This window comes from Odocoileus virginianus, chromosome 18 (assembly GCF_023699985.2).
Source record: "Odocoileus virginianus isolate 20LAN1187 ecotype Illinois chromosome 18, Ovbor_1.2, whole genome shotgun sequence".
Classification (NCBI taxonomy): domain Eukaryota; kingdom Metazoa; phylum Chordata; class Mammalia; order Artiodactyla; family Cervidae; genus Odocoileus; species Odocoileus virginianus.
The window spans coordinates 1-248,799 of NC_069691.1; the positions used below are offsets into that span (position 1 = coordinate 1).

Genomic DNA, 248,799 nt, shown 5'->3' on the forward strand with positions numbered 1-248,799 from the left:
ATGTGAAATCTCATCATTGAATAAGCTCAGGTCTAAGTTCCCAATAATTGACTCCTTCGCTGTCTCTGCTCTGCTTACTTTTCTTGCATCCTTGTTTTATAATATGGCCATCCTACACCTTCTGTAGAGTACTGTGATTCATTCTTGCCTGCCTGAAATTTTCGAAATTAAAAAAAAAAGATTGAGTCCTCACCTGTACCATTACCAGCGTTCACGCCTCATGTGTCTGTGTTTCTGACCAGTTGCGGTAATACTGTTGTCTTTCCTTAGGGGGTTGGTCTTTCCATCTCCCTAGCCAGTTCCTATTTTTGCCGATAAAATGGAAAGAGGAAATGTTCTGTCTCTAAGAAGCTGGGGAGCCAAGTTGCTAAAAGGCAGAGTGAAGGCACTGCATGAAGGGAGCGTATCTGGGAACCTCCTACGCGACCAGCCGCAGCCCTGGGCTGGATGGGCCGCTGAGGCCTGGCAAAGCTGCTGGGCTCTGGACACGGAGAGCTGGGCTGACCTGCCCACCCTAGCCGTCTCTCTCTTCCCTTCCATACCCACCTTCCTGCTGAGTCCAGCCGAGGCAGGTGGGGGCCTTTCAGAGGTTAACTCAGCCCAGCAGGGCTGAGGGAGAGCAGAGGAAAGACCATAGCCTAGAACCAGGGCTCACAGCGCACACAGCCTTTTCGTCCCCGTGAGTGGGAGGCCCCAGAAAGTGGTGGCACACAGCCCAGGGCTGGGCCGTGTTTGGGGGCCGGGAGATGCGTCTCCTGGGTCTCGGAGGCTGTCCAGACCAGCCAGTGAGGGTGGACTCAGGAGAGGCTGGGGCCTGGCCACGATGGCCGTGCAGGTGGAGAGTGGGCACCCAGGATGCCCCCACAACCTAACAGATGGTTACCGGCCACCCCCGCCTGCAGGAATCAGGCTCTCTGCTCTTATCAGAGCTGGTGGTTTCCGGCAGCCACCAGCCTGGGGCCAGGGATCAGGGCACACTTTAGCCCTGGGGTCAGGTGAGAGCCAGATACAGCCTTAGTCCTAAGCGAGGACCTCAGGTCCAAGTGTGGGCTCGGGGACCAAGGTTAGACCCAGGCAGCGTCGCTCCTGTCTTTCTCGAAAGGCCTGAGGAGATAGGCCCACGGTGGGAGTGGGGAGGTCACAGCCCCTCTCCCCTGGCCTTCCACCCCTCACTGAGCAGCCCCGCATGATGGCCGGGAGCTGGGCTGGTGCAGCTGCCAGTCAGGGGTCCCCGGGGCCAGTTCTGGCTGAGTCCTGCCCTGCCTCGCGGAGTGGCCGGGTCACTAATGCCCGAGGAGGGCCATGCAAGCTTGCTGTCCTGCCCCATCTCAGCCCCCCCTCCCCGCTGTCTACACCCCGGGAGCACGGAGGACTGTAGCAGAGTTTCCTGGGGCCGCCTGGTCTCATAGAGACTTGGGTGAGGAGGCAGAGAAGTCAGCAATTATGGTCCCCTCGCAGGCACGCAAAAGGCCGTCGAGGAAGGAAAGGAGGAAGGAAGGACCGGAAGGCTGGTCTGTGGACCCTCTGTGCCTCTCTGAGTGACTGGGCTGTGGGCCCATGGAAGGCAGAGTTTTAATCTCGCATGCCTCTGCACCTAGGGCCCTGGGTCTGGTGAGTGGTTGATAGAACTAAAGGTCTATCAGATTGACATGCGATGGAAGGACTGCTGAGGCCAGTGAAACTCCACCATATGTAAAGTAGAGCATCTGCCCCTACCATCCGGAGTCCCACTGCTGGGACACTCTCATAAAAGACCAGGTCCGTCCACCTGGGCGATGCTGACCCTCTGTTTTCTCACGGCCTCTAGGTCAGGACCTGGATTCTCACCGTGGGCTACACCACCGCCTTCGGGGCAATGTTTGCAAAGACATGGAGAGTCCACGCCATCTTCAAAAACGTGAAAATGAAGAAGAAGGTAATGGCTCCTTCTGTCGCAGAGTGTTTGCAGTGTTCACCCGTATTTATTTTTAAAAGACTTCTTAGGCGCCTACTGTATGGCCAGGCACTGGGCTGCTTGCTGGGGATTCAAGCTAAACACAACCCTCCCCTCCTTCCCAAACCAAACCCCCAACTCCTTCAGCCTCCTGGGGAGATCAGACACGTGACAAATTGTTTACAAGGCAGGGTAATAAGGGCTGGTTGGGTGCGTGTGGGGGTCCTGGGGTACAGCACTCAGGGGTTGGGGTAATGACACCCGTGCTAAGACCTGGAGGCTGAGCGGGAGGCCGAGGTTGAGGGCTTACCCATCCCCCAGAGGGAGCGACGTGCAGGCCCGCCTGGGGAAGGGAGGGGAGAGTTCAGCTGCTGGGGCGTCCCTGCGGCCCAGGTACAGAGGAGGCTGCAGGGAGAGGCAGGAGTCACAGTTAGGAATTTGAACTGTAACCCGTGGGCAGTGAGAAGCCCTTGAAAGGGGAAAGTGAAACAGGGAAGGGGGCTGATGCAGTGCTTCCATTCTCAGAGAGGACCTCAGAGGACAGGAGCCCTGCCTCCGTGTGGATGGAAAGCGTTTGCCACCCGTGTCATTGGCTGTAAGCACCACGTTGGTCAAGCTCAGCCCTTAGGATGCATTCAGAGAGCTTTCCCCACACTGGCCTTTTTTAACTCCGCCGACAGCTGGCACTTATTTTCCCTTACTCCTAGAGAAAAATTCAGGCAAGTCTCCTGACTTAGAAGGTTGTCTGGTCAACAGCTAATACATGGAGTCCAGCGTTACATTCAAAACCCCAACCTGCACTCAGAGGCTGCGCCTCTCCCTCCCCCAGCTCGTCCTGAGCCTGCCCTGGGAGAGGAGGGGCTGTGGATGAGCTGCCGAGTTTCTTCCCCACCATCCCATCTCCAGGGTTTCCGAACCCTCCAGAGTTGGGGCTTCAAGTGGTGGAAGGGGCAGGAAAGACCTCACTTCTCAGGAGCAGCACTGACCCTGCTGCTCCCGAAAGGATAAGCGGGCCCTTGAGGTGCTCATGGGCTGCCCTCATGGCTCAGCTGGTAAAGAATCCACCAGCCAAGCAGGAGGCTCTGGTTCAATTCCTGGGTTGGGAAGATCCGCTGGAGAAGGGATTGGCTGCCCACTCCAGTATTCTTGGGCTTCCCTTGTGGCTCAGCTGGTAAAGAATCCACCTGCAATGCAGGAGACCTGGGTTCGGTCCCTGGATTGGGAAGATCCCCTGGAGAAGGGAAAGACTACCTGCTCCAGTATTCTGGCCTGGAGAATTGCCTACAGTCCATGCGGTCGCAAAGCGTCGGACAGGACTGAGCCACTTTCGCTTTAGGTGTTCATGGAGTCCTTCTGTGGGATTGTCAAAGCCCCCATTACCGGGCCTTACGCTCCTGCAGTGCCCCCAGCATGGGGGAAATACCCCCCGGTGGGCCACTTGTAGCTCCTTCCGCAGGCACACAGCAGTGCCCCAGTCCTGGGCTCGCCCCTCCAGCTTGCCTTGGGCACAGCCCTCCCTCACCTGGCGCCCACACTGCTGCTCCCGGGGCGCTCACGCATCCTTCACCCCTACACACTCGCAGGTGGAGACTGAGCCGGCTGTAGCCGCGTCCCCTCTTCTGCCCCACGGTGGGGCAGCTGACCCGTCACCCTCCGGGGGTTTCTCAGGCAGGAGTCAGACGTAGGCTCACCAGGTCCCCAGGATGCAGGGAGCCTAGCATTCCAGCCGTCTGAGCGTTCTCCTGCAGCCTCATCTGAGGTCATAGAGGAAGCATGTCCCCCATCCTCTCACCCGGAGATGAGGTGAGGTAGCATCATGACACCACTCTCCGAAAGTCCTCTTCTTGATTCAACTCCCCCTCTACCGCCCACGTCCGCCCACACACTTTAAACCCCTGATGTGTTCCTAACCCATTCACAGACCTCTCCTTCCAAGATCCTGCCCCATGAGCTCACGCTGCTCTGGAGCATGGTGCCTCTTTCCCGTTCTGCTTCCCAGACTTGCATTTGCCATCCCGTACCTGGGTCATGAGCCCCCACGCCTGTGGCAGACAGCAGCGAGCCCAAGGTGGTGGGGCCAGCAGGAGAGCAGGCTTCTCCTCCCTGCTCACCGCTGACCTGCTGTGGGTCCTTTGGGCAAACCTCTTCATCTCCTCCCTGCTGAGATGAGGGGCTTCCCTGCTGGCTCCGATGGTAGAGAGTCTGCCTGCAATGCGGGAGACCCGGCTTTGATCCCTGGGTCAGGAAGATCCCCTGGAGAAGGAAATGGCAACACACTCCAGTACTCTTGCCTGGAAGATCCCATGGGTGGAGGGGCCCGGTGGGCTACCCCCGTGGGGTTGCAAAGAGTCAGACACGACTGAGCGATGAGGACACACACACTTCATCGCTCAGGGCCTCTGATTCCTCGTCTGTGGAATGGGGGCGCCCTGAAATGGTATTGTCTCCTGAGCTGTGCCCCTGTCTCTGCCCACTGGTCCCTCTCAGGCGGCAGCCCCACCACCTGCCCCTGCACCACCAGGGCTATTCTAGGAGCTGCTCTCCAGATGGGGGCGGGGACTGTAGCCTCGTTCTCTGTCCCCCCCCCCCCCCACCACTGGACCATCTTGGGGAAACTACAGGTTTGCATTTGGAGGGAGAAAAGAGCTCAGGTTTGCCACCCACTGCCTGTGCTCACCTGGAAGGCCTTGCTCTCACCAGGCCTCAGGAGCATTTGTGACACATCCTTCTGTCTGTAAGCTGAGGAGCCTGGCCACCTGGTCCTTCTCAGAGCTGACTGCACATTACAGTCAAATGGGAGCTTTTGAAAACGACAAGAAGTAACCCAGCCCGCACCTCCTGGGCTGGAGCTGACCAGTAGGAGTTACTAGCCTTCCCCAAGTTGTACTAATATACAGCCTGGGTTTCTGTCTAGACCAGGGTCACCCAGAGTATAAGCTGTAAAGCAGCATCATTAGCATCACCTGGGAGCTTGTTAGAAATGCAGTTTCTTGGGCCCCAGCCCTAAGAGTCGGGTTCCCGCAGCCCGGGAATATGTGTTTCCACCTGCCCTCTCACTGAAGCTGACGCAAGCCAAAGTTTGACAGGCACTCGTGACTTCTGGGGCCCCTCCCACTCTGTGGCTCTGTCATTTATGAAAAGTCCATCGAGGCTTTGAAGAATCAGCATTGGCTCCTTTGTGTCAGTATGTGACTCACGCATATTATCACTGGTAACAAAGAACTAGCCTCTGTTTCCCAATGCTCATGCGATCAGTAAGCAAGAACACTCAGACTGTCCGGCAACAATTGGCAGAGCGTGCCAGGGACGACTTCGGGAGTTGAGCTGTCTGAAAACCCCACGGAGGCTGGAGTCGTGATGTGGCCACAGCCTGCCATGCTGCCTGGGACAAGGCGACTTGCTGCACCCCCAGGGGTTGGGCCAAGGGAGAGCCAGGCAGGTGTCCAGGGAGGGGGTCTGTCTGAGACACGGTCAAAGGCTTTGAGTACAAGATTCAGTCACCAGTTGAGTCTGTTGTGAAAGTGATTTAAGCCAGATGAACACACCTTTCCAATGTGAGACATGTTTTGCTCTGGGCTTTCTAGTTATTCCAGTAACAGCCTTGTGGCACTAAAGCTGAGTATCATTTATCAGCCAAATTAGAGGAGGTTAAGAGTATAGAAGAGAAATGTTTACCTTTCACAGATCAAAATCTCAAGTCAGGAACCAGATCGCTTTGAAAGGGTTGTGGCAGTCACAGGGCAAAAGTAGGATTGAATTCTCCATGATTCCAACCTTTTATGGAGCCATAAGGTCGGTTTTTATTGTCATTGTTTTGTATTTTGGGGTTTTTTTTTTTTAAGTTTAGACTTTTTAAAAGTGAGCCCCTTAATTTTTTTTACTGACACATATACAAGATTTAACTGAATTTGTAAATGCAGTCTGACACTCTTTTCCAGTCTCTTTATCCTTTTCTTCCTTCCCTGGCTCCCACTTCATCTGACCTCCCTCCACCCACCATGTCATGCCTTCCCCAAACACACACAAATACAAACTTTACCCCATTTGGCTACATTCTTAAAGGCAGTAAGCAGAAACAAAGCCTGCTAAAGGAAGTATTGACATGTGGTGACTTAATGCTTCTAAATTCAGTATTGTAATAGTATGTAACCATTTTCTTCCTAAAGATCAATGGTAAAATCTTGAATTGAGAAGCCTCACTACCACCATCTTTATTCTGCCTCTAATTCTTACTAGGACCAAGTTGAAACATTGAGAGGAGAGCAGTAACTCAGAGATGAGATCTTCTGTTTTGCAGCCAGATGTTTTTTGGAAGACAAAGAAAGTTTACTACATATATAGCTTGATACTGTTGTAAATAATACCATCAGGCTCAGAATTTCGTCCAGGCTCAGCTTCAGGAAAATGCCAGGAGAGCATCTGTCATCTGAGTGATGGCAGGAAGGCAGCGCCGCTGGTTGTAGAACCCAGGGGCACCATCCAGGCTCTGTTCCCTCTGGAATGGCATCCCTGGAAGCAGGCAATGAGCTGAGCCTCGTGGAAGACCAGTCTCAATCAAGTCAAAATATCTGAAGTCTTTTGAAGAAATAAAGAAATGCCATTTTCTCAAAAGAAGATGTCAGGCAACTTTTCCTGTTAAAAGTCAGATAGTAAATATGTGCGGCTTTGCAGGCCATACAGTCTCTGTCACATTCACTTAACTGCTGTCGTGGAACAGGAGCAGCCAGAGACAAACTCATAAATGCCTGGATGTGACTGTGTTCTAATAAAGCTACTTACAAAGGCAAACGGGGGCCAAATTCATAGTTTGCTGATCTGTGCCCTGAAAAACCACGGGGAGTAACATTTAATAGTAATAGTTGACATCTATTGATCAGGAACTGTAAACCAGACTATGCTGCTGCTGCTAAGTCGCTTCAGTCGTGTCCGACTCTGTGCGACCGCATAGACGGCAGCCCACCAGGCTCCCCCGTCCCTGGGATTCTCCAGGCAAGAACACTGGAGTGGGCTGCCATTTCCTTCTCTAGTGCATGAAAGTGAAAAGTGAAAGTGAAGTCGACCAGACTATGGTAATCTATCAATCTGTGTGGTCATCATCCCCTATGGTGTAGATGAGGAGACTAGCTCGGACGGATTAGGAACCTTACCAAGGTCACACAGCTAGTTAGTAAGACTTGAACTCAGCTCTGATTCCGGAACTTGATGTTTAATTGCTCCTGGGCGCCTCCACTCCCAACCTCTCCTTCAGTGAGGGCGGAGCACTGCTAACCTCCTAGCCTCAGAGAGAGCTGAGTTTCACGGCACCAATGTGCAGACTTAACGGAGGAGAGTTTGTGCAGCTTTTGAAGAGAAAGCTGAAAAATCAGGAAGGACGTCAGGGAAGCTGGGTGAGCATCAAGCAGGGAGTCCCCTTCTAGCCTGTCCTGAGTTCCTCAGGCACTTCTTCCTTTTGCCCCGATTTCTCAAGGCTAACGGGGTATGACCTGGTTCCCCTGAGGGCAAGGGTCAAGCCAGGTTTCTAAAGCTATCATGGGCTCCCTGAATGTTTCTGTAAAATCTCAGATGATGGGACTTGGTCAGCGCCCCGCCCCCAGGTCAAGTGGTTTGGTGGATTTGACCTCTTTGGCCTTAAGTTGGCAATACCTTCTTGTTCTTTTCACAGTTAAGCCAGAGAGAGGCCTCTTGAGTTTTTATTTCTCCTTTAAGGATGGCTTTAATCATTAAAAGCCAGACCTGGTGATATTTCTTAAGCTTCTACTTCAGTTTTGTTGTTTATTTTTCTACAGTCTTTTCCAGAACTGCTTCATCACATTAGCTTTTATTTGGCATTGGGGCAGGGCTAGGGGAGGGGGGCGAGGACACATAAAGACCCACTGAGGGAAATACAGGTTAGCTTTACCCCTGACAGCATTTGTCCCCAGGCCAGTCCCCATCAAACGCACATAAAGTGGGCTGGGAATCTCACAGTGTAATAAAGATATCCCCAGCTGCAAAGTGGGACAGGAGTTATATTTCTTCTTTATATATTCCTTCATCTCAATTCAATCCATCAAACTTTTAAGTACCAACTGCATGCCAGGCCCTGCTCGGTGCTGAAGGTAAACAAATAAATAAAACAGGCTTCCCTTCTGTCTGGGGCTGCCCGCTTTACTGAGGAGGGTAGACTGTATGCAGCTCAATGCAGCACCTGGTCACTGTAGCGTCTGGTAGGTGCTACAAATGTTTGAGGCTGTGCTCTCTGGCGAGGGGAGGAGCTTGCCGGCTTTACCCCTTAGTGGGTCTGTTCCACTGAGCAAGTGACTTCGCCCCCAGTGTTAGCCTCAGTTTCTCCAGCTGAAAAATGGGAATAATAACAGTATCTGCCTTTATATGAGATGATATGTATGAAACAATCAACCTCGAGGCAGGCACAGTGTTCACTAAATGGCAGCATTTGCATTTATTCTCCTCTTGTAGTTACTACTATTACTAGTAAGTATTGAACTTATTAAGTATAATGAAGCATGGGAACAAAGGTAATTAGTTCTGCTGCGGGAGTTAGGGAGGCTTCCTGGAGGAGGCGACAGTGCGTCTGAGTCTCCAAGGATTCTAGCAGCCTGTCACACAGAGCAGAGTGTTTTAGACAAAAGAACCAGCACCCACGAAGGCCTGGGGTGAAAAATCACAGCAGGGCCAGAGCCTGAGAGGCATCAAACTTAACTCAGCACATGTGTGTGGGGGGGGCGTGGATAAGCCGAGCTCCTGAAAGGCCTGGGATGCCGAGCAAGGGAGCTTGTCTGGATTCACCCCGTGGGTGGTGAGGGGCCCCGGGGGGTTTTCAGGTGCAGCCATTCGCTCAGCCGCCCTTGGCTGCTGCTCGGGAAGCCCTCTTACGCCCCTTCTGCCCCGGCCCTCCCTGCAGATCATCAAGGACCAGAAGCTGCTCGTGATCGTCGGGGGCATGCTGCTCATTGACGTCTGCATCCTCATCTGCTGGCAGGCTGTGGACCCCCTGAGAAGGACGGTGGAGCGGTACCGCGTGGAGGTAAGCGCCCGGCACCAGCCGGGGGGAGGCACTACGTCCCCCTGAGAAGGACGGCGGAGAGGTACCGCGTGGAGGTAAGCGTCCGGCACCAGCCGGGGGGAGGCAGTCTCCCCAGCTGCCCCAGAGGTGCTTCTTGACAAGAAATCAAGGTGATTACGAGGAAATACATAGCTCTGTGTGGACCCACGATCCCTATCAGGAACATCTCCTTATTTCTGTTCCTTTCCCTTGAGATCTGTATTACTCAGGAAGGCCAAATATAAGGTCGTCACTCCTGGGAAAAGATGGTGAGTTTGCCTAGATGTATTACTATATGCAGAATTAAGGAGAAAGTTTGGTTCATTTAAACCAGTGTATTCTCTACACATTGTAGAAGCCCCCATTTATATGATGCTTCAGTCGAGAAATTACATTGCTTTTTTAATCTCTCCTTTAAAGTAAGTTCCCTCAGGACTGCTGTTAGGGAATAAATACTCTGAAAGCTCCTTCTAGTTACTAGAGAATCTTCAAAGTGATGTCTTGTCAAAAAGGAGAACCTTACATAAAAGTACCGTTAAATATATATTTTAGTAGTCTTGCATTTGGCCTTGCTCTTAACTCACATTGGTCTTCCTAGGATGCTCCAGTTAGGGAAGTTCACAATTAAGGAAGTTGTAGTGATGACTTTCTCTTAGAAGAGTTAAAGACGCCTTTGTTGGAAAGAGCCAGCTTGAAGGCAGTGGCTTTACTATATGATTTCTCTGTAGGTTAGCAGGTTCTATCGAGAAAACTGGAGTTTTCTCTAGGGCTCTCACTGAATTATCAGGGAAATCTTTTTGTGGGATTTAGTGTGAATTTCAAAACTAGACTGGAAATAGTCATTTTTATGCATTGGGGACATAGGTGTTTATCCTTCTGGACAAGAAGGTTTTCTAGCAAGTAAGTCACCCAGCCTCGTTTGTCTGGAGACAGGCAGAGGGTTCGCTGAGCCTGGTTAAGAAGTTACACAGTCGGAGCAGCGGCAGAGAATGCCGCTCTCCATGTCTCCTGACAACATGGATTTAGGGGAAGGATTTAGGGCTGTGCGCCTTCATCTCACTGCCTTAAGTGTCCATCCTGGGAGGAAGCAGGACTCCAGACAGGCAGAGCCAGACTCGGCAGAGGACAGACCTGCGCTGGCTGTGCTCGTGGGCCAAGGGGGCAGGCGCTCAGCTGAGGTCCCTTGGGCAGACAGGCTGTGGCTGGAGGGGAGGTGATGTCTGGTCATCACTTGTCTGCACAACTGACAGAGGAGTGGCTCTGCCCCTAGCTCCATCCCAGGGGAATTCACCACCTGCCACCAGGGTCTGGACATCCAGACAGGCTGTGAACAGGAGGATGAGCTGTTATTGGCTAACTGGGCCCCCTGGCTCAGGAGATGATAATCATAAGCAGTAATGCTAATAAGAGTAATGATAATGATGATGCTAGTAGCTAGAGGTGTGTGTTAATTTCACTGAATTGTCACAGTAACTCTGTGGAATAGGTGCTATCCTGAATTCCCATTTTAATGATGAGGAAACAGAAACCCAGAGAGATTATGTAAGGCACCTAAGGTGGCTCAGACGGTAAAAGAATCTGCCTGCAATGCGGGAGACCCGGTTTCTATCCCTGGATTGGGAAGATTCCCTAGAAAAGAAAATGGCAACCCACTCTGGTGTTCTTGCCTGGAGAATTCCATGGACAGAGGAGCCTGGCGGGCTACAGTCCACAGGGTTGCAAAGAGTCGGACAGAGCGACTGACACATGAAGGTCACCTTGCGGTTTAGAGGCAACACCACCAGCTACTGCCTTACGCACGTCCCCATCCCGTCTTTCGATAAATGACAGCACTCCGCAGTTTTCAGGTGCTGTCATAGACTGTTGACTGGTCTGTGAAGTGGGCTGGGCAAAGAAGTGTTTTCACATTCTGCACATAAAGCCTAAAATTAGCTAACAGAAATAGGCAGGCAGAGCCCGGGGCAGACCTGGAGCTGGGGCGGGTGAGCAGACAGCAGACCTCGACGGCTTGGTGTTGAGCCCCAGGGCCGCCGGCAAGGCCGGGCGCTGCCACCTTCACTCAGGGTTAAGGTGGGGCTGGGAGGCGACGGGGTCCCCGGGATCCGGCTGTGGCGGGAGAGGCTGCAGGGTTAGAGTCAGCCTGAAGAGGCTGGCTCCGGAAATAAATGCAGGGAGCCTGTCCCCTGGGCCACTTGCAGGAGATGGACCTTGTGCGGCATCAGTGTGACCGGCCACCATCGCTCACATCACCTTCCTCCCTCGCTGTCTGTGGTGAGCTCTGCTGCTGCCCATGGCTCTGTGCCTAGAGGCCGAGCCCGTTCCAGGCCTTCCAGGGATGGCTCTCAAACCAAGGAGGTGCCGGCTGCCACGGAAGTGCTTCTCTGTATAGAAGAGCCCGGGAAGGAGGGGTCCTGCCGGTGGCCTCTAGACTCCCCCGGACCAAGGCCCCGGGGCCCCTGTCTCCGCGTTTCTCTCTAAGCATCTGCTGAGATTTCTCCCTGAACCTTCCCTGGCGGGATCCTCTTTTCTCTAATTTCAGGGCGCCATGTCACTCTGTCGCCATGGCAGCAGAACCTTTGATTTGTGGACCCACAGTCCTGTCGGCTCATTGTCATTTTTCCACCAAACATCGCCAAGCTGTCGGTTGATTTCCCTCAGACCCTCCTCTGTCAGACTCAGCAGGATAGCTGAGCAGTATGCCCAGGGACTAAGGGTGCTAACTTCTCCTCGAGGGGCTGTTTTCTCCGGAACCCCCAGCGAGAGGGAACGTTTATGCTTGGGGGTGAGGTGATGAAAGGTCTCTGTGGTCTGTTCTCTCCCATCCTCAGACCACAGCAACCTCGGATGCCTGCGGTCTCCCTGGATGCTCTGAACACCTCAGGAGTCCACCTGCAGGCCTGGCTCTGTTTGCACTTTCAAGCCTTTGTCCGTGCTGTCCCCTTCTTCCAGAACCTTCTCTGACAAGTAAAAGAACTTCAGTTCCAGGCCCCTGTATTAGCTGATGGGTTCCTGAGCTCCACCAGATTTAAGCCCCTGCTCTGCCCCACTCCTGTCCCCAGCACCTAGATGTTCCTCTGAGGACAGGCAGCCTATCTGGCTCACCCCTGCTGTGTGCGGGGCCGCCCGCATCTGCAGGACAGCGCTTTGTAGATCACCCTCCTGAACCGAGACCTCAGCTGCCTGGGAGATGGGGGTGAACACCATAGTGTGACCTCGAGCTCATGGGGCCACAGGCTAGTGGGGGGCGGACAGTACACATGCAGATAAGCACAGTCACAGATTCTGGGAGCAGCTGGAGGTCAATAAACAGGGTGACAGGCTCGAGAATAACAGAAGAGATCTGGAGCAACTTGTGGAAGTGTCGGGGGAATGAAACTGATTCTGGAGTCCTACTGGGGGCTTCCCAGCTCCACATATATTCATTTGTATGTGACAAATATTTGTATAATACTTGTCGTGTGCTAGATATTATTCTAAATACATGATGTTCAGCAGTTTTTAAAAGTTTTTATACTTGTCAGGTTTATAGAAAAATTTAATAGAAAGTATAGAGAGTTCCACGTATGTCCTCCCCCAAACACCGTAGTTTCCCCCACTATTAACATCTTCATTACGTGGTATGTCTGTTACAACTGACGAACCACTACTGATACATTATTACTGGCTAGAGTGCATAGTTTACATAGAATCCACTCTTCCTGTTGTACATTCTATGCACTGTGCTTCCTCGCTCAGTCGTGTCTGACTCTTTGCGATCCCGTGGACTGAGCCCACCAGGCTCCTCTGTCCATGGAGATTCTCCAGGCAAGAATACTGGAGTGGGTTGCCATGCCCACCTCCAGGGGATCTTCCCAACCCAGGGATTGAACCCAGGTCTCCCACATTGCAGGCGGATTCTTTACCCTCTGAGCCGCCAGGGAAGCCCAGGAATACTGGAGTGGGGAGCCTATCCCTTCTCCAGGGGAACTTCCTGACCCAGGAATCAAACCGGGGTCTCCTGCATTGCAGGTGGATTCTTTACCGGCTGAGCTCTCAGGGAAGCCCCGTACATTCTGCAGGCTTTGCCAAATGCATAAACTTGCGTATCCACCATTACAGTGTACACAGAACAGTATCGCCGTCTGAAATACCCTCCATGCGTTACCACCCCCTGGCGACCACTGACCTCTCACTGTCTGCATGACTTTGCCTTCTCCAGAATGTCATGTAGTTGAAATCACACATGATGTAACATTTTTAAACTGGCTTCTTTCACTTAACAACATGCATTTAAGAGTCCTCCATGTCTTTTCGTGATTTGATAGCTCATTTCTTATCACCGAGTCGTATTCTGTCGTATGGCTATACCAGTTTATTTGCCCACTGAAGGACATCTTGGTTGAGTCCAAGTTTGGAATAAAGCGGCTGTAAGTATTTTTGTGTAGAGTTTTACATGGACATAAGTTTTGAGCTAATTTGGGTAGACACCTAGAAGCAAGGCTGCTGGATCATCTCTAAGATGATGTTCAGTTTGGCCAGACCGTCTTGCGGCAGTGACATGTGCATTCGGATCAGCAGCGAGTGGGCGTGTCTGTTGCTCCGTCCTTGCCAGGGTTTGGTGGTGTCGGTATTTTGGATTTTAGCCGTTGTAGTGTGTGTAGTGCTCCCACGTCGTTGTTTTAATACACAATTCCCTGATGACGTATGATGTGGAACATCTTTTCGTATGCTTATCTGCCACTTATATTTTTTCTTTGGTGAGGTATATGTTTATATCTCTTATGCACTTTTTAATTAGAGTTTTAAGGATTCTTTGTATATTTCAGTTTCTGTTTGTTGTTATTGTTTTTTGGCCATGTCTCACAGCTTGCAGGATCTTAGTTCCCCAACCAGGGATTGAACCCTGGGTTGTAGCAGTGAAACCACCAAGTCCTAATAAGTCAAATAAGTTGAATAATATCGGTTCTCTGACTTTCACTCTTCAGTATCGTGTTGGCTATTCTGGGTCTTTGCGTTTCCGTGTAAATTTTAGAATTAGTTTGTTAACATCCACAAAGTAACTTGCTGGGATTTTGTTTGGGACTGTGTTGACTTTATTGATCAAGTTGGAAAAAACTGATGTCTTGGCAATATTGTGTCTCTGTTCATGAACATGGAATAGCTTTTTATTTTGATCAATGTCGATTTTTTTTGTCAGAATTTTACAGATTTCCTCATAAATTTATACATATTCTGTTAGATTTATACCTAAGTATTTTACTTTGTTTTCAGTGCTAATATAAATGGTGTTTTTAAATTTCAAATCAATTGTATGGGAAAGCAACGGACTTTTGCATCTTACAAAGTCTTTTGAGTCATACACCCTTGCTATAATTGCTTGTTAGTCCCAGGAGTGTTTCTGTTGATTCTTTAGGAATTTCTACATAATCATGTCATCAGCAAAAGGGACAGTTTTGTTTTTTCCTTCCCAATCCGTGGGCCTCTGTTTCCTTTCTTGTCTTATTTCTGTGTCAGCCAGCATTCCCAGGGCAATGTTGAACAGGAAGGTGAGAAAGGACAGCCTTGCCTGCCCTCTGATCTCAGAGGGAAAGCACCTAGCTTCTCGACATTAAACTTGACGTTAGTTTATCATTTTTCTCTAAATGGTTTAAAAATATATAAGTGTGGTTCTGCTGTCCCAAGTTGAGGGTGCCTTTGGGGAGAGACAGGAAGGACAACTGATGACAGAGGTGGAGCCGGGTCATTGGGGACCTTGTTTGCTAAGCAGAGGAGTTTAAATTCAGAATTAAAGACATTTAATCAGGGAGTGACACGGTCAGATTTCCTGGCTGCAGGAGGAGAACAGGTGAAGGGGTGAGGCCAAAGGACCGAAATGGCTCAGAGACAGTTTTTGCAGTAATCCAAGCAGGCGCTGACGGAGATCTACAGCGGGGCAGTTGCAGTGGGCACAGAGAGAAGTGGGTAGGCTTGAGAGGCGTTACGGAAGCAGACGTGACAGGCATTGGCGGTTGATCAGCTCCAAGTGGGAAGGACAGGCGGGCAGCGAGGGCGGTGCCCGGACTTCTGACTGGGTGTCGGACACTGGACCTCATCACGGAGGTCAGGCACAGGATGAGGAGCAGTTTCTGGAGGGAGCGTGAGGGGTTCCTTTCTGGGCAGAGGGCCTCGGAAGATGATGCAGGGTCCTCGAGCCCAAGGAGCAGTTCTTCCAGCGGGCAGGGATTTGGGAGAGGGGTGGTCAGCACGCTGAGCGTAGGAGGTGTGGGGCTGAGTGAGTGTGGCCACCCAGGGAATGGGGCCGGTCAGAAAGAAGACGGCCTGACTGGAGCCCAAGGAATCGCTAAGCAGTGACGGAAACAGGAGGCGGGCAGGCCAGGGGACTCTGACCTGGAGATCAGTAAGCAAGGGGGTAGCCAGGAGAGAGAGCTCCCCGGAGATGGGGGCAAGGGGGAGGAAGCTGTCCCTGCCTGGGAGGTGTTTGAAGGAGGAGCGAGAGGTCTCCAGAGACGAAGGCTTCCAGCCACGCCCAGGACCCCAGGCCCCCCACCCTGACGGCCTGTCCCAGGCCCCGGCGCTCCTGCACGGCGCCTCAGCCCTGCCCCCTCTGCTTTATGGAGTCCGATGGGAAGACTGGCTGTCTCTGTATTTCAGATGTAGCAGGTGTGGACAAATCTGCCAAATATGCTAAAAAGATTTTTAAAATACAATTTGTATTCTTGGAAAAAAGGGGGAAACTCTCCTTTTTTGTCTACCTACTCTGCTGGTGGTGATGGTGAGCAGGTGTTGGACATACGGGTGTGGTGTTCAGGGCGAATGTGAGCTGGAGAGGGGAACTTGGGTGCAGTCGGCATACAGATGACCCAAGTCGTGGCTGAGAGCCCCGGGGCCGGCGGGGGGCACATAGATGGGGACACCAAGGGGCCAAGGACGGACCCTCAGTTACCCGAGTGCTTGGAGGTCTGGGAAGTAGGAGGTAGACAGCGAAGGAGACCTAGAAGGAGAAACCATAGAGACAGGAAGAAAATCAGATGAGTCTGGTGTCTAGGAAACCAAATGAAGAAAATGTTTCGAGAAGGAAGTTTTGATGAAGCGTGTCAAGTGCTGCTTTTAGATCAAGTAAGATGAAAACCAAGAACTGACGCTGTGGATGTGTGTGCACACACACACCCATGTGGAATTTTTTTTTTTAAGGAAAATAATTTGAGATCATTTCCCCCACAGTGAAAGCAGTGTGTAAGGATGGTGTGAGGGGGCAGCTTGGGAATCTAGATGGAAGGGTTGTCTGCTTTCTTCCAAGCCTGCCTTCTCTACCAGGCCACTGACTGTGCCTCCACCTGGCTGTTCTAAAGGGGTTTGGAAAGGGAGAGGAGATGACCTCTAAAGGCCGACAGCACTGAAGACCACCGGCGTTGACGCCCCAGCAGCCCCTCAGGCAGCAGCCCCAGGCTGCCTTGTGTTCCCTGAGCACCTCCCATCTGCTTCCCAGACAGGTGGCGGCAGAGATGGAATCACGTGCAGATGGTCACCCCCGGGAGCCACGTGTGACGTTCACTCACAGAAATGGCAGCAGGCCGGCGGCACGGGCTGCCAGGCAGTCTATCCCAGGAACCACCTAGGCGCTGGGCCCTGTGGCTTTCTGGCCATCCAGACAGTAACTGAGTAAAGGGCACTCTGGGCCAGAGGAGTGTTTCAAACTTCCCTCCAAATTCTCCGCTTTGGCCATGTTTTTTGGTGGAGGCAGATGGGGGCTTTGGAAGTCATGGGCTGCACTTGGCGCTGAAACTGGTGTCTCATTCCAGTTACGTTTCTATGGAAACAGATATTGGAAGAGGCAAATACATAAGAGTTTTAAATAATTTTAACTCTTATCTTCTGCCTCCCTCTATAGTTGCGCTAAAAAAAAAAAAAGAAAATCCAATCCTAAAGCAGACTCTTTCAGAAACATCTGGTATCTTCATAAAGCTTGCCCAAGCTCTGTCTCCCACTGTTCATTTTGAAATAAGAAAGATGAGAATGGCGGGGTGAGGGGTGTGCCTGTGGGCTGCCCCGGGCATCCTGGAGGCCCAAGGCCTCAATGCCAAGGTCACATTCCAACCAGTGGGTCATCACTGCCAGCCCTGAGCAGCAGGACAGGGCTCTCATCACGAGCCATCCGTGGGCTCTGGGTGGCCCTGCTCAGGCCCCACCTGAGGCAAACCTCATCCCAGCCAGGGTCGTGGGACTCAGCTGGACCTTGGGTGGGTGCACTCGCTGAGAGCACCCCAGCACCCTAAGCCCCCCCAGGAGAGGGGTCACACCATCTGACGTCCCGACCCTGTCATCCTGCTGTTTAAATCCTCCCGCCACCATCGACCGGAGGGTGAGCTCACTCCTTCGCAGTTCAGGAGGCCCTCAAATCTGGCCTCACTTCCGCCCCTGCCCCACCTCGTCTCTCAGACCCCTCCCTCGGCCCGTGCTCAGTTCCCCGTAATACTGACACTTCTCCACAGTGTCCCACTCTCTCCCTCCATGCCCATGTCCTCTGCCCAGGACACCCTCCTCCCGCCCCAGTATGCCTTCTCCGTGCTAAAACCTCCTAGTCGACCTTCAAGAGGCGGTCAGAAGCATCTTCTCCAGGAGCCTTTGGAACAGCAGGCTGCCCTGGACGCCACCGTCTGGGCCCCTGCCTCACCCTGCTGGCCCCTCATCTGGTCAAACACTGGTAATTATCTGTCTGCGCACCTGGCCCCTCCTAGTCTGGGACCTCCTCAGAGGCCAAGGCCATCTGCGTGTCCCCAACACCCACTGGCAGGGCCTAGCTCGCAGTAAGTACTCAGTAAATATTTACTGAATAAATTGTTCCCTCCACCTGGAACTCTCTCCCTGTGCCTCCATATGTCCGAATTCACCCCATCTGTCTGGGCCCATTAAGCCGACTTCTCCAAGAAATGTCTTTGCCGAGTTGCAGTTTAATTTAATATTACACTCTCACCTTTTATCAAGGGCCCACTTATGAAGCTAAAGCTGTCAATTGAAGAATGATTCAGCATTTTCTATAAAAGACTGTTGTTCAGTGTATAACTTAATGCCCCCGACATAAAGATCCACAGGATAGATCCTCAGAAAAGTGCCAGGAAATGGGCTGTGCTCACCCCCGAACCACCCCCCAACCCCGCCCCGGCATGAACTTGCATCTGTTTCCTTCCTTTGATCAAGCAACCCTAACGGAATAAGGCACTCTGTTTTCTGTTTGACCGTGGCTGCCAGAAAGCTGGAGCCAGACTCAACACTCGGCCGGCAAAACCGTCGTCTCCCAGGTTCCTGAGCGCTTGTCCCGCCTTCCGATGGTGCGTCTGTCTTTTCAGCTGTCCTGTGTTTGGGCTTTTACTGCGTGCTACCGCGGGTCCTCTGGGAGAAGAGACGAGGTGTAAGTTCCAGATTAAGTTATTAAAATGAGAAAACTAGGTGAGATTTAATTGCAGTGATATGCCAGAGAGACATTGTAAGGATGCCCGCACACATTTTCCTTCTGGCAGGCATCCCGGCTCAGCTCCAGCTGCCCTCGGCACTGTGCGCCCCGGGGATGGACAGGCCACGCTGCCGGAAACCCACAGCTGGGTTTCTGGAACATCTCTCCTCAGAAGGCATCTGGGGCCCGTGGGAGACTGCAGTTTGTTTCAGTCATTATTGACTTCCCTGGTGTCTTCAGGAGGCACCTGGGCTGCTGAGGCCCCTCAGGACACAAAGCTAACGACGCAGAACCCCCTGCACCGCGGGACGGCCCTGTGGTGAGACATCCTGCGGCCTCCCCCTGTCCAGGTGCTCCGCAGGCAGTGGGCTGTGTGCTAGGAATTCCCAAGTGCCATGGGGCAAAACAGCTGGAAAATTATCTGCCGTACTGGCATCTTCTGACCACTTAGTAAAGACATTCCAGTTCTTGAGCAAAGACAGCCTTTAGAGACGATTCCCGCCACGTCCATGCTGGCAGAAACACGGGCTGTGGCAACACGGAGACATCGCCTGTTTTTGGGGGGATTCCGACCAGCCCACCTCTCTGTAAGCGGTGTCAGCCGGCCGCGCCTTCGTCGCTGCTGGGAGTCCTGTTGTGTGCCGCGCTCAGCTCCCGGGCGGCCTGCACAGTCTGGTGCACGGGATGAGAGGCACACGGCACGGGCTGTCGTCTTCCCCGTGACACGTGTCTCCAGATTCCTGGGTTTGTGTTGGCCTTATGTGCTGAGATGCTGGCTTGCTTTTCTAGAATACGAGCCAGGATTGGGTTTGGATGCAATGTCCCTCAGAGGGTGAAAAGTGCAAGAGGACCAGGCGTGCAAGGTTTTGCTCATCATAGCCCTTGTTCACAGAGAATCAACTGTAGCCTCCGCCCGCAGCAGCGTCACCTCAGGACACAGCTGGCGGGCCACCTTCCAGGATGGTTATTGTGGCAAACGGAAAGAACGCACCGCAAGAGTTTCCGTTCCAGACCGTCACATGGCACTTCCACTCGTGTTTCATTCTCCCTCACATTTTAATTCTCATGCCTGCGTTCAGCAGGGCAAGAAAGAGCAGTCCTGCTCTGCGCCCGGGAGACAAGGAAATAGGTGCTGATGTTCAGCCATAAGGACCACTGTAGTGCCTCCCGTCCGCTTCCCATCACTGTCACCGCTGCCTGCCTTCCACGAGGGCGAACTCCGTGAGAAGAGGGAGGAGGCAGAATTGTGTATTATTCACTGCTGTATCCCCAGCACCGGCAAACATGCCTGGCACGTAGAACACACTCAGTAAATACTAGTTGAACAACTGAATGAAGCCAGTCTTAGGGCAATCTTATTATGAGATCGGTGGGATATTCTCTGAGAAGTTCTGTGCTAAGTCCTGCATACTCTACTACCAAATCCTATCCCGGTGCACCACTTCACTCCTTCCACGGAGGTCCACAGGACCATCGCCGCCCATCCCAGAGGGGGTGCTGCAGTTGACACACACTGCACAACAGGGACAGTGAGTCGAGAACCTTCATTGCGTAGGTCACTCAGTTGTTTATTGTTGTTACCACGACTTTCTAAGCAGGCCTGCTCCCACTTGTAGCCCTTTCCAAGCCATTCTGCATGGCAGGTATCTTTTCTTAGGTATAATTCACGTACCAAAAAGTTCAGTTTTTAAAATATATATTGCAGTGGTTTTCAGTACATTCATAAAGTTGTACAGCTATCCTCACTATCTCCTTCCAGAAAATTTTCATCACTCCTAAAAGAAACCCTATTCTTTTCACCATCACCCTGCACTCCTCCTCCTCTCCAGCCCCAGGCAACCACTAATCTACTTCAAGGCTCTGTGGATTTGCTGTCGCTGGTGGTTTCATACCAATAGAATCATACAATAATATGTGACTTTTTGTGTGTGGCTTCTTTGGCTTAGCATAATGTTTTTAAGGTTCTTCTATGTTGCAGCATGTATGAGCGCTTCATTCCTTTTCATGGCTCAGTGCTACCCCCCTGTATGATACATTGCACATTTCATCTGTCCATTTCTCCGCTGACGGATATTTGGGTACTTTGCACTTTTGACTGTTTTGTGTAGTGCTGCCATGAGCATTTATGTACAAGTTTTTCTGTGAACACGTATTTTTACTTCTCTTGTGTCTGTATGTGTGTATCAGTTCAATTCAGTCGCTCAATCGTGTCCGATTCTGAGACCCCATGGACTGCAGCACACCAGGCCTCCCTGTCCATCACCAGCTCCCAGAGCTTGCTCAAACTCGGATGCATCGAGTCGGTGATGCCATCCAACCATCTCATCCTCTGTCATCTCCTTCTCCTCCTGCCCTCAATCTTTCCCAGCATCAGGGTCTTTTCAGATGAGTCAGTTCTTCTCATCAGGTGGCCAAAGTATTGGAGTTTCAGCTTCAACATCAGTCCTTGCAATGAATATTCAGGACTGATTTCCTTTAGGATGGACTAGTTGGATATCCTTGCAGTCCAAGGGACTCTCAAGAGTCTTCTCCAACACCACCACATCAATTCCTTGGCGCTCAGCTTTCTTTATGGTTCAACTCTCACATGCATATATGACTACTGGAAAAACCATAGCTTTGAGTAGATGGACCTTTGTTGGAAAGTAATGTCTCTGCTTTTTAATATGTTGTCTAGTTTTTTCATAGCTTTTCTTTCAAGGAGCAAGCATCTTTTAATTTCATGGCTTGCAGTTACCATCTGCAGTGATTTTGGAGCACAAGAAAAGAAAGTCTGTCACTGTTTCCATTGTTACCCCATCTATTTGCCATGAAGTGATGGGACCAGATGCCATGATCTTAGTTTTTGAATGTTGAGTTTTAAGCCAGCTTTTTCACTGTCCTCTTTCACTTTCATCAAGAGGCTCTTTAGTTCCTCTTCACTTTCTGCCGTAAGGGTGATATTATCTGCATATCTGAGGTTATTAATATTTCTCCTGGCAATCTTGATTCCAGCTTGTGCTTCATCCAGCCCAGCATTTCACATGATGTACCCTGCATAGAAGTTAAATAAACAGGGTGACAGTATACAGCCTTGACATACTCCTTTCCCAATTTGGAACCAGTCCATTTTTCCACGTCTGGTTCTAACTGTTGCTTCTTGACCTGCATACAAATTTCTCAGCAGGCAAGTCAGATGGTCTGATATTCCCATCTCTTGAAGAATTTTCCACAAATTGTTGTGATCCACACAAAGTCTTTGGCACAGTCAATAAAGCAGAAATAAATGTTTTTCTGGAACTCTTGCTTTTTTGATGATCCAGCAGATGTTGGCAATTTGACCTCTGGTTCCTCTGCCTTTTCTAAATCCAGCTGGAACATCTGGAAGTTCTTGGTTCATGTACTGTTGAAGCCTGGTTTGGAGAATTTTGAGCATTACTTTGCTAGCATGTGAGATGAGTGCAATTGTATGGTAGTTTGAACATTCATTGGCATTGCCTTTCTTTGGGATTGAAATGAAAACTGACCTCTTCCAGTCCTGTGCCCACTGCTGAGTTTTCCAAATTTGCTGGCATATTGAGTGTAGCACTTTAACAGCATCATCTTTCAGGATTTGAAATAGCTCAACTGGAATTACATCACCTCCACTAGCTTTGTTTGTAGTGATGCTTCCTAAGGCCCACTTGACTTCGCATTCCAGGATGTCTGCAATATCAGTAATTCAAGTCTATGCCCCAAACCACTAATGCCAAAGAAGTTGAAGTTGAACGGTTTTATGAAGACCTACAAGACCTTCTAGGACTAACACCAAAAAATGATGCCCTTTTCATTATAAAGGACTGGAATGCCAAAGTAGGAAGTCAAGAGATAACCTGGAATGACAGCCAAGTTTGGCCTTGGAGTACAAAATGAAGCAGGGTTAAGGCTAACAGAGTTTTGCCAAGAGAATATACTGGTCATAGCAAACACCCTCTTCCAACAACACAAGAGATGACTCTACACGTGGACATCACCAGATGGTCGATACAGAAATCAGATTGATTATATTCTTTGCAGCCAAAGATGGAGAAGCTCTATACAGTCAGCAAAAACAAGACTGGGAGCTGACTGTGGCTCAGATCAAGAACTCCTTATTGCCAAATTCAGACTTAAATTGAAGAAAGTAGGGGAAACCACTAGACCATTTAGATATGACCTAAATCAAATCCTTTATGATTATACAGTAGAAGTGACAAATAGATTCAAGGGATTCGATATGATAGACAGAGTGCCTGATGAACTGTGGACAGAGGTTTGTGACATTGTACAGGAGCCAGTGATCAAGACCACCCCAAGAAAAAGAAATGCAAAAAAGCAAAATGGTTGTCTGAGGAGGCCTTACAAATAGCTGTGAAAAGAAGAGAAGCAAAAAGCAAAGGAGAAAAGGAAAGCTATTCCCATTTGAATGCAGAGTTCCAAAGAATAGCTAGGAGAGATATAAGAAAGCCTTCCTCAGTGATCAGTGCAAAGAAATAGAGGAAAACAATAGAATGGGAAAGACTAGAGATCTCGTCAAGAAAATCAGAGATACCAAGAGGACATTTCATGTAAAGATCAGCACAATAAAGGACAGAAATGATATGGACCTAACAGAAGCAGAAGGTATTAAGAAGAGGTGGCAAGAAAACACAGAAGAACTATACAGAAAAGATCTAATGACCCAGATAACCACGATGGTGTGTGTGTGTATACATATGTGTATACGTATATATATTCACACACATATATATAGAAGTAGTATTGTTATGTCACATGGTAGCTCTTTTTTAACATTTTTAGGAATTGCTAGACCATGCCACAGTGGCTGCACCATTTTACATTCCCACCAGCAATGCATGAGGGTTCCAGGGCCTCCATATTATCGCCAACACTTGTTATTCACCTGCACGTTTGATTACAGTCATCCGACCAGGTGTGAAGTGGTATCTCATTGTGGTTTTGATAAGACTCACTATTGAATGACTAATGACGTTAAGCAACTTTTCGTGTGCTTATTGGCCATTTGTATTATCTTCTTAGGAGAAGTGTCTACCTAAGTCCTTTGCCCATTCCTTGTAGTTGAATTATTTATCCTTTAATTGTTGAGCTGTAAGAGTTATTTACATAAAGGTAGGCTAGATTTGTAGTTTTCAATCCTGGCCACATCACCCCAGAAAAAATCTTTTTCACAGTACTGGTACTTATGCCACACACTCCATTAATTCTGATTTAATTGGTTTAGAAAGAGGCCTGGACATTGGGATCTTTTAGAAATTGCCATGGGTTTTAGTGTGCAGCCAGGGTTGGAAATTTCTGAACCCAGACCCTCACCAACCTCCAGGAAGGGCCCAGGACTGCACTTTGGATACCAGAGTTAGAAACAGACCCAGGACAGTACATTTAAGGCTAAAACAGGAGGGAAGAAAAACCTGAATCTAAGAGCCCTGAAGTCCAGACGCCCAGACCCCCTACCAACCCTCCCTCCAACCCCCAGCTGGAGACCATGATGGGGACAAAGAAAATGAAGACTGAGTTGGAGGTGGGCCACTTGGGGAGGTTCACATGTGCAGACCCCACAGACCTGAATGAGTCCCTCCACGCTCACGTTTTCCTGAAAGTCCTGAATCATCATTTGAACATTTGTTTCCCTCATGGAAGACAGAGAGCGAGGGACAGGAAAGAAGGAAAAACTAGGAGATTTCTGTCTTCTGTAGCATTTTTCATTGCAGTTGAGAGTCAGAGGGTGAGCAAATTGCAGACTGGAACTTTAGGCAGGTTAAAACACCTGGCCTGCAGCTGCAGGAAGCCGTCGGCCATAGAAACTGCCAGGGAAGCAAGGGACGAGGGAACCAGCGTGTCCGGGCACCGCAGCACCCACAGCTCTCTGAGACAGAACCGTCAGCCACTTGGTGGGATGCTCATTCTTTATGGCTAAGAGTGTCTCCCTAAAGTGACAGTGGATTAAGCTTCAAACACTGGGTCGCTTTGACCTTGACATAGGATGGAACACTTAACATGACCCGAAGACGCTCAGTTCAGTTCGGAAGACACGGACACAACACGTGGGTCCCTCCTAAGGGCTCAGGGGACCACGGCGCTGTCATCCCAATTCTGAGTGCCCAGCGCCCCACCCTCTGCCCTCTTCTGGGCTGGGGCCCCACCCCCAGGGCCCAGTCTGCCCCCCATTGGCAAATACCTGCTGTCATAATAAGAATGCCCCACATTTCTACGGCAGGCACAGTTTACAAAGCGCCTTGCCCTTGCCATTTTGGAGAAGGAAACTGAGACTGGAGAGATGAACTGACTGGCCTGAGAGACCTGTATGTTGGAAACACACCCAGCCTGGGCCAGGTGGCATTAGATGACTCAGGTCCATTCTGCTGGGATTGGCCTGCTGGTCCATTCATACTTCCTGCTTCTTTTTGCATTGGTTCTATGTTTTACTTGGTTTTGTTTTAAAGAAACATTCCCTTCATTGATTCTTTGAAAATTATCATAATCCATTGCGCAAAGTGCTGTCTTATAGATATTGAAGTCTCTCACCTGTGACTGTCTGGTTGATGTTTCATTAAGAGTGAAGCATGTGTGAGCAGATGTTCAAACCCAGCAAATCCAGATCTGAGAGCATTGATTCCAGGTCCAGCCTCATCCTCAGTAGGAGGTCTGCTCAGCCTTCATCCAAGATACATCCAAAGCTACATTGTCTTCATAGTAACCATAGCAAAAGTAATAATAGCAGCAGCTTTTGTTGAGTTCATACTTTGTGCCAGACATTGTTCCAAGTGCTTTCTTTTATCAACTCATTTATCCTCACAACAACCTCATGAAGTATTACCATTACTGTCTGTTACCCCAGTCTGCAGGTGAGGAAACCGAGGCCCAGCGGGGTTGAATAGCATGGCCACAGCCACATAGCAGGCAAGTACACGGTTTTAGCCCGGTGGTCAAGCAGATGAACTGTGGAGTTAGGCTAACATTCAGATCCCAGCTCAGCCACTTACTGTGTGAGGTTAGGTAAGTGTTGTGGGTTGAATTGTGACCCACAAAAGATATATCAACATCCTTACCCAGGAATGCAACCTTATTTAGAAGGGGGGGGGTCTTTGCAGATACAATTATACTAAAAATCTTTAAATGATATCATCCTGGATTACCCAGGTTGGTCCTAAATCCAATTACAGTGTCATTCAAAGAAGCAGGAGAGGACACAGAGGAGAAGGTCACACGAAGATAGAAGCAGAGATAGGAGAGATGCGGCCATAAGCCAAGGGATGCCGGGAGCACCAGAAGTGAGGAGAGGCCCTGGATTCTCCCCAAGAGCCTCCAGAGGGCGCGGAGCTTTGCCAGCATCTTTAGGCTTCTTGCTTCCAGAACTGTGCAAGAATAAATTTCTGTTCCTTTTAAGCCACCCAGTTTATGGAGATTTCTGGCAACCCTAGGAAACTAATAGAATCAGTGGCAACTTCTGAGGGCCGCAGTTTCTTCATGCATAATATGGGTCCCACCTCATGAGGCTTTGGGGTTAGGATTAAAAGGGACAGTGTGCCTATGAAGCACATGCATGTGGCCAGCATATTGAAACCAGTCAGTGAAGGTGAGATATGAGATGAAGCGTTATCTATCACCTGCTTCTAGCAGCCCTGCCCTGAGCCCCCTGAGAACCAGTCCCTCATCTTACCACTTTCCCGTGTCTGACTCCTTGTCACTGGGCCCCCTGAGCCCAGCCCAGCATGTTCCTGGCTTAGGAATCTCAGAGGACTCGAGTCTGACTCCCAGACGCAGGCTGCAGAACCCGCTTCTCCCTCTGAGCCATGATCGCCAGAGTTGTGAGAGGGAGGCTGTGAACATCCACGTGTGGCCTTTTAATATTTCACCCAAGAAGTCATTTTCCTACATGATTCAGACATAGAAGTCTTGGGGAATTAAATCAAGAAGGTAACTCTGGGCCAGAGTGAAATCTGCCAACAAGTGTGCAGGATTTTCCTGCGTCCACTCTGCTCTTTCTTTCTTATCTGCGTCCTGCAGCAGAAAGGAAGCTGGCTGACAAGAGATTATATGGTCATACCAATTATTAAATATATATGGCAGCCTTCTGAAGATGCATTCACATACCAAGGAAATGGAATGCATTCACCAATCCAGGCTCCCGCACCGTGGGCTTTGGAGGAATAACAAGGTAGCTTTAACCACTATGATCCGAGGTTGGATCCATACTCTGCCACCTCCTAGCTGTGTGACCTTGTGTGAGTGACTCGCCATCTCTGAGCCTCAGTGGCCATCAGGAAATATATGCGCCTCCCTTACAGGTTTACCATAAGCACTGACTGGAGTGATGTGTTCAAGTGCCTAGCGCTAAGCCTGACACCCAGGAGACCCATCACTGTGACTTTTGTTCCCACCCCCGGACTCAGAACTTCCTGCCTTTACAGGGAGAGTACCATGATGGCTCGGCCTGCCTCCCAGGGAGGTCTTGAGCAGTGCTGTTGCCTGTGGAGTAGATTTACACCTTTGAATGCATGATTCTACTTTGAATGCATTTCTGAAGACATTACTTTACCGACAAAGGTCTGTCTCATCAAAGCTATGGTTTTATGGATGTGAGAGTTGGACCACAAAGAAGGCTGAGCGCTGAAGAATTGATGCTTTTGAACTGTGATGTTGGAGAAGACTCTTGAGAGTCCCTTGGACTGTGTGGAGATCAAACCAGTCCATCCTAAAGGAAATCAGTCCTGAATATTCATTAGGAGAACTGATGCTGAAGCTGAAACTCCAATACTTTGTCCACCTGATACAAAAAACTGACTCATTTGAAAAGACCCTGATGCTGGGAATGGCTGAAGGCAGGAGGAGAAGGAGATGACAGAGGATGAGATGGTTGGATGGCATCACCAACTCGATGGACCTGAGTTTGAGCAAGCTCCATGAGTTGGTGATGGACAGGGAGGCCTGGTGTGCTGCAGTCCATGGGGTCGCAAAGAGTCAGACATGACTGAGTGACTGAACTGAACTGATGGGCTCTGGACCACACAGGCAGCAAGTGAGGTTCAGAGGCGCTCAGCCAGGCCGCCTCTCCCCACATACCCCATGCTGACTCTTCAATGAGATGATGGATGGGAAGCTGCCTCCTGGGGAGCAGAGCTCTGCCCCAGCTTGAGGCCTGTCATCGGTGATTATCTCAAGCACCTCCTTGATCATCAGGCGTCCTAACGGCCTTTCACCCACCTGTGTTGTCCTCTGTCTTCCAGGATAAGCCAGTGGGATCAGTCTCATTCAGCTGGCTCCACAGCAGTCTCTGAACTCAGGCAAGCGTTGTAGAACTGCATCCACACACACATACTCGCACTCCCCCTCCACGTGCCTTCTCATGCGTCCACACCCCCTGCTCCACCCTCACGATCTCATTCCCACATCCAGGAGACTCTCAGCACAGCCCACCCTCTGTGATGAAGAAGCCCTTGTAAGCTAGGCTGGGTACCATGAGGACACTCGAGAAACACATGCTGTTCATTCACTGGCCAAACTCACGTTACTGGGCATTCACTGCGTGCCACATGCTGGGTCACAGCGCCGGCTAAGGTATAATCCCTGCTCTTAGGACTCCCCCAGTCCAGGAAGGACAGGTGTATAAATGGAGAATGTCACTGCAGGTGGCAAGTGCTGGGATAGCTTAGCCTCCAGCCGTGGGGGAGCACAGAGGAAGTGGTTAGTCATCCTGCCTTGAGAAATGTTTCGTGAAAGAGGAGGTACTTTTTCTTCTAATTCTTGAAAGAACAGTAGGATTTAGACAGAGAAGACAGGAGCTGTGTGAACAGTCTAGCAGTTTCTCAAAAAATTAAAGTTACTATGTGACCCAGTAATTCCATTCCTAGGTATACACTCCAGAGAAATGAAAATGTATACTTAAATACAGCATCTTAATGTATAACAGAAAAGTGGAAACAATCCAAATGTCTATATCAACTGATGAATGGATAAATAAAATGTGGTATATCCATACAATGGAATATTATTCGGCCATAAATAAGAATGCATGCTCCAGCATAGATGAACTTTGAAAATATAGTGTTCAGTGAAAGAAACCAGATGCCAAAAGGCCAAGTATTGTACAATTCCATTTATATGAAATATCCAGAACAGGCAAATCCATAGAGATAGAACCTAGATTAGAGGGATGGGGAATGGGGGACTGACTGCTCATGGGTATGAGATTTCTTTCTGAAGTGGTGAGAATTATCTGAAATTAGATAGTAGATATGGTTAAACCACGTTGTAAACTTTAAAGTGTACACTTTAAAATGGCTAAGTAGTGAATTTTTCTGGATTTTACCTGTTTTTTTTTTTCTTTTTTAAAGACAGGACAAGGTCAGTGAGGGCATGCCAGAGCAAGGGTGGGAGGAAGGGGAATGGTCTGGGGGAACAGGAAGCGTCTAGTGTACCCGGAGTCTAATGCACTGTATTTTTCTACCGTTGCTCCGCAGCTTTAGAAGGCTAAAGGACTGTCAGCCCTGACCCCTGCACTATTCATCAGGGCGCTTTTGGCTACAGTTAGTTCAAACTGGAGTGCCCAGCGGTGGTGGTTCAGTTGCTAAGTCGTGTCTGACTCTGTGACCCCACGGACTGTAGCCCACCAGGCTCCTCTGTCCGTGGGATTCTCCAGGCAAGAGTACTGGAGTGGGTTGCCACTTCCTTCTCCAGGGATCTTCCCAACCCAGGGCTCAAACCCACAGACCTGCATCTCCTGCATTTCAGGTGGATTCTTTTACCACTGAGCCTAGAGGAAACGTTATCAGTACCCTGGAAAATTCCAGAGGTAATGTAGAGTTCAGGCACAGTTTGACCCGAGATTAAGTCCATTTCTCTGTCTCTTTTGTCTCTGCCTTCCTCCATATTTGAACTCTGTCATCATACTAGCTTCCCATGTGTTATGGAGATATGAAAAGAAAGATACGTTTCAACTAGAAAAACCTTAGAAGATTCCTTGGACAATGTGGAATTTTAGCTGAGCTTTACATAATGGTCAAAACCTCGAGGAGAAAATACTGGAGGCAGTGGCACGCCAGGGTGAAAACCCATGAGCAGGAAGGTGGAGGGTGTGTCTGGGGAAATGAACACCCATGAGCAGAAAGGTGGAGGGTATGTCTGGGGAAATGAACACCCATGAGCAGAAAGGTGGAGGGTATGTCTGGGGAAATGAAAACCCATGAGCAGAAAGGTGGAGGGTATGTCTGGGGAAATGAACACCCATGAGCAGGAAGGTGGAGGGTGTGTCTGGGGAAATGAACACCCATGAGCAGGAAGGTGGAGGGTATGTCTGGGGAAATGAACACCCATGAGCAGGAAGGTGGAGGGTATGTCTGGGGAAATGAACACCCATGAGCAGAAAGGTGGAGGGTATGTCTGGGGAAATGAACACCCATGAGCAGAAAGGTGGAGGGTATGTCTGGGGAAAAGTTCAGGAATCTGTTGGATCTGGCTGCTTGTGGACAGAAAGTAAGTGCAGAGCTGAAGGGAGCTTGACCCATAACCTGAAGGCAGTGGGGAGCCAGGAAAGGAGTTTCAGCAGCGAAGCAACGTGAGGGACTCCCGAAAAAGCTCCTTCTGGCTCTCAGATAATATTATGGAGATACTGCTACTTTCTGTAGGCATAATAATACTGTGGTCACATAGGACTACATGCTGCAGTGTATGGAGCCTGAAATTTACCTTCAAATGGTTTGGGGGACAGTGTATATGTAGAGAGCGAGCCAGCAGATATGGCAAAATGTTAGCAATTTTTGAATCCTGAAAGAGTGTACACAAGTGTTCATTGTACTATTTAGCTTTTCATAACAATTTGAGAAAAGAAGGAAAGTGGCAGTGGGAGAGACAGACCGTTCTGAGGGAGCGGCAGGCTGGGGGACCGGTGCGCTGAGGGCGTGACAGCCCACACCCCGTGGTCGGGGGCCAAGGTGGCCCGACGCTGAGATGGGCAGAGACCCGAGACACGGGGCTTGGGGCAGGTGGGCATGCCGATGAGGGAGGCAGAGTCGTCTCATGACTGCGGTTTCCAGCCTGAGGTCCCAGGAGGACCCCCGGGCCAGGAACAGAGCTGCCAGACGGCCGGGGAGGGAGAGGAGCCTCCAGGAGGGTCTCTTTGCTCTCTTTGTGACGGATGCTCGCCAATGTGACCAACCTAACACACGACTCATAGAACTTCAGAGCGTGAAATGACCTCAGAAATCACCTAAACCACCCCCTCATTTCCCTGATGGAGAAACCGAGGTGTAGACTCACCCGAAGTCCCAAAGCCAGAGAAGTGACTGGGACGAGCCGCCAGTTCACACACGTCCTCATGTGCCTGCTTTCTTTCCTGCCCATCCCCCGAGTGCGCTGGGAACCAGACAGGAGAAATGAGGAGGGAACGTGAGTTTGCTCTGATCTTCGTAGTGAATCCTTTGAAACATTTTCTGAATTTATATGTTAACTGACAACTTTCTGTTGTATAGACTGCTGCAGGGTGGTGGAGATGGGGTGATTAATAGCAACCGCTGACTCTGAGTCATTCACTTGGGCCAGGTGCTGGTCAGGGGGCTTTACTCCTATCCATATATTTAATCCCCAATTGTATGAGGAGATCCTGTGTTTAGACCCATTTTACAGATGGCAACAGTGAGGCTGGATAGCTGCTGCAGGGTTTCAGCATTTCTAAGTGGCAGGGTTGGGACTAGAGGTCAGGCACTCTGGCCTCTGATCTGACATCTTTAACCACCTTGCTCCCAACTACAGCACTGGATCCAGATCCCCCCATACTCTCAGAGAGGGGCTGACTGAGTGATTGATCGGTCAGTTTATTTTGACAGGGAGAGGGTCAACAGTAAATTCTGGCCCCAGCCTATGGGTATTTTTGCAGTAAATCAAGGCCTATTTATTACTCATAGAGTATTTTGGGGGGGTCCATAATAAAAAAAGAAATGCAAAACTTAATTTCTCTTCCCTGCTACATTGCTCATTCTTCTTTAATAACCCTCCCTTATCAGCCTCCTGGCAGCTTTTGCATTCCTTTGCATGTTAATTACTTTATTAATTACGTTAATATCTCTGGCTCTGCCCAGCACATCTTGGCGCTTTTTGTTTCTAGCATGCACCCATTCTGCCTTGTTCATTGGCATATGCGGGCCCAGTTCCCGCTTCTAAAAGGGACTCTTTGAGCCTCAGTAAACACGTGGCTTTCAATTAGTCTCATAGTCATCATTCCCGTTTTCTTCTCAGCCATGTCACTGGTCGGGTGTTTTTAACATTGTCCCAAACAGAAGCTATGTTGTGCTGCTTCTGACTGTGTTCCTCAATCCTCATTTCCTCTCAGGTCACAGCTCAGAGTGTCCCACAACCTAACACTGAGTGATGAGCAGTAACATTTCCAGGAGGAGGATGAGAGGGGTTGAACCCTGGGGTAGATGGAGGAACAGGTTTGTGAGATGACTGGAAAGTGACCTGGGAACAGGTCTCAGGAAGCCTTGAATGTTAGCTGAGAAGTCCAGACTTTACCCAAGAGCCAGCATCCTTCCTGAGTGTACATCATGGAATACTAATCCCATTAGGTATCCCCACATGAAAGGGATTGGTGAGATTTCATGGTCCAAAAGTCTAAGAAATGGCAAAAATGGTGAATCTGCCTCTTGGAAAAGTACAGTGGGCTTTAGCATGTTAAAGGCTCTGTGAAGTCCTACAGTTTACAATTTTTAACCGGAAGTTTTTAACGTTAATTTTTCATGATAAATATTTAATTAATTTATATTCATATTGGCTGTACTAGGTCTTCCCTGGGGCTCTTGGGCTCAGTAGTTGCAGCCTGTGGGACCTTGGTTTCCTGACCAGGGACTGAACCTGGGGCCCCTGTCTGGAGAGCACAGTCTTATCCGCTGGACCGCTAGGAGAGCCCCAGCGATAAATAATTTGCTTATTTATTTTTGGCTGTGCTGGCTCTTCGTTGCCGTGTGCGGGCTTTCTCCAGTGGCAGCAGACAGGGGCTATTCTCCAGTCGAGGCATTGGGTTTCCCACTACGAAGGCTTCTCTCGCTGTGGAGCACAGGCCATGGGCTGCACGGGCTTCAGGATTACAGTCGTGGTGGGCAGGTTTAGTTGCTTCGTGGAATGTGGCCTCTTCCCAGACCAGGGATCGAACCCATGTCCCCTGTATTGGCAGGTGGGTTCTTAACCAGTGAACCACCAGGGAAGTCCAATAGTAAATATTTTAAATCAGCATTTCCGAAGGTCCTTTGGCCATGGAACTCCTTCTTCACTTGCAGGATGTAGCATATTTACATCACATATATGAGGAATGTAATTTAGGGAGTACCGGTTGGGGGGACCAGGAACCTTTCTGTGGGTTCTGAATCAGAGAGGGTGTGCTTAGATTCGGCTTTCAAAGGTGGCTCTGGCAGTCAGTTGGAATGAGGGGAGACTGGAGAAAGTAGGAGAAAATGATACAGGCCTGGAACAGTTCAAGCAAGACAGAATAAGGATCTAAAGTGAAGGCTTCAAATGTTTCAATGTTTTCTTTCCATTTTATTTCAAGTTGCATTGTTGTCTTGAAATTGGAAAATCAGTGTTGCTATAATAAATCACAGTACAAGGGTTTTACTCAGGCTTAAAATCTGAATGAGAAAAGCAGTCTGTGCAGTCTTCCATCTTCCAAGGAAGCAGTTAGCCCTACGGGGTGCTGGGACACAATAGCATCTGTTTTTGCAACTCATCAGAGCTCATCGAGGTCTTCCCATCGGATAGACCCAGACGCAGGTTCCGAGCCCGCACTTCCGTGCCTCTGTGACCCTGGGAAAATGGCTCTGCCCCTCTGTGTCTCCGTTCCCCCTACAGTAGAGAGGAACAACAACCCTTCCCTCACAGGACAGCTTCAAGGATATGTGAGGGGACGTGTGCAAAGTCCTTATCAGCACAGTGCCTGACACACGATAACATAAGAACAAATAATTGCCTTTCCATATAAGTCACGACAGGCTGGGCGAGGCTGCAGTAACAAAGAACCCCCAAATCTTCACAGGCGAGCGCAGCAAAGCTGCACTCCTCCCTCCTACAAAGTCCACCTGCGGAGCTGGCTGGTCTCCGTAGCAACCATCTCCCACAAGACAGCTCCAGGATCTGAACCCCAACACAAGGAAGCACACGGGTCTTGCAAACAGCTCTTCTGTGCTTCAGCCCATCAGGGTCAAATGTCACGTCCACCCACTGCCCACCAGCCAGAATCAGTCGTGTGACTCCCACAACGCACAGGGGCTGAGAACCGTGGGCCTGCAGGTGGGGTGTCTGGGGAGCTGTAGCCTCTGCCAGCCCTTCATTCCACGGCCCGTCCTGACTTAGAGGGGCACACGGAATTATGTGTGTGAAAGATGCTGAGTCAAAGTCAGAAGTGCGCATACGCTTACTTTGTGCTCTGCCAAAGCCACATCGCACTCGTCAGTTCATCGGAAAAACTTATGACATCAACCTTCTTTAAATCTACATTGCTGTTCTTATTCCCCCAAGTCCATCACCTCTGGACTGCCCACTCCTCCTCCTGTTTGAGTCTTTTAAACTATTTTTCAGTGAGATCATTGAGGCCACTTCTGAGTAGCCTTTGGTGGCCTCCTGTTTGGAACGGCACACCAGGAAGCACAGCCCGCATGGAAAAGGTGGCCCTGGAACGCCCTAGGAGTGAGGAGGCCCCCGGCACGTTCCTGCCGGCCGGCCGGGACACTCCCGGGGCGCTGCTCCACGTGCTCCAGGGTCTCTGAGGAGCACCAGGGCAGGGGTGGGGTGCGCGTGGCTGCTCCAAGCACCAGCAGGCCCTGGATGCGGACACTGACAGTGTGGTGACGCCTGGCTGCACAGTAACCAGCGCCAGCTCAAAGGCAGCCCCCGGTGCGTCAGGCCCTAGGCGTGGGGAGGGGGCAGCAGGCTCGCCCTCTAAGACCCTCCTGGAGTCTTGTGTCTTATCTGGGCCCCAGACCCTGTGGAGACAGTGACAAGATGAAGAGCGGCCAGAACAGGCAAAGAACAAAAAACTGTTCTGCCGCACAGAAAAGGGCTGATGTCAGCCTGGCCAAGAGGAGACTCAGAGGGACGCCGTCACTGTCACTGCACTTCAGAGGGGCTGTCCCGGGTCCCAGACAGGAGGCAGGACCTGCAGGGCCCCAGAGGGAAGAGCCAAGGTCAGCGGGGCCACTTCTGGGGACACAGGCCTCAACTCAGGATGAGGAAGAACATCCACCTTTCCATGTGCCCCATCCAGAAATTCATCGGGCTTCTGGAGAGGGTAGTGAGTGTCTCATCACCAGAGTTGTGCAAAGAAAGATTGGACAAGTTTTTGGCAGGGATGCCACACTACGGGAAGGAGGCAAAAGAAGACACTTGAGTGCATCTGAGCCCAGAAGTTGTGTGATTACAAACCAGAATAGCGTGACCTCAGAAGACTTCCGTTTGTTGCTTTGGGGTGTGAAAGACACACAACAGCTTTATGGTTGCAGTGAACTGGAGCGTCCTGCTCCCCTCGGAAACCCCGCACTGCTGCGGAGGAGGAAGCACTGACCTGGGAAGAGGAGCTTGCCCCGGGAAAGGAGCCCTGCAGAAGGAAGAGGGTCGTGCACACGCCCCCGGCCCGCTGCTGCCCAGGGATCCCGTCCTCTAGTGAAGCAATCTGCCACCTTGTCGGGCTCCCGGTACGCTTACCTCTTTGAACGGCGACAGGCAGATGAAACAGACACGTCATTCCCGCGTGTGTTACCAAGGGAATGTGTCTCTGCTTCGTGGCCCTTGGTCTCAATGCTCTTGCTCGATGCTCAGAACCACTCACAAAGCACGTGACTCCAGCATGTCCCAAAGGAGGACCTGGGGCGTGGAATGAGCATGTGACCGCCCCGGGCCAGACCCTCGCTCAGAGGCAAGGCAGGTGGCTGCCTTTAGCTACTGGCGAACTGTAAACCCTGAGATGCAGGAGGGCACAGGAGAGGGAGCCCCGGAGGCTTGTCCAGGCAGCCGCCTTCCTTTGGGAGCTGGGACTCCCACAATTAGCCAGAGTTCCCAGGGAGGCTTATGGACAACAGAGGACCCTGGGGTCAAGTGCCAGCTCCTCGGGATTCTTACTGTGTGACCTTGGGTGAGTAAGTCTGCTCCTGGGCTCAAGATCTATGCAAAATAGCAATGAAGCTAAACTCCTAGCATGGTTAGGCAGACCTAAAGACACTTGAAAAGCATAAACTTGAGTGGTGTGCCCAGCAGCGGTGGAGAGAGGAGGTCTGTCCAGGATCCCAGTGCCCCAGCCTCCTGGTTTAGAGCATCTTTGCACCCTAGTTCTGTCACCTCCCTGTTCACACCAAGCTGGCCTTGACTTGATAGCAGGGTCTCCATGAAGCACCAGCCAGGTCGTGCCCTGAGCTCACAGCAGACCCCTGTGAGAGGGTGACAAGGCATGGGTGTGGCCAGGCCAGGGCTGAGCAGGGCCACTCAGCTGCCTTGAGGCCTGAACTTGAGAGGTCTGAAGGCTGGGCAGGCGAGAGGCCTCTCTGGCCAAGGGCTGAGCTGGGCAGTACCCCCTGGAAGCTCCATTCACATCTGGGGCCACCGATCTTATCCCAGGCCAGGGACAGTTATGCACACATGGAGATCCTTTGGCCTGGGGGGTGCTGGCCGAGAGGTAGGATGTCGGAGGGAAGCAGGTATTCCCAGGCCAGGCTGAAATCACAGGTGAGCAAACTGCCTTGGGCCAGCTAAGGGCCAAGACCAAGTCCACTTTAGGGCAGGGTTTTCCATCCTTTTTCACACTGTGATACATGATCCTCATGGGACCTAGGTGGCCCCGTCTGCTGTGGCTGGAGATGCCTGGCCCCAGGCCTGCACCCCGAGACATGAGGACACCGTCCCGGGACATCTGTAATCCGTTACCGGCACGCCGGTAACAGGCATCACTACAGGGAGCTCTGGATTGGCATCTAAAGCGAAGGTTTGGGAGTTAGGCAGACCCAGGTTCAAGCCTCGGCTGTCAGTGGATGATGCCTGTGTAATCTTGAGCCCATGGTTCAGCCTCTCCGAGCCCTATCCAGCACCCCCTAAAATGGGGAGTGTACTGGGGTTCACTCTCGTGGTGACAGTTTAGAGGGAGTGGGACTTAGCCCAGAACCTGGCACGCCGCGAGTAGTGAGCACGAGTCAGCGGACAGGAAATATGAGTGGTGGCGGGGATGGGGGGCAGGTGGGGAGGAAGAAGTCCCGTCCACCACGAGGCCACAGCCCTCCCCGCAGAGGCCGGAAGCACAGGGGCCTTGGAGGGGCAGGTGGGGAGGAAGAAGTCCCGTCTACCATGAGGCCACAGCCCTCCCCGCAGAGGCCGGAAGCACAGGGGCCTTGGAGGGGCAGGTGGGGAGGAAGAAGTCCCGTCTACCATGAGGCCACAGCCCTCCCCGCAGAGGCCGGAAGCACAGGGGCCTTGGAGGGGCAGGTGGGGAGGAAGAAGTCCCGTCCACCACGAGGCCACAGCCCCCCCGCAGAGGCCGGAAGCACAGGGGCCTTGGAGGGGCAGGTGGGGAGGAAGAAGTCCCGTCCACCACGAGGCCACAGCCCTCCCCGCAGAGGCCGGAGGCACAGGGGCCTTGGAGGGGCAGGTGGGGAGGAAGAAGTCCCATCCACCACGAGGCCACAGCCCTCCCCGCAGAGGCCGGAAGCACAGGGGCCTTGGAGGGGCAGGCCTGGGGTGAGCAGGCCTGGGAAGATTTCAGAGACGGAGGAGTGGGGTGAAGGAAGGGCAGCGAAGGGCCGGGAGGGAGATCATGGGACTGGGCCGTGGATGAGGCTGGGTGACGGGTCAGGGCTGGACAGATATGCCGGGTCTGATCGCAGAGGGTCACCATGCCGGTTCAGGCTCTGGGTGACTTTGCTGAGGTCTGAGGAGCCGCTGAAGCTCTCTGAACGTGGCATTAACCTTGTGTAGAAGACCACTCTGGAAGCAGCAGAGAGGAGGAGCTGGGGCGGGGGAGGCGGAGACGGGGGAAGGCAAACGGCACAGGAGCATCAGGAGGTCCTGGGAAGCGGCCCAGGTCCTGGTCTGACCTGAGCAGACCCTGGGACGGCTCCCAGAGCCAGCGAACCCGGGAGGAACAGGAATGAAGGCGTAGGGAGCAAGTGGCGAGTTCCGGCTGGGAGAGGCTCGGGAGAAGGGGTGGGCGCTGGTCAGCAGGTGGAGGGCGTGAAAGCAGGGAGCTGAGCCAGGAAGGGCAAAGGACCACAGAACCCTGAGAGGACCTGGCCTGGAGATGAGAGTCAGGACTGACCCGCGTCCCCGCCTCGGGCCACGAGGAGATCTGGGTCCACGGGGAGTCCTGCTCGGGGCAGGAGGTAGGGAATGTGGATGGGGTACAAGGGGCCTTTTGGAAAACTCCACTGGAGGCCAGAGAAAGGGGCCAGATCACCTGAGGAGCAGAAAGCAGGAAGGAGCTTTGGACCCGGCTGGGGCAGAGCAGCAGAGTGACCCACAGGAGCGATGCCTCGGGGAGCAGGAACTGTGCGTGGGGGGCGGGGGGCGCGGGAGGGTGTCCCGCCCTCATCACCCGGCAGTCGGTGCCTCAGAGGAGCTGGTGGCTGCTGCCTCCCGGAGCTCTTGTTCATTCTCGGGGCCTAGGTTACAGCGTCGCAGAGCCTTACTGTCCCGCATCAGCGTCTAAGGGACACGGGGCTCCCTTCTCCTGTCTGCTCACCCCCGCCCCACTCCCCCACCCCTGGCCGAGGCCCAGACTCCCAGCTGTGGTGGGTCAGGCAGGTCCCAGGACCACAAGGAGGCAGGCTGTGCTCTCAGGGTGGAGGGCGTGCGGGCACACGTGGTCCTCGTGCGCCCCCTGGGAAACACGGGGCCCCCGCAGGCTAGAGCACGAGGGTCTCGGCGTCCCAGGCCTGCTGAACATGGGCGCACGCCAGACTCCAGGCCGCCAAGCCGGGCACTGTGCTTCCCGTCTGGTGTTGCCACTGCAGGACCACAAGTGTTGGCACCGCAGGGGAAGGGCTGGCCTGCCCACAGGGGGCCTGCAGACCTGTCTGCTCAACACCGACCCCACACACACCAGGAGGGCATGGGAACGGCGCCCCCACGTTCCGCGTGTTCCAGGGCAGGCCGGGAAGAGCTGCCTCCACCTCCAAGGTGGGGACGCCTCGGGACATCCCAGGCCACCAGAGGTGGTGGCTCTCTCCCTCCTCTCTGGTAGGCCCGGTCCAGCTCCTACCATCCAGAGGATGGATGCCATCCCTCTTCCACCCCACAGAACCCGGGACAAGTCTCAGGCCTTTCTGCCAGGTTCCTCAGCGTTCCTCTCACCAACCAAACATGTCCTGCGTTTAGTAGAGCTCCCTAAAGCTGCACAGCCTGTGGGGGAGGCACACGGCGGGTCAGCCGCCTGCCTCCTCGGTCCTCTCGCCCAGAAACAAGCCAGTCTCTTTCTCGGCTCCCGCGGTGCATCTGGCCTCCTCTGAACACGTGGTACCCGTGGCGCTCACCTTCCCAGAGCCGGCGCTTTCCACCAAAGTCGCTGCTCCCCCAAAGGGAGTCCTCCTCCAGCTGCTAAGACAGCAGTGATTTCTCCAATGGCGAAGTCCGCCTGTCCTCACCCACATCCATTGCTTTCAAACACCTCTCTCTCCAGTTCTTTTACCAACTTAAGAAAGAACAGCTGTCACACTTGCTTCAGATATGCTCTTAGAATTATAAGCCCTTCGAAGCATTTGTTTGATTCTGTAAAAACACTGGAGCCGCGCTGGCCAGGATACGGGAGGGCGGAGCTGGGCCCAGCTCAGGAGCGGTGATGCGCGCACACAGGTCCTGCGCCGCTGAGTCCTCATTTCCAAAAGAGGCCAGAAATCTGGGTGCTGGGTGGCATCACCTGAGGTTTAAACACTGACTATGAAATCTGACAATGTTAAATGCTGTCGAGGTGAAGTTCCACCCACCCGCCGCCCTGCACACTGCCCGTGGGGCACGAGTGACCCTCTGCTCCCGGGTGGAGGAGGGCTCCCCAGCCGGGGCCCCGCCGGGGCCTCTCTCCTGGGGAGCGCGGGGCCCCGTGGTGACTCTCTCCTGGGGAGCGCGGGGCCCCACCGGGGCCTCTCTCCTGGGGAGCGCGGGGCCCCGTGGTGACTCTCTCCTGGGGAGCGCGGGGCCCCGTGGTGACTCTCTCCTGGGGAGCGCGGGGCCCACCCCGTCCCCAGCACTGGGTCATCGTTTCCTCTGCGGAAGTGCCAGTGTGGGCCCTGGTCTCTCACTGCCCAGCACGTCCTGCCCCTGTGCCGGGAGGGCGCCGCGGACTGTGAAGTCAGGCGGAGCAGCGGCACCATTACCCGCTGGCAGAGTGCCTTGGGGGAGCCCCCAACCCTATCAAGCACCGCTTGGCTTTGCGCTCAGCAGCAACACTTGGGAGTTCTTCTGCTCTGAGCTTGCCCCAGAGGCCTCAGACAAAGGCCTACAGCGAGCAGGGCACCCTTGCTGGCCTGTATCCGCAGGAGGGGGACCAGAACCCAGCCACAGACGCTGAGCTGCCCCCACTTGCTCTGCAGGACAGAGGTCTGGCTTGGCTTTGCCTCTGACTTGCTGTCACCATAAGCAAGTCTCTTGTCTTCTTTGAGCCTCCGTGTCCTCACCTGTAACATGGGTATAAAATTCCTGGCTCCTGAGGTCAAAATCAAAGAGAGACCTTAATATGAATGTGTGTATGAGCTGTGACGGGCTAGAAATGTTAGGACCTATTATCGCACTTGTCAGGCTTAACTTCCCCCAAGATAATTCTCACCTCAGCTATGACCTTTACACAACCACAGAACTTCCTGCTAGATCCCAAGGTCAAACTCAGGATGCCTCTCTGAACAGGACCAGGCAGGGATTCGAATGCTGAGCCCAGGCCCCTTGCCCTCCCCAGCCAGGCCCGAGCCACCTCCCCCACTTCACCTCCCCTCCACACAGCGGGACTGCAGGCAGTAGGGCCAGGGAGGACAGGGTGAGCCGCTCTGGGCCCCGGCATGCCTGAGCAAGGGTCCCGGTACCAGCAGGCTGGGTGAGTCTAAAAGCCGGGGGCTGGCCTGGCCACGACTGGCGCCTGGGAACGGTACATGCCAGCGAATGCTGGCTGGGGGGCAGCCGCCGAGGCTGTGCAGCAAAGGGCAGGGGACCAGGGTCAGGACACTGCACCTGTGTCTCCAGTCAGTCACCCCCCCGCCAGGAGTCCTTTTCTGGGCCTGTTTCCCCGTCTGTAAAAAGAAGAATCGGACTAGAAAATAATCCCTTGAGTGTTTTAAAAGTGAGGAAGCCTGGGGAGGGAGATTCTGGCTGCCATGGTGACCAGAGGATGTTCCTGGCATGCAGTGCCGAGAGACCAGAGCTTCTGAGTGCCCTGCACTGAACAGGACAGTCCCTCCCGACAAAGAATCACGTGGAAATAATTGCCGGAAGTGCCCCCAGAGAGAAACCCTTGAGGGTGATCTCACAGGTCCCTTCTGGATCTGGGATTCTGAAAAAAATCCACCTAAACTCATGATCAAACAGTCTAAAAAGAAAATCTTACCTTGAAGTGACAGCTTAGAGCTTTGCTGCCTCGGAGATGTGGGGCTGCTGCTGCTGAGATAAGCAGCCGGCCCCGGAGAAGTCTGGAAGTTTCCTCCTGGCTCCAGCGCTCTGTGGCTCTCTGCAGTGGGAGATAATGATGATGGTTTACACATAAGGAGCAGGCTTTCCAGTTTCAAAAGCCTGCTAAACATGCTAGTTACCACTTTTGATCACTGTGCCAAACCTGGGAGGTTGCAGATGAGGAAATCACGGCTCAGAAAGGCTTAGAGACGTGTTCATGGTCACACAGCTGGCGAGGGAGGGACTTGGGATCTGAGCCCAGTGGCCCATCTCCCTGCCTTGGCTTCCTTGGTGGGACCCCCGCCCCACCCCACACTCTTCCCCTAAAAGAGGCAGTGCTGACTCACATGCCTTCCCAGGACAAGAGAAGCATCTCAAGACTGAAATGCAGCCAGAAACATCAGACATGCTCCCACCCCTCCCTGCCACACACACTCAAACTCACATTTATACACACACGTCCAGGAGAGAAACCTACCAATTTTACCATGTATTTCAAAAATCAGCTTTGAAAGTAAAATTTTAAAAAGAGACCAAAAGCCAGCTTCTGGGAGCTGGTCAAAGGTGGAAAGAACCCCCTCCTTTAAAGAAGCTCTAGCCAGGTGGGACTTAGGAAGCTGAGCTACCTACATCCGAGGCAGCCTGAAAGGTCTGAGATCATAGCCAAGGGCTCCACAATCACAGGGGACGCACACGGCGCCCTCCATGCCCCCACCAGGCTCCTCACCGCCCCACCCGGGGTCTGAACACGCAGACGTGTGATGACACAATCACAGGGGACGCACATGGCGCCCTCCATGCCCCCACCAGGCTCCTCACCCCCCACCCGGGGTCTGAACACGCAGACGTGTGATGACACAATCACAGGGGACGCACATGGCGCCCTCCATGCCCCCACCAGGCTCCTCACCGCCCCCACCCGGGGTCTGAACACGCTGACGTGTGATGACACAATCACAGGGGACGCACACGGCGCCCTCCATGCCCCCACCAGGCTCCTCACCCCCCCACCCAGGGTCTGAACACACAGATGTGTGATGACACAATCACAGGGGACGCACATGGCACCCTCCATGCCCCCACCAGGCTCCTCACCCCCCCCACCCGGGGTCTGAACACGCAGACGTGTGATGACACAATCACAGGGGACGCACATGGCGCCCTCCATGCCCCCACCAGGCTCCTCACCCCCCCCACCCGGGGTCTGAACACGCAGACGTGTGATGACAAGTCTGCCCTTGTGCTTGCCTGTCACTCTATTTCAGAGGCGTGTGAGTGACAGAAGGAGTCTGCACTTTTCAATTGAACTATATTTGATTTATAATGTTGTGTTAATTACTGCTGACAGCAAAGTGATTCGGTCACATGTATATACACATTTTTATATATTCTTTTCCATTGTGGTTTATCACTGGATATTGAGTATAGTTCCCTGTGCTATACAGTAGGGCCTGTTGTTCATCCATCCGATATAGTAAAGCTTCTATCTGCTAACCCCGACCTTCCGCTGGGTCCTTCCATCGACCCCCTCCTCCCCGTGGCAACCACCCGTCTGTCCGCTCCGTCCGTCTGCCTCTCTGTTTCATGGATGGGTTCCTTTGTGCGGTACTTTAGATTCCACGTGTAAGTGATATCAGGTGTCACTTGTCTTTCTGACTCACTTCACTTGGTATGATAATCTCTAGTTGCATCCACGTTGCTGCAAATGGCAGTTTCCTTCTTTACGGCTGAGTGGTGCTCACTGCATATATGCACCACATCCTTCTCTATCTGCTCATTGCTCACTGTATATATACGTCCCACATCCTTCTCTATCCGTTCATTGCTCACTGCATGTATGCGTCCCACGTCCTTCTCTATCCGTCCATTGCTCACTGCATGTATGCGTCCCACGTCCTTCTCTATCCGTTCATTGCTGACTGTATATATGCGTCCCACATCCTTCTCTATCCGTTCATTGCTCACTGTATATATGCGTCCCACATCCTTCTCTATCCGTTCATTGCTCACTGTATATATACGTCCCACATCCTTCTCTATCCGTTCATTGCTCACTGTATATATGCGTCCCACATCCTTCTCTATCTGTTCATTGCTCACTGTATATATATGTGTCCCACATCCTTCTCTATCCGCTCATTGTTCACTGTATGTATATGTCCCACGTCCTTCTCTATCCGTTCATTACTGACTGTATGTATACGTCCCACGTCTTTCTCTATCCGTCCATTGCTCACTGCATGTATGCGTCCCACGTCTTTCTCTATCCGTCCATTGCTCACTGCATGTATGCGTCCCACGTCCTTCTCTATCCGTCCATTGCTCACTGCATGTATGCGTCCCACATCCTTCTCTATCCGTTCATTGCTGACTGTATATATGCGTCCCACATCCCTCTCTATCCGTTCATTGTTCACTGTATATATCCGTCCCACATCCTTCTCTATCCGTTCATTGCTCACTGTATACATGCACACCACATCCTTCTCTATCCGTTCATTGTTCACTGTATATATGCGCACCACATTCTTCTCTATCCGTTCATTGCTCACTGTATATATCCGTCCCACATCCTTCTCTATCCATCCATTTGTCAGCAGACATTTGGGTAGCTCCGTGTCTTGGCTATTGTGAAGAGTGCTGCTTTGATCACAGGGGTGCACGTATCTTTTGTCCGGGTATCAGGACAGGAGAGGGATTGCTGGATCATGCGGTAATTCTGTTTTTAGTTTTCTGAGGAGCCTCCACACTGTTCTCCACAGTGACTGCACCCACTCACATTCCCACCAACAGTGTAGGAGGGCTCCCTTTTCAAGAAGTCTGCGTTCTTAACCACAGGCCTGCTAAGCTGAGGACCAGATGTCATCCTGTTGCTTAAGATCCTTCGAGGCCTTGCTGCCCAAAGGCCAGTCCTGGACCAGCAGCATCAAGCATCCCTGGGAGCTACTGAGATTCACCCCGCCCAGACCTACTGAGCCGTCTGCACTTTAACAAGCCCTGGGGGTGGTTTGTGTGCACATTATATAAGGAGTGAGGAGCAATGCTGGCCCCTCACTTAATACACTCCAGCCACACCGGCCTCCTTTTGGTTCCTAAAACGTGCCAAAGTCTCTGCCATTTCAGGTCCTGCCACCTTGCTGTTCCCTTTCCCAGGGATGCCCTCCCCCAAGGGCTTCATTTGACTGGTCTTTCCACCATTCAGGCCTCAGACTAAATATCGCCACTCCAGAAGAGCCTTCCCTGACAACCTGATCTGAAGCGGGTCCTCCGGCTGGTAGCCCCAGAGCCTTGTGTTCGCTTTAGGAACACTTCTCACCCCTCTCCTTGGACCTGTGGCCTGCGGGTCATCATGCTGCTGTGCCCCCCGGGGTGCACGCTCCGAGAAGACAAGCATCCTTATACAGCCAGGCCCCGGCATCCAGGCAGCGCGCGGTACACAGCAGGCACAGAACTCCTGGCCAAGTCGATTCTGAGTGAGTGGACGCAGGACAAACACACTTGTGAGATGTGAGACAAACAGCGTCATCTCTCAGTTACCCAGGCTTACATTAACTGTGCTGTGAATTAACCCCCGGGCTCATTTGCAGATGGGAAGCTGAGGTCAAGGTGAGGACGTGCCCAAGGTCACCCGGCGAGTCTAGAGCAGGACGCAGCCCTTTGACCTCTCAGGCCTGCAGGTTGCAAGCCACGCTCAGACCCTTGCTGCTCCACTTGTGCGGCCTGACAGAGCCGGATGTTTGCAGGGGCCACTGACCTACATTGTGAACAATTGCATCATGCAGAGGGACTCTCAGGCCAGCTGCTCTCCTTTCACTGCACAGATGGGGGAGGCTTTCCCGGGCCGCGTCTGCCTGCCTCCTGCTGAGCAGCGGGCCGAGCAAGAGTCAGGTGTGAGCACGTGCAGCCTCCGGCCGGCACAGACAGGCGTGGCCGCTCTGCTGGGCACTGCGCCCCGTCAGGCAGAAAGAGCATTTTATCAGCTTGATTTCTCGCAGCACCAGAGCACAGCCTTCCCAGAGCTCCGGGGGCTTCAGGGAGGCCCCTGGTGAATGGTGAGCAATTAAGCCGTTTCTCCCTGAGAGCAGGTTTAGACCCACTGTCTCCTTGAATCTGAGGCGGGGCCGGTCCGGGGGCGCACAGACGGGAAAGCACAAACACTGGTTTGGGAGTCAGACAAACCGGGGTCTGAATCTCAGCTCCGACACTGAACAGCTGGAGATTTAGGGCACGTTTCTTAACCTCCTGGGGCCTGCTTCCTCATGTAAAACGACCAACACCTTCTCAGGTTCTTGTGCCCCTTCAGTAACACGCACAGAGCTCACGGGTTCACAACTAGCACACCTGTCACTCAAGCCGAGGCAGCTCTTGGTGGCAGGGCGGCTATTACTGGCTGAGGCCAGCCCATTCCCCTCTGAGGTCATCTCTCAGGAAACTGTCCTGCTCTTACTAGAGCGGAAGCCCCCTGAGGACACGGCTCTCATCAGTCCTGCCGTCCCCATGCCCAGAACAGTTACCTGGAAGCCCATTCCCCTCTGAGGTCCTCTCTCAGGAAACTGTCCTGCTCTTACTAGAGCGGAAGCCCCCTGAGGACACGGCTCTCATCAGTCCTGCCGTCCCCATGCCCAGAACAGTTACCTGGAAGGTGGCAGTGTAGTACTTAATAGTTATGCAATGAATGAATAAATGATTACTTAGGAAATCGCCCCGGTGAAAAACAAGGAAGGAAGGAAAGTGAAAAGAGAGGGAAAAGCAAGCTGAAAGTTCCTGTAGGCCAGTCATCTGGGGAAAGGGAAACAGTCTTAGGCCAGTGGAAATAATACAGTCCACAACTGTACAGAGAAGTGGGCCTGAAATCCTGGCTCAGGCCCTGACATCAAATCCCAGGGGTCAATGCCCTGTGCTCCCTGACGCCGGCCTGCATGGCCAGCCCGCTAGAAGCAGGGGGAGTGCCATGGTCAGGGACAGCCTGGGCCCTCTGACCCCTCCTTCCCCAGTATCCCCCCATATCCCCCCAGCTCTGCTTCACCCACTGCCCCAAAGGGGGGCGGGGTAGAGGGGTAGCTCCTCCAAAGTGCCTGAAGTCTGGCCTCATTTAAGGCCAGGTGAGTGCCTTCTTGAATAGCACAGGATGCTGCTGACAGCTCGCCAGTGTGGCCCCACGCAGCCTCAGGAGTAGCTCTGTCCGCCCAGCAGAGGGTGGGCCTCGGCTGCAGGGCGGACCCGCCACGCGGTTCTCTGGCGCCCTCTAGCGGCGCTTCGGTGCACGCCAAGGACCCCAACTAAGCACTCGGGTAGCCGCCCAGGTCCCCTGCTCTCCCGTCCCTGGTCAGGAATGTGTGTGACAGCTCAGAGTGTTCTGAACTCCAGCCCCAGGCACTGTCAGGATGGATCGAACCAGAAAAGGCACGGCTCCTATAGTTTGCTTCGAGACTCAATGCAGGGCTCATCTGACTTTGTATTCAGACTCCCTGTCCTCCAGCCCCGTGAGTACATAAACTTCATCACTCATGAAACCCCCACCCCCAGATCACTGATCTGTGACCAGTGTGCACAGACATGGGGCTGTTGTGAGAGAGGCATTATGACCAGCAGATACACTATTTCTGTGTCAGTGCCTGCATGCTGGGAGATGGCAAAGAACCATTGCTACCAACCATGACCCTCAGACTCTAGGCAGACCCTTGTTTCTTTGCTTCCCTCACACCTCTGAAGGCAAGGCTGTGCTTGAGGTAAATGGGGGTGGATGGGGGACTGAAAGGCCAGATACAAGAATTTGGATTTCAGGATTCGAAGAGGGGAGAGCAGGCCAGGATGAAGGGCATGAGGAGAAGGTTACTAACTAGGCAAAGGGTAATGAGGCTGGAATGTCAGCTGCCAAAGGGAAAAGACAGAGCTAGCTGCAGTTCCATGAAAACAACCCATGGGCTCTTTTTAAAAGACATTTATTTGGCTGGGCTGGGTCTCAGTTGGCAGCAGGCAGGATCTTTGATCTTCATTGTGGCATGTGAACTCTTGGTTGCGGCAGGTGGGATCTAGTTCCCTGACCAGGGGTCAAACCCAGGTGCCCTGCATTGGGAGCATGGAGCCTTCACCACTGGACTGCTAGGGAAGTCTCCACCTAGGGGGTCCTGACCGTAAGGAACGTGTGACTCACCAGTGGAAGGCAGTTACTTAGAAAGCCACGGGGATCTGGAGCAAGGTACACCACCTGAAGTGCTGAGCTCAGCTCTAGGTTTGCCGATCAAGAGTAAACTCGAGCAGGTTAGGAGGACCAGGCCAAGTCGTGGGGAGAGACGATACATGCCTCACTTTAGATCTTGCCCTCCTGAGGCAGAGCGTGCAGACGCAGGAGAGAGTCTGATATCAGAGGTGGGGGGTATAGGAGAAGGTTCTGGTTCAATTAAAAAAGAAAAGAGAAAAACCTGTGCAGCCGTCTCACCAAGAGTGGGAGGAAGGAGCTCTGTCCATGGGGGTACATAAGCCAAGCAGTCATTGTCAGCTTCCCGTGAATGGACTGTGCATTACATTGAACAATGGAGTATGACAGAATCAATCCTTTCTACCCAGAATCTAAGAGTTCATCATAAATGACCACCTTTCATTGTAGAACAACGACACAACCATCATTAACGGGCTTGCTGTTCGCGCAAGCCTGTAGTGGGCCTGTGCACTGCATTCTGAGGTCTGCTTACTTGTCAGACACTGGAGAAACCAACTTGTGCCACTAGGTCACTGCTGACCTTGGGGCCAAGTCCTTTCCCAGTCTCCTCGATTAAACACTGAAAGGACATCAAGAAGCCTCTGCCACTCTTGGAATCCGGGTCGGTAGCAGTGGAGAGGAAATCTCTAGACCTAGCATCTCTATGATCCTGGGGACCACCTCACCCTGGGGTGTCTCCCCACGGCCACCACTGCAGAGGCTAAGCTGAGGCTTTCTGTGGCTTGGGACAATGAAAGGGGAATCATCCTGAGATCATGCCACTGGATGATCTAGTTACAAAATGGCCTGAGTCCACTGGCCCCATCCCTCCCAGCTCTTCCTGCATCCATGTGGGAGCATCATCTTTCCCCGGGTACCCAATGGCATGCCTTGAAGGTCAAACCTAGTGAGCAGGGCTAAGAGAAATAGGGTTTCCACCCTCCACCTGACCAAGACCCTTCCCATCCCTGGATCCCACCAACATGCCCCTTCTTCCTTGTGACTGACCCTTGGGGGGTGCCTACTTTTCACCCTCAGAAGTGGGGCTTTATCATGGGCCTTAAAAGGCAACATCCAGAACACAGTTCTTTGATGAGATACCCTCAGTGGGATCTGTGCTACAAACAAATTTACAAGGAAATCTTCAGCATAGTAAATTTGTTATTGGTAGTGTATAGATGTAGCAATTTTGAAACTATTTTGTGTCTGTTATAGAATTGAGGAAATGGGTGACTATCTTGATGTTGCTAGAAACCAGGGATCTCACTGTGGGAGAATAAAAATGCAAATATGGAATGGGGGAGAGTAAGCAAGAAGCAGTGGTATTTGGTTTTATTTATACCTATAGATGGATGATGAAGAGATAGCTAGAGTAATGGTGGGTGGATGGATGGATAGACAGAAAGACAGATAAAAGGGTGTAGAAGTAATGATAGCCCAGGAACAGTGAGCACATCAAGTACCCAGATATGTTTCTAAATACTATTCCCTGCTAAAAAGAACCAGAACTCCGCAGGAAAATGGCTGATTCCAAGACTAGAGCGAGGAGAATATAAGGAGAGCCTGGAACATCTTGTGCCTAGAAGTAGGAAAGTGCGCCCAAAAAACGATGAGGACATGTTGAAAAACCACAGGAGGCAGCATGAAGGGGTTTCCTACTGGCCAAATGTGGAAAATTTCAAACAAAATGAGTAACAGTAATGGATTATAAGACACTGAATCTAAAAGGATCCCGTAAGTCTACACGGATATACATGAATGAGTGGCAGGAAAGGAAATATCTTATTAACAGTATATTGCCAAGTACTTAAATGGAATGATAGTTAGAAAATTACTATTTTGCAGCCACCAAAGTAATATGACTCAAAATAGGAATTATCAATGGAAGCTGCAACCACTGAGTTAATGTTTGTGGGGGAACAGGATACTCACACAGTCTCAAAGTATCTCCCACAGATTATTTATTAATTACAAGAGAGAAATAGGTACCTCTGAAGTGTAGAGATCTGGTAGACATCATCTCAACCAGATGATCACAAACATCACCAATAATGGGACAAAGTGTCATAAAGTGACCCTGATCTGAAACACTGAGGAGATGAGAACATCACTTACCCAGAATTCCTGCCAAGAATGTAAACCAGAATTTGGTCATGAAAGCACATTCAGACAAATCCAAATGGAAGGACATTCTACAAAATAACCTGGAATCTTCAGAAATGCCAATGACATGAAAGACTGACATGGGCTGAGGTCTTTTTTATATTGAAGTTTATTTACAGTGCTGGGCCAGCCTCTGTTGTACAGTGAAGTGACTCAGTTACATGCATACTTTTTTATATTCCGCTATGGTTTATCCTAGGAGATTGGAATATAGTTCTCTGTGCTATACAATAGGACCTTGTGTTTATCCATTCTAAACTTAATGGTTTGCATCTCCCAGCCCTAAACTCCCTGTCCATCCCTCTCCCCCTTACCCTCCTTCTTGGCAACCGGAAGGCTGGTCTCTGTTTTGTAGATACATTCATTTGTGCCATATTTTAGATCCCACATGTAAGTGATACCACATGGTATTTGTCTTTCTCTTTCTGACTTATTTCACCAAGAATGATCATCTCTAGTTGCATCCGTGTTGCTACAAATGGCATTATTTCCTTCTTTTTTCTGAGTACTGTTCCACTGTATATATGTATCTTCTTTATCCAGTCATCCACCATTGGACATGTCTTGGCTATTGTCAATAGTGCTGCTGTGAATTTAAGAGTACATGTATCTTTTTGAATTATAGTTTTGTCCAGGTGTATGCTCAGGGGTGGGATTGCTGGATCAGAGAGTAATTCTATTTTTAATTTTCTGAGGAACCACCATACCGTTTTCCATAGTGGCTGCACCAACTCACATTGCCACCAACAGTGTAGGAGGGTTCCCATTTCTCTGCTCTCTCCAGCACTTGTTATTTGTAGACTTTTTAATGATGGTCATACTGATCAGTATAAGGTGGCACCGCACTGCAGTTCTGATTTGCATTTCTCTAATAATCAGTGGTGTTGAGCATCTTTTCATATGCCTGTTGGCCCTCTATACGTCTTCTTTGGAGAGATGTCTCTTAGAGTCTCCCACCCATTTTTTGATTCAGTTTGGAGGTTTTTCACTGTTGTTTTTGAATTGTATGTATGAGCTGTTTATATGTTTTGGATATTAAGCCCTTGTTGGTGGCCTCATTTGCAGATATTTCTGTCCATTCCACAGACTGTTTGGGGGTTTCTGTTGTTGCTTCTTCGGGTTTTGGCCCGCACCACATAGCATGCAGGATCTTAAACGAGGATCAGACCTGTGCACCCTGCAGTGGGACTGGAGTCTTAACCACTGGATCTCCACAGAAGTTCCTGGGTTTTTTTTTAATAGCTTCTCTGGCTATGCAAAAGTTTTTCAGCTTAACTAGGTCCTATTTGTTTTTGTTTTCATTTCTACTGCCTTGAGAGACTAAGAAAACATTGATATGATTTATGTCAGAGAATGATTTGCCTATGTTCTCTTTGAGGAGTTTTATGGTGTCATATCTTATGTTTAAATCTTAAGCCATTTCGGTTTTTTTGTGTGCATAGTGTGAGGGTGTGTTCTAACTTGATTGTTTTACATACAGCTAACCTTCCCAGCACCACTGCCGAACAGACTGTCTTTCCCTATTTTATATTTTTGCCTCCTTTGTCAAAGATTAATTGATTGTAGTTGTATGTGGGTTTATTTTTAGGCTTCCTGAGGTCTTGAGGTTGAAAGAGAAAGGGCTGGTTCCAAGGCTGACTACAGACACACACATGGTCCTTGACTGGGTCCTTAAAGGACATTACTGGACCAATCAGCAAAATTTAAAAATAGGTAGTGTATTAGATAATATACTGTATCAATATTAGATTTCCTGAATTTGGTAGGCATCTGTGGTTATATAAGAGAATCTTTTTGTTCTTAGGAAATACATGCTATTTAGGGATGAAGAAGGGCCATGATGTCTGAAGCTTAACTCTCAAATGGCTCACTAAAAATATATGCACAGTTTATATTTTTTCATTCTCTGGTTGTATTTTTCTCCTCTTACCACCATCTGGCTGATTCTCCCCTGGAGTTTCTCAGTTCACTTTCCTCAGAGAAGGACGCTTGGGTTGAATCCTCTCTACCACCCTCTGAGGCAGAGCCCTTTGCACTAGAAAGTGCAGCCTCTGGATCGCCTGCCTGAGTTCAGGGGCCCATTCCCTGTAAAATCAGCCCCGGCCCAGACTGCGTCGTGTGGTACATAACGTGGCTGCTACCACCGCTTCCTCCGTGGAGGTGGTGGGCAAGAGGATCTCCTGAAGGGGGCCTGGCAGGCCCATGCTTGGTCTAGCCACTAGATACTGTATTTCCAACGACCCAAGTTAATTCCAGAGAAACCTGAAGCCTCCTGACCTGACTCTGCCTCATTCTTGGTTTCACTCTTTTAACAAATGTTATGGATGGATGCCTGCTCTGGGCCAGGTCTTGTGCTATGTACTGTGGGCACAGGCACGACCCAGTCCCTACTCTCTTCACTCTGATTCAAGCTGGACAGGCATTAAAAACTCAGATAACTGAGGTGTAGAGAGAATCACAACCAACAAACAGAAAGCAGTCGATGCGGGTTGAGGGCTGAGCCCCATGATGACAAGAGATGGGGTTCAGAAGGCCTCCTGGGTGGTAGTCCTGGCTGTGGCTCCCGGGATGGAAGTGGGCTATGAACAGGGAACCTGGCTGTCAGGAGGGTATGCAGCGCCATCCCTGGGTTTCTGTTTTCTCTTCGCACAGCCGGACCCAGCAGGACGGGACATCTCCATCCGGCCTCTCCTGGAGCACTGTGAGAACACCCACATGACCATCTGGCTTGGCATCGTCTACGCCTATAAGGGGCTTCTCATGGTAGGTGCGGAGCTGCAGGCACAGTGGGGGAGACACGTCGCTGGCAGAGCTCCCTCTCCTAGGGGCCTCCGTCACCGTAAAAGTAAACGGAAGCCCCAGGACCAGGCACGTGCTCTCTGCCACTCTCAGTGCCCGGCACGGCCCAGTTCAGTCCCACGGCAACCATACGAGAGAGGTACAAACAGCATCCCCACTTCACTGGTAGGGACGCTGAGGCTTGGTTTGCCCCAGGTCACCGAGCTGGTGGTAGGCGGCAGAATGAGCCCCAGGCCTGTGGGTGTGCCTCCCGGCTGCCACCGTCCTGCTCCGACAGTTAGTCTGCTGACATCCAATGCACGTTCACATCCTATGGGAGGCGAGTGGAACCATCTCCATTTGCAGACGCAGAAAGTCAGGCTCAGACAAGTTCAAGGGTTTGCTGGCAGCCACCTGGTAAGCTCCAAACCCAACACTCTTTCCACTCCATTCATCTGTTATACAAAGATCACATACCAAGCCCACCTCACACCTTGTCGCATTTCAAGGTTGGGAAGGCCTTGAAAGGGCAGTTCCACCCAACCGTATCCTGGGTTGACCCTTGAATCTTCTCTCCACACCTTGTGCAAAGCACGCCCGCACCTAAGCACCTTCAGGGCCGGACACTGGCCACTGCGCCCTCAGACCCCCACAGGGAAGTCAGGCCAGCGCCCGCCTCTGCGCCAGAGGAGGGCCCAGACCCCTGCCAGAGAGCAGGCGTCCCGGCACCCCTCCAGCCCTAGTGCACATGCCAGCAGGACCCAGGCAGCTCTGTGGGCTTGCCCGGTCTCTGCTTCCTCCCCTCTAGGATGCAGACAGCCATATCCAGCTGTGGGACTGAAGGGGCCAGAATGAAGCTGGCTTTCAGCAGTATGGTTTCCTTCCCTCTCTCAGTATCTGCTTCCTGGGATTCTGGTTCCCATTCTGATTGGAATTAAAAATAACAATTAAACAGTCTGTGAGATAACACACCTAGAGGAGAGGAAAACAACTATGGTTGTAAAAATATACAAATTACAAAATAATTATGAACTTATAATGGATATACCAGTTTATGAAATGCTTTCACATCCATCCTCTCATTTCATCTGGATCGAAGCCCTGTGAGACAGTGTAGGCCCTTGGGAGGATGTTAACTGGCTCACGCAGCTGTTGGACGTCCAAACGTCTTCAGTGATAGAGCCGGGGGAAAGGAACGCTTTGTAGGATGGCCTCCTGGAGGGTCTGGACCCCAGCTGAGGCCCCTGCACCAGTCAAGAGCTGTGGACAGCTCTCCCGCCCACACCGCCGTTCTGCCCAGCACCCCATCTGCACCCCATCTGCACTTTCTCTGCACCCTGCCCTCCCCTCAGACAACCCTCAGAGGGGAGGCTACACCCTCGACCGTCTCTCGTTTCTGTTCACTGTTCTAGTTGTTCCGTTGTTTCTTAGCTTGGGAGACCTGAAACCTCAGCATCTCATGCTCAATGAAAGCAAGTACATTGGGATGAGCATACTTCAGAGCATATCCTACTTCAGATCACATTTGACTTCTATCCTGTTCATTTCTGTTGGAAATGTATTGATCAGGAATAGAGCTGCAAGTGAGGGCTTCCCTGGTGGCTCAAATGGTAAAGAATCTGCCTGCAATGCAGGAGACCCAGGTTCAATCCCTGGATTGGGAAGATCCCCTGGAGAAGGGAATGGCAACCCACCCCAGTATTCTTGCTGGAAAACCCCATGGACAAAGAAGGCTGGAAGGCTACAGCCCACGGGGTCACAGAGAGTCAGACACAACTCAGTGAACTCTTTCACTTTTCAGAACTGCAAGTGACAGAGAACTCACAATAATAGGGGTTTAGGAATAGATAAATTTCCCTCAGGTAAGCAGAAGGGCTAGTGTGGAGGCTCCTAGAATCTGAGCCCTTTGCATCTTGTCTCCCTCACCTTTATCATATAGCTTCCACACAGTGGTCTAAGATGACTTCATGGTCTATGATGACTGCTCAAGCTCCTGCCATCACATCCCACTCCATCTACTAAGAAGGTGGAAGAGGAACAGCCGTCTCCTCTGAAGACATTTCCCAGAGCTTACGCACACTTCTACCTCCATGGCACTGTCTCGAACCCAGTCATATGCCGTATCTAGCTTCAAGGACAGCTAGGAAATGGGGTCTCACTACTCTGGGTGGCTAGGTGCATTGGAGGATAATACAAGTCCTAGACACATGAGTTCTGCCTTGTTTAACAGAAAAAAAGACTAGCCTGAATGTCTAAAGACACAGTCCACCTTTGTCACCATATTGCTCTGTGGCCTTGGGCAAGTCCCGTCGGCCTTTCTGGGCCTTCCAGCTCTCTGTAAAGGGGGGGATGTGGCTGAGACTGTCTGAAACTCCTTCCCACTGTGGCCTCCTGGGAATCTGTGTGTAATCAGTGGTGGAAGTCAAGGAGAGCAGACAGTGTAACACCCCAATCTGCATTTCCTTGGCAGGACTCAACCCAGGGCCACAAGTGGGGCAGACTGTGATATCCAGAAGACCTGGCCAGCAGCGATCCCCCAGCCTCCCCCGCTGCTGGTCCTCACTTCAGCATAGGCAGGAGTAACAGAAAAACCCTCAGCTCAGCAGCTTCTCAGAGCAGGCATGTATGCCGCCACTTGTTAACAACCACCCCCTTCTCTGTTCGCCGTTCCAGTTGTTCGGCTGCTTCTTGGCTTGGGAGACCCGAAATGTCAGCATCCCCGCGCTCAACGACAGCAAGTACATCGGGATGAGCGTCTACAATGTGGGCATCATGTGCATCATCGGGGCAGCCGTTTCCTTCCTGACCCGGGACCAGCCGAACGTGCAGTTCTGCATCGTGGCCCTGGTCATCATCTTCTGCAGCACCATCACCCTCTGCCTGGTGTTTGTGCCAAAGGTACGGGGCGGCCACTGACAACCCCCACCCTCCCCACCCTGGCGTCTGGCCTCTGGCTCCGTCACAAGGGGATTGCTATGTTTCTTCCACATTCTGAAAGTTTATGTACTTTAAAAAAAAAAATAATGACCACAATTCACATCACAGAAAGTTTGGAAAATGCAGAAAAGCAAAACCAGATTTTTCAGAAATCTTACATAGTCCTGCTGCCCAAAAATCATCACTGGTAATATTATGATTTGGTTTTTTACTGTTAGTATTTCTGATTAACAGTCTTTTTTTTTAATGATTTAGGCAGTGACACTTTCTCAGATAGAGCTACAATTACCATACACTTTGTAGTTGCCTTCTTAACTTCTGCCCTTTGTACGGGCCCACGTTTTATGATCATGGAGGGCAAGTTCTGTAACTGACTCATCCACGAGTGAGTAAACAATACTCCCTTACTGGTGAGTATTACAGTTCCTTCCAGATTTTTATATTATAAATGAACTTTTTTTCCTCCGTAATACATTTTCCTTATTTCTAATTATAACCTTAAGGTGGAGTCACAGAAGTAGTACTTCTGTGGGTCAAAAGTAGTAAGTGGGTCAAAAGGAGTAAGCATTTTAAATAACCACTTATATTTTTCATTCATCTGAAGGGCTGACCTGAGAGATATTTTCCAAACATTATCCTATCCAGCAGTGGGCAGGTGACCCAGAGGCCTTGACCCCTGCAGAAGGCTGATCTGTGTAGAGGGAAACCTGACCTTCAAGAATAAAAGGAGGAGCAGGACACAGAAACAGTTGAGAAGCCATTGACCTGAGTTAGGGAGTATCTGCCTTAGAAAAGGGGGAGGGAGACCTGGGGGGTGCCCCAGCTCCTGCAGCCTCCAGAGCATAGGCAGTGTCAGCTCTGTTCTAGAATGCCTCTGGCACACACTCCTTCCTTTAGTTGGCAACACCTTCCCAGGCTCCAGGTTAACACCACAGCTTCTTTGCCTGCACGCTGACTTCCTCTCCACCCTGTGGAAGATGCCAGATGAGTCTGAGTCTAAGCCCAGCTCTTACCGGGTCACTGCTTTTTCACCCTCTCTAGCTCTTCACTGCGCTCCTGGCTCCAGGACTGGGTCCCCACCACGGGCCTGCCTTCCAGGACCATCGATCTCCTTGTCTCCCCCAGAGAGCCCTGTCCCCACACAGACGCCCTTCTCTATAAGCGCCTGAGCCCCAGGCCTCCCTAGATTGCACATGCCATCCCTTCTCCCCAGACTTCCTTCATCCTCACCATCCTTCCACAGACCCTCCCTGGGTCTGAGCCCAAGCCCAGAGCAGCATGGTGAGCACTCTGGCCTGGGGAAGATCCCTTCTCCATCCCTGCTCCTTGCCTCTGAACCACGAGGTCCCGGCGAACAGAGGCTGTGGCCCTGGTTCTGACAAGCACAAGCCTGCACGCTGTCTTCACAGCTGCCGCCTACGGCCGCTTTTATTCTCTGCGTGGAGTAAGGCCTGAGGTGGAGTGAGGCTAAGAGGCATGGGGTGGGCTCTGCAGGATGGCTGGGATTCTCACGGAATCAGGGTCAGGAGACCAGACATCTAGGAGCAAGGAAAAACCCAAGACTTAGCAAGAGGAAGGGCCTGCCCAAGGGCACACACAAAACACAAGGACAGAGAAAGCCTGAGCCTGGCCTCCAGACGCCCAGGCTGTGTGGTTCCCAGGGTCCCCTGTTGCCTCTGGCACAGGGCCCCTGGAAGCAGCTGGAGGGACACGGGGGAAGCATAGACCCCAGAGTCCTGTTTTCAGCCCTCCTTTGTCCTTGCAGCTCATCACTCTGAGAACAAACCCAGACGCAGCCACTCAGAACAGACGATTCCAGTTCACTCAGAATCAGAAGAAAGAAGATTCTAAAACCTCCACCTCAGTCACCAGCGTGAACCAAGCAAGCACATCCCGCCTGGAGGGCCTGCAGTCAGAAAACCATCGCCTGCGCATGAAGATCACAGAGGTACCTCCCACAGGGCGGGTCTCAGGGCCCATCCTCCCACCTGGGTCCTTCTGCCTCGGGCAGGGACTCCCCGGGCTGCCACTTCCCCCCACATCGCTCAGAGCATCACCACGGCGTGATGCTGCAGCCCCATCTCCTGTCACTGTGGCTGCAGCAAGAACTGGGGGAACAGAAACTACACAGAATCTGACAGGAGTTTATTGCCCACCTGGCCCAGGCTATGGGGTCCAGTGATGCCCGATTCAAGACATTCTTTGACAGGAGTTCTTAAGAGATTTGTGAGCCCCCAGATTAGAGCAATGAGTTGGGAAAACTGAGTTTCCTACTTGGGGCCAGGGCAGGAGCTCTCACTCAGCTGGAGCCTGTGTCTTCCAGCTGGACAAAGACTTGGAGGAGGTCACCATGCAGCTGCAGGACACACCAGAAAAGACCACCTACATTAAACAGAACCACTACCAAGAGCTCAACGACATCCTCAGCCTGGGGAACTTCACCGAGAGCACAGGTAGGGGGTGGCGGGACCCTGGGTACGAGGGGTTTTACAGCTGAAGACGCTGAGGCTCAGAGGGGCGGTGCAGGGCAGGCCTGAAGCCCCACAGGCCGCGCTGGAGGGTCTGAAACCCATGACTTTTGAGCACAGTTCAGGGTTTGGAGCCCCACCTGGGGACCCACCTACACACAGCGCTTCTGTCCCTCAGTCCCCCAGGCTTCAGCTCCACGTGTCCACAGCACTGCCGGTATTCCCGGTGTTCTGACTAGGGGCACGCTGTTCTTAGTGAATAAGGTACTCAGACTTCTCCCAGCGTTACAGTTTCAAACACACCTCATCCATGTACAGGAAAGGGATAGTCTGTAAGATGACATGACGCTCAATCCCACCAACCACTTGAAGAACAACAGTCCATTTTTTGCCTACATTTAGGCAAAATTTTTTAAAAGGGCACCAGTGTTGCTAAGAGCATACAGAAATGGACATTTTCCTGCAATGTTCTGGAAGTTGATCTGGCGCTCTCTAAATGTCAGGTGTTAAGCTCATTCACTAGTGACTCCCCTAGCAAGAGGCTGCCACTTGGAAACAGTTGCACATGGTCAAAGGTGTAGACACAGTGCTTATTGTAACACTACCTGCTGGGCGAGAAAAGCTGGAATTAACTTACCTGTTTGTCATTTGGGGTGGTCTTACTGATTATGATACAGCCCCAACAGGGCCCATGATACAGCTGTTCCAGACTGAGGTGTATCTGTTTGTGCAGGGCTCCCAGGTGGCTCAGTGGTAAAGAATCTCCTGCCAATGCAGAAGATGTGGGTTTGAACCTTGGGTCAGGAAGATCCCCTGGAGAAGGAAATGGCAACCCACTCTAGTACTCTTGCCTGGAGAATCCCATGGACAGAGGAGCCTGGCAACCTATAGTCCATGGTGTTGCAGAGTCAGATATGACTCAGCAACCAAACAACAAAAATCTATTTGTGCAGATGTGGAAAGATCTCTAAGAAAAGTCCAATGAAGACCAGAATTAAGATATACACAAATGCACACACATGTATGTATATGTGTTTGTATGAGTGCATTTTTTAAACAAGATTTGGTAGAATAAACACCAGGTTGTTAACAGTATCCACCTGTATGAAAGGGACAGTATGTGAGGAGAGTGGGTGAGAAAATTAATTTTATATAAATTCTCTATTATTGCATACTACTCTGTGCATACTACTCATTAATATTTCTCTACTCTTCGCATCCTGTCATTAGCATATAGTCATTAATTTTATAAAACCAGTTTTTATTTAAATCAGTGAAAAATCTTTAGTTTCTTTTTTATAAGAAGTATTTTATTTTATAAACAATTTTATAAAATTCTTATATATTGAGGGTTGATTGTTAAAAGTTTAGACTGAGATAAGTAACAAGGAAATTGGGCCCTTCAAATTAGTGGAGAAATATGAATTATTCAGTACATTTCATTGGGATAAATGGGTAGCCACCTGGAAAAGAATAAAGTTAGATCCTTACCTCACAACTTACCCAAAAATAAATTCCAGATGGATAGAAGGTTTAAATATAAGAAAGTGACACCATGAATGCACCAGAAGAAACCATAGGAGAGTTTCTCTTGTGATCGCAGCAGGGGAAGGGGACCCTTTTCAGTTTGATGTAAAAGAGAAACCACAAAAGAAGAGGCTGACCAGAACACTGCACGGTACGTCAGCCTCAGGCGAGGGAGCCATTCTAACCGTGAGATCATCACCAACACAACCCGGAACTGCGAACAGTGTGGTACTTCAGAGACCACGGCAGGCACACCTGTAACCTGGGAGCGAGAACAAGAAGGCAGAGCCTCGTCCAGCCTCAGCTGGGACAGTGACTCAGGTTTTTGACGCTGTGCGTGCTATCAAATGACAGTGAAAGCAGCATGGGTGTTCAACTCTGGGGTTACAGACAGATGTCAGCAGGTTCACAAATTCAGAATCTGTGAATGAAGAGAATTGACTGTGTTCACGTGGATGCAAAATGACATACATATAAGGTTGCCCCCTGTAGCAGAAAAAGAAAACACCCAAGCTCTTTTCCAAACCAAACGAATTCAGATCTCTCAGGTCAAGGTCATGTTTTTATATTTCTTTAGTTCTCTCCAGGTGGGTCTGAAGCACAAAGAAGGTTGAAAGCATCATGTTTTGTGGCTACACAGTATTTCTTTGGAGGCCCCATTTATACATATTAGAAAATAACAAATCCATTATTACTGCACAAATTTGAGTTAGTTGCAACTTTCTGATGTGGTAAAGGATGGTGATTTAAACATCTTGTATATATCATCACACAGATTGTTAACTATTTCTTTGGGATAGTTTCTCAAAGTGGAAATTCTGAGTAAAAGAAACATACTTTTTAAAGTGTTTGGTACTTATTGACAGTACCTCCCAGAAAGATCATGACAGTGCATACTCCCACCAGCAGTTTATGATTATTATTCTTTTCAATCCGTGGCATTCTTGGAGTTCTTTTTTCTTTGTCATTACATTCCTAACACACCCTTGAAAAGAACCTTCATATTAGAACCTCTCATTACTATGTTACCTACATTGGTCAACTTGATTCCCTTTTCTCTTATAGAAAGGGAGGTCCCACGGTACACCATCCACATCTCCAGCACGCCGTGTCCATCCCTGGATGGGAGCTTCTAGGCTCCCTGCCTTGGGCTCAAGAGAGCAAACTCAGGGACAAGGGCTTAGAGAACTCAGGGGAGATGGGCTCTTCTGCATTCTCTCTTCTTGGGCAGTATCCTAAAAATAGATACATTGTTGATTTTTTAAAAATTAATAGAATTATTGCAATATTGTTGTTCTGCATTCAGATGGGGGAAAGGCCATTTTAAAAAATCACCTCGATCAAAATCCCCAGCTACAGTGGAACACAACAGAGCCCTCTCGAACATGCAAAGATCCTATAGAAGATATAAACTCCCCAGAACAGTAAGTACCTTCTCCTTTGGAATTACTGCCAAAGAGTACTGCACAAGAGTTTACAATTGGCACCATGTTGTCACATGCGTTACTTTATTTGAACTCTACGGTAATTTCATGATACAGATCAAATTACAATGCTTATTTTACAGATAAGAAGACTAATACTCAAAGAAGCGAGGTGACTTGCCAAAGCTTACCAGTTGCCAGATGCAAGAGACAGGGTTTGAACTTGGGTCTGTCCAACATCAAACCCCATGTTCTCTTCCTTTGTTGGGCTTCCCAGACGGCTCAGCAGGAGACTCCGCCTGCAGTGCAGGAGACCCGGGTTCGATCCCTGGGTCGGGAAGATCCCCTGGAGAAGGAAATGGCAACCCACTCCAGTATACTTGCCTGGAGAATCCCATGGACAGAGGAGCCTGGCAGGCTACAGTCCATGGGGTCACAAAGAGTGGGACATGACTAAACCAACTGAGGAGGCACACAGCCTTTGTTACATGTAAAATGAATACATTTACTTAACACTAATTTACTGAGACCTATATGTATCGAGCACAGAAGTGAAGAAAACAAATAAAAATCCTTCCCTTCATGGAGTTTACCTTCTATCTGGCAAGACAATAACTTAACAAAAAAGCAAACCCCTGTATGTAAATGATAGGTGCTTTGGAGAAAAGTTGAGAGAGTATAATTTTACACAGGAAAGTCAGAGCAGGCTCAGTGAGAACGTGACATCTAAGCAAAGCCCTGGACATCTCTGGTAGCTTTGTCCCCACAGGTAATTTTTAGTTCTTCCCAGTTTACGGCAGATTAGAAGCAGCAATTAGAAGTGTCAACCCTGAAACTTGTTCCCTAGGAAGTGACAGAATAGGGAGGAGCCAGCAAAAGGAGCCCATTCACCAACCGCAGTGTCATTTGGGGCCAGGTGGTCACAGAGTTGAGAGCCTCTCGACCCACTTAGCTCCAAGGCCTTGAAGCTGATGGGTCCAGTATAATCACTGATGATTACATGGCACTCATCAGTGATCTACCTATGAGTTCCGTGCACTAGAGTGCAAGCACCTTGAAGGTAAGGTGTAAGTCCTTCCTATGTCCCTTGGATTGAACACAGCTTCCAGCACTGAATTCAGGGAAAAGCAAACAGGATCCTAGCAGACACCAGAACGCGAGGCTCTGACAGCAACACACAGATCCCACCCTGCTCAGGATGCTCAGGCACAACACGCTTTCCCAGGTCAGGTTCATTCTTCAGCTCCCCATTTTCCTGGACTCTTTGCCAACACTAAGTTCAACCTGAATTTCAAAATGAGGTCTCCAACACACTCATCTCTCATGAGCACTTGGGGTACACCATTCTGGCCAGCAGGGCCTTAGGGAGTGGGGGCAGCACTGCCTCTGGCTCCGTGCATCTCAGAGCCCACCAACCCCTGCCTGCACACTAGGGGCACCTGTGAGTTGATTTACTGCCCCATAAAGCGCTGTCTTTCAACAGAAGAAGTCCCACCTTCCCAGTCCTTGTTGTTTCTGTGCCCAGCAGAGCAGGTTCTCTGTACCCTTTCCTCATCCTTCTAATGGAAACAGCAACACTCCTTTTGCCTAGCGGCTTCTGTGAAGGTCTAGGGATTTTCCCCCGAGTGCCCTGTGGGACACAAGGTGGCCTGAGAGTCCAGGGAAGGCAGCTCCCCAGATGCAGCGGCGCACTGTGCAAGACGCAGCAGGGCAGGGGAGCAGTGGCCCGTGCCCATCCCCCAAGGCGGTCTTCACGACAGCTGAGGTGGCCCTGCTGCCTGCTGCTCACGGGGTCTAGTGAGAAGGCGGGCAGAAGCGCGGGCACTGAGCAGGGACTCTCCGCTCCTCCTCTGTCATCCTGCTTGCCCAGCCCCAGGTTTGGTTGTTTTTTTTTTTTTTTAACTGCATTTCTTGGAATTTACCAAGACTTGGGGGGGCTCACAGGAGGAAAGAAATCATTTTCTGGGGGCGGGGGGGGGGGGTGTAGTACAAAACAGATGACATTTAAACTGTACCTTAGAGGGAAAGCAGAGGAAGAGCTTTCTAGGCTGGGGAAACGGCGTGTGCAGAGGCTTGGAAGACTGCCCATAAGCAGGGTTTTAGGGGAAACTAGCCACAAGAGGGTAAAATGCTTGGTGGGAGCGGGTAGAAGATTCACCTGGAGAACCTGGCAAGAAGCAGATCTTAGGGAGCCCTGAATGCCCCATTCCAGTGTTGGAAAGAGTACACTAGTCACCAAAGAAGCCAAAGACCAGGAAGGAAGCTCCTGGAACTGGCAGCATCAGGGAAGCCAGTGAGGCGGGACAGAGCAGCTGAGAAGCCTTTCAGGGATGGAACCCAAAGCCAAGTCCATCTGGAGACTTGCAAGAGTAGAGAGCTGTCTATGTCTGCAGCAAAGCCCTGTTCAAAGGGCAAAGTCTTGTTCTTAGGAAGCACTGGAAGCTCAAGAAGCCGGCCTCCTCCCTGCTTACTGTCACCGTGGTTACTGCCGGGCAGCAGCTGGCACAGGTAGGCCTGCATTAAACACCTGCCAGATAGGTAAGTGATTGGATGACAGGATGGCCAGACCCTGGACTGAGAGAGAACTGCAATCCTACCATCGGCTTCTTGGCCCAGGAGTCCAGGGGCCTTCCTGGTGAGCACAGCCAGCTAGCGTTCACTAACGCTCCTCTCTTCTCTCTCCTGCCGCAGCATCCAGCGCCGGCTGTCCCTCCAGCTCCCCATCCTCCACCACGCCTACCTCCCGTCCATCGGAGGCGTGGACGCCAGCTGCGTCAGCCCCTGCGTCAGCCCCACCGCCAGCCCCCGTCACAGACACGTGCCACCCTCTTTCCGAGTTATGGTCTCAGGCCTGTGAGGGTGGGAGGCCTGGGGCCGGGGCCTCCCCACGACAGAACCACACAGAGCAGAGGCCGCTGCTGCGGGAACACTGTCGGCTCTGGCTGTGGAGCAGCTGGCACCACGGCTGGCCTTGTGGGACTGCTCAGATGGCACACGGTCCACAGGATGGGGGGCACTTGGCACCGACCTCGCGCCTTATTTGTGAAGTTTTTATTCTTTCACAAAGAAGAGGAATGAAAATGACCTCTTCCTTCATGTCTGCAAAGGAAGAGCAGCTAGGATATTTGAAACTTTGCAAAAAAAAAAAAATCCTAGACAAGAAGAAAGTCGCTACAACTCCAGCTAGAAGTCACTGAGTGGCCCTGAGCAGCCTTGAGAAGAGGCGGAGGCTTCCGGAGAAACCACCTCTGCCGCTCCACACACGCCACTGGCAGTGGCCCCAGGGCCAGCCCGTCTCCCCTCTGGGGAAGGAGGCAGGCAGGGCAGCCAGGCCTCCAGCGGCCAGTCCAGCCAACCCCAGCCTTCCTGGAACAGGGAGTCTTGCGGGAAGTGGGGCCGGGCACAGCTCTGCGGGCCAAGGGCTGGGGTACCCGAGTAGGCCGACTCACACATTAACACAATAACACCCATTCCGGGACCGTGGGGATTTAGGGCACGTCACTGCAGACACACGCTGCAGCATTCACCCACAGTCGGCCATGCACCTTCCACGTCACCCATGTCTTTGTGTTCCTATCAGGTGCTCCCCATAATAAGGGGAACACCCGGGCTAATCACAGAATGTCTGTTCCCAGCAAACACGATAAAGAAAGATTGTGCACTTTAACCTCTCTCATCAGGGCCCAAGGGCTGGCTGGGGTTTTGTTTTGTTTTTTTCCACTGACTTTGTTTCTGACCAAAGTGAATCGGGGGCATCTGCTAGAGAACATCCCGTAGTCATGGGGAGAATGTTGTTAGCTGAGAGCTTCCCTTACCTTCCAGAAGGCGGCCTTCATCCGGACAAGCCGCAGGCTCTGCCCTTGGTGGGGGCCGGGGCGGGGTGGGGGTGATCAATCAGCATACTGATTCTCATTCATAAGATCGCTCTTCCCTTTTAAAGGAAGCCCAGAGCACTGGCCTGGGAGTGAGACAGACCTGGGTTGGGGCCCTTGCTCCACTACTAAGTCCTTCCATGACCCTGGGCAGGTCATGTCTCTCTGAGCCTGTATCCTCTCACTAACAAACTGGGGTTGAAATAACACCCGTCCTGCCTACCTCACAGGGTCGCTCTGAGGATCAAAACTTGATCTTGTCCAGAAAAGCTTCCTACCGATCAGTGAAGCGGCCCTGACCCGTGAGGTATCAGGATGACCATGACCTTCAGGACAGTCAGGGCTGCGGCCCAGAGAAGCACCCAGCACAGCCCTCTGCCAGGATCCACCCAGCGGGAGAGGGGCTCCCGATGACGGTTGTGACATTCCTGGAGGTTCATTCTCTGCTAAAGAAAGGCCTGAGTGACAACGTCCGGGACATCTCCACAACTGAGCAGTCGCTCAGCTCCCTACAGAAACCTAACGGCAGCTTCAGCAGGCAGGCAATAATCTCTTCCCAGACCACTGAAGTCAGGAATACAGCGCTGTCACCACCAGGTTTCCACAAAAGGGCCCATGGGAATCTCAACCATCGCCAACATTTCCAAACACCCTATTTCACGTAGCACAGCATTCCCCTCCCCTCCCCCAAAGAGAGGTTATGGAGGAACGTAGCTTTTAGGGGGGAAAAGAATGTTAACACATCACAGGTCAAGTTGAAGTCACTGTCTGTTTAAGGCACTAAAAATCGGTGTTGTCACTCACTGTGTATTACAGTATTTACTTGCTTTCTTGATTTAACCAAACCAGATTTAATTTAAAGATCACATTTAATTTTTCAAGGGGAAAGAGACAATTCATTGTACATAATGTATACACAGACACACACACACACACAAAATAATACCTGTAGAAATATTAATCCAACATAGCAGGAAAAAAACACAGAAGTATCAGACAGTCGGAAGCGAGTGTGTGCGTCCGTGACCCGCTGTGACTCCTGAGTGCGCAGTCTTCTAGATTAACCCACACAGTACATTCTGTCTTAATGATACTGTAGGTTCACCCGATTTTTTTTTCAATTTCCCCACAAATAACAAGACCCACAGAAGTGACTCTAGCTATTTAACGGTTCTGTTCTTTTATATGCAGCAAACACACCATACATTCCCTAAGAGGCTTCAGCCTGAAGGTATTTTCCAATGAACGTCAGTGCACAAACGCTTTAAATCAGACTGGAACTGCCAGAATCAAATGTAAATGAGGAGTTTCTCGTACCCCTATTGCATGGTATCAATTTTTAATAAATTGTTGCAAATTTGTTTTTATGAATAAAAGGAAAAAAACTGTCTTTAATGCCTACTTTTCCCCAAATGCAGGTCAGATCAGGCCGTATCCTTCTGCTCAGAAACTTGGGGGTAGCTCTGGGAGAGTCTGCCCAGTATGTCCCTTCCTTCAGACGCTGCCTTTGCAGACGGGAGCAGAGCAGCCCTGCTGCCTTCTGGTGATAGGTCCTGGGGAGGGAACCTGACCTCACCTGGGCCAGTCTCTTTCCAAGGCAGAGAAGTCGCCCACAGAAGAGGAAAATGAAGCCAGCACAGAGAGAAACGGGATCAAACGATGTGTCCTGCTGGTGGTGTCCAAGTACCGGGCCAGCTGTTTCTGAAGGACAGCAGACCCCTGGTCCGCAGATGGTCAGTTCTCTCAATGAATCACTCTGCCTAGGTTAGTTCAAGTTCTGTTCCCAGCAGTTGCAACCAAAAGGTTCCTGACCAGTTTAGAAGCCTCACTGCCACCCTGGCCCTGACTCCCACTCCAGGCCATGACAGCCTGTGGAGATTTGGTCCCAAGCTCCTTCCAGACACATGGCCCACCTCCCCCGGACCCTGCAGACTGTCTGCACTTCCTTCACCACACTGGCCCTGAGTCTGCAGCTCCATCTCAAGCCCACCCCACCCTTCAAGGTCTCATCCCAATGCCCTCTCAGTTCCCTCAACTTGCAATGTTCTCTTCTGCTGTGCCTCTCCCACCACACTGGGTACAGGCTCGTGCTGGCCCTTCCTCTCCACCCCAGACGACGAGTTCCCCACGGATGGGAGGCACGTCTACCTCCTCCGTGCCCCCACCTCCCCCAGCATCAAGCTCTCTCACTGGCTCGGAACAGTCCCTGACGAGGCTCCTGCAGAGCTGAACATGTGGCTGAGGCGGGTCTGTGTTAGTTTCCAGGTCTGGAAGACTAAGCAGAGCCAACGTGGCCACAGCAGGCCAGGGAGGCCTGAGGCCGTGGGACTGGCTGGGAGGCCGCGGAACAGGGGCTGGACCCACAGACCCCACTAGAACGCCGGATCCAGGCTGGAGTTTCCTAGTGCACAAGATCCTCAGTGGTGAGCCTGTAAGGAGCAGGTCTCCTGAGCCCTGGCCACCTTCTACACAGCCCTCCTCTGCGACACGGAGGGTCAAGAGTGGGGAACAGGTCCAACAAGGTTATCTCAGGTCACCGAATGAGCCATGGTGAAGGCAGGGACAGAACCAGAATCCTGATTAATCCGCCTTCTCTACCTGATCTAGACTCACAGAAATGAGGAGCTAAGAACCAGCTCAGGGGTCAGCTTGTCTAGCGCCTCACTTCACACATGGGCTGAGGACCAATGTCAGGAGTCAAGGTCAAGCAGACAGTCCTGAGAGGGAGGCACGGAACCTGGATTTTCTCACTTTGAGATCCAGCTCCTTCCTCACACCTGACCCAGAACAACCACAGCAGGGAGACACTGCTCCACCACCTCAGGTTACTGAGAAGTCTTCCTATTTCCCCACTAAACACGGAATCAACTGAAGAAAATTTTGGCCTTTCCTCCTAACACTTCTGAAAATTCTCACGGGACTGAAGAAAATGCTCATCACCATCATGAGTAGAGTTCTTCATGCCTTGCTTGGCCTCGGGGAGCAGCTCTGTGGTAACTAAAGTCTAAAGGAAAGGACGCAAGAATGGTAGGCACCTCACTCTTTCATTTAGGGGTCTCTTTGACTTTCTTTGGTTATGATTAGTTGTTTTTGAGGTGAAACTAAAATAAAGACTATTTCCGAGCCTCAATGAGAAGCGTTCCAGAGTTGAAGAACTTTGAGAAAACGCTGGTTGGCAGTCTCCTTGCCCTGTGCTGCGGAGACGACCCTGGGATGATAAGCTTTGAAGCAAGGTGGGAAAGGCTTCTAGAAAACAGCGAACCTGGGGCACCAGCCAGAGCCCTGACCTTCCAGACTGTTCTCCATGCTCAGCAGTCTCCTCTCTGTAAGAATCCTCACGGGATCGGACTCCAGAGGCTCAGAAGCCAAGGTCAGGGAGAGGAGGTAGTGCTGGGTTTAAAAAGAAAACAGAAAACGCACCAGTAGTCACTGGCTGCTCTGCCTGTCCAGCCCATTCCTGCCCCTCCCCCCGGCAGCAGGGCTCTGTTTGTTAGGGGACGAGAGGGACCTATGGGAGGGACCCTGCTCCCTTCCCTGGACACAGAAAGAAAGTGAAAGTCGCTCAGTTGTGTCCCAACTCGTTGTGACCCCAAGAACTATACAGTCCATGGAATTCTCCAGGCCAGAATACTGGAGTGGGTAGCTTTTCCCTTCTCCCAACCCAGGGATCAAACCCAGGTCTCCCACATTGCAGGCAGATTCTTTACCAGCTGAGAGACAGGGGAAGTCCAATTCCCTGGACACAGAGATTGGCTTAAAGATGTGCTCATTACCTAAGCCCAGCCAATCAGAGCCCTTCCGGGGTTTCAGCCAGAGTTTAGTCTCAAATCTTGCCTTACAACCAGAGAGAAATAAAAAGAGAAACTGAGCTCTGACATCACCCGGGCTCAAGGATCAGCAATCCCTAGACATACTTGCCTTTGAGGCTCTCTGCTGTCTCAAACTTTGAGAATTCTGCCTCCCTCTTTTCCCTTGGCTATAAGGAGACATTAGGAAAATACATCCGTTCCCACACCCACCACTGAGCAAGGAGGGCAGCTAAGGGGAGAGGGGGCCTGAGAAGCCTGAGGAGGCTAGGGAAGGCCCAGTGTGGGTCGGCCTGTCCCTTCCATGCTCTCTGAGCCGGTCCTCTGCCGGTGCCCCATCTCCCGGCTGCTCACACCCTGCGTGGTCCTGAGCAGTAGGGCCTCTGAGGCTCTGGGCGGTAAATGATTGACAGTCTCCTGAGAGAAAATCAGCCCGTACTCAACCTGCACCCCATGCCCTAAATCCCTGCCAGTCCCACAGCCTCAGTCACGACTGGTCTAAACTCTTATGGGCCTGGTGGGTCCTGCCTGGACATGACTATTCACCACCTGGTTCCTCCAGGTCCCACTTCCAGGGGCCCCAAACCCCCAGAGGGCATCTACTAAGCCCCTGCTTTTTGTCAGGGCCTGTGCTGGGAACATGGGAACAGCAGTGAACAGGACACAGGTCTCGTGGGGTAATGGAGGAACAGGTGCATAAAGAAACAAAGACAGCGTGTAATCAGCTCAAAGTGGGGAGCCAGAGGATGCTTCCTGGGGGGTGTAACCTCCCTACAGGTCTGCCTTCCTGGGCATGTGATAGTATAGTTGCTTCCAAGAGTCCAATAGTTAGCTTAATGTTCTGCTGTCATTTTGAAATTCTTAATAACTTTTGAACAAGAGGCCCAACATTTTCATTTTGTACTGAGTCCCACACATTATGTAGCCAGTTCTACACCTAAACCTGAAGATGAGAAAGAGCTAGCCAGCAAAAGAGGGAAGGGAGAGTAGGGATGGGGTGGGAACTGGCAGTCCTACTCCTGCAGAATGCACACACTGACTGCGGCTGCCGGGGCTGCCCCGACACGCCCCGTTCAGGCCGACTGGCTTATCCCATGTTAATCATCTACAGTGGAATCCGTGTGGCCCCTGATGCCGGAATGTTCAGACAGCATTCATCCTATCTGTGTACAATGACACAGGTCACAGATGAAAATCATTAGATCTGGGTGCAGATTTCTACTTCCCAACTCATCTGGCTATGTAGCTTTGGATAATTCACTCAACCTCTCTGAGCTTCTGTTCCACATCTGTAAAATGGGCATATCTCACCCAAGGGCTCATGTAGGTGAAAGTGCTTTGTAAACACTCAGCTGATATTTGTTTTATTCCCAGACTAGAGGAATGTAAAGGGAAGAGCTTCAATCAGCTCAGGGTGCAGCCCACAATCTAGCTCCCCAACAACGGAATGCATCTTGGGAAGGACACTGTTAGGGAGACGCTCTTGACAAGTGGTGGGGGAGAAAAGTGAGATTCTGAAGACAAGGCTGAAACAGAGACAGGGGAACAGTTCGGTTTGAAAGGACTAGAAATTTAGGAGTAGAAGGAAAGAGAAAGGTGAGAGAGGAAGAGGGCAGAGTGGCCAAAAGATATGGAAGAACAGAAGCATTAAACATTTGATATCGAGTCATTTTGTTCAGTCACTAAGTCATACCCGACTCTGGTCATCCCATGGACTGCAGAATGCCAGGCTCCCCTGTCCTTCATTTGCTATAAAATAAAATCTCCTCTACCCTTCCCTACACTCTCTCCCACCAAATACCCCTAAACCTTCGGTTTAGTTTACTATACAAGCAGAAGTCTTGGGGGTTTTAGTGGAAATGAAAGAAAGGGACAAATTCTACGTCTGGATGGAAATCAAAGTAGGGATAAAAGCAGCAGCAGAGGGGAAAATAATCTCCCTGCACAACAGAAACAGGGAGCCAGACGTGAGCATGAGCACAAGGTCTGTGGAAATCCACACATGTACCGGAAAGGCACTGGCCTTTTCCAGAGTCAGGTATGGTAGGGATGGGAAGTTTGGATTAATCCCCTCTAGATCTCACTAGGCAGTGGAACCCCTGCTGACATCCAGGTTACATAAGTAACAGGAAACATTTTATCCCTTAGAGCCATCTCAAAGATCCTGACTGCAAAGGCAGAAATACTAGAAAGTAGCTCAGTCGGTAAAGAATCTGCCTGCAGTGCAGGAGACCCGGGTTCGATCCCTTCTCCCCTGGAGAAGGAAATGGCAACCCACTCCAGTATCCTTGCCTGGAAAATCTCATGGACAGAGGAGCCTGGTGGGCTGTAGTCCACAGGGTCACAAAGAGTCGGGCACGACGGAGCGACTAACACAACACTAACACAGCCAGTAACACTGTGGTCAACTGGATCACAAAATCAAGTCCACACAGAAAGCTCTGGGGGTTAAAACTGGAGAAGCTGCCAGCCTGCACTCAGACTGCTGGTGTTGAAGAGCTGTCAGTTCGGCAGGCTTTGCTTTTGAGGTCACGCTCAAGGTCTCTGCTCTGGTCCACCACACACTAACTGGAGAGTTAGAGCCCTCCACAAAGAGGAAAAACATTTGCTTTCCCTCCATCTGAATTCCAATGCAAAAGACCTAGGGTAGTACTTGAAACCACAGGGATACCTTTTAAAATGCATTAGGTAACTTGCTTTATTATACAGCAAGTTACCTAAATATGTTCAAACTAGATGTAAACTCATGCTTATATTTTCCATATAAAAGCCAAATAGACTTATGACTTAAATGCACAGAAAATGACAAGACCAATAAAAACATCTTAACACAGATTTAAAGGAATAAATGAGGTTTTGCTGAAAATTAAGTTGCAGCTCTTAACACAAGCACAGTACCAACTGTTCCCAGGCATGTCTCTTTGAGTTCAGTCTGCCTGGTGTGATGACTCAATTATCACACTGCTTTTCTTTATTTAAACTACTGTGAAAACTTCATTTATTCAGCACACTGTAATATCACTTGGCCTTCACTCAACTCTAACACATCACTTCTCTATTAAATCCACCTTTGTTTTTTTTCTCATGAGCTACTGACAATCGTGGGGCCATCCAGATAATACACGCAAATCGAATGATGATTGAGTGCTGATGCCATAAAGCACTAGGCAAAGGGCTTTGCAAGCATAATCTCACCTAGATCTCACGGGGACCCCAGAGCAGGAGCGATTACTGCCACACTTTCGCAGCTAAAGGCACTCAGGGTGTGAGTGCCGTCCTGTATCACACAGCTGGGACAGAGAGAGGAAATTTGAACACCGAAGTCCAGGGCCGGAATACACCCTCTTTATACTTTTTAAATAGCCTCAGGGCTTCCCTGGGGGCTCGGACGGTAAAGAATCCTCCTGCAATGCGGCAGACCTGGGTTCGACCCCTGGGTTGGGAAGATCCCCTGGAAGAGGGCATGGCAACCCACTCCAGTCTTCCTGCCTGAAGAATCCCCACGGGCAGAAGAGCCTGGCGGGCTGCAGTGCACGGAGTCACAGAGCCAGGACATGACTGAAGCTACTGAGCGCAGCTCAACGAAGAGCCTCAACAGAAGCAGCTGGATTCAGGTGACCCAGAACATACCTACTAATTTGTTTTAGAGGATCTTAAAATGAAAACACAGGTAAACCTATTTGTGGTTACCTCCCACAAGAAGCCTGCACAAGCCCCTGGCCTAGTCTCACCCACCAGGGGGGCAGACACCAGAAGCAAGAAGATGTACAATCCTGCACTTTGCAGAAAGGAGTCCACAAATACAGAAAGTCGAACAAAATTAGGTAACAGAGAAATATGTTCCAAACAAAGAACAAAAGAAAATCCCAGAAGAATAACTAAGTGAAGTGAAGATAGGCAATCTGCCTGAAAAAGAATTCAGAACAATTATGATCCAAGATCTCAGAAAAAGAATGGAGGTACAGACCAAGAAGATACAAAAAGTGTTTAGCAAAGGGCTAGAAGATTTAAAGAACAAACAGACATGAACAATAACCGAAATGAAAAATACACTGGAAGGAATCAATAGCAGAATAAATGGGGCAGAATAAATAAGTGACCTGGGAAACAGACTGATGGAAATCACTGCTGTGGAACAGAATAAAGAAAAGACAAGTAAGGAGGTTAGTCTAATAAACCTCTGGGACAACATTAAATGCATCAACATTCACATTATAAGGGTCTCAGAAGGAGAAGAAAGAAAGGACCTGAGAAAATATTTGGAGAGATTTTTAAAATGTGAAAAACTCCCTGACATGTGAAAAATTCCCTGACATGGCAAAAGAAACAGTCACCCAAGTCCAGGAAGTGCAGAGAGTCCCAGGCAGGATAAACCAAAAAAGAACACAGCAAGACACATCATAATCAACCTGACAAAAATGAAAGACAAAGAAAAAAAATATTAAAAGCAACAGTGGAAAAGCAACAAATAACATACAAAGGAATTACCATAAGGTTATCTGCCAATTTCTCAGCAGAAATCATGCAGGCCAGTAGGAAGTGGCACGATATATATTTCAAGTGATGAAAGAGAAGAACCTACAACCAAGAATACTCTACACCCAGCAAAGCCCTCATTCAGAGTCAACAGAGAAATCAAAAGGTTTACAGACAAGCAAAAGCTAACAGAATTCAGCACCGCCAGACCAGTTCTGCAACAAATGCTAAAGGGACTTCTCTAACAACTTTTCTAGAAACAAGAGAATTACAAACGGAAAAGCCCACCGGTAAAAGCAAACATACAGTAACGACAGGAAATCATGCGCATACAAATATGGTGTCAAAACCAGCAAGGTTTTGTACTCTCTCATGAGAAGAGTACAAATGCAGAACATGGGAAATGCAGTTGAAATTAAGAGATAACCAATTTAAAACAATCTTGTATATATACAGACTGCTATATCAAAATCTCATTGCTAACTGCAAACCAAAAATCTACAACAGATACACACACACAAAAGAAAACACAATCTAAACACTCCTTGATGGTCATGAAGGAGTTCCCTGGCAGTTCAGTAGTTAGGACTTGGCACTTTCACTGTGGGAACCTGGGTTCAATCTCTGGTTAGGGAACTAAGATCCTGAAACCCAGAGGCACAACCGGAAAAAAAAAAAAAAAGAGAGACACAGACAGTCATCAGATTACAAGAGAACAAAAGAAGGGAATTTAAAAAAAAAAATACAAAAACAAATCCAAAGCAATTAACAAAATGGCAATCAGAACAAACGTATCAATAATTACCTTAAATGTAAATGGAGTAAATGCTCCAACCAGAAGACAGAGACTGACTGAATGGATACAGAAGCAAGACTCATACATATGCTGTCTACAAGAGACTCACTTCAGATCTAAGGATACAAACAAAGTGAGGGGATACAAAAAGGTATGCCATGCAAATGGAAATGAAAATTGGAGTAGCAATACTCATATCAGACAAAATAGACTTTAAATAAAGACTGCTATATGAAGGACTTCCCTGGTGGTACAGTGGTTAAGAATCCGCCTTCCAATGCAGGGGACATGGGTTCAATCCCTGGTTGGGGAACTAAGCTCCCATTAGCCACAGTGAGAGAAACCCACGTGCCGCAACAAAGACCCAGTGCAGCCAGGGAAGAAAAATAACGAGATACCGCCTCACCCCAGTCAGAATGGCCATCATTAAAAAGACTACAAATAATAAATGCTGGAGAGGGTGTGGAGAAAAGGGAAGTCTCTTTCACTGTTGGGAGGAATGTAAACTGGTGCAGTCATTATAGAAAACAGTCTGAAGATTCCCCAAAAAACTAAAAATAAAGTTGTCATATGATATAGCAATCCCATTCCTGGGCATATACCCAGACGAAACTTTAATTCAAAAAGATACATGCACCCTGTGTTCACAGCAGCACTATTTACAATAGCCAAGACACAGAAGCAACCTAAATGTCCATCAACAGATCAAAGGATAAAGAAGACGTGTTACATATATAAGCAATGTAATATGACTCAGAAATTTAAAAAAATGAAATAATTTCATTTGCAGCAACATGAATGGACCTAGAAATTATCATGTTAAGACAAGTCAGTCAGAAAGACAAATACCATTTGATATCACTTCTATGTGGAATCTAAACTACCACACAAATGAACGAATCTATGAAACAGACATTCATAGAGAACAGACTTGTGATTCCCAAGGGAAGGGAGGTGGAGGAGGGAAGGAGTTTGAGATTATTAACAGCAGATGCAAACTAGTAGTACATATAGGATAGATAAACAAGGTCCTACTGTACAGCATAAGGAAGTATATTCAACATCCTGTGATAAACCAGAATGAAAAAGAACATATACACATATATATGTATAAAACTGAGTCACTCTGTACAGAAGTTAATCCAGCACTGTAAGCCAACCACACTGCAATGAACCTTTCTAGACAGAGGAGGCCCGTGCCCCGAGCCCCTCCCCCTCGCAGCGTCACGCTGCCGTGGCTCGGCCGACGGGGGTCCACACAACAGTCCACCTAGACCATTTCTTGAAACCAGAGAAAGTGTCTCATGCACGTTTATCAAAGCTCAAGCAGTCTGCACTGTATGGGAAGAATCTGGGGAAGGGAGAAAATCCAGGCCACCCTCTTCCCACTGTTTGTAGAGGTTACTTGGAAGTAAATTCTAACAGCACTGGGAAACTATGGTGGAATGCTACCAGCACTTCTGGATTTGATTTTAGAGCCTCCATTCTGAGTTCAAAGGGCCACCAGATGTGAGGCTGTTATCTCAATGCAGGGCCTATACAGAGTTATAATTTCAAGTGATTTCTGCAGAGCAGGCCCAACATGCACATTCACTCACTAATCACTTCTGACTCCATACATACAGCCTGAAGGGTGGTAGAGGTGGGGACTGTTGGTCAAAAGCAGAGGAGGTAAGAAAGTGTAGAGTTCATGGAGCAACACCCATTGCTTTCCCATGCCCTAGGGAGCAGGGTGGGCATTAGACAAGTTCTCCTACCCCTGTTAAGACTAAGGGCACCCAAAGTATTTGTACATACCTTCTCCCCTTCACCAATAAAGGACTGGCAACACCTTTTATCTGAAAATCTCAGAACCGCTGGACTGCCCAATGCCCAGAGCTGGTGCTGCTTGAGTGTGGAGAAAGGGGCTGGAAAAGATGTCCCAGCCTGAGGGGAGGAGGAGGCCAGGGTGGTCAGTAGCATTCCCATAAAGTGGATTAAAATGGGATACAGGTTTCCCGTGGGTTGAATGGACATTGAGGAAGGCTGTGGGGGTTTCAGCTATCTTAAGAGAGGCTGAGGAGAGAGGAGAAGGCTGAGTTTCCAGAGTAGGCTTCTGTGTATCTCCTTCTGTTCTCAGAGCAGCTCAGGGTCCCAGGGTAAACACCTATCAGCTTCGAAGAAATTCCTTTCTCAGTAAAATCCTTCCACTTTTCCACATGGCTTTGCAAAAGTGAGATCTTTCCTTCCCCATTCTCTGATGGAGCCAAAATATGTCAGAGGAGGAAGACAGGACTTGGCAGGACAGACGTCCCTATCTGCTTGGCCTCTTGGAGATCAAAGTTACAAGGTGTGTGCAAGTGCCGCCTCACCCTCAGACTTGCAGTTCTCGTCATAAGGCTTCTGAACAAGCAGCTCTGGAGGACAGGAACCAGACAGTGAGGCCTAGAAACCATGTCATGTCACAGTTGAAGAAGGACGGGGGCAGTGGGGAAGCCCAGCATGACAACTATTACCTCCTGTGGGAAGTCATCATCTATCAAAGACATGTCTTACTCCTCATCTCTACAGAGGGACAGAGGACAACTTGCAGCCAGCTCAAACAGACAGTTTCGGTTCAGCAGAGAGCCTCGTGAGGAAGTGGCCACTCTCCAAAAGTGTTCAAATAGGGAGGCGAGAAAGGGAATCCCTATAGCAGGTGAGAAGCTGGAATGCGTAAGCCCAAAGACCTTTGTATGGAAGTTGCAAACTGATGACATGCATGTCATATGGGGCAAACCGATGCACCTGCGCTTATTAGCACGCGGTGTGCCTTCGGAGTGTTTTGCTGTTGTCACTGGAGACAGAGCTGAGCGGATGTGCCCTTTTCCACGGGTCTTATGTTCTTTAGCTCACCATGGCCAGCACCACTCCCCACTCACCCAATATCACAGCCACGTGTTCACTGACATTTATTACTCTGCCTGCACTGCAGGGTTTTCCCCTTGTACTCAACCCACTTAACCCATGTATGTTATTACTTGCCTTTTCTCTGCAGGTGAGTGATCAAGTGACTTCAGCTGTGCTCTATTAACTCTCAACCTTCATCTGAAACAGTAGCATAGAGCCATGTTATCTCAATCATCCCTCTCTTCCTGTGCTCCCAAACATCTGCAGTGCGTGTCAACAGCACAGAAAATCACCAAATGGCTGCCTGCACTCAGCCCTGGAGCAAGCTTCCCAATAACCCAATGGAAAGGAGAAAGGCAGCTCCTGAAATGTGCATGGACGAATGGGTCATGCACCCATTACCAGGAACACCACCTCCAGGAGAGTGGCCATTTTATGCTTTTCAGTTCAGTTCAGTCACTCAGTAGTGTCCGACTCTTTGCGACCCCATGGACTGCAGCATGGCAGGCTTCCCTGTCCATCACCAACTCCCGGAACTTGCTCAAATTCAGGTCCATCAAGTTGGTGATGCCATCCAACCATCTCATCCTCTGTTGTCCCCTTCTCCTCCTGCTTCAATCTTGCCCAACATCAATCAGGGTCTTTTCCAATGAGTCAGTTCTCCACATCAAGTGGCCAAAATATTGGAACTTCAGCTTCAGCATCAGCCCTTCCAATGAATGTTCAGGAGCAATTTCCTTTAGGATGGACTGGTTTGATCTCGTGCAGTCCAAAGGACTCTCAAGAGTTTTCTCCAACACCACAGTTCAAAAGCATTTACATTTTTAAAGAAAACATTATTCCTCCTTGAAGGAAGACTACCATCTAGTTGACTACCTTTTAGAAGAGTTCAGAGCATCCTGTTAATGAAACCAGCAATAAATAGAAAAACTATCTTATTTGCTAGACTGGAATAAAAATAAGAGATTTTGGACAATGACTTGGGTCAAATAAATGTTAAGAGTCCTACTAACTAAAAAAACCTATGATTCCTAAAACTCATACTAGTAATAGTAGCCAACACTTACTAAATGCGTTCTATAGGCCAGACGCTGTGTAAGCACTTTAGGTGGTTTATCTCACATGTAATAACACTACAGAATAGGTATTAAGATTATCCTTAGTTATAACTGAATCACTTTGCTGTATACTTGAAACTAACTCAACATTGTAAATTAACTGTACTTCCAAAAAAAAAATACTTTTTAATTTATTAAAAAAGATTATCCTCAGATATACAGAAGAAACTCGGGCACAGAGAGGTTAAGTAACTTGCCCAAAGTCACACATCTAGTGATGATAGGGCCAGAATTTAAATCCAGACAGTCTAACTCCAGAGATGCTAGAGAAGAAACGATGACAGTGCCACCAAGATCTGACAGTTGATTTCCCACAGGGATTTCTCTCCCCTGCCCATTGACTGATGTGGCTGCATTTCTGGCCAAGCCCACCAAGAACACACAGCACAGAGGTTCAGACTCTCATTTCCCTGGTTTACAAATCTGTGAAAATTAAACTAAAAATATTCTCCCACATTATGTGATTCTTTAAAATATAAAACAATTAAAAAGGAAAGTTTTCTTGGAACTGAAGGTCCTTTTCCAGAATCTGGTTTACATTCAGAATTCGAAAGGGAATATAAAATAAAACTGTTCAATGTCAGGTCATTTCTTTCAACAGTCTACAACTAAACGCTGTGAAATGTGTGCTGGACACGTGGAACTGAGTTTCCATTATGTTTAATCATGCAAAATTTGATCAATGTAGTGAACATTCGTTATGTTACAGTGACCCTGCCAGGTAGCTGGGAAGCCTATCTTAACTTCTGAGATCATGTGACACTATGAAGTATACATGCAAAACTAAACATTGTTTCTCTGTCTGCCTACTTCAATATTTTAATAGGAAAACTGTCAGTGAGAATCCTATTTGCAAGTGACTTGTGTGTTTAAATAAAACTAAATAAATAAATTTAAATAAAATTCCCTTAAAATTATGTATTTGAGAAAACTAGACAGCTACATGAAAAAGAACCAAACTGGAATACTTTCTCACACCATGCACAAGAATTAATTCAAAATGGACTAAAGACTTAAAAACATAGGCAGTATGCTCTTTGACATCGATCTTGGCAGCATTTCTTCTTTTTTTTTTTTTTTGGACTTCTCCTTAGGCAAGGGAAACAAAATCAAAGTAAACAAATGAGACTACCTCAAACTCGAGACTTTTGCACAGTGAAGGACACTATCAACAAAACAAAAAGGGTGCCAACTGAATGAAAGAAACTATTTATAAGCAACTTATATGATAAGGGGTTAAGATTCCAAATACACAAAGAACTCATACAACTCAACATTTAAGAAACAAGCAATCCAATTAATAAACGGGCAGAGATCTGAACAGACATTTTTCCAAATAAGACATCCAGCTGGCCAACAAGCATATGAAAAGATGCCCAATATCGTAATCATCAGGGAAACGCAAACTAAAATCACAATGAGCTATCACCTCACCCATAGGAAAGGCTATTGTCAAAAAGATAACAAACAAAAAAAATAAATAAATAAAATGTTTCTATAATCAAAAAAAAAAAAAGATAACAAACAGCAAGTGCTGGTGAGGTTGTGGAGAGAACCCTCACGCACTGTTGGTGAGAGTGTCAACTGGTGCAGCCATCATGGCAAACAGTAAGGAGACTCCTCAAAAAATTAAAAATAGAACTACCATATAATCCAGCAAACACTAATTTGAAAAAAATACATGCACCCTTATGTTCACTGCAGCATTATTTACAATAGCTAAGATATGAAAGCAAGCTAAGTGCCCATCAACAGATGAATGGATAAAGAAGATCTGGCATATATACACAATGGAGTATTACAAAGCCACAAAAAAGAATGACATCTTGCCATTGGTGACAATACAGATAAAGCTAGGCCACTATGCTAAGTAAAAAAAAGTCAGACAGAGAAAAGTAAACACTGTATGATTTCACTTATATGCAGAATCTAAAAAAAGAAAAGTGGGACTTCCCTGACAATCCAGTGGTTAAGTCTCCTAGCTTCCACTACAGAGGGCACAGGTTTGATCCATGGTTGAAGAACTAAGATCCTTCATGCCAAGTAGTGTGGCCAAAAAAATAAACTAAATAAAACAAATTAACAAATATAACAAAACAGAGCAGGGTTTTTGAAACAGATGCAGAGAACAAACAGGTGGTTGTGAGAGAAGAGGGGGTTGAGGGAAGAGAGAAATAGGTGAGGGAGATAAAGAGGTACAAACTTCCAGTTGCAGAATAAATCAGGCACAAAAATGTACAGTCTGGGGGATATAATCAATAATTATTTAATCTTTGTATGGGGACAGAGTATAAGTAGATTTACCACAGTGATCATTTTGAAATGTACCGAAATATCAAATCACTATGTTGTGTACAAGGAACTAACACAGTGTCTTAAGTCAATTATACTTCAAAAACAAACTCATAAAAAGAGATTAGATTTATGGTTGTCAGAGGTAGGGTATGGCGGGAATGGATGAAGGAAGTCAAAGGTACAAACTTCCAGTTATAAGATAAATAGGTACTAGGGATAGAATGTCCATGATAAAGATAATACTGCTGTATGTATGTTATATATGAAAGATAAGACAGTAAATCCTGAATTCTCTTTGCAAGGAAAAAATATTTTTCCATTACATTTTCTATTTAATTTTGTAACTACAGGAGATAATGGATGTTCCTAAATTTATTGTGATAATCACTTCATGATGTATGTAACTCAAAACATTATGCTATACACCTTAAATTTATTCAGTGTTATAGGTCAATTATACCTCAATATCACTGGAAGAACAAAATCATAAATGTATTTAAAAATAAAAACTGTCAAATAAACATGAATTCTTTGGGCTTACTATCAACTGAAAATATTACTCAAAAATAAATGTTAGACATTATATGATGACATTTTCCTGACCAGAAAGCCTAAAATTTTAAAATCATATCTTAAATAAGACTGTACTCCTTCCTTGGAGAAGGAAATGGCAACCCACTCGAGTGTTCTTGCCTGGAGAATCCCAGGGACAGGGGAGCCTGGTGGGCTGCCGTCTATGGGGTCACACAGAGTCGGACACGACTGAGGCGACTTAGCAGCAGCAGCAAGAGTACTCCTTCCTTAATAAGAGAACTGAAATTGTCCCAAAGTATTAATAAGTAAAAAAACTCAACATTGAAGGCAACTCCAAATTACTTAAGAAAAAATGTTCATTAGTGTGTGTAATAAACCCTTATATTGAATACAAAGAAATACATGATTTTGTTAATAGAAAATCCGTTCCTCTACCCTTCACTAAAAAACAGGCTGAAGGAAGATGTAAAATATATACGTTTTAAAGATGTAAAATTATTAACCTGCCTGTTTAGGATATATTGTGGGGAAAAGGGAACATTATTTGGTACCTCTTTTAAGTCTTTTGGGGCTTCCCTTGTGGCTCAGCTGGTAAAGAATCCGCCTGCAACGCGGGAGACCTGGGTTGGATCCCTGGGTTGGGAAGATCCTCTGGAGAAGGGAAAGTCTACCCACTCCAGTATTCTGGCCTGGAGAATTCCATGGACTGTATAGTCCATGGGATCACAAAGAGCTGGACACCACTGACCGACTTTTACTTCACTTTAAGCCCTTTAGCAAAAGAGCCTGTTCAGTTCAGTCGCTCAGTCATGTCCGACTCTTTGCAACCCCATGGACTACAGCACATCAGGCCTCCCTGTCCATCACCAACTCCTGGAGATTACTCAAACTCATGTCCATTGAACCGACGATGCCATCCAACCATCCCATCCTCTGTCATACCGTTCTCCTCCTGCCTTCAATCTTTCCCAGAATCAGGGTCTTTTCAAATGAGTCGGTTCTTCGCATCAGGTGGCCAAAGTATTGGAGCTTCAGCATCAGTCCTTCCAATGAATAGTCAGGACTGATTTCCTTTAGGATGGACTGGCTGGATCTCCTTGCAGTCCAAGGGACTCTCAAGAGTCTTCTCCAACACCACAGGTCAAAAGCATACATTCTTCAGCATTCAGCTTTCTTTATAGTCCAACTCTCACATCCATTCGTGACTACTGGAAAAACCATAGTTTGGACCTTTGTTGGCAAAGTAATGTCTCTGCTTTTTAATATGCTTTCTAGGTTGGTCATAACTTTTCTTCCAAGGAGCAAGCATCTTTTAATTTCATGGCTGTAGTCACCATCTACAGTGATTTTGGAGCCCAAAAACATAAAGTCTGTCACTGTTTCCATTGTTTCCCCATCTATTTGCCATGAAGTGATGGCAAATGGGACCAGATGCCATGATTTTAGTTTTCTGAATGTTGAGTTTTAAGCCAACTTTTTCAGAGAGCCTGGGAACACCCAATATACCCAAGGACAGTACACCACAAAGGCCACAAGGTGTCGCTTTCTGACAACCTCTAGCTGTGCAGCAGACACTATTCTTCAAGGGGAAGGATGTTACTAAATTTTGAAGCAGAAGAAGAGGAAGGATGTTACTATATTTTGATGCAATAACCAGAAGTGCATCCACTAGAACACACAGCAATTAATGCATCCAAATTAACAGAAGTTTCCCTCTAATATCCCTAAACCTAAAACTTAAATCTATTTTTACCATTTTCATCTTCTTTTCCCCTGGAGCAACCCAGAGCATGTTTTTCTGTTTTTTGCAGCTGGAGGGATCCAAGTTCCTTGACTGGGGATGGAAGTCGTGCCCACTGCAGTGGAAGCACAGAGGCCCAACCACTGGCCAACCATGGAATTCCCACCATGAGCATGTTAACATTACTGCAGATTAGGGATACCAACCCCCAAATTTTCCATAATTACTTTTTAGCCTTCACAAACACTCGATCGGATGCCCTGAGGAGGAACTGTTATCCTTATTTTACTTATGAGGAAACCAAAACCCAGAGAGGTTATAATGGGCCAATGAAAATTCTAGTGACCAGCTTTCCCAACACAGAGCACCCCAGCTGGGGTCTATACACTCTTCCTCTCCTCCATCCCTTGGCGTGGAAGTGGTTGGGAGTAGGGTTCCACTGCTCAGCTTTTTAGAAATTAATGTAAAATATTTTATACTAAACTGGTATGAATTTGCAGCTATTTATGTTTATAAAATAAAGTTTCAGAGGGTTTTCATGGCTGCTCTAATTCATTATGAACTGTACCTGTGATGGGTTTCCAAGGAAGCTCTCTGTTGTTCAGGGAATGTATTAGTTTGCTAGGGTTGCCCTAAAGAAACACTGGGCTTTAAACAACAGAAATTAATTTTCTCACAACTGTGAAGGCTAGAAATCCAACATCAAGGTGTTGACAGGGCTGGTTTCTTTTGAGGCCACTCTTCTTGGCTGGTAGATGGCGGTCTTCTCCAGATCTTAGTAAGTGTGCATGTGTGGGTGTGTATGTGTGTGCCAATCTTTTCTTATAAAGACATGAGTCAAACTGGAGTAGGGCCCACCTTACTGACTTCATTTTACCTTAATTACCTCTTTAAAGGCCTTATCTCCAAATACTGTCACATTCTGAGATACTGGAGTTGGAACTTCAACGTACGAATTTAAGGGTGACAATTCAACCCATAACAGGATGAAAAAGTTGAGAAACGTGCAATACCTCTTCCAACTCTTTACCCACAAGAATGGCAGTGTTCTAGTCTATGTCCCAAGATCACACAATTAATAATCATTGGCGCTAGAATTCAAATACTGGAGGTCCACTGACACTAGTGACTAAGCATTCAAGCTGAATATTAATAAGCACAGCTTTTATTGTCTTTACCTTCCTCCACCAAATAGTTCATAACGGCAGCTATTTTCCTTTTTACCCAAGAGCTATTTAGAAAATTTGTTTTTACCTCTAAGAGATTAGATTGTTTGGTTAACTTTTTTTGTTATTATTTTCAAATTTTCATGACAAGGTACTTGCTGGCACAAAATCTTTCTAGATAACAAAAATGTCTTTTTGACATGGAGCATAACATAAAAAAACTAAGTAATCCCTATTTAATTGATTCAACCTTATCATTGCATTCTGATCTCTGTATCTTTGTTTTTTGTGGCTGTTTTCCAGCAAATCTCACAAAGGCTAAAAGTGCTGTGCTAAAATCTCCAATTGTAATTGTAGTATTTCCAAGTTTTAAATGGTGTGAATTCTACTATATAATCTACCATCCTGTTTGTGGTTTACTGCCTTTTGCCTGGAGGTCTTCTTTACTGAGTTTTAATTATAGTTAACATTTACTGTGTCCCACCCTCTGTGCTTGCAGTTTCACACAAATTACTTTAAAACCAAAGTAACTCTAGCAATATTGATCATGTGGATCCAGATTTATGGAGACTGGAATTTATACAGTATTGAAGAATACTACACAGGACTTAGAGGAAAAAATACACAGGACTTCCCTGGTGGTTCATGCTGCCAATGCAGTGGGGGGCCTGAGTTCCATCCCTAGTCAGGGAACTAGATCCCACATGCCACAACTAAGAGTTCGCATGCCACAACCAAAAATTCTGCTTGCCCCAACTCAAGATCCCGCATGTCGCAATTAAGACCCAACACAGCCAAAGAAATAAGTAAATACTTTTTTAAAAAGAAGAAAAGAAAATGAGCCTATCAAATCTGCACAACTTGAGGGAAAAAAAAAAACATTCATGAACACAAAGCTAGATACAAAGATGGATGCTTTTTCAGAATAAAAAAATAAATATAACAAATTGAGTAGTCCCTGAAGGTGAGCTTAAGTTTCATTAACTTTACCTAAATCTGTCTCCCATGTTTACAGATGAGAAGTCTGAGACCTTGCATGAGCAAATCACTCAAGACTGCAGTGCTGGAAAGGGACCATGGAACCCTCACCTTCATCCACTGCCTCTTCTCACCATCACCGAGAGTGCACCAGTATCTGATATTGACTGATGATGATTTCAAATCCATCTTTGGAAAACTATATGTTGGGGACAAAGTTGTTTGTGGTTTGAATTTGCTTTGAAAAAACTGTTTTGAAGTAGGATATTAGGACTTTCTTACAGAACTTTCACACCCGGAGTGGAGAGGACCATTACATCATTATACTAGGGTAAAGACAGTAGTGTCCATCAGATGATGGACTATTAGATGGTAAAAACCAAGAGGTCTGATGAGCAAGTCTAGGGTGTTCCGTCTGGGCAAGGCTACTCTTTGCTGATTCAAATATTTCGGTGAAGCTCTGCAGATACTTGCTCCGGCCCCAGCCAGGCTACTCCTGGTCAACAGCGGCATTAAACTGTGCAGCAGTCTCAGAAGAGAAGGGAGACCTGGTCCTAACCTGGTAGTGCCAGTCCTTGTAGGCAGTGGCACAAGCCGTGTAAGGGTCCCTGGAGGAATAACCCCTGGAGCAACCTCTACCAACATTGGTAATGGGACCCAACTGGAAGGAATGACTGACTATACCAGGAACCGACTCAAAGGTACACCTGAACTAAAGTTGGATTTTATTGCTTTCATTCCCCCCTTTGGCTGGAACAACAGTATAATTAACATATCACTGATTTTGTAATTGAAAATTCGGTCCTCCTTCCCAATGCAGACTGAGGATAATGGGAAGGTTCTGAGGATAAAGGAAGATGAAATTTATTGATTTGCCAGCAAATGAGGACAGTAGCAGACTAACTTCCTGAAAATTACCGGCCTGCCTTCTGGGGAGAAACCAGGAGTATTTAAGGAAAGTTTTGAGACTGGGGTTAAGAGGAACAAGCAAAACTAGCAAGAAGGCCCGCCAGCATTAATCAGTCACAAAGAATGCAAATGTAGTTCCCAGCAACGCAAGGGGAAGACAGGAAAAACAGTTTTAGAAATCATCTATCAAAACAGTTTTAACCTTGTGGCCCTCTTACAGTTCAGAGGATGTTACTTCTTCATTAGCTTATTAAGAGACATTATCCCGTGTACTAGTGACCTGGGAAATACTATTATAAATTATAATTTTTGCAGTGAACCTATATTTTTAAAAAAATTACTGTACTGACAAAGACAATCTCAGTCTCTGGGCATAATTTACCCGGAAAAATGAGAATTCTGTTAAGGGCTGCAGAGAAAGAGCAGCTAAAGGGAGGGGAGCTAAGCAAGGGCCAGGGCACCATGAAGCCGCGAGAGAGGTGGACAGACGTGGAGGGACGCACCTAAGACCGGAGGGAAGGGGCAAAACTTAAGGTTAAGTGGTAGGAGGAGACATGAAGTTGAGCGAGTCAGTCAGGGCCTAGGTACACATCTGTCTGTGTGCAATTTGCGGAGTCCGACCCCCGTCAGGGCAGCAGCCGGACCTGACACCCCACGTAACGCTGGCAGCCAGAAAAGGAGGCTGAGACGGAGGGAGGAGAGGCCGCCGCGGTCAGGGGTGAGCCACGAATAAACAGCCGCGGGTAATGAGACCCTGGCAGAGCCCACGAGCCCCACACGCCGTGAGCGGGGCCGGAAGTGGCGACCCTGAGAAGCCCGTCCCTTTCAGCCAATGGCCGCGCGGTCCGCCGTCCGACGGTGACCGGAGCTGCACCTGAGGAGAAAAGGCGGGAGGCCCACAAGGCGCGAGAAAGGGCCACCCTTCCACGTCATGAGGCGAGTTACCAGAGCAGTGTCCCCGAGGACCGGCGTCTCTTTCCGTTTCCCTGCCGCGGGTGAACTAATCCGGAGACACCACGCCTTCAACCTGTGGACCGCCTCACGCCGGAAGCTGCCCCCAGTAAAGATGGCGGACAGGCAACAAGGAAAAGCCTGAAGTAGGTGGGATGGGAGGGGCCGGAAGGGGGCGTGTCGGGGCGTGTCCTGGCGGGCGAGGCCCGAATGGGCGTGGCCACCCGCCCCTACTGGGCTTTCGATCTGAGAGGCTCACAAATGCGGCCAACCGGGTCCCTCCGTCGTCTCCTGGAGGCGGGTCACCACTGGCCGCGCCCCCGTCGGATCACTCCCTCTTGGAAGGTTATCACCTGAGTTTTGAAGATTTGACTGGGGTTGGGCCACTAACCTCCGGTCCCTCTGAGATGGAGGGCGCGCAGGAGAACCCCGCGGAGTCTGGTTCCTCCGTCCCGTGGTCCGAAGAGCCTGCTGGCTCGGCCAGGGTCTCCGAGGTGTCGCTTTCGGAGGAGTCGGAGGGCTGCACCCGGCCCCTGGAGGCGGCCCCCCAAAAACTCTGTGGATATTTAAGTAAGTTTGGTGGCAAGGGGCCCATCCGGGGCTGGAAATCCCGCTGGTTCTTCTTCGACGAGAGGAAATGTCACCTGTATTATTCGCGGACCGCGCAGGATGCTAATCCGTTGGACAGCATCGACCTCTCCAGTGCGGTCTTTGACTGCAAGGCGGACGCCGAGGAAGGGACTTTCGAAATCAAGACTCCCAACCGGATAATTACCTTGAAGGTAAATGGAGCACTTTTTTCGCCTTTTTGGCCGGGGTGGGATCCCAGGGCACCGCCAAGCACAGGTGGGTGGTCACAATAAACGCACCATAATCACCGACCCCGATCACCTCAGTGAATCCTGAGTGCCCAGGGTTTTGTGCTTTTCAAAGCGCATTCACACCCATTTCCTCATTAGGTTCCTGCAGTAAAGGCCGGGATGATGGACGTATATTACGGATCAAAAAAACTGAGTCATAAAGCGGTAAAGGGCCTGGTTTGAATCACACCACTAAAAAGTAGGGTGGCCCACACTTGGAATCTCATAGCTTTCCTACCTCTCAGTACCCTATCAAAACTTTAAGGGTACAGTCCATTGGGTTGCAAAAGAGTCAGACAAGACTTACCAGCTTAACAACAAAAAACTAGGCAGTTACCATAACTTTCTTACTTAGGGCTGAAGTATAGTCAAGATATGAGCTTTGCAATCATCTTTCAAGGCCTGGATTCTGAATTACTTTTCCTGATGTTGTAGCCAAGGGGAGTGAATGCTGAGAAAACGTTGGCAGAGATTGGGAGATAAATACTTAGGTTTCACTGATCAACCTGCATTGTTCATTGAAGCATATCCAAACCTGTTTTCTCATCAGTAAGTTCTGTTTTATTATCATATTTAACTGGAAAAGCCTGAAGCATTGCAAAGGCCACGTGCTTTGAAATCAGACAGGCTTGGATTCAAAGTCTGCATCAGCTACTCACTGTGTGACTCTAGGCAAGTTAACCTCTTAGTACCTAGATAGTTTGTGAGACTAAAACAAGTTATGTAAGCACCTGGCACATGACAGGCAGCTACAAGTTGCTGAATTAATCTCAGCCTAGACTCCTGCTGGTGCATAGTGGGTGCTCGATACATATTTTCTGAATGACCACACATAGTGACAGAACCAAGGTCAGAAAGTACTTTCGAGTGAAAGTGCCTAGAACTTAGCTGGAGAGAAAGACTGGTGTGGGCTCGGAGTTCTGGAATCTACACTCAGAGAGGAGTGTGCCCGGAGACTGCATCCCTCCCACCCCTACCCTGTCTTCCTGCACCTCCACCCCCACTTCCCGCCAATGGGGAATCTATTGAGCCCCTTGGATATAGCTCAGAGCTTTTAGTTGCACTTTAATGGCCAGGCCAGTCTTGTGACCAGGCAGCAATGGGGGGGTGGGGAAGAGTCTGTCAGGAGAGGATGATGGCTGAGCTGGGGAAGGAGACACATGCAGGTGGCTGTGGATATGAGAGAGGAGTCCAGGGTGGCTCGTGTAGGTGGCTGACTGCCTGGTTGGGCCAGTCACTGATGGGAGGGAACCCCAGATGAGGGGACAACAGGACATACAGTCATGTGTGCCCTTGGTAGATTCTTAAGTTTCAGGAGGAGAGCGGCCGTGTGGGCTCACCGGTGTCTCCATTGCCTACCACGGTCCCTGACACATACCACAGATGCTCAATATACACATGTTCAAAGAATTAATAACATGGGATGTTTGGGTATGAGTGGGAGTTTGTGATCACAAGGTCCTGGTGAAGCCCTGGAAGAAGCTGAGGTCTCTCGGGGAAAGCATTGATATATAGAAAGAGAACGGTGGCAGCATTTGACCTGATTTGATCCCTCCATGGCAGGCTGAGGGCCCCTTTCATGGGGCCCCCACCTTCTGCACAGCTCACCAGTGGTCCTCTTGAGAAGAGGGCTTGCGCTGATTGCTTGCTCATGCTCTCACGTGGCCTTGACTGTGGTCGTCTCTGTGAGGCTCACCTTCCAATCCTAGTGAGCTGCCCAGCTTCTGCAGCCCATCTGATCCCCGGCCTTCTCTCCGTAAGTCACAATCTCCTGGCCGTAAATTATAACAGGTCTCTGGCTTGGAAGTGGGAGACCAGGGTTCTGGGACCAGCTCTACCACCACCTGCCTGGGCCACCTCAGAGCCTTAGTTTCTCCATCTATAGAAGGGGCCAAGCACTCCTGCCCGGCTTCCCCAGTGGAGGATCAGGCCACGTAATGGATGTGAGAGTAGGTGTGTGGACCGTCCAGGACTGGGGGACCGACGACCAGCATCAGGCACACCTCGTGGGGGCGGCCTGGAGGTGCCACTCTATTGTTGTGTGCGTATGATTTTCCAGGTCCTAGTCGTATCATTCTCAAAAAGGAGGGATTCTCCTCATTCCACAAAGTTGACTAGGACACTGCAATGTCCCACAGGAAGGTAGTGAGGCTGCCCGGGCCCCAGCCAAGTCAGAATGTCAAAGCTCTCCCCCTCGCTCTCAATGTCTCCAGACTCTTTTATCCAGTGAGCGCTTTTTGAGCACCTGCTGCATGTCAGGAACTCTGCTGGACACTTTCCTTCCCTCATTTCACTCTCATAGCCGCTGTATGGAGGGAGTGTTATCATCACTGTAGTACGGATGAAAAAACTGAGGCCCGAAAAGGTTAAGATGTCTCCGAGTAGAAGCTCAGAGCCTGGTTATCTCCTGTGACCGAGGAACATGTGGTGTTTCAAAGATGGGCACCCACCCACAGTGGCAGTGTCTTGTTTGGTTTTTGTCTTCTCAGGAAGGAGAGAGTGGCCAAACTCGCCCTAACCTCCCACACCCAGTCCCCCGTGTGGGCGCAGGGCCTTTGCCGACTAACCCCTGTGCTTCCCAGGCTGCCACCAAGCAAGCGATGCTGTACTGGCTGCAGCAGCTGCAGATGAAGCGCTGGGACTTCCACAACGGCCTGCCTGCACCTCCTGCTGCCCCCGACGCTGCCCTGGCCGGGAGTGGGCCCGCCCTGCGCCCTGAGCTAGGTACCCACCGGGCTCGCCTTCTGCCCACACACCCAGGGCTTTTCGTGACCAAGCCTCTACCCACCTGTTGGGAGTGAATGGGAGGAGTCCTCTGCTAAAGAAGCAGAGAGCCAGGGAGTGACTCAGGATCAGCTAGGGCAACAGCGTAGCACCCATGGCAAGAACGCAGGCTCTGCGGCCATGCTGCTGACTTTGGATCCTCATCCTGTGCAGTCTTAGGCAAGTTGCTTAACGTTTCTGAGCTTCGCTCTCCTTCCCTGTGAAATGAGGTTAATAAACTATACCTACTTCTCAGGGTTGTTATAAAGATTAAATGAATCCCCGCGGCTTAAGTGGTTGGAATGATGCCTGATCATTGTCAGAGCTCAGTAGACGTCAGCTAATATGATGATGGCAATTATGCGAAGATCTCAAGAAATTTCACAACCTGTGAGGATGGTTAATGAGAAAATGCAGTTATTGCTGTTGCTTCTGACATAAATGTTTTTGTGCTGTGAGTCAAGTAGATCCGTGATCAAATCCCATGTTTCTGTAGGGCAGAACCTTCACCCCCAGGTAACCCATAAGAACCCAAATCCTGAAACATCTCAGCATGGAGGAGTCCTGGAGCTCATACCCTCCCACCCCCATACTGCAGCCAGGACTGTGACTGGCAGGTTTTAGAACTGAGACAGAAAACCACCCACAGGGCTGGAGCGTGTCTGTCGTGCTTCACCACCAGTTGACAGGGACCCCCGTGGGCAAGGGCGGGACCTGTGGCCAGCTGCCTCCTAGACCCTGGTACCCAGATGCATTAAGACCGAGCTCATCTGCCTTTATCCTTCTCCCCACTTTTCCTTCCCTCAGCAAATGGCCTTCATTTACCATTTGCCCCTTCATTTACTTCATTTACAGTTGCCCCTTCCTGAATCTCAGATCAGTCCAGTCCGTCCCCTGGGCCGGCAATGTCTGCTCTCTGGCCTGCACGTCAGATCCAGGCCCTCGCGGCTCTTGCCTTGGGTCAGGGCTCCACTCTTAACTGGGCAACCACAGCAGCCTCCTCTCTGGTGTCCGCACGTCCCAGCCTGCCACCGCAGACCCAACCTCTTCACTGCAGCCCGAGCGAGCTTTCTCAGATGAGAGCCTGAGCCCCACCCCTTCCACGGCTGCCCTCCGTGTCCCAGCCCAGCAGTTTAGCACAGATTCGGGCCTTGTCCTTCCCGGCCTCACCTCTGCCTGTGCGCCCGACGCCCACCTTGGGCTGTGCCCTTCCGCAGCACCGGCGGCGTCCCCGCCTGCTGCTGCCCCCCTGACGCATCCCTGCTGACGCTCTCCGGCCACGCTACACCGTCACCTCCTGCTTCTGCACTTCTCACCCTCCACTCCCATCTCCGGGAGAGCCAACAGCCCTGACTACGCCAGAACCTGTGGCTGAATGACACAGTTGCCCGATCACCCTCAGACTAGAAGTACCAAGGAAGCCTTCCATTGACAGGACTCCCAAGTGTCCAAAGAACCAGGTTAGCAGAAGAATGCCTTTGGTTCAGCACACTCGGTGGGCTTCTTTGGGCCTGCCCCTGCAGTGGCTGTGGGGGGAGGGGAGTGGTTGCCTTAATGACCAGGCGCCAGTCTCCTGCGGGGGACGGGTGGGGGTAAGATGCAGGAAGCCAGGATGTAGGCTTCTCCTCGGAAGCCTTTCTCATCCCATAGCAGCATCCCATCCCCAGAAAGACATTTCCGGAGTCTTGAGCAACTTGGCCAACCCCGGATCAGCCTCTAGAGCAGACTGCCCCAGCTCTCCAGCCTCCACCCTTCCTGGGAGGAAGCAGAGGCATGCTCCTAGGGGAGCAAAAACCAACAGACTCGCATCTGACTTTGAGTCACGGCCACCTCATCTTCTACAGAAGCGTCTAGTCATGTCCTTGAGCAATCTGCAAGGCATGCTCTCTGCAGCGTCTAAGTGTTTACACCTTTATTTTATAGTTGCCCTAAACCCTGGTCTCTGTGATAGCTGTGGAAGATCAAGGGGGAGTCAGCAGATCTATAACAATAATAACACTTGGCCAAAGTAGGACACAGTTTACGAAGGACTTTTATGTATATCATCAGAGAAATACGTATACCACTTACTGACTCTGTTCTCACACTTTACGTGCCTCAAGTTCCCTAATCCTCACAGAGATCTTAGGTAGGTAGTTATTCCCATTTTGCAGAAGAGGAAACTGAGGCTCGAAGGGGTCAAGAGACCTGTCCAAGGTCACACAGCAAGAAAATGTCAGCCCTGAAATTTGAACCCTAGTCTTCAGACTTGCACACACGCCCCAGATACCCCTCAGACTGTGGGGACAGCTGGTCATGTGTTCAGGGCCCTTTGGGGAAGCAGCGACCTTCTGGCTAGGCAATTTCACTGTGGTGATTTCTTCAGACTGGTGATGTGGCAGGCCTTACAGTTCAGGCAAAAGGAGAATTACAAGTAAATGCTGCTGAAAGCTCTTTGTGTGGGCACCTCTCTGAGGGCATGTACACCTCCCTCTCTAGGCTGGAGAGGGGCCCAGAGACCCTAGACCAGAGCCTTGGGTCACATCAGTTCTGTTTTCCATGGGGGCATCTGTCTGGAACTGAACCCGTAAAACAGTCCATGCCAAGCCCTCAGCCCTTCAGAGGTGAGCCAGTGTTTTGTATGTTTTTGCACCCGTGCCCTCTGTGTAGATGTAGTGCAAAAATAAATTTCCTCTACCCCTGCAATCTTTTACTCTCTCAGTGAGAGGGCTCCAAACGAAGAGTGTCTGCTATCCTGTCATCCTCAGGGGCTGCCTAATCAGGGTCATGCCACCCCTCAAGTGGCCTTCGTTCTCTCCCACTTTTGGTAATACTCGAAACTGACCTCAAAATATTTTGCCTCCCTCTCTCTTATACTTCAAATAATGCTTCCTTAGCCTTGAAACCTTCCTTACTATTAAACATTTTGGAGGAAGCAGACATATTGGAAACACAGAAAACTAGAAGAAAAAGTAACCATAAGCCTATCATCCAGAGATAGCCAGTGTTGATGTTATGTCATGGACTCCTGCCTGCCTTTTATTTAAACATACCTCTGATCATGTAATAATACAAAAGGCACTTGGCTTTTTTGGCACTCAGTATTGGCACCCTAAAATTTCCCTGTGTTACAAAATCTCATTATTAATATCTGCTTTTGATGAGTATATATTTTCTGTTTATAAAAAGAATCCATGTTCACTGTAGAAACTTTGGTGGGGTGGAGGGAGAGGTGAACTATGATGAGCGTAACCTGCCCACTTCTGCCCCCATCATGCAGTTCTGACCTCTGTTAAGATTGCAGAGTATATATCTTTGAGACTTTTTCTGGAGAGTTGAGATCATACTAGAATCCCAACTTTTTCCATTTTATATCCCGTGGATGTTCCCCATATTCCTAAGCATTCTTCATTAGCATTGTTCTCAATGGTGGAGTGATAGTCCATTGCCTGAAGGCATCATAATGTGTCTAACCTATCCCCAGATCCTTAACATTATTTCCAGTGTGAGGCCAAACAGTGCCAGGATGAGCCTCCTGGCTCATAAAGCTTAGTCTGCATTTCCGACAACTCCTTTGGGATGGATTCTCAGATGTAGAAATATCTGCAGTTCTGCATATTTCTAAGGGGGTTTCCAGGAAGGTTGTCCCAGCAAAACCTTTGGCGAAAAGCCTGCCTCTGGCTGCTGTTAACCTAGTGAGAAGCCTTGCTCTGCAGCTCAGAGACTCTCACTTGCTGCCAATCATGACACTGCCCGGCTTGTCTTCCTAAGTGCAGTGACTTAGCGCATGGATGATTTCCCTTTTCTTTGTTCCCCAGAGCAAGAGGAAGAGGAGCAGGAGGCGTTCCTGTGTCCAGTGAAAACACCCACTGAGCTTGTGGGCGTGGCAGCTGCCTGGCAGCCAGTCCATGCCAAGCCCTCGGCCCTTCAGAATATTTCCCTCAAGCACCTGGGAACTGAAATACAGTAAGTGCCATGCAGCTGAGGGGCCTGCCAAGCTGCAGGCAGCCCCTCCTCCAGAGCTTACAGCTATCTGGTATTACTCCCCTGAGGGGAGGTGGAGCTGGGTTGGGGGTTAGGCCCTTTACTTTCAATTCATGACACCATTACTTTAAAATACTACATTTGTTCTGATTTTTAAAATAATACACATTCTCTGTAAGAAATTAGAAACACCCAGAAAAGTATAAATTTTAAAATTACCCATAGTCCTTTTACCCAGGCAAGCATTCTTAGCATCTCCTCCCTCACATTTTCCAAGTACATATGCGCATTGTTGTTGTTTAGTTGCCGAGCCGTGTCCACTGTCTTGCGACCCCTATATGCTGTAGCCCACCAGGCTCTTCTGTCCATGGGATTTTTTCAGGCAAGAATACTGGAGTGGGTTGCCATTTCCTTCCCCAGGGGATCTTCCCAACCCAGGGAGAGAACTTTTATCTCCTATATTGGCAGGCAGATTCTTTACCGATGAGCTCCAGGGAAACCCATACATATGCACATAATTGAGATCTATTCAGTGTAACGGAGTGATGGCTTCACAGTTTTCTACAAATGTCAAATGCATCATTATTCACTTTTCGCCTGTGTAATTTACTGTATGTCGATTATGTCTCAGCTTCTTTTTCATTTACTCATGTGTGATATATATAATTTATATTTCCTACTGGCAGGCTTTGTTTTAAACAGCTTATAAGAAGACAGCAGGATAGCCTGGCTCTCAGACCACACTGCCTACATTTGTATCCTGGCCCCACCAGTCATAGGCTGTTCCACCCTTGGCAAGATATTTGATTTCTCTGTGCTTCACTCAGATTGCTAGTAAATGTAAATGCAGTAATGTTTGCCTCGTGTGCGTGTTTGGGGCAAGAAGTTTAAAGGTAAAATGCTTTAGAACTGTGCTTGGGTATCAGTGAGCACTTAAATATCGGATGTTATCTGCTGCTTTATTGTTGCTCTGATTGAAGGGATGGAAGCTTTGGGGAATTCAGACGGTACCCGGTGCTGACCCTGTTCGGGTGCTTATTCTCTCTGTGGACGTCAGATGACTGGGGCCTTTTAGAAAGCAGAATAGATTGTTTGCTGGACTTGAATTAGAGACCCTGGTTCTGTGTGACTCAAGCATAGCATTCCTCTCTGTCGGCTTCAGTGTTTGAATTTGCTTGGGTAACTAGTAGGGGTGTGGTGCTGTTCCCAGGAGAGAAACAGATTTTACGGAAAATAACGATGAGTGTCCTTTAGGGCCTACTGGCTAGAGATGGAACTACCCCCGCCCCTCCCGCCCCACCAGGCATTGGGATGGAAAGGCCTAGAACTCAGGAGAGAGGTCTGATCTGGAGAGAGAGACTTGGGGGTATGCGGCATGATTGAGCCCCCCAGGATGAGTGGACGAGGAGGGCGCCCTGCAGAGAGTCTTCCCTTGGATGAAGCAGGAGGGAGCTGGGTACGGGCGTGAGCCTGCTGCGGGGAGAGGGGGCCTGAGGAACCCAACCACCCAGCCAGTGTTTGTCCAGAGTGGTCTCACGAAGATCAAGCCAGGGTCATGCCTACTGACGGCCACCAAACAACAGAAGCAGAACCAAGAACATGCAAAAAAGGAAGTTTCCGAGGATCACTCAGTCACTTGAAATAACCCACAGAAAATGTGAGATGGTGTTGCAAGCGCCCTGTCTGCCCACAGCCCTGGGAAGACCCTTGTCTCCTGCACACCCTTGCCTGACTGGGCTTGGTGTTTGCTCTTGGCAACGCCATGAGCCCCAGTCATACTTGAGGAAGGACACTGTGTAGGTGCTTTACGCTCTCACTGAGACATCTGGACAAGCCGTAAGGTGGCATCTAATGGTTGCGTTCTCAGACACGGGTTAGACATCCGCATCTGTGGCTCAGTTCCACCACTTGCTCGCTCTGTGGCTTTGATTCCTTAACCTTTCCAAGTCTCAGTTCTCCCTGTCTAGTGGACGGTATAACAGGACTGACCTCGTTGGGCTCCTGTGAGGAGTAAATGAGTTGAATGTGTGTAGGTGAGGATGAGATGAGTGAATTCCTAGTGTTTATCTTGAACCTGGCCCATGCAAGGGCCAGGTCATTGTTGGTTGTGGATATATCCCTCATCGCATTGCACATGAGAAAACGCAGGCTCAGAGAGGATAAATGCCCTGCCCAAGGTTCTCTGTCCTTCCAGAACAAGGCTTTATGACCGCTGCCCCCCTGCTCCACGAGGCCTCTCAGACCTACGTGAACCTACCCAGAAAATGATCCACGAACTGCTCTAAGCAAAGTCAGTAGAGTGGAGGTGCCTCTTCTAAGCACGGTAGTTTGGCTGGGTTGTGGCCACTGGGTCTGTGACAGTGGTTAGTGAGCTGCCTGTCCCCAGTGGAGACATATGCTAGGGCTTAGAATGATCTTTACTGACCGAAGTTGGGGTTTCTATGTCTTCCCATACCCCAGGAGTGACTACTTGTGAGGCCCTGGACATGCTGGGGAGGATGCAGTCCCTGGGCGAGGCAAAGTGCACTCATCCCACCAGACCGTGCCTCCAGCTGCAGGGATGTTCCCCAGGGTCTTCGCCAAATCATGTGTGAGATTCATGTGATGGGGCTCAGTACAAGACCCGGCACAGAGTGATAATCAGTAATAGTGCTCCTCTAGGATCGATCCCTGGGTTGCGAAGATCCCTTGAAGAAGGGAATGGCTACCCATTCCAGTATTCTTGCCTGGAGAACTGACAGAAGAGCCTGGCAGGCTGTATAATCCATGGGGTTGCAAAGAGTCAGACACAACTGAGCAACTAATACTTTCAAAGTAAGAACTAGGAAGAGGAAATGTCTAGCCCAAGGAGTCAAGGGTACCTTATTCAAGTTCAGGTGTTAGGAGTGCTGAGTTCTAATTTCTTCTCTGTTCTTAATTTAATTGATTAATTTTACCTTCCATCAGTCAGCTATACTCGCCATAAGAGAACAATCTCATTCTTTTCCTACTCTGGACCCAACTATACCAAAAAACTGGATTTTGTTTTAAAAACAAGTTTAAGATCAAATGATAGTCCTTTGAAAAGGTTAACAAAATTGACAAACATTTAGCTAGAAAGACCAAGGAAAAAACAAAGACTCAGATGACTAAAGTCAGAAACAAGAGTGGGGTACATTACTACCAACCTCACAAAAATAAAAAGGTTTATTAGGGAATAGTATGAACAATTCTATGCTGGCAAATTAGATAACTCAAATGAAATGGACAAATTCCAAGTAAAACAAATTACTGAAACTGACTCAAAAGTAGAAAATCTAAGTAGACCTATAACAAATAAAGAGATTGAATTAATTATCAAAAACTTACACACACACAGGACCATCTTATTTTATAGCTCAGTATGCATATATGTAATACACAAAAGAAAACCCTTTCTAAGTGGGGTGCATTCTGATATTTTCTATTCCATTTTTTAGATGTTTATCATGATAGCAAGCTGATTTTTCAGTCTAGCAAGGGCTTCCCTGGTGCTCAAATGGTAAAGACTCTGCCGGCAATGCAGGAAACCCGGGTTCAATCCCTGGGTTGGGAAGATCCCCTGGAGAACGGAATGGCAATCCCACTCCAGTATTCCAGTGTTCTCGTCCCATGGACAGAGGAGCCTGGAGGGCTACAGTCCATGGGATCGCAAAGAGTCAGACACAACTGAGCTTGCACAATGGTTCATATCCTGCTTAAAAAACATGGACGTAGTGAACTCTTCAGTCATTTTTTTCTTCCTTGTTTATGTTTTGGAATAGATCTGCTTTTATCGCTTTGCAAAGGGAAAATAAACGCAGTTAAACTGCCTTTTCATCCATTTCAACTCACTGTGAATTTCTCTATGGTCTGCACTGCCCGGTCAGCTGTCTGTGATACCGAGTTCCTTCCTGCAAAGCAAACAGCTGATGAGGGAACTTTTCTCATCAGGGACTCCGCCTTCCAATGCAGGGAGTGCAGGTTTGATCCCTGGTGGGGGAGCTAAGATCCCACATGCCTAGTGGCCAAAAAACCAAAACATAAAGCAGAAGCAACATTGTAACAAATTGAATAAAGACTTAAAAAAAAATGGTCCACATTAAAAAAAAAAGTCTGTTGAGTCTGCACTCTGGGAGCATGTGACCCAGTGCCAGGTACCCACAGGCATGCAGGTAGTTAGTGCCCAGTTCTTGAAGAAAGGACACCATTACTTAGCCTAGGCAAGTGCTTGGTCAAAGGGTGGCCCATCCCTGAAGTGCAATAAGCTCCTTGGAGGCTGTGAGGTGATCAGTGAAGGCTGCCGAGGAACAGGTCTGAGCAGGGAAAGAAAGCAAGGGGAGCAGGAGGCCAGGAGTTGTTTGGAACTTTTCTCAGCAGAAGTCAGGAGCCACTAGTGCTTTTTAAGCCAAGTCATTATAAGACCAGGCGAAGGTTTCAGGAAAGTTAATCTGGCAAGTCCATTTCAGTGAACAAAGAAGACAGACACCCCTGCCCTCATGGAGCTTACACTCCAGCAGTAGGGCTGGAGGCAGAGGAGCCAAGCTTGTATTGCTTACGAGGAACGTTACCTACGGAAGGTGATGTGGGGATGAGAAAGCGGAAAGGGGAAGGATGCAGGTATTGGGAGAGGCTCAGAGGGGCCGAATCCTGCAGGGAGCCTGGAGTCAGGCAGGCTGATCAGGCTGTGATCGGGGCTGGGGATGCAGCCTGAGCGCCAGCCGCGGCGGCGGGGAGGGCAGCAGGCCACAGAGCAGGGCCATCAACCTCCTGACCCTCTGTTTTCCTTTCAGAAACACAGTGTGCAACATCCGGGGCAGCAAGCAGACCCCCAGAGCAGGCCACAGACCCCCCGGCGCAGACTCCCCACTGAGCGAGGAGGCGCAGAGAGGGGAGCAGGCCTCTCCCCCCGGCCCTGGTGCCCCAGGTGAGCCCTGCCCAGGTCCCAGCTGCCTCCAGAGGCTACGTGGGTGTCCTCTGTTTTTCCCTAAACCAGCGTCCCTGCTTTTGTGTCAAAGATGGACTGCTCCAGATCAGTCCTGGGCTTCCGTGGGTCTAGCAGCAGTAACGATTTTTTTTTTTTCTTAATTGAATTTATTTAGCTGTGCTGAATCTCCTTTGCGGCAGGCAGGCTCTTTAGGTGCGGCATGCAAACCGTTAGTTGCGACATGTGGGGTCTAGTTCCCCAACCAGCGATTGAACCTGGGCCCCCTATATTAGGAATGCAGGGCCTTAACCACTGGACCACCAGGGAAGTCCCCCCCCCTTTTATTTTTAAATTGTGGTAAAAATACATAAAGAAATTGACACTTTAACCGATTTTGAGTGTAGGGTGCTTGCATATTTCTTGTGCTACCATCACCACCATCCATCTCCAGAACACCTTTCATTTTCCCAAACTGAAACACCAAGCAATGATTCTTGAAGTAATAAAGGAAAATATCTCTACTTTTTCTCTCTTCCTTTTTAAAATTTATAAGGAAAGGATTTGAAAATGCTTTTCTAGGATGATTAAAATCAGATCAGCCTGAAGAAGCAGAACAAGTGACTTCAAAGTATTCTTTCCTACCATGATATGGCACTTTATTATTTGTTTTTCAAAATATGAGTGATCCATCAGGGTGGGTTGGCATCTTTGAAATGGGCATTCATACCCTTAGAACATATTTTAACTTGGAAACATTTGGGAAAAAACTAGCTAAGGCTTATAGTAAAGAGAACCCCTGGGCTGGACAGAAGTGACTTTAGAAAAAGCACCGCTATGGAGCAGTGTCTGGTGAGGCCCCGCAGATCACAACCAGCAGCCCAAGAGAAGATCAGCACTATATCGAATCAATAGCAGGTTCTTTGTGCCAGGGCTACCCTAAACGTTTTTCTTTTTTTTTTGGAGGGGGTGGGTCACAGTTTCATTAAGATATCCAAGAACTTTCAGGTGTATCAGCTGAATTGAGAAAAGACAGAAGAACCAGAGATGAAATTGCCAGTAATTCACATACCATGCAAATCACCCCTTTGAAGTATACAATTCAGTGGCTTTCGGTATGTTCACAGAGTTGTGCACGCCATCACCGTAATCTCCTTAAAAACTTTTCTTTTTTCTTATTTTATTTACTCAGCCATGCCAGGTTTTAGTTGCAGCATGCAGAATCTTTTAGTTGCAGCTTATGAATTCTTGAGTTGTGGCATGTGGGATATGGTTCCCCAACCAGGGACTGAACCCAGGGCCCCTGAACTGAGAAGTCCTTACAACATTTTTATTACCCTCAGCAGGAACCCTGTACTACTCAGCCATCAGCCTCAGTCTCCGTCTTCCTCCAGCTCTAGGCAAATGTTAATCTACTTTCTGGACATTGCATAGAAACGGAATCTACCACATGTAGTCCTCTGTGACGGGTGTCTTTTACTAACGCAGAATCTTTTCAAGTTTCATCCACATGCACGAAAGGCTGTACACTCCGTTAACCCGTTTAGTCTTTACAAGGACTTGAGCAGTAAGTCCTGTTGTTCTCCTCATTTAATAACTGAGTGGACTGGGGACAGATGTGTGGAGTGACTGGCTCACGGCCGCACAGTGAGTTCAGAATGAGATTCAGGCCCAACAATCTGGCCCCATCCTGCTGCCTGAAGCCTCATTTCTAAGTCTTGCCTTTGCAATCTACCTCTTTATTGCCATGAAACCTTGTCCCCACAAGCAAAATTTGATACACAAAGCAGATAAAAGCAGAACTGGGAGTCTAGGCTCTCCCAGAGCCTCTCCCTAGTCAGCCTTTGAGGCTCTCCTGTGAAATCCTAGGGCACTGATTGAAAACCACTGCCTTAGGCCTAGTTTTCCTCAACTGTAAGATAGGCACAGTGATGCTATACTGCCTGCCCTCAGGGCTGGTGGACAGCAGTGTTATCAGAGGGCAGCAGGGCTCCAGGGAGCCTCCCTGCGCTTTTAGACCCCATGGCAAGAGAGAGAAGCATTGCATTCATCTGAGCACTGCAGGCTGCTTTGAACCTGGCCCAACCAGATTTCTTTTGAGCTTCCATGGCAGCCCTGGCTTCCCTGGTGGCTCAGTGGTAAAGAATCGGCCTACAAAGCAGGAGATGAGGGCTCGATCCCTAGGTTGGGAAGATCCCCTGGAGGAAGAAGTGGCAGCCCATTCTAGTATTCTTGCCTGGGAAATCCCTGGACAGAGGAGCCTGGCGGGCTACAGTTCATGGGTTCACAAAGAGTCGGACACGACCAAGCGACTCAACAACAGCAATCAGGTTTCTTTTAAGTCTGGAATAAGACCATTCGGTTCCTACCTTCAGCAAGGCCAAGGAGTTGTTTTTTATCTGTTCCAGACTATCTGGTTGTCCCTTGGCCTGGCCCCTGAAGAAAGTTGCTAAAGTCATCCAGCTCATTTTGCGAGTCCAATCTGTCCTTTCCCCTGGGATCTCATACCTCATCCTTAGTTTTAACATCTTAGCCCTAAAATGACTAGGTATGTCTCACTAAGATGTACTATTGGGGGAGTATAAATGAGTAAATCGAGTTAGAAAATTTAGATGGCTCAAGAAAAAAATCCTATACTGTACAAAGTGGGCAGCAAATGTGGCTCTGAGCTTCTCAGCAGCCAAGGCAAAGAGGGAAATGTAAGCAGTTAGATTATTTTCAGTGTCCATAAGACTATAAACACATTTTCTTGAAAGAATCAAAGCTTTTTCTGGCACTGAGAGCTGAGAAGAATTTCAGTTGGGGCCTCATAACAGACATGATGTATGCCATGCAGTCAAAATTCTCAAGATCTCTTGACCTTGAGACCATTACGTGGCCCTGCGTGCAGGCTGGTGGCAGAGCCCTAAAGCACAGGCTGGGAGTAGGGTGGGACAAGAAGGTCTGGGCAAGTGATTTTTCAAACACTTGATTTGATTTAAGAATAAAATTTAGCACAGGTCAGCAAACATTTTCTGCAAAGAGCCAGAATAGCAACTATCTGAGACATTGTGGGCCATGCAGTCTCTGTGGCAAGTACTCAACTCTGCCTTTGTGGTGCGAGAGCACTGTAGACAGTGCACACATAAATGAGCAGGGCTGGGTTCCAATAAAACTTTATTTACAAAAGCAGGCCAGGGCCTGATTTGGCCTCTGGGCCATTGGCTGCTGACCCAGGCTCTAGAGGAAATAAAAGGAATAGCCTCGAGACATTCAGCTATGGGAAGTATGTCTCTCCTAATTTAGCTTGTAATTAGAATCAGCTGAAGGTTTCCACTACTCACTGGGGCAAGAAGGCAGAGTATGGATATTCTGTGCTCTTTATCAGTGGACAGACCTGTGTTTTTAAAATCGCCCGGAGTGTAGAGGAGGAATCCTGAAATAAGAAAAAGTATCCAGCCTGGGCCTGTGGCTGAGGAGATGGCCACCTGGCAGACACCAGCAGGGTCACAGGAGGCAGCACCTGCAGGCTGAGACTGGAGAGTGGGGAACAGGCATGGTTTGGAGGGTGGGCTGGATGAGCCAGCCAGCACAGCGTAAACAATGTGGATTTAGTCCCTTGACTCTCAGAATGTGATCTCTGCACAAGTTGTATCAGTATCCCCTAGTTCAGTTCAGTTCAGTTCAGTCACTCAGTCATGCCCGACTCTTTGCAACCCGATGAACCACAGTACGCCAAGCCTCCCTGTCCATCACCAACTCCCAGAGTTTACTCAAACTCATGTCCATCGAGTCAGTGATGCCATCCAACCATCTCATCCTCTGTCGTCCCCTTCTCCTCCTGTCCCCAATCCCTCTCAGCATCAGGGTCTTTTCCAATGAGTCAGCTCTTTGCATGAGTGACCAAAGTATTGGAGTTTCAGCTTCAGCATCAGTCCTTCCAATGAACACCCAGGACTGATCTCCTTTAGGATGGACTGGTTGGATCTCCTTGCTGTCCGAGGGGCTCTCAAGAGTCTTCTCCAACACCACAGTTCAAAAGCATCAATTCTTCAGCACTCAGCTTTCTCTCTAGTCCAACTCTCACATCCATACATGACTGCTGGAAAAACCATAGCCTTGACTAGATGGACCTTTGTTGGCAAAGTAATGTCTCTGCTTTTTAATACGCTATCTAGGTTGGTCATAACTTTTCCTTCCAAGAGGTAATCATCTTTTAATTTCATGGCTGAAATCACCATCTGCAGTGATTTTGGAGCCCCCAAAAATAAAGTCTGACACTGTTTGCACTGTTTCCCCATCTATTTCCCATGAAGTGATGGGACCAGATGCCATGATCTTAGTTTTCTGAATGTTGATTTTTCTTTTTTTTCTTTTTGAACCAAATGTAGCATATCTTTATTTGGAAGCATGATAGGGCCTCAGGAGACAGAATCTGGAGATGTACTAAGAAATTTCAAGGGGCTGTGGACATTGTAAAGGAACATGTGTCCATGCCAAAGTTGTGAGAAGTCTCCAAGCGTGGTCCTTGGCAAGAAGTCCCTGGAGAGCCCACGAATGAGCTCACAGAGCAGTCAGCTCTACACGCCTGCCAGGTCTAGCGACTCCAAAGCCATCCTGCAGCGGCGGTCCTGGGCTTCCCTCTCCCGCTCCAGCTCAGGGGCCCAAGGTAGCCAGCTGCCAGAGGACAAGCAGCGCTGATCCCGCCTGCTCGAGTGGCTCTGGGGTGCTGGCTGGTGTCAGTGTGGGTGTGGAGGCTTTTGGACAGTCTCTTATTGCTTAATGTTCTGTGTAGTCAGGAGTTTTCTGGTGTTCTCAGGTTTTGGGCTTAAGTCTCCTGCCTCTGGATTTCAGTTTTATTCTTACAGTAGTCTCAAGACTTCTCCAACTATACAGCACTGATAAGAAAACTTCTAGGTTAATGGTGAAAAGATTCTCCCCCGTGAGGGACGCCCAGAGAGGTTCACAGAGTTACACGAAGAAGAGGAGAGGGAGGAAGGAGATAGAGATGAGCAGGAGGAGAAAAAGGGGGACCCAAGAGGAGAGAGACAGATCTACACAGTTGTCTGTTCCCAGAGTGTTCTCTGTAGCCCAGACACCCACAAAGATTCACAGAATTGGATTGGGAAGAGAAGGGGAAAGGAGGAAACAGAGGTGATCTGAGGTAGAAAATGGAGAGTCAAAAGTGGGAGAGAGTAATCAACACACTCCTGAATAGAAATTGGAACTGAATATCGGATTCTTAAATGTCCAAAATTTATATAATATACTGAAAAACAGAGATTAAAAATCTAGAGTAGAGGTTAGACTCTTAAAAATACAATATTAAAAACAAAAACACAAAAAAATTTAGAAATATATATGAAGTTTGGTTTAAAAATAGGGCTTCTCTTTTTTTTTTTTGCAAGGTTATAGTGAAATGAAAATGAAAATTAAGGAGTAGTAGAGGAGTAATAGAGGACTTTAAAAGGAAATAAGAGAAAAAGAAAAAAAAGAAAAAAATTTTTTTCCTAATTAAAAAAATCATAAAAATCTATGAAAATGAAAGTTAAGGAGTAATGGGGGAGTAATAGGGAATTTTAAAAGAAAATAAAAGAGAAAAAAATAAAAACAGAAAATTTTTTTTAATAAAAATAAAAAATAAAAATACATCTAGGAATTTCTCTGGAGCTGTTGTGGTCAGTGTGGGTTCAGTTCAGTTTCAGCTCCTCGTTGCAGCTTACACTTCTCGATATCTACAGGCCCCTTCCTATCTACAGGCCCCTTCCGGTGTAGTCGGTGTTCTCTACAGGGGTTTTAATCTGTTGCACCGGTCCCTTCTGAAGCGGTTCCCTTTGTTTATTTGGCTTCTGTTTGCCGCTCTCTTCAGTGCCTAATTTCCGCCCTGACACAGGCGGGCGGAGGTGGTCTCTTATTCAGGTTGTTAGTTCCGTCGCGCTTCGGGGAGGGACTGGCGCTGCTTTCCCCGTCTACGCTGCTCAGGCTCCCGGCTGCTCTATGTGGAGCGGGCCCTGCGCTGCGCGCAGTTCCAGCCCTCGGGCGTTCCACAAAAGCGCGGACTCGGCTGCGCCTGCGTTTTGTGCCTTCCCCGCCCGAGCGGCTCAGGCAGCCAGGAGCTTCACGGGCGCACTCTCCCCGGGTGCGGCGCGCCTTCTGCCCTCCGCGTCCCCAGCCCCAATCCCCGCCTGCGCTGATCGGGTGCCTGTGCCCTGTGTCTCGCCGCGACCCTCCCGGCGGATGTCGACCATCCAGAATCTCAGGAAGCCTTTGGTTAGAACCTGGAGGCCTGTTTGCAGTGTGGTAGGGGATGTGGTCCTTGGGGCCGAGCCTGCCCCTTTCCCCTCCCCCTGCCTCCTGCCTCCAGCAGGGCTGGGCTGGTCCGCAGCCGGCTAGCTCTTCTCTGGACTTGCTCAGACCCTTTGTTCTGTGAACGGCCGGCAGTGTGTTCGGGCCGGTTAATTTTCTCTCTCTCTCTTGCTGCCCCACAGTTTAAGTTGCTATCTCACGTCAGCTCCCTCCGATTGCCCTCAGGGCACTCAGGCCCGGTCCTCACCCTGAGCAATGCCGCCCACTCCTCTCCGTTCCGCCCCCACTTGCTGGTGGCGGATGCGGGGGTCTGGGGTACTTTTCTGCTGGGAGTTGCTTTTAGGCACGAAATCTGTGAGTTTTATTCTTCCCCTCCCAGTCAGGTTGCCCTCCGAGATTTAAAAACTCCCCCAGACCCGCCAGTGCGAGGGTTTCCTGGTGTTTGGAAACTTCCTCTATTAAGACTCCCTTCCAGGGAGGGATCTCAGTCCTTAGCTCTTTTGTCTCTCTTTTTATCTTTTATATTTTGTCCTACCTCCTTTCGAAGACAATGGGCTGCTTTTCTGGGCGCCTGATGACCTCAGCTAGCGATCAGAAGTTGTTTTGTGAAGTTTGCTCTGCGTTCAATTGATCTTTCGATGAATTTTTAGGGGAGAAAGTGGTCTCCCCGTCCTATTCCTCCACCATCTTGGCTCCTCCCCTGAATGTTGAGCTTTAAGCCAACTTTTTCACTCTCCTCTTTCACTTTCATCAAGAGGCTCTTTAGTTCCTCTTCACTTTCTGCCATAAGGGTGGTGTCATCTGCATATCTGAGGTTATTGATATTTCTCCCGGCAGTCTTGATTCCAGCTTGTGCTTCCTCCAGCCCAGCGTTTCTCATGATGTACTCTGCACATAAGTTAAATAAGCAGGGTGACAATATACAGCCTTGGCGTACTTCTTTTCCTATTTGGAACCAGTCTGTTGTGCCATGTCCAGTTCTAACTGTTGCTTCCTGATCTGCCTATAGGTTTCTCAAGAGGCAGGTCAGGTGGTCTGGTATTCCCATCTCTTTCAGAATTGTCTACAGTTTATTGTGATCCACACAGTCAAAGGCTTTGGCATAGTCAATAAAGCAGAAATAGATGTTTTTCTGGAACTCTCTTGCTTTTTTGATGATCCAGCGAATGTTGGCAATTTGATCTCTGGTTCCTCTGCCTTTTCAAAAACCAGCTTGAACATCTGAAAGTTCACAGTTCACATATTGCTGAAGCCTGGCTTGAAGAATTTTGAGCATTACTTTACTAGCATGTGAGATGAGTTCAATCATGCAGTAGTTTGAGCATTCTTTGGCATTGCCTTTCTTTGGGATTGGAATGAAAACTAACCTTTTCCAATCCTGTGACCACTGCTGAGTTTTCCAAATTTGCTGGCATATTGAGTGCAGCACTTTGACAGCATCATCTTTTAGGATTTGAAATATCTCAACTGGAATTCCATCACCTCCACTAGCTTTGTTCATAGTGATGCTTTCTAAGGCCCACTTGACTTCACATTACAGGATGTCTGGCTCTAGGTGAGTGATCACATCATCATGATTATCTAGGTTGTGAAGATACTTTTTATACAGTTCTTCTGTGCATTCTTGCCGCCTCTTAATATCTTCTGCTTCTGTTAGGTCCATACTATTTCTGCCCTTTATCGAGCCCATCTTTGCATGAAATGTTCCCTTGGTATCTCTAATTTTCTTGAAGAGATCTCTAGTCTTTCCCGTTCTGTTGTTTTCCTCTATTTCTTTACATTGATCGCTGAGGAAGGCTTTCTTATCTCTCCTTGCTATTGTTTGGAACTCTGCATTCAAATGGGAATATCTTTCCTTTTCTCCTTTGCTTTTCGCTCCTCTTCTTTTCACAGCTATTTGTAAGGCCTCAGACAGCCATTTTGCTTTTTTGCATTTCTTTTCCATGGGGATGTGGGGATGGTCTTGATCCCTGTCTCCTGTACAATGTCACGAACCTAGGAACAGTTAAAAATGCAAATTCTCAAGCCCCGACCCAGACCTATTGATGGAAAAACTCTGGGAGTCGGGTCCCCAATCTACATTTTACCAGGCCTTTCAGGGCTTCTGCAGCAACCCCAAGGTTGAGAACTACTGAGGCTGCTGATCACAACCTCTGTGTTTCTCCTTTTGAGCAGGGAAAGATCCAGCGAATTCTCCGAAGCCTACACCCAAGTCCTCTCTGACCACCAATCTCATTCAGAAAGCCAAGAGCCAGAGCAACACCTTCCCGCTCTTCAGCGAAGGGCTCATGCGGAACCGAACTGCCCAGGAGAAAGTACTGGCCTTGGAGCAGCAGGTTCTGATGCTCACCAAGGAGCTAAAGGCTCAGAAGGTGAGCTCTGGCCCCAGGGAGGCCCCAGGCTCTGGTGCTCTGGTGTTCTGGTGCCCCTGGACAAGTCAGATAAGATGCGTTCGCTAGTCGAGGTCCTTAAACGGCCAAACTGCAGGTGGCTGGGAATGCTGTGCTGTTGATCAGTCAGGAACATGCTGTCCCTCAGACTAGGTGACCGAAGGCCACCAAGGACAGGGCCTCTCAGACCTCCCCTGGGAGACTGTGATGACCTGACCTGAACGGGGACTGTTTGGAGGAGAGTGATCTGCATGCAAGGTCCTGGGAGGGGCCACCGAAGGAACTGGGGGATCTTTGAGCTGGCAGCTGGTAACTGGGTACAGATTTCTGAAGGACTGTCACAGGACAGAAAAAGCAGACAGGTCTGTGTGTGTGGCCCTGGGGCTGAGCACAGAGGACAGGGAGAAAGATTCAGGCGTTGTAGAGAGGGAAGTTAATGCTAGCAGTTAAAGAGCTACGTGGTCATTGTAGTAAACAGGTCACACACATACACAGATGTGCAAATCCTTCAAAAATCCTACCACCCAGAGAGTAAATCAGGTTCACATCGGGCAGTGACCTCACGAAGTGGTCAGGGTCACGTGGCAGAGCAGTGGCGGGGGACGCAGCAGGGGCAGTAGGCTCTCTCAGCACAATAAGGGTGATGACACCAGCACAGTTGTTACCTAAAATCCTGAGTTCGGGGCCTGAGGTGCTCTAGAGACGGGCCCCACTGGGGTCCCAGCCTCCTTTCCCTCTGAGAGGAAGGCCTACACTCTCATGCTTGAGCCTTGGCTAAGAAGACCCAACATGAAAGTTACCATGAAACCCTGAGTCTCTTTTTGCTTTATTTCTGTTCTTGCTCCTGGGGGGTAAAGAGTATACTGTATTTACTTATAAATACTCTCTCCTTTGTTCGTTTCTTCTTTTCCTTTCTGTTCTGTTTTTGGAGAACACAGTCCAGAAAAGCACTCTCCCTACCTCATTTTTGCCCCATCTCTGCCTTTCACACCCCTAAACAGTTATTTTGGGAACCAGGAGTGCCTTTATACGTGGCAGGTCAGGGGTTACATTTAATGAAGCAGCAGGTGATTCAAGTCCTCAAAGGAGGAAGCTCATCCATTCCTGTGTTCTCTACTCATTTGTTTATTTACCCAGCCTTCTCTGAGGCCCTGTTACAGGCACACGGTGTTCTAGGCGCTGGAGAACAAACAGTGAGAAAAGACACCCAACTATATCCTTACAGCACATGAAGTCTCCTCTGACGCCACCTAGCAGCCTAGACATCACTCTTGCCTCCCGTCACCTTTGTGTTCCCGTCATGAGTGTCGTGAGCCCGCTCCTGAGAACCAAGGGCATTAAGCTGAGCTGTAGCAGTTTCCTGATTCCTGGACCAGGACAGCTGAAGTCCTAAACCTGACCTGGAGAGGAAGAGAAATGTAGAATGCAGACACTTCCTCTCCTTTCTGTGCATCTTCTCCCATCTTTCTAGGAAGTGTGGGTGGCCCTTCCTCTTGGGCATTAGTTATTGTCAAGTGAAGTGAAGACCTAGTGGTTGCCCCTAGTGGTTCTGCAACCCTGGAGGATTCTTCGTTCTTCAGTAAGTGAGGCAAGCTCTTGGACATTAGTAAGGGCCGCCCAGGCTGTTGACAGCTTGCCTACAGTCAACCTGAAAACATCAGGGAGAAGTTGCTCGAGCATTAGAGAATCTGGACTTTCTTACTCATGCACTTCCCTGGGACAGAGAGTGGGAAGAGACTAAGTCCTGGGGCTGAGCTTTTGCCTCAGGGAATGAGTGAATTGCTTGCTCTCCAACTGATCTCCCAAATGCACTTCAGTCTAGTGGGCGATTCAGCGCACAGGCCTTTAAACAAGACGGCCTGGCCCTGAACAAGTTCCCTAACCTCTCTCAGCCTCCACTTCCTCCTCTGTAAATGGAGCTGTCATCATGTTTTACTGAGAAGGCCTGTGTCAAGACTCACACACCCAGTACCTGGCCCCCAGCAGCTGCCCCACACATGCAGATGTGGTCATTTGGCTGTGACTTCGGCATTCCCTGCCCTCCCTGCTGATTCCTTCCCGCACACAGGGCCTCTGGGAATTCTACTTGTGGAACAGAGGCTGTCCTTACCTTTATTCCACATTTGGAATGGGGACCCCAGTTTTACCAACTCTGGGGGTTTGCCTTCAACCCAAATATCAACACCAAAAAGAGGAAGGAGAGGATGTGGACTCTTGACCCGGAGATGAGACAGAGGAGGCCGGCACCATCCTGGGGTGCCCATTGGTATCCCAGGCACTCAGAAATGCTGCTGAGAGAGCAATTTCTCCATCTGAAACCACCTAAGTCTAATTCTTCAGCTGCAGAAAGAGTCCACTGGACTTCCTGGGACTGGAGCTATAGGATACTGCTTGTGTCTCTTCAGTGGGAAGGTACCACCTTCCTGCCTCAGGCTGTAAAAGGACCCAGGACCGGGGGGTCTTATCCTGGCTCAGCCAGCCAGGCAGACACTGCCTATCACTCTGGTGATTGTTAGAGAGTTTGCATCTCAGGCACTGCTGGCTGCTCTAGAGGGCGCAGAGTTCCTTCGCTGTCCGGTACACGGAGGAGGTGTGAGCGCAGGTCACCGCTGGTGTGCAGTGCGGCTCCGGCGCTGTCCCCCTAACTTACAGCAGTTATCCTCACCTTTCCTGACAGACACCAAAGTCCTGGGAGGCTCTGCATGCCCATGACCTCCTGGGCACCAAACCAGGGATCAGGCTCTGGAGTCTGCCTCCAGAGCTTCTGCCCTTTTCACTGCACCCTGTTCAAGGGGCTGAGAGGGGGTGGGTGACTTGCTAACGGTCACACAGCTGGAAGAGCCAGGCCTTGGGCACTGGTATCCTTCCCCAAGTCCAGGACTCCTCACAGCCCAGCTGCCTCCTCTATAGTCTCACAGGATAGCCCTGTGTCAGTCACAAGCACCGCAACTGCTCTTCAGGAGAAATGAACACACTTCCTGTGATTCCAATACCCATGAGGCCATTACGCATCCTAGGCCCCTGCAGTGCTGGCCCCAGGGCAGATCTGGACTCTGGGAGGTGTTCAGAGTTCACCAGGCAGCTTTGGCCCGGTGAACCAGGCTTTTAGAGTCGAGAGCCTTGCACCCAGTCTGAAGGCTGTCTGCTCCAGCAGACGGAAGGCTGGCCACTGTGGTAAAGTTGGCCATCTCTTGGCTCCTAGGCAGGGCGAACTCCTCCTGGGCCCTGCCTGGGGCCAGCTTAGCGCACTCAGGATTACTTGGTGAAGGCGTGTAACTCGGTTAGGAAACTTGGATGGAGCAAAGTGCAACCTCTCACTTCCCAGAACTGTAGCCAGAGACTTACGAATACTGTCCTGGGGTCACAGAGGGAGGGTTGAGAGGGCCCCTCCAGCACTGAGAGATTGAGAGGGGTGTTCAGCATGGGGAAGGACGCTCGCCACGCTTTCTCATCCTTTTGGTGCCTCGGTGGCGTAGGACCATTATGTCTCTTTTACACACGAGAAAGCTGAGGTTCAGTTTTCTGAAGCACCCACATTAGGTCCACCTTCATGGACCTGGAATGGGAGCCGAGGCCTCTGTAACTCTGAAGCCAGGCCTCCTTCACCTGCTCACAGCTGGCCCTGAGCACCTTAGGGGTAAGAGGATGCCCAGTCCAATGCTCTTCCCACAAGCACTGTTGGACCCACCCACCTTGATTTTAGTGAGTGATGAAGGTATCAACTCATTCATAAGATTAACGATTTATTGACTTTTAAAATGCTTACTAAAACGACAACTTATTACCCATTGTTAAAATCTAAGGTGGATCAAACAATGATTCGATTAAGAAATACAAAAAGTATCACTCAGCCAGCTCTTCTAAGCCTCGGTCCTAAGACCTTGCTGGGGATTGTGGGAACTGGAAACCAGCCAGGCGTCCATCCTCGGGGTTGGGATGAAGGGCATTGTGTGATCCATACAAGGAATACTCTTGAGCTGTTGCAGATGAGTGTTGTTCAGTAATGACTGACCTGGAGAGCTGCTTTCACGTGTTGTAAGGACAAAAGCAGCTTCAAAATGGGATGTTCTAGCTTTCCTTTTTGTTTTTAGTATTTCTATTTGATGTATATATGCGTTTTGGTAACTGCCTCATTTCACCTAGCACAAAGTCCTCAAGGGTCATCCATGTTGTAACATGTAATAGGATTTTCTTCCTTTTTAAGACCAAGCAATATTTCATTGTATGCCACATTTCATTTATCCATGCACCATCAGTAGACACTTGGGTTGTTGGCACCTCTTGGGTTTTGTGAATAATGCTGCTATGAATATGGGCTATTTCTATTTTTAAAGAAATCAAAAGAAGCATTTCTATGCAAAACCCATTAACTATGCATCATAGAAGTCAAAGGTCTTAGGACTGGAACTGGGAGTCCTCTGCTCTAGCTGCAGCTTCCCCACTTGTGGGGATCCACCAGGTCCCTTTAGTTCTCTGCTTTCTTGCGCATCAGTCTCCCCATGTGACAGTGTGATAACGGGACCAGGTGGCCTCCCAGGGCCGCCCAGCCTGCAGGTTTCCCAAATCCATGACCCACTCTGCTTCTCCCCTCACTTGCTGCTCTGGCTCCACTATCTCCGGGTCCCTTTCTTCCTGTCTCATTCTGGTGCCCTGATCCTGGCATGAGAGGACAGACTCCTGGCCTGGTGTTATGGTCTTGGATTTTGAGAGCCAGATGTGGGAAGGGGGAGACAGCTGATACAATGAAATGGGCCTCAGAGTTGACTCTGCCAAACCTGGGCGACATACCCACCTGATTCCGAGACTAGGGCAAGTCTAGGCAGTGGCCTGTGTGGGGTTAACTCACCAAGAAGTTACCCAGGGTAGCCTCCAGATCTCAGCTGAAGCAGAAAATGGTCTGGGCTTCTCAGTTACCTGCAGCCACAGGAATGCTAATCTCTCTTTGCACAGCCCTGGGAAGCTGAGTTCTAAAAATTCCTAACATTCCGGTTTGGTTTGCCCTCCCACCCCGCCTTCCCGCCACACCCGGGACCTGCAGCTCCATACCTGTTCTTCCTCTCCACTGAGCCTTTCCTTAAGCAGTTGGCTCAGCCCCTTCTGCAAAGTCCTCCCAATCCTCAGCTCCCTCCACCTGCCCCAGGTCTCCCACCTGCTGCTTGACCATCTCTGGGCCTCCTCATTCTTCCGGATCAGTTTAAGCTGCTCCACCTTTCTATGAAGTGTACTGGTTGCCCCGCCCCCTGGCACCCCTGCCTCCACCCCAGGAGAAAGTCATTGCCCACTGCCCTGTACCCCGGGAGACACCCCTGCTTCTGTCTCTCGCAGTAAATCTCTCCACAGCAGTGGTTCGCCTTTGCTCCCACCAGCCTCTGTGGCCCTTGAGGGTGGGAACAGTGACTGGTCCCTCTCTGGGTCCCAGGGCCTGGCATGGGGCCTGGCACTGAGTGAGCACCTGATACAGGTTAGATGGCTGGATAGAAGAGAGAGAACCAGAGAAGGGACCGTCACTAACACCAAGGTTTCAGAAGTTGTATGCTAATTTGGTCTTATCATTAGCTTCTCAAATGAAGTTATGATTCGGGGCAGTTCTCCAAAATGGAATTGTTCTTAGCAAACCACCCTATCCAGCCAGTCATTTATTTTAATGCTTTGGCACACATACAGTTAATGTGTCTCCAGGGAACCACACTTTCCCAGAAGAGACTGGCATGGAGCATGGCAGTGTGACCTAGAGACCCCACCTGCAGGCCTGAGGTTCACAGGAGACTGGCTGCTGAGCTGCCTGGTTTCTGATATCCTGGTCCTGGCCCTGGATGAATTCATATCCCGGCCTTGGGGCAGAACAGGTCTCCAGTGCTGGGAAGGTTGGAAGCTCAAAGGCACAGGGAACCAAACCTTGAATGCTCACTTCACTTGAATGAATCAGGTGGCCCTGCCAAGAACTAAATCAAGGTCTGTTGCTTCTGAACTCCCTGCTGCTTCCTTGCACCAGCCTCCCAGGCATCTTTTGGCGGGCAGAGGCGTGCACACAGGTGGACTGAATGAAGCCCCAGGCGTTGTGGCTTGGTGTGAGGATTGCCAGCATGTTTTCTCTCGCATGCCGCCTCAACTCGATTGGTAGTGACTGGGTGGATGGCATGTTCAGAAGGATTCCAAGGCCCCAGCTCGGGTTAGCAGGAAGGAGCACTGAGACTGAGTGCTAGCGTCTGCCTGGAGTGAGAGGAGGAGCCGTGCCCAAGCGCCCACCGCTGCCTCTGCACCTTCAGTGCTGACCAAGCACAGGGCTCGGTGGCGGAAAGCCTTGGGATTAAATTCCCCTCTGCTGGGCCTCTGTCTGTTCATTGCTGAAACAGACATGTGTTAGGGTACGGGCAGAAGCCTTAAAGTATTGTGGCCTGTAACATATTGGAAGTTAATTTCTCTCTGACACTGAAGAATCCAGAGTGACGTGCGCAGTTCTGAGCTGGCAGGGCAACTGTGTCGTCTTCAACATGCACGTTCTGCTTGTGAGCCCAACGTGGCTATTTCAGTTCTTGCAATCTCCTAGGCAGAAGGAAAGGGAACCAGGCCAGGGCAGTGTGTATGCAGTAATTTGGAAGGTATGACCCAGAAGCTGCCCTCAGCATTTCTCATATCCCGTCTAGGCAGAAGAATCACTTGGCCACATCTAGCTATGAGCTTGGCTGGGCAATGTAATCCTTTGCTGGGGATCCATGTGTCTAACTAAAACTCTCTTTTTTAAGATATTTATTAATTTTTTTGATGGCTTCCCCGGTGGCTCAGACGGTAAAGAATATGCCTTCAGTGTGGGAGACTCAGGTTTGATCCCTGGGTTGGGAAGATCTCCTGGAGAAGGGAATGGCAACCCACTCCAGTAGTCCTGCCTGGGGTTGCAAAGAGTCGGACGCGACTGAGCACATTGCTGCTGCTGCTAAGTTGCTGCAGTCGTGTCCGACTCTGTGCGACCCCATAGACGGCAGCCCACCAGGCTCCGCCGCCCCTGGGATTCTCCAGGCAAGAACACTGGAGTGGGTTGCCATTTCCTTCTCCAGACTGAGCACACACACACACACACACACACACACTGATTTTTTTCACTTGGCTGCGCCAGATCTTAGCTGCAGCTTGCAGGATCTTGGATCTTTGCTGTGGCTTGCTGGACCTTTAGCTGCAGCTTGCAGGATCTTGGATCTTCGCTGTGGCTTGCTGGACCTTTAGCTGCAGCTTGCAGGATCTTGGATCTTCGCTGTGGCTTGCTGGACCTTTAGCTGCAGCTTGCAGGATCTTGGATCTTCGCTGTGGCTTGCTGGACCTTTAGCTGCAGCTTGCAGGATCTTGGATCTTCGCTGTGGCTTGCTGGATCTTTAGCTGCAGCTTGCAGGATCTTGGATCTTCGCTGTGGCTTGCTGGACCTTTAGCTGCAGCTTGCAGGATCTTGGATCTTCGCTGTGGCTTGCTGGACCTTTAGCTGCAGCTCGCAGGGTCTAGTTCCCTGACCGGGACTGAACTTGCACTGGGAGCTGAGCGTCTTCGCCACTGCACCAGCAGGGAAGTCCCTAAAACTCTCTTAAACAGAGAGAGAGAATGTGGGCGCTAGAATGAGACACCCCAGGAGGTGATGGGCTTCCCAGGTGGTTCTAGTGGTAAAGAACCCGCCTGCCAGGGCAGGAGACATAAAAGACCTGGGTTCGATCCCTGGGTCGGGATGATCCCCTGGAGGAGGGCACGGCAACCCACTCCAGTACTCTTGCCTGGAGAATCCCATGGACCAAGGAGCCTGGCGGGCTACAGTCCAGAGGGTCACACAGAGTCAGACATGACTAAAGCACTTGGCATGCATTCAGGAGATGATGCCCACCACCTCCCAGGGCTTTCAGAACTGATGACGGTGTACGCCTTGCCTCCGGCACCTCACAGGCCTTCCCCGAGTTCACTGGGCGCGTCTCCTTTCCCACGCAGGAGCTGGTGAAGATCCTGCACAAGGCGCTGGAGGCAGCCCAGCAGGAGAAGAGGGTGTCCAGCGCATACCTGGCAGCGGCCCAGGACAAGGACCGGCTGGAGCTGGTGCGTCACAAAGTGCGGCAGATTGCGGAGCTGGGCCGGCGGGTGGAGGCCCTGGAGCGGGAGCGGGAGAGCCTGGTGCAGACGGCAGGCCTGCGGGAGCAGGAGATTGAGGAGCTGCAGCGGCACGTGCAGCTGCTCCTGGACAAGAATCAGGCCAAGCAGCAGGTCATCTGCAAGCTCTCCGAGAAGGTCACCCAGGACTTCATGAAGGCCCCGGAGGAGGCCGACAGGGACTTCCTGAGCCAACAGGAGAAGATGGAGCACCTGAAGGTAGGCAGGGGCCCTGGGCCCTGGGGGAGGACACCGATCTTGACCCCAGGGCTTTTCTAGGTGGATCTGGGATGATCCTTAATCCTGGAGAATTCATATTTGAGACAGATGTTGGTGAAAGTGTCTCTGCACGCTCCCTCACTTTCTTAACCAGAGGACCCAATGCAGCTTGACGTTTTCATGATACCCTAAGCTGAAAAGTGAACGTATCTCTAAATTATCAGAGTAAAGATGGCAGAGCCCACAATGGAGTCAGAACTCCTAAGCACTCTGGGGCCGGCCTGGTCGGCTTCCTCCGGTGCCACATCGATGGCCTTGGAAGCCACCGAGGCGCCCAGTGGCCTTCGTCAGCAGTCCTGCACCCAAGCGGCGACCTGTGCTGCTGTGACTTGGTCACGATGATGATAACAGTCGGTATCCCCACACACAGATTGTTTATGGTGAGGCGTCCACCATCCTAAGTGCTTTATCTACATCACTCCATTTAATCCTCGCACCAGCCCTGGAAGGCAGCCATTTACATGCTCCCCATGTACAGATGAGGATGCCAGGGCTGCGAAAGGTGAAGTAGCTTGCCCAGGGCTGTGTGTGGAGGAAGTGAGGGGACCAGACCCGGGTTCCAGCTCCCTTCTCTGACCGTTCTGTCTGCTTTGCTGCCTTCCCAGTGCTTCTAGCCACCACTGTCATCCCTTTCTCACCCTTGTGCAGGCCGTGGCTCTCACCCATCTCCCAGGGACCACTTAGAGCTCAGGAGGTGAGGACTTTATTATAGGTGTAATGCCTGCCACAGGCCACAACCTCCTCCCCGGAGGGTGGTAACAGGAGCTGGGGACAGGTGCTCCCAGCCCCCACCATCCCTACAGGCAGCCATATAGCCCCGGTCAGTCCTGCCCCAACCCTGGCACTCACAGCCACATAAATATACTTCGGATTACCATGGGAATCCCAAACCGCTATCTCAAAGAACTGCTATTGGTGGGGGTCAGAGGGGGTGGCGGTTGGCAGGCGTAGGAAGGGGAAAGGAAAAAAGAAATAAAGAAACGCAGGAGCTTTTGAGAAACCAGTGGGCATGTGGTGCAGTAGCCACTGCCCAAGCTCTGAAGTCAGGCAGACTGCCTCTTACTAGCTGTGTGACCTTGGGCGAGTCACCTCGCCTTTGTGACACGGCCTAGCCCGTCTACAGTTGCTAGAAGGATAAAAGATGACATGAAACCCAAATTTCTTTGCCTTTCTTTTTCATCAGGAAAAAGCACATAACCAGTCTCTGAACCTTTTCACTTATTTGGTCTAAAATCAGAGATTCTTTTGAGTTTAAAAGGAAAACAAAATCTTTCAAATGCAGATGTAGCTAGGTTGTTAGAAAGCTCTGAAGTGAAGGTCACTCAGTCGTGTCCTACTGTTTTCGACCCCATGGACTATACAGTCCATGGAATTCTCCAGGCCAGAACACTGGAGTGGGTAGCCTTTCCCTTCTCCAGGGGATCTTCCCAACCCAGGAATCGAACCCAGGCATGTCTCCTGAATTGCAGGTGGATTCTTTACCAGCTGAGCTGTAAGGGAAGCCCTGAGTCCCTCACAAAGTGGTAAAAATTGCTTCCATCAGATCGCTTTCCTGCTCTGCTCCGCCTGCTAACTGTCTTTCTCCTTTTTGTGCCCGTTCTGCTGGAACCCACTGTTGAAGTCCCAGTGGAGCAGCATGGGGCTGAGAGAGATGGGCTTGCGCCAGCTTGGACTCACCTGGGAGACTGAACGCGCCCCTGAATTTGCATGTCCAGGAGTATGTCAGTGAGCTCAGAGATGAAGAGACTTGGTACGATTCACATCACCCATGCTTACATTGACGGCTGCTCCTCCAAGGTTGTTAGAAAGCCATCAGTCCTTCAGCTGACACCCTGGAGGTGTTCCACGCTAGAAAGAATTGTCCGTACTAGAGTCCCTTAATTTTAGCCTTTGGGTCTCTGATCCAGGAAAAAATAGAAGATCCATCAAAACCACTGTCTATAGTTTTGGGGACAGAACATGCTCACATTTCCTGCTTGCCCTTGTGGTTGAGGACACTCAACTTCGAGGAAATCCCCCCTTGTCAAAACTGTCAGCGCGAGAACAGAATCACTGACTTCCTGACTATCAGAGCTTGGCTGGCAGGGTCAGCCACGTCCTGGAGAGGAGGAAGGACTGATCCAGGGTCACACCGCAGAAGTGACAGGGCTACAGCCAGACCCTGGGTCTCCCCATGTCCAATCTACTCGCTCCCACAGTAGCACCAGGCTGGTCTACACACCGCTTTCCAAAGAGGAGTCCCGGCCCCCTCGGCCCTGTGAGCGCAGGTGGGCAGACTCTTCTTCCCTGTCCCTCTCCAGTCATGCTCTGCTCATGTGCTTCCCTGGTGGCGGCCACGTGGCTTTTCTCTTCTCTGAGGTCTGTCTCTCCTTCCCACAGTTCTGAGCCGAGAAGAACGCTCAGGCTAGGACAGTGAGTGCACGGGAAGGCACTGCCCGGACGCCGCCCCCGGACGCCACCAGGCCCGCAGCTGCTCCACGGGGCACTCGTCCCCGCCCTCCTTGTCTGGGACTGCAAGCAGGGCACCCTGCGCAACACGTCCCAAGCCTGGGAGAGCCCCTGGCCGTGAACCGGAGCTCCTGGGCTGGGAGGGATCGGGGTGAGGATGGCCTGTCAGCCGTGAGCACGTGACCCGTCCCCGTGGTTGAAGTGCCACAGGCAAGGTGTGCTGTTCTTAATCAGGGCCTGGAAGAGACGGGTGGCATTTCAGGGGGTTCCGAGGCGCTCCAGTACCGTAGTCTTTTATGTCTCAGCACAGAAGAATTCAACGAGACGCAGAGTGATAGATAAGGAGTGATCTATTGAAATAGGACGTTTGTGAGGCTTACAAGAGGCCAGGTGAGAGAGTGCCATGCTCGAGAGCTTACTGGGCTACAGTTTTATAATCAAATTAGAGCGAGGGAGAAGACCTTCTTTGTCTTTCTTGAGAAGACATCATGCTTCCATCATCAGCTTCTCCAGGTTGAACTTGGGAGTTTTCTTGTCCTTCCATGGTCAAGCTAGGTCCACAAATTATTGTTTTCTCTGTGTGCAGAGAACATGTCCTAACTTACTGAGATCACTGGGCGGGCTGTGGTCTCAGGCCACCATTGTTTTATTACTGGGGGGCATGTCTCATGCTTCTGTTGCATGGATTGGTTGCTAAGCAAGCCTGCTTGGTCTTGTGGTTAAACAAACCTTCTTTTTCAAGTAATCACTAACTTACAAGGGTCTGCTATGATTTTTCTATTCATAATCCCCTATGGGATTTGCTATTTTTTTAGTTTATTTATTTTTAATTGAAGGATGATTATTTTACAATATTGGTTTGATTTCTGCCATACATCAATATGAATCAGCCATAGGTGTACATATGTCCCCTCCCTGTTAAAGCTCCCTTGCACCTCCCACCCTTTCCCACCCCTCTAGGTTGTTACAGAGCCCCGGTGTGAGTTCCCTGAGTTATGAATTATTTAATCACCTACTTTGTCCCTTCCCTCTGCCCCTATCGGTCCTATCCAGTCACACCTGCAGCAGTCTCTCACACTCACTTACAGCCAGCCCAGTACAATTTTTTTAATGCAAGAGAAAGGGGTTAGTTTCAGCTAGTAAATGCCCTGGTCCACCGCTTCTGCAGAGTCCTTCCAAGCAGAATGAGGATGGAGCCATGGCTGTGGTGGCCGTGGTCGCTCTTACAGGCTCCTGCTCAACCCTCTTGGTGGGGGCCAGCTTCTCCTTGCCCCAGGCGGGGGGACTCATGCTGCCCCCGCTGGACAGCTGGCAAAAAGGAGCACTCTCGGCTTAGAGGTAAGCCTCACAGATTGATTCATGAGAGCGGCAAACCAAAAACATCTAGGGCTCAGATGAAAAAACAGCAACAGGAGAAGGATTATGTCTAAGTTATGGTAAATTCACTTAATAGAATAGTCATTGGACATCAAAAATCATCTTTAGGAAGCTTCTGTAGAAACACAGAAAAATATTGACAAAGTGACACTAAGTAAAAAATTTTCACCCAAAATTGCTCACTATGATCACCAGTATGTGACAAAATATGTTTATTTAAAACACAAACACCACTGGAAGGGTTGCCGTTCTGCTCTTGCAGCAGTGCACGCATCACCTCACTTCGTCTCCAGCTGCCGAGTGCGCTTGTTGAAACTTTGCCCCTTTTACAGAGAAGGGACAGAGTCAGAGTGACTCAGTGGGCCTCCCACCCAGGAACTCAGAGCCAGGATTTGGACTCTAGGCCTAATGCTCTCCCTCTCATACCACACTGGTATCAAGATTAGGGAAGGGGACTATCAATATTTTTTTTTCTTTCAGAGTTCCTTTTCTGTTTGCCAGTATTGGGAATTATTGGAAATTTCTGAAGAAGTGTTGGCAGCACCTCTGAGAGTGAGGACCAGGGAGATGGTTCTGGTGCAGCCCCTTCAATGCTCCGCTCTCTTCTTCAGGATGACATGGAAGCATACCGGACCCAGAACCGCTTTCTCAACTCTGAGATCCACCAGGTCACCAAGATCTGGAGGAAGGTGGCTGAGAAGGAGAAGGCCCTGCTGATGAAGGTGAGGGCCGGGGGCCCAGGTCTGGCCAGCTCTGTCTCCGGCCACCCTTCCCGTCCACTCACCCCCTCACCACTGTCTCACTGTCTCCTCTTGACCCGACTGCTCGCCCTCCGGACTGCGCCCTTGGTGAGCTTTATCCACATGTCAGAGATCTGTGCTCTGCTGACTGCCGCTTCTGATCACGGGGTGAGAGGAAGGGGCAGGCAGCCACCATTGTCCCACCTCCCCACTTTGTAGCAAGCCCTGTCCCCCGTCTAAAGTAACTGCCCAGGGATTTAAAGGGCCAGCAGCCTTCCCCCCCACCCTCTGCCAACTTCATACTTCTCTTTTTCCCCTTTTGGGAGCCAGGTATTACCTATATATTCCAAAACAACCGCAAATGTGGGGGAAATTAGAAAGTGACCACACGTGTCCCAGCAAAGGTGCAGAAAAGACCTAAGAACTTAAGTTTGTACCTCAGGCTGCCCTTGAGGCATAAACAATAAAAACAAAAACAGCAAACCCTAGAGTAAGAGGGGGAATCTGATTTCCAGAGTTACCACTGTCAGTTTTAATAATATAGTGGCTAGTTATTTTACAAGCAAGAGCGAGTTTATTCAGGACTAACCAGAGGAATTGCAACTTGGGATCCATGAACTGTGGTGAACCTCAGGCAAATTCAAGGAACAGGGAAGGGAAACTTGCTTTTTATAGGGAAACGGGAAGGGTTAGGAGGGACTGTGATAACCAGAAAGTCCACTAGAGGAAACCGGGAGCCCCAAGTATGGAGGCTGCCCATTGGGTGGACGGCTGAAGTCTCTGCTTTTCCTGCTGGAGAATGAAGCGGAGGCACCCGCCCATCAGAGATGAGGTGTGCACCTCTTCCTGCTTGGAGGAATTAGTGTTGCCGGTGACAGGACCTGAGAGGTCCCCATACAGGCCTGACCGGACTCTTCTCTTCGCTGAGCTTTCTCTAATTAATTCCACCCCACCTTATTAGGTTCAGATGTTCCATTTTCAACAAAATATCACGAGGCATACTAAGAACAGGAAGATATGGGGGCAGGCAGATGGGGAGTGAGCAGCGTGTGCCCCACGAGGTGGGAGAGAGGTGGTGTGCTGGAGGACTGGAACAAGCCCCCCAGGTGACATTAGAAGGCACAAGGGCAGTGTCCAGAGCTCCACGTCCATCCCCGGGGCACTGCTCGGGTGTACCCCTACCGGGAGCCTGCTCTGGGCCGAGTGCCCTGCAAGGGCTTCAGATGCCTTGGCTCATCCGAGTCACGCAGGAATTCTGAGGCAGAGTCTGTTGTCCGCGGTGTTCGGATGAAGACACTAAAGCGCACAGAGGTTAATAATTTCGCTCTGGTCACCCCGCCTGTGGGGCTGAACTAGGATGGGACTGCAGGCCATGCGAGAGCCGGTGCTGCCCCTGCCCACCTCCCCCCTCTTGTTTCTGAATCCAGCTGCAGCCCCGGGCCTGGTTCTCTCGCCTGGAGCCCTTTCCGCCTTCCTGTAAACTCCTGCATTCAGGGCTCCTCTCCTGTTCTTCATATGAGTGGCTGGGGTGGCGGAGGTGAGGGGCGGTGGGAGGTGAGAGCTGGAAGAAGGGCTGGACTGCCTAAAGCGGTTCAGGGCTCTGGTCCGAGCCCAGCCAGGTGGCCTGACCACCGCCACCCCTCCCTCCCGCAGTGCGCCTACCTCCAAGCCCAGAACTGTCGGGTGGAGAGCAAGTACCTGGCGGGCCTGCGGAGGCTGCAGGAGGCTTTGGGGGTGGAGACCGGCGAGTGCTCCGAGCTCCTGAGGCAGCTCATCCAGGAGGCGCTGCAGTGGGAAGCCAGCGAGGCCTCGGCCGAAAGCGTCGTGCTCGGCCCCAGCACCGTCAGGTGAGCCGAGAGCAGGACTGGGTCTGCAGGCCCCGGGTGCCGCCAGCCACCCTGCTGCCCGTCCTGCTGACCGTGTGTGAGCCTGCCCATCCCTCACCTCCTTGGACCTTCAGACAGATGAGCGTGTGGATGGGACGAACCCCATTTTATAGCCGAGAGGCGCCGCAGGCACAGAGGCGGCAGGCCCCCCCCAAGGCCACACAGCACGTTAGTGTAGCTGACATGGGCCTGCCTCCCGAGTTCTGTTTTCTTCCCGCTGCCCCAGACTGTCTCCCAGAGGTCTTTGTCAGAGAGGGGAGGAGGGGACACAAGCCACCTGCCTCCTCTGAGCCAAGCCTTTGCTGAGGACAGTGGACCTGGGCAGTTAAATAAAACAGAAGGGGCTGTAGCTGGGGTCGAAGGTCCCTAGAGGCTGGGTGGTCCAGTGGCCTGCACCCAGGCTTTGGAGCCGGATTTGGCTTTCTCACTGTGTAACCTTGGACAAGTCACTTTACCTTTCTGAGCCTCCTACTCAGCCTCCCTAAGGCATAGGCTGAGATCACCAGCTTCGCAGGATCATGAGGATTAAATGAGACAGCACAGGCAGAGCACATAATAGGGGCAAACGAATGCTGACTGGTGAGAGGCTCTGTGGGGTGGGTCTCTGCTGCCCGGTCCTGCTGCTGCTTTTGCTGCCTGCTCCCCATCTGGCCTTGGGCTTCCTGGCTGCGGAAGTGTGGCTGTCCAAGGGTAGTACAGGCCTCCTTGGACCTACGGCTTCATGGAGTAATAAGAGGGTTCTTTTTTTTTTTAATACTTATTTCTTTGCTGCATCAGGTCTTAGTTGCAGCATGCAGGATCTTTGCTGCATTCTGCAGGATCTCCCATTGTGTCGCACAGACTCTAGTTGTAGCACGCGCCCCAGAGCGCACAGGCTTCATTAGCTGCAGCGCATGGGCTTAGCTGTTCCACAGCCTGTGGGATCTTAGTTTCCCAAGCAGGGATTGAACCCACATCCCCTGCATTACAAGGCAAGTTCTTAACCACTGGACCACCAGGGCAGTCCCGAGGGCCCTTTATATTTGCACAGAATGAGCATATCTCGTTTAGCACTTGCTATGTACCAGGCACTGTCTAGCCCCTAGCAGTTTACATCCAAGGATCTCCCCGGGTCTTCATGAGGCAGTGCAGAGGCCCCATACCCACTGTACAGAGCAAACAGGTCCGGGGCACTGAAGCGGCCTGCCCAGAGTCACATGGCCAACCTACAGTAAAGCCCCGCAGGCTCCCTGCCCGGGCCCCCGTCTCCTCACTGCCCCTTATCTGGGGAAGGGCCTTGCAAAGTGTCGCTGACCTGGGCTTTTGCTGGCAGTGAGTATGACAAGTACGGCTTCCTGACGGTGCCCAGCTACGAGGTGGAGGACCTGAGGCTGCTGGCCAAGATCCAGGCGCTGGAAGTGCACTCCCACCAGCTGCTGGCCCACGAGGTTGTGCAGCGGCCACTGCGGGAGCGCTGGGCCGCCCTGGGCGAGCTGGCCCCCTCAGCAGAGCTCAAGCAGCTGCTGCGGGCGGGCGTGCCCCACGAGCACCGGCCGCGTGTCTGGAGGTGGCTGATCCGCCTCCGCGTCCAGCACCTGCAGGCCCCCGGCTGCTACCAGGAGCTGCTGAGCCGGGGCCAGGCCTGCAAGCACCCTGCTGCCCGCCAGATTGAGCTGGACCTGAACCGGACCTTCCCCAACAACAAGCACTTCACCTGTCCCACCTCCGGCTTCCCTGACAAGCTCCGCCGGGTGCTGCTGGCTTTCTCCTGGCAGAACCCCACCATCGGCTACTGCCAGGGCCTAAACAGGTAAGCTACGCAGCCTCGACCTTCAGGGCACCTCTCTGTCCCTTTGGAGCCACCCAAGGAGCCAGGGAGGTCGAGCAGACGGGCACAAGCAGGTGCAAGAACAAGTTGGAGACAGAGTCGGGCCAGAGCCCCAGGCGCTTCGCCCCGTGGCCGCCCCGTGACGCGTCCTCGGGGTGCTGCCCCTCCCACGGAGAGCACGCGAGAGGGCCGCTGGGGCCGTGTGGCCCTCTGCCGGCTCCCGTCCTGCACACTGCCTGGGTCAGGGATCATCGCTTTGAGCAAACCCACTCGGAGGAGCCCAAGGAAAAGAGATTTGTAAGTGTTCCAGAGGGAGCTCCCGAGAGCCGGGAAAGGAAGCAGAGCCGGGGGCAGACGGTCGTTGCAAGCCAAGGCAGCCGCTGTCCCTAGTGGGGCCGCAGCACAGCCCCGGGCTGCCGTTCGTGCCGGTCCCTGAGACGGCGCAGCCCTCCGTGGAGGTCTCTGACCTCTCGTGATGCACGGCCGCTTCCTTCTCTCAGCAGACCAGCCTCACTCGTTCTGTGGATGTTTCCGGCCCATCAGGACTGTCCGAACAGAGACCTTGGCCCCTGAGTCACGGCTTTCAGCAGCCCACTTGTTGACACCCTCACGTCGCAGGCCTAAATTCCCAGAGGAAGGAGGCTGGCCCAGCCTGGACTAATGTTTCTTTCTGGTTCAACAGCAGGAGACGAGGGGCGGTAGGGCGGGGCTGGGACGGGGTGACTTGGTAGGGCCGGGGCTCCGGCCAGCTCTGTCTTCAACATGTCCTTTCGCCTGCTTGTCCCCACCGTTTGACCTCGCTGACTTCTTGGGAGGCTCCGAAGAGACAGAGAGGGGCCTTTCCAGTACTGTGGGGAGCTCTCAAGGCTGTCCCCATAGAGGTGGCCTAATCTCAAATGTTTCCCAAAGCAAGTTTTGGTTCAACTTAATTTAAACACATATATACTCAGACAAAATTTACATAAGCCATTCATATATAAGCTCTTTTTTCAGAATAGTAAGTGTATGCATTTATTTAACACAGAATAAATATTCAGAGTGTCCCTACTCAAATTGGAATGGTTCCCAAAGGTAGCTGTTTTTAATACCTTTTTCCCAGCTCAGATTGGGTGAAACTGAGGATTTGTTGTTTAGTTGCTAAGTCATGTCCCACTCTTTGCGACCCAATGGACTGTAGCCCGCCAGGCTCCTCTGTCCATGGGATTTCCCGGGCAAGAATACTGGAGTGGGTTGCCATTTCCTTTTCCATGGGATCTTCCCGACCCAGGAATAGAACCTGCATTTCCTGTACTGGCAGGCGAATTCTTTACCACTGAGCCACCTGGGAAGCCCTGTACATGTTCAGTTTCTGGGAATTCAGAGTTAAACCTGAACAGTAATAATGCCTCTCACTCTGTGCCTCTTTGGAAACTTGTTCGGATTTCACACTGCTCTAAACATCTGCTGTAGGGGATGTCCGTAGAAATTTATACATTTATTCATTCAGCAGCTGAGCAGAAGCATGCTCACTTATCTGTTTGGACATGTTAAAATTCAGAAAGGACAAAACTTTTGAATCCTCTTTAAGATGAGATTTGAAGGGAGCTGAAAGCTGTGAGATTAGTATGAATGATTTGTACATTTCATGCAAAGGTCGGGTAGGAGCTAAGACTTAATGAGAGCCTGCTGGATGCCAGGTACATACCTGATGTCATCTAATCCTCAGGAAAGCCCTGAGAGGTAGGCGTTGGTGCCCACATTGCCCCGCTGACACAGAGAGTGTCTGAGAAGCTAAGGAACTTGACCTGGGTCTCACTATGCATAGGGGCTGAGCCAGCTGCTAACCCTGGTCTCCAGCCCCCAGACCTGGTCCTTCCTACCGTCTGCCCATACTCACAAAGGGAGCTGTGGCAGAGAGTGTGCTGAGAGCACGCAGAAACTTTTCTTCCTGATCAGATTTAACTTTTTTGAGAACAAGAATGGGGTTAGCCACATATGAGTTTTGGAGTCTAATCTATGCTGAAGGAGCAGGGGGAAATTCCCATAGCAGGAAGGAAAGAAGCTTCTCCCGGGGTGGAAAGCGGCTGCACAAAGGCTGCTGAGGGCTCCAGAGGAACAGCTGAGACCAAGGCCTGAGGGATTCCTTTCCTTTCTTTGAACGCTGTACTTGTTGGCTTTTAGGCAGATATTCATACTATTGCTTTAAGTAGAAGGTTATTTGTACAGTCCATGGGATCCCAAAGGAGTCGGGCATGGCAGAGCGCACGCGCGCACACACGTGCACACACATTTCTAATAGAGCCTGTTGAAATGTGGAGAGTGCGCTGTATTCTCTCAGAGGCCCTCCACATCCAGCCCCTTTCATTTGTCTGAGCGCTGCTATCCGGTGGCAGCCATTGGAACTGCATGTGTGGCGTCTCAGGAGGACAGAACCTGCTTTTATGCAACAAGCCCAGCCTGTTTAGAGCAAGACAGATATCATAGTAATGATTTAATGCTAATTCAGAGCAAACTTTTAAAATTCATTTCTGTCTAATATCTAAGTAGAGGTATTTAAAGTATTAATAGTTTTTTCTTTCCCACATCACCCTCCTTTGCAGACCTTCTCAGGGCCTGAATGTATTCAGCTGGAGTCTGGCTGTAGCCCCAAGAGGTTGCTAGGCCCCTAGTGAATGCCAGCAGCCTCTCATCACTGACCATTTTCCCCACCGGTTTTAAGTGTACAACTCAACAATCTGGAGTAAATCACAGCGTTGTGTCGCTATCACCACAATTCAACTTTAGAGCATTTCCATCACCCCTAAAAGACATCTTGTACCAATTCGCAGTCACTTTCCACTCCCACCTGCAGCCCTGGACAACGACAAATCCCCCTTCTGTTTCTGTGCGTGCTCTTGTTGTGGACACTCACGTGCCCGTCAGATGATGTGTGGTCATTCGCATCGAGCTTCTTCCCTTAGCATGTTCTTGAGGCTCATCCTCGTCACACCATATGTTTTGTTCTTTTTTTACCGACCTGCATTCCACTGCATGGATGTGCCATACTCTTGAGTATCCACTAACCAGCTGATGGGCGTTTGGATTGTTCCTACCTTTTAACTATTATGGATAATGCCATGAACATTCCTGGGCAATGTATTCTCAGAGTCACCCTGGGGACTTCCCTGGCGATCCAGTGGTTAAGACCTGTGCTTCCACTGCAGGGGACACAGGTTCAATCCCTGGTCAGGAACTAAGATCTTGAATGCTGTTTGGCACAACCAAAAAGACAAAAAAAAAAAAAAAAAAAAGGATTCACCCTGGATGAAATCTGCCAGGGAAGGAGAGAAAATAGTGCTTCTTCCAGGCAGAGCACTGGGGAGTTTTCTCCTTTTTTACCCATGGTCTCTAGAGCCTCGTGGTAACTCTGGGGTGGGGGGAAGCAAAGGAGAGAGAGAACCCTGAGCCCTGAGCACCGTAGGTGCCAGACAGTGAGAAGATGCTGCTGTCTGTCTCCTTCATGCCCCACAGGCCTGGGAGGGGGAGGCCGTTAGCCCCACTTGACAGGTAAGGAGAGTGAGGCTGAGAGAGATTAACACGCTTGCCAAGGTCTCAAAGCCCGTGAGTGTTAAGATGAGGGTAGCTAAACCTTATAAAGTGATCTCACTGCACGTTAGGCACCGTGCATGCCTGCTAAGTCACTTCGGTCGTGTCCGACTCTTTATGACCCCATGGAGCCTGCCAGGCTCCTCTGTCCATGGAATTCTCTAGGCAAGAATACTGGGGTGGGTTGCCATGCTTCTCCTCCAGGGGGTCTTCCCAACCCAAGGATCGAACCTGCGTCTCACATCTTCCACGTTGGCAGGTGGGTTCTTTACCACTCGCGCCACTTGGGAAGCCCATTAGGCACTGCACTAGGCAGTTCGTGTGCATTTACTCTGTTCATCCTTGTATCAGTCCTGTGATTATCACGAGGCTGAGGCTCAGAGAGGGTAAATACCTTGCTCACCATCACCCAGCAAGGAAGCTACAGGACGGGCATTCACACCCAGGCAACAGGACTCCAGAGGCCCTGCTCTAAGATGATCCCCGTTGCTCCATAAATCCGCTAGGTTGTCCTCTTAAAAAGCATGTTCATCTCGCCCGTTTCTGGGAACTCCAGCCTGGTTAGGGAGTGTGGTGGGGAGGACACGCCCCAGGGAGCCGCACCTGCCCCGGTGTGACAGCCGCGAGTCACTCCAGGCCTCCGCTCCTCCCGCTGCAGGCTGGCGGCCGTCGCTCTGCTGGTCCTGGGTGAGGAGGAGAGCGCCTTCTGGTGTCTGGTGGCCATTGTGGAGACCATCATGCCAGCCGACTACTACAGCAAGACGCTCCTGGCATCCCAGGTGAGCGGGCAGGGCGAGGATCGGGGGCCACGCAGGCTGGTGCCGCTGGACTGTTCCTCGGAGCCAGTGGACCTCTGGACCAGTGAATACACCCTGCTCTGGGACTGCTGTGACATTCCAGCGAGCTGATGGCCTTGAGATTGTCAGGCCCTGCCGACACCATAGGGTGCTGTTACTCCAGGGAGGACATTATGTTATGAGAGACAGCAGATATCCTAGGAAGGGAGGAGGAGAAAATCTAGTGTAACTTGGTGTTGGCCAGCCAAGAGTTTCAGAAGAGAGGTCAGGTAACAAGGAAGCGGGGACTTGGGAGGGCGGGATGACCGGGATGCTTCACACGCTCACATAATCGCCTGCTGAGAAGCACAGCTGCCTCTGTCCCCTCACAACCCCTCCACCGCCCTCTGGGCACAGGCCAGCCCTGGGGTCAGGCAGAGCTAGGCTCAGAACCAGCCCCTCGGCAAACTGTCTTGTGCCCTTGGCAAGTGGCATCCCCTCTCCGAACCTCAGGCCTGCCTGCTTCTGAAGGAGAGTAGCATTGCTTCCTGGGGTTGTTGAGAGGTGTACATGCGAGACCATCTCACACCTCCTCCCTCCAGCCTCTCCCTCCTCACGCTTGTCCTATTGCTGTATCGGTGCATCTGCTTGATGAAGAGACAGATGCTACTCAGAGGGACCCTTCTCACTCCCCATCAAAAGCTGCCAAGCCACGACCTGCACACCCCCCACCGCGACCCCCACCCTGTTCCCCCTTCCTACTGTTTTCTCCTTCTGGGTGGAGAGGTGAGGAGAGAGATCGGGGGGGAGATGAAGACTTAGCAGTCATCAGGAAACATGGTGAACCAGGTGAGGCTTGAGTTTTGCTCTGTGGCAGGGAGGCCCAACTTAAGAATGCCTGTTTTGGGAGCTTCCAGCGACTTTTTTGTTGATGGCTATTCAGCAGTTGTTTGTGATTTTGGTATTTTCATAAGAAGGGGTGAGTTCACTTCCTTCTGCTCCTCCAACTTGAGCTAATCTCTCCTAATAGTGGCTTATATGGGGGATTATTTTTCACAGACAATGAGAAAGCTAAAGGCTCCTTCTGGCTGGCTGTTCTGATCACAGGATGGCCATACCATCTCTGGTCATGTATTTTCTAAAATACAGAAAATTTCAAATGTACAAAAACAGAGAAAGTGTAGTGGACCTTCACATATTCATTACCTAGCTTCAATAATTATCAACACAGGGAGCCCAGTACTGTTCTCATCTATACTCAAACCACTCCCCCTACTTTGATGGCCTTGAAGTAAATCTCAGACATCATCAGTCCATCCATGCATCCTTCAGTGGGTTCAGAGGCATCTTAGATTTAGTGAGTTACCCTAGGCTTTGAGCTCCATAGCGAACCTGGAGTTCAGGGTGAGGAAGGAAGGAAGAGGGTGTTCACCACAGCCGAGAGCTAAGCCTGGAAGAAGACTTGGACAGGGGGAGAGGGCTGAGAAACCAGCAGTTCCAAGAAAGAAAGAGCAAAAGGACCCTAAAATGAGCTCATCACTGAGATAGGAGGCAACCACAGAACAACCATATCCTAGGGCAGGGAAGGAGCCAGTGCTGGGAGTGATCAGCCAGGTCCAGTGAAACAAGGACGGAGGCAGGACAGTGACCACGCTCCGCAGCATCACCTCCGGGCCCCACGACCTTGCCCTGAGCTTCTCGTGCATCAGACCCAAAATAGGTGCAAAGTCGTGGCTGTGGTGTCAACCGATCCCAGCCTCAGCTCCTGCTTGGCTTGGGGTTCAGGACAAAGGGGCCCAAACCCCACGGGCTCAGAACTTCTGATCTACGGAGACCTCTGCATCAGAGCTCCAACCTGGAAGGCTGCTCGCCTGTGGAGTGATGTGTCTCCCTGTCAGGCTGGGCACCAGCTCCTCTGGACACGCTGTGCCCGCAGACGGGGCAGCCCCCACTGGGAGCAGCCCCAGGGCGGTGTGTGGGCTGGCTGGGAGTGAGGGGCAGAGGGGAAGCAGGCAGGGTGGCAGCCCACAGGCCCTCTCCTGGCTGCAGGTGGACCAGCGAGTGCTCCAGGACCTCCTCTTGGAGAAGCTGCCCCGGCTGATGGCCCACCTGGGACAGCGCCGCGTGGACCTGTCCTTCATCACCTTCAACTGGTTCCTTGTGGTCTTTGCGGACAGTCTCATCAGCAACATCCTCCTCCAGGTCTGGGACGCCTTCCTCTACGAGGGCATCAAGGTAGGGCGCTGCAGAGGGTGAGCGGGAGGGTCCTGGAGAAGCCCCTGCCTGCTCTGGGTCTTGGCTCTGCCCCTGGATGACGGGAGGATGGAGCCCACCCAGCAGGGCTCTGGGGGGCCTCTCTAGGGAGCCTCGCTTCATCAGCTCAAGTGCTCTGTGCCCCTGAGAGGAAGTGGCGCTTCTGCCTCTGAAGACCGTCCTAGAGCTGGGAGGATTCCCCTCCCCTGGACAGGGGGCTCCAGCCTCCCCGGAAGGCACGTCACTACTGCCTCCTCCCCCTCCTGTTCAGACTGAGCCCTAGATGGGGGGCTGCTCCCAGCTCTGCCCTTTTCCTTGTGAGGAGACCCCGGGCAGGCCCTCCCCTGGCCTCCGCCATGTTTCCCCATGGCGGTGGACCTCACAGTTCACCAAGCACCCTCGGAACCATCGCTCCATGCAACTCCTGCTGGCACCCCATGTAAAGACAGGGTTACCCTCATTAGATCCAACAGGGGCAACAGCTTGCCCAGGCTCCCTGCACAGTCCGACAGACAGGCTCCCACCCCCCAGATTGCCAGCTGGGCTCCCCCGTGGGGTTTCCAGCCACCCCCCGCCTTGGCTTTGCCCCCCATGTTCCTTCCAAGCCTCCAATCTCTGCAGCCTGTCCAGGGCTGTCCACACCGCCTGGGGGTGTGGGTTCTGGGGCTTCCCTGCCCTGGCTCCCCATCCCCACCCTGAACCCCACTCTGCCCCCCAGGTGGTGTTCCGCTATGCCCTGGCCATCTTCAAGTACAATGAGGAGGCACTCCTCAGGCTACAGGACAGCCTGGAGATCTACCAGTACCTGCACCTCTTCACCAAGACCATCTGCGACAGCCGGTGAGGCCCGCCCCGCCCCGCCCCTCCACCCGCCCAGGGCACCAGCAGGGGGCGGCTGGTGTTCCCAGTGCAGACTCGTTAGCAGCACTGATCCTCCATCACAGCTCACATCTTTAGGGACGTTCCACTGCCTCAGAATCTCTCTGTCCCCTTAACATGGCCTTCAAGGACCCCACGCAGTTTCGTTTCTAGCCCACCTTCTCCTGCCCCCAACACCCATGCCCTAGGATCCTGCCAAACAGAGCTGTGTGAGTTCCCAGGACAGCCTTCATCTCTGAGCTTCTGGCCCTACAGGTTCTTCTGCTTAGAATGCCTCCCTGCACTCCCACCAGCCCCGTCTTTGTCTGGCCCACCAGTGCTTTTTTCCTCAAAACTCAGCTCACAGTCCCCTCCTCCAGGAAGCCTTCCCTGACCAACTTGCTCTTCCAGGGTTAGAGGTCGCTCAGCCCTAAGCTTCCTCCGGCCTCAGTACTTACCCTTTGGGTGGAAACTCTTCTCCATCAGTTTCCTCTCAGGAAGGGGCCTCAGCCGCCTGAGCGGAGTGAGTGCCGGGGCGCCCAGGACGCCCGCTGACCCTGACTCTGCTCTCCCCGCAGGAGGCTGATGCATATCGCCTTCAACGACATGAACCCCTTTCCCATGAAACAGCTGCGCCAGCTGCGGGCGGCCCACCGGGAGCGGCTGGAGGCGGAGCTGAATGAACTGGAGCAGCTCAAGGCCGAGTACCTGGAGACCCGGGCGGCCCAGGGCCCCTCGGCGCCCGAGGGCTGCCCCAGCGAGGACGAGGGGGACGCAGAGCCCTGACGTGGCCGCCCGCGCTCCCCAAGCCCCTTCTCGCCCTGGGCCGGCAGGCCCAGAGTTGGACGGCCGTGGAGCGCTGCGTGACCCTGGGCAGGTCCCTTCTGCTCTCTGGGGCCCAGTCTCCCCACTGCAATGCTGGCTTCTGAAGCCGCTGGTTGGGTTTTCTCCTCGTGAGCACACCCGGGATGCACCCCTTCTCACTCCCCCCGCAGAGCACTTTAGTACCCGGACAAGCAAGAGTGCTGTCTTTATAGGGTAACCTTGAACATTCTCCAAGTTTTATCTGTGTATAACAGTGTGAATACTGGAAATAGTTCACAAGCTCTGGAACCTAAACAGTTCTCAGTAACTGGTTGTCCCTGGGTGGGCCTGGGGCTCCAGGATGTCACACCACCGGGGCCTTCTCGGCCCAGGACGTCCCGGCTGCTGTTTCTCACGCTGTCTCTGCAGGGCCAGTCCTGGTTCCTGGAGGAGCTGGGTCCGTATGCCTTTACCGCTCCTGTCTTTGTGGGTGACAGCGTCTCTCAAATACTGGCTGGGCGTTTGATCCAGGCCCAGCTCCCACCTACCCGTTTTACTGAGCCTTGCACCTGCCCTCTCATTTTTCCTCACAGCCCATCTGGGGTGTTGGGGGGTTTCCAGGGAAACCCCTGTCCACCATGAAGAGAAACTTGGTGCGGGGATTGAACAGAGAGCCCTGGTTAGCTGCCCAAAGTCTGATCTCCCACCACCAACTTCATAGTCAGGGGCAAGAAGAGTCACCTCTTTGAAAACTGGTGGTTGGGAGAGAGTGAGAAAAGGTGGTGAGACAGACAGCCTGCGGCCAAGTCAGGGCTGGCTTGTGCAGAGCTCAGCTCCAGTTCTTCTGGGCTCTTCCAGGCCCTTCCTCAGCAGACAGGCTTCCCCCATCCCGCTCCGTGCAGGGGTCGAGACTGCACAAGTGATGTGGGCAGCTCATTCCTCAGCAAAGCCTGTGACTGTCTGCCAGGCTAGCCTTGGGCTCAGCAATCTTTGCTATGAGGGACTAGGGTGGGGGTTCTCACAGAAAAGCCTCCTGCTCTGATCCAAGGTTCTTTTCGAGGCTTGGGAAGGAGGCCACACCCATTGCTGGGGACAAGGGACAGGCCCTTCTCTCACCCACAGTGTGAACTTGGAGGGGTTGGCGCAGCTGACCCCTTGTTCCCTCCCATCACCACCCCCACCAGCCCCAGGGAGGGGACCCTCGGGGTTCCCTTTCTCCCACATCCATCAGGGCGGCTGGCCAGCTCCGTTTCCTGTGAACACTCTACACCAAGGCTTGATGGCCCTTTCATACTTGCTAAACTTTTTTCGTCTGCTGAGGTCCTTTCATCACCAAACAGTACCTGAAGCATGATGGTGGTCTTAGGGCAGCCGGCGGGGGCCCTAAGGGGCCCTGGCTGCACCCCCAACAGTTGCAGGCTGTATCCCTCAGGACCATCACCAGGAAGACCAGGGGTCCGGCCTCCCGGAACGCCGGGAGGGTTAAAGGAGATGACGCTGGTGCTGAGTCTGGTTGCCCGGCAGAGTGAAGCAGCGGCCTGGGCAATGAAGACAGCATCACCAGGAGGGCCCTGAGGGCCAGGAAAGGCCCGCGGTTCCAGGAGAGACTGGGTCCAGCTGGTCCCTCTGACTCCAGCCTGTAAAACCAGATTCCCTCCTCGGCAAAAACACAGCACGTGACCCCAGCTCAGACCGGGGCTGCTGGATAAAGCACCCCCACCCCTGCCGTCCCGTCTGCCACCCGCCTCTGCCCCCGCTTCCCTCTCATCTTTCCTCTTCACTTGCCTTCCCTCTGCCTCATCTCTCCCTGCCGCCACCCCCCCACACACACAGACACACACACACATATCATCTCTCCCTGCCCGCCCCCCACCACACACACCCCCCACGCCCAGGCAGGGAAGTTCTGCCCGAAGCTGAGTGTGTGTCCCCTGCTCTGCCCTCGCTGGGAGCGGTGGTACTGAGCCGCTGAGCCAGCACCGTGTCACCACAGTACCAGCTGAGTGCTGGCTCGGAGCCTGCTGGGGGGCGTGGGTGCTGTGGTCCAGCGACAGGGCTGGGGACCACTGGCAACGAGGACTGACCGGGGGGCCTCCAGCCCGGCATCGAGGAGCTGGAGCGGGAGCCAGGAATGTGAGCTGCCTGTCCCAGAGCACCCACTCACTCCAGATAGAGCTCGGTCGACAGATGAGGCCACGGCTCAGAGAGGTTAACCAACTTGCCCAAAGACACAAAAGCCACAAGTGTTTCAGCCACGCTCAAGCCTTAGAGGCTGCTAACTGGAAAATCCAGGGAGAGCTCCTCCAAGCTAGAACACCTCCCCCAGAACCGAGGAGAAAGAGCAAGCTTGGCCTATGGCCTCCTGAGCCATGAGGGCCGCCGGCGGGGATACCCCAGGCAGAGGAAATCGGGAGGAAGGACCATCTGCCTGACGAGAGGCTGCAGCAGGGGCGCGGGGGTGGCGGGGGTGGGGCGAACGCTGAGACTCTCCGGGGCGCTGCTGCGCCTGGGAGCCGGCCCCCCTCCCTCAGCTCTTCCCGAAAGGCGCTCAGGGCCCAGCCCCAGTGTCAGGTTCCTGGCCCCGCACCACAGCTGTCGCCCCCACCATCCCCAGGGACTGCTGCCTTGCCGGCTGGAGGATCTGATCCCTCACAGCCCCACCTCCCTACCCCAGGGCTGGGCCCCCCAGCTCAGAGCATCCCCCTCCCAGACACGAGGCCCCCAGCAATCAGGACACGCTCCATCCTACAGGTGAGGGAAAGGAGTTGCCCAGGGTACCTTCCTGGGGCAATATCCCCAAGAATAAAGGGGCTCCAAAACGGGAGGGGGCGCTGTGGGAGACCCCGCCCTGCAGTGGGAGACGCACGTGCACCTCTACAGGATGTTTGTGCCCAGGGTACTCTCCTGCATGTTCCGAACCAACCCCTAACCCTGACCCTCCCAGGCGCGCACGTCCCCGCCTTCCTCAGCTCAGCCAGCCACGGGCACAGTGCCACGTTGTAGAGAAGGCTCCATGTGGGGCAGATAGGGGAAAACTTGCCACCTTCCCTCACACACCTACGCACGTACACACACAGGTTCTGGTCACCCAGAAGACATTCACCCACACATGGCAGGTTAATTTAAAAAAAAAGTTTGGCCCCACCACACAACATACAGGATCTTACTTCCCCAACCACCGGTTGAAACCTGCACCCTCTGCCTTCGAAGTGCAGAGTCTTAACCACTGGACCACCAGGAAAGTCCCAACACACAGCAAATTAAACAAAGGCCACGCTGACACAGGAAGGTGTTGGATTTCTGGCCAATCTCAATCAGCAATAAGGCCCAATAGAAGGTCCTAGCAGATGGACCCAACTTTGGGACCAGACCTATTGTGTGTTTCCTAGCTAGAGACCCCTGGATAGGTCATTCCCATTCTGGCCTCAGTTTCTCCACGTGTGCAATTCAGAGAGCGGGTGAGGTTGATGTTCAGTTGCTCAGTCATGTCCGACTCTTTGCGACGCCATGGACTGCAGCATGGCAGGCCTCACTGTCCCTCACCTCCCGAAGTTTGCACAAGTTCACGTCTATTGCATCCGTGATGCCATCCAGCCAGTCATCTTATCCTCTAACACCCTCTCCTTCTGCCCTCAGTCTTTCCCAGCATCAGGGGCTTTTCCAATGAGTCAGCTGTTAACATCAGATGACCAAAGTCCTGGAGCCTCAGCTTCAGCATCAGTCCTTCCAACAAGTATTCAGGGTTGATTTCCCTTAAGATTGGCTGGTTTGATCTCCTTGTTGCCCAAGGAACTCTCAGGAATCTTCTCCAGCACCACAATTCGAAGCCATCAGTTCTTTGGCGCTCTGCCTTCTTCGCAGTTCAGCTCTCACAACTGTACGCGATCACTGGGCAGGTAGCCTTCATCAAATGGACCAGCGTTAGGGGGACGGAAGGGGCAGGAGGATGAGGAGCATCTCTAGGAAGAGTCCCAGGTTGGTCTGTTGCAGAACCCTCCAATGGCCTCCCCTCTGGCCCACTGGTCCATATGTCCAGGCCCCCCTGAAAGGTCCCTGTCAACCCGCCTTTCCCCAAACACAGTCCCAGCCACCCACTATCATGGCACTGAGGGGTAAAAGGCAGATACGCGGCTGGGAGGGCACATCCGCTGGAATCTGGGAGGACTTCCCAGAGAGGGACGTTGGTACCAGCCCTGGAAGGAAGGACAGTAGGAGGTGAGGGGAGAGAAGTCCAGGCAGAGGGGGGAGCGTGAACAAAGGCATAGACATGTGACAGAGCACGGGGCGGGGGATGCACCAGTTACTGGCCACCGCACTAGGCGAATTAACACTTACTGAGCCACGCACTGCTCTAGCTCCTGGACATACAACGCTAAACAAAGAGCTCTTCACAAGAGAGGTGGTGTGGTCTGTAGTTACAAGCTTGGGCTTGGGAGCCACTCTGCCTAGGGTTGAATTACTCCGTGTGTGATCTGCGGCAAACTACTTAACCTCTCTGTGTCTTAGCTTCCTCGTGTAAAACAGATGAGTAACAGGTAACCTCATAGGTTTGTGTGACGCAAGCTATGGTGATGCACTGAAGGTGCCTAGAACTGTGCCCGGTTCATTAAGTGCTGGCTGGTGGTATTCCCAAAAGGCTGGACCACCCCCATCTCTGTCCCAGCGCCTAGCGTGCAAAACCCCACAGCCGGCGAGAACGGGCAGCGGCGCCCCCTCCTGGCCGCAGCGAGAAAGAAGGGCGTCCGCGGGGCCCTCCCCGCCCTCTTCCTGCAGGCGGGCTGAGAAGCCTCAGGAATTACTCCACCGGCCCAGGTCGCCGAGCGCCGCTCCCGAGGCCGCCTCTGCGCAGCACTTCAGCAGGCGGGTAAATGAGATCGTCTCATCTAATTTTCAAACAGCTCTCTGAGGCAGACACAGTTACTGTTTCCCTTTCACCAGGGGAGAAACTGAGGCTCCCGGAAGGTCGAGTCCCTTGTTCCAAGCCACTCGGCGAGGGAGCGGCGGGACGCGAAGGCAGGCGAGTGTGACTGTCCCCAGCCTCGGCTCGGTTAGCCGGGCAGCCCGCCCCAATCACTGCGGCGTGTGCACGCCGGTGTGCGCGCCCGTTCTGCGCGCGTGTGCACGCCCCGGGACCAGCCCCGGGGGCCGGGAGCGCGGCCGAGGGCTCGAGAAAGGAGGGGTGGCCCCGCGGACTCGCGGGGCGCGAGGGCGGGGCAGGTGCCTGGCCCTTGCCCCGCCCACCGGCCCCGCCCGCCGACTTCGGTGGGAAGGAGGAGGCGGCGGCGCTGGGCGCGGGGACTCGGCGGCGGCGAAGAGAGCGGAGCCGGAGCTGGACGCCGCCGCCGCCGCCGCCACCGCCACCTGCGCGGCAGTCATCAAGGTAGGGCGGCCCCGGGCCGCCGGCCATACCTTCCCAGTTTGTGCGCTGTGTGCGCGCTGCGCCTCGGGGCTGCAGCGCCTGGGGAGGGATGCTGGGGCCGGCGCACCGCGGGGGACCCGGCGGGGCGCGGGGGACCTGGCTTCCAGCCCCTCCGCGTGACCTTGCACAAAGCACTGCTCCTCTCCAGGCCTCAGTTTCCCCATCGGAATAGCGGGCGCAGTGGTGGCACGTTCTTCGCCAGACTGTTCGAGTAGGGGCCGCCTCAAGCTCCAGCCTCCCGACGGCGCGGGGCCCGCATGGGCACTGTCTGCACGGCCCACCCGGAGTGAGCGCGGCTCATGCTGGGTGTGGCGGGCCCTACCGTCAGCCTCCCTCCCGCCCCCCGCTAGCGGCCTGGGTGCCCCCCGGGACCCGTGTGGTGCTCTACCCGCTCCTGGCTGAGAAACCTGCGGGACCTCAGCTTCCTGGCATGAGACATAGGCAGGGGGAGCGGACACCCCCCAGGTACCCGTGGAGCCGGCCTGGGCATGCAGGGTGGGGCCATCAGAGTCTGCCAGCCAAGTCTACCTCGCGGTCTGGGGCGGCGGGAGCCCTGGGTTGGAGGTAGTGGGGCCCTTGGCCCCAGACTTGCCTAGACCAGACCTGTGCAGGCACCGGGATTTAGGGGATGGTGTGGAACCTGCCCGCCCCGTACCCTTCCCTTCCCTTCCCTTCCCCACCAGCTGCTGACGCCCAGCTGGTGTCCCAGCCTGCTGTGATAGGGCTAGGTCCACGCCTGGACCCCAGCGGGGCTCCGGCACCGGGAGAGCCATGTCTGGGTGGGGCTGGGGCTGGGACAGAGCAGGTGTCCGGGGGACTGTGTGTGGTTCCAGGCTCTCTGTGTAAAGAAGAATCCTGGCATCTGGCCCAGCGCCTTGGTCAGATCCCCTCTGGAAGGTCTTGCTGCGCAGTTGCACACCCCTTATTATGGGAATCTCACTAGCTGTAAACAGAGCTACTGCTAGTCCGGCTCTGAGCGCACGGGCAGCATCGGACTCCTGCCCACCCCCCAGCCCCACCCTGGGGCAGTCCTCTGGACCCTTAGGTCAGTTCACCGCAGGGATAAACAGCCCCACATCCAGCGCTGTTTCTCCTGCTGGAGCTGAAGAGAGCTAAGGGGGGACCAGGGAGCTGAGGTGTCCGCCCCAGAGGGGGCGGCAGTCCGCCTGGGGCTTGTGCACAGCCTGCTTCCGTAGGACTTACCTGCAGCTGAGCAGCTGCCTGAGGTCTGGAGTGAGGAGCCAGAGGAGCCCGTCTCGTGTCCCTCCCTGATCGAGGGCGCCGGGTCAGAGCTTCGGGTCTGGGCCTCTGGTCTCCCTGTGCTCCCGCGAGAACTGTCCCTCACCCGGGAGCTTTCTTACAGCCAAAGGAAGGGCGAGGCTGCTGGGGCAGGGGGTGCCCGCTGGGTCCTCAGAGGTGAGTGGGCAGAGGGTGGCAAGCCCTTGCTGGGGGTGAGCTACCTCTGACTGCAAGGCTGGGACTCGGGCTGAAGTGGAGTGACCACGACCTTACCTTCTGGCCATGGTGGAGCTGCACGGGACTTGAGGCTAGACCACAGATGAGTGTTATTATCCCTTGTAAAAGCAGGCTCAGTATCTGTATGTCACTCAAGCGTAGCGCCCTCGCACAGCTAAGTGCTACCTGTGTCTCCTCTCATCTCCACCTGCATATCATCTGGGCTCTGTTTTCCTGTTCCCCTAGTCCAAGCTGTTTGGGCCCTGATTTAGAGGTATGGCAGATCCTGGGTATTAAACAGTCATCCTAGGCCAATAATTTTAAAATGCACCATGGAATTATGAAATATCTAAGCTGAAAGGAATCTTAAGAAATCATCTCATTCAACCCTGTCATTTTACAGGTAGATATCCTCTGTCCCTGGAGGGGATGTGACTTGTCAAAGATCACACAGCAGACAAGCAACCAGGCCTAGGGGTCTTGATTCCAGGTGTGTGTGTGTGTGTGTGTGTGTGTGTGTGTGTGTGTCTGAAAACACATACCGTATAGTAAATGAAAGCACTCTATTTATTCCTATAAAATTAGCAGAAATAAATATAAAAGGATAAAACTCTATGCTGGTAAAGCTATAGGGATTCTCCAGTAGCATTTAATTTTGCAGGGCAATCTGGCAGCTTGTTCCAAAAGTCCGTGGAAATGGTCCTAACTTCCACTTGCCCCTAGCTTCTACTTTGAGGACTTTGCCGTAAGGAAGTAATTATAGGAGACATGAGTGTAGTGCTGTTATTTACAAGAAGTTATCTTATGGTGAAGAAGTGCTTGGTGTTTTACTATGGCTGAATAAGCATTTCATTTAAAAAGTACAGCTTTTCAAATAGTGATACTGAAGTTTCCATTGCCAGAGTCTGTCTAACACAGGAGCAGTGTGGTCCAGAGGAAAAGCCACAAGACTTATGTCAGCATAGATTCAGCGAAGATTCTTCCTCACCCCATCCTGTGATCTCAGGGCAATTCTTGCGCTTTTCTATACCTCACTTCCCCTATCTGTGAAGTGGGGTAGATTCAGTGATTCCTGAATTTGCTTGAGCTCTTGACAACTCATGTTCTAGACTGAGCACATCTCTGTAGCAGAAGCCTTTATTAGGAGGAGCAGGGAACAGGAGGATAACCGAAGAATGTTCCAGCCTCCCTACCCCATGACCCCATCATTAGATAAATCCCCTTAGAGGCAAACAACTAGCCAGCATTTTTCTTCTAGGGAAGGGGTTTCCCTCAGCCTTAGAGCTTTGTTATCTCAAAATGGCCAGAACCTGAATTATTTTAGGGGACAGAGACTTTCCAGGAGGGTCAGAAAATAATTCACCAAGATTCTCCATGTATTATTTTATGTTGCCTCCTTCAGAACAGATTATAGGTGTTTAGCAATCACACCTATTATGAAGGGCCAGGAGTTGGGGAACAAACATTTACTGGACACCTACTGTGTACTAGGCCTTGAGGTGCCTCCCGGGGGCCTGCAGGCCACCATGGGAAATGTATTAAGTTAAACTATGTGAAAAGGCCAATACCTGGCTATTTTTTACTTACAAGAAATGGCCATTTTATTTGGTTCAACCTAAATGGAAAAAGATACAATTAAAAAGCACTGTGTTTCTTACCATACAGTTGAGAGGTTGGCAGGCTGGGGGGGGGGAGAGTGATTACTGTGTAAGCTCACAGAAGTCACGGGGGAAGAACACGGGAGCCTTACCTTGAATCATCAGTAACAACAATAATCTGACATTTACTGAGTAGTTACCACCTGCCTGATTGTCCTAAGCGCTTCCCATTTGATCATTCAACGTTTCGTTTATTACACACCTTCACTGCACTAGGTTATTTTCTAGGTATGGTGGGGAGGGGTTCTTGACAGTAAGCAAAATAGACTAAAAAAAAAAAGTCTGTCTTAAAGGAGCTTACAGTCTAATAGGAAAAGAAGACAGGCAAACAATAAAATAGGTGGTGATAAATGAGATGGAGCAAATAAAACATAAGAGCATATTTCAAGTGTGTGAGGGAGGATGAAAGCGAAGAGTTGTGGTTTCAAATAGTTGGTGGGGAGAATCACCGAAAGGTGACCTTTGGGAGAAGGCTTGGCTGGCTCCTGGGGGACGAGCTGTCCAGGCAGAAGGAACGAGCAGTGCCGAAGCCCTAAGGTAGCTCCACGCCTGGCGCCTTCAGGAGGGGCAGGCTGGAGCAGTGGGCAGAGGGAAGAGGGTGCAGGTGACGGAGGCCTGCCTCCTCAGCGCAGGAGGCAGCGCGTCAGTCTCATAATCTGAAGGTGAGGGAGGCCCGGGGTCAGATTGTGTACCCCGTCTCCTGCAATATGGAATCCTGGAAGTTTGAAGGAGGTAGGATTTTTCTCTTTTTCATTTAAAGGAACAGAGATACAGAGGGTTTCAGTGACTTGGTGAAACTGTCTCATAGAGGAGTTAGGGCTTTTGGTCAAGCGTAGTGGGAGCCATGGAAAGCTTTGAACGGGAAGGAGCATGGCCACATTTGAGTGTAAGTGTGATTCTTTTGGCGTACACAGAGAAGGCTGTGGAAGGAGCCCAGGCCTGGAATGATGAAGCTGGACCAGGGCAGCGTGAACCGTTGAACATGGGGGCAGAGGATCTGCCGAGCTTGGTCCTTCGGGTGGGATAGGAATCCAAGCCAGAGGAGGAGAAAGCCACGCTGGCTTTGGGCCTTATTTATTTCAGTCAGTTAAGTTCAGTCGCTCAGTCGTGTCCAACTCTTTGTGACCCCATGGACTGCAGCACGCCAGGCCTCCCTGTCCATCACCAACTCCCGGAGTTTACTCAAACTCATGTCCACTGAGTCAGTGATGCCATCCAACCATCTTATCCTCTGTCGTCCCCTTCTCCTCCCACTTTCAATCATTCCCAGCATCAGGGTCTTTTCAAATAAGTTGGTTCTTCACATCAGGTGGCCAAAGTATTGGAGTTTCAGCTTCAGAATCAGTCCTTCCAATGAATATTCAGGACTGATCCCTTTAGGATGGACCAGTTGGATCTCCTTGCAGTCCAAGGGACTCTCAAGAGTCTTCTCCAACACCACAGTTCATAAGCATCAATTCTTCAGCACTGAGCTTTCTTTATAGTCCAACTCTCACATCCATACATGACTACTGGAAAAACCATAGCTTTGACTAGACGGACCTTTGTTGGCAAAGTAATGTCTCTGCTTTTTAATATGCTGTTTAGGTTGGTCATAACTTTTCTTCCAAAGAGCAAGCGTCTTTTAATTTAATCGCTGCAGTCACCATCTACAGTGATTTTGGAGCCCAAGAAAATTAAGTATGACACTTTTTCCACTGTTTCCCCATCTATTTGCCATAGAGTGATGGGACCAGATGCCATGATCTTAGTTTTCTGAATGTTGAGCTTTAAGCCAACTTTTCACTCTCCTCTTTCACTTTCATCAAGAGGCTTTTTAGTTCCTCTTCACTTTATGCCATGAGGGTGGTGTCATCTGCATATATGAGGTTATTGATATTTCTCCTGGCAATCTTGATTCCAACTTGTGCTTCATCCAGCCCAGCGTTTCTCATGATGTACTCTGCATATAAGTTAAATAAGCAGGGTGACAATATACAGCCTTGACGTACTCCTTTTCCTATTTGGAACCAGTCTGTTGTCCCATGTCCAGTTCTAACTGTTGCTTCCTGACCTGCATACAGATTTCTCAAGAGGCAGGTCAGGTGGTCTGGTATTCCCATCTCCTTCAGAATTTTCCACAGTTTATTGTGATCCACACAATCAAAGGCTTTGGTGTAGTCAATAAAGCAGAAATAGATGTTTTTCTGGAACTCTCTTGCTTTTTCGATGATCCAGCGGATATTGGCAATTTGATCTCTGGTTCCTCTGCCTTTTCTAAAACCAGCTTGAACATCTGGAAGTTCTCGGTTCACATATTGCTGAAGCCTGGCTTGGAGAATTTTGAGCATTACTTTACTAGCGTGTGAGATGAGTGCAATTGTGCAGTAGTTTGAGCATTCTTTGGGATTGCCTTTCTCAGGGATTGGAATGAAAATGGACCTTTTCCAGTCTTGTGGCCACTGCTGAGTTTTCCAAATTTGCTGGCATATTGAGTGCAGCACTTTCACAGCATCATCTTTCAGGATTTGAAATAGCTCAACTGGAATTCCATCACATCCACTAGCTTTGTTCATAGTGATGCTTTCTAAGGCCCACTTGACTTCACATTCCAGGATGTCTGGCTCTAGGTGAGTGATCATACCATTGTGATTATCTGAGTCGTGAAAATCTTTTTTGTACAGTTCTATGTATTTTTGCCACCTCTTCTTAATATCTTCTGCTTCTGTTAGGTCCATACCATTTCTGTCCTTTATTGAGCCCATCTTTGCATGAAATGTTCCCTTGGTATCTCTAATTTTCTTGAAGAGATCTCTAGTCTTTCCCATTCTATTGTTTTTCTCTATTTCTTTGCATTAATTGCTGAGGAAGGCTTTCTTATCTCTCCTTGCTATTGTTTGGAACTCTGCATTCAAATGGGTATATCTTTCCTTTTCTCCTTCACCTTTCTCTTCTCTTCTTTTCACAGCTATTTGTAAGGCCTCCTCAGACAACCATTTTGCCTTTTTGCATTTCTTTTCCTTGGGGATGGTCTTGATCCCTGCCTCCTGTACAATGTCACGAACCTCCATCCATAGTTCTTCAGGCACTCTGTCTATCAGATCTAATCCCTTGAATCTATTTCTCACTTCTACTGTATATCGTAAGGGATTTTATTTAGGTCATACCTGAATGGTCTAGTGGGTTTCCCCTACTTTCTTCAATTTAAGTCTGAATTTGGCAATAAGGAGTTCATGATCTGAGCCACAGTCAGCTCCCGGTCTTGATTTTGCTGACTGTATAGAGCTTCTCCATCTTTGGCTGCAAAGAATATAATCCATCTGATTTTGGTGTTAACAAATACTTAATAGCACCTCTTTTGTTTCAGGCGCCATCTAAGATTTTAACTGGCCCAGTCAATCTTCAAAACAATCTATAGAATAGTTACTATTATTTATTATTTTTAATGGATGTGTTATGTTGTATATGAATTATATCTCAATGAAGTTAATTTGCCAAGAAGGTATATTTGTTTTTTCTGTTATCAATACTTGATGATAACAGAGAATTTAGAAAAAAGAGAGGGAAACAAAATACATCACTCAGTCTTCTCTTTCTGTCTCAGATAATCAATAGAAATATTTTAGTTATATCTACTTTGTCTTTCTTTCCGCTGTTATCCCCATTTTGCAGATAAGGACACTGAGGCCCAGAGTGGTTGGGCGGCTTGCCCGGGGTCATACATTTGGACCCATATCATCTGACTCTGGTGTTCAGGGTCTTAGTCACTGAGCTGTGTTGCCTGTAGGCAAACTAGAATGTCCATTGGTAAGTTCCACTGAGACTCCCGGCCCCCACTCACCCCACCCCCAGCATCGTCTCACAGACAAGGAAGTTGAGGCCGGTGAGAGATGAGGCTTGTTCAGCTAGCATCGTCAGCCAGTTGGGAGCACACATGTGAGGTCTCACTCTAAGAAGAAACAGGAAGCTGAGCGTTTGTAGCGTTGATGGGACAGCTGCTTCCAGCTTGGCCTTGAGCCCAGAGCTTGCAGGGGGCTGGCAGGTGCCATGACCTGCTCATACAGCGTGCTGGGCATTTCCAGGGCAGGCCTGTCTTCCCCGGGCCCAGGAGTCTCAGCTCTATAGCAGGCCTTGCTGGGAGGTGACCAGGGTAGGGAAGGAGAGTTTGGGACCTTGCCAAGCCTGCAGGCCCCCTGGGAGTTGTCTCTGGTACTCTGACTGTGCATTTTCTTCTGACGCTGGTGCCAGCACACTCCCCGGGCCGCCTGCCGCCGGGGATGCAGCCCTGGCTTCCGATCCCAACACAGGCACTGGGTGAGCTTCAGGCCGGGACCCTTCCCTCCGCACCTGCTAGCTGCAGGACTAAGGAAATGTAGATGGAAAGTTCTGGCACAGGGCGCAGCGCATGGAAGAGCTCAGCGGAGAGCCAGCTGCTCTGCTGTTCCTAGGGCGACGCCAGGGTGTGGGCCCAGGTCGGGGGCTAAGCCTTCCCAGCCAGAGCCCCCGCCTCAGCGCTCCCCTCACACCTGCCTGGCCACGGAGGCCTCGCCAGTGCAGGAGGAGACGGGCATGAGCCCCACGCAGAGGCCTGGAGTCTACGATGGCAAGCAAGAAGGAGCACAGTGGAATAAAAGGGCCCTCTGGAGAGGCGGGGAGGCCTGTCCTGGTCGGTGGCACGCTCTGTAGGCAAGTCCTGGCCCTTCTTCATGCGCCTTGTCCTCTTCCGCAGAGTGGGGAGGGCATTTCCTGCCTTAATGATCGTGACCATCTTCATTCCCTCTGTTGGGATCTGTTATCTTCAGCAGCCACCTGTTGAGGTTCACTGTGCCTGGGGAGTAGGGACGGGAATAAGCCAGAGCCGTCAGTGCCTTCAAGGGCACGCGTTCTGGTGAGCGGCTCAGTTCAGACAGGGAAGCCCCAGAGCTGTGGGCCCTCAAGGAGGGGCGTCCAATGCACCCTGGGGAGGCGGGTAGAGTGGGGAGGCTGCCTGGAGGAAGTAGTGCTTGGGCCAGGTTGTTAGTGGGATTTGAAGCTGGCCAGACTCTGAAGGGGAGAGAAGCAAGAAAGGTCAGTGGGTGAATTGCCCCACCTCTGAGCCTCAGTCTCCTCATCTGTAAAATGGGGATAATAAGCACCTGCTTTGTTCATGAATACGGTGGTTGTGAGCTCCCAAACTGGACCGAGAACATGCGAACACTCAGTGAACTATGAACGCCAGGCACCTGTTCACTGCTGTTTACTGTGCTTTCTGAAGTCCCCAGGGCTTAGGGAAATACCGGGGCAGCGGAGAACGAGTCCAGGAGAACATTCGTCCTGTTCTGAAAGGCCTGTGGTCAAGCCCAGCAGGGGCAGACCGCCACTATTCACCTCACGCCCTTGATTTAAGCATTCTAGAATGTTTCTGTGCTGGGGTACGGCTGTGCTTTGAGGAGGCCCTGAGGGTGACTGCCATCCAGTCACAGCCCTGTCCTGAGGAAGGGGGGCAAGTGTCCACAGGAACCTCCCAGGCCATAAGCACTGCATCCTGCTAGAGGCTGGACACCCAGGCCAGGCCTCAGGGACCTGATCAAGGGGGGCTGTAGGGACCTGCCAGGTGAAGGGATGGAGCAGGTGGGGGGCACCGTGAGGTCACCAGGAAGAAACCAGCTTGTGTAGTGAGAGGTCTGCGAATTTGTCTTCCCTGGAAAATCAAGGAAACGAGCGTGGAGTGTGGCGTATGGAAAGAGTATGGAGTGAGCCCATTTGGGTTTGACTATAAAGAAAGACTGGATCTACACACATGCAAATACAGAAAAATTTTCAGACCGACACACATCAAGCTGGTTGATTATCACTAGATGGCAAAATTTTGGGGTTTTTTTTTTCTGTATTTTGAAATTTTTTGTGGTAGACATTTTATTTCTATAAAGAGGTGGCTGTATGTAATGTGTGTTAAAATGGAATGTGGATGGTATAGTAATCCAGCCAGTCTCCTGTCTCCAGGCGGGAGGGTTTGGGGAGGTACCCGCAGCGTGAGGACTTGGGTAAAGCCTGGGCAGTGGATCTTCCAGAACAGCTGAGGGCAGGGGCCAGGGATGGCTTGATGTAGGTATCACACGGGGGAGAGGTCTCCGGGGGTCTCCAGAGTGGTTCCCAGGGCTCTCTTTTGGGACAAGGACTAGAAGTTTAGGTCAGCAGTCAGCATTATGACCAATTGCCCAAAGCCAAGGACCCCGCGTGACATCAGCAGAAGCATGGAGTCAGACCCAGAGACGTGAGGGTCCTGCTGGGGCTCGGGCTGCCCCCCAAGTGGGACTGGGCCAGCTGGGAGTGGTCCAGAGGCCGCCAGGCTGGGGAGGAGCCTGTGCTTTCAGATTCCGTGATGCTCCAGGCTTCCGCCTCAGCGTGCCAGACCCCAGAAGACCCTTTGTCCTCAGTGACATGTATTCTCAGCCTTCGGTCCCCGGGACTCTCACAGACTGTCCCACCTCTTTGCAAAGAGAACAGAAAAATCGAGCTACTGAGCTACTTCATGGAATGCAAAGCACCGCCTGTTGTGAGATACACCATTATTTTATAATCCATTAGGAAGAAAAAGGGCAAGCAGTTAAACTATAAGTGGCATCCCAGTTTCAGAGATGTTGAAAACTGTGTGTCTTAGAATCAGTTAAATACAACATGTGACCAACCCCTGCCTAGATTCTTGATTTACTACATATCCACTCATTTAATACGTGCGGCAAGCTAGTGTCCAGATATTCTTGGCCTCTTTCTACAGATGAGGAAACCGGGGCCCAGAGAATTGGCTTGCAAGATCACACAGTCAGCCAGAGGTAAAACTAGGGTTCGAACCCTGTTCTCACTGGATTCCACCACTTTCTCCTAATCCAACTCCACAAAGACCAGCTCCTGGGCTCTGATTGTTGGCAATAATGTTAAGCAGAGTAAACGTATTGTCAGTGCAGAAATGCCCTGGTGGACTGGCCGTTAAATGCCGGGTTCTCTGAGTAACGGGGGGCCTGGAGGAGGGCTGAGGAGCTCATGGACAGGAAGGAGGTTTGAGAGCTTGCTGGCCGAGTCACTAGTCTCATCCTTGTTATGACCATTTCCAAGAGTAGGGTGGCCCATGGCCTGCCCTGGAGAGAGACTGCGGAGGCCTGTCCCGCACAGATAATCCTAGAACCTCACCTAGACTGGCCCACTCATTCATTCCCTAAATAAGTAATTCTTCAATTGAGTTGTTTGAACGAGAACTTTGTTCATATATTGATCACTTTCTACATCACGCAGCTCAGTGCTAGGGATATCAAACAGAGCAAAACAGATAACCTCAGGGTTGCCGCAGTGAGCTCACAGATCAAAGGAGAGTTGGGCAGTAACCAGAGAGTCCCTCCAAACCTGGAGAAGAGAGGGCATATGGAGCATGCAGAGAGGAGAAATGTGCCTAGTCCAGGATCACTGCAGAAGGCTGTTCTTAGGGAAGGACTTTTGAGCTGAGATCTGAAAGATAAGCAGGGAGTAGCCGGGTGAGGGTGGAGCATGCTCCATGAGAACGGAACATGCTAGACCAGAGAAACAGCCTGTGCAAAGGCCCTGAGGCTGGAGGAAATGGATTGTTGAGGAATTCAAAGCCCCAAGTGTCTGTAGCTCAGATCCCTGAGCAAGGTGAATCTGGAGAGGTAGAGTGAGCCAAACCCTTCAGGCCTTGCAGCAGTGGCCATGAAGTGGCGTGGGCAGATTCCCATCTTGTGGTTTTTTTTTTGGTTGGGCCTTGTCTTGGCTGTGGCGCACGGGCTCTCTAGTTGTGGCACGTGGGCTTTATTTGCCCTGTGGCCTGTGGGATCTTAGTGTCCTGACCAGGGGTCAAACCCATGTCCCTTGCATTGGAAGGCAGATTCTTAAACCACTGAATCACCAGGGAAGTCTAAATTTCCATCTTTTGAAAAGATCAGGGGCAAGGTGTTTGATATCTAAGACTGTGCGACCAGGTAAGAACACGGTGGTAGCCGTGGGCACGGTAGCCCGTGTGGATGGTTTAGGATGTTTAGGAGGTGGAGGAGGGAGGGTGAATGATGGATTGGCTTTAGATACAAGGAGAAAGGGGCTTCCTGGATAGCTTAGTGTTAAAGAATCCTCCTGCCAATGCAGGATAAGTGGGTTGGATCCCTGGGTCGGGAAGATCCCTGGGGGAGGAAATGGCAACCCACTCCAGTATTCCTGCCTGGAGAATCCCAGGGGCAGAGGAGCCTGGCAAACTGCGGTCCGCAGAGTCGCTAAGAGTCACACACGGCTGAGCGACGGCACACGCACGCACGTGGAGGACGCCGCTGGGATCGCACCTCCCCACCGCGCCTTTCACAAGGCCTGACTCACGGAGGGAGCGGTGCTGGGGGGACGGGAGTGGTGGAGAAGGACCTCACCCTGTGGGTTTTCGTCTGTTTTTCGTCTGTTTTTTTCCCCCAAAGTGTTTAGATATCCTGGTTCATCCAGCATCAGGGTTTTGCCAGATGATAATGAGAGAAGTCAGGAGGAAGAAAGATTTTATGGTGTTCTTAAGAGTGAGACGACAGACCACAGAACTGGCTGGAAGAGAGAGAGTGGAGGATGGGCAGGTGGGGTGGAGAAGGTAGAGGAAGCCAGTGATGGAACTCTCCTGGGTGAAGGCGTCTGCAGTGGGTGAAGCCTGGCCTGATGTCCCGGGTTGCTTGGGACAAGGAATGGGCATCATGGTATGCACATATCACATGGCCCAGACACCATCCTACAAGCTGGCCTTTCAGAAAATCTGGAGCCAAGCCTGAGGGACTATGTTGTCCTGGAGAGGAACTCTGGTCCAAAGCTCTCTCCTTGAGCCTGAACCTGTTTTTATTGATCCATCGGGGCCGATGACAGAGGGTGGGTCACGTATGGAGGTGCCAGTAAGCTGGAAGCAGGGAGGATGTGGTCAGCAACGGGTGCTTGAACTAGTGACTCTGGAAGTGGGCCGGACTGTTTCAGCCGTGGGGTTCGTCTGGAGTCGCACAGCTGAGAAGCTACTCCCTGGTGCGGTTTTCTGTGCTGTGGATTCCAGATTTCAGAGGGTGATCCCTCTCACTTACCTGGCTCTTGAGCTGAGAACACGACACTGCTTACTCTGCATCTTGGGAGGACAGTCAGAGGCAGCTAGGGGATGGCTGGGACTGCACGGGGGAAGACTTCCTGGAAGAGAAAGCATCTAAGCTGGGCCTTGTAGCAGCTGGACCGGCAGAGTGGTAAGGAGGCAGGCGTTGGCCAAGGAACGGCAGAGGCCAAGGGCTGGCGCGGCACCCTGAGCCTGTTTGGGATGTGGCGAGCATGCAGTACGGTCTGACTCAACCTCAGGGGACAGTATCGGATGCTGGCCAGACACCAAGGGCAGAGAGGCGGGAGCAGCCTGCGCTGGCAGGAAGGAATGCTTTATCACCGACAGTGTTTACAACTGTGGGCACATCATGATAATGAAGCCCAGCTTTTTGTCGATTTTATTATTGTTTGTAAGTTCTCTATAGAAAAAGCACCCCTTTACTTTCTACACCCAGCTGACTGCTCAGCTCCCTACTGCCTTTGTCTCTCTGCCGCCCCGGCTTCGCCTTCACAGCAGGAGGGGAGAGAGCCCTAGAGACAGGAGCAGGATTCTAGGCAATGCCTCAGAAGGCCCAGGGTCCACGCCCGCAGATGCCCACCACCTTACCAGGCCTGCACCGTGCTGCAGAACTCCAAGCCCCACGGTGCCCTGGGCTGCAGTTGGTGGCCAGAGGCAGGATGCTTGAGCTCTAAGGGCGCCCCAGATCTCACCCTCCCAAACAGAGCCTTCCAGAGTAGTAAGCACAGTAGTAATACCCTTTGGGGTTACTTCCCCGTATGGAGATGTTGCCGGGACCGCCTGGGCACTCAGACAGCAGCTGGACCTGATTAGTCCCATTTCACAGATAACAAAACTGAGGCTTCAGAGCGACTCTCAGAACCGGGGCCTGCTGAGACACCATGTCTTCCATCCTGGTAGCGCTTGTAACCTTTGTGAGATGCACATCTCCCTGCCACCCAGCAGGTGACCTTACATCACAAGAGAGGCAGCCCCGAGGGTGAAGGTCAAGGAGCTGCCTAGGGCCCAGGGAGAGAGGCCGAGAGGGGCTGACTGTGGCCAGGACAGAGAGGCATGAGCGGCAAGAACTAGAGATGTGCACTCCCTCTGGGATCGGCCGCTGGCCAGCCTGGTGACCTTGGACCAGTCACAGCCCTTCTCGGGTCTTTGCTTCTTCACCTGCAAAATGAGAGGTTAAACTGGTTGATCCCTCCCGTCCCTTCCCGCCTGAATACCTTCTCTGAGCACCTCCCTGTCTTCTATTCTGGTGGCATCCAAGGCAAGGTACGCAAAATGCTCGGTGCGGTGCAGGAAAAAATATTATCTAAACAAGAAAATAATTCAAGTGTGCTATCATTTGCCAGGTGTAGACACACTGACCCCCTCTCCAGGAAGAGGTCAGGCAGCCTCATGTCTCATGTCCCCAGACGTCTCTGAGAAAGGGGTGATGAGGACACCCCACTCTTTAGTTCATTTTAGGCAGGTAATAACTAATTAACCTGGTCCATCAATTCAGGGCATTCTAGATTAATTAATCCAGATTGGATTTGTGGACTATATTGACTAGTTTTAACTAAACTAACCCTCAATAAATGGGCAAGGGATTTTAAAAGATTCCTACCAGGACACTGAATTGTTAGCAATTCTGGTAATGCTAGTGCATGAGGATAAGAGAATGAGAGAAGGAACACTTGCTTTTTAGCACAACCAATTCATCACCCACGAGGAAAGGGAAAAAAACAACCATGAGACAAGAAGTTAGTCCAAGATTTTTTGAGGGGGAGGACACTATTCAAAGTAGAGATTTAGTCACTGTGGTTAATATTAAATCTTGCCTCTTGTATAGATTGTACCTTATGTCTGTTAGTGATGCTTAAGTGCCTAAGTTTTAGTCACTCAGTCGTGTCCAGCTCTTTGGGACCCCATGGACTATAGCTTGCCAGCCTTCTCTGCTCCAGGCAAAAATACTGGAGTGAGTAGCCATTCCCTTCTCCGGGGATCTTCCCAGCCCAGGGACTGAACCCACACCTCCCACATTGCAGGCAGATTCTTAACCACCTGAGTTGCAGGGAAGCCCATGGTTACTTGTATGTAATATATTTGGGTGAGTGAGCTCAGTCTTTTTCCCTTTGAAAGTAGTAAACGATCAAAACATTTAGGGTCCCGCTGCTCTAACTTCCTGGTCTTTTCGTTGCTGCTGCCACTTCTGACAAACCACCACGTTTGTGATCGTCCTTTGTTTGAGTAGGATGCGATTTCTTCATTTTTCTTCCTGTGCCAGGGGCAGAGGCTCCGAGACTACCTCTGGGCCTGCAGAGCCCAACGTAAGGGTCTGTCTCCAACTCGAAACTTAGAAAACATGAGTTGAGCTGATGTGCTTTAGTTTACCCTTCACGCTCTGAGGGACTTTCTAGCAGCTAAGACCTGGGGTCTGTCTCCTCTCCGTATCCTAAGGAGCCCCATCTCTCCCAGTCTGAACCTCTCTCTGGAGAAAGACAGCCCACCTTCCAAAGGGCTGAGCCTTGGGAGGCCCTAGCTAGGGGATGTGACCCTTGGCCTCACAATTAGAAGACCTTCCCCAGCTATCCTTGGAATTTGTTCCTTCAAGAACAGCAGCACAGATAAGGAATAAAATATTTGACACTGTATCCGGATGCAGGATCAAAGGAAACTTTGTTCTGCGTCTTAGAGGACTCTCCTGGACCTGAGGGCTGCAGACCTGGGTCCCGTTCCTGGCTCCGCCCTGTGTGGGGGCCCTAGGCACAGTAAGTCAGTTTCCCCATCTGTACCTTATGATCTCTGTGGGGTCTGGCCAGTTCTGCTTCTCTGAGATGCAAAGTCTGGGATATTTTTGGAGACCTGCTCTGCTGAGTGGTTCTTAGCCTCCATCTGGTGGGGTTTGGCTATCCAAACGGGGTGAGAGATGGAGACAGCTTGGAGCATTACTGGGAGGTAACGAAAATGGGGAGATGGGAAACTGAGTCACACAAGAAACTCCCCAACCTGGAGCAGAGCCACCCCGGGGACAGGGGATCAGGTGCCTCACATCTCTGGAAGGGCCATTGTGGGGCAGAGAAACGGATGTGGTTGGTGGGGCTTCAGGGATGGAGACAGGGCCATAGGGGAAACTGTAGATTTCCGCTCAGTAAAAGGAGGAAGTCTAACCGTTGAGTTCTTCTGTTCCCGGAAGGGGTGAGCTTCTCCATAGTAGAATGGGGCAAGCCTAGACCTGCAGACTTTTCAGATGGGGTGGTGTGGAGAGGAGAGCGGAGAGCTGGGCTGCATGCCCCTCTGGGTCCCTGACCCTGGGCGGTCCTGGGATGCTGCGTCTGCTTCTTGCCTCCAGATCTAATAAGATCATTTGACAGACGGAGTTAGTGGGCCTGGCTAAGAATTAGATTAGATAAGAATTAGAGCTTCAGATTCTAAATCTTCACTGAGGGTGGGGGAGGGGTGAAAGGCTTCCTCTGTTTTCCTCCAATTAAGGAGATTTTCCTGGCTCTGAGCACGGATGACCCTTCCCATCCCTGGATCTTTAGGTCTTCAGGTGTGGCCTCTTTGAAGAGAAAAGGAACATGGGCTCTCTGTGCTTCTCGTTTAATCTGTAAGCCCTGTTCAAAGTCCTGACTCATTTTTGCTAAATGTTCATTTCAATCCATCAATACAGGTAAACAGTTTAAAACTGCACCTCCTCATGGTGAGAAGTCAATAGAAGTTATCACTTATTTTTTAAATTATTTTTTGTTGAGTATAGGCGTCTTAATTATTAGTTTCAGGTGTACAACATAGTGATTCAATATCTTTATATAGATTATACTCCAGTTAAACTTATTAAAAAATAATGGCTATATTTTCCTGTGCTGTGCAGTATATCCCGGGTGCTTATTAATGTTATCCACAGTAGTTTGTGTCTCTTAATTCCATGCCCCACCTTCCCATCCCCTCTTCCACCGGAAATCACTAGTTTGCTCTCTATGCCTGCGAATCTGTTTCTGCTTTGTTATATGCATTCTTGTGTTTTGGCATGGCACTCTGGATCTGTCCCACGGTGCGGCCGCTGTTGCTTATCCTGAATTTATCTGCGTTCGACCGAGCGACTCACACTGTTTTGACTCCCCTGGTGGCTCAGACTACCGGTAAAGAAACTGCCTGCAGTGCAGGAGACCCGGGTTCGATCCCTGGGTCGGGAACATCCCCTGGAGTAGGAAATGGCAACCCACTCCCGTGTTCTTGCCTGGAGAATCCCATGGACACAGGGGCTTGATGGGCGACAGTCCACAGGGTCCCACAGAGTCAGACACGACTGAAGCCACTTAGCACGCCTGCACTCGCCGCCTGCCCTGTTCGTTTGTTTTGATTTGATTTTTACTGTTTTCTTTTTTGTTTTGTGTCCTGTTCTTGAATGGTTTGCTTCCGTGTGTGGATGAAACGTGAGCTCTCAGTGCGAAACCATCATGTTAACCAAAGGACCACACCTAGGACGCTGACACAGTCTGCCCTGTGCCAGCTGCTGCTCCGAGGCAGTGGAATCCTTGTGATTCCCCTAGAAGGTGGTTTTTGGTTTTGACCCTAGTCTGCGCTTAAGGAGACTGGGACACAGAGAGACCCTGGGTCTCCCTCACACCCCTCACCGCTCTTGTCTGTGCGCACCGGTTCCTCGAGGCCTCACTGTGTGCCGAGGCGAGGGTCTCCATCCCCCAACTGGCCTCATCTCACAGCGGCCTGGCTGTTGGAGGTGCCGTGTGGTGCCGAGACACAGGGAAGGTGAGCTGGGCTGGTGGCCGGGTCTCTGACTCTGAAGCCAGTGTCTTGACCACCCGCCCTCGATGCTTGTTATTCAGATGGCTGTTCAGAAGCTGTGAGAACACCTGCCCAATTCTTGATGCTGGCCTGAACTGCATTTGTGTGTTGGAAGAAGACTCGATAGAGAAAGCCCAGGACCACGGCCCCCAGGAGCTCCGAGTTAGGAGGTCAGGTTCCCCCTTGTTGTGTGACCTCAGCAAAGTGCCTCCGCCGCTCCCAGCTGAGTGCAGCTTGCTGCATCCAGGAAGTGGGGCTGGTTCTCCCCAGCCCACGGTGGTTGTGAGGAGTGAATTGAACCGTGAATGGGAAGGTCTCTAGATCACGGAGCAGGGCTGTAAGGCAGTGGTTCTCACCGTGGTCTCTGAACCAGCTGCATCAGTGCTACCTGGGAACTTGCTAGAAATGCAGGATTCTCAGGGTCTACCCCAGACTTGCTGAATCAGAAACTCAAGGATGGGCCCAGCAGCCTGGGTAGTAATCAGCTTTCCAGGAAGTCCTGATGCGCTCTCAAGTCTGAGAACCACCGTTAGATGGGTCTTCCCGTCGCGATGCCCTCCCTCACTGCAGGCCCGCGGTTCCCGGCCTGTGGGCTTCAGGAGTTGCGGCTCGTGGGCTGTTTCTCTGTGGCTCTTGGGATCTTCCTGGAACAGGGATTGAACCTGTGTCCTCTGTTCTGGCAGGCGGATTCCCAACCCCTGGACCATCAGGGAACGCCTCGTGGGAGAGATTCTTACAAAGTGTAGATGAGATACTGTCCCAGGTCCTGGCAGAGTCAGTCCCGGAGCAGAAGGGCTTCCTCAGCCGGAAGTGCTGACATCTCTCCTCCACTCTTTGTCCTGCACTGGATCGCCCACCCCCCTCCCCTCCCTGGCCTGCAGGACCAGCCTGAACAGATGTGGGGAGAGCCCAGGGAGGCTGGAAGCGGGGAGAAGGCCTCACCATCCTCTCCTGGCGTCTGTTGCAGACAGTGCCTGGGGCGTGGATTAAGGCTGTGCAGGGGCATTTATCTCCAGGTGGATAAGTACGTGGGGGAGAAGGTAGGAATTTTCCATCACTGTCCTGTGTGTGTGTGTAGCTTGACCAGGAACTGAAATATTGGGCTTCCCAGGCTCAGGCGGGAGCAGGCAGCCCTGTGTCACACCTGGGGACTCTCTCCACAGGGAGATGGGTTGAATGATGGAAAGAAGCTATTTTTCTGATTTAAACTCCAGCTGCTGAGAAGTGGCCCGGGAATGGACTCGAGGCAGGGTCTCCTGACTCAGCGTTTCTCTCAAAGAGCTGAGGTCTGGGGGTTGCTGGGGGGGCAGTCAGGCCTTGACCCCTGGTCAACTGCCTGCCAGCTCTTCCCTGGTCAGTGAGGCTCCTCTCCTCCTGAGTCCAGACAAGGAAGGCCTCAGAATCCTCCTCATCTCATCCTGCCCCACAGCCCCTCCAGCAGATAGGAGCCAGGCATGAAACGAACCCACTCATTTCTTCCTTGAACACAGCCTGTAGTTGAGGAAGGAAAATTCTTGCCCTCCTAATCTGCCTCAGCCGCAGCAGGTCACACCCTGGTTACAGACTTTGACACCTGACCCTCCGTGGACTCAAGTGCCAGCTCAGCGGGTGTTTAGAGCCTCGCCCAGCCGGCGTCCGGCCCTCACTCGTCGGCCACTCAGTCGTGTCCGACTCTTTACCACCCCATGGACTGTAGCCCACCAGGCTCCTCCTCTGTCCGTGGAGTTCTCCAGGCCGGAACACTGGAGTGGGTTCCCATTTCCTCCTCCAGGGGATCTTCCCAACCCAGGGACCAAGCCCGCGCCTCTGGCGTCAGCGGGCGGGTTCTCCACCACTGCGCCACCGGGGAGCCCCCAGCCCTCACTGCCCCTCTGCGTTTGCACAGGCCCCAGCTGAACGGGACCCTCGGGCGCCCTGAAGATGCCTTGGCCTGCCCGTCCCGCCCCGTGAGCCCTGCTCCGCCCTCACTGAGCCCTCCCGCTGCAGCGCGGGCCCTGCCGTGTCCTGGGCTCACTCTGCTCGGCCTTGAAGGCTGGGATCAAACAGAGCCTCCTGGTGATCCTCACCCCCTCACTGGGTTTCAGTCTCCCCACTGCCCTGAGCTGAGCTCGCTGGCCTTTCCCTTCAGTCTGGGCTCCCGGCGGGGTAAGCACTGTCCTGCCTCTGCCCTACAGCATCTGGTGCAGGCAGCGCTCGAGAGGGTCCCAGGGATGCACCCTGGACTCACTCTGGGCCCCAGATCCCTGCAGCTGGGCAGGGTGATGTGTGGGTCCACTGACCACAGAGTTTAGGCCCCCTGGCTGGGTGCCCATCCCAGGATGGGGCTGCTTCAGCCCTCCTCCAGAGGCACCGTGGGGCTTTGAATGAGGCATTTTCCCTCTCTGGGTCTCGGTGTCCCCCTCTGTCCAAAGACAGATCCCGAGGCTCTGCCAGGGAGTGGACAGTTGAGCAGGAAGTGAAGCTACCAGATTTTCAACCTCCAGGAGGCATCTTTAAAAAGTCTCTGTGACCCTTGTCTCTTGAAACTCCCTGATAAGGAAATTGTGGGGCAATAAATCTTTGTGGAGTTTGGGTTGGGGCCTGGCCAGGGGGAACAGACAGGAAGCAGCCCTGCTCTCTGTCTCCAGAGGTCAAGGTAGGAACAGCTCTGAGGATTGGGGTAGCTGCCAGGCTCACAGCCCCACTGCCCTCACGGCCCCGGGTCTGGCGCCTGCAGACTGCAGAACCCTCAACGAATGGTTCTGACAGGTGGGTAGGGCAGAGGCACTACCATTTTATGAGTAGACACACAGAACCCAAGAGGGGACAGGTTTGCCCAAGGTCATGTAGCAAATCGGCATCAGAATTCGGACTCTCCGGCCTGACCAGCAAACCTCCTGTGGAAGTGACGGGCCCGTCCCCGGCTCCCGGTGCCCGGAGAGGGTGTTCGGGAGAGGCCGGTGGAGTGCGTGAGCGCTCAGAAGGGCAGCTGGGGCATTTCCTCCTGGGTGCCCGCCTGTGGGGCCTGGCCTGTGGGTGGCCAGAGCTGAAGGGAGAGGACCATTTTGCCTTGGATGACTTGGATGGCTTGGATGAAAGAAGGAAGGAACAGCGAACAGAACAGGGGAGATGGAATGAAACATCCATCAGCTGAGCATCTCCTTAGTACTGAAGCCAAGTAGGACCCTGCGAGGCCCCCCGGGTCTCACCAAAAGCTTCCTGGCTCCCCCATTTCTTCTTTGTGGGATAAAGGCTTCGGTCTCCTAGATCTTCCCAGAGTTTCAAAGGACAGATGCAAAAAGCTATTAATTAGGGAAATAAGTAATTCAGAAACAAAGGAGAAACGATCAAGAAACTAGAGTGCAGTGCTTTAGACTCCCAGCTCCCAATGCAGGGGGCCTGGGTTCGACCCCTGGTCAGGGAGGTAGATCACACGGGCTGCAACTAAAGATTCCACATGCCGCACCTAGAAATCCCGCAAGCCGCAACGGAGATCGAAGACCCTGTGTGTAGTAACTAAGACCTGGCCTGGCCAAATGAATAAATGCTTAAAAAAGAAAAATTAGCTGTAGTGTAGCGATTAAAGCAGGATCCAGGTTCCTCCTCCAGGGAGAGCCTTTGTGCTCTTCTGTGGGAACTAAGGCCCCCACCCAGGAGGAGGATGGAAACTTCAGGCTGGACCCAAGATTTCTGGAACACCACCAACCAATCAGAAAAAAGTCACGCACCCTGCAGCCCTCACCCCCAATTTTTCCTATTAAAATCTCCCCCAAAACCATTGGGGAGTTTGGGATTTTTGAGCATAAGCACCTTGCTTGCCCCTGCAATAAAATTTTCTCTCTTCCAAACTCCAGTGTTTACATACTTTGAGTTGGTTTGGCCTCACCACGCGTCAGGCACATGAGCTTGTGTCCAATTACAGTACCAGACACAGGCAAGACATTTTACGTCTGTTACCTCCTTTAATCCTAGACAAGGCCCCGTGAGGGAGACGTGTGTGTTAGTCACTCAGTTGTATCTGACTCTCTGCGACCCCGTGGACTGTAGCCCACTGGGCTCCTCTGTCCATGGAATTCTCCAGGCAAGAATACTGGAGAGGGTTGCCGTTCCCTTCTCCAGGGGATCTTCCCAAACCAGGGATCAAACCAGAGTCTCCCACATTGCAGGCGGACCCAAGGACAAATGGGGATCCAGGATTTGAACCAGGTGCCTCCTCTTCCCCTCCCCGAGTATCAGGATGGGGTCCTCATGGGCTCGAGAGACTGCCCAGGCCTTGGACTTGGGAGGCTCCCTGGGGGCAGTCCTATTTGAGCCAGTCCAGGAAGGTGGTATGAGAGGAGGGGGCATCCTAGGAGCCCAGCTGAGGGCCAGCCTTGGCATTACCTGGGCTGACTTGGCTCTAGGCCGAGGGAAGGGGTGTGAGCAAAGATGGGGTGCCTGGGAAAGCCAGCACTTTGAGGGGAGCTCAGATAAACCAGTGTGGCTCAAAGGCTATCAGGAAATGAGCAGGGGCCTCAAAACGCAAGTCTAGCAGAGGGCTTTATCCTGAGGACGGAGGTGATCTGTGAGGCGGGGGTAGGGGGAGCTCTCACGGGAAATGACAGGGTTAGGGTGGGGCCGGGTGCGAGGCCTGGGCTGGGGTGGAGGAGAAAGAGTCAGTGAGAAAAAAGGCTGGCCAGGCCTTGCACAGCTTAAGCGAAGGGTCAAGAGCAAGGGCGCCGTGGGGCCAGGAGGCTGGGTCATCTCAGGAGGTGTCCTGCTCGCCCTCAGGGCCCCGGGACCTGGCTCTGGGCAGTGTCAGATGTCTGGAGGAGGCACTAGCTCAGGCCTAATCTCATCAAGAGGAAAAAGGCATTCTTGGCTGTCTCTGTCTCCATCTGTATTTCCTGTGGGCCTGCGGGGAGGCATCTGTGTGGACCAGAAGGACCGCAGAGCCGGTGAGAAAAGCAGAGGCGGGAGGGTGCTCGAGGAAAGAGAACCCGGGGACAGGACTGTGTCTCCACGCTGGCTGCTGCTCAGCCTGCGCTGCTGTTGAACCCGGGCAGCTGAGGACTGGCTGGTGAGGGAATCGTCCCCAGGCAGCATCTTTCTGCCTTCCAGCCTGGGCTGTGCCCGTGTGAAAGTGAAAGTGTTAGTAACTCACTCGTGTCTGACTCTGCAACCCCATGAACTGTAGTCCCGCCAGGTTCCTCTGTCCATGGAATTCTCCTGGCAAGAATACTGGGGTGGGTTGCCATTGCCTTCTCCAGGGGATCTTCCCTACCTGGGGATCAAACCTGGGTCTCCTGCACTGCAGGCAGATGCGTTACCGCTGAACCACACCAGGAAAGCCCTGGCTGCGCCCATGCAGAGAACCAAAGGGCTTCCTCTGCCCTTCCACCCTCCTCTCCCACTCCCACCAAGAGCCTCGGTCCCCTCAGCACAGGGGCGAACTAGGCTGCTGGCCTCTGCTACCAGACCCAAGTCAATGTGCCCACTGCACAGTGAGGCGAGACGAACCGAGAAGTCAGAATTTGGAGCAGAGAAAGGTTTCTTACAGGGACAAGCAAGGAGAATGGGTGGTCCTTGCTCAAAAGACCCAAACTCCCTAGTGGTGTTTGGGGGAGAGTTTTTATAGCAACATTTAGGGTGAGGGCTTCAGGGTATGTGACTTTCTTCTGATTGGTTGGTGGTGAGGCAACTGAGTGGTGTTCCAGGAATCTTGTGCTCAGCCTAAAAGTTGATTCATCTAGGTGGGGGGGGCCTTAGTTCCTGCAGGAGAACTCAGAGATATAGTGTTACGTATATCCCTTGAGGGTGAACCAGAACTCTTTATCACCGTGCTATTGTTTGACTGAGTCTCCTTTGTTTCTGCATTCCCTCATCTCCAAGATTAAAAAGTGTTTGAATCTGCCTGTTGGAGCTAAGGGGAAGTCTAGGAGGCTGCAGGCTTTTGCACCCTAGAGAGTGCCGCCAGAGACACGGGTGAATATATGCCTTTCCTCTCCAGGTTCTTCTGGATCCACAGGGGTTGTTAGCTTTTCATGTGGCTCATCAATGTGATGATTACTGAGGGTCAGAACTCTGCAGCAGCAGGCTGCTTTGCCCTTTCTGGTTTGGGATTTTTACTCACATCCCCAAAATGTTGGGCCCTCAGCACATACCCGTCGTGTACTAAATCACATTTTGTTGTTCAGTCGCTCAGTCGCGTCCAACTCTTTACGACTCCATGGACTGCAGCACACCAGGCTTCCCTGTCCTTCACCACCTCCTGGAGTTTGCCCAAGTTCATGTCCCTTGAGTCAGTGATGCCATCCAACCATCTCATCCTCTGTCGTCACCTTCTCCTCCTGCTTTTGATCTTTCCCAGCATCAGAGTCTTTTCCAACGAGTCAGTTCTTCACATCAGGTGAATAGTCTCAATTTTCACATCTGCCAGCCAAGATAAATTCCAGTAAGAATAATTCTGGGAGGCTGGTAGGACTGGCGTCTCCTCTCTCCTTTTGACCTTTCCCGAATTCTTCCAGTTGGTAGTAGTTTGTTAGTTCCACGTTCCTTACCAGGACCTCCTGTTTTAAGACAACTCATGCAAGTGGTTACTATGGTACCTCGCCAGTGGGGGCGGTTTCAGTCAATGGTCCCCTAACATTCACAGCAAACATCTGTTGGGAATGATGTGCACTGGCATTGATCCATGTACACTATGGATTATCTTTTCTAGTTGTCGGGGCAGCCCCATAGGAGAGTGTGGACCCAGGACTAAACTGGGTTCTGGATTCCAGCTCATCCGTTTACTTGCTGCATGATTTTGGGCACGTTACTTAACCTGTCTGTGCCCCAGTTTTCTCATCTGTATTAATGGGGTGATAATGTTGCTCTGGGACCCCTTCCAGAGCCCAATAGTGGGCTCTTGTCTAACACTCAAAAATGAATTGTCCAAGGAAACACATGTGCTGAGAAAGCAGAAGACTTTATTGGAAAGGGGCCCCTAAAGGGAGAGGCGTGGGGTGAGGGGGCCCAGGAGGACCGCTCTGCCACATGGCTGGCAGGCTCAGGTTTTATGGTAAAGCTTAGTTTCTGGGTTGTCTCCGGGCAGTCATCTTCCTTGTGCCCGTATTTGGTCTGACTCAAGGTCCTTCCTCATGTCACATGCATCTCTCAGCCAAGATGGAAACCAGATGTGCAAAGGCTTCTGGGAGGTTGGTAGGATATATTATATTTTGCCCCCCCCCCCCCATCCCCGCCCCCGGTTTCTGCAGTCTGGAGGTAGCATGTTCCTTGCCGGGCCCTCCTGTTGTGAGATAACAGTATCCTGCCTGGCCAGGGAGGGCAGCTCCAGTCAACGGGTCCCTAACAGCTATACTTACCTGGTGAGGATCAAGTTAGTACCTGGAACATACTTCACATACAGTAAGCAATGTGTTAGCTGTTATTTGTTATTATGCTTGATTTTACTAGTGAGAAATAGACGTGTTAAGTAGCTGGCCCCAGTCACAGGCACAGTGGGCGTGTTCTGTAGTTACACTGTTCAGCTGGGTACCTGGTAGCCAGGTGTGACTGCTGAGCAATTGACATGTTGCTGGTGCAACTGAGGAGCCAGTTTTACATTTTAATTCATTTTAATTGATTTTAACTTTAATTTAGAAGGCATCTGTGATTAGAGACTCCTATGTTGGACAGAGCTAGTGCTGGGGTCCCTCACCAGATGATCTAATTTAAGTGAGTCTGATGTGCATTCAAAATTGCAAACCACTGCCCTGTGCTTTAGCATCCTGTTGAGATCGTGCCTCTCATTCTTTCCTGCTCTCAGCCACATCCCTGAGAAGTACACACAGGTGGGGAACAGTGACTGAACTGCCCCCTTACCCCCGCACTCAGCCCTCGGACTGGCACAGAATAAGCACTAAGTCAGTGGTGGATGAATCTGCTGATTGAATTAAATGATTCCCTGATGCTCAGTGGTAAAGAACCTGCCTGCCAATGCAGGCGACTCAGGTTCCATCCCTGGGTCGGAAAGATCCCCTGGAGAAGAAAATGGCAAAACCCATTTCTGCATTTTTGCCTGGGAAATCCCATGGGCCGAGGAGCTACAGTCCGTGGGGTGGCAGAGAGGGGGAACACAACTGAGTATGCAGGCATGCACGCGTATTCACCTCTCTTCACAGACCTTGGCTTTTTCTGCTTTGAGATGCTCTGTTCTTTGATTCAGTATGACGGGTTCTTTAAGAAGTCATTTTGGAGCCTTCTGTCTCAGAGGCAAGTTGTCAGAGCCAAGGCTACTCGTGACTATGGTAGAATCGTGGCATATGAACAGGACAGAAGTTTTCTGGAGGCCTCCATGGTAGGTGGCAAGCTGACCAGCTTTTCCCTGTTTGTCCAAAAGTTTCCTGATTTTAGCACTGAGAGCCCTGCGTCCCAGGAATACCCACCCCACACCCCAACCTGGACAAACCAGAACAACGATGTCCCTTCCTCTGTGGGGAGAATGAGGACTCTACTTGCCTCTAAAGAGGGAAGAAAAGTAAGCCTGTGGGGTGAGACCCTGAGGTCCCAGTTCCCTGGATCCTGCCCCCCCCCCCACCCCATCCCACCGACCTCCCCCATCACTTCAGACCCTGTCACTGGCCTGTTGTAGGCAAAAACAAAGACAGCTGGTGCCAAGAGGTGACAGCTAAGCCAGCGCCTGGCTTCAGATGGACAGAAGTCAGTGGGAGAAGTAGCTGAGACCTGTGGGTTCTCCTTCCTGCCTGGAAATAAGGAGGGCTCCATGTTAGGCAGAGACCTGTCCTGACAGCAAGTAGGGCCTTGGCTTCCTGAACCAGATACCTCACCCCGTCCTGCGGCTGAGGGTGGGGGATCTGAGAGGGTGAATTAGAAAGGAATTAGAGAGTGAATTAGAAGCTTTCTGTCAAGTTTAGGGTCAAAGCCAGGATCAAAATAAACTCTGTGATGGAAAGCTGAAACCGTCTACCTCAGAATGGGGTTTGAACCCATGTGCTGGGATTCCAACCCAGCCAAAACTCAATAGATGGAACTTGAACCCAGTCAAAACCCATGGCCTTCCAACTGCGATCACAGGCCTGGTTTCAGAGCCAAATGAAGCTCAGGTTCTTGATGTCTCATCTCAGAAAGAATTCAGCAAGAGACAAACTGATGGGTGAGAAGTGGCTCTCATTCAGAGAGAAACGCACTCCATGGAGTGTGGGCCGTTTCAGAGGGTGAGTGCAGCCTCAAGACATGGTGTGGTCAGCTTTTATGGGCTGAGTAGCTTCATAGGTTGATGAGTGGGAGGACTAGTCCAGCTATTCTGGGGAAAGGGTGTGGGCATCCGGGGTTGGGCCCCTGCCCACTTTTTGGTCTTTGATGATTGTCAGGCGCCTCTGGGTGCAGTCAGCCAGCTTGCTGACGTGGTAGTGAGGGTATCCTGAGGATCAAGGTCTAGTCTGGTTGACTTGTCTTGGACCCATTTGGTTCTAATCCGTTTATGTTGTGCCCTCGGGCTATGACATTATTTCAGAGGTTGTGTCCTGCCCTCTTCCTTCCTGTTCCATAACTGTCAACCCAGGATTGGAGTCAAGATATGGGACCTATCTATAATTAGTGTTAATTCTCGGTATTGTGTTCATTCTTGGTCTTTGTAGATCACCTCCAACTACAGTTATGATCATCTGTTTTCACTTTATGAAGCTAAGAAACTTTTGATTCTAATCTCCTTCTATTAACTGTGGCTGAAGTTAAGTGTGGTGATTCATACCCTCCCAGGGGGTGTGTCTGGAGGCAGCTTGATGACCACAAGGTTGGGTTTTAAGGGAAAGAATAAAATGTAATTCCCAATATTAGATGTGGAACACAAGCTTACTAAAGGGACAATAGCAGCCTGGAACCGGTGGATAACCCTCCCCACCCCTGACCAAATCAAAGACCAAAGATCAATTCAAAGACCAAATCAGGTAATTTCATTCTCTCCCTGAAGCCAGGTTCAGCACCATTAATGAATAATCTGCTCTGCTGCTTTGAACCACACCCAGTCTGGGCTCGGTTTCAGCCACCCTGCAGCTAACCCTTGTCCTGCAATGATTCAGGGCTGGGCTGGGAAGACGGGCCCCTGGGGCCAGGCAGGACAGTCTCTGGGTCTCTGTGCCCTATCTATGTCTCCACCTCCTCAGAAGTCCCAGAGGAGCAGGACTTGGGAAGAGCAGCATCTGGACCAGGTCGTGGCTTCTGCTTACCCGCTCCGCTGCTCCCACTCCTGTGACCTCGGCCAAGTCGCTTCCTCGGCACCGAATGAGGACGACAGGCCTCAGGAGGGCTGTAAGGGCATCAGGCTGTTCCACTGCCAGGCATTAAGAAATAAACTCGATGGAGACTCCCGGGTGGTCCAGTGGTTAGGACTCCGTGCTCCCAATGTGGGGGTTGTGAGTTCAATCCCTGGCCAGGGAACTAAGATCCTGCATGCTGCATGGCCAGCCAAAAAATAAAAAGTTTTTTTTTTTCCTAAAAAACGCTCCGTGGGATGTTAAACCCGGTGATGACTAATCTTTTTGCAGGGCAGGGAATTCACAGCCCAAAGAGCCTAACCCGGTGGCATCTGGCCCGCTCAGCACCCTTGGGACAGCAGCAGCAGCAGCCGCCCCCTGCTTTGTGCCCCGGGGGGCTGGCCCGCTCCACCTGAGAAGGCCTGCGTGGCTTTGACGTGGGCCCAGCTGGATGGGACCAGGCAGGACAGGACAAGTGACATGGGGTAGACCTGGCCCAGACCTGTGCTCTGGCCCAGCCTGTGGGCAAGGGCCTCACAGTGCTGAGGGCCCACTGTAGTTCTCATTTCCAGGCAAGTACCTGCTTGTGGGGAAAGTAAAACGCCTGCTTTCTGAATTGCTGCGTCCTGAAACTCACTCGTGACCTGACAAATACATGCACGCAGGAGCAGTGCACGTGGCTCAGTCACTGAGTCACATCCAGCCCTGCGTGTTAGCCAGGAGTGGGAAGCTATAGTGAAAGTGAAAGTCGCTCAGTCATGTCCAACGCTTTTCCACCCCATGGACTATACAGTCCCTGGGATTCTCCAGGCCAGAATACTGGAGTGAGTAGCCTTTCCCTTCTCCAGGGGATCTTCCCAACCCAGGGATCGAACGCAGGTCTCCCGCAGTGCAGGCGGATTCTTCGCAGCTGAGCCACAGGGAAGCCCGGTAGCCGCCAGCGGTAGGCTGTGCCCCGGACAGACGCCTCTGCTGTGTCTCTGTGGCTCACTCTGAAAGTGTAATTCGCTGTCGCGCTGCGTGTCCAGCGTGAGTCAGTTCCCAGGAGGTGCCGTCTTCACAGAGCGCCTGGGGGACTCAGGATGGGGGGAGCTGCACCATCGGGAACCTGTGGCCTCCTCACCCCTCCAGCCGAGGGCGAGAGTTCTGGAGGCCCCAGGCCGGTGACATATCATGTCCGCCCACGATCCACTGGCTAGGACGAATGTGTTCAGTCGCGTCCGACTCTCTGCCACCCCATGGACTGTAGCCCACCAGGCTCCTCTGGCCGTGGAATTTCCCAGGCAAGAATACTGGAGTGGGTTGCCATTCCCTTCTCCAGGGGATCTTCCTGACCCAAGGATCGAAGCTGAGTTTCTTGCCTGTCCTGCACTGGCAGACGGATTCCTAACCACTGAGCCACCTGAGAAGCCCGGCTAGGACTGACTGCAGGGGGGCCGGGATATAAGGGGAGTGATGGAGTGTCTGGTGAGCATCAGGGCCGCAGACAGATGCCCCTCCCTCCCCAGGGCGTGGGCCAGGAGCTGAGCCTGCGGACTCGCCCCTACACTGCTGCCCCCAGCCCAGGCCCCGGGCAGCTCCGCAGCTGCACTAATTTCCTGCGGGTCGCCACGGCGGCGGCTGCAAGGCACTGGAGAGGTGGCTGCGTGTGCTGGAGCAACTTTACGGTGATACCCTCGTTCCAGGGCAAAGCAGAAACCCCCGTAAGACGGTAGACCCTGAGCAGCTGTGAGGAGATACCCCACGTCCAAGGGCAAAGGAGGAGCCCCGGCAAGACGGTAGGAGGGGCGAATTCGCGTTTAGAATCAAACCCCGTTCCCGCCAGAGATGCTCAGAGGGCTCAAATCAACCTTGTGCGCACCAGGACGCAGGGACCCCACAGAGACCGAGACAGACCGTGTCTGAGCGTCTCCTGGGGCGGGATGGGTCGGCGGTGGTCTGCCGCAGGGACAGGGGCTCTGGGTGCAGCAGACCTGGGTGTGGCATCAGCCCTCTTGGAGGAGGTCGCCATTAACCCCACCACTGAGCCCCCAGAACTTACACAGGACTGGGGAATAGTCTCTTGGAGGGCACAACAGAACCTTGTGCACCAGGACCCAGGAGAAAGGAGCAGTGACCCCACAGGAGACTGACCCAGGATTGCGCGTGAGTGTCCGGGAGTCCCTGGTGGAGGTGTGGCCTACTGCAGGGTCGGGGCACTGTATACAGCAATGCCTGCGTGGGACCCTTTGAAGGAGGTCGCCATTATCTTCATTACCTCCACCATAGTTTGGCCTCAGGTCAAATAACAGGGAGGGAACACAGCCCTGCCCATCAACAGAAAATTGAATTAAAGATTTACTGAGCATGGCCCCACCCATCAGAACAGACCCAGTTTCCCCTTCAATCAGTCTCTCCTATCAGAAACTTCCAAAAGCCTCTTATCCTTCTCCATCAGAGGGTAGACATAATGAAAACCACAATCACAGAAAACTAACCAATCTGATCACAAGGACCACAGCCTTGTCTAACTCAATGAAACTATGAGCCATGCCATGTAGGGCCACCCAAGACAGATGGGTCATGGTGAAGAGTTCTGACAAAACGTGGCCCACTGGAGAAGGGAATGGCAAACCACTTCAGTATTCTTGCCTTGAGAACCCCATGAACGGTATGAAAGGGCAAAAAGATAGGACACTGAAAGATGAACTCCTCAGGTTGGTAGGTGCCTATATGCTACTGGAGATCAGTGGAGAAATAACTCCAGAAATAATGAAGAGACAAAGCCAAAATAAAAACAACACCCAGTTGTAGATGTGACTGATGATGGAAATAAAGTCCAATGCTGTAAAGAGCAATATTTCATCAGTTCAGTTCAGTTCAGTTCAGTCCCTTAGTCGTGTCCGACTCTTTGCGACCCCATGGACTGCAGCACGCCAGGCTTCCCTGTCCATCACCAAGTCCTGGAGCTTCCTCAAACTCATGTCCATCAAGTTGGTGATGCCATCCAACCATCTCATACTCTGTCATCCCCTTCTCCTCCCACCTTCAATTTTTCCCAGCATCAGGATCTTTTCCAATGAGTCAGTTGTTCACATCAGGTGGCCAAAGTATTGGAGTTTCAGCTTCAGGGTCAGTCCTTCCAATGAATATTCAGGACTGATTTCCGTTAGGATGGACTGGTTGGATCTCCTTGCAGTCCAAGGGACTCTCAAGAGTCTTCTCCAACTCTTCTCAAGAGTTTTGCTCCAAGTTCAAAAGCATCAATTCTTCAGCACTCAGCTTTCTTTATAGTCCAACTCTTGCATCCATACATGACTACTGGAAAAACCATAGCTTTGACTAGATGGACCTTTGTTGGCAAAGTAATGTCTCTGCTTTTGTGTGTGTGTGTGTGTGTGTGTGTGTGTGTGTGTGTGTGTGTGTCTGCTTTTTAATATGCTGTCTAGGTTGGTCATAACTTTTCTTCCAAGGAGCAAGTGTCTTTTAATTTCTGGCTGCAGTCACCATCTGCAGTGATTTTGGAGCCCCCAAAAATTAAGTTTGACACTGTTTTCATTGTTTCCCCATCTGTTTGCCATGAACTGATGGGGCCAGATGCCATGATCTTAGTTTTCTGAATGTTGAGCTTTAAGCCAACTTTTTCACTCTCCTCTTTCACTTTCATCAAGAGGCTCTTTAGTTCTTCTTCGCTTTCTGCCATAAGGGTGGTGTCATCTGCATATCTGAGGTTATTGATATTTCTCCCAGCAATCTTGATTCCAGCTTGTGCTTCATCCAGACCAGTGTTTCTCATGATGTACTCTGCATACAAGTTAAATAAGCAGGGGGACAATATACAGCCTTGATGTACTCCTTTCCCAGTTTGGAACCAGTCTGTTGTTCCATGTCCAATTCTAACTGTTGCTTCCTGACCTGCATACAGATTTCTCAGGAGGCAGGTCAGGTGGTCTGGTATTCCCATCTCTTTAAGAGTTTTCCACAGCTTGTGGTGATCCACACAGTCAAAGGCTTTGGCATAGTCAATAAAGCAGAAGCAGATGTTTTTCTGGAACTCTCTTGCTTTTTCGATGATCCAGCGGATGTTGGCAATTTGATCTCTGGTTCCTCTGCCTTTTCAAAAACCAGCTTGAACATCTGGAAGTTCGTGGTTCATGTACTGTTGAAGCCTGGCTTGGAGAATTTTGAGCATTACTTTGCTAGCGGGTGAGAATGGTGCAATTGTGCAGTAGTTTGAGCATTCTTTGGCATTGCCTTTCTTTGGGATTGGAGTGAAAACTGACCTTTTCCAGACCTGTGGCCACTGCTGAGTTTTCCAAATTTGCTGGCATATTGAGTGCAGCACTTTGACAGCTTCATCTTTTAGGATTTGAAATAGCTCAACTGGAATTCCATCACCTCCACTAGCTTTCTTCATATTGATGCTTCCTAAGGCCCACCTACTTGACTTTGCATTCTAGGATGTCTGGCTCTAGGTGAGTGATCACACCATCGTGATTATCTGGGTTGTAAAGCTCTTTCTTGTACACTTCTGTGTATTCTTGCCACTTCTTCTTAATATCTTCTGCTTCTGTTAAGTCCATACCATTTCTGTCATTTATTGAGCCCATCTTTGCATGAAATGTCCCCTTGGTATCTCTAATTTTCTTGAAGAGATCTCTAGTCTTTCCCATTCTATTGTTTCCCTCTATTTCTTTGCACTGATCACTGAGGAAGGCTTTCTTATCTCTCCTTGCTATTCTTTGGAACTCTGCATTCAAATGGGTATAATCTTTCCTTTTCTCCTTTGCTTTTCACTTCTCTTCTTTTCACAGCTATTTGTAATGCCTCCCTAGACAACCATTTTGCTTGTTTGCATTTCTTTTTCTTGGAGATGGTCTTGATCCTTGCCTCCTGTACAATGTCATGAACCTCTGTCCATAGTTCTTCAGGCATTCTGTCTATCAGAATCTTGATGCTATCAGATCAGATGTCTATCAGAATCTATTGATGCTTTTGAACTGCGGTGTTGGAGAAGACTCTTGAGAGTCCTTTGGACTGAAAAGAGATCCAATCAGTCCATCCTAAAGGAAATCAGTCCTGAATATTCATTGGAAGGACTGATGCTGTAGCTGAAACTCCAATACTTTGGCCACCTGATGCGAAGAACCGACTCATTGGAAAAGATCCTGATGCTGGGAAAAATTGAAGGTGGGAGGAGAAGGGGATGACAGAGGATGAGATGGTTGGATGGCATCACCAACTTGATGGACATGAGTTTGAGGAAGCTCCAGGACTTGGTGATTGACAGGGAAGCCTGGCGTGCTGCAGTCCATGGGGTCGCAAAGAGTTGGACATGACTGAGCTACTGAACTGAACTGAAGGGAGACCATTGTCTTTGCTCATCCTTCCTGGGACAACCTATAGGACTTATTTCTCTCAGGACCCAGTGCGGAGAAGAGCCGTGTGGCTCCTTAGCAAATGGTGGCATTTGTCTTACAGGCACTGAGTAAATAAATCCCTTTTTGATTTTGTTTCCCTTGTCGAATTGACTGCTAGGAAGCTCAGACACAAATCCCCCAGGCCCGCCTCCTCTGTGTACAGGATCGGGTAACCCACATTCATCGCTTTGCTCCTCCTACATTCCTAGTGGTCTTTTTTCCTGCATTTTCCCTCTGTGCCCATTTCCCCACCATGGCTTTTTCTTTTTATTTCCTTCTATCTGTGTTCTATTTCTGAAAGGCTTCTCGCATCCTTTCTGGGATCAAATGGGCATTAATTAGGCAGCCCCTGCGTTCTGTGCTGCTCCCTGTAGCTCTAGCAAATGCCATCAGGGTTTTGGGCGAAGCTCCCGAAAGGAGGGTTGAAGTGTCTGAGCTTCACAGGACGGACCTGCTGCCATGAGGCTGCTGGGCTGCCTGGTGCTGTACAAGGGGCTTGGCTCATGTGTCAGGCCCCGGATCACTGTGACCTCCTGAGGTCAGCAGTCTGATCTCGCGCCTTTGGACTGAGCACAGAGAAGAGCTTCAGGGCAGACCACCTGGCTGGGACGCGCCAGCCCTGTCTTGACCTCTCAGTCCGACGTGCCTTCCCCTGGGAAGTGCCTGGGAGCATGGGGTGGGCAAAGCACTGTGCCGGGCATTCCTGGGGCCACCCCAGGCCTTCCCTTGAGGAACCTGCAAGTGGTAGAGGTGCCCTGACCCCAAGCTCCAATTCAGAGCAGGGAGGAGAGACAGGAGAATGAGATCTCTGCTACTCGATCTGCCTTTGGTGGAGGCCGCCTGGGAGCTGGGGGAGAGGAGAGACGAGTGCAGACTCCAGGGGCCTGGGAAAAGGCCCAAGCAGAGGGAAAGACGCGGGTGAAGGCCCAGAGGACCGAAGATGCAGGAGTGGTGCCAGGGAGACTGGTGATGTTCTTTATCTGGAAGGTGCCGTTTAGAAGATGAGCAAGAGAAAGGGAATCTTGGAATATGGGGTGGCACCCAAGCTGAGTTTGGCCTTGATCCTGTAAAGCAGCAGTGAACGGGAAGCATCGAAGGGAGCTCTGAGGTGGGGCCTGGTGGGAGGAATACAGCCAGGCTTGCCGGGCAGAGCAGTCCTCCTGGCTGCGTGCGGAGAGAGGGCGGGAGGGCCCAGTGAGTCAACAAGACCAAGAGGAAGGGGTTTGAACTGAGCGTCAGCAGGGGCAAGAGGAGGCCACACGGCCCCGTCGATCTGGCCACTCATGAGCCCTGGGTCCTCTTACGGGCCATTCATGACATAGCCCTGCTTACCCCTCCAGCGTCTGTTCTCCTTCACATCATCCAGTTTACATGGATATGTGTGTGTGTGTGTGTTTATTTTTCTTTTTAGCATCTTGCTAATCTTACATTATATAGCATATATAGTTCTCCAAACATTCCATGTTGGCCTCTGTTTCAGGGCCTTTGCTCGGGCTGTTCCATCTGCCTAGGACACCTTTTTCCCAGCTTACCCTGGTCTAGCTTACACGGCCGACTCCTACTCATCCTTCAAATCACAGCTCACGTGTCACTTCCTCTGAGGGCAGCAAGTCCTCCCTGCCTGCCACGTACAAACCTCCATTATTACCTATGATACAACTGCGCCCCAGAGGCTCAGACTCCCCTAACAGCCTCACTCATGGGACTCTTCTCTCCTGTAAGGCTGGGCTCAGGCTTGCTCTCTCCAAACCCCCAGTGTCCGGCACAGGGCCTAGTCACACTGTGATGCTCAGTACATATTGAGTGAACAAATAGAAGGCTGGATGAGTGAGGGAAGGTCAAGATGCCTGGATGATAATAGTGGTAGTAATTATTACTACTGAGCAAGGGATCTTAGTGTATCATCTCATTTAATCTCATGATGCATCTGAGACAGATACTTTCTTTATCCCCATTTTATAAATAAGCAAACCGAGACTTCAGAAATTGTTATTTGCCCACCCAGCTGGTAAGCTCAGAACTGGAATTGGAACCCCGGGCAGGCTGGCTCCAGAGGATGCAGTGTTAACCGACGTGGCTGGGCTGGGCTGGGCAGGGAGGCTGGGCTGTCTGGTGAGGTGCTGAATAAGGAAAGGGGTGGGGTGGGTTCTCTCCAGTGTTGCTGCTTTTTTGTGTTTGCACTCGAAGGAGTGAAGAGCAAACGGGTCAGTAGTTCTTGTACACCATCTTACCAGGCCCTTCCAAGTAGCCACAGTTCTAGCCTCTCCACCTGGGTACCTTTCCTCGCGCGTCGCTGTCCTCATAGAACTGACCACTGTTCTGCTCACACCCTCACCTTGGGAGGAGGTGAGACTCTGTGTGTCCTGTTCTCAGCTGGCGAACCTCACGCCTCTTCTGTCCCGTTTGTCTCTCCCAGATGTCATGGCACCCCCAGTACCGGAGCTCCAAGTTCCGCCACGTCTTTGGCAAACCAGCCAGCAAGGAGAACTGCTACGACTCCGTGCCCATCACCCACAGTGTCCAAGACAATCACTTCTGCGCTGTGAACCCCCACTTCATCGCGGTCGTGACTGAGTGTACTGGCGGGGGTGCCTTCCTCGTCATCCCCTTGCACCAGGTAAGGACGCCTGCTAGGCCCGGCCCCACACAGCTCTCTGGAGGCAGCATGGGACAGAGGGAAGGTAGAAGGAGCCTCAGTTTGGATTCCATACGTGGGTTCAAGTCCCAGCCCTGCTGTGTGACCAAGAATAAGTCATTTCACCCCTTCAGTCTCGGTGTCTTCATTGGAAAAGCATGCCTCTCCTGGGATTTCAGCTTCTTGCAGTTGTTTAGGGCTCCTATGACCAACCGTCCACCCCACTGCGAATTCATTCATTCCTGAATAACATTAAATGTATTGCCGGGCTCACGAGACATTGGGGAAGTCTCCAAAGCCAGCTCCTCCCTCCAAGAGAGAAAAGGACCTTGAGGCGAAATCCAAGGAGGAGAGGTAAGCAGCAAGTGAACAGGAAGAACGCTTGTCTCGTGGCGGTCGCTGACAGCAGAGGTTGGGACGTATGCAATTGCTGATATTTAACAGACTTTGATCCCCAAGATGGCAGTTTCACATAAATTAACTTAACAGCAGATCTTTTCAGGATCCTGAGTCTCTGCCTTGAGGCAGCATCTGTGAAGGGACTGGAGGGCTTGGTATTGCCTCTGGTTTGCGGCGGAAGCAGATAGAAAATTTCTCCAGAGAAAAGTATCTCAGTGTGAACAGGACTCCCACAGATTAAGATTAGGGAAGTTCATAAACTGAGAGCTACCAAGCATGTAAGCCCCTATGAGTAAGCATCAGCTGAAAAAACAAACAACAGACTTGGAGCCCTAAAGAACTTCAGAAGTTAAAACCACACATAAAACTGATTCATAGATCAGGTTTTCTGATCCCAATGCACTTGAGTTAGAAATCAATAACAAAAGAGAAATTTTAAATTCTCATTCATTTAGAAGTTTAAAAACACCTTTCTAGGGACTTCCCGGGTGGTCCATTTGTTAAGACTCCATGTTTCCACTACAGGGGGCACAGGTTCAATCACTGGTCAGGGAACTAAGATTCCACATGCCGATCAGCCTGGCTGGAAAAAAATAATAAAAACACCTTCTAAATAACTTCTAGATCAAAGAAGAAATCAAAATGGAAATTTAAAAATACTTGGACATGAATGAAAATGAAATATATCAGTAAAATTATGGGGATGCAGGGAAGTGGTGCTTCAAGGGAAATTTGCAGCACTAATGCTTATATTTGGAGAAGGCAATGGCACCCCACTCCAGTACTGTTGCCTGGAAAATCCCATGGACGCAGGAGCCTGGTAGGCTGCGGTCCATGGGGTCTCTAAGAGTCGGACACTACTGAAGTGACTTAGCAGTAGCATCAATGCTTATATTGGGCTTCCCAGGTAAAGCCTGGGCTTTCCCAGGCAGTGGTAAAGAATCTGCCTGCCAATGCAGGAGTCGCAGGAGACGTGGATTTGATCCCTGAGTTGGGAAGTTCCCCAGGAGGAGGAAATGGCAATCCACTCCAGAATTCTTGTCTGGAGAATCCCCCGGACAGAGGAGCCTGGTGGGCTAGTCTTTGGGGTCGCAAAGAGTCAGACACGACTACAGTAACGGAGCACGCACACACCCAGAATTCAGTACCCATTCATGAGCAAAATTAAAGTTCTTTGCACACTAGGAAAGGGGCTCTTCACTAACATAGGAAACGACTGTTTAAAGACTTACGTATTGTCTGCTGTGCGGGGCTGCTGGGCACGGGCTTTTCTCCGTTGCGGAGCTCGGGCTCCTCACTGCGGTGGCTTCTCCGGTTGCGGGGCGCGGGCTGAAGGGCGCACGGGCTCAGTGCTTGTGACGCGTGGGCTTAGTTGCCTGCGGCACGTGGGATCTTCCAGAGCAGGGGTCGAATCCGAAGCTCCTGCCTAGGCAGGTGGGTTCTTTACCACTGAGCCACAAGGGAAGCGGCGCCACAGCCTCTCCTGTCCCACCCCACCTGCCTCCTGTCTTCTCGGAAACAGAATTCTTTAAGCTTTTTGTTTTGAAAGACTCTCAACCCTACAGAAAAGTTGCAAAAAATAGTTGAATAAATGATTATCCTTCACCAAGATTCACTGGTTGTTAAGATTCTGCCAAATTTACTTTTTGTGATTTTTTTTAATATCTTCGTCTCTGTACGTGTGCGTAAACAAATTTTATTTCTGGTCAAGTGTAACCCAGGATCATGCATTATATTTAGTTGTCAGTTTACTCATTAGATTGCTTAGTTTGCTTCATTTCTCAATACTGAAATTTTAAAGCTGTAAAGCCCAGCTGTTCTGAAGGATGTTGCTAAAATTGAATTTAACCCATTGTTTTCTTGTGATTAGATTCATGTTATATGTTTTTGGCAAGAATGTTAAATAAGTGATGTTGTACCCTCAGTTCATTATGTCGTATGACACATGAGGTCAGTTTGTCCCATTTTTGGCGATATTGGTGATGTTTGATCTCTTTGTTAATATGGTACATATGAGTTAATATCACTTATGAAAAAGGAACACCCCTTTAGGGAATTCCCTGGCTGTCCAGTGGTTAGGACTCTGAGCTCTCACTACCATGGCCCAGGTTTGACCCACGGTCAGGGAACTAACACCCCCCACCCCCCGCCAAAAAAAAGAACATAAAAGGTGCTGGCCTGCGCAGTAAAACTAGAAAAATAAGTTAAAGGTATAAGGATTGAAAAGGAAGAGATAAAACCATATTATTTACTGATGTGATTGTCTACACAGAAAACCAGAAGACCACAGAATCAAATTACTAGAAAAATAATAAGTGTTCGGAAGGTGACTGGATGAAAAATCAGAATCCAAGTCAGAGTTGCATTTTTACGTAACAAGAGTGCTTAGAAAAATGTAAATATTTCCAGTAGAATGAGAAGAGTAAATACCCGGGAATTAATAAGCAAAACTGAATAGGAGAAAATAACAGAGCATCATTGACAGGCTAATAATGAAGACGACCTCAGTAAGTGGAAATATGTGCCATGTTCATGAATGGTCACTTTTCCCCCCTCCTCCAAATGTCCAGAGCATTCTCCTTTTCACTCTGTATTCCATAGCACATTGCTTCCTTAGGATACGGGCCCTGAGTGCTTTGAATCCGAGTCACTTGTGTCCTTCTGGTAGTGCTTCTTAATGTATTTGCAATGTGGGAGGACTTGGGGAGAACCAGTACTTCGCTCACCCATATATCACCCCGTGGGCACTCACAGTTGGTACTTACCAGTTTTCACTGGTTGAACAAATCTGTTCTGTTTCTATACATTTGCTTTTTAAGAATATCATACAAACGGAACCATACAGTATGTAGGCCTTCGGGTCCTCAGTCAGTGAATTCTCTGGAGATCCATCCAGGTTGTTGTATGTATCAATTGCTTATTCTTTTTTATTGCCGAGTAGTATTCTGTGGTGTGGGTGCACAGTTTGTTGAACCCTTGGCTGTTGAAGGCCGTCTGGACTGTTTCCAGTTTGGAGCTGTTAGGAATGAAACTACTATAAACATTTGTGTACAGGGTTCTGTGTGCACATAAGTAAATTCCATTTTTCTGGGATAAATGCCTAGGAGTGCAATCTAGATCATAAAGTAGTTACATGTTCCATTTTATAGGAAACTGCCAAGCTATTTTCACAAATAGTTTTATAGCATAAGTAAAGTATTACATGGAACATAACTTTAAAAAGTCCTTTGCTGTTTATCTGAAATTCAAATTTTACCAGGCATCCTCCTTTTATTTGTTAAATCTGGCGTCTCGACTCCCAGGTGATGCCAGTGCTGCTGGTTTTCAGCAGCTAGGCTCTATTCTAGTTCTTTTTTTTTTTTTTTTATCGTTACAAAAAGAATTTTCAAACACAAAGGTAGGGGAAAACAATATCATGAACTCTTCACACCCAGACTCAAGAATTTTGAAGACTTTGTCATGCTTGCTTCATCCATCCCTTTTTTTTCCCTGAAATATTTTAAAGCAAAGCCCAGACTGTCATTTTACACCCAGAGTTCAGTTTGCAATTCTATAAAATAAATACTTTCTGTTACTGACAGAATGTGACATAACCACAATGCCAGGATCATAGCACTTTCCTATTATGTGAAAAAGCCCTTGATTGCCTCATAAATGCCTCTTTGCTCCTGGTTTGTTTGAGTCAGCATCAAGAAGGTCCACGTGTTGCGTTTGGTTGACATTTTCTTAAGCGACCACATCCAGCGTGACGGAGCAGGAGGCAGAGGCTGAGAGAGGAAAAGGACCCGTGCTGGTCCCGCGGTGTGGCGCTTACCTGGGCAGACAGGCCTGCAGGCCCTTTTCCATGTAGTCAGCAGGGACAGGGCTTACGCTGCACCTTTATTAGCCCATTTTATGGGAGGTGTTGCCCCATTATATGCATCAGGATGCCGAGGCTCAGGGAGCTGACTGAAGGACCCTGATCAGGAAAGGTGTGGACCCAGACCTGGGCATGGTCTTGGGGCCCCACCCTCATTCAGCGGACCTGCACTCCTGAGTTTTGGCTGTGGTTCATGTCGGCTCCTTGTCAGTTACCAGGGTTTAAGTCCGATCCGGGCACAGAGAATGTCAGTAAAGGTAGAAGGAAGGGACAAGCTAGCGAATTCTTCATTTTCACGCAGGACTGGAAGATTCCTGGCTTTCCCACCGTGTGTGGGATTTATTCTCAGAAGGGCCAGGCTGGCCCATGCGGTGTCAGGTGTCCGGAAGGGAGTGACTCCACAGACCCTTTCTCTTCCGCCCTGTGGCCCAGGGTGAACCCATTGCAGGGTGGCGCTGGCAGCCTAGGCAACCAAGGGCTGCGCTCAGGGAACAAAGGCTCAATGGGAAGGTCTGGGGACACGCCCGCCCTGAGCCTGGGGGACAGGCAGGTTGGGCTTTGGACCCTGGCACCAGGCCTCCCGCAGACCCACCTGATCAGGTGGGAGGTGGACTTTGCTGTGAGGTGTGGAGGTCAGGAGGAATGCCAGCAAGAACAGGCAGAGCCCTGGGGTCAAGCCCTGCAGCCTCGCTGGGAGTAGGCCAGGCCAGAGGAGGGTATGGGCTTGAGGGCCAGAGGGACGCGTGGTGAACAGGTGCCTGGGGCAGGGGAGTGGGGCACTTCACTGCTGTGCCCTTGGAGGCCAGCCAGACCCTGCTTAAGCCTGCGTCATGCCACGTCCCTCCTGGGACCCACCTCCCTCCCATTGCCTGCACACAAAGTCCTGCCTTTCTCACCAGAACTCTCCATCCACATCCCAGCTAACGCTGTAAACCGCAGAGACCTCCACAGCACACCCCCGTCCCCTCCATACCCGGGTTCCCCTTCTAGAAATGTAGAGATGCAGGGTGTGTGCCAGACTGTTTTCCTGTTTTTCTTTGGGGGAGAAAGTCTCTTCCAGTTCTGAGGGTCTGTTCAGCCTGGAAGGGAGCTGGCCTGGGACCAGGGAGGTGGCGTGGGGTGGAGGTGCCCTTCGGGGTCCACAGGACAGAGCTGGAACCAGAAGTGGAGAGTAAGGGGAGAGGGGAGGCCCACAGGGAAGCTATACTAGGCTCCAAGTAAGAAGGGTTTGCTCACAGTTTGTAACAAGGTCTGAAAGTGAAATAAGCCACCTAGCGGGGACGCGGGCTCCCCACCTCCGGAAGTGACCAGGCAAGGTTACCAGATAGCCTCTGCTGTTCACCACTTCCAGCCCTGGGTGTGGGGTCTATAGTGGACCCTCCTCAGGCTCCTCTGTGCCTGTGAGAGGAGGGCTGATGAATGATGCGTTCCCTAAATCCTCCTGGGAACATGACTTGCATTTTAGCAGCACGTGTATTCGCAAGATTAGGGGACACTCCTGTCGTCTTTTCCCCTCAGCTGTTTCCTCTGGGCAGCCCTCTGGCTAAGTCTCACCGACTCTAGTTAGGACACGTCTCATCTGTCCACTTGTCCATCTCTCCATGTGCATCTCTCTCTATGCAAGGTGACCTGTCCCCTCTTGTCTGGACTTCTCTACCTTCCTACCCATCAGCCTACCTTTCCTCCTGTTTGCTTTAGGATCTCTCTACTTAAAACCTATCTGTGTATGGCCCAGCCTTTCTGACTTTCAGTGCCTCCCCTTCATCCTAGTCTGATCAAAGTCTTTCTTTAAGGCCCAACTCAAAGGCATCCTCCTCCAGGAAGCCTTCTTTGATTGATCCCCCAGGGCATTTCTTCTGCCTCTGAGCCCTGAATACACTATATCCTGCCTCCTCCACAGGTTGGCAGCTCCTCGAGGGCACAGATCATGAGTAATTCATCTTCTGCCGCCACTTGCATGGGACATAAGATCTGGCACATAGTCAGTCCTCACTGAAAGGCCTGCATGGTGCTGGTGATAACTATGGTGTGAGGATAGCAAGAGGCAGACCATGAGTGAGAGAAAGCATTCCCAGTTCTCACAGGTCTGCCGTGGTTGGAGTGGCTCTGATTATCAACCCTTCCTATCCCCAGCTTCTGCATTCTCAATGGGGATTCTAGTACTGCTTCCTGGGGTGGCTGGAGGGAAATTAAATAATTGAGCAGAGCCCCTAGCACAGAGCCTGGCACATAAATGACGCCTGAAATTATGGTTCCTAAAGAAAAATACTTGCAAACATGTTGCTTATAGGTGTAATAGTGTGCTTGACTGCATTCACTGGGGACACCTTGGCCTCACTAAGTACATCCTGGCCCCGGCAGATCACTGAGCGACAATAAAGTTGGGCAGTTGTGATGAGCTCTGATGAACTTATGTTAGTGAATATCCTGAGAGCTCACCATGTACCAGGTAGAGTCTTTTTTTTTTTTTTTTTTCATTTGGTCGTGCCATGCAGCTTGTGGGATCTTAGTTTCCTGACCAGGATATGAACCCAGGCCTTGGCCATGAAAGCTCTGAGTCCTAACCACTGGGCCACCAGGGGATTCCCGAGACAGAGTCTTAAGCACTGTGTGTGTGTGAACTCGTTTAATCCTCACCTCCACCCTGAGATTCTACTGCCCTTGCCATTTTGTAGATGAGGACGCTGACCAAGAGGCAGGTTCCCTGTGAGTCCTAAGGTCATGACAGTAGCCCCACCGCATCCCCTGTCCCACCCACCTGGCTCCTGCCTTCTGGGTCCTACAGTCCCGTCCACTCCCTCTGCCCCAGGACAGCCCCTCAGAGACTCCGGGCTGAGCAGCTCCGTGGACGAGGACAGGCGTGTCCCCTCTGATGAGAGTCTGTGCTGTGTGCGCTGAGTCGCTTCATTGTGTCCGACTCTTTTTCCACCCTGTGGACCATAGTCCTCCAGGCTCCTCTGTCCGTGGGATTCTCCAGGCAAGAACACTGGAGTGGGTTGCCATGCCCTCCTCCAGGGGACCTTCCTGAGGGATTGAACCCACTTCTCTTACATCTCCTGCATTGGCAGGCAGGTTCTTTACCCCTAGCACCACCTGGGAAGCCCCCATTTAGAGCCTACACATGCGCGCACACACACACACACACACACACATCCATAAATCAGAGTCCTGTCCTTGGCTGACTGCTGGCCTAATGGGCTGAAAGACAGCAGTGGCCTCTGGATTATAAATATCCCTGTCCTGACAGGGCTTTTAGCAGCCCGGTCAATAGCCCATCAGACTGGCTAATGTCTATTAATGTGGGTCCTCCCACAGAAACCCTCTTAGGCACAGGGCCAACCAGCCTCTGGGGACCGCCTGCCATCCTCGGCTCATTAAGGAAGGGAAGCTGCGTGGGGCTGGGGCCTCTGCTCTCGGAGGGCCGGGAGGAGCGCCCGCCAGAGCCAGGCCTGGCTCTCAGGCACCTCCGAGTCCGAGGCTCACAGAGCTTCAGGCTGGAGTCTGAACGGGGCTCCTGGGCACATTGCCTCCAGTCAGCTAAGTCAGGGACAATCTGCTCTCTCGAGAAATCTTTCTCAGGGCAGAAACTGGGGCTTGGTCCTGGGCCAGAGTGCAGAGATCAAGGCCTTGAGAGCACCTGGGTACACCGCAGCCAAAGACAGTGCTGCTGACTGCTTTGGCCCTTTGGCCCAGAAAATGATCCAAGAGAAGGGAAAGCCTGTGTGCAGGAAGCGGGTCAGGACAGCGACTCGGAGAGGGCGGGTGCTCCCTCTGACCACAGTGAGTATGCCACAGGCTCACCCTGGGCTGCAGCCCAGCTCTGCCCTTCGCCTTCCCCGTGACCCTGGGCCAGTTCCTCCTCCAGTCCGGGGGGCGGGGGCGGGGGTGGTCAGGGATCCATTGGCAATGCCTGCCACAGGTGCAGGCCAGTTGAGCTTTGCTGTGTTTTTTTACCATTCCTGATCGCAGAGCCCCTCAGGCTCTGCAGTTTTATCAGAAATTTTTAGCTAATCCTGCAAGGACCTGATCTTTTCAGAAAGTCTGTAGTCTTAAATACCTTTTTTTTTTTTTTTTAAAAATCATTTATTTTTAATCGAAGGATGATTGTTTTACAATGTTGTGTTGGTTTCTGTCATATATCAACATGAATCAGCCACAGGGATACACGTCCCCTCCCTCTCGAACCTCCCTCTTAAATACCTTTTTATTGCAAAATGTTACACAGTGTTTATAGTTTAGAAGACAAAATTTTAAGATACAGAGGATGATTTTTTAAAAAGCCACACCCATTTAGCTCACCGTATAGAGATAACCATGAGTAACATTTTGATGCATTTCCTTCCAGTCTTTTTTTCTCAACTTTAAAGTACATGTGTGGGACTTCCCCGGCCATCCAATGGTTAGGGCTCTGTGCTTCCAATGCAGGGGATGTGGGTTCCATCCCTAATCAGGGAGGAACTAAGATCCCTCATGCCAAGAGGCACAACCAAAAACTTATTTAAAAATATATATATATATATATGTATATATAGACATATGTAGATGCATGTGTGTGTTGGCAGCCCACTCCAGTACTCTTGCCTGGAGAATCCCATAGACAGAGTAGCCTGGCAGGCTACAGTGCCTGGGGTCGCAAAGAATCGGACACGGCTGAAGCAACTTAGCACGCATGCATGTGCGTGTACACACACATGTACGTATGATAAAAGCTCTTATTGGAGCACTTCCTGTAGCAGATCACTGTTGGACTTTTCAGCCACAGTATGTCATTTTACCCTCATCACCCTGCAAGGGAGAGATTATTCGTCATATTTTGGGACAGTGGAGAATGACCCAGTGGCTGGAGCGCTGGTCCCTGGGAGACCTGAGCTGGGCCCGTGGGTGCTGGGCCCTCACTCCAGGTGCTGCCTTGCTGCTCTTGTCCCTGCCCGGGGGCCCGTTTTCTTCATCCATGAAGAAGGCTAAACCATCTGAAAGACGTTGATCTTTTGCTCACCTCCTCACACAACACTATCAAATGACACATCCAAAGTCTTTATTTTCTCTCTCTCTCTCTCTGAATGTCTGTGTCGCTCAGTGATGTCCTCTTCTTTGCAGCCACATGGACTGCAGCATGTCAGGCTCCCCTCTCTTTTACTATCTCCCAGAGTTTGCTCAGATTAATGTCCATTGAGTTGGTGATGCTCTCCAACCATCTCATCCTCTGTCACCTTTCTCCTATTGCCTTCAATCTTTCCCAGCCTCAGGGTCTTTCCCAATGTATGTGAAAGTACTTTTTTGTTTTCTAAACCCTTTGATGGTAAGTTACCTATATCTTTGCCCTTTATCCCTAAATATTAGTATGTTTCCTAAAAATAGGAATTTTTTCTTACGTACCCACAGTACGTTGTCAAAGTCACTCAGTTGAGCTTTACAATACTTTTATCTACCATTCACGTCCCAGTGTCTCAAATAATGTGCTTTATAGGGTTCCCCCTCCTGGAAGGGATCCAGTCTAGGGAGAGATGTCTAAGACCCTTTCCCAAGGAATGAGATCGGAATTGGGCAGAGGATTTCTGAAGGGGAGCCTGGGACCACGGCCTGTTCTCAGAGCTGAGATGCATGAACCAGAGGCTCAGGTGTCTGTCTCCTAGTCTGCCAGAGGTAATGGGGTGCCCTATGTCTGTAGTCACAGCAGCTGCCCTGTCTGGAGCCCTGGGCGGCAAGGCCATAGAGCATCCCTGGTCTTCATTTCCTCTCCCTTGGGCATGGTCTCAGGGCATCCCACAAGAGTGCAGGGGTCTCTGCAGAGTTGGGCAGGTGAGGGAAGAAGAGCCTGTGGGTGAGCCCTGAGTTCACTCCGTCCTTGAAACTACATTTCTAAACATCCCCGAGACTGTTAGTTCTGTGAGGTCGAGTACTGCGTCTCGCGTTCAGCCAGCACTTTGCCTCGGGCCTGTCCTCCAGGTTCCCTGTAAGGATCTGCCAGGTGGGTGGGTGTCGGCCAGTTTTCTTCTCCCCTGTCTCCTTTGCTGAGATGTAAGGTGGAGCCTTCCGGTGGGTGGGCTCTGGAACCTGAGGATGTGGGCGGTGTCTGCGTTGGCAGGCAGAGGGCCCGGTCCCGGGCCCTATACTGCCAGGGCCATGCAGCATGAGTGTGAAATCCGTGTGTGGGTCCCCGCCAGCCGCCAGCTTCTGTGCTTGACCTGGTGTCGTTTTCTCGTGACCCAGGAGTTCTCAGCTGCAGGGCCGTGAACCTTGTGTGTCCTCCCAGCCCCGAGACAGGCGTTCTCAGCAGGAAAGAGGGGAAGGGAGGAGGTGCCCTTTCTTTTTTCTTTTCTTGATTGCTGTGTTTTTGGCTGCGCAGGCTTCTCTCCAGGTGCGGTGAGTGGGGCTCCTCTCTCGTTGCAGCGCGCAGGCTTCTCGCGGTGCTTCCCTGCGTGTGCCGCACAGGCTCCGAGGGTGCCCGGGCTTCAGAAGCCGGAGCTCCCTGGCCTGCAGCACCAGCGCAGTAGTTGTCGGGCACGGGCTCAGTTCCATGGCGTGTGGGATCTTCCTGGATCAGGGATTGAACCTGTGTCTCCTGCATTGGCAGCTGGATTCTTAATCCACTGTGCCCCCAGGAAAAACCCACCCTTTCTTTTTAATTGAAGTATAACTCATATGCTTCCCCTGTGGCTCAGCTGGTGAAGAATCCACCTGCAATCCGGGAGACCTGGGTTTGATCCCTGGGTTGGGAAGATCCTCTGGAGAAGGGAAAGGCTACCCACTCCAGTATTCTGGCCTGGAGAATTCCACGGACTGTATAGTCCACGGGGTGGCAAAGACTCGGACATGACTGAGCGACTTTGACCTTCATAACTCACATACTGTAAAATTCACCATTTAAGTGTGTGATTCAGTGGGTTTTAGATACTCACGTGTTGTGTAACCGTCAGCACTAATTTAAAAATAACTTCATCACCGCAGAAACCCCATTCCCATTAACAGCCACTCATGCCCTTCTCCCCCAGCCCTAGGCAACCTCTAGTCTGCTTTCCGTCTCTATGGATTTAACTGTTTTGGATTTTTGTTGTTGTTGGCACACCTAGACGCTTCTGGGATCTTAGTTCCTCAACTTGAGACATGCCCAGGCCCCCAGCAGTGAAAGCAGAGTCCTGACCACAGCCAGGGAATTACCCCTGTCCTGGACGTCTCACATGCCTCAGTCAGGGCTCAGAGTTCCAGGTACCAGGGGGTGTGTCCCTTTGCTCAAGCAGCAGAGCCACATCGGGTGCCTCCTCTAAGTGGAATCACGCAGGATGTGGCTTTTTGTGTCTGGTGTCTGCCAGCTAGCATGATATTTTCAGTGTTCACCCACATTGCAGCCTGTGTCAGTACTTCATTCCCTTTTTTGAACATATTTCATTTCATGAATATACTGGGGCTTCCTGGGTGGCTCAGCGATAAAAGAATCTCCCTGCAATGCAGGAGACGCGGGTTCTTATCCCTGGGTCGGGAAGATCCCCTGGAGGAGGAAATGGCAACCCACTCCAGTATTCTTGCCTGGGAAATCCCATGGACAGAGGAGCAAGGTGGGCTATAGCCCACATGGTCGGAAAGAGTTGGACACGACTTCATTCCCTTTTTTGAAAAATATTTCATTGTATGACTATACTATGGTTTTATAATCTATCTATCCATTTATGGACATTTGGGTTGTCCCCACCTTTTGGCTATTTTGAATAATGCTGCTGTGAGCACTGGTGTACAGTTTTTTTGTAGACCAATGTTTTTATTTCTCCCGGGGCTGTACCTAGGAGTAGCATTATGGGGTTAACTCTGTTTAACCTTTTGAGGAGCTGCCAGACTATGTTTCTCAGTGGCTGCACCATTTTTGCATTCCTGCCAGCAGTATTTGAAGAGAAATGTCCTTTTATTAAACACCTACCATGTGCTAGACACTTGCGCTAGACCCTTCCCATACCTCACCTCCTGTGAACCTCACTTGAACTCTGAAATATCTATTACTGGCTCCATTTTCCTGAGGCTCAAAGAGATGTCGTGACTCCCCCAGGGTCACGCAGTAGGATTAGTGGAAAGTCCTGGATTCACTACTAGCTCTGCCCTCTATGTCTTCCTGTCCACGCAGTGACTGCTGGCTGCCCTAGTGACCCTCCTCCAGGTGCTAAAGTGGAATTAGCCGCATCCTCTCCTCAACCTCCCTGGGTACTGTTTTACAGACAGGAAAGTTGGACCCCCACTACCCGAAGGTCTGCGGGCACAGAGGGAATGTCTTAGATGTCAAATGGAACCCTTTCAATGATTTTGAGATCGCCTCCTGTTCTGAAGATGCCACGGTGAGCGCCCCTTTCCCGAGAGGAGTGGGGTGGGGTGGAGGGAGACAGAATGACATCTGGACGCAGCTCTGACGCTCCTGACTCCTCCATCCTTGACAAGGTGAGGTCACTGTGTGAGGAGGGCATGAGTTAGAGAGAGGAGAAGTTCTGGGCTCCATGGGACTTGGGGTGCCGCCCCTCCTCTCTATGGGCCTCGGTCCCCCCATCTTTAAAATGGGCCTAAGAGCTCCCAACCCTCCAATGCAGATCAGTGTCATTTCCTGATGGGAATGCACATCTTCTGGGAAAACTATAAAATGCTTTGAAGGGGGAAAAATGCTGTGAAGGGCATTTTTACTGTGGCTTGAAAATATTATGCCATATAATCTCATAGAGAGTGGGGAGGGAAGAGCTCACTTGGAGGGAAGATTTAAAAGGATAAGACTGGCAGCATTAAGTGCCTACTTCTCGCCTTTAGTCTTCCTCTTCTGGGCCATCCAAGGGGGCCCCTCTCACAGAAGGGGTTGGGGGTTGTCCCTGCCCTGTCCTGCTCCAGAGACTGCGCTGGCTCCCCAGTACCCTGAGGATACAGCACAAAGGCTTCCTCTTGGCATTCGGAGCTCTCCCCTGAGCCTTTGGGACACTGTACTCTGGGGTATTCCAGGCTGAGAGGTGGACTTGCTGTAATCTCCAGCCTGGGAATCAGGCCTATGGCCCATCCACTCACCTACCGGTTAGGATGGCACAGATTCCCGGAAGCCTGGGCTCATCGCCAGCCCCTGCTTGGGCTGGAGGACCTTGGGAAAGCCCCTGTCCCTCTGAGGAGCCCCAGCTGCCTCTCCACTGAGTGACAGGTAGATGCAGACAGGCTTGCCCTGGCCCTTCTGCGGCGCACTGCCGGTTTTGCTGCTCAGGGTTGTCGGGGTGCCAGGGGACCCCAGCTAACACTCCCCATGGGCCTTGCCTCTCCTGACAGATTAAACTCTGGGACATCCCCAAGCAGCTGCTGACCAAGAACCTCACAGCCTTCAGGAAGGAGCTGGTGGGCCACGCCCGCAAAGTGGGCCTGGTGGAGTGGCACCCCACGGCTGCCAACATCCTCTTCAGCTCTGGCTACGACTACAAGGTGGGTCTGTGTATTAGTCTCCTGGGGCTCCCCTGACACAGAACCACACTGGGGGGGTTAAGACAACAGAAATGTATTCCCACGGTTCCGAAGGCCAGAAATCCAAAGTCAAGATGCTAGGAGGGCCGTGCTTTCTCCAGGGCTGTAGGGAGGGTCCTTCTGGCTGCTTCTAGCTTCTAGGGGCCCCAGGCTTTCCTTGGTGTGTAGCTGCCTCGCTGCATTCTGCCTCCATCTCCGTCTTCTCTGTGTATCCACGTGTCTTCTCTTCTCATAAGGACATAGGTCATAGCAGGGCCCACCCAAATCCAGTATAGCCTCATTGTATTGATACCTCATTACATCTGTCAAAACCCTATTTCCAAATAAGGTCATATTCTGAGGTTTCGGGTAGACATACGTTTTGGTGTGGGACACTATTCCATCCATTAGTCTTCCTGGAGGGGGCGAGCTGGACCCAGCTCAGAGATGCCTCACCCTCCTTCAGTGACTGTCAAGTTAGCAAGCCGTGGGCCTGTGGGATGAGGACATTCACAGCACAGGACATCTGATTCTGCTCCCACTGTCCCAGTCTGACTTACAGTGACCCGGGAAAGTCCCCATTCTTCTCTGGGCCTCAGTCTGTACACAAATGGGGTTGATGCCATCCTGAACTCTTCCTTTCACGACTCGATAAGGCTTGACAGAGGCACCGCAGAAGCCACTGTGATGGATAAGAGGGTGGGATGGGGGTGGTTGAAAGGTCCTCTGCCCCATTCTGATCAAAAGGGCTCTGTTGTCTGTTTAGATAGGGTGTGCGGCTGCTCATGGGCCTCCCGTGTGGCTCAGCTGGTAAAGAATCTGCCTGCGATGCGAGAGACCTGGGTCGGGAAGATCCCCTGGAGAAGGGAAAGGCTACCCACTCCAGTATTCCGGCCTGGAGAATCCCATGGACTTAGAGTCCACGGGGTGCAAAGAGTCAGACACGACTGAGCGACTTTGACTTCACTGCTAACGGTTATGCAGTTCTATCTGCACACAACTCCAGGGGGCTCTGTTCACATCTTGGACTGTGGGAATGGGCTGCCCTGGAGCTGTGCCGTATACAGCCTCTGCAGCTAAACATGGCATCCCTTATTAACTGTGTGGTGGAAACTGTTGCTAATGACTGTTTGAAACCCCCTGGATTAGCCAGTTCCCTGGGGTCCTCCCAGCATGGATGTTGCGTTGCTCCAAGCAGATGGTGTTTTCTTTTCACCGCTGGACAGCCTGACTGCTGACTTCCCCCTCCTGCTACGTGGCCACGTCAGCGGGCAGATCCATCCTCTCACCTGAGGCCCTTTGGCCAGACTGCCATCTGTGGCTTCCCTCCCGGGGATACTGTGTTTCACTGCAGCCTGGCTGGCGTGTGAATGTGGGGGCTGGGGCGGGGCTGGGGGGCGAGGCTGGGTTCAGAGCCGGCTCTCTGCTGTGCAGGTGATGGTCTGGAACCTGGATTCAAAGGAGACTGTAATCATGAGCCCCGTGAAGACAATTAACTGTCACCAAGACGTGATCCTCTCCATGTCCTTCAACACCAACGGCAGCCTGCTGGCCACCGCCTGTAAAGACCGCAAGATTCGGGTTCTAGACCCCCGAGCAGGGACTGTCCTCCAGGTTGGTGCCAGGCTGGGGTCTAGCTTGGGGTCGGAGGAGCCAGGGGTGGAGTGTGCACGGGGGAGGCATGGGGCTCCGGAGAGCAGAGCAGTAATGCTGTCAGTGTTCTAGCCAAGGTCTTTATGCATGGTGTCCCACCTGTTGGGAGGTGTTGAATATCCGGAGAACAGAGCAGTAATGCTGTCAGTGTTCTAGCCAGGGTCTTTATGCATGGTGTCCCACCTGTTGGGAGGTGTTGAATATCCGGAGAACAGAGCAGTAATGCTGTCAGTGTTCTAGCCAAGGTCTTTATGCATGGTGTCCCACCTGTTGGGAGGTGTTGAATATATCATACCCATTTTCAGATGAGAAAAGTGAGACTTAAGAAAGGCTCAGGGACCTGCCCACACTGAAAGCTGAGACTTGAACCGGGTCTAACTCCAAAGCTGTCAATATGCCTCGGCTCTGTCAAGAGGCATGACGTGGAGTCAGGAGACCTGTAAGGTACCACTGTTATCCACTGTGTGACCTTAGACAAGCGCTTTCTGCTCTCTGAGGTTTTATTTTCTCATCTGCAATAAGAGGACATTAGTCCTTCCTCTGGGAAGTCTAAATGAAGTAACCCAGGTGACGGTGCCCACTTGCATGTAGTGGCTGCTCAGTAATAATCTTAGCAAAAACGTGGAGCTGGGATGAAGTCTGCCTCTGTCTTATTTTAAAAAAGAACCCGCAACAAAAATAGTGGGAGAGACTTTATGTGGTTGGGGAAGATCCAGGAAGGCTTCCTGGAGGTGGTGCCTCTGGAAGGATTCCCCAGGCAGAACTGGGATGAGAAAAGAAGGCATTTCGGGTGGAAGACAAGGAGTCCCTGACCACACATGTCACTCCAGGAAGCCAACTATAAAGGGCACCGGGCCAGCAAAGTGCTATTTCTGGGGAACTTGAAGAAGCTGCTGTCCACAGGCACATCCCGATGGAACAACCGGCAGATGGCCCTTTGGGACCAGGTGAGTCACCACACCACCCCCCAGCACCTCTTCGCTGAGTGCTGGCTTCACCTGTTCACTCACACATTCACTCACTGACCAAACTGATTGATGAAAACCAGGGAGGTGCCAACAGCCTGATGGCAATCACCCAGATCTTGTGCATCTTGTCATTCAAGGAGGGGAGGGGTCAGGACTTAGGAGAAGCCTTGGTGTCAGGGAGGGGAGGTGGCTGAGCCCGGGACCAGGACTTGGGGTGGGGTGGGAGAAGGAAAGGGCCTTCTGGATGTGGGGAACAGCTGGAGCAAGGACTTAGGATGAAATAGGGAGGCGTGTGAGCAAGAAGAGCTGTCTGTTCAGTGTGGGTGGGGGTGGGGAAGGGGGTGAGGACCAGGCCAAGTAGTACTGATTTCAAGGAGCTCTTGGCCAGAGTTGAACAGACTGCTTCCTCTCTATCTCTGAACCTCCTTGCCTCATAGTAGATATAATCCAGGAGGAGGAAGGCTGGAGTGACGTCATGCGTATGAGAAGTGATTTGTTAAAGGCAAAATGCCAGCAAGGCAAAAGGAGGTGGTCTGTTTCTCACACACGCAGAGCCCCGGGGCAGGAATTCCTATCTTAGCACCTCTGAGGTCCTCCGTGAGTGACCCGCAGGCCTTCCCGGACCTCCTTCCTTTGCAGGATGACCTGTCTGTGCCTGTCACAGAGGTGGACCTCGACGGCTCCTCCGGTGTGCTGTTTCCCTTCTACGACGCGGACACCAGCATGCTCTACGTGGTGGGGAAGGTCAGTCTGGCACGGGAGGGAGCCGCTGCCTGGGGCCCCTGGAGTGCAGGGCAGGGGCAGGGCCAGGCGGGAGTGGCTGGATCCTCTCCCCCCGTGGTGAGCCCCCAGCCCTGTCCCACCTTCCGGGCTCCACAGGAGCACCTGGGGCCAGGGCTTTGGCCGGACACCCTGAGCTAGTCACCCCCCCAATTCTGGGTCCAGATGAGGAGGGGCCAGTTGGTGTTTCTTGGCAGGGGCAGCTTCGAATTTGGGGCAGAGAGGGGTCTTCACCGGGGGTCAGCATCCCTGGCCCCTCACCCCAGGGTCAGGCACAGTAGCCACCTGCCCACCCAGTCATTATGACAGTGATGACCTGAATGAAGTGCCCCAGGGGTGAGACCCGCACTCTTGACCTTCGTGTGTAGCTCTTGGATGGAGTGGGGCTCAGGTCTGTGCTCCCCAAGCTCTGCCTTGGAGGCACACGGGGGGCTCTGGGTCGTGGTTGGGGGGACTGAGTGTTATAGTGAGGACCCCTGCTGCCGTGGAGACCGTTCCCTGCTATGCCCTGTGTGAGGTGGCTCTGCCACACACTCATAGTGAGCATCAGGGTTCTGACGTGTGGCCGTGGGGCCAGGAGGGGGGTTCGTGGGACCCAGCTCTGAACGGTGCCGTCTCTCCCACAGGGGGACAGGAACATCCACTACTATGAGATCAGTGCCAACAAACCTCACTTGAACTACCTGACGGAATACCACTCCTATAATCCACAGAAGGGGATTGGTGAGTGTGGACGCGGAGGCCACGTGGGGCCTGGGGAGACCGGCATGAGGCAGCTGCAGGCCCTGCCCTGAAAGACTCCCCATGTGGAAAGTCAAGACTTTGAGTTGATGGGAGCTTTAAGTATGTTTAGGGGTAAAAACAAAACAAGGCAGGATACAACTCTGCGCCCTCGACAGGAAACCCACTTATTCATAAAGATACAGCTCGGTTGAAAGTAAAGGTGGAGAAAGATAGCGTGCTGACATTAATCAAAGAGGAGCTGGAGTCTCTGTATTAAGGGCATCTGGGGGAATTCCCTGGCGGTCCAGCGGGCCACGCTCCGCACTCCCGATGCAGGGGGCCTGGGTTCAACCCCTGGTCGGGGAACTAGATCCCCGCATGCCGCAACTAAGTGTCCACATGCTGCGACCGAGACTCGGTGCAACCTAAATTTTTTTTTTTAAAGGGGCACAACCTAAATAAGTAAATTTTAAAAAAAGAAAGACCATCTGGGCCGGGAGCTGTGGGGACAGTGATGAGCAGAGCACACTTCCTGTAAAAGTCTGGCTAAAATCCTTAAAGATGGCAGGCGAAGCCTGATGGTTCCAACCCCATCTCCCCAGCACAGGGCCTGAGCCAGTGCAGGACTCTGTTGAGGGAAGAACAGTGGGAGGAAGGTGGTCTCCGTTCACACCCAGGTGTGAAGCCTGGCGTTGCTGCTCACCTGGGGCCCTGCTGCCCCGGCCCAGCCCCTCCTACGTCATCTACCCACAGGTGTTATGCCAAAGAGAGGTCTCGACGTGTCCTCCTGTGAGATCTTCCGTTTCTACAAGTTGATCACAACCAAAAGCCTCATCGAGCCCGTATCCATGATTGTACCCCGACGGGTAAGGGCGGTGGGAGCCATCTCCGAGGGAGGGAGGAGCCCCTCCTGGAGGAGGAGGAGCCTGGGGCCTGGAGCCTGTTGCCCGTGCCCCGGGGGAGCCGCCGGAGGCTGGTGGCCCCTCCTCAGAGGGGAGGCTTTCTCGGTGTGCTCCCCCTCCCACCGCTGTTCTTGAGTTGCTCCGTGAGCTGGGGCACGGCCCTTTGCTCTGGGCCTGTTTCCTCCACTCACAGGGGTTGGGGGAGAGTCTGCACCCCAGGCTCTCTAAGAGGTCCCCCCAACCATCCCCACTCTCACTGTCCTGATTGCTCCTGCAGTCAGAATCCTACCAAGAGGACATCTACCCGCCCACGGCCAGTGCCCAGCCCTCTCTGACAGCCCAGGAGTGGCTCAGTGGGATGAATAAAGGTGAGGAAGGCAGAGAAAAGGCTCAGGTAAATGTGGGGGACACTGGAGTGTCCAGTGGCCCCAAGTGACTGAGAGGGTCTGGCTGATATTTGTATCTTCCCATAACCCATAACCCCAGAGGACTGGTGGTTGACAGCTGGTTAAGAGCAACCAGGGGCCTCTCCTGGGGGTCCAGTGGGTGAGACTCCGGCCATTAGGATGCATACACGTGGATCGAGGCAGGAAGGGGCTTGCCCAAAGTGACTCAGGAAACTGCCCCCAATTCAAGGAATTTTGCTCCATGGAAAATGTCTTTAAACCCTGGGCTGTGCAGAGTGACTGGACCGTCTCAGCTGGATCCCCTGCCCATCCGCCCACCACTTCTGCAATTACTCTTTGACCCCAGAGACCTTGTAGGCAGTGGCCCTTGCCCGGGCCCTTCTGCCTGCTCCGCCTGCCCTGACCCTCGCTCCTGGGTCTGCCAACACAGGGCCTGCACCGTGGGAGGCCGGTGTTGGGAGAGTCCATGACCTGGTAGATGGCAGAGTGCAGCACGGGCGGGAGGAGCTCGCGGGGTTCTGGGGCAGCCCCTGCAAACCCAGGCTCGCTTCACCACATGCGTGCATTTACGCTCCGCTCTGGCCTTGGGCTTGTGCCTGTCTGCGTGGGGCCACACGTGTGGCATGTATCTCTGGGTCTGTGTGTGGCTCCGTGTGTATCAGCGCCCCTCAGGCGCGTCTGGTCAGGGGCCCTCCAACCTCTAACAGCCCTCTGCTTACCTCCCAGAGCCCGTCCTGATGTCCCTCAGGCCTGGGGCCGAGCCGCTGAGCCCGCAGCCTCTGCCCTCAGAGAGAACCCTGTCCGTGCCCACGGCCCCCACCTCGCCTCATCTCCTCAACCAGACGGGAAGGCTGCTTGCAGAGGATGGCCGGGGGCCCTTCTCCCTGCCAGAGGAGAAGGCGCCAAGGTGGGCGGCAGAACACAGGCTGGAGGAGAAGAAAACCTGGCTCACGGACGGCTTTGACATCTTCGAGTGCCCCCCACCGAAGACAGAGAACGAGGTGCGAATGCGGTGGGCGTGGGTCTACAAGGATGGGAAGCAGCTGGGTGGGGAGGCAGAAAGTGAGGGCGAGAAAAATGACCAGTGGTGTGGCCCAGCCTGGCCACTGAACCCGCCTTGTTGGTTCATTTAACAAGCAGGTCGTGAGCGCCATCCACATGCCAAGATGTGGTGGGTTTACTTACAGATGGTGTAAAAAGCCGAGGGTTTGACTTGGGTATTAAAGTCCCTTCCGGTTCTGACTCTCTAGGATTTTCTGTGCTCTCAGAGTCAACTTTTGTTAAGTGTCTATCCCGTGTGCCGGGTCCCAGTTAGACAGGCACTCGTACCATCTGATTGCATTTTCTCAACGGCCCAGGGAGTAGTAGCGGCTCAGAGATTCAAGGGCTGGTGTCTCGTGGAGGGATTCTGAGCCTGGCTCTCCCGAGCGCTAATTCTGGGACCCAGGGGCTGACTCTCCCCCAGCGTCAGCTTCCGCAGCAGTGACGTGGGAGCACTAATGCTGCTTCCCGCCCTCATGGGGTCTTGTGAGCGTTCGGTGGAATAACGAAGATCCTTAGGGGAGATACCCAACATCTAGTGCCATCCCGTACACCGGCAACAGTTGTCATAATGCCGAGGCCAGTTTTCTGACCCCCAGTTTCCAGGGGAAGAAACTGAAGTTCAAGAGCAGATAAGTAGCCTGTCCAAGGTCACATGGTCTAGTGGTGGTGAAAACCTAGTCTCCAGGACTGCAGGGCCAAGTATCCTCTCCTCCACCTGTGGGGAAGTCTAAGGAGACATGAAATATCTGAAACGTCAGTTCTTTTCTGAATTTCACTTACTGGGCGAAGAAAGCAAGGTTTTTGTAAAAGATCTTCGGTTGCTGCCCCCTCCAGTCTCAGCCTTGTTAATACAGTCACCCCCTTTCTGAGTGGCAGGGGCAGTGTCAGTGCTTCCTGCTGGGGTCCTGCCCCCTCGCATCCCAGGACAGCCCTCCCGGTGACCCTCCCCTCCGCTCTTTGCTCTCCCAGCTGCTGCAGATGTTCTATCGGCAACAAGACGAGATCCGAAGGCTCCGGGAGCTGGTGACCCAGCGCGAGGTCCAGGCCAAACAGTTGGAACTGGAGATCAGAAACTTGCGTATGAGCTCACCAAGGCTCTGAGCAGAGTCCTCTGCCCTCCTCGCCCTCAGGGACACCAGTCGGCTCCATGCGGAGGTCCAGAACCAAACCACAGGTCCTCCGGGAACAGCTACTGTTTCTATATTTTTTACCAGAAATGAAACTCTTGGTCGCTGAAAGATTCCAGTGGGACCTGCTGCCGATTTTCCAATTGCCTTCTTAAAACAATGGTGTCTGAACTGACTCTTTTTACATGATACCTTGCCTTCAGTTGACTTGCTTTGAAGGGTCCATGATAACTTCTCAAGGGGAAAACAGTACTGTAGAAAGTTAGAGGTGGAAGGACCTAGGAGGTGAAGCTGCCTCTGGTTTTCAAGCTGTGGTTCATAGCAAGGCAGGGTGGGGAAGGGGAGGCCAGGAGGGCTGTTTTGTTTTGTAATATTGGCTTCTATGGAATACATAATTCTCCTACTAAAAATTAGAAGTTTGTGAAGAAGCGGCATGGTCCAGCTTCTTTATTTCATAGATGGGGAAACTGAGGCCCAGAGACAGGCAAGTACTCAAGGCCCCCAGAGAGTATGTGGCTGGGCTGGGCTGCTCCTGGTCTCCTGGGTCTGTCTGCTGTTTGTGAGGCAGCACGTGTGCGGCTCCCAGCCCACGGGGCAGGAACCCATCAGTTCTGGGCTCGTCTGTGCCCCTGACTTGCTCTGTGACCTCTCGGAAGTCATTCACTCTCTGGCCTCACTTTCTCCATCTGAGCAAGGAGGCCCCTGGAATGTGCTGTCCTTTAGAGGATCTGCAACCTGAAATGAAAAATCCTTGGCCTTGACCTGAGGAAAGCTACTTTGCAGGGTGATGATCTGGGTTTGCTGCAGGAACTCAGAAAGATATTCACAAAGGGGCAGAGGAAGTTTAACTTCCAGGAAATAAGTCAAAGTTCCGCCTAATTGTGGAACACAGAAACAAGGCCATCCTCTCTCCCTTCAACTGGAATCGGTCAAGTATGTGTGGACACTGTCCCTTAGGTGGGGATGCAGACAGCAGAGTGGGGCCCGTGACCACTGACTGCCACCACCAAGGCCCTGAGGTCATAGAGCCTGCCTCCTCCAGGATGATGTCGGCAGGTTTCAGCCCAAGGTTACAGGAGAGGTCCCCAGGAGGTGGGGAGCCCCAGCCCTGGAAGTGTGGCACCCACCCAGGAGGGCTTCTGGAGAGGGATGCCTGTAGTGGGCAAGGAACTGGGACCAGATGACCCTGACTTCCCTTCCAGACTGACAGTTTCCTGTGTCTCTCTATTGTGTATGCTGAGCCCTTTCTCTAAGGCGCTCTCTCCCTCAGTGGTCAGTACAGCAACCCAGCTAGAGACAGGGAATGCTGGGAGTTAAATGTGCCCCTCCTTACCAAGGCTGTGCCAGCCGTGAGACTTGCCCAAAGCACAGGGTGATCCTGGAACTAAGATGGGAACTGCAGGAGGGCCTCTCGGGCCTGATGTTTCAACCCAGGCTGTACGTTCGAATTCCTTTGGGAGCCTTCAGGAACCACAGAGATATAGGCCCAACCCCAGACCACTGATGCCGAATCTCCAGAGTAGGGCCTGGTCTGGTACATGTTTTTTAAGTTCCCAGATGATTCTGCAGCACAGTCAGGACAGAGACCCAGTGGACTGGCCCATGTGTACCTATTTTCAGTGAAGATGGGGATCATGAGCACCAGACAGGATCTGGGACTCCAACCCATCTTCTAAGTCCAGGCTGAAAGCTCCTAAAAAGCAGGAAACATCATCCTGGGGGTCTCTGGGACCCCCGACTGCAACACAGTGAGGGCTCTGCGCCCCTGATGGCCCCTCCCCTTGCCGTGGCTGAGTCCCCTCATTTGCCCACACACGCCAGATATGCCCACGTTCCCCGTCGTGTTTACTAAGTTGCTGGGTCCTGCCAAGCTTGCCAAAGGCCGAATCTCAGGCACTGTTGGGGAAGCAGGGCTCCACTGAATGGGGTTACCTCCCCCCACCTCGTCTGTGACCAGCACTTCACAGTTTACAAAGCTCTCACCCCCACTCACTGACGTGTCCTCCTCCAATACAGGGGAGCTAGGCGTTGTTATCCCCAAGTTCAAAAGGAAATACCTAGTCTCAGAGAATGAAGAATCGTCAAGCCCAAAGGCACAAGCGGAAAGACTGGGAGGTGAGGTCCTGTCTGGGGAGCTGCCCACATGCCCCCTCCACGCGGAGCCTTTCCTTCCTGCTCAAGCTCTCCTCACCCCTAAGGGACCCGTACCTCGTGCTTAAAAACAATGCAAAGGCATCCATGAACAAACTGCTTTCCTTTCTTTTTTTTACATCTACAATAAATTATTTAAATTATTTCACAGCAAGGGAGAGGGATAGGTAATTTTTATCAGATATTTTTTTAAGTCATTTTTTAAAAATTGTTTTAGTTGTTGGTTGATGAAATAGGACTTGCCCAGCATTTGCAGGGCCCTCAGGCTCAGGACAAGCAGACTGTGTTCTCATCTCCTTACTCCACACCCTGAGGACCCCCTGACTGTTGACTCAGGAACTTTCTGAGAGTGAAGACAGCACTGGGAGATGAGCTCTGGCATCTATCTACAATCACTGAGATTGTATCATAGACGGAAGCAGGAAGTCAGAAATCGAGCTATGCTTTTAATACGAAACCGTGCCTGAAACCCTTTGATTGTTTTAATGTTGTTTCTGAAATTCCTTGTACCTTTATAAAAAAATAACTAAAAGTGAAGATAAATAGATGTGGAATTGTGCAATGGAAAGAAGTTAACAAAATAATAAACATCTGCCTAGACATTTTAATACATGGAGTTTTCCTTGATTTGTTTCACAAATACAGGTTTCCCTCGCTATCTGAAAGTAGAAGGTGCTCATGAAACCTTTCATAAAAGCCAAAATGGCTAAAACGTGAAGAAGCAATAACCTTAATGCAAAATAAGTCAAGGGGAAGCACAGATGCTCACAGACACAGTTCAAAGCTAAGACAGCGTCATGTTAAGGATGCGGAGTGTCGTTCCCGCAGAAGGAGCGTGACAATACCACTGTGACTGCCCGGGGCGCTAGGAGGTGCCTGATGCCTCTATAATAACTCCTCAAAACAAATGCCGAATTTTTTTTTTTTTGCTTTTTTCCTTTTTTTTTTAAGAAAAGCGAGAATCCGCTTCAGTTTTGTGTTAGTGAAAATAAATACTCATGTAGGTCTTTTGTGAAAGCAAGATGGCATACAGTGAACTTTTGGAGGGAGCCTGGGCGTGGAGGATATTTTGCAGGGACAGGTGCAGAGGAGCGATCTGTTTTGAAAAGCCAGGAAAGCAGTTGGATGGAGAGCTGCAATGCCTAGGGAGTGTCCCGCAGAGATGGTTATGAACTCTTTGGACAGTTTGAGGAGGATGAGATGACATCAGAGGAGTGGCTATGGGTGCAAGGAAATCCAGGGCACGTGGGGTCTTGGAAGGCTATGCTTCCCATGGCCACTCCTCTGTATACTCCATGCTGCCAGACGTGGGTGAACCTCACTGGTTCTCTTTCCCCTGGACTGGGGGGGGGGGGTGGGGCAATTGGGACTACTCATCACAATTCCCTGTGAAATGGTCATCACTGTCAAGTTAACACCTCACATTACCATTTTTGTGCATGGTAAGAACATTTGAGAGCCAATCTCAACACATTTCAAGTACACAATAGAGTGTTATTAACGACAGTCACCATGCTGTACATTAGATCCCCAGAACTTATGGGTTCTATAACTTAAAGTTTGTACCCTTTTCCCCCACCCTACCTTTTTCTGTCAGCCCCTGGCAACCACCTTTCTACTCTTTGTTCCTATGAGTTTGACTTTTTTTTTTGCTTAGATTCCACAAATTTAGATATGGTACAGTATTTGTCTTTCTCCATCTGGCTTATTTCACTTAGCATAATGTCTTCTAGGCTCATCTATTTAGAAAATGTTAGGATTTCCCTTTCTAAGTCTGAATACCATCTCACTATACGTACATGCACCACACCGTCTTTCTCCAGCCATCCATTGATGGACGCCTGGCTTGTTTCCATGTTTTGGCTATTGGTCACAGTGCTGCTGTGACCATGGGAGTGATGTATCTCAGAGACTCTGACTCCAGATTCTTTGGCTCTACACCCACAAGTGGGATCGCTGGATCATATGGTAGTCCTATTTTTAATTTTTTGAGGAACTCCCGTAATGCCAACCGACATTTCATAGATGCTGAGACTTTAGCATGGGGGCAGTTGGAGTTTCCAGAATGGTTTCTCACAGTTGCGGGAATGGTTATGTCTCTTGGGGAAATCAGGCAAGAGAGAATTAAGGGAAAATGAAAAATGTAGGTAATGCACAACATCCCAGAAGGCCACAACCAACTTTGGTCCCACCCACAGGGCCGCAGTTTTTCTGATCAAGACAAGGGTCACTTAACGGGGAAGCCCACCTCCTTCCAGGTAGCCCATTCGATGTGACCCCCATTTCTGCTGTGGCTGCCTCTGGGCCAGACACAGCCGGGAGCCCAGGCCTGAGCATTCATTCACTGCCCGGGCAGGTGGGCGGGACGGCACGGTGCAGTCCTCAGGGTGCTGATGCGGCGGCCGTACCTGCCACCCCACCTCCACCGACCCCCACCCCACCCCCAGACCCCAGCACCCCCATCCCACCCCCACGCCACGCCCCCAGCACATGCACCCACCACCCTCCACCCCCCAGCACCCCCATCCCACCCCCCAGCACCCCCTACTCCACCCCCAGCACCCCCATCCCACCCCCCAGCACCCCCCACTCCACCCCCCAGCACCCCCATCCCACCCCACCTCCACCGACCCCCACCCCACCCCCCCCAGCACCCCCATCCCACCCCACCTCCACCGACCCCCACCCCACCCCCACCCCCAGCACCCCCATTCCCACCCCCAGCACCCCCCACTCCACCCCCCAGCACCCCCATCCCACCCCCCCAGCCCCCCCACCCCCACCCCACCCCCCCAGCACCCCGCGCCGGCCTGCATGCGGAGCCCTGCTATCCGCCCTTCCCTGCCGGAACTGTGCGCGCCCCGCCCCAGCGCCCAGCTTTCGATTCCCCACAGGCCTCTCGCGGCTGCTCGGCCGCGGCCCAGAAACTTGGCGGGCGAATGGCGGGCTCGGCGGTGCTCAAGGGGACTCCTGGGGGGTTGGGCCCCGCGGAGCCCGAAGACGCGCGCGGCGGGCCCTGCTCAGAGCACGGCGACCGCGTGGTTGAGCTCTTCTGCCGCCGCTGCCGCCGCTGCGTGTGCGCGCTCTGCCCGGTGCTGGGCACCCACCGCGGCCACCCGGTCGGCCTGGCTCTGGACGAGGCGGCGCGCGTGCAGGTGGGGACGCTGGGGCGCGAGCCCCGCAGCGACGGGCGGGGAGGGGCGTGCCGGGTCCCCTGGCAGTTGCCGGGTGGGACCAGGACCCGCAAGGCGGCCCGGGGACCGTCTCGGCGGCCGACCTGTGTTCAGAAAGAGAGACTGAGGAAGGGCACCGGCGAGCCAAGGCCATCATATAAGCGTCAGAAGAGGTGGGTTTGGGAGTAAGAACTTGGGCGCCCGGCTGGCCGGGTATCCTGGACCTCATCCACCACGGTGGGTCCGCCCCACGGCCTTTGGACCTAAAGAAAAGCTGCCTTTAACAAAGATGGAAAAATCCCTCCCGCTTAGAAAACAACTGTGTTTCAGGAAAGCCACACACGCCTCCTCCGGTTTTCCCTCCTGGAGTTCCTTGGTGGGGGGGGGGGCTGTGGACCCCCTGGCCCGGGGGTTGGGCCGGCCTGCCCCTCCCCCCTCCCCGCGCCCTTAACAGCCCCGTGCCGCGCGCCTAACAGTCAGCTGGGAGCTAGGTCAACCGCTTTCAGACAAAGAGAGGCTTCTGGAGGCAGAGGCTGGGCCTTGAACCCAGGACTGCTCCCCACGGGCCCAGTCTCACTTTGGGGCTCCCATCCATGCTAAACCTAATAGTGGAATGGGGCTCTGGGCTCCTGTTCCCGCCTAGTGGCCAACTTGTCCAGTGACTGGGCAAACCCCTGCAAAGCCCTCTTTGGGCTAGATGGGTGCTCCCCTCCCAGATTTGATTCTACCACTTCTTTCTTCAGAAAGCCGCCTGTGATTCATCCAGTCCTGCAGCCATTCCCTGTACTTGATTTAGCCGTTGTGACTTTGAAGCTAATCTAGCGGGTGGAGCCCAGGATGCAAGGCTTTCCTCTGCCTCCTAGATCTTCTTTTTCTTATCTATAAAATAGTAATAGCAATAGTTCCTCAAAATGCTGTTTTCAGAGTTAACAAGGCTGCTTTCAGAGATACATCTTCTAATCGGTAGGTCCACCTACCTCTTTCGCATCCACCCACCCATTCATTCGTTAGACATCCATTCAGCTTATACCCGTGCCACGAGGCAAGGAACAGAGCGATTCTTCCCTGACCTGGAGGCGTTCCTTGGCTAGTAGGGGAAGAACAAACCTGTGACAACACAGTATGATAAGGTCTGTAATTGGGGAGCCTGAGGCAGTGGTCAGTGGGAGCCACAGAGAAGAAATGTGAACCAGGGACTGGAAGCCCAGGAAGAGTTCCTGGTGGGGGTGGGGGCTGCCACTGAAACTGGCCATGACAGTAAGTGGGGCTTCACCAAGCACCTAGACAGGAGAGGCATCCTGTGACTGGAGGGCTCAAGCGCCAGGATGCCGCGTTATCCTTGGCTGACAGACAGAAGGTTGACCAGAAGATTCACGGGAGGTGGAGGGTGGGCAGATGGAGGATGTGCTCCTGGAAGGCGGACGGTGAGGCTGTGGCCTATCCTTGGGTTACTGTTGTGTTCCCACGCCCACTGCTCACTCCCGATCCCCCACAGAAGCGACACCTACTGAGCATTCTGTGTGCCAGGCTCTGCGGCGAGCACTGTGTGTCCTCATTCTTTCCAGCGACTCTGGGGGGTTGTCCCCCCACCTTTTTTTTTCGCAGCTGAGGAAACCGAGGCTTAGAAAGGTGAGGCCACTTGCCTTGGTCACGTGGAGGGGGAGCTAGGACTCAGATCCAACAGATCCTATCTGACTCTGGGACTTGGGCTCATGCATAGCTTGCTGCAGCCCTCCACTTGAAGCTGGCAGCCCCTGGTAGTTCTGTTCCATTCAGCAAACACTTTAGGGACACCCCCTTGTCCCTGTAGGGGAGCAGGAGCCAAGAAGGGAGCGGATCTGCCCTCTGAAAGTTCATAGTTGGTCCAGCAGATGAGTGTAAGGTGAGCCGCAAGAAGGTAAGGTGGAGGTAAGGTCACAGCTGCAGGGGGCACCACAGAGCAGGTCTTTGAAGAAACGGCAGTTGCAAAAAGCAGAGACATGGAAGGGAGTCCGGAGCCATGTAGGTGGGAGAGGGACCTCCTACACATGCAGGCCCTCTGAACACCAGTCCAGCCCAGAGGACCACAGACCGAGCCTGGAGGGAGGTTCCGAGAAGGCAGCTCCTAGAACAGACCCCAGCGCATAACAGCACTCAGGATTCACTCTAGAAGTGCATGCTCTTCGCCTGGCCCCAAGCTGCTTCCCCAAAATCCTGTTAGAGGGCCTGGAAAAGCAGGTCACAAGTAGGACTGTTCTAGAAAGAAGGGAACACCTCAAGGTTCGGAGAATACCTGATGTGGGTCTCTGAGGGTCAGAGGGGCCCTGGTTCCAGCTCAGCTTCCAACTTGCCTCATGACTTTGGGCAAGTCGCCATATCTTCTGAGTTTCAGGTATCTCCACTGAAAAATACACAGGGGTGAGAGGAGATGACCCCTGGGGTGACTTGTTATCTCAGAAGTGACAACATTAAGACTTTTGTCCTAACTTTTTCACATACAGAAATTCACCCACGAGTGTTTAAAGCATTTGGCGACCAAGAAGCAGCAGCAAGTTGACAACATAACCCAGATAGAAGATGCTGCTGAGAAGCTCAAGGCAAGTGGGGGATGCTTCCTGATCCTAGTCGAGATGTCCACTTCTCTGCTCCAGCACAGGGTTCTCCCCAATATGGAGCAGGAAAAATGAAAACCAACCTCAAAGGGGGATTTGGTGGGGCCTGGAGCTTCTGTAATTTAGGGGACCCTTTTGAAGAAAAAGAGCACAAAATTAGTTGCAAGACCATGAAGAGGCCATTCTAGAGAGTGGCCTGGGGCTTCTCTTTCATTAGCTTTGCAGTGAATCTGCCTCTACCCGGAGCCCTAGCCTTGTCCCAAAACGCCTGACAAAGTGGAGGAATGGCCTATTCTCCCTCCATCGCCAAGGCCCTCCTCTTGAACAGACTAGTCCTCCACCCCTTGCAGCCCAAATTGCCTTAAGCAAAGAAAATATAAGGTAAGGAACATGCAAATCACACTTTAAGTTTCACTGCTGAAACAAAGGAAATAGGTTTAAATATATTTCATGACATGTTTTTCAGGCTTATCCTGTCATAATAATGTTTACTTAAGTGGATTCTTCTGTGAGTTTTAAGTAGGAGGTTAGGGCTGACATGATCCTAGCTGCTGTTTTAACTGTGAGATTGGTGTTATTGCTCTTTAGGAGCCTTTTAGGTGAACTTGGCTAGTCCCTTCCCTTCTCAGCCACATCTGCTGTCTCCTCAAAGTGAGGGCTGGGGTGGGATGCCCTCCCAAGGCCTGCCACACTGAGGGCTCTGTGAACCCAGACTGGCTACCCCAAGTCAGGCAGTGAGACTGGCTCTGACCATGGGAGTAGTTAGCACCCAGACTAGGCCAGAGAATTGGCTCCCTGTTTGTCCAACATCCATTATCTTTTGAGTGACAGCCTGCCCCAGTTTACTGAGGACAGATGTCTTACGCCTGTGGCCCTGGCTTGATTATTAATCATGTCATCTTCAAGAGCACGGCTCTGGGCTCAGGCAACTGCATCAGTCTAAGACAACATGGGAACCAAAAATTGGCACACCCAAAGGGATGGGGAGGTGCTTGGGGATGTTTAGACCCGAGAACAGGCTCACTGTCTGTAAATCTCCGAGCAGATATAGTCTGGAGGCTCCCATGGAAAAAGTTAGTATCCATGTGGAAAGTCTTGCGGGGGCAGGTTTCACCTTAATCTAAGGAATGGTTTTCCTTGAAGCTTCCCCAGCTTTCGTTTTCCCTAGTAGCTCAGACAGTAAAGAGTTTGCCTGCGATGCGGGAGACCGGGGTTTGATCCCTGGGTCGGGAAGGTCCCCTGGAGAAGGGCATGGCGACTCACTCCAGTCTTCTTGCCTGGAGAATCCCGCGGACGGAGGAGCCTGGTGAGCCCCAATCCATTGGGTCACAAAGAGATGGACACCACTGAGCGACTAACACACTCGCTGACCCAACTTAAGCTTTATTTTGAAGTAATTACAGGTTTATGGGAAGCTGGAAAAGCAGTGCGTGACCCTGAGTAGATGACAAGGTTCCTTGCCCCTTCCCCCGGTGCCTGGTCCATGGGGGGAGCGGCCCTCTGCGCGTCTGCTCTGATGCGGGTCGGATGGCCCTGGTCCCACTCCCGCGGGAACGATGCCAGGTGCCCAGAGTGCCCTCCTGGGTGACCCGGGACCCAGCAGGCTGTGGCCCTCACGCCCCTCCACCTCCAGCCACCCAGTCACTCAGCTCAGCCTCTGCCTGTGTTTCTGACACCGACTTCCTCTTTGTTTTGGGGACCTGGGGATTTCCTTTGTGGTGTTTGTTTGATTGTGGGTTGGTTGGTTTTTTTTTTTTAAAGCTGGTCATGTAACTTTAACATTTGCTCAGCATTTCTATGTGTTTGAAAGTAGTAAAAAGGAAGACTTCCCATGTCTGCTCCTTCTCCCTTTTTTGACTCAACTATGTCATTTTGGAGAAGGAAATGGCAACCCACTGCAGTATTCTTGCCTGGAGAATCCCATGGACAGAGGAGCCTGGTGGGCTACAGTCCATGGGGCCGCAAAGAGTCAGACACGACTGAGCGACTGACACAGGCACATGTGTCATTTTGGGCTCCCTGGTAGCTCAGCTGGTAAAGAATCCGCCTGCAGTTCGGGAGACCCTGGTTCGACTCCTGGGTCGGGAAGATCCCCTGGAGAAGGGATAGGCTTCCCACTCCAGTATTCCCGGGCTTCCCCGGTGGCTTAGACAGGAAGGCTACAGCCCATGGGGTCACGAAGAGTCGGACACGAATGAGCAGCTAAGCGCAGCACATATGTCATTACGGGGGTAGGGTGCTGTGGTTGTTTAAGATCCTAACCCTTTCCTATGTCATTAAACGTTCATCTGTGTTGGTATTAGAGGCTGTATATGCCATTGTATGGCTCGACCGTGGCTCAGGAAACCATTTTCTGAATGTTGAACATGTAGATCCCGTTCAGTTTCCACTCAGGTGAAGCAACGCCGCAGTGATAACTGGCACCTGATTTATTTCCTTTGGGGCACGTTCCCAGCGTGAGTCAGCTGGCTCAACAGGCACAGGCATTTGTGGGGCTCTGGTGCATTTTACCAAACTGCAGCAGCAGGCCTCGTCGTGGCAGAGAGGTCTGGGGCAACCACGCCTCTCCGTCCTTGCTTTCTCAGAGGCAGTACTAGGGCAAAGACCATCTGCCTGGAAATTAGCCCATGAAACAGCTTGGTAAGCAAATCAAAACCAAGAAAGTTCATAACTGGCCAAAGTCTACTGATCAGAAGCCAGCAACCAGGCCCACCCAGTCACGCCTTTCCAGAGAGCAATCAAGAAGGGCTTGGCCTTGTCCCCACCCAATACCCTGTAAGTGATTTTCCTGAACAGGCTCTTTGCTTCCCCATCACAGCTCTTCAGGGGGCCGATACATCCAGGTGTGGGGAAAATCAACACTTGCCCGCTGCCCTAACTTTTTACTCAAACTGGGATAAGATGACCATATACCAGAGTGGTTATAGTCTTCTTTCAAATCTTCCAAATTTTCTACAGTGAACTTTTGATACTTTTGTAAATGACAACAAAAAAGTATATAAATACACAGTGTATAGAATCCTCCTGCCAAGCAGGAGACTTGGATTTGACACCTGGGTTGGGAATATCCCCTGGAGAAGGAAATGGCGACCCACTCCAGTGTTCTTGCCTGGGAAATCCATGGACAGAGAAGCCTGGCGGGCTACGGTCCATGGGGTCGCATGAGTCAGACATGACTTAGCAACTGAACAGCAATATATATAATATATATATAGTATATTGGTTCACTTTGAACTGATGTGGCCCAAACCAGTGTACTTCTTTGTTTCATTGCCAGAATTCTCTCAGTCTTTTTTTTTTTAAACCGTATTGCATAATCAGTCTCAGGCTGCTTACACCTTAAGCTTTCTGTGTTGAGATTTATAACAATGTGTAGTGTCATTAAGCTTATTTTGTATATTCTTCTTTAAAAAGTGCATCTGTGGACACTGCTTGGAGTACAGGTTTGTTGGGAGAAGATATTTGTCTCAGTTTCTAGAAAAACGTCCTCCACGTACATACGTTGCCTCCGAAATGTGTTGATAAATCAAGGGTTTAGAACACATTTTCTTTCCTTCACTTAGTCATTCGACAAAGATGTGCTTTCCAGGCTTGCTGACTCATAAGACCATGTTGTAGACTAATTCCCAAGGTAGCCAAAAACTGTTTAATCTCTACGGCGTGTGGTGGTATAAGTTAGACTCAGAGCATGACCATGCGTGGAACATTGTATGGGAAACACAGACTTTGGGAACTCATCCCCTAGATCCTGACAAACCACACATTCTCGCCCAACTAAGGAGAGAACATGGCATCACAGGGGAGCCTGCTCACCCCACGCCTGCCTGGATACCAAGGATCTTCCTGCTTGTGGGCTGTACAAATGTTTGGTCTGAGGAAAGATACTGGCCTAATTTTTTTTTATGATTTTAGTTTTTAATTGCACTAGTAATACATAAACACATCTCAGTTTTAAAAATTTAAATAGTGTATTAGAATACAGTGTAGAACTTTGGAAAGTACAAAGTGAGAATCCCCTCTTGACCCTCACCCCAATCCCACACCTCTCCCCAGACATGACCAGACAGATATTTTAAATGCACTTGGCAGACATACAGATGCAGATATCCATATACATTTTTCTTTTGTGATTTTTTACATAAATGAGACCATCCTGTATGTATTATTCTGCAGCTAGCCCCTTTTCACATGATGTCTTGAAGAGCTTTCTATGACAGGATATATAGGTCCACTGCATTCTTTGTGTGTGTGTGTGTGTGTGTGTGTGTGTGCGTGTGTGTGGCAAAATACACATAAAAATGACCATTTTAACCATTTTTAAGTGTATAATTTACTGGCATTAATTACATTGACAGTGTTGTACAGCAATCAGCACTGTTTTCAAAACTTTTTCATTACCTTAAACATAACTGCATCATCACTAAGAAGTACTTCCCATTCCCCCTCCCACGAGCTCCTGGTAACCTCTGGTCTACCTCCTGTCTGTATGAATTTGACTGTTCTAGATATTTCATGTCAGTGGAATCATACAACATTTGTTCTTCTGTGTCTGGCATATTTCATTTAGCATCATATCTTCAAGATTCTTCCGAATTATAGCACATATCAGAACACTGAATTTGTTTTAATCACTGGATATTATTTCAGTGTGTGAATGCGGCATAATTTGTACAATGAACATACGTATACTTCTCATATTGAAACTTTTATCCAACTTTTCTGTCGCCAACAGTGCTATAGTGAGTGTCTTGTTACACAAATCTCTATGCACGTATGAAGACATTTTCTAGAATCAATTCCTGCAAGAGGAGTTGTTGCATCAAAGGATTTAAGCATTTAAAATTTCGATGTTATATCACCCTCTACAAATTCGAATAGCTACTAATAGACACCGCCACTCGTGATGTATGTAAATGCCTATTCCACACACCCTTACGGATTCTTGGTATTATCCATCAATTAGCACTTTTTCCAGTCTGATGGCCAATATATACACTTCCTTGATCTTGATTGTTTGGGATGCTGAGGCACCTCTTCATGTCTGCTGTCTGCTGACATGTCTGCTGACACTTGTGTATCTCTGGTCCGTTTTTAAACGGAGTGATTTATACGTTATGGACAGTAAGCCTGTGTAGTTGGTCACCTGTCATGTAGCTTTGTTTACGCTGCCTTACCTCTTGAGAAGTGTTTCTTTTTTCATGTGATCCAACCTGTCATGACTCCCTTTTTGCTCTCTGAGTCTTATGGAGGTCCTCCCTTCCCAAATTTTTAAATACAAAATTGTTCTATATTTCATTTTGATAGGCTTATTATTTTTTAATGTATAGTGCCTTAATTTATTTAGAATAGTCTGTTTAGCTTTTATTGTGGAAAACCTCAAGCACACATACATACATGTCATCCAGACATATAATTTCATTGGTAAAACTCTGAGCATATTACCTGTATCTATAAGATAAGGACTCATTTTTAAAATCAAGTATCAATTTTAAATACATAAAAAAGTATTTTAAATCAGGTATCATCATATTAATATCATATTATATTAATATCACCATATTAACAATGGCTCCTTAATATCATCAACTATCCAACCAGTAGTCACATTCCCAGTTGTTTTATAAATGTTATATTTTGTTTGTTTGAATTACAAGTGAAATAAAGTTTTCAAAATGTAGTTGATTGATGTATTTCTTAAGTTGACGGTAAACATGCTCCTCTGTCCTCCACGAGTCTTCTAAAATATATCTCTAAGTTAGATCTAGAGGCTTAATCAGATTCAGATTTACATTTTTCACATGAGTACTTCACAGGTGGGGTTCTGTCTGACTTTATGTTTGTATACAGAATAAAGTAAGTATCTAACAGTTTTAATAGATGATTAATTGCATGCTGTACCAATACCATCTCTTGAATTATATGTAATTATATAATCTATATAATGTTAATATATAATTATATAGTATACATAATTCAGCAAATATATGTATTTACACTTTTCTAAGCTGTTCTTCCTCGCGGTCTTTTTGCCCGACCCTGAACCGCGTGGTTTTAAATCCTCTTCCTTCACAGTTCGTTTTCACTTCCCTGCGGGTTCAGGCAGTAAAGAGTCGGCCGGCCGGCAGTGCAGGAGACCCGAGTTCCATCCCTGGGTCAGGACGATCCCCTGCAGAGGAAAAGAACAACCCGCTCCAGTATGCTTGCCTGGGCAAACCCCGTGGATAGAGGAGCCGGACTGGGCTACAAGTCCGTGGGGTCGCAAAGAGTCGGACACGACTTAGCAAGGCAGCTCATCTGCATGGATCTTTTATTTATTTATTTTTTGTCTATGCCATGAGGCTTGCAGGATCTTAGTTCCCTGACCAGGAATCAAATGCGGCCCTTAATAGTGAAAACATGGCATCCTAACCATTGGACTACCAGAGAATTCCCCTTCATTGATCCTTTAAAAAACAGTTTTTGACTTTTCCTGTGCTTATTCTCTCTCACAATAAATTAATATTTGGTTAATATGCATGTTAAGACTTTGATTGGGATTGTATCCAATTTATACAGTAATTTGGAGACAAATGACATTTGTATAGTAATCAATCTTCCCAGACAAGGATATGGTTTTTCTTCCATGCATTCAGATTCTGTCTTTCCATACAATTTTATGCTTTTATTTATCTAGGCCTTTACAGTTTTTGTTGGGTTTAATTTTAAATATTTTGCTGTTTTTTCTGCTGCTTTAAAAATGATCTTTATTTCTCCATACATTTTCCAATTGGTTATAGCTAGTACTTAGGAAAGCTTTTTATAAAAAAGCTAAAGTGCTGAACTCTCTTTTCAGAAGTTATAATAGTTTGTTTTCATGTTGATTATTTTAGATTTCCTGGTTGGCAATTATATCATCCACGACTGGTTTTGTGTTGTTTGTTTATTAGGCTCATGCAGAGTCAAGTAAAACCTGGCTGACCGGGAAATTTACTGAACTCAGATTACTACTTGAAGAAGAGGAAGCTCTGGCCAAGAAATTCATTGATAAAAACACACAGCTTGCCCTGCAGGCGTACACGGAGCAAATCAAGTCCTGTGGGGAACAAATTGATGTCATGAACACTCTGTCCAGCAGGGTCTGGATGATCAGCCAAGAAACTAATCCCACTCGGCTGCTGCAGGTAAGGCTGGGTCTCCGCTCCGCAGTGGACTCTGGCCGCCATATTCCATCTGGGTTAATGTGGCACTGAACACAGGGTTCACACGTTGAGTAAATACACAGAGAATTGCTTTGCCAGCATGTAGGCTTCCTTGCCCCCACGCAAGTCAGAAAACATACATTGTTAGGAAGATAATATACATCTTGGACTAGTTAAATGACATTATCAGCCACCATTTTTGAGGGCCTCTGTGTTCCAAGCACTTTAGGTATCTTAGCTGTAATATTTACTAAGAACTCTGCAAAGTGGGCATTCTCATCCCATTTTACTAAGGAGAAATTGAGGCTCCAGGAGATGCAGGAAGTCATCCAAGGTTATACAGCTGGTAGGTGGTAGATCAGGGATCGGGTCTGTCTGAATCTAAAGCCACAAGACATCTCTGCCTGGTCCTCTGACTATACAGTCTTAATGGAAACATCACTCTGGGAAAATCAGGTATCCTTGCAAAATCTACTAAGCAGACTTCAAGAGCTGAGTCACAGTTTGCTCAAAGTGGAGAGAAGGACGGGCCTCCTTGGCCATGGGGCTCTGTTGGAGGCTATTCTACTGAAGGAGCATCTAGAAACTAGTCTTGTGATGCTCACTGCTACCCTGAGTGAAGCGTGCTGTTGAGGGTGGAGTGCCTGTCTTAAGGGAGCCACGGGAGAAGCTCTTCTGTCGGTGAGAGTGAAAGTGTAGTCGCCCAGTATCCGACTCTGTGCGACCCCATGGACTGTAGCCCACCAGGCTCCTCTGTCCATGGGATTCTCCAGGCAAGAGCACTGGAGTGGGTTGCCATGCCCTCCTCCAGGGGATCTTCCCAGCCCAGGGAGCGCACCCGGGTTTCCTGCAGTGCAGATTCTTCAACATCTGATCCACTGGGCTCCTTTTCTACTCATCTGACTCTTCCTCTTTCTCTTTGGCATAGCTTCTGGGAAGCTCAGAGCCAAATATGTTCCATGTAGCTGGAATAGACTTTGTTCATATAGTTTGTGCCTCATCTCACTGCCTTCTAGCTTACATTCTTATCCTGGTTCTTCTCTCTTGGCTTCATTTTTCTCATTAAAGGCAAGTTTTGCAGCATTAGATAACTTTTGTAAGATGCTTTAAAGGTTTGTAGGGTGAGGCAGAGTACAACTAAGTAAAGACAGCACTGAGAATAACCACAGATTAGCATGGGCTCTGGTTGCAAAATAAGGCAGGGAAATAAGTCAGTACAAAACTAGTCAAGCCAGACCCTGGAGGATATTTTCACTCATACCTTTATGTGGCCTTGGTCAGTTCAGCCTGTGAATCATTGTCAAATAACAGCAACAGTAGCAACAAAAAGCCTAACAATTCTCTGGGTGAGGTGCTCTTCTAGGCACTTTAGACATTGTACTTGAGAAGCAAGATGCAGAGGGATACATTTCTTTCTTTCTTTTAAAAGGATGATACACTTAAGAATATCTACTGCAAAGGGATGCTTCCATGGAGAAGAATGTTAATCTTTCATCATAGATACAGTTTCAGAGCTTTTTTTTTTTTTTTAATTCCCTGGTTCCAGAGTTACTGATTATCATCATTAATGGTTCCTTTGATTTGCTCACTCTTTCATCTAATATACACTGAACCACGTGATTGCAGCAGGCCCCTGCTTCACATTAGGAGCTCTTGGGTGGGGAAACGTGCTCAGAAATATTCACAACATAACAAGGCTCAAATTAGCAACTAAAGGTGTGTCCAAAAAAGTCCAACTCTGCATGGGGAATCAGGGAGGGCTTCCAGGAGGAGGTGACAGTGGAGCTGGTGTCAGAGGATGAGGAGGAGTTCATTGGGTGTGTGCAGAGGGATGGAGCAGAGAGGACACGGCAGGCAGGAGGAGCCATGTGCCCGCGAGAGCTTGGCAGGCTGGAGATCCGCTTGGGTTCAGCCTGGCTGGAGGCAGGGCAGGGTTAGGAGAGGGAGGGGTTGTTAGGAAATGCAACTGGATAAGGAGGCCAGGGTTAGTTGATGAAGGATCTTACATGCCTAGTCATGGAGTTTAGATTTTGTCTTGTAAAGAGAAAAGGGGTCAGGGGAATGTTTGGGACCGAGGAATGACATGGTCAGATCAGTGGTTTAGAAAGGTCACTGTGACAGGTTGGAGGGTGGACTGGGCATGCAGGACTGAGGCTGGAAGGGAATCTGGGAGGAGACCACAGGTACCCAGGAGAGAGATGATGGTGGGCTGGACCAGTGAAGGGGCAGTGGGGATGGGGAGAAGCAAGCAGGTTTGAGAGATTGGTGATTAGGGGAATCCAAGGTGACAGCTGGTTTCTGGCAGAGAGATATGTGGCTATATGGCTGTTCTTTGAGTTTGCAAAGGCAAGAGGTAGATATTCTTGGTTTCATTCATTTATTCCATTATGAACATTTATCAAGAACCTTCCATGTGTCGGGCCCTGTGCTAAATGCTGCAGTTGGTGTTACCAGGTGGTCCCATTTGTCCCTCATTCCCCATCTTCCCCTCTTGGCCACCCTCTGGCCACCCAGAGCCGCCCCCTGCCTTCTCCACTAGTGCTCTGACCCCCTGGCCAGCCCTCTGGGTGTGACCTTAGCCCTCTTTCCCCACAAATTCCCTTCTCCCCGCCCAGATGAAGACGGGCTCTAGACTTGTAGCTTCCTAGGCAGAAGCTTCCAGGGCTTAGAGAGCATCCACAGCCCCTCCAGAGACCCAGCATCTCTCCTGCCGACTGCTGAGCCACCTTCCTTCCTTCCTGAGGAGTCCATCTGCCCCTCTCATCTCAGGCAGCACTGCCAACCAGCCGGGGCGTGCTCGCCTAGGGCAATCTGCTATCTTCTAAATCCTTGCCTGGGACTACTCTCCAGAAAGTGTGGACAGGGATCTTAGGTGCAAACAAGAAAATCCTCTGTAACTGTTTTAAGCAGGAAAGCAGTTTATGAAAGTATTAGGTAGCACACAGGATCTGCAGGAGGGCGGGAAAGTCGGGATAAAGACCAGGCCACAGGAGTGAAGCCAAGGCTATGGCACAGGCTTGCTCCAGGTTAGACCCCACTGCTTCTCTCCCGGGTGAGACGTCATGTCTTACACCACCGACCCAGGGCCGCCCCGAGAACCTCCGCCTCTGCTGTCCCTGACAGCCACATGCCGCTGTCCCACCCACCCTCACTTCCACATCCAGAACTTGGAGTGGAGATGCTGTGGGTGCAAGGGGGACCAGGACTGTTTTCAGGCTTCTCCTTAGCAAAGCCACACTTGACTCAGGAAAGGTATTTAATAAAAGGCACTGTCCAGACAGAAAACAGGACAGCCCCCCACTGTGCTGGGCACGCCCCCTCAGTCCGCTTTCCGGTTGAGCTTCCAGAATTGTTGGCTTTCATTTTGGGGGACACGGTTTTCTGTTCCCCGTTTTGGACATGCCCCGGGAGCACCTCCCTCCAGGAAAACTGGCCCCTCCTTTTGTTCCCCTGGACTGCAGACCAATCCCTGTCACAGTGTCTGTAAAGCTTTGGGGTCCCTTTCAAGGCGGTGAGCTCAAGGCCAGGGCAATCAGCCTGCCTCCTCCCTCGGCCCCCCGATGCTCTGAGCGGACCTCAGTACACCCCGCAGGGAGGGAGCCCTGGGGGCGGGGGTGTGCTCCTGGGGGCGGGGTCTGCTCCTGGGGGCGGGGTCTGCTCCTGGGGCGGGGTCTGCTCCTGGGGGCGGGGTCTGCTCCTGGGGGCGGGGTCTGCTCCTGGGGGCGGGTCCGGGCTGGCAGCAGGGCTCAGGGCCGGGTGGGGCCTGTGCTCGCTGGCTGAGTCTGTCCCTGGCGTGATGGTGGAGACTGGAACATGGCCCCAGGCGACCCTGAGCCCCGCGTGCCCTCGCAGGAGTACACGGCCGCCGAGCAGCAGGTACAGCAGCAGATGAGCCTGGGGGAGCTGTGCCACCCCGTGCCCCACTCTTTCGAGCCTGTCAAGAGCTTCTTTAAGGGCCTCGTGGACGCCATGCAGAGCCTGCTGCAGACGCCGCTGGATGTCCGCCTTAAGGAGAGTAAGTCAACTGTGTGACCGCCCTTGGGTCCTTCACTCCCCTGGTGCCGTCACTAGAGATGGCGCAGTCAAGTCTGAGTAAGTCTGCGTCAGGTCTCTCCCGCACAGAGGCCCAAGGCTGGGCCCAGTCCTCCCTGCCAGCCTCACCTCCTATGGTCCTGGGATGGGTCCTGTCTCTCAGAGCCTCACGACTCTTCTCCTGCCCCTCCCTCAGTCGCTCCCGGGGTCCTGCCTCACCTCAGCTTTGCCTGCACTCAGCTCCCAGCTGGACGGACCAGCTCCCCCCACCTCCTCTGCCTGGTCAAGACCCACAGCTGCCCTTACTTGGGAAGCGCTTCCGTGGGCACCCTTGCTCGCTCAGCCGTCCGCCTCTCTGCCCTGGGCCCGCTCCATCTCCTGCCTGGGGGTGTTTGTGAGCTGGATACATGGGCCCTTCTCTGCCTCTCTTAAATGCCTGGAGGGCAAGAACCACTTTGGGTCCATCTCTGAGGTCACCATAGGGCCTGACACAAAGCAGGTGCTCAGAAATATCCATCCCTTCATCTCTGTTATTAGGGTTCGTCCAAAACAGTCATTGAGCCCTGTTATGTGCTGGGCACGGCAGGATACAAAACAGTGATCCTGCCTTTGTGGGGCTCAGTCTTTTAAGGGGAAGACAGTCAACTAATGAATATGTATCAGCAGTAAGAAGTGCCTTGAAAAAATAGTGCTGAGTAAGGAGAACAGAGGGTGCCCAGGAGAAAGAGCTATTTTCTGTGGGGAAGTGGGGAAGGCCCCTTTGAAAAGGGGATGTGGGAGCTGACTTGAAGCATGGGCCAGAGAGCTTAGTGGTCACAGGCATGGACTCTGGAGGCAAACTGCCTGGGTTCCTATCCCAGGCCCACCACTTCCTGACCCTGCCATCTTGAACAGGGCAGTTATTTTCTATGCCTCTGTTTCTGCATCCATAGAATGAAGATGATAATATAGTCCCGTCTCATAGAGTTGTAAGGATTAAGTGGGTTCTTACATGTAAAGTGCTCAGGCGTAATGAGCTCCTGTGAGCACTAGCTATTATTGTTACTGCTGCTGTTACATCTGGGGGAAAATGTCTTCTAGGTAGAGGGGAAAGCAAGTGCAAAGGTCCTGAGGCACAAGGCAAGGGTGAGTTTGACTTGCTGGGGGAAGAGCAAAGGGCAAGGGGCGGAAGCAGTCAATTGGAGTAGATGTAGGCACAAGAAGGGAAGAAGAGAGATACCAAGGAAACTCCAAAGATTTTGAACTGAACAACTAGAAGGAAGTTGTCATATTCTGAGATGAAAAAGAGCGCTTAGAATTGGAAGGAACAGCCCTTTTGGCTGTCTGAGTAGCACCATAGGGATTTGCAAGAGCAAGTGCTTGACAAAAGGCAGCAAAAAGGAAGCCAAGAAGAAAAGTGAGTGGTTGATCCATTTTCTAAGAAAGGTTGTGAAAGCAGCAGCTATGTTCCAAATAAGAAATTTTGGAAAAACCCTAGTCACAAGAACTCTAGCAACCCAAATTGCATCTGATGGCCTTGAAGGTCACCTTTTGAAGTGAGTCTTGCTGATCTGTAGAATGATGAAGCTGCGTTTAGAGAATTAAAGCTAATTCCCGAAGACGTGTCATCACTCAGCCGTGTCCGACTCTTTGTGACCCCATGGACTGTAGCCGACCAGGCTTCTCTGTCCATGGGATTTTCCAGGCAAGAGTACTGGAGTGGGTTGCCATTTCCTTCTCCAGGGGATCTTCCTGACCCAGGGATCGAACCCAGGTCTCCCACATTGCAGGCAGACACTTTACCCTCTAAGCCACCAGGGAAGCCCAAAGATGTTAAGGGCAGAACTGCCTTTCATGGCATGGATCTTATCCTTGTCAAACTGTGCTCCATGATCAAAAAACGGCAGACCATGATTGACACGCAGGTTGATGGGAAGATTACCAGCGGTTACCTGTTTCATGTATTCTCCGCGCTTTGCTAAAAATAAAAAGCACAAGCAGCACCACCGCCTGTATGTGGTAGACGCCTTCATCACCCCCGTTTGACAGGTGAAGAAGCTGAGGGTCAGAGAGGTTAATTGACTTGCCCTAGGTCACACAGCTGGTGGGGGTCAAGGCAGAATTCAGACAGACTGTGGTCCCAGGGATTGTGTTCTCTTCCCCTGGAGTCTGTTTCCTCCCTCATCCAGATGAGGCCGTCGTTCTCACTCTCACAGGTAATACCCAGAGCTACTGCCTCCCAGGAAGGCTCCGAGGAGATGGGGGTCTTGCAGCACCTCTGCGCTTCCCGCATCCCGCCTCACCGCCCTACCTGTGAGTTCCACAGACACTGCAGGTCCAACAGGCCGAAATGGAACCCAGCATCTTCCACCCGCTAACCCCCAACCCGCTGCTGCTTGCCTCCAATCTACTCTTCTTTCTCCGCTCCCAGGAGAGTCAAGCCTTGGAACTTGTACCACTGCAGTATACCCTGAACCTGGCTCCTTTTCCATCCCTGCTGCCCCAGGTCGGCCCTGAGCCTACCCACAGGATGTGTCTACTCTCAGCCTCCCCCGGCCATTCCACATCAGAGGGAGCCTTGGAAATTCTTCTGCTCATGTCTACACTCCTTCAAACACCTTCCTTGGCTCCTCACTTTTTACATAATACTCCAAGCACCTGTCTTTGCTCCTGCTATATCCTTGGGAAAGCCTCTCATCCTTTTTCTGGGTGTCCAAACCTTCCCCAAATCTTTAAGGGCCAGCTGAGGTGCTTCCTCCTCCAGGAAGCCTTTGCTGACCCCTCTAAGCCCTGGAGCCCTTTCATGTCTCTTCTTGGATCCAGAGCACTTTCTGCCTTGCAGTATAGCTCCCACACTCCCATTTCTCTCCTCACTGACCGGACTGAATTGTAGAGACAGGGATTGTGACCTGGGTTTCCCCTGGACTCTCTTCTACCTGGATGAGTGTGACCTTTTACCTGGATGAATATGACCTCGCTGAGGGCTCAGCTTTAATTTCCTGTATTCGATCTTTATCCTAGAGTTTGCCTGTCTGCCATGAAATTGCCCCCTTCCTTGACCATTGAACACGTGGTTGATTCTCAGCATGGTCCTGGAGGCTGCAGCTTCCTCCCCATGTCCAGGGCTCGCTCACACTGGCCTGCCAGCGCTTAATTTGCTTCCAGTCTTGGAAAGTGTATTTCTCTGTAGATCTGAGCCTTGTCCTGGAGTTTTCCTGTTACTGTGAATTTGCATTTCCTACTTAAATTTGCATGCCATTCTTGGGGGAGAGATTATGTGAATCTCCAGTTCTATAATATTTTTAGTAATGTTTTGTAGTTTGTGCTGTTTGCCTACACGCCAGGCACTGATTTCTCACAATTCATTACAGGTAGGAACTGTCAGCTCTCGGGCTCCTCCTGCGTACAGCCGGGTTCCTTGTTGAAAACAAGCCCTTCACCAGAGCGATCACTCTTCTTAAAATGTAAGACCCCAGGTGTGGGGAGAGGGGGAAGAGGGTGGGGTGTAATGGTGGGGACGGAGGGTCACTGAAGTAGAGGGGCCTCCCTTTTTTCCTGAGAGACACGCCTTTGTTTTTTTCCAACCCTTACTATCAGCTCTTTATTTTTATTAATTCAGAAATAATACATGTTCACTGTAGAAAACAACATTTTTTAAAAGAAAATCACTCAAAATCACTGAAGAACTTCGGAAATTTTTCTGCTTACCTACCAAGCAGACACGTAATAGTAGATAGCTACTACTATTTGCCCTTTTAACTTTCTTTGGCATATCTATATATACATACAATGATAAATATTTAATATATATATTTTACAAACATGGTGTCATACTATACATACTGTTTTGCAATCTGTGTTTTCATTTACTGAGATATTATGGATATCTTTGTTCCTTAAAAAACTATACAAGTAATGCATGCTTCTTGTAGAGAATTACAAATTACTTATATGAAAAAAAAACAATTGCCTCCCCCAGAGATAAATGTTAGTATTTTGGCATATGTTCTTTCAGACATTTTAAAAGTACATGTGTGTACAGATTTTTTAAAATGGAATCATATTATAGATATTCTTGTGTAATTTTAAAAATTTAACAGTAGAGGTTGAAAATTTCCTATTTCAATAAATACAGATATCATCATTTTTTTTACAGGATACATGGCATTCCATTGAATATGCCATGTTTAAATCAATCTCATATATTATTGGACATTTAGGCTGCTTTACATTTTCATTTCTGTAAACAATGCTGCAATAACATCCATTCCTGTACTTACTTGTTGAATTAATAAGTGACTGAATACACCTTAGCTTATTTTTGGATTATTTTTTTAAGAGTAATTTCTCAAAGTGGAATTACTGGGCATGTATTTTTTTTAACTAATCGTTAACAGATATAAAATACATAGAAGAATACAAATCAAAGGTGTACAGCTCAATGATTTTAAAAAGTAAACACATTCAATAACTTCCTTCGGACCATGAAATGGAAATTTCCAGCTTCCCAGAACCCTTCTTCATGCCAGTTCACTATCCCCAAAGGGTAACTACTCTCTTGACTTCTAACAATATAGATTACTTTTGCCTGTCCTTGACTTCTATATAATTAAATCACTCAGACTGTACTCTTATATCTTCTTCAACAGAACACCACATCTGTGAGACTAACCCATGTGACTGTGTGCAGCAGTAGTTTGTTGATTTTCACTGTGGTGTAGTATTCCATCGTTTGAACATAGCATACCTAAGTGCTTCTTGATGGACATTATGGATTGTTTCAGCTTTGGCCTATAATGATTAATATTGCTATGAACATCCTTGTACATATCTTTTGATGCAACTATATGCATAAGGAATAGGAGAAAAGGATGTGCAGTGTAACCACTACTATGCAACATTGTTCTAGATGTCCTCAAGAGTGCCTTGAGGCAAGAAAAAGAAATGTAAGCTATAAGGATAGGAAAAGAGTAAAAAAAGACCATTATTCAAAGGTGACATGATTCTTTACAGAAAACCCAAAATAAGCTATAAATTAGAGTTAACAAATGAATTAGAAAAACTGCTAGATGTAATGTCAGCATACAAAAATTAATTGTATTCCTATGTATTGGCAATAAACAATTAGAAAATGAAATGTTAAAAAATATTATTTTCAGTAACACTTTCTAAAAACTTAGGAATAAATCTAACAAAAGATATATAAAATCTCTCTTCAGAAAACTCCAAAATACTACCAAGAAAATTATCTGGTAGTATCTACTAAAATTGAACATCCACATGCCCTAAGACCTAGACTTTTCTGTAACTTCATGTCTGCAAATGTGTATAATGCAACAAGAACTGTAACTGGGAGTTCAAGTCACCACCACTTTTCTGGAAGACAGTTTGGCAAAGGCCTTAAAAATGCAATCATCCCCATGGACCCAGCAATTCTTTTTGGAATATAGCCTAAATAACCAGATATATAAAAATGGACTCATTAGTGTTTTCAAAAGTCTTTCTTAAAAGCTTAAGTATTTTTTTAAAGCAGGGGGAAGGTATAGGTTAAATTCTAATTCACCTATACATAAAAATCTTAACGTTGCCATTTAAATGCTCTTATAAAAGAATATTATATGACGTAGTAAAATGTTCATAAATACATCAATACATTTAAAAAACAAATTACCAAGAGTCTGTATGGTATGACACCAATGTTAAGGAAAAAAACATAAAGGGTCAAGTTAAAAAAGTTGGAAGGACGCCTAAGTGTTAAAATAGTGATAGGGTTATTTTTATATTTTTAGAAATTGGCAACAAATTCCATTGTACAAAATTCAAGCTGTACAACGGATGTACATTAAAATGCTGTCTCCTCCCCGTGTTCCCCGATCACCTCCCCACGGGTGATTTGCGTGTTTCCAGTTTTCTACCGTGAACAAGCGCAGGACAGACGGCCGGCGCTCGCTCTGTCGTTCTCCCGGGGGCGGGCCGGGGCGGGGCGGGGCCGAGCCACTAGCCCCGCCCCTCAGGCCTGGCCCGGTGTCCCCGCCCTCCGCAGACGCGCGCACGCCCTGTCTGGATCCGGACACGATGCACGCGCGCTTGCGCCTTTCTGCTGACCTCCTGACGGTGCGCTGCGGACTCCTCGGCCGCCTGGGACCCACTCCCGCGCTGCGTTTCGACGCGCTGTGGCAGGTGCTGGGCCGCGACTGCTTCGCCGCCGGCCGCCACTACTGGGAAGTGGACGTGCAGGAGGCGGGCGTCGGCTGGTGGGTGGGCGCGGCCTACGGCTCCCTGCGGCGCCGCGGGGCCTCGGACGCCGCCCGCCTGGGCTGCAACCGGCAGTCCTGGTGCCTCAAACGCTATGACCTCGAGTACTGGGCCTTCCACGACGGCCAGCGCAGCCGCCTGCGGCCCCGCCACAACCCTGACCGGCTCGGCGTCTTCCTGGATTACGAGGCCGGCGTCCTGGCCTTCTACGATGTGACGGGCTGCATGAGCCACCTACACACCTTCCGGGCCGCCTTCCAGGAGCCGCTCTACCCGGCCCTGCGGCTCTGGGAAGGGGCCATCAGCATCTCCCGGCTGCCCTAGTGGCCGAGACCCTCGTGAGCGCCTCGGGCTCTCCACGGCTCTGCTCTCACCGCATCCAGACGGAGCTGGTCTACGGCCTCCGCCGTAAGCGTTCCCGTCCTCTCCCCCACCAGTCCTGGCCTGTGCTTTGTACAGCTCCTCTTCAAGCGGGCCCTAAGCCTGCAGGTCCCCTCCTGCCGCTCTCTCACGCGACCTCGCCGCCGCCGCCAGGACTCTCACTACACTGCCTGTAATTCAGGTTCCCGAAAGCAGGCGGCCACAGGTGAGCCTTAAGCACCCTGACCGTGTCAGTGACCATGATCCCCAGCATCCGCTCACATACCACCCAGAACTGCCTGGCACACGGTAGGCGCAAGGTAAATGTGTGAATGAGCGGGAGTCGCTGAGACTCTTCCATCCCTTAGTGTCCCTTGGGTCTGCTTCCTGCTCTTCACTCTCCTTCAGCTTGTCCATGTCACCTCCCTTAGGAGCAGCTGCAAGAGGTCCTTACCACCTCCTGGCCTGAACACTTTCCCAAGCTCATTTTCTGCCTTAGAGCCAGTGTCCTGCCTGTAACCTCACTTAACTTCTTAGGACTATCAAAAGCTTCCCAAAGACTCCAGTGGGGAGGGGGACGGGGGAATCCCTTTACCCTAGCATTCAAGACTTTTCTAGTCTGCCCCAGGGTACATACCCTCATCTAGCTCCTACTGCTCTTTTCAGAGACCCTTCAGTCAGAACTGGGTTCATATGGTTCTACCTGTATATGGTCGCCATGGCCGTTTCCCATACAAACACATTTATACAGGAAAGCCCTTTCTTCTTTTTGCCTGTCTGCCCGCCCCAGGCTTAACTGCCCCAGGAAGTCTCCCCAAACCACAAGAAATCCAGAGTCTGGGACCTGTCTTTCCAGTTAGATTGGAAGATTTCTAAGGGCAGCCATGTCCTACGCCCTTCTCACCCTGAAAAATTCAGAATGTCCCTTCCCTCCAAGGCAGTGAGTTGATGACCACTAGCCAACTGCTAGTGAATCAGAACAGCTGAGTTGGGGGGGCCTCACAGATCACCCAGCCTGACCTCATTGTATATTTGGGGAGAATAAGGTCGTGAAAGAAAGTTGCCTCGTTACCCACAGAGATTAAGGATTGGGCCAGCACTCAGCCATGTGTCTCTGGCCCAGCCCTTCCAGCCCAGCTTTCAGCCTGAAAGATTTTACTGATTGTTCATTTCTTAGGGGATGTTGGGAAGAAATCAGCAGATGACTGTTGCTAAGCAACCACAGGCAGTTTTCCCAACGGTCTTGGAATCAAAAGGAGAGGAACTCACCATGAGTGGGGTTTAGGCAGCTCAGGTATCCCTATTTTCCTCAGGTCCAAAATGTTGCCAAGGAAATGCGGAGAGCCGCTGCTTTCCAGAAAGTAGTGATGTTGTCAATAGAGAAGGCTTAGATCAGCAGGATTTCCCCGGGAAGTCGGCTCCTCCGGGAGGGAGGGAAAGGCCTCTTTCTTGGGTCTGTGCCTCCGGTTCTGAATGTTCAGCGTCCTGTTTGTCAAGTCCCTTACGTGGTTTTGAAGTTACACTGTCCTCAGGTATCTCCTTAGGTGCTTGGCAGGAGGGCAGTGGTCGGATGAGGAACATGCAAGGCTGTGTCGCCCTTGGGGTTTAAACAGACTCTCAGTGCATTATTAGTTTGAACCATATAAAACTGCCAGTTTCCAGGGGTTTTTTATTTTTTTTTAACCTAAAAACAGTACTTTGATATGAGGCAGTATAACACAAGTAGAATACAAGGCAGAAGGAACCTCGAAAGTGGCTTTAGTCCTAACCAAATCATTTAAAACTCTAGCTTGGCTAGATCTTTTAAACACTGCACTCCAGGAAAAGGGAAATTTATTCTACTGGGGATGGCCCAGAGCTGAATTTTGACAGGCAGAGGGCATTCCTGACAGAGGGAGATGGGTATGCTTGACCCCACATCTCTGTTTCGTCTCTGCGCACCAAGACTTATTCCCAGACTTATTCCCAGCCACAGGGCCCAAGTAAAAATCCTTGCTATTTTGCCAGGCACTGTTCTAATGCTTTACAACTATTAACTCATTTGATCCTTACATCACCCCAGGATAAAGATAGTTTGACAGTTGTACACGTGGCAAAACTTAGAGAATGAGTAACATGCCCAGTGTCTCACAGCTAGTGGTGGGGCTGGAGTCTGTATGCTTCCACCATGTTCAGGGGAATGCAGCCAGTCTCGAGCCGGTGCCTACCTGCTCTGGCCCCTCTCTCATGAGGCCTGTGAGGCCCTGCTTTTCCCTGGTTACACTGTGGGATTGAGTCTGCCTTTAGGTTACCTTCCATGGGCTCCGAGAGGAAGTCTTACACCCCGAGGGAGATTTGAAGTTTTGGGATTCATGTATTGTAGCAGGAGTCAGAGCTGAACTATAAAGGACAAAAACTGCAGTTTTTGTCCACAATCATTTGTGACCTCAGGCTAGTCACTGTACTTGATGGGAGATCATCTGTAAAGTGGGATTAATGACCCTACCTACCAGTGCTGTGAGGCTCAAATGTGCCCAGAGGATGTGAACTACCCTGAAAACTAGTGCTTGTACCATGCCAGGACCTGTTAGCATCCCAGTGGGGTTCCTGTTGGGCCTGGCAGTGCTAAGACAGCCAGTATTCCTAGCCGTCATTTGGCAGGAGCAGGCGCCTCCAGCAGCACTCGGCACAGGACTGAACCTTCTTGGGGTCCAGGTCTGAAACGGTACCCATCACTTACTGTCTTTCAGACTTGAATTTGTAGAAATTTTTTTTATTAATAAGAGCAAATTGCTTGCAGATGTGGTTTGTTTTAATAAAACATGAATACCATCCCTTTTAACCGTGTTCTTCATTGGGAGTTTGTGTTGCTTCGAGTACCCGGCACCTAGGCCTGGACGGGGCCTTGCTCATCTCCCACCCCCTCCACAAATTCCTTGTTGCGGTCAGTTGGTCCCTGATGGAGTATCTCTAAGAGCAGGAGAAGGTCACTATTTCTAAAGGTAGTTCACTAAGTTCTTGCTCATGTGGAAATAAATCCTGCCTTCCAGCTGTTCCTATCCAAGACAATATTATGTAATTTTTGATTGACATTGAAGCCATCTGTGGTCACTTACTAATATTTAGAGATTTCAGGGACCCTCCATCATCTCTTCTGTCTCTGCAGTTCTTCTTTGTCAGGGAGAAGGGGACAGTGATGACAGCCTGCAGGAGGCAGCCTAGCAGAGGGCACAAAGATGGCCTGGTGGACAGGAACCCATGCCATGAGGAGGAGACCGCCTGCCCAAGCAGCCAACATACGAGGTGGGGTGGACAAGCGTTGAGTGAGAGGCCCAAGGTTGAGTTCCCCTTGTCCTGCTCTGATGCCTTCCGTGGCTTCCCATTGCTTATAGAATACAGTTCAAAGTCAGCAGGCTTTAAGCCCTTGTGTGCTTCCTGACCACCTTCCAAATCTTTTCCTTCCTCTCCATGTGGCCATCCCTGCCCAGCTGTCACCTGGACACCCACAGCCCCTCCCATGCCTCCCATCCCACAGATCGTCCCTCAGTTGCTTCTCAACCTGCAAGACTGATCTAAGAGTGCCACGACCTCCGGGAGAGCTTCCCTGGCCAACGCCTCCTCTCCTGGGCCCACTCTTCTAGCTCCCGTGGCTTGGAAAACATTTCAGTGGTTCACACAGCAGACAGGGACTGTCTGCTGCCACACTGCACGCTCAGCACTGGATCCTCCCGCCTGGCAGCTACTTGGGGACATGCAGATGGGCCAGAGCTGTGCCCAGATGTCCATCCTCCTGACCTCAGGGCCTGGCACAGCGTGAGGCGGCCAGCCCTCCTGCAGAGTGTGCAGGCAGGCCCATACTTGACCCACACACGTCACACCCAGGCTGTCACCTCTGCGTGCCAGTGGGAAGCATGTTCTAGGTAATGGCCCTCCTCCTCGCCAGCATGTTCACAGTCCTCGTCCCAAAAGACCTACGCCCTCAGCTGCTCTTCAAAGTGTGAGGCTCCCTGGCTTCCGCCCTCTGGGAGCGAACGTCCCAGTCTGACAGGGCCCGGAGGCGGCTGACAGAAACCGCCTGCTGCAGTCTCCGCTGGAGCCCAGCTGGGCGCCTCCCCCCTTTCCCTTCAGACCCGTACCCTGTTCCCAGGCCCGGAACACGTCCGTCTGCTGCCGTACCAAGTCTCTTCTCACTAGGAAGTCAGATATTTAGTTTAATGTCATCTCTACTCTTGTAGAAAAAAAAAGGCTATGGAATCAGAAAATTTCATTTTCTACTCATGATTGTTTATATGGAGAAGTGAAAGGAGTAAGCAGCAGCCAGAAATGGATGTGGTCACACTAGCTCTTAGCATGTCAATTTTATGGATTCTCGTGTGAACCAGAGTCCCAACCTACCCCATCCACACATACAAACACAGGTAGGTACCTTTCCAGAAACTGTTCTGCGACCCATAGGAGAGGGAGGCCCTATCTTTACAAGTAAAGAACCTTTAGAAGGCAAATTCACATATTTGAAGAGAGACTCCAAGACACTCTCTGAAACACAAGTCACAGTAACCAGGTCAAATAAATACGAACAAAGATTAAGAATCTGAAAATAATCTCAGTATTATTAGTGTATGAAAGAACAGTATATAAAAGAACAAAGAGGAATATGATACAGAATGCCTGTGAAAGGTTCATGCTGTAGTTCAATAAAGTCCAGCATTGAGGCTACTTTGTTAGCTGGGTGTAACTTCACTGCAGATCATGGATCGGCTGATTTTAGCATCACCGGCATACGTACAAGTCACCACAAGCTGCAAACACGCCGAGCCCCATCTCACTGCACGTGTCACCTTCTAACACTGGCTTCTTCCTGTGCCCCTGGTTAACGAAGCATTCATCCCCATCAGAACGGAAGTCCTGCATCCTCAGGCCACAGAGCAGGGCCTGGCCAGTGGCAAGCCCTCCACATTTGTTGAAAGAAGGAATAAATGCTGTTTCCCTCTCTCTGCTCATTCCTCTGCCTGTAAGACACTTTGCCCAACACCTTCTTCTCTAATGCCAAGTGATCACTATACAGCTAGTTGGATTCAACCCCAGGGCAGGCAGGAGATAAGGGGAGAGAGCCGAAAGGAAGGGACATTTGGGGTCATTAGGTTGGCTTTGCAGGCCAGAAGAAGGCAGGCTGGAAGGAAGGGCCCATACAGCCCGCGTTCACCCCTCTGCACTGCACTGGGCAATGATGAGAAGCTTCTGAGCTCACTGCCCCTCCTGGGCCAGCCAGTCTGAGGCAGAGGCTGCCTATATTTGCTCCTTGTATTGCTCCAATGGGCTTGACCCAGGGCCTGGCCCCAAAATGTCTGCTGTCTGGGGATCCCCGGAGACCAGCAGTCCTGCCCCACCTTACCCAAATGCACCTGATGGTACCAGCAAGGCAATTCAGAATCCAGAGAATGGCACTTTATTTTAAGATCTGATTTTTTTCCCATGATTCTCTATCAGTTCTTCCATGATGGTGTCATCTTCTTCCACAGTGACCAGGACCTTCTTGCCCACCAGGCTAAAGATGTCTTCAGGAGGGTAACCTTTGGGCTCCCCCACCTTCACAGTGAGCATGTCCAGTGTCAGAATGCTGCCTTCTGGAATTTTCACTTTGGCCACCACAGACTTGCCCAGCTGTGGATGAAATTTCAGATTCAGTGCCAGCCACACAAGTAACTAGTACACGGTGTTTTATCCCCAGGGTCCCTGACCAGCTTTCTCATACGAGGTGCCTGGAAAGCAGGGACCTGCTTTCTTCCCCTTCGGTGCCTAGAACAATAGCTCACAGCAGGGTCTTGGCCAGTGTGGGGTGGACTCAGACTCAGAGGGGTGGCCTTTACAATCAAGGACTCAGGTTATGTAGCCAAAGAGAGCAAGACCCAAATCCCAGGCACCTGGGGACAAGGCGTGGCTGAGAGTCTCTGTAAAACGGGAAATAACAGTGCCTGTATCCCGTGGGACGACTATAAGGATTCGTGATGATGATGCCCGTAATCTACCTGGAACACAGACTTGGTCAATAAAAATGGTGATTACTTTTGTCATCATCCAGTTCAGTATCACATTTTAAACACAAGGAAACAGAGGTCTCCGGAGGGCAGGTGAGCTGGCCAAGGTCGCAAGGAGCCAAGAGGAGAACCTGGGATTCCTGACCCCTGGCCCACGGCTCGACAGACACAAACCTTATGGCCTCCTCGTTTAGTACAACAGGAATACGGAGGGCTCACGAGACAAGCATGAAAGGGGGCCTCTTAGGAAGGGGCAGACAGGCTGGGCAACGAGGGGAATGGGGACATGAACCTCAGAGCCAGCATCTCTAAGGTCTGGTCTATAAATGCTGTCCCACAAAGTATCTAACTCTGCATCTTCCAGGTGAGGGCCAAGGAACCCACTCTGGAATTTATGTCAGGACAGAAGGTCTGATAGCCGATGATGATCAGATGTTGTGTCTTGTGGTGTCTCACTGTCTACCCATGGAGCCAGGATGTTCAGAACCAAATTCAGTGCGCAGATGCTGAAACTTATTCCAGTTTCTGAGCCAGCTTTCTCCTCTCTTCTTCTATAAGGCAGTTTCTTTCTACCATTATTTTAATTTTCCAGTGTATATACATCTTTGAGAGCAGCAAGTAGGCCCAACTGGAATAAAAGACAACCCTCCTGGAGCAGGCCTGGTGTGGGATCTCGGTTTCGGCCCAAACAGCCCGCAGCATCAGAGGAGTGCCTGCTCCCCTCGCAGCCCCGACTCAGAGGCTGAGCCCGGTCTAGGCCCTGGCTTCCAGGAAGGCCCCGTGGCCCCTGTGCCAGGCAGAGTGTGCTGGCCTCCCCCCGTCCACTCCGCCTGAAGGTTAATGCGGCACAGCTAGCTCAAAGGGCTCCCAAGGGAATCTATGCATCGTCCCCCAGCAAGCCCGTGAGAACCCTCGCCCCAGCTTCCAGTGTCTCCCCGTGCTTCGGGATTCCTTATCACAGCCCTCCTCCCCCTGCCTCGTGGAACCCTCCACCTGAACATGCCTCTAGGATTACCTACAGTGTAGGACCCAAGACTCAACCTCCACATGCCTCATAAGGCCCCAGACACCACCGGGGTCTTGAGCACTGGGGCCACAGGCTTCAGAGACTTAATGGAAAACCATAATATGATGCCTGGGAATCAGAGGAACAGCTAAAGTTCCTTCAATAAATTCCTCCCGCTGCTAACATGAACTCCAAAAACCTCAGAGGCTCGCAGCAACCTCCCTGCATCACCCCACCATTGTGGGCGCAGGCAGGGCTGGTTCCCACGACCTCTCAGGGAAGCCCACACAGCTCCTCTCAGCACTGGCACCCGGCGGGCCAACAGAGCCCACCTTCTCGTTGCAGGCCATCTCACAGGGCAGCAGCTGCTTGGTTGGGGAGCCCAGCGCCCTCTCCACGAGGCGCACGGACCGCACCAGCTCGGCCAGCTCTCCAGGCTCCAGCGAGGCCGCGTGGTCACTCCCCTTCCAGGTCTTGTCCAAAGTGATGTGACGCTCCAAGACCTTGGCACCCAGGGCCACTGCGGCCACAGATATCGCTATGCCAGTCTCATGCCCAGAATACCCTATGGGGATGTCAGGAAAGAGCTTCTGGTATTCCTTTAAAATACAAAAAGGAAAAGAAAGTTAAATAGTGTCGTGCTTTCCACATACAATCCGGAGTCAGGCTGATGGATCCGAGGCCCCATTCAGCCACTCACTATCTGTGAGGCTCCAGGAAGTCTCTGAGGCCCTCGGAGCCTCTCCTGGGGATCCGGGAGCTGAGTGGGAGCTGCTGTGAGCGCGCGGAGGGCGCTCAGCACAGTGTGAAGGCTCAAGACTAATGGCTGCTCTTATCAGGAACACATCGCAAACCACCGGGAATAACGCCGGAACTGTACCCGAATGCCTCCACTCACTCAGAAAGCATCTGGCACATTTAATTAGGCTGAGCTGCTGAAAGCAAACGTGCTACAGGCACAAAGATCAGCATCAATAATACAAACAGCCCAATCTCGATCCTTCGGTGGAAATGTTAAATAATTAATTAATTGGTTATCTATAATTCACTGGATGGAACAAAAGACGTGCTAAGTCGAGGGAGCCTTGTCAGGGAGGGTGACCAGAACGCTTAAGTGCAGCAGAAAGACCCAGATGGGAGTTAATAAAAGGTTAGGACGGCTGAGGGGCAAAGGCCTCAGAAACCTAAGGGTGTGTGATGGGCAAGGAAGGGCAGGCTGCAGGCTGGAGCACTCAGGCTGCCGTGATGGGGTGGGCTGGGCTGGCAGGGGTGGGCAGCAGGCTGGCAGTTCAGCTCTGGTCATGCCCTGCTCTCAGGAGAAAGGACATGAGCAACCAGGGAGGTGAGGGGGACACGGTGGAAGGGAAACGACCGCGCTTCACAAAGGAAGAAAACCGAGGGAAATATTTGGCATCACACACACTAAACTGTCAGTTACGGTAATCTCTGTGGGATGGGATTATACAGGATGTTCACTTTCTATGTTATATACGTCAGGGCTGAGTTTTTTTTCTTAAATCATGTTTTAATTTTAAAAAATAATATGATTTAGAGATGAGCTAGAAATGGAGAAAAGACTACAAAACTGGGAGGGACTAAAACTTTAGTTAAAAAGACAGCCGTGTCATTTTGAAAAAAGATTATTTTTTTAAAACTTAAATATGAAAGACTCTCTAGAAAAATGTATAAGAGCTTACATAATCAGGGGGAGAAAACCTCAGAATGTCAAATACTGTACTGAAAGAATCAGAGAGCTGGTAAATAACAGAACAGGAAAAACCAGAAGTTTCAAGAAGGTCTCCTACAATTCAATATGAAGTAAAATTAATATTTGCACACCAGCATTCATATCAGCATCATTCACAATAGCCAAAAGGTGGAACCATCCCAGATGTCCATCAACAGATGAACGGATAAACCATAAGTGGTATACACATACAGTGAAATATTATTCAGCCTTAAAAAGGAATGAGATGCTAATACATGCTAGAACATGGATGAACCTTGAAGACATTATGCGAAGTGAAAGCAGATGGACACAGAAGGACAAATACCGTATGATCCCATTTATTTGAGAAACCTAGAGTAGTCAACTTCATAGAGACAGAAACTAAAATGACAGCTGGCAGGGTGGGGGGATGGCAGTGTTGGTGAGTATAGAATGTGATACGACTCTGAGATGAGAAAGAGTTCTTCAGATGGACGAAGCGATGGTAGCACAGCAGTGTGAACGCTTAGTGCCCCTGAACCAGACACCAAAAAATGGCTAAGATGGCAAATTTTATGTACATCTTACAAAAACAAATCCACCACTCATGAAGAAAAGATAAAAGCCAGCAATTCACAGAAAAGGGACCCCTAGTAGCCAATACGCACAGGTAAAGAAAATGTACACGGACAGTTACAAAGACTCCACCTTAAAACGACAGAAAACAAATAAAAAACAAAACAAAAACCAACCCCGAAAGACTCCACCTTAAATGTTATAATGAGAGAAATTAAGACTGGTGTTAAGAAAATTTTAAATCTTTAGAATGTATCTGACTGCTTAACTCCACAGTTGGTTCTAATTTGATTTTGGAACAGCAAAACTATCAAGTGAAAGTGACAGTCGCTCAGTCATGTCCGACTCTTTGTGACCCCATGGGCTGTGCAGTCCGTGGAATTCTCCAGGCCAGAACACTGGAAGGTGGTCCCAGTGACAAAGCATGTCAAGGCTGGTTAGTTTTGGCTGCATCTTTCCCACAGCCAGTGACCCGGGCAGACAGGCGCCCTCCTTATGCTCACCGAGATGACACGCAGGTTGACGTCCTCAGGCTGCAGCGGGTAGGCGCTGGTGCACTGCAGGAAGCAGAAGTGGGGGTTGAGGGGCTTCACAATCTGATAGACTTGCTTCATGGTATCCATGGACTGCATCCCACTAGAGATGACCATCGGGCGGCCTGAAGGACCCAACACCAACACCATCATCACTTTATTTTCAGGGGTCCTGACTCGCCCTTAAGCACACCCCCGCTGTTGGTCTCATCATTCAAACAACTCTTACACAGTGGGGGAACACAGGTGAGGCTGGTGGGTTTCTGTCCTCAACCACAGGAAACGTAGACTCCCTTCACCCCACAACATTATTGTGCAGCAAAGTGAACCAAATTAAGAGGAATCTGACACTCTTTAGAGAAAGATGAGCATCTCATTGCATTAAGAGGCTGCACTGCGTGGTAGGGTGAGCATGCCCCAGATTCAGGAGGGTGAGGCCCCGAGCTGCCACGTCCTACCTGTGTGGTCTCAGATTCTCGGCTATGAAGTAAGTAGAAAGCATCATCATCATATGACCTGCTTCAGCCCCAGTACTGACATCAGGCCCACATGAGATCACTCACGTGGTAGAACCACTGTACAAGTTCTCATATGCAGAGGCTGGATGTTCTAATATACCTAGAGAATACTTCTCAAAGGCAGAGCTGCCTCTAAGGAGTTTCATTTAGACTGTCATAGCCTTCATTTTATATAAGTATTTTATTAGAAATTAAAAATAATTTTCATTTAAAAATTCTTATGGGGACTTCCCTAGTGGTCCAGGGCTTAAGATTTCACCTTCCTATGCAGGGGGTCTGGGTTCGATCCCTGGTCAAGGAGGTAAGATCCCACATGCCTCATGGCCCAAAAACTGAAACATAAAAAAGAAGCAATACTGCAACAAATTCAATAAAGACTTTTAAAAAATGGTCCACATCAAAAAAAGAAATCTTTTAAAAATTCTTATAAAAACTGTATATCTTTCATTTCTCTCAAGTCAGCACATGAAAAAGTGGGAGTATATGCTGATTGGAAAAATCTGTCTTTAGGAAACTCCTTTAGTGGGCTATTACCAATGGTGTAAAAACACAAAAAGTCTGGACTCGGACTGTATGACGAAAATTAAACACTCACCTTTTTTGGCTGTCTTTTCCAGATACGGGAAATTGTTGGTGTCCCCAGATCCAACTTTGAAAAAGGGAACATTCAGTTCATGCAGAAACTCAACTGCCATCTACAAAAGTCAAAGCAGGAGCTCACATTCACCACGTTTCAAAGTCACCGTCCTCAAGACAGGCAAGGAGCCACCTACAAATAGAAACACCCCTTCTCTTGCCCAGCAACTTGAAAGCAGACACAGATCAGTTATCAGTCATTTTATTCAAATTCAGACATTCCTTCACTCACATCCACCCATCCATCTGTCCGACAAACACTGCACCCTGGCGCACACTGTCTATGAAAATCTGGAAAAGAATCAGACCCCTGGCCAGACCTTCTTTCCCCAGGGGCCTGGGGCCCAGTGAACAAACAAGAAGGGTCATGACCTAATCTTGACTCAGACAAGTAGGCACTGAGAAAGGGAGTGTCCCTCAGTGGCCTTATCCTCGCCTCAGGACCCAACAGCCAGGAAGAGAGGCCATTTCAATCCTTGCCAAAAGTAGAAGAAATGAAGTGTATCATGGCCCAGCCCTGACACATTGATCCACGGCTGGCAGGGCCCATCAAACCCAAGCCCTTTCGGACCTCAAATTATGCTGCCCACAGAAAAAAACCAACCTGACTGTTTGAGGCTACCTCTCTAGGGCCCTTCACCATCCTTATCTGGGATTCATCAATAACCCTCAGGAAATTGGCAAACGTCAGCAAACGCCTGCTGAAAGAATTAGTGGACCACAAGTTTTAAGAGTAAAATCTCAATTTGCTGTACAATTATCAAAACCTCCCAAATTACTTTTCATTACTATTTTTTTTTAATTGAAGTTGAAAATCAGAAGCAGGGAGAGTCAATGCCTTGGAATATTTCCCAGTATCTAAGTTCCATCTACCTTAAAATGCTGGCCAAGTCTCAGAAGTAAGTTTGGAAGACTTGATTAGCTAGGTCAGTGCTTCTCACAGTTTAACACAGGCACACGAACCTGCCATGGATCTTGGACAGATGAAATGCAAGTTCTGATTCTACTGATCTAGAGTGGGGCCCAAGAGTCTGCATTTCTTGTAACTTCCTCAGTAATACCACTGTTACTGCTCTGTGAAACAGATTAGCAAGGAGCAAGGTTACTGGCATGGAAGTCCAAAGGGTTCGGGGGTGGTAAGGAACAGTATGAGGTCATTGTGCCAGCAGGTTCTCTGAATCAAACCAGTACTGCCTGAGCTTTCTTCCATCTTCCCAGCAGATGACGAGCTACTCTAATCACTGGCCTCACTCAGAGAATCACTTTCCTCTAATAAGCAGGGGTTAGAGATGCCGGAGGAGAAGGCAATGGCACCCCACTCCAGTCCTCTTGCCTGGAGAAGCCCATGGACGGGGGAGCCTGGTGGGCTGCAGTCCATGGGGTTGCTGGGTCGGACACGACGGAGCGACTTCACTTTCACTTTTCACTTTCATGCACTGGAGAAGGAAATGGCAATCCACTCCAGTGTTCTTGCTTGGAGAATCCCAGGGACGGGGGAGCCTGGTGGGCTGCCATCCATGGGGTCGCACAGAGTCAGACACGACTGAAGCGACTCAGCAGCAGCGCTGCTGGAGAGACATACAGTGACTAACCAGCCAGTGAACAGGCCAGAGGCAGACGGCACTCTCCTCTGTCTAGGAGACAGCTTCCAGGATGGCAGAAGCACCACTCACCTCCAAGGCGCTAAGCCGCCGCCTCCTCCTCCCCTCTGCTTTATGTCTTGCTCGTCTCTCTCTTCCCTTCCACAGTTTGCTGTCATTCTCTCCTGTGTATGTGTCTCTCACACTATTAACCAGCCCTAAGATGAAACTGAAAAGCATTTGTTTCAAACATATTTACTGAATAAAGTCTAGTGTCCCCACCCTCCCCACTCTGTCTGGCAGATGAAGAGAGTGTTTTCTATTTTAAGAGGGAAAATCCTACACAAAATTCCGTCTCTAATGCTCTACCTTGTGAGAGCATGGCTCATGATCAGAGTCCCCAGGGCATAAAGAGATGGATGAGCCCAATCAGGAGAGGCGCAGGGCACGTCGGGGCAAGGAGGGGCCAAGTGTAGCAAAAATGCTTTGCAAAAGCTTACCTATGCTGATTGTAAAATCTGCATAAAGTGAAGTCGCTCATTCGTGTCCGACCCTTTGCGACCCCACGGACTGTAGCCTGCCAGGCTCCTCTGTCCATGGGATTTTCCAGGCAAGGAGCTCTACAATTTTCAAGCGAGCAAAGGGGTAAATTTCTGTTGGCAGAGAAAGGTGTAGCTGGTTTCTTGCAGCCTTCCTAGGGAGCCAGCCCCACCTCGTGGCCATTTAGAAAACTGGCATCTTGGATTAATCTCTTCTGCAAAGGGTGCCAGTTTCAGTAGTTATTTGGAAGATGCTGGCCTTCCATCCTGAGGCAGTATTCCTGGGCCCAGGCCTCGTCAGGCTGGGTCAGCGCCAGTGGCTGCCTTTCTCTCTGTGGACTTCCTGGCTTCCTCTGTCTTTGCTGCTTTCAGTCCCCTTCCGTCTGCGGGATATGGATACAAGGCAGCCAGGCAGCCACATAACTTCTCCTCTCCTCTGCCCCACATCACCAGGGCTTTCTGAGCCTGTCTGAAAGGAACTCAATCGAGAATGACCCTCCCTGGGCATCCAACTGGGCTAAACACGGAGCAAAGGGTCCTGCCAGCAAACTGGTTCGGGTGCAGCGCTGCACTGTACAGCCTCACCTTGGAGGGGCCTAGTGAATACACTCCTCGGGCTATTTTACTCCTAGTCTTTCCCACACTTAATTCAGCACAGAACCCTTGTTTATTTGGGGAAGGGACTTGACTCTAAATTACTGAATTAATGAGGAACCCCCTTTGCACAATGTACCCCATGAGAAATTTGGGAGCCTGCTGATCTAAGGGGTAACAGAAAAGACAGAAGTGGAACTGGGGGGTTTTCTACAGCTGTTTCCACCCCCCTGATTTCTGCAGCTATGATGATGAGCTGGGAGAACAGGTGCGGAGGGCTTGCCCAGGCTGAGGAAAGGATGAGGCGGGGAAGCATGGAGCCAAAAAGGCCCGGCCTGCCCTCAGCCCAGCCAGAGTACACCACAAGGCAGGCAGGGGGTGCCCTGGAGCAGGGGTGCTGGAGGAAGGAGGGCGGGCACCGCGAAGGCAGGCACGAGGAGGAGAGGGCAGCTCTGCCGGGATGCGTCCGCCAAGGGCCGCCTCTACGTCACGGCTCCCATCAAAACTCTCCATTTTGACCAAAGGCACTCTGCTCATTGCAGTCGCGTTCCCCAGGCCTCTGTGCAGCTTCTGACAGGTGCCCGGGTATTTTCTGGGCCTTCATAAAGTTGCACCATGCCTTAACCTTCCCTCAGCCGGCAAGGAACGCCCCGGGACGGCACTCAGTACATGCCTGCAGCGCATGAGGGCTCAGGGCGGGTAATTCTCAGAACGACTCGCCAGGCAGACACAGAACAAGGGACCAACCCACCTCCGACAGCCGGGTAGACGGGACTTGCTGCTTCAGCAAAAAGGGCCCCGGCAGGCACAGCAAAGGGCACTCTGGCAAAGGCCAAGAACCGCCGCGGGAAGCCCTCGCGCAGCGCGGAGGGGCAGCCCCTGCTTTCCGCGACTAGAGAAGGCCCGTGCACATCAGCAGAGACCCAGCCCGGCAAAGGAAACCAACAAGCCTGAAAAACAAAGGCTATCTTTCTCCTCGCTGCCTGTGCCCTGGTCTGTCGGACACCAGCGGGGGGCGAGCGGCCTTCCTAGGACAGAGAAGACTCCCTGCCCCGTTAAGCATGAAGCAGAGAGAAGGATTCTAAGCGCCAGAACAGCTAGCAGTCATGGGTACACATCTTGCAGGCCCCCGGTCCGTCTCGCCAGGCCCTCACGGCAGCTGAGGGGTGGGCATCCTGATCACCTCCTTTTCACACACGGACACCTGTGGCCCAAAGGCTGCATGACCAGCCCGTGCTCGCAGCACCTGAGCTCAGAGGGCGGCTGCAACTGGACACCAAACGGCTTCCTGGGAAAGCAAGAGGCAGCGCCAGCCACCAGCGCCCAGCCTCCTCTCCTTCCCCTGCTGCTCCGACTCTCAGCCTCAAGGCCAGCGGCAGCAGAAGACTACAGAAGTGACTGGCCGAGCGGTGGCCCAGCCGCAGCAAGAAGCCAGGCTCCCCCTTCGCAGCCCACGTCCGGGCGCGCGGGTCTCCGGAAACAGCCTGAGCAGGGAAGTCCTCATTCCAGGTCCCAGCCGCCCGAGTGACCCTGCCAGATTCTGCGCTGACTCGGGACAAGAGAGCGGGGAGAGCCTGTGGATGGCAGCGTCCTCCCACGTGGAAGGAAATGGAGGCCCCAGGGTGGGGCAGCGACTCGCCAAGCGCACATGGAGGTGACCTCAGCGGGGCAGGGCCAGGACCTGGACCTCCTGACCCTCGGCCCGGGCTGCCTCCTCAGCTGCAGCTAACGTGGCTGAGCGCCGGCTGTGTGCTGCGCCTTCTGTGGGCGACCACACTTAATCCGCACCACGGCCCTGCGAGATGAGCCCAGCTGAAGACACGGGAGCACAAAGAAAGTGAACCACCTCCACCCGGACTTCCCGGGAATGAGAGGCAGAAACCGCGCCACGGCTGCTGGGGCGTAAAATGGTGCAGCCGCTTTCAGAAAGTCTGGCAGGTCCTCAAAAAAGTTAAACACTGAGTTACCATAAATACATATATATACCCAAAGGACCACATACTGTCTGATCTTTTTATATACAGTGTCCAGAAAAAGCAAATCTAGAGACAGACAGCAGATTAGAAGTTGCCTAGGGCTGGGAGCGGAGAAGGCAGTGGCACCCCACTCCAGTGCTCTCGCCTGGAGAATCCCATGGACGGAGGAGCCTGGTGGGCTGCCGTCCATGGGGTCGCTAAGAGTCGGACACGACTGAGCGACTTCACTTTCACTTTTCACTTTCATGCATTGGAGAAGGAAATGGCAACCCGCTCCAGTGTTCTTGCCTGGAGAGTCCCAGGGACGGGGGAGCCTGGTGGGCTGCCGTCTATGGGGTCGCACAGAGTCGGACACGACTGACATGACTTAGCAGTAGCAGGGCTGGCAGAATTGAAGGAATTGAGGAATGACAGCTAACGGGTATAGGGCTTCCTTCTGGGTGATAAAAATGTTCTAAAATTAATTGAGTGAAGTGTATGATGTGTCAATAAAGCTGTTAGTAAAAAACCTATCCCTGGGAATTCCCTGGTAGTCTAGTGATTAGAATTTGGTGCTTTCACTGCCCTGGCCCAGATTCAGTCCCTGGTAGGAAATGAGGTCCTACAAGCCACATGACGAGGCCAAAAAAAAAAAGAAAAAATCTGTCCCCTTGTCCTGGGGGCAACGTGGGTCCAAGACTCTCTAGCCACCAACATGGAGGGCGGTGAAGAACAGGGAGAAGCCCAAAGGCTCTGCTGAGCTCTGGGAAGCCGTACATGCCTGGACCAGCACCCAGGTGGCCACTGGGGGACCCCAGAAAGGTGTCAGATCTGTCCTCAAGACCCATTTCCCAACTGTGCGACATCACATAGACTTTCTAGCCCCTGGAGCCTCCATTTCTTCATCTGTAAAATGGGACATAGTAGAGATAAGATATGCTACTGTAAGTGAAGATGCTTCATCAACTATAACATCGAATTCAGATGTAGGAAATTATGATTATTAGATGAATAACTATATCTGAAGAATGTCATGCTTATGAAAGCTGTCAATTAAAGAATGAATCTGGGCTACAGAACTGATGCCTGAACTTGTCAAGTTTCCCAGACGTCTAGGTTCTCTGCTTCCCTCCTTTTTTAATCTACTAATGGTCTAGACTAGAGTGATGCTTCTTTTGACTTAATTTACAGAAACAGCTTAGGGTTGGAGCAGTAACACAAGAGGTCAGAGGCCTACAGAAGGAACTGGAGTCTCTTCAAATACCCTAGCTGACTAAAAGAATCACAAGCCGAGAGCCTTAAAAATGTTGTTTCGTCTACTGATCCGTTTCTGCAAAGTTATCCTAAGGAAACAACTCAAAACACAGAAAGATGGTCATCTCAGCATCATTTAAAAGCACAAAAAGCTGAAAGTAACCTCATGTTCAAACATAAAGAAATAGTCACATATATTATAAAGCCTCAAAAGAAATACTACACCACCATTAATAACTTTCAGCAAAAGATATGGAGAATTACATCAATTATAGCTCAATAAAGCTGAGAAAGAAAACCAGCATATGGGTAAAAGCTATGGTATAATATTAACCGGAAAAAGCAAACACAGAACTAAACATTCACAAATATAGCAACCAGGTAATAAAATATGCATATAAAACAAGTTCAGGAGGAAATATGTACAAAGAGCTGCCGTGTAGAGATTATGAGTCAGTTTTTCTCTTTTTCCTGTTTTCTAAACTTTCTGTGACATTATTCTTATAACTAAGTTTTTTTATATTTGAAAAAAAAGCTCACGAAGGAGTCTTGAGGCAGGTCACAGAGCAGACGGAACCTGAGACCTGGCACCAGCTAGACTCTTCCAGGATGTGGGCATGGCCATCCGGGGAGCCACTCCCTTCTGGAAGATGCAGTGTCACCCCACCCAGATCACCCACAGCCACTTGGCAACAGGAGGATTCCTGTTGGGACTGCAGTTTCCTGATTCTGAGTCCAGGCCACTTTCCACTGGGAGCAAACGGGCCCAGTGGGGCCTCCCAGGGGCTTGAGGGACTCTGGCTTTCCAGGGTGGTTGCCCCCTACTCCCAGGGACAGCCTGTTTTGAAAACCATAGTTCTCTTTCCTCCAAATCTCACTGGGCCTCCAATCCCCCCGGCCTCCTGTTTAGTTGGACATTTACCTGGTCAACGTTATGGGGATGGGGAGCTCTAGCTCAGAAAACACAAGATAGTCTAAAGTGAGCAAGGCCTGGAGCTGGCTTGAAGTCAAAGACGCCAGGCCACCTGCTGTCCTCGAGGTCTGCTAAAATGGCAGAGGGCTCACCTCATCCATGCCAGAGGCAGTGAAGAAGATGCCAACCTCCTCGGCATATTTCTGCAGCTCTTTGTACTGGGCATGGCTGAACTCCAGGTGGCGTTTGTGCTCCCCGTATGTCCTCCCCCAGGAATGCTTCGAGGTGTACGGCCTCTCCAAGGCTTTCCGATTAAACTTATACTCCAGCTCACTCTTCTGGAACTTGGCGCAATCGGCCCCACACTCCTGCAACACATGTTAGGGTTCCTTTAATTTTCGGTCACGGGCTCTCAGAGAGAAGAGAAATGTTGGGGCAACTGCTATTAAACCATTATCTTTAAAAACAACATCAAGGGGACTTCCCTGCTGGTCCAGTGGCTAAGACTCCATGCTCCAGATGCAGGGAGCCAGGGTTCAATCCCCAGTCAGGGAACTAGATCCCACCTACTGCAACTAAAGATTCCACATACCTCAAAACTAAAAGATCCTGCATGCCGCAACTAAGACCACTCACTCTCTCACTCAGGCTCAGCAACTGAGACCTGATGCAGCCAAACAAATAAGTAAATAAACAAATATTTAACAAACAAACAAATGCCAACATCAAATGACAGAGTTCTTAAGAACTCCAAAAGAGAAACAGGAGAAGCAAGGAAGTCTCAAAAAAAGAAAAGACTGGAGAAAGGGCTTCCCCTCTGTTTTTCCCTCTTAAATTTGTAAAAAAAAAAAAAAAGTGGGGGGGGGATTTTACATTATAATATTAAAAATAATTAATCAAACAATCAAGATTTTAAGTTGTATAACTCAGCAGAGGATATGAGCACTGGACCAGAATTTAGGGGGAAAAGACTCTGCCTTCACTCTGACCCTCCTGGATAAGTCACTCCCTGTCTCTGGCCTCAGTTTCTCCATCTGTACAATGGCCGTGTGGGACAGCTCCAAGGCCTGTAACTTGAGGAGCCCCTGATGGGGGTGGCTGTTAGCTGTTTTGCACATGTGGTTTCTGTATGGCATCTTGTTTGAACAAGAGGTTCTGGGGCAATGGCAAACAAAAAAATTTAGAAATGCCCCGGCTTTACCGAACAAAAGCTATAATATAAAAGCTGGATTGTCTGACTATAAAAGCTATAATTTTATTGCCAGTCAGCCTCCAAGCTCTCAAAATTGTTTTTTTAAAACCACTCAATAGAAAGATTCAGGAAAACTCTCTCAGGTCTTGGCTCACGGACACTGCTGGAGACACACAGGTCTTCATGTTGCTGGCAACCTGGGCTCCAGAAATGTCTGTGCTGAGACTGTCACTTTCACTCCTGGAAAAGCCACAAAACGGCATGGTCAGAACTTGATGCTAGAAAGAAGATCAAAGAACATTAGACCTGAAAGTGACCTTGGACGACAGAGTCCTCATTGTCTAGATAAAGGTCCCAAGGCCTAGAGGGGCCTGACCAAAACTGCGCAGACTCTCCAGCAGAGGTGGCCGCCAGACGGCTTTCCTGGAGGCTGCACCACATGGCCTTCAGAGCGCAATGCTCCCCTCCTTTCTTCTCGTGTCGGCCTCAAGCAGGTTACAAAGCTCGTCTCCATCTAGGCAAACCCTCCCTTTATAGGAAGTAGTAAAGTGAAGTAAAACAGCAGGAAGTCCTAATGATGAGAGATCAGGTAAAGTTCTACCACATCCCACATGAAAGCAGTGGGACTGGGAGGACAGAAAGTTCCCCCCCTTCTTTTCTCCGCTTCTTTCCTAAACGAGATACATTTCTGTATCTGTTTAATGCTACGGTCAACTCTAGGCTCAGAAAACACAATCACTGTCCCTGTTTTACCCTACTGCCGATGGTTTCTTTGTTCAAGCTTTTATTGTTTCTTTACTGGCAAAAAAGCCAACTACCAAATAAGTCAAGGTGTAACGCACCCTTTGCATCAAATTTGAAAGCTAGATGGTGCATTTTAAGGCACCTGACCCAGTAAGCATTCAAAAATGTTAACAATTGTTACTCTTTAAAAGCATATTTTACTTTTTAGATTTTGCCCATAAGTGATAACATATGGTATTTGTTTTTCTCTGACTTATTTCCCTAAGCATAATATCCTCCAGGTCCATTCACATCATTGTAAATGACAGAATTTCACTCTTTTTTATGGCTGAATAATATTCCATTGTGCATATATACTATATCTTTATCCATTTGTTTGTTGATGGACACTTAGGTTTCAAACAGACTCACAGATCTAGAGAACAAACAAATGGATACCAGTGGAGACAAGGAAAGAGTGATGGGCAAGAAAGGGGTGTGGGATTAAGAAGCACCATCTACTATGTATAAAATAAATGAGCAACAAGGATATACTATACAGCACAGGGAAACATAACTATTATTTTGCAATAACTTTAAATGGAGGAGTATAATCTATAAAAATATTGAATCACGGAGAAGGAAATGGCAGCCCACTCCAGTATTCTTGCCTGGAAAAGTCCATGGACAGAGGAGCCTGGCAGGCTACAGTCCATGGGGTCACATGACTGAGCATGTGTGCACGAGGGAGATGGGTTGGTAGCAATAAACTGGTAGAACTAAAAAAAAAAAAAAAAAAGAATCACTATGTTGCATACCTGAAACTAATATTATTGCAAATCAATTATACTTCAATGAAAAAATAAATAAAATTTTAAAATAAAAGTGTTTCTTTTTTTTGGCCATGTGGCACCTAGGATCTTAGTTTCCCAACCAGGGATCAAATTCACATACCCTACAGTAGAAGCAGAGTCTTAACCACTGGACTGCCAGTGAAGTCCCCAAATAAAGTATCTTTATGATTCTGTAGGGTTCCATAAAAGCAGAGTTAGTCCTGAAAAAGTAAAAGAAAACCTAATCACAAATGACAGAACAGCACTGGCTGAAGGGAAGTGAAAGGAAAAAAAGATTTCATGAACTACCTCTAAACCAAGGAATCACAGTGCAGATCTTATGCTGGGAACTGGGTTCACAATACAGAATGTGACAGGTCCCCCTCCAGAGCACTCACAGTCTAACAGAGCGAGTTTAAACAGACAGTGACAATGCAATGCCATGGGAAAAATTACAGGAACCCAACGCTGAAAGGAGGAGTTGGAGAAAGCTTCCAAGAGAAGAGGGAGCATGAGCATTCATTAACATCATATCACTAATAGCTAACGTGTATTGAGTCCTATTTGCCAAGTATTGTACTAAGACCTTTACATCTTATCTTTATTTTATTCTCAAAATTCTATGAAGTAATTACAAGGAATGGCATATGAGAGAGACAACAGCAACTTTCAGGAACTTCCCGGAAGTAATTCACTGTCGCAGAAAATGTCAGAGATTTAAAAAATGATAGGCTAGAAGAGGTCAGGTCATTAAAGTCTTGAAGACTTTATTAAAGGGGTTCGAATCTACAGTGGCAGTGCATAGCCACCGAAGGCTCATCAAATCTGTGTTTCAGAAAGATCATTCTGCCACCAGCAAGGGGCGAGAGAGGTCGGGTTAGGGGGCAACTGTAGTGATGCAAAGAAATCAGGAGGGTGGGAAAGGGATGAAGAACAGGATTCGAAACATTTGGAATTGGACCTGGAGAGCTGGACGCCAGGCCGGATGCAGGGCACCGAGAGGCAGAGCGAGGATGATTCGGGCTCTGCGCAGCCCCGCCCCACCCCTGCACAGGCCGCTCTTCCTCCAGGCCCTTCCCTACCCCGCCCCCCGCCACCGGGCTAGTGCCCGAGTTGTCGAGACTGTCCCCTCACCTTAGCCATGCGGATCATGCGCTTGGCCACGTCCAGATCGCCCTGGTGGTTCTGGCCGATCTCGGCAATGATAAAACATGGGTGCTGCCCGCCCACCCAGCGCCCAGGACACAGCTCCAGCTCCAGCGGCATGGTGGCGGCTCACGCCTCCCCGCTGCCCCACCAGTGAGGGTCCCGCCGCCTCCTTGGTGGGTTAGGTCCGCAGCGCAGAAGGACCCACACGCCGGCCCCGCCACGTCAGTCCTTGGTCGCCGGGCAGCCAATCCCCAAGCACGGCCTCGCTCCCGACAGCCAATCAGATTAGGGGGCGGAGCCACCCTCTAGGTCCGCTGTGCGGCGGAAGGAGGAAGTCCGGCAGCCTTCTCTGGAGCTTGGAGTGTAGCTCGAGGCTGCGAGCTTAACCTCCGACGGTCGTAGGGTGCGTGCATCGGTGAGCAAACATTCCCTAAGGAAGGTGAAGCCTGGCTGCCTTCGGCGTGGACAGAATGCGCCCTATGGTGTAATGGAAAGAATGGATCCTGGAGTTATAGTTAGAACTGGTTTGAGCCCACCCCTGCTCTTGATCATGAATACCTTACACTTTCTGAGCTTTATTTTCCTTTTTCTCTAAACTGGAAAAATTATAGACTCTACATCCTAAGGTTCGTGAGATAGCGTATAGATCACTCTGATCTCAGTACTTGGCCTGTAAGCTTTTGATAAGTGGTTGCTGGTCCTATTATATGAGATGCAACAAGTTCAAAAAGTTCAGTGACTTGTCCATAAGCCATCCAGAAAGCCGCGGTGGAGCTGGGACTAGGACCCTGGATTGCCTTCCAGCCTAGGGCTCTTGCAATACCCTATACTGAGTTGCAAACAAAATTGAGAAGTAAGTTTGAAGGGAAAAGCAAACTTGATTCTCTGCTTGACTTCCAGAACTAATGAGCAAAGTAACAACAGAAGGGAGAGGAAGAGGCACTTCTGGGTGGGAGGGAGAAGGGTAGGTTTGGGACACTTGGTATAAATATGCAGATGAGAGACTTCCCTGGTGGTCTGGTGGCTAAGACCAGGCCTCTAATGCAGGGGCCCCAGGTTCAATCCCTGGTCAGGGAATTAGATCCCACACACTGCAACTCAAGATCCCATATGCTGCAACAGAAGATTGAAGGTCCCACGAGGCATAGCCAGAGTAAATAAATATTAAAAAATAAATATACAGGTGAAACTATTCATTAGGTGGAAGGAGAGGCAGCTCTGAGGTTCAGTGTGGGTCTGGGCTGGAGATAGAAATCCGGAAGCCATTCTGAGTGAGGAAGGACTGACTAGGTAGATGCCCGAAGGAGAGAGTGTGCAGGGGACTGAGCAGAGGAGGAGTGAGGCTTGTGCAGCTGCCCTGGAAGGACGGAGAAGCAGGGTGTGTCCGGAGGAGGGGAGACCCGCAGAGCTGACGGCCCAGAGCAGTGCGTGAGAACGAGGAGCAAGAACTCGGTGGGGGAAATGGGGAGCAGGGGGAATGCTAGCGAAAACAGATTTGGTGGCCGAGGGATGATGGGGAAACAGAGGAGGCAAAAACAGATCTTTCCTTGAAAAAGATCAGTTGTTAAAAGCAGATGGAAGGGGCTTCCCTGGTGGCTCAGTGGTAGAGAATCTGCCTGCCAGTGGAGGAGACACAGGTTCAATCCCTGGTCTGGGAAGATCCCACGTTCCTCGGGGTGACTAAGCCCATAGGCCACAACTACTGAGCCTATGCTCTACACCCAGGAGCCCCAACCACTGAGCCCATGGTCCAAAACTACTGAAGCCCATGCACCCTAGGTGCTGTGTTCTGCAACAAGAGAAGCCGCTGCAGGGAGAAGCCCCCTCACTGCAATTAGAGAAAAGCCTGAGCAGCAGTGAAGACCCAGCACAGCCAAAATAAACAAGTAAAGTGATATTTTTTTAAATAAAGCAGCTGGAAAATGGATCATGGGCTGGGGGTGGGGTTGTCCCAAAGCGGAGGGGTTCCAAAGAAGTGCAAGTTTAGAAGCAGGAAGTGGGTGTAGATTAGGGTGCCTGTAAATGGAGCAACTGAGAGCCTTGGGAGAAGCAGACTCTTTGGCCACTTGACACCAGAGCAGGTCTTCAGTGGCTGGGGTTGAGGAGCTTGGATAGACAGCAAGAAAATAACCGAGGAACAAGGAGATTGCAGCGGGGTCCATTCATCTGCAATTTTCCTTGTGCTTTAGGTCTCTCAAGTTTAAATGGCCTTTCACAGCTGGGTGAGGTTAAGCAACAGGCCTTGATTACAGAGAAAATTAACCCCAGCACTAAAATAACTCAGTCACTTGACTAAAGAAAACCATTATGGTTTTGCACAATTCATATATAAGTGGAAATTAAGTTTAAAGAAAAAAAGGTGACATCACATTTAAAAATATGATACCATGAAAGGAAGTTGGGCTAATGTTACTTGTGGTTAAATAAGAACTTTCAATAAATTAAAATACACACTTATTTAATACCTACCACAAATAAGGAGGAAAAGATGCAATGTTTATTCCACTCTTGTTCTTGTTTTTAAAGCCAGTGTCCATGCTTGGGTAATGAGTCAGTGTTTGGTCTGTCGAAATGGATGAGGACATGTGGGAAGGTCTTTAAAAACAAAACCAGTGAGGGATTTTTTTTCTTTCTTTCTTTTTTTTTTTGCAGGAAAGGGCAAGGAAGAACTTACTTTTGGAGAAACTAGGGTACCCAGAGTGCTGGGTCATAAGGGTCAAGGTCAAGGATTGGACAGAGTTCCTAGAACTGAGACGCTGGGGCCTGGGACCTCAGGAGCTAGTTCAGCTGTGCTCGGCCCCTCCTGAGGTTGATTCCTGCAAAGCCTCCTCCAGTCCAGAACTCTGATTAATTTTGTGTCACCGCTCCATGTTCTAGTTACAGTGGACTATTCTGAGTTCCTCTAAAAGGTCATATTCTCTCCCCCAGGCCTTGACACAGGCGGTTTCCTGGACCTGCACACTCCCTCTTTCCCTGCACCCACCATGCTGAGCCCCTGCCTTCTGCAAGCCCTTCAGGGAGAAGTCACTTCCTCTCAGGACCTTCTCTGATCTCCCCAGCAGCCTTCTCTACGTTCCTGCATGACCCTCTTTATTCCCCCCCTTATGGAACTGCCTCTTCTCTTGTCTGTCTTCCTCTCTATAGAGTGTGAGCTCCTTTGGGCTGGAACCATCTGGAGTACCTAGTCAGTGCTAAACCCAGGGCAGCGTTCTAGGGACACCATGGTGAACAAACGAAACAGACCAGGCCTCTGCCCTAACGTGGCTTAGAGCCTTGTATTGTAACTGTGTCCTCCAGGACAAAGAGCTGCTTGAGAGCAGGCCCTTAACTGTTTCCTCTCATATCCGTAGCAACAAGCACAGAACTTAACACTTCTGAGGTGCTGAAAAGGAAAGATGACGGTGAAGACTGAGGCATAACTGACTTCACACATTTACTCTTCAGGCTGCGTTCAGCCTCTTAGGTGAACACGACCATGCCCTGAAGTCAGCTTTCTGGAAAGTTCCTCTGAGGAAGAAGGGAAGTATTAATCCACCCAAGTTCCCCAACCCCCAGCCGCGCCAAGGACCTGCCCTGGTGTCAAATGGCCAAAGAGTCTGCTCCATTTATAGGCACCCTTGATGGACACACCCTGACTTAACACGCAGTTCCTGCTTCCTCAGCCTTGGTCCTCATCCCTGGAACAGAAGCATTATTTTTATTACTGTCCCCAAGTGAACAAGCCCACTGTCACAGCTGGGCCAGTATGGGAGGTGGAAGTCACTTACACTGTCTCTGTTGGAAGGATTTGGACCTGGGGTACACACCATACCTGCCTCCACTTCGCAAATGCTACCTCACTCACCCGTCCAACAAATGATTCTTGGGTTGCTGCATGCCAGGCACCATGCCAGGAACCAGGAAGAGAATGGGGAACAAAGAGCATGGGGCCTCTTCCTATAAACTGCATTTTACAGTAAATGTAGTTTATGATAAAAGTAAACTATACTCCCACATTGCTATAAAATCATGAACTGTAATGAGGGCATGAGGAAAGTGGTTGAGGGCTGTGTGTGACTAACATGGGGACATTTTTCACACAGGTGGTCAGGAAGGGTCTGTCTGAAGGATCAACACTGAAGCTGAGGCCCCCCTCCCAAATTCCTTCCACATGATAATAATCTATTTGCAAACGTGGTCCCCACAGGAGGTTGAAACAGCATAGTGTCCTGGAAAAAAAAAAAAAATCGCAGTGTTTGGAATAAGCGACACCCAGGTTCTCCTCCCAGCCCTGTTCCTTCTCAACTTCCTGCCGAATGGAAACAGCCACCCCCAGAGCGCAGGAGTGAGAACGTGTGAGACTCGGCTCGTGAGGCCCCGTAGAGTTCTTGCCCCAGAGACGTAGAGAGAAGTCTCATCCTGAGCTCCCGCCCCCTGGCCTGCTTCCACGGCCTGTGGCCTGGAGGACCGTCCCCCTCCTCGTATCTCATCTTGACAGTCTGTGCCTGTCACCAGCCTCACGTCCTCCTCACCCTCCACCATGCCCCGCTCTCTGGAAGGTCCTACCCCCTCACCACCCCAGTTAAGGGCAGTGGGTCTCGGGAACTTCCTGGCTGTCCAGTGATTAAACTAGGTACCCTTACTGTGGAGGCCCAGTTTCAATCCTTGGTCAGGGAACTAAGATCCTGCAAGCTTAGGATCTTACAGCCAAAAAAACCCCAAAATAGTGAATCTGTTGTCTCCCCTTCGTCATCTCGCTCTTAACTTCTAAGAGTCCCCAAAACTTCAACAACTGTCACTCCTTCTCCCTCATGCTGCCCTTGGGAATATCATCCATTCACAGGGCTTCAAGATGCACACCCTCATAGGCGACTCCCAGATATTCATCACCAACCCCAGTCTGACTGCTCACCTGGTTGCCTGCTCAGCTCACAACCATCTCTAGAAACAGCCCCAGTACTCCAGAACACCCTATAGCAACCCGGTCTCAACTATGTGATACTGCCAACTCAAGCCCAACCAGATTGATCCTAATGTGTTAAAAGATAATATTCCAATATTTCAAGCACATGAAAAGTTGCTCAACGTCATTAACTATCAGGAAAATGCAAATCAAAGTCATAGTGAAATACCACCTCAGACTCAGTAGGATGTCTAGAATCAGAAAGACAGATAAAGGTGTGGAGAGAATGGAACCCTCATGCACCGCTGATGGAATGTAAAATGGTGCAGCCACTTTGGAAAACAGTCTGGTAGTTCTTCAAAAGGTTAATCATCTCATTACCATATGACCCAGCAAGTCTACTCCTAAATATATCCCCAAGAGAAATTAAAAAATGTGTCCACAAAAAATTTGTATTTGACACTCCTGTCCAAACCTGAGCACCCAGGTCCAGCTTTTCATCACATTGCTTCTAAGTCCAGACACCCAAGTGGGGGCTTTTCAGCACGTGACTGCCATTCTCTGCCCAGAGGATTTCACGGGTCTTGTGTTTGGTGTTCTGAGTTGAATTGTGACCCCTCCCCTAAATGCGTGTGTTGAAGTCCTCATGCGCAGTCCCTCAGAATGTGACCTTACATGGACAAAGGGTCATTGCCGATGAATTAAGTTGAGTTCATTGGAGTGGGCCATAACCCAAGATAAATGTCCCTATGGAATGGGGAAATTTGTGCATGAACACGTACAGAAGAACGCCACTTGAAGAGGCCCAGGGAGAAGATGGCCATCTACCAGCCAAGGAGAGAGGCCTGGAACAGACCCTCCCCTCACAGCGCTCAGGAGGAACCAACCCTGCCGACTCCTTGGCCTTGGACTTCCAGCCTCCAGCACTGTGAGCTGACATGTGCCTGCTGTTGATATCGCCCAGGCTCTGGTGTTGGGTTACAGCGGCCCCAGGAAGCTAACACACGTGTGTAAAAATCAGTGCAGAGGTTTGCAATGAGCGCCGGTGTGTGAGACGCAGCAAAGGGACCCCGGCCTGCAGCCCAGAGCTCTCGCTTCCCGGCAAGGGAGGCGAGGCGGGGAGCAGAGCGGCCAGAGCCAGGGCAGGGAGAACGAGGCCGTCAGCGTCACTGAACAAGGAACGCGCGGACGGAAGTCTCCTGTCTGCTGGCTCACGGGGGAGGCTAACGCCTTTGCCCTGGCTTTTGAAAGCAGGATGGGTCATTTTCTTGCTTGTGTTTTGTCTGTTTCATATTTATTTTTGGCTGCAGCGGTCTGAGTTGCAGCATGCAGGATCTTTGCTGTGGCACGTGGGCCTTCCCTCCAGTGGAGGCACGAGGACCAGCAGCTGCTGCGCGTGGTCTTCATTGCCCCACGGCATGCGGGACCTTCATTCCAGGACCAGAGGTGGAACCTGTGTCCCCTGCATGAGTAGGCAGACCCTAGCCACTGGCCCACCAGGGAAGGCCCTGGGATCGACTTGCTTATGCAGATGCAGGAAGTGTGCAGACAGAGGAGGCAGCAAAAGGCGAGACACACAGGAGCGTTCGGATGGCTGGGAGCGTGTGTGGGGCCTCGGGGAAGGAAGTAGCGCTGGAAAGGAGAATTGGGGTGTGGTGTACACGCACTTGAGGGGTGGTGCCGGAAAGTCACTGAAAGTTCCCGAGTGGCATCAGGACAGCCCAACTGTGGTGAGGTCCCTTGAGCAGCCTAGAGAGGCGGGGTCCTGGGTGGGACACTGAGAGACCTCCAGTGGCCCTTGATGTGGGAACTTGGATTTCCTCAGTCTCATGTCTTCCATTTCCCTCTATCTTCCTCCTGCTGAACCACCTGTATTGTGGAGCGCGCTGAGTTTCAGAAGTTCCCATCCACGTCAGGGATCCTCTGAGATGAGCTCACCCAAGCTCAGTGGACTGGGTCCTGTAGTCTAGTTACTGGCTCACCCCTGGCCTTTTCCCCTCGATCAGTACAAGGCAAAGAGAGAAGTACAAGGGCTCTGCACTTGGGGGCCTTGCAACAGTCACCCTGACTGTTCCCTCACCTGAAAGATGGGGTGGGAATCCTCACTGCCTCTCTGGAGCAAGATAATGGATGTGAGCTCTGCAAACGGCAGCATACTACGGAAAACCTGGGGACCGTCATCCTTGTGTCAGGAGTGGGGCTTAGGACAAGTCAGGCCTGAGCTTGGCAGACAGGTGGTAGAATGGGATGTCGACAGGCAGGGAGCACCAGGTGGCTGCAGAAACAGGGTTACAGTGGGCTGGTGTCCCAGCAGGCAGGGAGCCAAATGACAGATCGGGGACAGGCAGGGTCCTGACCTGGCACTGGAATGGACAAAGGAATTCCCTTCCTCAGGGGCTGGCTGGAACCCTGAGGAC

General features: G+C 50.7%; 5 protein-coding genes and 1 long non-coding RNA gene across 21 annotated transcripts; 4 read left to right on the plus strand and 2 right to left on the minus strand.

Annotated features, from left to right (window-relative positions):
• The first annotated feature begins 823 nt into the window (after positions 1-823).
• Positions 824-65,780, plus strand: GABBR2 (gamma-aminobutyric acid type B receptor subunit 2). Its single transcript, XM_070480752.1, has 9 exons — positions 824-835; positions 1,808-1,915; positions 8,835-8,957; positions 52,037-52,147; positions 54,836-55,060; positions 56,865-57,047; positions 57,423-57,552; positions 60,401-60,518; positions 63,210-65,780. The coding sequence occupies exons 1-9, from the start codon at positions 824-826 to the stop codon at positions 63,373-63,375; spliced, it is 1,176 nt and encodes a 391-aa protein (XP_070336853.1). The 3' UTR covers positions 63,376-65,780.
• A 20,441-nt stretch (positions 65,781-86,221) lies between these two features.
• TBC1D2 (TBC1 domain family member 2) lies at positions 86,222-132,432 on the plus strand. Of its 6 annotated transcripts, XM_070480188.1 has the most exons (13): positions 86,222-86,810; positions 89,471-89,612; positions 93,449-93,596; positions 98,405-98,538; positions 106,996-107,192; positions 115,170-115,544; positions 120,041-120,151; positions 121,823-122,016; positions 123,368-123,844; positions 128,085-128,205; positions 130,252-130,437; positions 131,174-131,295; positions 131,892-132,432. In XM_070480188.1, exons 1-13 carry the CDS (start codon positions 86,436-86,438, stop codon positions 132,097-132,099), a joined length of 2,790 nt encoding a protein of 929 aa, XP_070336289.1. In that variant the 5' UTR covers positions 86,222-86,435; the 3' UTR covers positions 132,100-132,432. The 6 variants fall into 6 exon arrangements, with proteins under 6 accessions (XP_070336289.1, XP_070336290.1, XP_070336292.1 ...); XM_070480190.1 differs by lacking the exons at positions 86,222-86,810; positions 89,471-89,612 and adding an exon at positions 92,148-92,254; XM_070480191.1 differs by lacking the exons at positions 89,471-89,612; positions 98,405-98,538 and having other exon boundaries at positions 86,722-86,810.
• Positions 132,433-137,239: 4,807 nt separating this feature from the next.
• CORO2A (coronin 2A) lies at positions 137,240-194,486 on the plus strand. Of its 8 annotated transcripts, none has more exons than XM_070480195.1 (12): positions 137,240-137,497; positions 172,537-172,737; positions 185,215-185,331; positions 186,287-186,436; positions 187,889-188,068; positions 188,938-189,054; positions 189,715-189,819; positions 190,482-190,578; positions 191,332-191,444; positions 191,758-191,848; positions 192,614-192,888; positions 193,901-194,486. In XM_070480195.1, exons 2-12 carry the CDS (start codon positions 172,537-172,539, stop codon positions 194,030-194,032), a joined length of 1,578 nt encoding a protein of 525 aa, XP_070336296.1. In that variant the 5' UTR covers positions 137,240-137,497; the 3' UTR covers positions 194,033-194,486. The 8 variants fall into 8 exon arrangements, with proteins under 8 accessions (XP_070336296.1, XP_070336298.1, XP_070336299.1 ...); XM_070480197.1 differs by lacking the exon at positions 137,240-137,497 and adding an exon at positions 166,476-166,499; XM_070480198.1 differs by lacking the exon at positions 137,240-137,497 and adding an exon at positions 171,777-171,837 and having other exon boundaries at positions 192,595-192,888; positions 193,901-193,982.
• On the minus strand, positions 176,064-177,439 carry LOC110145331 (uncharacterized). Its single transcript, XR_002316181.2, has 2 exons — positions 176,969-177,439; positions 176,064-176,170 (listed from the first exon to the last, which is right to left on the minus strand). It is a non-coding gene; the product is annotated as an uncharacterized lncRNA (long non-coding RNA).
• Positions 194,487-199,078: 4,592 nt separating the features above from the next.
• On the plus strand, positions 199,079-222,598 carry TRIM14 (tripartite motif containing 14). The gene is made up of 6 exons (XM_020905578.2): positions 199,079-199,364; positions 201,863-201,958; positions 208,900-209,133; positions 213,004-213,166; positions 216,534-216,626; positions 219,206-222,598. The coding sequence occupies exons 1-6, from the start codon at positions 199,149-199,151 to the stop codon at positions 219,739-219,741; spliced, it is 1,338 nt and encodes a 445-aa protein (XP_020761237.2). The 5' UTR covers positions 199,079-199,148; the 3' UTR covers positions 219,742-222,598.
• A 2,588-nt stretch (positions 222,599-225,186) lies between these two features.
• On the minus strand, positions 225,187-241,722 carry NANS (N-acetylneuraminate synthase). Of its 4 annotated transcripts, XM_070480201.1 has the most exons (8): positions 238,196-238,399; positions 237,756-237,971; positions 232,849-232,968; positions 232,442-232,577; positions 230,728-230,827; positions 229,585-229,739; positions 227,130-227,396; positions 225,187-225,417 (listed from the first exon to the last, which is right to left on the minus strand). In XM_070480201.1, the coding sequence occupies exons 1-8, from the start codon at positions 238,327-238,329 to the stop codon at positions 225,208-225,210; spliced, it is 1,338 nt and encodes a 445-aa protein (XP_070336302.1). In that variant the 5' UTR covers positions 238,330-238,399; the 3' UTR covers positions 225,187-225,207. The 4 variants fall into 4 exon arrangements, with proteins under 4 accessions (XP_070336302.1, XP_020761235.1, XP_070336303.1 ...); XM_020905576.2 differs by lacking the exons at positions 232,442-232,577; positions 232,849-232,968; positions 238,196-238,399 and adding exons at positions 240,473-240,572; positions 241,486-241,575; XM_070480202.1 differs by lacking the exon at positions 232,849-232,968 and having other exon boundaries at positions 238,196-238,395.
• Between the last annotated feature and the right edge of the window lie 7,077 nt (positions 241,723-248,799).

Excerpts from the sequence above, each read along its gene's own strand:
- GABBR2 (XM_070480752.1), top strand. Across the intron at positions 8,958-52,036 it reads TGGAGCGGTACCGCGTGGAG|CCGGACCCAGCAGGACGGGA; the intron begins GTAAGCGCCCGG and ends CTCTTCGCACAG. Across the intron at positions 57,553-60,400 it reads GAACTTCACCGAGAGCACAG|ATGGGGGAAAGGCCATTTTA; the intron begins GTAGGGGGTGGC and ends TTCTGCATTCAG.
- TBC1D2 (XM_070480188.1), top strand. The coding sequence starts at position 86,436 with ATGGAGGGCGCGCAGGAGAACCCCGCGGAGTCTGGTTCCTCCGTCCCG. Across the intron at positions 89,613-93,448 it reads CGCCCTGCGCCCTGAGCTAG|AGCAAGAGGAAGAGGAGCAG; the intron begins GTACCCACCGGG and ends TTTGTTCCCCAG. Across the intron at positions 122,017-123,367 it reads CTCGGCCCCAGCACCGTCAG|TGAGTATGACAAGTACGGCT; the intron begins GTGAGCCGAGAG and ends TTTTGCTGGCAG.
- CORO2A (XM_070480194.1), top strand. Across the intron at positions 186,437-187,888 it reads GCTCTGGCTACGACTACAAG|GTGATGGTCTGGAACCTGGA; the intron begins GTGGGTCTGTGT and ends TCTGCTGTGCAG. Across the intron at positions 192,889-193,900 it reads CACCGAAGACAGAGAACGAG|CTGCTGCAGATGTTCTATCG; the intron begins GTGCGAATGCGG and ends TTGCTCTCCCAG.
- TRIM14 (XM_020905578.2), top strand. The coding sequence starts at position 199,149 with ATGGCGGGCTCGGCGGTGCTCAAGGGGACTCCTGGGGGGTTGGGCCCC. Across the intron at positions 201,959-208,899 it reads ATGCTGCTGAGAAGCTCAAG|GCTCATGCAGAGTCAAGTAA; the intron begins GCAAGTGGGGGA and ends TTTGTTTATTAG. Across the intron at positions 216,627-219,205 it reads GCGATCACTCTTCTTAAAAT|ACGCGCGCACGCCCTGTCTG; the intron begins GTAAGACCCCAG and ends CGCCCTCCGCAG.
- NANS (XM_070480201.1), bottom strand. The coding sequence starts at position 238,329 with ATGTTGGCATTTGTTTGTTTGTTAAATATTTGTTTATTTACTTATTTG. Across the intron at positions 237,972-238,195 it reads CAGGATCTTTTAGTTTTGAG|GAGTGTGGGGCCGATTGCGC; the intron begins GTATGTGGAATC and ends CATGTGTTGCAG. Across the intron at positions 232,578-232,848 it reads AGATTTTACAATCAGCATAG|TTTCATCTTAGGGCTGGTTA; the intron begins GTAAGCTTTTGC and ends AATGCTTTTCAG.